Source organism: Ornithodoros turicata, unplaced genomic scaffold (genome assembly GCF_037126465.1).
Source record: "Ornithodoros turicata isolate Travis unplaced genomic scaffold, ASM3712646v1 ctg00000945.1, whole genome shotgun sequence".
NCBI classification, from domain to species: Eukaryota; Metazoa; Arthropoda; class Arachnida; order Ixodida; family Argasidae; genus Ornithodoros; species Ornithodoros turicata.
In genome coordinates this window covers 21,211-271,078 of record NW_026999421.1, presented here as the reverse complement: position 1 = coordinate 271,078, position 249,868 = coordinate 21,211, and the positions used below count along the sequence as shown (strand labels likewise).

The 249,868-nt window shown below is 45.8% G+C and overlaps 7 protein-coding genes and 5 long non-coding RNA genes across 21 annotated transcripts; 6 read left to right on the top strand and 6 right to left on the bottom strand.

The window, feature by feature from the left end:
* Positions 1 to 12,076: 12,076 nt before the first annotated feature.
* LOC135375797 (uncharacterized) lies at positions 12,077 to 14,475 on the bottom strand. The gene is made up of 4 exons (XR_010417393.1): positions 14,456 to 14,475; positions 13,288 to 13,360; positions 12,483 to 12,530; positions 12,077 to 12,413 (listed from the first exon to the last, which is right to left on the bottom strand). It is a non-coding gene; the product is annotated as an uncharacterized LOC135375797 (long non-coding RNA).
* A 19,405-nt stretch (positions 14,476 to 33,880) lies between these two features.
* On the top strand, positions 33,881 to 35,102 carry LOC135375767 (uncharacterized). Its single transcript, XR_010417386.1, has 3 exons — positions 33,881 to 33,975; positions 34,740 to 34,787; positions 34,857 to 35,102. It is a non-coding gene; the product is annotated as an uncharacterized LOC135375767 (long non-coding RNA).
* A 3,277-nt stretch (positions 35,103 to 38,379) lies between these two features.
* Positions 38,380 to 43,247, bottom strand: LOC135375773 (zinc finger protein 429-like). Its single transcript, XM_064608410.1, has 4 exons — positions 43,185 to 43,247; positions 42,527 to 42,980; positions 39,076 to 39,264; positions 38,380 to 38,849 (listed from the first exon to the last, which is right to left on the bottom strand). Exons 1-4 carry the CDS (start codon positions 43,245 to 43,247, stop codon positions 38,380 to 38,382), a joined length of 1,176 nt encoding a protein of 391 aa, XP_064464480.1.
* On the bottom strand, positions 43,115 to 62,284 carry LOC135375789 (zinc finger protein 271-like). 8 transcript variants are annotated; one of them, XM_064608431.1, is made up of 8 exons: positions 62,184 to 62,206; positions 61,729 to 61,853; positions 61,031 to 61,115; positions 60,142 to 60,225; positions 59,781 to 60,019; positions 58,055 to 58,207; positions 53,615 to 53,767; positions 43,115 to 45,711 (listed from the first exon to the last, which is right to left on the bottom strand). In XM_064608431.1, the coding sequence occupies exons 5-8, from the start codon at positions 59,989 to 59,991 to the stop codon at positions 43,262 to 43,264; spliced, it is 2,967 nt and encodes a 988-aa protein (XP_064464501.1). In that variant the 5' UTR covers positions 59,992 to 60,019; positions 60,142 to 60,225; positions 61,031 to 61,115; positions 61,729 to 61,853; positions 62,184 to 62,206; the 3' UTR covers positions 43,115 to 43,261. The 8 variants fall into 8 exon arrangements, with proteins under 8 accessions (XP_064464501.1, XP_064464500.1, XP_064464498.1 ...); XM_064608430.1 differs by lacking the exon at positions 61,031 to 61,115 and having other exon boundaries at positions 62,196 to 62,284; XM_064608428.1 differs by lacking the exon at positions 61,031 to 61,115.
* Positions 62,285 to 62,818: 534 nt separating this feature from the next.
* Positions 62,819 to 79,744, top strand: LOC135375786 (zinc finger protein 664-like). 2 transcript variants are annotated; one of them, XM_064608424.1, is made up of 7 exons: positions 62,819 to 62,947; positions 63,020 to 63,146; positions 64,424 to 64,506; positions 64,636 to 64,856; positions 69,987 to 70,139; positions 71,236 to 71,382; positions 78,482 to 79,744. In XM_064608424.1, exons 4-7 carry the CDS (start codon positions 64,721 to 64,723, stop codon positions 79,297 to 79,299), a joined length of 1,254 nt encoding a protein of 417 aa, XP_064464494.1. In that variant the 5' UTR covers positions 62,819 to 62,947; positions 63,020 to 63,146; positions 64,424 to 64,506; positions 64,636 to 64,720; the 3' UTR covers positions 79,300 to 79,744. The 2 variants fall into 2 exon arrangements, with proteins under 2 accessions (XP_064464494.1, XP_064464495.1); XM_064608425.1 differs by lacking the exons at positions 62,819 to 62,947; positions 63,020 to 63,146; positions 64,424 to 64,506 and having other exon boundaries at positions 64,600 to 64,856.
* A 2,701-nt stretch (positions 79,745 to 82,445) lies between these two features.
* Positions 82,446 to 94,720, top strand: LOC135375772 (zinc finger protein 721-like). The gene is made up of 4 exons (XM_064608409.1): positions 82,446 to 83,763; positions 88,448 to 88,600; positions 89,159 to 89,311; positions 91,337 to 94,720. The coding sequence occupies exons 1-4, from the start codon at positions 82,446 to 82,448 to the stop codon at positions 94,342 to 94,344; spliced, it is 4,632 nt and encodes a 1,543-aa protein (XP_064464479.1). The 3' UTR covers positions 94,345 to 94,720.
* A 4,749-nt stretch (positions 94,721 to 99,469) lies between these two features.
* LOC135375794 (uncharacterized) lies at positions 99,470 to 102,032 on the top strand. Its single transcript, XR_010417391.1, has 4 exons — positions 99,470 to 99,530; positions 100,814 to 100,950; positions 101,068 to 101,161; positions 101,934 to 102,032. It is a non-coding gene; the product is annotated as an uncharacterized LOC135375794 (long non-coding RNA).
* A 44-nt stretch (positions 102,033 to 102,076) lies between these two features.
* Positions 102,077 to 132,061, top strand: LOC135375771 (uncharacterized). The gene is made up of 8 exons (XM_064608408.1): positions 102,077 to 102,374; positions 102,859 to 102,960; positions 103,807 to 103,944; positions 105,275 to 105,376; positions 106,202 to 106,339; positions 108,412 to 110,436; positions 110,478 to 111,750; positions 131,797 to 132,061. Exons 1-8 carry the CDS (start codon positions 102,308 to 102,310, stop codon positions 132,059 to 132,061), a joined length of 4,110 nt encoding a protein of 1,369 aa, XP_064464478.1. The 5' UTR covers positions 102,077 to 102,307.
* Positions 132,062 to 140,341: 8,280 nt separating this feature from the next.
* LOC135375769 (uncharacterized) lies at positions 140,342 to 159,245 on the bottom strand. Of its 2 annotated transcripts, XM_064608407.1 has the most exons (11): positions 159,139 to 159,245; positions 157,944 to 158,081; positions 157,735 to 157,825; positions 156,820 to 156,921; positions 152,375 to 152,512; positions 151,779 to 151,880; positions 150,852 to 150,989; positions 148,424 to 148,525; positions 147,955 to 148,092; positions 145,131 to 147,277; positions 140,342 to 143,276 (listed from the first exon to the last, which is right to left on the bottom strand). In XM_064608407.1, the coding sequence occupies exons 4-10, from the start codon at positions 156,914 to 156,916 to the stop codon at positions 147,096 to 147,098; spliced, it is 897 nt and encodes a 298-aa protein (XP_064464477.1). In that variant the 5' UTR covers positions 156,917 to 156,921; positions 157,735 to 157,825; positions 157,944 to 158,081; positions 159,139 to 159,245; the 3' UTR covers positions 140,342 to 143,276; positions 145,131 to 147,095. The 2 variants fall into 2 exon arrangements, with proteins under 2 accessions (XP_064464477.1, XP_064464476.1); XM_064608406.1 differs by lacking the exons at positions 147,955 to 148,092; positions 148,424 to 148,525; positions 150,852 to 150,989; ... (4 more) ...; positions 157,944 to 158,081; positions 159,139 to 159,245 and having other exon boundaries at positions 145,131 to 145,536.
* A 20,767-nt stretch (positions 159,246 to 180,012) lies between these two features.
* On the bottom strand, positions 180,013 to 213,290 carry LOC135375785 (uncharacterized). Its single transcript, XM_064608423.1, has 6 exons — positions 213,218 to 213,290; positions 213,098 to 213,148; positions 210,946 to 211,140; positions 205,625 to 205,675; positions 200,801 to 200,837; positions 180,013 to 180,124 (listed from the first exon to the last, which is right to left on the bottom strand). Exons 1-5 carry the CDS (start codon positions 213,252 to 213,254, stop codon positions 200,818 to 200,820), a joined length of 354 nt encoding a protein of 117 aa, XP_064464493.1. The 5' UTR covers positions 213,255 to 213,290; the 3' UTR covers positions 180,013 to 180,124; positions 200,801 to 200,817.
* On the bottom strand, positions 180,675 to 181,588 carry LOC135375766 (uncharacterized). Its single transcript, XR_010417385.1, has 2 exons — positions 181,477 to 181,588; positions 180,675 to 180,853 (listed from the first exon to the last, which is right to left on the bottom strand). It is a non-coding gene; the product is annotated as an uncharacterized LOC135375766 (long non-coding RNA).
* On the top strand, positions 195,324 to 196,418 carry LOC135375762 (uncharacterized). The gene is made up of 2 exons (XR_010417382.1): positions 195,324 to 195,471; positions 196,238 to 196,418. It is a non-coding gene; the product is annotated as an uncharacterized LOC135375762 (long non-coding RNA).
* Positions 213,291 to 249,868: the final 36,578 nt, after the last annotated feature.

Genomic DNA, 249,868 nt, shown 5'->3' with positions numbered 1-249,868 from the left:
TCATCCACAGTTCAACAGCTCGCTTGCTCAGTCGTCACCGTAAAGGTTTGCCTTGAAAGCTTTCGAAAATTATCTATTAAATTACAATAATACACTGATGGTGATGAGTCCTCGTTACTAAGGATCATCTCGGTCTTCCGCGTAGGCATCAACAGTTCTAAACTGCTCTCTGTCGCATTCCTTTGAACTCCTTTTTTTTAGGAAGCATGCAAGTAACCAGTTCGCTCTTTTCTTCAATTAAAGAGCAGCGTATGCACATTTGCATATTAATTTCCATATCTTATCAGAACAGTTGGCATTACATTCACACGTTTATATGTATCTCTGTACCTCTGTCTAGACACTTACCAGAAGTTGTTACTCCTAGCGTCGTACCATTCGCTGTGACTGTTAAATTCACCGTTACCCTGCAAAGAGTAAACGGAGAAAAGAATAGTATAGAGGAATGCTCCCTTCTAAGCAGGTTCGTATGGCAGGATCAGCTGCCCAATGTAGCCAAAAACGCGCCATGGCCACACATGTTTGGCGAGAGACGGAAAATTTCCGACACATGGTGCGCCTTCCCTTCACCGTATACAGAGCCATGTATAGGGAGAGTTTGGCCATTCTCTGATCTTTTGCCGCCTCGTGGGTGGAGCCTATTTTGACGTCAGAGTCGTCGTTGCGCCGCCCAAAAAGACTGAATCCAAGCAGAATCCGCTTATCAGCCATCTGATGCGCGCCATATTGATGCTGTCCGTCAGCTTTGTTGTCGCAATGAATGCAATCTACAAGAATAACCGGCTTATGACCCACAGCCGCCTCTGGTAAAGGGGGGGTTTTGTTGCCAAACTGAAAGAGTTCAAGGACGAAGGGCTTTCGAAGGACAATGTTCGCGCGTGTCTTCCCTCCTTGCATCGTAAACAACGATCAGCATCAATATGGCGTCGGCGACGAGCTGACAACGGGACAACAATAGAGCACGGCGAGGGAGGTGGCTTAGCCGTGACGTTGCATGACGCGCTACAAGTTAGGCTCCTCCTAATGGCCAAACTCTCCCTATAAACGGCTCTGACCGTATATTCACACGATGTGAAAAGCCCCTTAGCTTTCTGCTGTCGCGTGAGCGCTCAATGTCGTCTCTTCACGTATGCTGCTAACCGTGGGGAATATCCTGCTACACAGCCCCAAGATATTCAGTAGCAGACGACACGAACACGCGCGCCGACTGTCGTCTGCGAAGTGTCGTCTGCTAAATGCGCCGTGCGCCACTCCCAATATTCTCGCCGTGTGAACGCTCAACATATAACACAGGACCGAACTTCGGCTCTGTAAGCCGCGTTCTCGCGTTTTCTTCCACTAGAATATTCCGTGAGGATGTCGCTCGTGCGAATACACCGTTACGTCCCTAGCTGAGGGTCGTCCATCCTCAACTAATGTGCGACTGGATGAACCTTGATGTGCAATCTTTTTGTGAGAAAAGGAAAATAAGCACAATTCTTACTCGCGTAGCTGCGACATGTACATTATTTATGCCTTTTTCTTTTCTAACGCTTTTCATACGCGTGTTGCTTAATGTGTCAAAGGAATCCATTTGTACACTAAAAACGCTGTGACCTCGCTTTTTATCGTGTTTTGCGTGGCATACATAACCAATGCAGTTTCAAATTTGAACTTCGAGTTTAGTTCAACCCAACGCTCGTGAAAGTGATTTAAATTCATATTGCTGAAAAAATATGGTCTTTTCTCGAATGTCTGCTCCAAATGGTATGTGAAACGGTGAATAAAATGGTTGTCGTCGCGACGCCGTCGCACGTTTGTCAAAAAAATAAAAATAAAAATAAAACAAAACATAGAAAATAATCCAAATCATAACACTCCTCCTTCGGTAGCACGCTAAAATCTCCGTTGTTGACAATGTCAACAATTCATTTCTTTTTTTTTTTTGATAATTCATGATAGATATCACCACTTACATTGCACCATCCTGGCTCGCATTCTTATAATTAAATGTGAGGATCTTTTCTGTCCAATTCCCACTTTCTTCATTGGGTGCTTGCACGGTCAAACAGCTCTTTGGAGACGGAAACGTTGACTTCACGAGCTTGAAGGTTCCCTCATTAGGATGCGAGGCAGCCTGCAATAAAGCGTAGCCACAAACGTCGACATAAGTGTGTCGTTCGTTACGAACAGCTAGGGCGTAATGGCGCGCTGCACCCAAAGGGATGCGGGGCCGGGAGAGGGGGCGTGGTCGCTCCAAAATGAGGCAATGAGTGCGCGCCATGGGAAGCGGGCGTTCCGGCGGCGGCTAGAGGAGGAACGCGATGTAGTGGGCGAAGTCTCGCGTGGGGCTTTGGACACTTGACTTCCGGAAGTGTGATGGCGCTGGGGGGTGATATGCAATGCCAACAGAAGTTGCGCTGGCGCTGTAGGCGAGCGTGGTGTTGAACGAAGGATCGTAGTATGACTATGGCGGGCTAGAAGGACTGGTGCAGGTCCCCCAAACTCACCTCGCAAAAGCGTGCAACGAAGAAGGCCTCCACTAGATACCCCACTGTTGCCGTTCCGGATCACTTCAGCGCGCTAAGTTTAGCGGCAAAATGTTTTTGTTGTTTCTGCGAATGAATCTAGCCTTTATATGTCCAAATAAAACGCGTATAACAACTTTCTGTGTCGTGTTTCACTTTTTGGTCCCGTTTTTAAACGTGTTGAGCGATCGGAAGGATCTAGTGCACGGCTGTGTGCATCACATAGCGTACCTGTCGTACCAGGCGCCGCCACTGGCGCCGCAGGCGCAGTCGTCCATTTCTCCTTCGGTGACTTGGCCTGGCTTGGACTGTGCTTCAACTGGATCTTTAGCACGCTACAATCAAACGCAAGCCAACGTCTGGTAACAATGGGGTATCTAAGGGCGGCCTCCGGCATTGCACGCATCGGAATAGGAACAAATACATGGGAAAATGGCGACCTTGGGGGACCTGGACTGGTGGGCCAAGCGCCTAATCTAATGCATGGGGAGCGCGTGGTCACGACCGTGGACAAGATGGCGGCGAAATGCACGAGCTTTTGCGCTGTCGCTCGCAGCGCGCCACGCGGAAAGGCACATTTTTGTGGGGCTCACAAACGCTCTTCTGTTGCGAGCCGACCACGTGCTGTTCCTGCAGCACAGATTCGCGCCGGCTGAAAAGTTGTACAGGCCATCTGCGCCAAAAGTCGCGAGCGCTCGCGCGAGGTCTTCTCTCTGGTTGTTTATTTAGTTTTCATGTGCAAATATAGGTCGTCCGGGACGTTGAACGATTGCTGCGTAAGGCATTCTGTGAGATGAGACGCACTAAAGCAAACATTCCCTTGCCGCAGTAACAACACTGTGAAACGTAACATTTTTGGGAATGCCCAATATGGGTCGGCTAGCTACCAATCAGAGTTGTACACGTTACTCGAAAAAAGTAATTGATTACAGTTACTGTTACTGCTGCACGAAAAGTAATTCTTTACCGTTACAAATTACTTCATAAAAAATGTAATACGTTACCGATTAAAAATGTAACGCGTTACCTTTCCCGTTACTTTTAAATTGTGGGCCATAGCAAAGCCAACAAGCCTGCAGTGAATGCAAACATGCAGCTCTTGTTGCAAATTCTAATATGAGACACCAACATACATGATAAGTGAAATTCACGAATACATTTGAAAGCAACATAACACATACACGCGTTTATTACAGATTTATACATACATTTAAAACAACATCGAAGCTTCGGCTTCGTTTTGTTACTGTTGTTATGTTCAGCCCCCACAATTTATCAATACAGTCACCTATTTTACTGTTGCTCTAGTAGGTCGCGGTTGTAATATTATCATATCATCATATTATCGCGGTTGTATCATATTATCATATAGTATCACATTGTTGGCCGTCACAGTGACCTCTGCGTCATTGCTTCTGTCGAACTGGTGGTGGAACACAAGAACAGATTGCCTTGCTGAAAAGGGTTGCCATTGTTGACAGAAGGTTAAAGAAGTAATCAATTACTCAGTAATTGATTACCGTAAATTGTAATCAGATTACCTGGAAAATTACTTGCTCACAAAATTAATTGATTACGTTATGTACTACGTATTATTACTATGTATTCTATTCTATGTATTCTATGTATATTATTATTATGTATTACGTTAAAAATTACTGAAAAAGTAATTGATTACTAGTAACGCAATTACTAGTAACGCGTTAGGTACAACTCTGCTACCAATGCATACACCCATAGATATTGATTAACACCCCCTGGCATGGGCACCGCTAGGATTTTCTCCGGGGGGGGGGGGGCAAACCAATGCCGACCGAGGTGGCGGGGGGGAGGGGGTCGTTATGGGTGCCGCGAGTGCAGGGCGGGTGTGGAGGTGTTCGGGCTGGTGCTCAAGGTACGGGATATTCCTCCAGTTCTGGGTGTCGAATGCGCCCGCAACTATATTGTTTTGGCTCAGTAACTCTATGCTTCGGAATTTTTACGTTTTGCCGTTTCTCGGCAACGCAATCCCTTGTCCGTGCAAAGGCTCGCTCTCGATTTTCTGTTTCATAGTACGTTTGCCGTCGCCACTCTTGCTGCTTTTTCCGTCAGCGAGTATCTCATTTCTGTTGATTTCGCAAAAACGAGAACACACGGTGAAACAGCAGTGTCTACTTGACAATATCAAGTGGTGGCTTATTTTCAGCAGATATGGACATCAGTATCAGTATAGACGATAATTCTCTACCCTCACTCCCTATGTCCCTCACTCTTTAGACAGAAACTGTAGGCGCCTTTGCTTTTCTCGCGCAAAAAGAGTTGATAGCTTTTTCCACAAATGTGTTGTCGCCACCCACTTTTTCGCGATGAACTGTTCATCATACACAGCGCGTTTACCCGGTCCTCAGTGATTGTGGAACGAAACCAGGTTCTTACCCTCCGCGATTGTATCTCATTATGGCCGATGTCTCAATACGGCCGATGATCCTTTAATCCCCAAGTGTCTCATTACGGCCAAAGTCTCAATACGGCCGAAGGCAGTCTCATTACGGCCGAAGATGTCTCATAACGGCCAAATGTCAAAATGTGTATTGTAACCTGCATTGAAATGCAATGTCGCAGCCAGGTATGGATATATATTCAGCAGGGTATAAGCCATGCACTGTGCCCTTAGGGCCCTTATCATATTTATATACACATATTGCGAGACAAACGGTTTGTTATCGTACCACAGCACAATGCAACACATTGTGTAATGTGTACTCCCACAAGGTAGTGTTGATGTTGCTGTGAAGCAGGCTACTATGTGGAGTTAGCTACTTGCAGAGAGCTAGATGAATATTGGCTTTGTTGTGACGCTTTTGGAGCCATCCTACAGTCACTGGCCATGACAGAACACCTATCCCAGTCGATGTCAGTTTATTTCCATTCTCCTTACAATGATACAATTCTTGCTTCTGGAATGAGTAAACCTGCAAGAAGCGAAGAGCAACCATGAATAGGCTAGAATATTGGAAAAAAAAGCATTTGTCTCTACATGGCTGGTTTCAATGTGCACAAGCTGCACATGTGTTGATACGTATCTGTTACTTCATACAAGGTTAACATAAATCTTCATCTAGACAAAAGAATGACAAGCCTTAAAAATGTGACTTCCGGGTAAACACAGAGCATGACCATGATATGAATATAGGTTCAGTAGTTCATTCCCTTAATGGAAACATGTGAATATCAAATAGTGATATATTACAATTCATGAAATGATGCATGCATAACTTTCCATTTCTGGTTTCTTTTTTATAAAGGTAGTGCACGAATTAACATTCGTGCACTACTACAAAATTTCTCACTTCACAACAGAACCTTATGATGATCTTAACAGCTCACCTCTTCGGCCAGGACTCCCTGGGCAGCAACATCCTATTAGCCATGTTGTTCTTTTTCTTTATCGGAATCCTCCGTGCAGCCATATACCATGCCTGGAATGGAAAACCAGCTGTAAATAACAATGTATTTGAATGACTTCCTCTTGAAGTATTTATTCTAATCAGATATGCTTTTGTGCCTAGTATGGTGCGCGAAGGCACATAAGTACAACATTTGCAGACGTTCGACGTAAGCAGTTCAAGGAGATCAATTCAAGTACGCCGACTTGCGCTTTTATTTTTGAAGAAATAGGACGACAAATTTTAACAAATTAAATATGGCTCACAATGATACGAGTAAATGCTGCTGTACGGTGATGCATTGTCGGTATCTTATCGTCTTCGAATAAATTTGTTGTTCCTAAACGCGCAACCAACCAGAAACGGCGCAAACCTACGAACGGCTACCGAGTTACATCTATAACAGGCACTTCGGCTGTTTTGATTAATTTAAATTACTCTTATGAGAATCCAACTATGTGTGGACAGCACACTACTAAGCCAGACAATCTACGGAAGCATTACTCACCAGAATTCCTGCTGGACTTGGTCTTGCTCAACACTGCGCGATATACGTTGGGGCTGTGGCGATTCATTCAACTCGATTTTTACCGGAACAACACGCGCTGCTCGAAAGACAACGACGGAAAATAGAGAGCCGCTATAAAGTCCGCTAATTTGCACATTACAGCACTACAAATCGATATATGAACACGTCGTAAACAGCAACCACTCGCTCACACATGATGATGATGATGATGATGTTGTTGGCTCTGCCCTTTGTATCGGGCGGACAACGCTTAGTTAAGCGCGTCCTAGCCGAAGATAATAACTAGTCACGGAGTTGTCGGCTTCTGTCCCACCAAAGTTCCAGTCTCCTCTTCGTCGTATTCGTCTCATTTTTTTCCATTCCACAAGAAACGAGGTACCCAACGTTGCTAGACACCACCCGAACCGAACTCCAAAGTGAGAGTAGCAAAACAACAAAATGTCAAAACACGAAAGGAAGAGTATTGATCCCCCCTCCGTCTATAGCATGCAAAACGTGATTTGTGCTGAGATGAACATATATGTTCATGACGCGAATAATTTTCACTTTTCACTGATCCAAAGGAGGTCACGTGGGATTGCTTGACGCTTGCGAAATTAACAGCAATGAAAATGGCGAAACGAAACTTGTGAATCGTGCATTTGCTCTTCATGGTAGCTGCCAGAAAATCGAATCAAACTTATGGGACACTGGATTACAGGTATGTTGGCATCTTTTTCATTCCTGCATATCATTTCACATTACACTATACGTGAATACATGGTGTCATGTCTCACGATGCTGGGGAAGTAGTTGCATGGGGAAGTGTGCATGGTTCTAGACTTTTAATTTTCGATCGCGTAATCGAAATATCGGCACCTCCCGCATTGTGGCTTGCATGTGACCGACCAAGTGCTGTTCCCTTACTAGCGCTTCCTACAAACGACAAAACGAAACATGTGGGAATGTATATTTTTGATTACTCATATATAACAAGAAAATGTATCGTTTTCAGGTTGCTGCCACTACTCCATGTGCCCGCAATTGTCTTGCGTGTATGATTACACTAACGACCTTGCCGACCACGGCGGAAGTGTTTTGCGTACACGCGTTTCAGCATGAAGCCTGCAGGTAACATCTGATGCTTACCCTTCGGATATTATGAATTTACATATTGTAGCTTAGAGGAATTCCGAATGCCCAGAGTGACACACACTTATAACATTGTGACATCAGTGCAGTGGCATAAGCTCTAATGTAGTGCCCCACGAAAATGAACGAGGGGCAGCGGTTTATCCAGAATCCCAAGCATGAGAGGGGTGTTGGAAAAAATTGTGGGGGGAGGTCATCATTATAGTTACGTCATTACAGCTTAACATATCATTACAGACGTATCTGAAGCTGAAATCGCAAGGGCACCCCCTGTAGGGGGTGCACAGGCAAAAAAGTTAGGGGGGTCTGGATAAAGCACTGACGAGGGGGACTACAACACCCCATGTCAAGCCTCATAAAACACCTCCTGAAATATTTTCCTGGCTATGCAGCTGCATCATTATGACGTAATTGTCATTGTTGTCCATAATTCTTGAATATGTTTTGAATATATGGAAAAAAGTCTGCTTGACAGCATATGTCTTATGGTCATCATCAAACAAGAGCATATGTCATTTTGTTCAGTGCCTTATGTACTTTTCAGGTGGACGTAAATTGTAGAAGGCAGCTAGTGGGGGCAGGGGCGGATCCAGGGAAGATCCTCGGGGGGGGGCACTAAAAAAAAGAGAGGAGACGGGGGGGGGTCGCCATGTAAGACGGCGAGCTGTTGCGCTTTCATTTCACACCAGAACTTTATTTATGATCTACAAGGCGCACGCGGGATTGGCGGGAAAACGGCGCGTGCGGCAGGAAAATCTGCCGGAATAGGGGGTAGAGGTATGTCTCGCCCCCCCCCCCTGGATCCACCCCTGACTGGGGGAGAAGATCATTGATCATAGGTCATGTGGCTCCTGGAGCTCCCAGTGGGCTCCCTTGTGGAGTACCTTTTCAGAACACACACACACACACACAGTTTGCTCACAGAACCAACGAGTAGGATGTTGCTTGAATAATGAGAGAAAATGGCGTAACACATACAAATATCGTGTGATACATATGACAATAAAAACATATTTCACGAGGGATGCATGAAACACTGTCGCAATATTGTGTGCATGAACCATTGTGTGTGACACAAGCCGTGGGGGCACACCGCCTCGGACACATTTTGGGAAGCATGAAATATATACAGAGCTAATATGGTGGATGCTTCTTTTTTCTTTTTGGCCGTTATGAGACATCTTCGGCCGTAATGAGATTACCTTCGGCCATATTGAGACTTTGGCCATAACGAGACACTTGGGGATTAAAGGATTTTCGGCCGTAATAAGACTTTCGGCCGTAATGAGACTTCGGCCGTAATGAGATGTTACCCTGCCGCTTCCTCCCGTTCTCTGCGGCACGATGACGCCAAAAACAAAATAAGGAGCCTTCTACGAGGCTTTTTTCTTTTCTTTCTGAGTGTGGTGTAATACGTGTATTTATGGTGATCGCCTGGTACGGAAAGGTATCCGTTAATGGGGCATGGGTGGGGCGGAGGGTGACGTAAAGAGCTCCCGCACCGGGTGACGCGTGCCCTAGCGACGCCACTGGCCCCATCCCCGGCGGCCCTGGTCAAAGTACAAACAACTAACCGGCAACAAGTTGGGAAACTGCGACGCTCGTCCTAACACGTCCTTCGAGCCACACGCGGCGAGATGTAGTGCACTTACCGTTTCCTACAGTTTCCTCGTGATGTCTAGAGACTACTCGCATGAAATGTGGGGAGCTCGGTAAACAGGTACCGATTAACCAGCTCAGCATTACTCCTCCTTATATTTTGCAACGTCTGCAACCTGGGTCGTGGACTCTTGGACTCCCCGCAAGGCGATCTCCACCGCTGCGCCTTTTGCCTTTCCGTCAAGCTTCCCAGCGCCGCATTTGGAAGCTAGCGGTGGTGATGCTCATCGGTCCTCTTATTGCTTCCTCAATTTCTGCAATACTTCGTACTTCAGCTTGCCTTAGTTTTTTTTTTTTTTTTTTTTGTACAAGCAGTGAATGTCCTACTAGGAATGTCCGTACGGGGAGATATATTTATTAGAAGAATGAAAAAAAAAAAAAACGGGGAGGATGAAACACAGCATGTTATATTAGACAGAAGAAAAAAAGAACAAAAAAGCGCGCTCCTTACTACGTGTTTCAAGGATAAGAAGAAGAAGTAGAAAGAAACAAGGCTGGCAAAGTGTGAAATACGAAGCGACGCCGTGCTAAACTATGCGATAACCTCATAACTGCGGTTTCTCGTTTCCTGTTGTTGTACTTTCCGATACGTTCCCCATTCAAAATAGGAAGAAAGAAAGAAGGGTATGGAAAAGGGGTAACTTCTATGGCTGCAACGTACGTCAAAATAGCATCTGATAAAGGGTGTAAAAAGGGGTGGTAAATGAAATTATCACTTATCCAGATTGCTACAGAAAGGTGTACGCCCCTGTGGCTCACCGAATCAGAAGCGGGAAAACGTGCTATGCGTTGAAGTTCTGTTTTGAGAGTGAGTTAACAGCTAGAACTTCGCTGGCAGCCTCGTCGTTGCGCGACTTTTAGGCTTTGGGGTGCTCAAGTATTGCGGACACCGGTCAAAAATTCGTGCCACCCCTCAGGACACAGCTTTGACCTGTCGCGAGGCATGGTGACCTTCTCTTTGCTTGCGGTGTCATTCAGAGCTTCGCGTGTCATGAGGAATTCGTCCGCTCTGACAATGTCGGATGCGTCAAAGTGCTTCTCGCACACACGTGTCCACTTTGACTCAAAGCTGAAACGTCTTTCTGAGGTATCGAACGCTTCCACTTGTCTCGCTTGATGGCATCAGTCGGCAACGCAAAAAACGATACCTTTTCACCATATTCCGAGCGACACGCTGGGGTACAACACGTCTGCGGCATGCATAGATTAGCCGAAATCTATTCACAGTCTAAGGATGCACGTGGATTTCAGGAAGAAGCGTCTACACTGGTCAAAACGCAGGCAACAGAAGAGGCATTTACCCGTATCAGCTGGCGTTTTCTCCCCAAGTAGCGACGCCCGCGCCTCCGCGCGACGGCGGTTCTCCCTAGGCAAACCTGACCTATTGTTCTCCGGCGGAGTTTCGTGACCAGAGAGAGTATCAATGGACCGTGCTTTCTAACAGGTGTAGCTGCTCCACCCATTTTTCTAAGAGTGTAGGGAGAAAAATTAACGGTCTCCCTTGTGGTGCAACGCGAGATAACATATCAACGTGGAACAAAATGCTGGGATAATTTTAAATTGGGAGTTTATGGTTTTCAGGTTCGAGTCAAATGTCGGAGCATAACTGCAATGAGTTATCATCATGTAATGCTAGAGGAGAGGACAACGCGCTGTGGTGTTTGACCTAAGAATAACTATTTTGGCGACACAGTGCGTTTTTGGACCCGCTCCTTCCCTGAAATCAAGCAACTTTCTCAAGAGACTGCACCGCTCGTACGGTGTATCTCCCTGGGAGCAGACAAAAGCTCACCGGACAAACGTTTACGCTCGTAACTTTGAAGGCGAACATAAGGTCACCGTTTTACTCGCTTCTTGTTCTCCAGCTGCTTTATTTATTGCACTGGCCACAAATAAAAATATTTTACATATTTGACACGTTGCGGAGTGGGTCAGTTCATGTAGAATATGCACCCCTCGAGATTGACCAAGGTTTAGGTCCTGAGAGACTCTTACGTTATTTGGACGTGTGGTAGTGGGTCAGTTCATGTAGACTGTGCACCCGTGGAGAGTGGCGAAGGTTTTGTCAGGAGAGCCTTTTATGTATTTCACACGATGGGGATTGGGTGACTTCATGCAGAATATGCACCCGTCGAGGCTGACCAAGGTTAGGTCAGGTGAAGGCTCTCTTTGTCAGCCTTCACGGGTGCATATTCTACATCAGCCGGCCCACACGCCAACTTGTGAAATAGATAAAAGGCACTGCTTACGTCATATATACATACGTCATATATATATATACGGGTATATACGTCAGATATACGGGTGCATATTCCACATAAACTCAAACACTCCCCAACGTGTGTAATACCTAATAGGTAATCCTGGTCTGACCTTGGTCAGTCTCGACGGGCGCATATTCAACATGAACCGGCTCACACCCCAATTTGTGAAATAGGCACTCCTTAGATAACATTGTCAGTCTCGACGGTTGCGCCGCGTCGCCAAGTGAGAACTAGCCCTTGCTACGCTCAGGATCATCGTTGTTCAGAATATGATATTGTCCTCTTACCAGTAGATTTGTTCTTTTTCGAGATTTGCGCGTGTTTTTCCGGGACAATCTGGATGTATACGATAATTCCTAGAAAAAGGATCCACTCTTCTGTGAACCGATAAATGTATCGTTCGGCTGAATGGTTGATGGCGAGAGTGTTACGCAGTAAAGTTGGGTTTTCAGACTGCATGTGTTGTTATCGCTGCACGGCGTGCAGTTGCGCAGGCGCACGGGATCCCATGTAAATGCAGTCGTACAGGAAATCGAAAAAGAAATAAACGAACGCAATGTCTGCTGCTTAGTACAATTTATTGCCCTCAAAAGTTCCCGCCACCCATGATCATGTTGGTAAAACAGAATACCAGGGTCTCTTATTTCATATACGTGCAATTGATCATTTCGTAGTTAAGAGATGCCGGTCAACCATGTTGTTCATCCTTAGCCGGAGCATGTCTTACACTTGCTTGCCGATGTGCAACTGTTCCCAGGGCAAGTGACATCAATACAAAGGCATAGCGAGGCATCGGCGCATTTCTTGCACCCGCTCCCCACTGTGCAACTTCTGCTAGGGCAATCGGAATCGGAAATAATCGGAAGACAAGCGCAGAGGTCGACTACAACTTGACGACCTGCAAAGGCAAAAGTCCTCACAATGATGCCTATACGGTGACATCGTTAATAATTCCAAAAGTCCTTACGTTCAAGCTCGTGTCCTTCAGGTGCAGCTTCACTGGCGACAAATGCACCTTAAAAAGAAAGGGCAATTTTTAGTTTCTCGCACTCTCAAGTTCCCCCCAAACTTGGATCCCACCAGGTGAGCTGTTGCGTCACGCGCTTTCGACAGCTTGTTACGCGTCCTGCGCACCTGTTCACGTGACTACCTCATCTCTCTAAACGTGTTACCGAATGACGAGGAAAGCCTTCGTGTAGGAAACTTTCTGCTGTCTTAGGGCGAAGGACATGTTCAAGGAAAAAGGAAAGGATAGGGGGGTGTATATCGCCGTTTTTCAGTGGGTTCGGAATAAGTCTCAACCTAACTCAAGCTGAATTATCCTGGAGCGATCCGCTATGGGTAAAAGGCGGGGACAAAAACCGTAGTTCGGAACCCGCCAATGTTTCCAACACCGTGTGTTCTTTTCAGTGGTTTACCCAGAATTCCAAGCGTGGATGCGTGTTGGAAAAAGTGGGTGGGGGTGCGTAATTATCATAGTTACGTTATCATAACATATCATCACTGACATGTATCTAAACCAGAAATCGTAAGGGCACCCCCTGTAGGGGATACACAGGTCAAAAAGTTAGGGGGCGCCACTGAACATTTGGGCGGTGTTAGGGGGGTGCAGGAGGTCTTGATAAATTACTGGTTCTTGTGCTATCCTAGGACATCTCCTCCGGCTATAGTAGAATAATTGTCAGTTGAAAACAACCGCAGCTCTCATAATGAAGCTTTGGGTTGAATCAAACTTTCACAACATCCTATATTAGATCCCATATTAGTGTTACCAAAGAGGAGGACGAAGACGACAGCGAAACGTAGAGGCGTCATTGTGTCCACGAAGAGATCGTTGAAACTTTCCTGGAGAAAGAGAAGAAAAGAGGCTTGTTTGTTTCAAGTCCTCAGAAATAGTTTTGGTAGAAACCTCACTTCCTCCGATACAGCCATGTGTAGTTTCAACGAAAGTGAAAAATGATCAGGGTTCGCCGAATGGACCCAGTTTAAAAAAAACCACCCGGGTTTTTTTGGGTCCACCCGGGCTGAAAAACCCAATAAAGCCCACACGCGGGTGAAATACAGAAACGAAGGGAAAAAAAGAAAAGAAGGAAAACGTTTCATCTCCCTTCGCGTATCGAGAAATATGAGGTGGTGAAGGTGGTGAAGGTGGTGAGGTGATATGGTGAAACTCGCTGTCTCCGGCATTTGCCTCTTCGTTGCTATGCAAGCGTGCGCTTTATCGCGTGCAGTCGTTCCATAACCTACATTGATGGTATTTTTTTTTCTAATCGTTGTCGAGGGGACGACTGCTTCGGAGGTTACTTTACCGTAAATTCTACAGCGGCAAACAATTATTTCTCCCAGAAACATGAAAAATAGGTGGAGAACGGCTGTTGCGTGTCATATGCAGCAGTTCGAAAAAAAAAATCCCAGCACCCGAAAAACCCACCCGAAAAACCCGAAAAAACCCACTGGGGCGGGCTTTAAAAAAAAAAACCCGGGTTTTTCCGAACCCTGAAAATGATGAAAGAAATATTAAACACGTATGTGTTTGTCCTTCTATATATGTGTTCCAGCCTCAGAACATGACTTGCGAGTTTCGCATCTGAAGTTAGGGTTCTAAAACTTTGACGTTGACGTTGAAAATACGCTTTTCGGCTGTTGTGCTTTTCTGATGATAAATTGATACTATTACAGGAGTCTTTTTTTCCAACGCCCTCGTTTTTCAGAGTCATCTTTGAGTCGAGATATTTTGAGGGAGGAACAGACCGACGTCTTATCATATCACAAACGTGGTAGGGTTAGAACTGTGCCAAAGGAGTCGTGGTTATGAAGTGATTAGATGTATTCAATTGCATTACACCACATAATGATCAACGCAAAGCAATGCAAACAGCAAACCATGCTATGTAGTACAGGAAGTAATAAAGAGCGGTTATCTCTCAAAGAAGTGCTTACCTGTATAGAGAGGATACTGCAGATGTGTGTAGACTACAGAAACTGCCTGGCTTTTATATAGGACACTCCATACAGGCGTATGTGATTCCATTATACTTCATAAATCTCTGTACGTGGACCGTTCCAGTAGGTTTTTAATGAGATTTCTGAAAAGTCCTCGACGAGAATTGACTTTCCAGTAAGTACTTTGTACATGGCATTTCCTTTGCAAGCACGCGTTCACAGCCACATGTGCACGTGGGATATAAACAAAATTCGACGTCAACCGTAATTAAGATTATGGCCATGACCGAGATAGGGATTCAGATTATACAGAGCGTGGAAACTGTTGTGTGGTGCATGGATTCGCAGAATACGCAATTAACACGTACACGAACAAAAAAAAAGGAGGGATGACGCACAGCCACGTGAACGCAACATGTTAGAAAAAAAGACGCGTGTTGCTTACTACGTATTCCAAGGAGGAGAAGAAAAAGTAGAAAGAAACAAGGATGGCAAAGTGTAAAATACGAAGCGACGCCGTGCAAAACTATGCGATAACCTCATAACTGAGGTTTCTGGTTTCCTGTTGTACTTTCCGATGCATTCGCCATTCAAATCAAGGAGAAGAAAGAAAGAAGGGTTTGAAAAAAGGGTAACTTCTATAGGTGGCACCGACGTCAACATGGCGTCTAATAAAGGGTGTAAAAAGTGGTGATAAATGAATTCATCATTTATCCAAATTACAACAGAAAGGCGTACGCCCCCGTGGCTGACGGAATCAGAAGCGGGAAAACGTGCCACGCGTGGAAGTTCTGTTTTGAGAGTGAGGTAGCAGCCAGTACTTCGCAACCTTTTAGTCACAACATATAGTGACAACCATTACCTTCTAACAGGTGTACTGCTCCAGCCATTTTCTAACAGTGTAGGGAGAAAAATTAACGGTATCCCTTGTGGCACAACGAGAGATAACGTATAAACGTGGAAGAAAATGCTGCGCTAATTCTAAATTCGAAGTTTATGGTTTTCAGGTTCGGGTCAAATGTAGGAGCATAACTGCAATGAGTTATCATGTAATGCTAGAGGGAAGGACAACGTTTTGTGGTGTTTGGCCTAAGAACAACTATTTTGGCGACACAATGCGTTTTGGTCAGATTCTTTCCCTGAAATCAGACAACTTTCTCAAGGGACTGCACCGCTCGTACGGTGTACCTCCCTGGGCGCAGACAAAAGCTCACCGGACAAACGCTTACGCTCGTAACTTTGAAGGCGAACATAAGGTCACCGTTTTACTTTCTTCTTGTTTTCCAGCTGCTTTATTTATTACATTGGCCACTAATAAAAATATTTAAGACAGGTGAATCAAAGCCTCCTAGGTATTTGGGTAATTGCATTTTAAATTGACCAAGGTCCGCCGATGACATTTTTTGATTTCAGTGAAAAAAATATATGTTGTAAATGACCTTGAGTGAAGACGAAAGCAGTTTCCCGGAGCTTCCTACGATCAAGCAGTGCACAGACGGAGAGGGGAGTAAGGTGGCGCCGTCTTCGCGAAGTAATTTTTTCTCGCGACTTTCCAGCCTTACTGATGCCACTTCATTCACATCACAGCCCTCATAGCTAGCACAGGTAAAGTCTGGGAACTCTAGTATACCTGTCCGGAGTGAAAACGGTGTCACTTTAAAGGGACGCTGAAGAAAAAATGTCGAAATCAGCAGATATGATAAAAATTTCACGTTTTCCGCACGCAGTGCTTCCCAAATTTAAATTTCATTACAAAATTCACACCATGTGCAGCATTGGCAAAACTGTTTCAAAAGTTGTTGCTATACTCGGCTACATAACGTCAGTCAGTACTCAACTCACAGTCACTGCAACGGCATATAAAAAGGGTTGCACGTAAATAAGAATGCCGACGTGGACATGTCCACAAATAAGTGTCATCGGCGGGAGATCGAAGGCCCTGTGAAATGGGAAACGCGCGATGGCGTGCCACTCGTAAGTGGAGTCGGAGTGTAAGGCCGCAACGGCGAGACCTGGGCACAGAGAAAAATTCGCTGCGTTCAGCCTATTAAAATAATGCAACATATTTTTGCAGCTGGATTTAAGGGATACGTTGACCTTTCAGTAACCGCAAAATTATCGGAATAAGTATTACAGGGGCTGAGGTATGCCATACAAAACATCGGCAATTTTCTGCTCTCACCTAAATTTACGGACATTTCTTTCGGCAACAAAACGCGTTAGAATAGTTTTCTCTATATTGAACGATGGAGGAAAGATTGCAATTGAAAGCACACTTCATTTATGAATATGTGACTTGCCGTCGAGAGGCAATGAGCGCTAGAAAACGTGCAATTTTCGTCATATCTGCTGACTTTGGCATTTTTTCTTCAGCGTCCCTTTAAAGTGACACCGTTTTCACTCCGTAGATGTATACTAGAGTGCCCAGACTTTACGTGTGCTAGTTATGAGGGCTGTGATGCGAATGAAGTGGCATCACTAAGGCTGGAAAGTCGCCAGAAAAAAATACGTCGCGAAGACGGCGCCACCTTACTCCCCTCTCCGTCTGTGCACTGCTTGATCGTAGGAAGCTCCGGGAACCTGCTTTCGTCTTCACTCAAGGTCATTTACAACATATATTTTTTTCACTGAAATGAAAAAATGTCATCGGCGGACCTTGGTTAATTTAAAATGGAATTACCCAAATATGTAACAGGCTTTGATTGACATGTCTGGTTGCAATACAGCTGTTCCGAAATGGGTTGAAAATCGTACATTTTTTTCTTAGAGTGTAGTCTCTAACTTGTTTTTATTAGCAATGCTTTCGTTGATTTTTCGTGGTCGTGATTGTGTACATGTCCACAGCCGCAGGTTTCGTCCATTAAAAAAAAAAAACACAACTTATGGACGTCTTTTTGAACGAGGCGGACATACGACAGCTGATTCTAAAACTAAATAGTCAAGAATTTCGCGCACGCTGCACAGCTGTGAGAATGCTACTGCGTGCCCAGTGCTACCAAGTACTGCGTGGCCAATGACTGTTTGTTGTGTGTCCATTGTAGGGTCGTTTACGTGGGGAAGCAGACGTCTCACTAACGAGCAACTACAGTCGTGCCTCGTTAATATGGACACTTTCGTCCCCACCAAAATCATCCATAAAGTGAATCGTCCATATTATCGAATACCGAGGAAATAACAAAAAATAGTGCTTTATTTAAAAAAAAAACATCCAGAATTAGTGCCTGCTTGCAGATATACTTGGTTGCACATCGATTTAAGAGCAGCAAAATGTCGGCAACATGTAGACGATGCAGCTCAACACCATTGTCGTCAAAGAATTGAAGACCCGTTTGTAGTCCCACTTGAGCCATAACAGATGTGGCCGCAGACTTGGCGTTGCTAAAGTCGTCGACACCCAGAGCCTGATAACTGCACCGCATCTGTTCTCACAAGCTGCTGAGAGCGACTGCACTACTAAAAGCACAACTCCTTGCACGAGGGTCAATCACCCGTGGACGTCATGTCGGAACAGTCATGCCGTCATATGACATTTTCCGGGCCATTCGTGTCCACAAATAACCGCCTTTGCTCTTATAGTTCTCATGGACAGCTGTGAAAGAGATGGCATAACTCCCTTTGTACAACGAAACGTTCTACTTTCGACAGCTCTCCCGTAGAATGATGAGACGTTTGCCCTCCATATCGATACCGTACATAATAACGAGACAAAAATACGTGGACTACATATGGTTTCTACCTTGCTGGAACCATTCATTGTCCGAAAAGCGAGTTTACATATAAACGAGACCCAAATGCATTGGAAAAGTTTGATCCTCACAAATGTCGTCCATAATTCGAGTTGTCCATATTAACCAACCACGATTGTATTCGGGTGCTGGGTCATAAAACAGTTTGCCATTTATTTTAGATGTCCCGTTATTACTGTTCACTCATCTAAACAAGAAAGGCTATATGCCCAAACCACTGGCTCATTTTCAGTTATGAGGGCAAACGCTTCGATAAATCCCTATTCAATTCTACACATGTGCCCCGCGAATTAATTTTCGCCGTGTTTGTGTTAAGCCAGATTTTTCGCATAATTAAATTTGTACTTTCGCAACCCAGTGCACCGGAGGAGCCACTAAATATTCCAGCGAACCGCTTCATTCGCGACACACGAGCAACAGGTACGTTATTATTCACTTCATTCCCCGCGTTCATTTTCCCTTTAACACCACGTAGCTGCTGTAAACATCCTGCTGCATATCGTACACGTGCTTCAGCAACTTTCTGGGAAATAATTTGTCAATCCTTTCGACTTCGTCGTAACCGTACAACAGACGACACGTGGCAACGGCACACCAACTGGGCCACTGCTTAATGAGTGTCGTCTGCTAGGAAGCGGCTGTGTTTTCAAAATGTCAGCGCTGACACACAAGCTTTGTAACGCCACCTGGCCTAGCGCAACAGGCCTTCGCACGTGGGTGCTGGGGTCCCCTCTGGAGCTTAAATACCGGGAAATGAATGCCACGTACGCGGTGCTTTCTGGCAAAGGCAATTCTCGTCGATGATTTTTCAGAAATCTCATTTAAAACTTCCCGAAGGCTTCAGGAACAGGGTTTTACGAAGGACAAAAGAAGCACGTGCGCTTGGAGTGTCCTATAAAAGCCAGGACAGATCCTTACAAACAATTGGAATGTTTTTCTTTTCTACTATAAAGTTACTTTCCGACCTTTCCTATAACTTGGTCTTCGTAGATATTATCCAACCGACACTTCCCAGTTGGCACCTGTCCACCATGAACTGGTACCGGGTAGTGCGCAGTGGCCACCAGCCCAGCTTAAACCCAAGTTCTGGAAGTTTACTTTCCTGTTGCCACCAGTTTGGTACCAGTTGGTTCAATGCAGTTGATCATCAGTTGGTGCAGACTGAGATGTAATTTGAGGTGTACCATAATGGGACGTAAAACATCCTGCAGCCACAGTGTCCCACAACGGGAGATAAGTCCTGTCCTTGGTACGCATTGAGACGCTGCTAGAGTCAATAAATAAGCTACGCTTTAGTGTATCGACACTGAGTTCCAAGAGGGAGCGTGCGCCATCTTGTTTCGGCGCCATGCTACCCACGCGCACTGCATACTTTTGCGCCCGATGCCATCTATAGTGTGCGGGTGACATGTTCCTTTCGTTTGCAAGGAGCAGTTAAGCTGACCTTGATATCCTCGGGACGCTCTGGTTCACAAATCACAATACATGGATTATCGCGCAACAATCATACACGCTTCTCTATCCCACAGGGAGCATTATGTTAGCCGTCTTTGTTCCTCAACTGGGGATGGTACCGGTGCGGTGGGAAAACAAGATGGCGCTCCTGCTCTCCCTTGGAGACATCAGTGTCGATACTCTGAAGCGAAGCTTATTTAGCGACTCTAGAAGCTCCCACCATATCTGGGAAGCGTGACGTAATTGCACGCCCACATCCCCCCCCTGGTGTTTTTAATCTCACCCGTCACAGGTACTCCCGATCGCTCCCAGGTGCACATGGGGTCACGTGGTCTTTAGGGCGGGACAAGCGCCCGTGGTATAGCCACCTATCGGCACGACCCTGCACTCTTAAAAATGAACTTCACCACATAGCACTCTCCTAGCCAACCATTATCGTGAGTGACAGCGTTCTCTCCCCTGATTTTTTTTAAAAAGGGGAGGCGTACGGCTTTTTATGACACTTATGCAGAAATGTTAATTGTCACAAAAAGGCGTACGCCTCGCGTTTTCCACAAATCAAGAGTGACATAGGTATCACTCTGTGCAATGGTTGGCCTTCAGCGTGCTATGTGGTGAAGTTTATTGTTAAGAGTGTGTTGTAGCCGCCCTTCAGCACGCCGTTCGTTCTAGCTCACAATACCAGCTGACTGTACCCATTGAATGTTAAAGTGTGACTGCCAGATGTTGACTCTTTCGAACAGCGTGTATCCTCTGCGGGAAGTTATTAGAGGTAACCACGTAGTGAGCAGGGCGTTCCACCTGCGTCACGTGAAGTGCTGCACTGTTAAAACAGAACCTCACCGCATAGCACGCTCCTAGCCAACCAGCATTCCGAATGATATCATTATGTGCATTGACTTGTTCAGAACAGGCAGGAGGCGCCTCTCTGGGACAGATTATCTTGTCCCAGATAGGCGCCTCCCCCATGTTTTGAACAAATCAGGACACAGAATGATATCATTCGGAATGATGGTTGGCTAGGAGCGTGCTATGCGGTGAAGTTCTGTTTTAACGGTGTGCTTGATACAAGAACCAATACGGGCTCGTCCTATTTTTCGGCATTTTCGGCCAATATACCGCCAATGCTCAGCCAATATGGGCCAAATATTTTTTGCTGCCAGGGCAGTGACATCCAAGAAGGATGTTAGGAGAAGAAATAAACGCCTCAGCGAACAAACCTTCTTCCAAAAGTGTATTACCTCTGCGTTCCTGGAATAACGTATTGCTATTTAAATAATAATACTAACTGTGTCCCTTCGAAAGAAGACAGAAACTAGTTCTGAGTTGCTCGGCATCCTCATAATCCTGGTAACAACATGCATCTTCATCTTTCTAATACCCATTGCAGCTGACACGGTGAAGAGCATCACGCAACCATGAAGATCCTTCTCCTTATCTCCTTGTTGTTGCATGTGAGTATCCATGGCAACGTGTCTTAAACATATGGAAAGCATAGATTGTTGTTGCTTTAATAATGCCTATTTTGCAGTGGCTGTAGCGTATGCCAGATACGACGGGTTGAACGACCATACAGGAGCTAATCCGGGTAACACCATTGTACTCTCACAGAACGCATCCATCCTGGATGAGCAATACTGATATGCTATAGACAACTTTTAATGAATATAACCCGGTGGTTGGTCAGAGGATTTCGTTCCGGAACATCGTCCAGTTGTCTCCGGCCTTACAGCTGAGAGTTACCATCATCACCAGTCAATATCACAGTTTGTGAATTGTTTTCTTTAGGCCAATTACCAGGAGGTAATCTCTTAAAGAAAAATGAATGAAATCTAAATAATAAAATAAAGGAAACATCGCCTGAGCCTGACAACTGCACCGCATCTGTTCTCACAAGCTGCTGAGAGCGACTGCACTACTAAAAGCACAACTCCTTGCACAAGGGTCAATCACCCGTGGACGTCATGTCGGAACAGTCATGCCGTCATATGACATTTTCCGGGCCATTCGTGTCCACAAATAACCGCCTTTGCTCTTATAGTTCTCATGGACAGCTGTGAAAGAGATGGCATAACTCCCTTTGTACAACGAAACGTTCTACTTTCGACAGCTCTCCCGTAGAATGATGAGACGTTTGCCCTCCATATCGATACCGTACATAATAACCAGAGGTGGGGAAATTACTTTTATTTTGTAATGCATTACCATTACTCATTACTTGCATAACAAACTAATGCATTACATTACTCATTACTTTTTGGATATTAGTAATGCATTAGTAATGTCATTACTTTAACAAAGTAATGGCATTACTGTGGCATTACATTTACGTTTTAGGGTATAAGCCTCAAAGATGCTTTGAATAAGTTTTTCCCTTGCTTTTTTTGCTATAGGCAATAGCCACCCGAGTATCCCCAAATTGGTGCCAGTAAATCCCCGCAGAAGCAAGTCCGATAGGCAAAAACTATATATAAGATTTATTGCAGATGCCTTTTCTAGCATTATGGAGCCGGCGGATGAAGCCCAGCCTACAGAAAAACTGGCAGAAAAACTACCTCTGACAGCACAAGAGAAACTAACACGGTACCATACCAAAACAGTGAATCACTACAGCAAATGTTACTTTCATAGAGGCTATGTTTCTATTTCGCTGATTAGCCTTTACTCCAAATGCACACAGGAGAAAATCGGTGATATCATCATGTAGACACTTGTGACACACGCCGCCGACTGTTGAACCCTTGCAGAATTCCCCAGTCCGCGCCTTTCTCTTTCCTTGTTGCCCTGTGCTCATTGTTAAAGGCGGGTTGAAGAAAACCTGGATGTTCCCAGTCTTCACGTGGCTCAATGAACATTCGACAAAAGTAATGAGTAATGCCACCCTGCATTACTCAGTCGAAATGTAATGCATTACCGTTACTCATTACTTGCTGGCAAAATGTAATTCATTACCATTACTCATTACTCAAAAGTAATGCATTACCGGTAATGCATTACTTTGTAATGCATTACTCCCCACCTCTGATAATAACGAGACAAAAATACGTGGAATACATATGGTTTCTACCTTGCTGGAACCATTCATTGTCCGAAAAGCGAGTTTACATATAAACGAGACCCAATTGCATTGGAAAAGTTTGATCTTCAGAAAAGTCGTCCATAATTCGAGTTGTCCATATTAACCAACCACGATTGTATTCGGGTGCTGGGTCATAAAACAGTTTGCCATTTATTTTAGATGTCCAGTTATTACTGTTCACTCATCTCAACAAGAAAGGCTAGATGCCAAACCACTGACCGATTTTCAGTTATGAGGGCAAACGCTTCGATAAATCCCTATTCAATTCTACACATGCGCCCCGCGAATTAATTTTCGCCGTGTTTGTGTTAAGCCAGATTTTTTGCATAATTAAATTTGTACTTTGGCAACCCAGTGCACCGGAGGAGCCACTAAATATTCCAGCGAACAGCTTCATTCGCGACACACGCGCAACAGGTACGTTGCGCTTCACTTCATTCACTTCATTCGCCGCGTTCATTTTCCCCTTAACACCACGTAGCTGCTGTAAACATCCTGCTGCATATCGTACACGTGCTTCAGCAACTTTCTGGGAAATAATTTGTCAATCCTTTCGACTTCGTCGTAACCGTGCAACAGACGACACGTGGCAACGGCACACCAACTGGGCCACTGCTTAATGAGTGTCGTCTGCTAGGAAGCGGCTGTGTTTTCAAAATGTCAGCGCTGACACACAAGCTTTGTAACGCCACCTGGTCTAGCGCAACAGGCCTTAGCACGTGTGTGCTGGGGTCCTCTGTGGAGCTTAAATACCAGGAAATGAATGCCACGTACGCGGTGCTTTCTGGGAAAGGCAATTCTCGTCGATGATTTTTCACAAATCTCATTTAACGCTTCCCGAAGGCTTCAGGAACAGGATTTTACGAAGGACAAAAGAAGCACGTGCGCTTGGAGTGTCCTATAAAAGCCAGGACAGATCCTTACAAACAACTGGAATGTTTTTCTTTTCTACTATAAAGTTACTTTCCGACCTTTCCTATAACTTGGTCTTCGTAGATATTATCCAACCGACACTTCCCAGTTGGCACCTGTCCACCATGAACTGGAACCAGGTAGTGCCCAGTGGCCACCAGCCCAGCTTAAACCCAAGTTCTTCAAGTTTACTTTCCTGTTGCCACCAGTTTGGTACCAGTTGGTTCAATGCAGTTGATCATCAGTTGGTGCAGACTGAGATGCAATTTGAGGTGTACCATAATGGGACGTAAAACATCCTGCAGCCACAGTGTCCCACAACGGGAGATAAGTCCTGTCCTCGGTACGCATTGAGACGCTGCTAGAGTCAATAAATAAGCTACGCTTTAGTGTATCGACACTGAGTTCCAAGAGGGAGCATGCGCCATCTTGTTTCCGCGCCATGCTACCCACGCGCACTGCATACTTTTGCGCCCGATGTCATCTATCGTGCGCGGGTGACATGTTCCTTTCGTTTGCAAGGAGCAGTTAAGCTCACCTTGATATCCTCGGGACGCTCTGGTTCACAAATCACAATACGTGGATTATCGCGCAACAATCATACACGCTTCTCTATCCCACAGGGAGCATTATGTTAGCCGTCTTTGATCCTCAAATGGGGATGGTACCGGTGCGGTGGGAAAACAAGATGGCGCTCCTGCTCTCTTTTGAAGACATCAGTGTCGATACTCTGAAGCGAAGCTTATTTAGCGACTCTAGACGCTCCCACCATATCTGGGAAGCGTGACGTAATTGCACGCCCACATCCCCCCCGGTGTTTTTAATCTCGCCCGTCACAGGTACTCCCGATCGCTCCCAGGTGCACATGGAGGCACGTGGTCTTTAGGGCGGGACAAGCGCCCGTGGTATGGCCACCTATCGGCACGACCCTGCACTCTTAAAAATGAACTTCACCACATAGCACTCTCCTAGCCAACCATCATCGTGAGTGACAGCGTTCCCTCCCCTGATTTTTTTTAAAAACGGGAGGCGTACGCCTTTTTATGACACTTATGCAGAAATGTTAATTGTCACAAAAAGGCGTACGCCTCGCGTTTTCCACAAATCAAGAGTGACAGAGGTATCACTCTGTGCAATGGTTGGCCTTCAGCGTGCTATGTGGTGAAGTTTATTTTTAAGAGTGTGTTGCAGCCGCCCTTCAGCACGCCGTTCGTTCTAGCTCACAATACCAGCTGACTGTACCCATTGAATGTTAAAGTGTGACTGCCAGATGTTGACTCTTTCGAACAGCGTATATCCTCTGCGGGAAGTTATTAGAGGTAACCACGTAGTGAGCAGGGCGTTCCACCTCCGTCACGTGCAGTGCTGCACTGTTAAAACAGAACTTCACCGCATAGCACGCTCCTAGCCAACCAGCATTCCGAATGATATCATTCTGTGCATTGATTTGTTCAAAACAGGCAGGAGGCGCCTATCTGGGACAGATTAACTTGTCCCAGATAGGCGCCTCCCCCATGTTTTGAACAAATCAGGACACAGAATGATATCATTCGGAATGCTGGTTGGCTAGGAGCGTGCTATGCGATGGGGTTCTGTTTTAACAGTGTGCTTGGTACAAGAACCAATACGGGCTCGTCCTATTTTTCGGCATTTTCGGCCAATATACAGCCAATGCTCAGCCAATATGGGCCAAATATTTTTTGCTGCCAGGGCAGTGACACCCAGGAGGGATGTTAGGAGAAGAAATAAACGCCTCAGCGAAGAAACCTTCTTCCAAAAGTGTATTACCTCTGCGTTCCTGGAATAACGTATTGCTATTTAAATAATAATACTAATTGTGTCCCCTCGAAAGAAGACAGAAACTAGTTCTGAGTTGCTCGGCATCCTCATAATCCTGGTAACAACATGCATCTTCGTCTTTCTCATACCCATTGCAGTTGACACGGTGAAGAGCATCACGCAACCATGAAGATCCTTCTCCTGTTGCTCCTCGTTGTTGCATGTGAGTGTCCATGGCAACGTGTCTTAAACATATAGAAAGCATAGATTGTTGTTGCTTTAATAATGCCTATTTTGCAGTGTCTGTAGCGGATGCCAGATACGACGGGTTGAACGACCATACAGGAGCTAATCCGGGTAACACCATTGTACTCTCACAGAACGCATCCACCCTGGATGAGTAATACTGATATGCTATAGACAACTTTTAATGAATATACCCCGGTGGTTGGTCAGAGGATTTCATTCCGGAACATCGTCCAGTTGTCTCCGGCCTTACAGCTGAGAGTTACCATCATCACCAGTCAATATCACAGTTTGTGAATTGTTTTCTTTGGCCAATTACCAGGAGGTAATCTCTTAAATGAAAAAATGAATGAAATCTAAAGAAGAAAATAAAGGAAACATCGCCTGAGCCTGACAACTGCACCGCATCTGTTCTCACAAGCTGCTGAGAGCGACTGCACTACTAAAAGCACAACTCCTTGCACGAGGGTCAATCACCCGTGGACGTCATGTCGGAACAGTCATGCCGTCATATGACATTTTACGGGCCATTCGTGTCCACAAATAATCGCCTTTGCTCTTATAGTTCTCATGGACAGCTGTGAAAGAGATGGCATAACTCCCTTTGTACAACGAAACGTTCTACTTTCGACAGCTCTCCCGTAGAATGATAAGACGTTTGCCCTCCATATCGATACCGTACATAATAACGAGACAAAAATACGTGGACTACATATGGTTTCTACCTTGCTGGAACCATTCATTGTCCGAAAAGCGAGTTTACATATAAACGAGACCCAATTGCATTGGAAAAGTTTGATCCTCACAAAACTCGTCCATAATTCGAGTTGTCCATATTAACCAACCACGATTGTATTCGGGTGCTGGGTCATAAAACAGTTTGCCATTTATTTTAGATGTCCCGTTATTACTGTTCACTCATCTCAACAAGAAAGGCTATATGCCAAACCACTGACCGATTTTCAGTTATGAGGGCAAACGCTTCGATAAATCCCTATTCAATTCTACACATGCGCCCTGCGAATTAATTTTCGCCGTGTTTGTGTTAAGCCAGATTTTTCAATTAAATTTGTACTTTGGCAACCCAGTGCACCGGAGGAGCCACTAAATATTCCAGCGAACAGCTTCATTCGCGACACACGCGCAACAGGTACGTTATTATTCACTTCATTCCCCGCGTTCATTTTCCCTTTAACACCACGTAGCTGCTGTAAACATCCTGCTGCATATCGTACACTTGCTTCAGCAACTTTCTGGGAAATAATTTGTCAATCCTTTCGACTTCGTCGTAACCGTACAACAGACGACACGTGGCAACGGCACACCAACTGGGCCACTGCTTAATGAGTGTCGTCTGCTAGGAAGCGGCTGTGTTTTCAAAATGTCAGCGCTGACACACAAGCTTTGTAACGCCACCTGATCTAGCGCAACAGGCCTTAGCACGTGTGTGCTGGGGTCCTCTCTGAAGCTTAAATACCGGGAAATGAATGCCACGTACGCGGTGCTTTCTGGCAAAGGCAATTCTCGTCGATGATTTTTCACAAATCTCATTTAAAGCTTCCCGAAGGCTTCAGGAACAGGATTTTACGAAGGACAAAAGAAGCACGTGCGCTTGGAGTGTCCTATAAAAGCCAGGACAGATCCTTACAAACAACTGGAATGTTTTTCTTTTCTACTATAAAGTTACTTTCCGACCTTTCCTATAACTTGGTCTTCGTTGATATTATCCAACCGACACTTCGCCATAGCCACCTATCGGCACGACCCTGCACTCTTAAAAATGAACTTCACCACATAGCACTCTCCTAGCCAACCATCATTGTGAGTGACAGGTGACAGCGTTCTCTCCCCTGATTTTTTTTAAAAACGGGAGGCGTACGCCTTTTTATGACACTTATGCAGAAATGTTAATTGTCACAAAAAGGCGTACGTCTCGCGTTTTCCACAAATCAAGAGTGGCATAGGTATCACTCTGTGCAATGGTTGGCCTTCAGCGTGCTATGTGGTGAAGTTTATTCTTAAGATTGTGTTGCAGCCGTCCTTCAGCACGCCGTGAAAAAACGGCCCCGGGGGTGTAGGACCTGCACCCCACGGCGTCCTACACCCCCGGGGCCGTTTTTTCACTGATTACTCGAAAAATTACTCAAAAAAGTAACTGATTACAAGTAACGCAATTACTAGTAATGCGTTACGCACAAGTCTGGCTGTCACTCACGATGATGGTTGGCTAGGAGAGTGCTATGTGGTGAAGTTCATTTTTAAGAGTGCAGGGTCGTGCCGATAGGTGGCTATGGCGAAGTGTCGGTTGGATAATATCTACGAAGACCAAGTTATAGGAAAGGTCGGAAAGTAACTTTATAGTAGAAAAGAAAAACATTCCAGTTGTTTGTAAGGATCTGTCCTGGCTTTTATAGGACACTCCAAGCGCACGTGCTTCTTTTGACCTTCGTAAAATCCTGTTCCTGAAGCCTTCGGGAAGTTTTAAATGAGATTTCTGAAAAATCATCGACGAGGATTGCCTTTGCCAGAAAGCACCGCGTACGTGGCATTCATTTCCCGGTATTTAAGCTCCAGAGAGGACCCCAGCACACACGTGCTAAGGCCTGTTGCGCTAGACCAGGTGGCGTTACAAAGCTTGTGTGTCAGCGCCGACATTTTGAAAACGCAGCCGCTTCCTAGCAGACGACACTCATTAAGCAGTGGCCCAGTTGGTGTGCCGTTGCCACGTGTCGTCTGTTGTACGGTTACGACGAAGTCGAAAGGATTGACAAATTATTTCCCAGAAAGTTGCTGAAGCACGTGTACGATATGCAGCAGGATGTTTACAGCAGCTACGTGGTGTTAAAGGGAAAATGAACGCGGGGAATGAAGTGAATAATAACGTACCTGTTGCTCGTGTGTCGCGAATGAAGCGGTTCGCTGGAATATTTAGTGGCTCCTCCGGTGCACTGGGTTGCCAAAGTACAAATTTAATTATGCGAAAAATCTGGCTTAACACAAACACGGCGAAAATTAATTCGCAGGGCGCATGTGTAGAATTGAATAGGGATTTATCGAAGCGTGTGCTCTCATAACTGAAAATCGGTCAGTGGTTTGGCATATTTTATTGTTGAGATGAGTGAACAGTAATAACGGGACATCTAAAATAAATGGCAAACTGTTTTATGACCCAGCACCCGAATACAATCGTGGTTGGTTAATATGGACAACTCGAATTATGGACGACTTTTGTGAAGATCAAACTTTTCCAATGCAATTGGGTCTCGTTTATATGTAAACTCGCTTTTCGGACAATGAATGGTTCCAGCAAGGTAGAAACCATATGTAGTCCACGTATTTTTGTCTCGTTATTATGTACGGTATCGATATGGAGGGCAAACGTCTCATCATTCTACGGGAGAGCTGTCGAAAGTAGAACGTTTCGTTGTACAAAGGGAGTTATGCCATCTCTTTCACAGCTGTCCATGAGAACTATAAGAGCAAAGGCGGTTATTTGTGGACACGAATGGCCCGGAAAATGTCATATGACGGCATGACTGTTCCGACATGACGTCCACGGGTGATTGACCCTCGTGCAAGGAGTTGTGCTTTTAGTAGTGCAGTCGCTCTCAGCAGCTTGTGAGAACAGATGCGGTGCAGTTGTCAGGCTCTGGGTGTCGACGACTTTAGCAACGCCAAGTCTGCGGCCACATCTGCTATGGCTCAATTGGGACTACAAACGGGTCTTCAATTCTTTGACGGCAATGGTGTTGAGCTGCATCGTCTACATGTTGCCGACATTTTGCCGCTCTTAAATCGATGTGCAACCAAGTATATCTGCAAGCAGGCACTAATTCTGGATGCGTTTTTTTTAAATAAAGCACTATTTTTTGTCATTTCCTCGGTATTCGATAATATGGACGATTCACTTTATGGATGATTTTGGTGGGGACGAAAGTGTCCATATTAACGAGGCACGACTGTAGTTGCTCATTAGTGAGACGTCTGCTTCCCCACGTAAACGACCCTACAATGGACACACAACAAACAGTCATTGGGTACGCAGTACTTGGTAGCACTGGGCACGCAGTAGCATTCTCACAGCTGTGCAGCGTGCGCGAAATTCTTGACTATTTAGTTTTAGAATCAGCTGTCGTATGTCCGCCTCGTTCAAAAAGACGTCCATAAGTTGTGTTTTTTTTTTAATGGACGAAACCTGCGGCTGTGGACATGCACACAATCACGACCACGAAGAATCAACGAAAGAATTGCTAATAAAAACAAGTTAGAGACTACACTCTAAGAAAAAAATGTACGATTTTCAACCCATTTCGGAAGAGCTGTATTGCAACCAGACATGTCAATAAGAGCCTCTTACATATTTGGGTAATTCCATTTTAAATTAACCAAGGTCCGCCGATGACATTTTTTCATTTCAGTGAAAAAAATATATGTTGTAAATGACCTTGAGTGAAGACGAAAGCAGGTTCCCGGAGCTTCCTACGATCAACCAGTGCACAGACGGAGAGGGGAGTAAGGTGGCGCCGTCTTCGCGACGTAATTTTTTCTGGCGACTTTCCAGCCTTACTGATGCCACTTCATTCACATCACAGCCCTCATAGCTAGCACACGTAAAGTCTGGGTACTATAGTATACCTGCAGGGAGTGAAAACGGTGTCACTTTAAAGGGACGCTGACGAAAAAATGCCAAAGTCAGCAGATATGACAAAAATTGCACGTTTTCTAGCGCTCATTGCCTCTCGACGGCAAGTCACATATTCATAAATGAAGTGTGCTTTCAATTGCCATCTTTCCTCCATCGTTCAATATATAGAAAACTATTCTAACGCGTTTTGTTGCCGAAAGAAATGTCCGTAAATTTAGGTGAGAGCAGAAAATTGCCGATGTTTGCTATGGCATACCTCAGCCCCTGCAATACTTATTCCGATAATTTTGCGGTTACTGAAAGGCCAACGTATCCCCTAAATCCAGCTGCAAAAATATGTTGCACTATTTTAGTAGGGTGAACGCAGCGAATTTTTCTCTGTGCCCAGGTCTCGTCGTTGCGACCTTCACTCCGACTCCACTTTCGAGTGGCACGCCATCGCGCGTTTCCCATTTCACAGGGCCTTCGATCTCCTTCCGATGACACTTAGTTGTGGACATGTCCACGTCGGCATTCTTATTTACGTGAAACCCTTTTTATGTGCCGTTGCAGTGACTGTGAGTTGAGTACTGACTTACGTTATGTAGCCAAGTATAGCAACAACTTTTGAAACAGTTTTGCCAATGCTGCACATGGTGTGAATTTTTTAATGAAATTTAAATTTGGGAAGCACTGCCTGCGGGAAACGTGAAATTTTTGTCATATCTGCTGATTTCGACATTTTTTCTTCAGCGTGCCTTTAAAGTGAAACCGTTTTCACTCTGGACAGGTATACTAGAGTTCCCAGACTTTACCTGTGCTAGCTATGAGGGCTGTGATGCGAATGAAGTTGCATCAGTAAGGCTGGAAAGTCGCGAGAAAAAATTACTTCGCGAAGACGGCGCCACCTTACCCCCTCTCCATCTGTGCACTGGTTGATCGTAGGAAGCTCCGGGAAACTGCTTTCGTCTTCACTTAAGGTCATTTACAAAAAATGTCATCGGCGGACCTTGGTCAATTTAAAATGCAATTACCCAAATACCTAGGAGGCTTTGATTCACCTGTCTTAAATATTTTTATTAGTGGCCAGTGCAATAAATAAAGCAGCTGGAAAACAAGAAGCAAGTAAAACGGTGACCTTATGTTCGCCTTGAAAGTTACGAGCGTAAACGTTTGTCCGGTGAGCTTTTGTCTGCGCCCAGGGAGATACACCGCACGAGCGGCGCAGTCCCTTGAGAAAGTTGTCTGATTTCAGGGAAAGAATCTGACCAAAACGCATTGTGTCGCCAAAGTAGTTGTTCTTAGGCCAAACACCACAGCGCGTTGTCCTCTCCTCTAGCATTACATAACTCATTGCAGTTATGCTCCTACATTTGACCCGAACCTGAAAACCATAAACTCCCAATTTAAAATTATCCCAGCATTTTCTTCCAAGTTGATATGTTATCTCTCGTTGCACCACAAGGGAGACCTTTAACTTTTCTCCCTACACTTTTAGGAAAATGGATGGAGCAGTTACACCTCTTAGAAGGTAATAGTTGTCACCAGTGATGGCCAGTAGTTAACTACATGTAGTTAAACTACTAGTTAAACTACCTGATTGTAGTTAAAAAGTAGTTATCAACTACTTGCAGAAATGTAGTGGCAACTACTAGTTAAACTACTATTTTAAGTAGTTAACTACAGTAGTTAGGTTACTGAAGACGCCAACTACTTCCGATTTTGCCGCAAGCTTTACAGCACGATTGTGCTGCCGACTTTTACTATGTGCTACTGGTTTGATGAGAACGGAGGAGCAGAGCAATTGTCTCGTGCATGTGTACTAAATCTTCACTTTTAATGCTTGTCTAATGAAGCCTCATTTGCTGTGAAATAATTCTGCAACTTAGTTTATCGCGTAGGCACAGAAAGAATCTCGCCGCAAGCTTTGTATTTGACGATCGTTGCAATGGCTTGAGCCAAAGTTTATCATTGCTTGTGATTCGTATTTAGGTGCCCAAGAACACTACAAGGGATTGGTGTTGATGGACAACGTTAAGTAGTTATAGATGTAGTTAAACTACATTGCAGTAGTTAAAGAAGTAGTTTTAACTACTCCCCTGAAAAGTAGTTGAACTACTAGTTAAACTACTCAATCGCAAAGTAGTTAGTAGTTATAGTTAAACTACTGTAGAAGTAGTTAGTGGCCATCACTGGTTGTCACTATAGGTTGTGACTAAAAGGTTGCGAAGTTCTGTCTGCTACATGACTATCACAACAGAACTTCCACGCGTAGCAGGTTTTCCCGCTTCTGATTCGGTCAGCCACGGGGGCGTACGCGTTTCTGAAGTGATTTGGATAAATGATGATTTCATTTACCACCACTTTTTACACCTTTTATTAGACGCCATGTTGACGTCGGTGTCAACTATAGAAGTTACCCCCTTTTCACACCCTTCTTTCTTTCTTCTCCCTAATTTGAATGGGGAATGCATCGGAAAGTACAACAACAGGAAACGAGAAACCTCAGTTAGGAGGTTATCGCATAGTTTTGCACGGCGTCGCTTCGTATTTTACACTTTGCCATCCTTGTTTCTTTCTACTTTTTCTTCTCCTCCTTCGAATACGTAGTAAGCAACACGCGTCTTTTTTTTCTAACATGTTGGGTTCACGTGGCTGTGTGTCATCCCTCCTTTTTTTTGTTCGTGTACGTGTTAATTGCGTATTCTGCGAATCCATGCAGCACACAACAGTTTCCACGCTCTGTATAATCTGAATCCCTATCTCGGTCATGGCCATAATCTTAATTACGGTTGGCGTCGAATTTTGTTTATATCCCACGTGCACATGTGGCTGTGAACGCGTGCTTGCAAAGGAAATGCCATGTACAAGGTACTTACTGGAAAGTCAATTCTCGTCGAGGACTTTTCAGAAATCTCATTAAAAACCTACTGGAACGGTCCACGTACAGAGATTTATGAAGTATAATGGAATCACGTAGCCTGTATGGAGTGTCCTATATAAAAGCCAGGCAGTTTCTGTAGTCTACACACATCTGCAGTATCCTCTCTATACAGGTAAGCACTTCTTTGAGAGATAACCGCTCTTCATTACTTCCTGTACTACATAGCATGGTTTGCTGTTTGCATTGCTTTGCGTTGATTATTATGTGGTGTAATGCAATTGAATACATCTAATCACTTCATAACCACGACTCCTTTGGCACAGTTCTAACCCTACCACGTTTGTGATATGATAAGACGTCGGTCTGTTCCTCCCTCAAAATATCTCAACTCAAAGATGACTCTGAAAAACGAGGGCGTTGGAAAAAAGACTCCTGTAATAGTGTCCATTTATCATCAGAAAAGCACAACAGGCGAAAAGCGTATTTTCAACGTCAACGTCAAAGTTTTAGAACCCTAACTTCAGATGCGAAACTCGCAAGTCATGTTCTGAGGCTGGAACACATATATCGAAGGACAAACACATACGTGTTTAATATTTCTTTCATCATTTTTCACTTTCGTTGAAACTACACATGGCTGTATCGGAGGAAGTGAGGTTTCTACCAAAACAATTTCTGAGGACTTCAAACAAACAAGTTCTTTTATTCTCTTTCTCCAGGAAAGTTTCAACGATCTCTTCGTGGACACAATGACGCCTCTACGTTTCGCTGTTGTCTTCGTCCTCCTCTTTGGTAATACTAATATGGGATCTAATATAGGATAATGTGAAAGTTTGATCAAACCAAAAGCTTCATTATGAGAGCTGCGGTTGTTTTCAACTGACAATTATTCTACTATAGCTGGAGGAGATGTCCTAGGATAGCACAAGAACCAGTAATTTATCAAGACCTCCTGCACCCCCCTAACACCGCCCAAATGTTCAGTGACACCCACTAACTTTTTGACCTGTGTATCCCCTACAGGGGGTGCCTTTACGATTTCTGGTTTAGATACATGTCAGTGATGATATGTTATGATAACGTAACTATGATAATGACGCACCCCCACCCACTTTTTCCAACACCCATCCACGCTTAGAATTCTGGGTAAACCATTGAAAAGAACACACGGTGTTGGAAACATTGGCGGGTTCCGAACTACGGTTTTTATCCCCGCCTTTTACCCATAGCCGATCGCTCCAGGATAATTCAGCTTGAGTTAGGTTGAGACTTATTCCGAACCCACTGAAAAACGGCGATATACACCCCCCCCCCCCCTATCCTTTCCTTTTTCCTTGAACATGTCCTTCGCCCTAAGACAGCAGAAAGTTTTCTACACGAAGGCTTTCCTCGTCATTCGGTAACACGTTTAGAGAGATGAGGTAGTCACGTGAACAGGTGCTCAGGACGCGTAACAAGCTGTCGAAAGCGCGTGACGCAACAGCTCACCTGGTGGGATCCAAGTTTGGGGGGAACTTGAGAGTGCGAGAAACTCAAAATTTCCCTTTCTTTTTAAGGTGTATCTGTCGCCAGTGAAGCGGCACCTGAAGGACACGAGCTTGAACGTAAGGACCTTTGGAATTATTAACGACGTTACCGTATAGCCATCATTGTGAGGACGTTTCCCTTTGCAGGTCGTCAAATTGACATCGAGCTCTGCGTTTGTGTTCCGATTGTTACCAATTGCAATGGCAAATGTACAAGGAAAAGCGACTGCTTGGACTGCTACCTTGGATGAACAACATGGCTGACCGGCAACCTTTAACTACGAAATGATCATTCGCACGTATACGAAATAAGAGACCCTGGTATTCTCTTTTACCAACATGATCTTGGGTGGCGGGAACTTTTGCGGGAAATAAACTGTACTAAGCAGCAGACATTTTCGTCGTTCGTTTATTTCTCTTTCGATTTTCTGTACGACTGCATTTACATCGTATCCCGTGCGCCTGCACAAATGCACGCCGTGCAGCGATAACAACACATGGGGTCTGAAAACCCAACCTTACTGCGTAACACAGGGGTGACACAAACCCGCCATTGTTGTAACTACCCTCAAGCGGGTGCTTTTGGCAAAACTGCCATCTTGTCCTGGTCGCACGTCATAGAAAACGTCATTTTCAGGTCACGTGACTTTGTTTATACGTCGTTTTGCCGCTTACCGACATATTTTCGCCGTCATAACACCAAGAGATTATCGCATTTTGCTAGCGTAAACTATGCGGTGCTTCTTCCGCAACATGGTAGCCCATTTCTCCTTAGTACCAAGCATGGCACATGGCACCTTGGTACATGGCAACGACTCGGTAAATCTTAACGCGCAGTCGTCATCACATCTTTGGAAGTCAACAATACGAGGCTTTGTGTGCAAAACTGCGCGTTTTACTGCAAGATTATCGGATAAAAATAATTACCGTGGTCGAAAAACATCCAAAACGTCGTCCAGAAACAACAACCGCACTGTTTACAAACGGTTTGGCCGCCGATCACGGGCACCGCCATCTTTAAGGTCACGTGCGCCTTGACGTTTGCTGTGACGTGCGACCAGGGCCTGTCCAGGGTGCATTGCGTTCGCCCAGCACGCTTTCGTCTACGGAGGAATACATTGGATGCCTCCCCTGTGCTGCGTAACACTCTCGCCATCAACCATTCAGCCGAACGATGCATTTATCGATTCACAGAAGAGTGGAGCCTTTTTCTAGGAGTTATCGTATACATCCAGATTGTCGCGGAAAGGCGCGTGCAAATCTCGAGAAAGAATAAATCTACTGCAAAGAGGACAATATCATATTCTGAACAACGATGATCTTGAGCGTACTAAGGGCGAGTTTTCTTTCACTTGGCGACACGCCGCATCCGTCGAGACTGACAATGTTATGTAAGGAGTGCCTGTTTCACAAGTTGGGGTGTGGGCCGCTTCATGTAGAATATGCAACCGTGAAGGCTGACAAAGGTTAGGTCAGGAGAACCTTCACCTGACCTAGCCTTGGTCAGTCTCGACGGGTGCATATTCTGCATGAACTCACCCAATTCCCAACGTGCGAAATGCATAAAAGGCCCCCCCCCCCCCCTGACCTAACCTTGGTCAGTCTCTATGTGTTCGTATCCGTACATAAACTGATCCACTCTCGAAAGTGTAAAAAATTCATAAAAGGCAGTCCTTACCTGACCTTGGCCAATCTCGACGGGTGCATATGTTCTACATGAACCGACCCACCCCGAGAGTGCGAAATACGTAATAGGGTGTACAGGCATAAACTCTGTTCACTCTCAACGAGTGCATATCCCACGTGAAGTGACCCACTCTACAACGCATGAAAAATATAGAAGGCTCTCCTAACCTACCCTTGGTCAGTCTAGACGGGTGCATAGTCTACGTGGGCTGACCACCTCCACGACGTCTGAAATACACAAAAGGCTCCGAAAGGCTCTACACGAACTGACCCACTACCACACGTGTAACTAACGACCCAGCACACCATTAATCAGATTCCTACAGCTTGGGACAAAAGTTTACGCAACACCTGTGTGCAGAATTTCTCCAATGGAGCGACAACCTAGCAGCAAGCAGGAGTAGGCACACATACTGAGAGATGGATGTAATAGCCGGCCACCCGTTTCTTATTCGACCTCTTCGTGATTGCTCACTTGGGGACGCTCCTATGAAGAAATGGGTAGGCGCCGTGTTCCGTAAACTTTTGCCACAAAGCTGTGCAACAACAGAGGATATGAAATGAATCTGCGGCACAGTGCCAGGTCCCGATTCGACATGACTCGATCACACACAGGCAGAGTTGTACACGTTACTCGAAAAAAGTAATTGATTACAATTACTGTTACTACTGCGCAAAAAGTAATTCTTTACCGTTACAAATTATTTCATCAAAAATGTAACCGTTACCGATTAGAAATGTAACGCGTTACTTTTCCCGTTACTTTTAAATTGTCTCGCCTCCTGTCCCAGATGAGAACGACCGTATAGGCGTTGAAACATCCGCTTCGTTTTGTTACTATTGTTACTGTTGCTCCAGTAGGTCGCGGTTGTAAGGAATTATCGTATTACTGTGGTCCGCATGGGACACGTGAGGACTAGAGATGGCCGTCACAGTGACCTCTGCGTCATTGCTTCAGTCGAAGATCGGGCTTGCTGAAAAGAGTTGCCATTGTTGACAGAAGGTTAAAAAAGTAATCGATTACTCAGTAATTGATTACCGAAAATTGTAATCAGATTACTTGGAAAATTACTTGCTCACAAAATTAATTGATTACGTTAAAATTTACTGAAGTAATTGATTACTAGTAACGCAATTACTAGTAACGCGCTACGTACAACTCTGCACACAGGAGACTAAAATAACTGATCGTGTACCTACGAATAAAACGTGTTCCCGTGACAAGGCTGCTTTCTGTTCGGCGAGAGCCGCAGCAGGAACAGAAACACATTACCATATACGTGGTTTCTACGATGGTGCTCACATTTTCACAATAAATGACTTTCGAAAAGCGAAATCACACGAAGAGCAGCGCGAGAAACACTCTCCCAAAACCAAAACTTTAGAGAGGATCACGTGATGGACAGGACGTAATGGCGATTTTGACCCTTTTTGTCCCCAGGTTGCTGGTCCCCAAACCTGCTGTTGACGCATTTTGTAACAAGCATCACAACCACATTTAATCTCTCATACAACACACAACTGCCTCACAGTGATCGCTCCATATATGTCATTTCACAGGCACTGGGTTTCCTTCGGGTTGGTCTTTGACGTGCATCATCATCCAATCCAGCTTCAATGCAACTTTTTTTTAAACTGACTCAGTCTGTTCATGTGTGGGAGTTTCAAAATATCAAAAATAAAATGTGGTGTCATACAGCATTGCCTCTCTGTGCACTAGGATGTACTTGTTCAGGTGTCCGGGTAGAGGACAACGGAATTGACACTGGGACGGATGCTTTCTTGCATAAATGCATGGTTTCTATCTCAGGTGCCTCATGGCTACTTGTCAAGCTTGAGATTCATGCTCTCGCTGAACAAGCTGACAAGCGGGACAGAGGTCCCACTTTTATGGCTGCTCCCCCATGTATGTCCGCATGTGATGCTGTAGGTACTTGCTCTGGCTGAACTGCGCTAGGTAGACATGGCACTTGTATGGTTTCTCTCAAGTGTGTGTCCGCTTGTGGTCCCGTAGGTGCCCGCTCCGGCTGAACTTTGCAGGACAGGCATCGCACTTGTATGGCTTCTCACCGGTGTGTGTCCTCTTATGGCGCTGCAGGTCACTGCTCCGGCTGAACTTTGCAGGGCAGACATCACACTTGTATGGCTTTTCGCCCGTGTGTGTCTTTTTATGACGCTGCAGGTGTGAGCTCTGGGTGAACTCTGCAGGACAGACATAGCACTTGTATGCCTTCTCGCCAGTGTGTGTCCTCTTGTGGTCCCGTAGGTGCCCGCCCCGGCTGAACTTTGCAGAACAGACGTCGCACTTGTATGGCATCTCACCGGTGTGTGTCATCTTATGGCGCCGCAGGTCACTGCTGCAGCTGAACTTTGCAGGGCAGCCATCACACTTGTATGGCTTCTCCCCCTTGTCTGTCGGCTTGTGAAGCCGTAGATGCGCATTCCGGTCGACCTCTGCAGGACAGAGATCGCACCTTTATGTCTTCTCATCAGTACGGTTCGACACATGGTTCTCGTGACTGTGAGAATGCAGAGAGACACACGTCGCACCCAAAGCCCTCCTCTCCCATCTGAACATTTGATGGAGGACTAGCAGGACACTCAAACTCATTGTGACAGTGTGCAAACATGTGATGTTGCAGTCTGGCTTTGGATGTGCATGCAAGCCCACATGACTTACTCTTTTCTGTAGGTCTTTCCTTGGGCGGATCTTCCATAGTGACTACTGCAATTTTGTTTAATCGCTCTTCAACCGCTGCTGTGTTGATCTTGAACTGCGCATTTGAGAAAGTGCAACCTGGAGATACTTGGTCACAAGTGCATCTGGGCTTGTCCTTAATATGGAGGGTACCGGTGCTTTCTCTTGCTCCTGAAATTTCAAAAATCGAACATTCAGAGGGCGAACCAGTTCAACCGCATCTCTAGTTCACAATTTTCGAAAACCAGATGGCACCACGTTCGCTGTGCCTTTTCACGCTGTCCTCGCCAGACTCCGCAAATCATCCCCATTGTGCAAGATTGAAGTTGCAAGTTTAAAGTGCTCGCCCCCCCCCCCCCTCTCGTATTTGCTGAAAGGTCAAGTACTGGTCCTTCAAACAGATGCCCCGAGTCCCATTCAGGACAGTCGTGGCCTTCTGTTTCTTTTCTTTTCGTGTATAAGTACGTTTTTTAAACGTGCTAGCAATTCATGAATTCACCTTCTGGACTTTGTGAAGCCTAGCGTAAGTGGAAAGGGTTCCTTTGATTCTCGCGATGCGCTATCACCCCCTCCTTCGTTTCTTTATCGCAACGAGGGGTCAGTGGAGAGATTTTGAAGGATTAGATGATATTTGGCAGATCGGAAGGCCTTTACGATAACGGCTCCAAAAATATGATAAGACAAGCACCGGATTCCTTTATAGTGGCTGGCATCACGTTACTGATCTTGAACATCACAACCTAGAGCGTGGTTTTTGTAAGGCGTGTCCGACGTGCAAGGATCAATAATGGGTGCTTCTTTGTGATTACGTATTAGTGCCACGGAGGAACGTTCGGTGTGAGCAACACATAGCAGAAGACCCGTGTGAGCTCTTCGAGCTGCTGATGTTTCCTCTTGTTCGCTCTTTCATTGATGTCACGACAGTGTTAACGGAATTGCACCAGCACGCTTCTTTGTGTGACATAGGAGTAAGCCGGCCTTCTGCTGTCTAGATGTTGGTGCGTACAGATGTTCCCAGAAGCAGCGCGGACAGCGAAGGAGTGGGGCACAAGGGTTTTGATGTGGGCACTGGGATGATTTCAGAGAGAAGTTCGCCGACATTCGGCGGAAAATTGTGGCATAGCCCATCGGTAGTTGGATTTGAACAGGCCGCTTCATATTCTTACGCACGCCCTTTACTATCGTCAACGAGCGGACGCCCCTTCCCGCTCCGCCATGACTGTAGTCACTCAGTGTGCCACAGCGCGCCTCACGTGATGTCATCCACGTCGTCTGGCAACACGACTGCCACGGAGATACGGTGTAGGCCACTGTCTCTCAAACTGAGAGTTCCAACCACCAGGGCGATCGTGACACATTCAGTGCAGGGGAGAGGGGGGGGGTGAAGCGAATCGGCTCAGAAACAATAAAGAACAGAAGCCCATAGACCATGATAGATGAAACTCACTGAAAAGGTTAGCCAGCTGTAGGAGTCGAACCCACATCTTCTGGATTACCGGTCCAGGGCTCTACCAGTTGAGCTAAGCTAACACGCCTCCCCAGCGACTTCCACGGGCGCGTCATCTGAAGGGAAAAATCAGCCACTCTCTCTCACTCTCCTCTTCTCACTCTTTCATTTTTGCTCACTAATACACATATTCATACGACGGGATCGACGCAAGCGGCAACAGTTGAGCATGAGAGAACCGATGTTCTGAGGCTGGAACAACATAGAAAGGACAAATACGTACAATGCCTGAAATTGCCTAAGAAATTAACTATGGAGAGAAGGTCTTGTTTATTAAAATAAGAGGCAAGTCATCTATAAATCAGATTCAAAACGATCAGAAAAGACCGGTAACACTGAAATGGGGCGGTAATTAGATGGACAGTTTCTGTCACTGCTTTTGTAAATCACAATAACCTTGGATACTTGCATGCTCTTGCCACTAGGTAAACAGGTGGCTGGCGACTCCCATCGTTTTTAGTGCCCCAATTTCTGGACCCTATTTATCCTATTACCATACCCTACCCTATCCTGTTACCCTATTATCACTCTCAATTGGAGAAGAATCCAGTATCGTCAAATTTGTAGAGCAGTAGTTGTCCTAGTTGTAGTTCTAGTAGTTTCAGTGTCCAAGTCAACCATTTCGGCACAAAAGAAAAAAAAAACAACGTTCTAGAGGCTGAGGTCACAGTTTTTAATCTCCATTACCGCACACGATAGTCTCTCAGTGATTTATCCTGATATGTCATTCACAAACTGTTACAAATTGTAACGCATTACACAAGAAATGCTCGTAAGACAAAAGGTACCTGTTGGGATTCTTCTTACAAGTTGTCACGTCTTGTAGATATATTTTCTTGTTTCTTTGGGTTGGTTGATTTATTTGTTCATGTTATCAGTTGAAGAGATGTAAGGCATAAAAGCAGCATTCATCATCATAATAAAGAGGAATAAAGAAAAAAATGAATAAAAGGCAAAGGAATAAAGAAGCAAACAGTAAACAATGCAATGCGTATTGTTCATGGAAGTTACCCTTTGTTAGCTGATGAGGGCCACTGTGTGGGTGTTCCTTCATGGTCTGTTTGTTTCTCGGCACTGTTCTTTCTTTTTTTTTCTTTTACGTTTCACATGCGTGAACACCCAACCCAACTCTTTTTACCCTCGATCTGATCATGCGTGCGAGTTTCAAAATGTCAAACACAAGTAAAATACGGCGGGAGACAGATTGCATCGGTAACGCCTTCCCCTCTCTGTGCATGAGCATGTTCTTCTTCGGGTCTCTGGGTTCAGGACACGTGACAGCACTGCACTGGCACTCTTTCAAGTGTACTTGGTCCCTGCGCACTTGTATGGTCGCTATCCCAAGTGTGTCCTGGCTACATGTTAAGCCACAGGTTCGTGCCCTGGCTGAACTAGCTCTAGCAGCTTTTTCTCTAACTTTGTGTGTTCCTGCTCTATATGAACACTGCAGTACAGGGGTTGCATTTGTATGGCTTCCCATCCATGTAGGTCTTCTTGTTACACTGCAGGTTTGTGCTGTGCCTCAGGTCTGCAGAACAGAGAATGCTCTTCTATGGCTTCTCAGAGCTGTTTATAGGAAGAATTTGGCCATTCTCTGATCTTTTGCTGCCCAGAGATGGGGGAGCCGCCGTGACGTCACAGACGTCACCGCTCCACCCACTTGACCGGGATGAAAGCCGACCCGCGGCGGCACGGGGGAATTTCAAGGCTGTGCCTCTGCCCCAAAATGGCTGAATGGGAGATTTCAAGGCGATAGCTCTGATCCAAAATAGTGCCACTGGCCTTGGCGCCGCCCATCGTGTGACGTACGTCAAATGGCGCGCTTTGGGACAGGCTCCTCCCAATGGCCAACCTCTCCTAGTAAACGGCACTGTGGCTTCTCACCTCAGGGTGCCTCCTTGTGATATTCCGTAGGAGAGACCACACTTGTATCACGCTGCAAGTTTGAGTTATGGATGAATACTGCAGGACAGAGGTTGTAAGATAATGGCTGCTCTCCCGTGTGTGTCCGCTTATGACGTGACAAGGTTCCGCACTGTCTGAACACTGCAGGACAGAGATCGCACTTGTATGGCTTCTCGCCCGTGTGTGTCCGCATGTGCTGCAGTAGGCTCCCTCTCAGGCTGAACTCTGCGTGGCAGACATCACACTTGTATGGCTTCTCACCCGTGTGTGTCCGCTTGTGCTGCTGTAGGGCCCAGGTCTGGCTGAACTCTGCGTGGCAGACATTGCACTTGTATGGCTTCTCGCCCGTGTGTCTCCACTTGTGATGCTGCAGGGTTCCGCCCCTGCTGAACTGCGCAGGGCAGACATCACATTTGTATGGCTTATCGCCTGTGTGTCCGCTTGTGCTGCTGTAGGTTCCCTTTCTGGCTGAACTCTGCGTTGCAGGAATCGCACTTGAATGGCTTCTCACCCGTGTGTGTCAGCTTGTGCTGCTGTAGGTTCCCTCTGAGGCTGAACTCTGCATGGCAGACATCGCACTTGTATGGCTTCTCACCCATGTGTGTCCGCTTGTGCTGCTGTAGGGCCCAGGTCTGGCTGAACTCTGCGTGGCAGACATTGCACTTGTATGGCTTCTCGCCCGTGTGTCTCCACTTGTGATGCTGCAGGGTTCCGCCCCTGCTGAACTGCGCAGGGCAGACATCACATTTGTATGGCTTATCGCCTGTGTGTCCGCTTGTGCTGCTGTAGGTTCCCTTTCTGGCTGAACTCTGCGTTGCAGGAATCGCACTTGAATGGCTTCTCACCCGTGTGTGTCAGCTTGTGCTGCTGTAGGTTCCCTCTGAGGCTGAACTCTGCATGGCAGACATCGCACTTGTATGGCTTCTCACCCATGTGTGTCCGCTTGTGTTGCTGTAGGTTCCCTCTCAGGCTGAACTCTGCATGGCAGACATCGCACTTGTATGGCTTCTCGCCCGTGTGTGTCCGCTTGTGACGTGACAAGGTTGAGCGCTGTCTGAACATTGCAGGGCAGATATCGCACCTGTACTTCTTGCCCGTGTGTGTCCGCATGTGCTTCTGTAGGTCCGCGCCCCTGCTGCACACCACAGGGCAGATATGGCACTTGTATGGCTTCTCGCCCATGTGTGTCCGCTTGTGCTGCTGTAGGTTCCCTCTGAGGCTGAACTCTGCATGGCAGACATCACACTTGTATGGCTTCTCGCCCGTGTGCGTCAGCATGTGCCGCTGTAGGTTACCGCTCTGGCTAAACTCTGCAAGGCAGACATCGCACCTGTATGGCTTCTCGCCCGTGTGTGTCCGCTTGTGATGCTGCAGGGTTCCGCCCCTGCTGAACTGCGCAGGGCAGACATCACATTTGTATGGCTTCTCGCCCGTGTGTGTCCGCTTGTGACGTGACAAGGTTGAGCGCTGTCTGAACACTGCAGGGCAGATATCGCACCTGTATGGCTTCTTGCCCGTGTGTGTCCGCATGTGCTTCTGTAGGTCCGCGCCCCTGCTGCACACCACAGGGCAGATATGGCACTTGTATGGCTTCTCGCCCATGTGTGTCCGCTTGTGCTGCTGCAGGTTCCCTCTGAGGCTGAACTCTGCATGGCAGACATCGCACTTGTATGGCTTCTCGCCCGTGTGCGTCAGCATGTGCCGCTGTAGGTTACCGCTCTGGCTAAACTCTGCAAGGCAGACATCGCACCTGTATGGCTTCTCGCCCGTGTGTGTCCGCTTGTGATGCTGCAGGGTTCCGCCCCTGCCGAACTGCGCAGGGCAGACATCACATTTGTATGGCTTCTCGCCTGTGTGTGTCCGCTTGTGCTGCTGTAGGTTCCCGTTGTGGCTGAACTCTGCATTGCAGGAATCACACTTGAATGGCTTCTCACCCGTGTGTGTTCGCTTGTGCTGCTGTAGGTTCCCTCTCACGCTGAACTCTGCATGGCAGACATCGCACTTGTATGGCTTCTCGCCCGTGTGTGTCCGCTTGTGACGTGACAAGGTTGAGCACTGTCTGAACACTGCAGGGCAGATATCGCACCTGTATGGCTTCTTGCCCGTGTGTGTCCGCATGTACTTCTGTAGGTCCGCGCCCTTGCTGCACACTGCAGGGCAGATATCGCACTTGTATGGCTTCTCGCCCGTGTGTGTCCGCTTGTGCTGCTGTAGGCTCCTGCTGCGACTGAACTCTGCGTGGCCGACATCGCACTTGTATGGCTTCTCGCCCGTGTGCGTCAGCATGTGCTGCTGTAGGTTACCGCTCTGGCTAAACTCTGCATGGCAGACATCGCACTTGTACGGCTTCTCGCCCGTGTGCGTCAGCATGTGCTGCTGTAGGTTACCACTCTGGCTAAACTCTGCATGGCAGACATCGCACTTGTATGGCTTCTCGCCAGTTTGTGTCCGCTTATGCTGCTGTAGTAGCTCACTTCGGTTAAACTCCGCAGGGCAGACATTGCAGTTGTATGGCTTCTCACCCGTGTGCCTCTGCTTATGACGCTGTAGGTGCCCAATCAGGCTGAACTCTGCATGGCAGACATTGCACATGTATGGCTTCTCGCCTGTGTGTATGCACTGGTGACGCTGTAGGTTCCCGCGCTGGCTGAACTCAGCAGGGCAGACATCACACTTGTATGGCATATCGCCTGTGTGTGTCCGCTTGTGCTGCTCCAGGTGAGCATTCCGGGTGAACTCCGCAGGGCAGACATCGCACTTGTATGGCTTCTTGGATAAATATGTCCTGTTGTGCTGCTGTAGGTTCCAGCTCATGCTGAACTCTGATGCCATGTGGTTCTCGTCTCCTTCAGACCACGAGAATGCACAGGGACAGGTGTTGCACCCAGAACCCATCCCTCCCATCTGAACATCCGATGGAGGAGTAGTGGAACACTTTTCAGACTCGTTGTGACAGTGTGCAAACCTGTGGCATTCGAGGCTGGATTTTGACATGCATGCAAGTGCCCGTGGCTTGCTCTGGTCCCGATGTCGCTCAGCGGGTTGGTCATTCATGGTGACTACAACAGTGCCGTCGGGCTGCAATTCGACTGTTGTTGTGCTGATCTTGAACTGTGCACTCGAAGAAGGGTAACCTGAGTATTCTTGTTCACAAGTGCGTCTGGGCTTGTCCTTAATATGAAGCGTATCAGTGCTGTCTCTTGCATCTGAAATTTCACAAATCGGACATTACGAGAAGCATTTCTGACTCCGGACTTTTGAAAAAATAGGTGGTGCCACATTCACAAAGCCTTGTCATGCCGTTTGCGTTCCATCTCCACAAATAATCCCCATTGTGCACGATTGAGGCCACAAGCTCAACGCAGCTCGCACCATGCTCCAGCATTTGCCAAGAAATGAAGAGTAGGACTTTCGGACTGAACCACCTGAGCTTAATCTGAGACAGTCACAGCGTGTTGTTTTTCCTCTCCCGTATGAGCACTTTTGTAAATTTTTGTTTCAGTGTCATATAACTATGCTTAAATATGTACGGCTTATCTCCACCGTCTTGTGACTGTGAACGCGCAGGAAGGGCTTCCGAGCCATTATGCTAATTTGACACAGTTGAGCCATTCCAGCCAAAACTGGCTAAAGATGTACTAGCTCAGCCATTTAGAGTAGACTGAAAAAAAAAAGTTCATATTTCGTTACTGGTGTGCACGCGGAACGTAAGCTCTCTTTTTCACCACACTCACCGTGACTTCGGCTCATTTGCATATCAAAATTCGAGGATGCTTATTTTTACGCACATGCGTATTTCAGGATCTGTTCGACTTTAAGTACGGCTTGCAACAAGGATGGCCCACTCAGCCAGCCCTGTCGCTTGTAGAGGAAATCCCGATTAAAAAGTTAACCCCTCGAACGTTTTGAAGAATACCTAATTTTGTTCACTGAATTGATATTTTTTTTTCTTCGCAGTACGTGGCATTCCATAGAGGCTGGCGCATAAATTTCTGTTCTATGTAAAGAGATGGCGAAGATGTTACATTCTGCAGAAAGATGACAGAGAATACACAAATGTAGGAAGCTCAAAGTATTTGGTAAATTCATCAATACCCAAAATATCGAAATGCTTCCTGAATGCCCCTGAGGATGAATGGGGACCCACGAGGAGCAGACGGCGGGTCATTTTTGTAGACAGAACGCGAGTGAGCGCTGCTTGCTAAACCAGCCACACAGACATCGTCCTCTTTGCTCAAAGAGCTCAGACGTCACCACTTTCGTCTCTGCTGCCCGGACACATATCGCTGGTGTCAACGCCCGCTCACAAATCTCGTGGTAACTTTGTTTTTGTGACAAACACGATGCATTAGAGCTTTAAAAACTGTTTAAAAACTTGCGCTGTCACCTCACGTTTTTCGCTTCAAACTGCGACATGAAGCTCACTCCAATACATATAGTGCTGCCCCCTACACCCTTGCAGAACCAGAACGTCGCGTGGATGAGTCACAGTTTTTCAAAGCAATCAAACGAAAGCTGTTTTTCTGAAGACAAGTGACGCTCGTCCAAAGCGATTAAGGGATTCAACTTCGAGAACGAGGCAGGGACGTTCGATCATCAGCAGTCAGGGACTCATGCAGAGAGACACTACCTCCACTACAAGCACGAATAATCTCGGAATGAGAATGCTAACCGACCAAAAATGTGCTCTGTCCTTAAAGGGAGACTACGGAAGGATAAAAAAAAATTAGGTGAGCATCATACCGAACACGAACCGCTCTCTTGATACCGAATACAACATTCGCATTCATTTTGTGAGGGTAATTAATTCGTAAATGACGACAATACCAAACCAAACCAACATGCAAAGCACACAGCGGTTCGCCCGGAGGAACATACTGTGGCGACACCCGGCATCGTCGTCTGCTATGAAGCTCGCATTCTTCCATGCAGGATGACGTCGGCAGTGTTGCTTCCAGCGCCCTCTTGCTTCACAGAGGCGAAGCGCTCACTTCGTAATGATTCGTTGGAATAAAATCTGCGCACTTTGGGAATGCGATATTTCGTATGTATGTTCCTGACACTGCAAGGGTTACTGCTGTGTCACAATCGTGGTATATTTTGTTGTGGAGTCGCACTTTAAGCTCTTACCATGCCACCCGAGTTGTTCTCATTCGTTGTGCCAATCATGAAGATAGATGGACCCTTCCACTTCGACACGTCCAATACCGGGCAAAGAAAATGCAGCAACGTCATCCACAGGTCACGAGGACGAGCAACACTTTTTCATGTTTTTTTGGTGCCCCCAATGTTCGAGAAAATAAGACCTTAACGGTTGCTTATATCCCACATACGGAGCACTAAATTTTATTTTTACTTGTGAAATGCTACTACAATCCCTAAGAGGGTCCAAGTAGGAGGGGCAGAGAAAGTCCAAAATAATTTACGAGGCACATACTATATTGCATCATGTAGTTGGGTTGAAAACATGCAAGCATAAACAGTTACGATGTCATAGTATTTTAAATTAATTAATTGATTAAATTTAATTCAAAAAGTCGTAGCAAATTTTGTGCGATTTGCGATTGTGCGATTCTTTTACTCAGTGACCTGTATTGAGTACTTCTGTTTTATCATTTTTTTCTTTTCACTGTTCTTCTGTTTCTACATACTACAGAAAGTGTATGGGTACTGCTGTAAATTTTACATGCTTTTTTTTTTACTTACTGAGCTCCACTGAGTGCTTTTATTTTATAATCTTCCTTTTCACTATTCTCTTGTGCCATATTTGTACTTACTACATAAAGTTTATGTTTATGAGAATATGTAGTATAGGCTAATGTGTGTTTGATTCTTGTGCATTATTTATCTTTACTGTGTACTGCATACTTGTGTACTGTATTTCTGCACAGTGCTGCCTAGTGTCAGTGCGGCCCCCAGATGCCCTCAAGCTACTTTGTTGTAGCTTTTTTTCCAGGGCCACCGCCATCTTTTGTTAGATGGAAATGGAAAAAAAAACAAAAAAAAACACGTTTAGGCCTTTCACAAATGCCGTGACACTGTGGTGTGAGACCCGAGCATATGACAGAGAATTCCATTCTTCGACGGTTCGAGGAAAGAACGTGTATTTAAAGCAGTCAGTCCTGCACTTTAGCAAGATCACGAGTTGTGTTCACTGTGCTTATAGACCGTGGCGAAAGCCATGTTGACTGGTAGAGGAGAAATTCTTACTTGCCAGATATTTGGAAATACGCTTATATATACGATATGTTCTAATACCTCACTACATGTGCTCGGTACATGTGCCCGGGATATCAGATGGTAATTTGCAATGTTTAGTTTGCAACCCATTTTAGGAATTGGAACAACCTTGGCTATCTTCTAATCATCCGGGAACTCCACCACAAGTCAAAGATACGTTAAAAATGAGAAAAAGGTACCTGGTTGTCAACTCGGCATACCGAAATCAATGCATACAATTTTTTATTCAAATTTATGTCTAATCTACCGTAATTTCACGTGTATAGGTCCCTCCGCAGATAAGCCGCAGGACTCGCTTTTAGGAACATTTTGAAAATTTTCGGGCAGGAAAGCTAAACTCGCAGATAAGCGTGGGCAGTATGACGCGACTAATCTGTGGGACAAAGGAGACCACAGAGGAAGCCACAATCCCTGTGGCCCATATTCCGGGGTCAGCATGGTGTACAACAAAGGAGGTCGGTTCTAGTATTCTACGATTCCACACGAAGAGATCGATCCATCGAGTCAAGAGATCCACTGATCTCTCGACTCTGAGCATCTCTTGACCCGGTTGGATCTCTTGACTCGTCTGAGAGTTCGCCTAGCTTAGATCTTTTGACCCCTTTGTGTTACCGTCATTAACTCTAACATTGCTAAGCAGAAATTACTCATATCGAAATACGAGGGACTCATTTGGTGCGGTATAAGTAGAATACAAATGCAGGTGGCAAATCAACATCTCATTTTTATTGACTAACCAAATTACTTTGTAACGCATAGCGTAGTCCAAGAAAAGCCGACAATTCTCTTACGTCATTTCTGTTAAAAAGAGATGGTTGCTTTCTAAGATGAACCTGGTTGTAACACAGAATTTGTCCAAGTGCTGTCATTTCTTTTTTTGACAGCGCTTCGTGTAAGAGATTATTTCTACAGTTAACGAGGGCTACGTACACTCACGTTGGGTGGGCCGGCCGCTGTTTCAAACACGCTGATTATTCAAACACTTCTCGTATCCCAGCAGGCTCGTAGCCGAAGAGCCAACTCTCTGTTGTGGACAGACATTCTACATGGCGGAACCGTCTGATCATGGACTCTCTCAGGGTACAAAAGATAGCTTCATACGCCCGAACATCAGCTTCCTTTTTGTTTTTTGTGTATAAAGTTTTTCCTTAATTTTTCCCACCGTCCACAAAAGGTCAAAGAAAAAGCACTTTGCTGCTGGGCCCATTATTATCGGTAACAAACTTCAGTTCTGGCATAAAGTGGGGACGGTGCGCCAGTGGACACAAAAGTACGCAGACAGTCCAGCAGTATACCCTGCATTTTGGAGTTGAGGTCAATGAACATGACAGGTCAATGTTGATTGGAAAGCACAGTCAGACAGTATTTTCCCGCACGGTCGGTAAAAGAATAGAATAACGTGATAAGGGTGTGGGCCAATGAAAAGAACGCGACAAGGATAAATTTTAAGCCCTGCGGCCTACGATTCTTTGTAAGTTGAGCTCAATATTCTTGGTAACAAGCATCCGTTCTGGCATAGCGTGTTACGGCGCTTGGGGCAATGGACATAAGCCGACGGTGAAAGCCATGCTGAGTGGCAGAGAGGAAATTCTTACTTTCCAGACATTTGGAAATATGCTTGTATACCATATGTTCTAATGCCTTACTACGTGTGCTCAGACGGGATATCAGGTGGTAATTTGCAATGTTTAGTTTGCAACCTGTTTTAGGAATTGGAACAACCTTGACTATATTCCAATTGCCCGGGAGCTCCGCACGGGTCAAAGATACGTTAAAAATAAGAAAAGAGAACTTGGTGCACCAATTGGCGTACCGAAATGAATGCATACAATTCTTTTATCGAAATTTATGTCTAATCTAATCAGTCCAATCTTATTACCGTGTCACATGGGCAGTCTCCACTGAAACCAACGACCATTGACCATTGAAAGAGCAAGTAGAGCCATCAAGTGGGAGGCGCGTCAACTTCTCAAGCGTTGGATCCAATGTTTCCTGCTAGGCTGACACATTACACGCTAGGCGGCCCTAAGTGCATCCTCAATGGCCATCAATCTCGATGGTCGTTGAAGACGGCCCTTGTGACAGCGGTATTGGTATTAGTGCGTTCAGCTACAGCATTAAGAGTTTAAGCTGATCTTCAGAATTACAAGTTGTCCTGGCAAAAGTTTGCGCTCACATCATTTTATACCCAGAGTGCACTGTCACACACAATCTGGATCGGTGCAATCCCGCTGAGCATGCCGTACCATTAGCACTTGACGTTTGTGATCATGATGTTCATTTCCAGCCGTCTAGTCGAAACTTTGCACACCACCCGCTGAAGTTTCAAATTAAAAGGAAACACTGATCCAGAATGTCTACTTGAACGAAATTCACCTTGAGGGGGAATCGCTTCTGCGCAAGACATTAGAGAACGTTTGTTCACACAGCGCTCAAAAACGGCATAAAATATCGTCAAAACAGAAGTACTGGCGTGACCCTTGTCAATGACACATTTTGTAGAGTTCCACGACTATCTGTTGATTTGTATTCAGCCCGAATTCGCAAATATTTTAGTGCGCGACACTCTGTCGAGATGGCAGCACACGTTCGATTCGCCCATAATTTCTGAAGAAGTAATTTCTCATTAATACAAATGGTATTTCATCTGTTTCAGTGTTTGTCGGCGTTGTTTTCTTAGTGTCATCGCTGCCATCTTGCCAACCCTGAAGCGGCAGTGCGAATAGCAAGAAGGAGAGGGTGAAAGGAAGCCTCTGAGTCTGCACCAACCTTCCTTCAAGTGTGTGTAATCACGTTTGCAAACGGTGGACAAGTGTGTGCGTTGTTGATCTCTGTCACAGAGACTCGCTTTGTCGGCATCTGAGGGCAATCACAATCGCTGCCTAATCACGATTGCGCGCGATGTGGATCCTGCATCGGTGCGTTTTGGGTATCACACTTGGTTCCTTCGGTCACATGCATGGTTGCCTTTCGCAGTTGGAAACACAACACATGCGGTGAAAGTCTGCGCATCCAGCTTTGCCAATTTTCCGCAGGAGAGAGCATCTGCTTAAAAGCTTACCCCATTTGATTACTATACTGACAGGTACACAAAATCTGATGGCTGTATATCGGAGCTGTCATCCAAAACAAACTTTGTACAAAATGGGCAGTTCGGATCACATAAACGAAGAAGAACGGTGCAGGTAGAACACTGTCGACGAAAAGGTAGACCGTGCGCGCCTTTGTTACGAGTGGAAAAGCGATTTGCGCAGCTCTAAAGCTGCATTTGAGCCCCTCAGCTAGGCTCTGAGCCAAAAGCTTTTCCCCAAGGACATCACTGTGAGGCTCTCCATCCCACGCATGCTTTGAGATTGACGACTTTGTCCATTACTCGTCATCCAATGCCATAGACATCATCATTCTCGCCATCGGAACTGCATCATCCAGAAGGACGCAGCTCAACTGCGGACAATCCGCTGACACGCGTTTCGGTGGCAACACGCAACCGTCTGCCGACTCAAGTTTTGTAGCTCCTCCAAGCACGTGCAATTTCAGGGCGATCTGCATTTGTTTTCTCGGTAAGACACACCCGGGAACCAGACACCGTTGTAGCACAGAGCGAACATGAAAAAAAAAAAAAAAAAAACGAAACGAAACGAAAAGCTTACCCAAGCCGCACAATGTACGGAAAATCGAGTGCAATAGGGGTGGACAGGTAGGTGGAGGACCTTGAACACACTTATGAAACTAAAGAACATTGATAAGACGCATACCGGCCACCCCTATTGCACTCGACTTTCAGTACATTGTGCTGCTTGGGTAAGGGGGATAGAACAATGTGGAGAGGGCGCATCCTCCTCAACTTCTATCGAGCCCTATCTAACATCAGGCGGTGATGCGCAGATGCGTTTTACTCACGACCTACTAGATTACAACGACCATGTTATAGGCACCCCTTCCCATGCCACATTATTGGAGCGTAGTGGTGGCGCTACTCATCGTCCGAGTTATTGCTTCCTCAACTTATACAATACCTTGTACTTCAATTTACCTCAGTATTTCTGTACAAACGCTGGATATTCCACAGATGTTTCATTCTGAGGTTGATTATCATAATCATTCTACGCGTTTTCATAGGCGCTATCGCTGTCGTCTGCTACAATAGTCGTGCATACGCTTCTGTGCGTTCAGAATTTAAATTTCCATCATCCAATCGTGATGCAGATCTCGCGTGCAGATGAATAGCGCCCCCAACGGATTGGGCTCTAGGGACTCAAGGGCTCCTCATAGGGGTTGCCGATTATGACATGATCGTTATAATCTAGTACCGAGGTCGTGGCTTAACTATCCATTGGGAGAACTCTGATCGAGATATGCAGACAGGCACTTTCACGACTATCGTTATATTGATGTCCCGCTCACATGTGCTCCAACGGGTGAGATGACAGGAACTAGAAATTTGATCTTAATATTGGAGGTACCATTATCTCAGAGATTGTAATCGTAATAATTATATGAACGTGATATAATAATAAGCATAAACATCAACGTGCACAGCCGGTGTGTGATGAGCAGAAAACTGAAGGAGTTTCCGTTGCATCCCTGTTTTTTGTCTGTATGATGCCATGCGGTTTGGTGTTGACTAATATTCCTGTCATATAGGCAGTCTTCAATCACCATTGTAGCCAATGGCCATTGGGAGCATGCGCAGCGCCACCAACGCATTAACTTTCCAAAGAGCATCGCATCTAACTGACTCTCAATCGTTGACTGGTTACAGTGGGTGACACTACACACACGTTGAATGGCTGTGGGTATCAATGGTTCTTGAAGACTGCCCGTGTGAGAGCCTGGGTATATAAATTCCCTCGAACATTTTGCATTTACCTTCCGATGTTGAATCGGAGTTGTGTCCTATCTGGTCCTCTTCCTTCAAGACGGCAACGTTATAAGGCTCTGTCTTCACTTCCATGATTGGATGTTCATTCGAAGATTCCTCTCGAAGTTCTTCTTTAATGCGACACATCCCAGCCATAACTCCTGCGGCAAAACAAAAAACGGAAGTAAGCCATGTTGCAAATCTCATGCGACGGTTTATCACCATCCCCTTTTTGAAACTAATCGCACTCTGTTTTAACCTATCCGCAGCAACAATACCGTAAATGGCAGCTGTGACTGTTTTCCTTATCTTTTGCTGCACGAAATGCAAAACGTATTGGTCTTACTCTACTATGGTCACAAGGCTTCTGGTCATTGCCACCTGTTCCACAACACTTCACAGAAGGACATGCAGGATGTACCGTAATCCTAGAGTATTAGCCACAGCTTACACGCGATTTTTTTTTCTTGCAGGCTCTCTGCGCCTTATCCAATGGGATGATGTTGAAAGGTGTACATCGTGTAAGAACAAAACATTCGAAAATAAATCTGTTAAAGATCAAACTTGCAAAATACACCCATAAATGCGAAGCATAAGAAAAGCCACACTGTTCAAACAGGCTCCGAAAAATAAACCTTGAAGAATAAACGCCTTGAAAATAAATCTTTTAAAATCCACCGTCCCTAATTGGTGGACAGCCAACAGCTCTACGTCCGCCATGGAAAATGGTGGGCTCATCGTGCTTGGGGCTAGCCCGGGCAAGAAGTGTAAATGAGCATCTCGCTACAGCAGACGTAGGTTGTCTGTCTGTATGTGGCCCGTGTTCAGTGTTGCCAACATAGAGGGGCGATGTCATCTGGTTTGGCGGCTGGCAAATCTTTTTGGTCGTGTGTCCTGGCCAGCTTTATTTCTGTCTGTCTGTCCTTTTTTTCTGTGTGTGCGCACACTTTCCCTACCTTCCTTTCTGAACGTGGTCCACCGAACATTTGTTTGTCGAGTGGAAAGAAGCATTTCGGCACGATGTTGCGCGTGCGCTTCTCAGTGACGGTTCGTCGCTCATTACCGACTAGATGCTGGGACTTTCGGATGATTTTTTTTTTTCAACTGAAATTCCATATACATATGCAGACAGGCAGTGATGGGCAAAGTACCTCAAAATTATACTTAAAGTAAAGTACCAAGTACCTGGTGTCATTAGTACTTCAAGTACAGTGCAAAGTACCCAATTGCAAATGTACTTCAAGTGAAGTACAAAGTACTAGGCAAAGTACTTCAAGTACTCATCAAGTACATCGCCAATTTAATTTGTATCAGTTTGCATATCACTGTTTAGTATCCGTGTCTTGCTCTTTTGGCAAAACTTTAAGTCTGAAACCATCAAATCCTATAGGTTAAGTGCTAATCAGATGTTATAATTTGCAGTTGCATGTAGCGAGGTCAGCTGTGCTGTGATTATGCAAAATGGTATTATACGCTGACTGATCCAAGATCACCCGCCTAGTGTGGTGTTCCGATACTAATCTTTGGGTATAGGAGGCTAGATAATTTCAGAGGGAAAAAGTACAAGCCAACAGAGATTATACATTTCTGGGTATTCCATGCTGCTTTTTGAAATACAACATGTTTCAAAAAGAATATGAAGAAAATTAAAGAGGATGAAACACGATGTAAGCCTTCATTTTTATACAGCTGTGATATGCAGCAACGTAATCCATGTCACCAATTAAAAAATGCAAAATGTAAAAATGAAAGCATGTGTGTCTTTCAGAGTGTTCATGGTGTAATGCAATCACACATTGTGATATAAATTGATTATTAATTGCCAATGAAGGAAACAATATAAAAAAAGCATAGAACCTTGCATTGGGAGAGCTGAAATGACAATTGACCAAGTCATTGTGCTCCCAGTTGCAGTGTCATATTGTGTGTGTGCGTTTGCATTCCATTCATTTTAGGGGTGTGCGAGTACCAAATTCTAGACTGCGAATAGTTTTCGAATATTTGAAATTCACTGAGAATAGTTTTCGAATATCTAAAGTTCACTGCGAATTGAGTACGAATAGTTGGAATCAGGATTTCAAATACTTTCGAGTAATAAGAACTAACACGTCACACATTTCTTATTTATTTTCTTTCCACAAATGTACATTTTGGAGACTCTCAAACACACTGAAATAGTTGAACCTTCACTTGGTTTTAAATTCAGGCAGTCTTGGCACACTGAGGTACACTTAACACAACACTTCTTAGTTCAGTCTAAGCACACTGGAATACTCTGTTCAGTTGTTGTTCACAGGTTGTCGTGCAGAAATGTCAGCTGCCTGACATGCTCAGGGAGTAAGGCAGCTCTGCATGGTGTAGCAACATTTCCTGTTGCTGAGAATGCCCGTTCACTGGAAGCTGACGTTGCTGGAATGGCGAGGTACTTGCGTGCTAGCCTGGATGTAGATTGGAAATTTATCCAGTGGTATGTTCCAGTCTTTCACCATGTCGCGGAGAACCGATGATATTTGCGTCGCAGTATGCCTTCCCGAAAAACTACGCGTGTCCAAGTTGTACCTCTTCACTTGAAAGCTGTGATCGACGAAGTGGCACGTTAGGCTTATGAAGCTGGCGTTCGAGTGTGACGTCCACATGTCGGACGTGAATGACATGGACTCAACACCATTTTGTAAGGCGGTTTTGAGTTCTGCTTGAACTTCTCTCCTTGTGTCGTGAAAGAGTTTCGGTACTAGCGTCCGGGATAGCGTCGTTCTTGAAGGAGGGCAGTAGTCTGGTACCGCTTCGGCCAGAAGTTCTCGAAACCCGCGATCCTCGATCACACTGTACAATTGGTAGTCTAGGGCTATCATGCGTACCACTTTGACATCCAATGCTTCTTTACGAGCACGTGGCAGCTGTCTCTTTGTGGCGAACTTGTCGATTCTTTGCTGTTCCACCTTCTTAGCCTCATGTTTCTTCTTAAACTCAGCATAAAGTAGGTGATGTCGCTTCAGATGATTCACGAGGCTGGTTGTGGACCCCGATGTGTCTGGATGCGCGCAGAGCTCCGGTTGCAACTAGCAGAAACTGCCGATTCTTTTTGGAAGTAGTCCCACACGGCGCTTCTGTTTGTTCGCTTCGCTGCCGCGTCATCCTGCACAACTTCACAACCGTGTCCATCATCCTGCAGTTTTTCAGTTGTACACACAGCCGAACATGCCATGCCCTGCGCGACTCGTGACTGCGTCTCAACGGTTTCACCAGTTGCACGTGGTTTCGCTTTGGGAGAGGAGTGGCGAGGAGCGCGAGGAGGAAGCTCACGCGCGGTGACGTCACCACGCAGCGCTACCAGCCTAGCAGCACGCGCGGGTGTCTTCGCGTGCATCTCTGCCGGTGGGCAGATACTCGAAAAATATTCGAAAATTGCGAATAGCGAATATCCCTTGCGAATATCAACCGAATATAGCATATTACTCGATTCGTATTCGAAAATTCGAGTACTCGCACACCCCTAATTCATTTTACTCAATCATAGAAGAGTTGATACTTTTTCAACATTTCAAGCCTCGCAACAACAGACTTGCTTCAACGAATATGCTCTTTAAAAGCACAAAAATCTGATTTGGTAAAATGTCATACTGGGAATCTTGTTATTGCATTTCACTAGAAGCGCTGATGCAAGAAGACGAAAACTCAGATATATAGCCCTATCTGTGTGTTTTTGTCTTCATGTTGTCATTTTAGCGGGTGCATTTTTGATACTCTTTTGTGATTTTTTGTCAGAGTCCAAATTTGGGTACTTGAACACTTGATGGGAAAGTACTCAAAAAAAGTACTTTAAGTACAGTATAAAGTACACGATTTAAAATGTACTTAAAGTAAAGTACAAGTACAGAGAAATGTACTTAAAGTACTACTTGAGTACTTGGTACTTCAAGTACTGCCCATCACTGCAGACAGGCACTTTCACGACTATCGTTATATTGATGTCCTGCTCACATGTGCTCCAACGGGTGAGATGACAGGAAACAGAAATTTGATCTTAATATTGGAGGTACCGTTATCTCAAAGATCGTAATCGTAATAATTAATCAACGTAATAGTAATAAGCATAAACATCAACGTGCACAGCCGGTGTGTGATGAGCAGAAAACTGAAGGAGTTTCCGTTGCATCCCTGTTTTTTGTCTGTATGATGCCATGCGGTTTGGTGTTGACTAATATTCCTGTCATATAGGCAGTCTTCAATCACCATTGTAGCCAATGGCCATTGGGAGCCCCCCATGCACAGCGCCACCAACGCATTAACCTTCCAAAGAGCATCGCATCTAACTGACTCTCAATCGTTGACTGGTTACAGTGGGTGGCAGTACACACACGTTGAATGGCTGTGGGTTTCAATGGTTATTGAAGACTGCCCGTGCGAGAGCCTGGGTATATAAATTCCCTCTAACATCTTGTATTTACCTTCCGATGTTGAATCGGAGTTGTGTCCCATCTGGTCCTCTTCCTTCAAGACGGCAACGTTATACGGCTCTGTCTTCACTTCTATGATTGGATGTTCATTGGAAGATTCCTCTCGAGGTTCTTCTTTAATGCGACACATCCCAGCCGTAACTCCTGCGGCAAAACAAAAAACGGAAGTAAGCCATGTTGCAAATCTCATGCGACGGTTTATCACCATCCCCTTTTTGAAACTAATCGCACTCTGTTTTAACCTATCCGTGCACACTGCATTCAAAACTGTCAGTCGACAAAACTAGAAATACACAGTGACTATATGGGGTGAGAAAGCTGGTGTTAAGGTAAAAATCCTGATTTAGGCACGGAAAATGCCATTATAGGCCCGACACTATAAATTAATTTTTTTCAGCTGTAGCACTGAAAGCGCAAAAAGAAAATGAACAAATCGGTTTTATCCGCAGCAACAACACCGTAAATGGCAGTTGTGACTGTTTTCCTTATCTTTTGCTGCACGAAATGCAAAACATATTGATCATACCAAGGCTTCTGGTCATTGCCACCTGTTCTACAACACTTCACAGAAGGACATGCAGGATGTACCGTAATCCTAGAGTATTAGCCACAGCTTACACGCGATTTTTTTTTCTTGCAGGCTCTCTGCGCCTTATCCAATGGGATGATGTTGAAATATGTACATCGTGTAAGAACAAAACATTCGAAAATAAATCTGTTAAAGATCAAACTTGCAAAATACACCCATAAATGCGAATCATAAGAAAAGCCACACTGTTCAAACAGGCTCCGAAAAATAAACCTTGAAGAATAAACGCCTTAGAAATAAATCTTTTAAAATCCACCGTCCCTAATTGGTGGACAGCCAACAGCTCTACGTCCGCCATGGAAAATGGTGGGCTCATCGTGCTTGGGGCTAGCCAGGGCAAGAAGTGTAAATGAGTATCTTGCTACAGCGGACGTAGGTTGTCTGTCTGTATATGGCCCGTGTTCAGTGTTGCCAACATAGAGGGGCGATGTCATCTGGTTTGGCGGCTGGCAAATCTTTTTGGTCGTGTGTCCTGGCCAGCTTTATTTCTGTCTGTCTGTCCTTTTTTTCTGTGTGTGCGCACACTTTCCCTACCTTCCTTTTCTGAACGTGGTCCACCGAACATTTGTTTGTCGAGTGGAAAGAAGCATTTCGGCACGATGTTGTGCGTGCGCTCCTCAGTGACGGTTCGTCGCTCGTTACAGAGTAGGTGCTGGGGCTTTCAGATTTTTTTCTTCAACTGAAATTCCATATAAAGGCTCCTACTTATCCTACTTATGCCCACCGTGTCAAATGAGCGTGTGTGCAGTCTGGTTGCGCTACAAAAGTGCTGAGGCAGTCGTAAAGATTCGGATTCGAAGCGCTGTCTCCTGGTTTCCACTCACATTGGCGCCACTTTAAATCCTGCTACATGTAATGGATAGCCACGTTCTCTCCACCATCTTACCGAAGCCTATTAGCCTAGTCCACAGCTCAGCTGGCTCAAGGGTCAAGGGTGAGTGCCCGTATTCATACACATATCGTCCTCATCACTTTAAGACTGGATATTTTGAAATTCGAAGTTGTTAGGCGAAGAAATGTAATTGATAACAGTACACGCATGAGTACGAAACACCATATTAGCGTGTTCTGCCAAGGATCGTCCATAAAACATTCACACCTTAAGTATATTGTTTAGAAAGATTTTACCACAAGCATCAGCTGCTGATGGAGACTCGTTGTGACGCTGTTGCTGTATCTGTCTCTCTTCTGGCAGGCATGCAACATCAGGTGGTTCCGACTTCACTCTCACGAGCTGACCACTCATCTCTGGTGGGAGCTGCATTTCTTGGAGTTGTGAGTCCGAGGTGATGGAACGTGAAGACTCAAAGACACGAGTATGTCTTGCCTCTTCCTTCATGAGGAGTAAATCGTTTGTTGTCCTCGACCCATGTAAATTAGGAAAATGAGAAAAGTGGGACCAGAAGCGGGACAAATACAGAAACGGTTTCTGTAAGCTCAAACCAAAGCAAAAATGCTCAACAGTGTATGAATTAAAGTGACAACTCACTGCGTGTCAAAGGGTCAGCCGTATCTGCATGGGTTCCCAGTCAAGACAGAAGAAGCACCATCGAGGGGTTCTTGTCTAAATCTCCTGTAAAGATTGTTTCTTGTTAAGTAAGAAGCACGATGCTCGTTGAAAGGCAACCCCGAGATACAGTAAAATACACAAATTCTTCCAGGATTCCCCCAATGTTACCGGATGAACCGTAAACTCCACAAACCTTTGCTATCCTCTTTTTTACTACCCGCGTCCCGAGTCGCGGCGGTTTTGACTCATTTGCGTATCAAAATTCGGGTGATGGACATTTTAACGCACCGTGTTTCAGGATTTGTAATTTTTGATAATTAGGCGTCTGGTAGTTGCACACTTTCTTCGACCGTATGTCTGCCTAGCCGTATAACTCAGCTGCAAAGACGCCATCTATACTGCTCTCGCAATCTTGTTACGAAGATTCTGTAAAGGCTAAACATAAACACCCTGTAGAATGTTTCAAAGCAGAATTTGATATTTTTGTTGAATGAAAAACTAACTGAATAATAGTTTCGTTTTCAGGGAAAAAATATATCCGTATACTCGTTCCGAAATATAATTTATGTAACACGTTTTTCGTTTACTACGGGAAATAACTAGATCGACTCCCAAGTCCGCATTCTTTCCGTAAATCTGGAAGCAATCGAAAAGCCAAGCCACGTTAATTTACAACTTGTAAAGTAACTTTCCTAGTTAGTTCCGAGAGTTCTTTCTAAAACTGTTTCAGTCTGAAGCAACATAAAGAGACGAAAGAGAAAACCAGCCATCAGCCAATCAGGATTTCGGCACAATCATGACGTGCAAAAAAAAAGAAAAAGAAGACAAAAAACAAACGCGGTCGGTGGATTCAAAAGATTCTACTCGCCGTTTATTGCAATTGGAATTCGCATTCCCGAACCCCTGCCTAGGATTCAGGGATTCTGTTGGCCCATCCCTACTTGTAACGGAAACTGAAACAGAGGCAGTAACGGAAACAGAAAAGATTCCGTTAAATTCCGCCGGATGCTATCCACCTCGTCCGCTGATTCCACGGTCACGTGTCATGTCTTCCGTCTAGAGTTTAGCTCGTAATGCAGTTTTAGAAAAAATATTTTCATGAGCTTGCGACCGTGTGTGCTTGGAGAGGGACCTTGGATTGTGTAGTACCAATTAGGAATACTAGAATACTGAGACCGGTGGCTATTGGGGAAGACAGCCTGGCAAACACCTACACGAGAGTAGTCAAAGTCTTCCATGAAGGTGATGTGGCCGAGATACCAATACCACATGCCTTGCCCTATGGGGACAGTTCTTCAAATTCTTTTTAGAGAATCTTTTCTGTCAGTTATACGGATGTTTTTATGCAGAGACCAGAGGACATGTTAGCATGTGCACCTTAATCTTGATGCAGTTCTTTTTGTTTATAGTCGCACAAAGAAAACCAGTCCTGATAGCTTTCCTTTCAAGGGTACATGTATTCAGGCTTCATTGTAGTTTTGAGTACTCGCTTTCAAAAATTAGAACACCCGTTGCAACATTTAATTATATCCGCAGGCCGATGTCACACGGCTAGATAGAACTCACTGTAGAACTTCTGAAGATGAAGCCTCGTTTTTCACACTTGCTTGTGCATGGGTGTCTGTGTCCTGTTCACTGGGGTTGTTTTGTGACGGGTGCTTATCCCCGATTGTTGTTCGTCCCAGATGATCCTAGAGCAGTATGTAAGCGCTGAACAAAAGATCACATCAATAACAATAACAGGGAGTATGTAGATTTACACTTTAAAAGCGATTTTAAAAAACAGTGCCGGGAAACAAACAAAGGACGACACAACACACAGCGCAGCACAGATTTAGATTTACGCGCGTCATGTCAGTCAGTGAACAGTGAAGATTCCCATGTCATCTCCATTGACAGATACCCACGTTGCTTTTGCCTCGAAGTGAACAGTAAAGGCTACTTCTAAGTGACACTCGAAGCTACTTTGTCATTACTAGAAGCGTACTAGAAGCTTTAAAGTTTGTACCGATCATGTTTACATGCTTGCTTACCGCCATTGAAGGAAGGAGGAAAGAGTGGTGTCGATTGCATGAGTTTTAAAAAAAGGATGAAATATGATGGTACGCCGTGGTGTGAAGAGAGATAAAATATGATGATACGTCTAAGAACAATAGAATTCCGTTTTATGGCACGTATCTTGAAAAATTTAATTCCCCGTATCACGGAACTTGTGTTAATTTACTTCCAGTGCGTGTGTCCCGCGTCAAAATTCAAGAGACATATCGATGACCGGAAGAGATCTGCGCTAACTAATTGCACCTAAATAGTACACAGAACGTGAAAAGACAACTCAAACGACTTCTAATTTGTTCTTTTGTGCATCACTCGTATGTAATTCGTTGCGGCTTTGTCTTTGGAGCATACAGTTTGACGTATATACCGTAGCAGGCGACGTCAACCATCGTCATATTATCGCGCTTTTTCTGTTGTGCATACGAAAATTCGCACGACTTCACTTATTTGGGGAACTAAATTCTTCAGGAGTACCTGCCATACAGAGCAATTTTATTATTCTTCGACATATCGCTATTCTTTCTTACAGTTAGCGCCACGCAAGGATATCTGCACCACGATCGGCACCATTCTTTCTTCCTCCTTTTCTACATGGCGGCAATCAAACTTGTAAACAAACATGCTCGGCACAAAGTTTGAACAGTGCACTGGTTTAAAGCTTCAATGCGGTTCTAGTAGTGGCAAAATAGCTTCGAGTGTTTACTTTTCACTTCAAGGTATTTGAAATGAGGTACTCTGTCAATTAAGGGGCTATTGGGATCTTCATTATTTTGAAAACATCCTTCGTTCCGTGCTCCCTTAGTGCACCAGCATTGTACAGGTACAGGACAACAAAACAGTTTTGTGAAGAACGCAGAACAGGACCTGAAGGAGCAAGACACAGGCCGCATGCTCGAGTGAGAGAAACAGGGATTCATCTACGGAAAATAGTAAGTTATATCTCGACGTATAACCACATTAGCCCGCATAATTCAACTTGGATGAGTAATGAAATGTTGGAGGAAGTGTCCAGAGTAGTGTTTCAACATCACGGTACCCCCGTGCGTGTCTTGACAACTATATGCTCGCTTTTGCCAAATGGGCGCCTAACTTGACGCATAATGATGAAGCATAATGCATCGGCTGGGCATTCTTTTGTTGGTGTCACCATTCCGCAAGTCGGCTTTATTCATGCAGTGTCGTGGTTGTTAGATTAAGTCTGTTTAGGTTCCGTTAGTGTTTAGCTTATTCTAGTCAGGGTAGTGTAAGGTAGCTTCGTTTGCAACGTGAGACAATTGATGTCCTGGGGCTAGAACACATATAGAACGGACAAATGCGTACGAAGCCTCGAGTGCTTAAGAAATTAATGATGAAAGATGGATAAGTCTCTGGAAAGGTTAGCCACCTGTAGGACTCGAACCCACGGTAACCCCGAAGATACGGGTTCGAGCCCTACAGCTGAATAACCTTTTCAGTGACTTCCATCTTTCGTCATTACTTTGCAAATTGGTACAGCTCTAGGTTAGGTTCTGTTTGTATAGGTAACTGAGTCTGTAGTTGGATAAATCCAAGTTACCTTCGTGCAGCTCGTCCTATGCCTTCCTATGCACCTTCTGGACGGTGCCGGCTTCAGGCGCTCTACCGCGTTCCTCATGTCACGGACAGTCCGACGGATTTCCCTGCATAAACAATTGGGTCCATCCGGCAGATGCTATAAGTCCCCGTCATTTATCGGGAACTTGAGTAAATTTTTCAAGTGCTTCACATTTGTGTTTATTATTACTTTTTTTTTTTTTGGCGACATACCTTTATGTGACAAATTTTTTATTTCCATTCGTAATAATTTGCTTAATAAAATTTGATTTAGGTGACAATCACATCAGCAGGCGGCAAAAAGCTAGTAACAAATTATTCCGTTGACCATGTGATTTCTAGGTGGCGTAGTTTTCTTAAATTATATATTATTATTATTATTAGTTATAATTCAATTAGACATTTTCTTGGACACCCTATATGTGGTCTTCATACTTAGATGGTACTTTGTCATATACTGGGAATATATGAATTAAGCGAGTGTTCATGCACGCACACATTAACAATTCTATTTACATAATAATTGTTATAAAATTGGCTGCCAGCTAAGCAGATGTTGTATACTGCACAAAACTGCTCATGGCTTCTTGAACCTGGAAAGTAGTTAAATACGTGTATCATGTTTCTTCGGAAGGAGAAAGAAGTCCACGCAATATTTCTTCAGGAACTTCTTTCCGGCACCTCTTCTGTCTGAACGTAGCTGACCCTCTGACAACGGTGAGTCGCCGTTTTCACGAATACACTGTTCAGGGATTTCATGTTCTGTGAGCGTACGAAAACCGTCGCTGTATTTGTTTCACTTCAGGACCCAATTTTCCCTTTCCAATTTACGTGGGATGAGGACAGCACTGCGCATTAAAGAAGAGGCAAGAGATTCTTGTGACTTCGAGTCATCACGTGCCAGGCCCTTTGGAATCACAACTCCAAGAAAATGCAGTTCTCTCTGGAGTTCCGCAATCAGCCCGTGAGAGTGCAATCGGAACCACCTGATGTTGCATGCCTGCCACAACAGGGCCAGGTACATCAACAGCACTGCAGCGAACATCCTTCAGGAGGTGATGCTTACGGTAAAATCCTCGTAAACTATGCACTCAAGTGGGGAATGTTTGATAGATAGTGTCTGACCTTTTTCGGGTTAAGTGCCCAAAGCAAATTTGGGTGGGAAAAAAAATGTCCATTATCATTGTTCCCACTGGTCCTTGAAACACTCGAATACCCTAGAATTTCAAAATGCAATTTTCAATGTTTTGGAAATCCCTGGGATTTTCCACAGTCCTTGAGAACCCTCCATTTTGCATCTTTTTCATATTCTCATGGGGCTGGTAGTGCGAATTCCACTTGTGCTGAGCTATCCGTGGTTTTGAACTATACCGTAATTTCACGATTTTTTTTCCCACGAGTGCTCTGTGGCTTATCCTCCAGTGCAGCTTATCTGATGACTTTTTTTTTCTGGTACCTTCCCCATGAGCCGGTCTTAACGAAAGGGCCAACAGTGTCTCTAAAACAGCACTGCCCTGTCGATGCACAAACAGTGCGTAACAGAGATGGGTCCACATTCGAGTAGATTGATCTTCCTGGTGCATTCCCCAAAGCAGCTTTAATGAAAGTGGTGACAGTGATTCACTTCTTCTGGAAAACAACTGACCCATCAAGCCATGAAAAATGCCAAACAATTGCACAATCCGATCTTCTTAGAACTCTAGAGCTGACCTCCTTTGTTGTACACCATGACGACCCCAGAGTGTGGACCACAGTTAGGGTTGCCACCTTTCGGGGTGAAAAATACCGGATGAGGGAGAGGAGGTGGAATAGAAGGAAGGAGGAAAGGCTCATGGGAAAGGGAAAGTGGGTGAGGAACGTTCTAGCTGGCTCGACACAACCACCAACAGCCTTGCACAACCACTGCTCTTGTCCCCACCGAACACAAGACTTAATGAATAACAATGATAATAATAACAATGAATAATAATAATAATGATGAATAACTAAGAAAACGACTGGTGACTGCGGAGTTAAGTCTGTGCTCCAGATTTATTCAAGCTGTAGTGAAATGTTGAAGGGAAAGCCCCGTAAAAGCCATTATGAACGGTCTTGAGCCACAAATACCGGCAAAACGCTGCCGGTACCACCTTCCTACGGGCAGCGCGCACAAATAACCGGCCTGGTGGCAACCCAAACCACAGGGTTTATGGCCTTCTCTAAGGCCTCCTTTGTTGCACAATTCAGTCGTCTCGTAGCGTCTGTGGCTTATCTGCGAGTGCAGCTTATCTGCCAGAAAATTTTCAAAACGTCCCTAAAGATGCGTCCTGCGGCTTATCTGCGGTGCAGCTTATACGCATGAAATTACGGTTGTTTCAAAACCACGGGGATTAGCACTCTTTGCAGTAGGAATCTAGCCTAACAATTCAAACCAAATTAATTCGCACAACGTTACCACTTAGAAGAAAAACAGACTGAAAATAGATCCGTCTGTCAGCAACGAGTGGGATCCCAGAAAGGATGCAAAGGGCGACATCCAATGAGACAGCAGGAGACGAGCACGCATCCCTGTCGTGACTATGCACGTTTGGAATGGGTCCGATCGTAGTGTTCTGAATGTGCACGGCATGATGCTGCATTTTTCAATACCGATTCACTCAATGGTAGTCCACTACAGTTCTCATAAATTTTCTACTGACAACAATTATCGTCCTGTCCTTCGGACAACGACGCCAGGCCACTTCGCAACGCACATTTTTTTTCACCAATCTGACACATGATTGGAATTTGGGGCAGGGAGAAATCTGGTTCAACAGGAACCAGCCATAAAGTGATTCTCACGAGGGGATAATTGGGGCTAATCGGGTTTAACTCTAAAAACTAGGACCCTGTTTATAGAATGCTCTTGGGGAACATGACACGGTAATAATCTATAGATGTACCGTAATTTCACTCGTATAAGCCGCACCGCAGATAAGCCGCAGGGCCCATTTTTAGGAACATTTTGAAAATTTTACCAGCAGATCAGCCGCGGGCAATAAGACTCAACTGATTTATGTGACAAAGGAGACCGTAGGGAAGGCGATAAACCCTGCGGCCCATATTCTGTGGTCGACATGGTGTACAACAAAAGAGTTCTAGTGTTCTAGCAAGATCGGATTGTTCCCTTGTTGCGTGTTCTTCATGGATCGACGGGTCAGTGGCCTTGCAGAAGACACGAATCACTGTTACCAGTTTCGTTGAAGCTGTTTGGGGGAAGGCACCAGGAAGGTCAGTCAACTCAAATGTGGACTCGCCCTTGTTTCACATTGTTCGTGCCCCGGCAGGGTGTAGCTGTTTCGGAGACACTGTCGGCCCTTTTGTTAAAACTGGCTCGGCCACCAACACATTCTCGTAGAGTCCGGCGCAGGGAATTACTATATCCTGTACTGTCAAACTTGGGCTGCAGGACAACAGTCATGCAGATGATCGTTCCATGCACTTGTCCAAAATCATTTGAAAGTGACTGTTCAATGCATATATTACGCGCATATACGAGCAAAAATGTGTGCGGTCACACAAACTCAATGTGGATCATCAAGAACCATTTGCGCCCAAATCAATCCAGCGAGGTATTCTGCTTTTCTCGTCTAAGGTTTTCACCGTTGGTTGCTAGGTATTCGTTGAGCTTCGTGAAACAAGGTGCTAGTCTTTTTTCTTTGTCGGTCCCGTGATTATGCATCTCAATGTTGAAATACCATTCATAAAGAATCTGTATTCTAATGTACTGTGTTCTAACGTAATAACACGTACAAATAAAACGAGAAAGCTGCGCAGATATGTCAGCATTGTGCCACGATTCTTTCCGTGTCTAAGAAAAATTCCGTAAGTGGGACCTTCACCGATCATACCCCCCCTCCCCCACTTGAAAGCTCGGCACCCCCCCAGCAGCGAACAAGATGAAGAACAATTGTTGTGCGGTGAAATGTGCGTTCACCTATGAAGTGCTCCGCCTGGAACGAAATTTTCGTTGTTTCCTTGGCAGCCTCGTGAAAAGGAGAGAAGACGGAAGCGCAGTTCAACGTACAGTAAAAACGTTGCAGTGAAACGTTTTCGCTTGCAGTGACGTTAACCACTGTCAGGAAGCTATGCAAACTTCATTCGTTGTTTCTTTTAGTAAAGATAGATCGCCGTGGATGCCCAACAAATAACACCGTTATATGTAATCACCATTTTGCTGATGATGCTAGGTCAAATGATCCGAGAAGTACTTCGTATGTTCCGTCTATAAAATGTCCCTCTATAGGGACGTTCGCCTCGAGTTTGGCAGCGCGACACTGGCGCCGCCTTTCTCCCCCGGTGGGACAGGGAGGAAAAGTTTTAGAGTAGACTCGTTAGGCGAAGAATGCGATTACGTACATGCTCTCTGCACGATCTTCCACCTGTTTCCGTGCAATACCTGAGAATGTATAGCCCGAGGAAGGGGAAAAATAAAAGGCTGGACCATGTTACTGTTATAAAACGCACTGACTGCACGAAGAAAACCGGGGCGTACCTGTATCATATCTGTTTTTCTTCTCTTTTTTTTTACGTTCAAACTCAAGCTGATAGCTGTGTGATTCTGCAAGCTTATAAACTTGAGCTGCTTGGCCTTTGTATCTTCTTCATGCCTCACACTCACGCATTTTTCATAATGAATTTCATCCACCAGCTCGCCTGCGTCTACGCCATGTATTGTGGATTATGCATTTATTTTTTTAAATTCTTAGTTCAATATTCTACGGATACAGGTGGAACAAATTACCATATAGCGAGTGCTTGCCAGGCGTAGAAGAAGTATGATATGTCGTGACCGCATGTGAATCCCAAAAAACTTACGCAGGGTCCACTGGGAGTCATTGCAATTGGTCCTTGTATTATGAAAGTTGAGTTGTAGTGGAGACGTATCTCTCATTAAGTTAGTTCTCATTCAGAGTCAGGTGTCACAAAGTCAGTAATCTCATCCGCTAAGGCATCTAAATCCCTGTTGTGATGATTGTTCTGATCTGACTTCCATATTCCTTTCTTCCAAAACAGTCAAGGATATGTGACAAGGGGTAGTTTGGGCTGAAGAAAGCAAAGAGGGAAAAGAAAGAATATAACGCTCATAAAAAGAGCCGACTTCTGGCTGCTGACAATCATTCGTAGCGCTCGCTCCATTCATTTCATAAATCGGTACTCCACCGGTTCTCACACCCTCTTTGTAAACTTGACTAAAACATTTGAAACCAGAGATATCCAACTCTATCCATTCAGGCTTTATTCTTCAGTCACGTTTCGCTCAGAGCTAGTAGACCTACGGCAACTGGGAGGCAAAATTTACTCGTATTTTGAGCCTGTCCGATAACATTCTGCCATGCGCCAAAAACTCACCGCTGTTTCCCTTCTTCCGACTTGACGGGGGAACAATTCTCGGTCCGTTTTGCCTTATTCAAAAGCGCAACACACCTTGGCCATTCTGACACAGCACGTACCATGTGCGTGATGAGAGAGAACGCTACTTTGGAAAACTTCGCACAATCGCCACAAGTGGCGCTGAGTGCCGTCATCAAGAGCGCCCTCTGGCCCATCCGAACAGCCCTATTGCGCTCCACTATGTCCATTTTTGCACGGGAGTATTGACACTCCAGCTGTACATGCAGATGTCATACATCATTGTCTTTCACGATGACACCATCGGGCATGCAGAACAGCCATGAGTGGCGCTCTAATATTACACACGTGCCACATCTCTGCGCTCTACAGTCGTAGTCGTTCTCAAACTGGACGATGGCACGCTGCTCCACGTACAGCCCATAGCTTACTGCTTTTGTGTTCTGAAGATTGATGTGCTTACGGTAGACGTGATGCAGCAGGCCGCATATAGGCAATACCACGGAGTGTGCTACGAGCCCCGGGAAAAGTGCCCACTCCTCCCACTAGGGGATTCGCTTGTGGTACCCTCTATAGGCGCTGTACGGGGCGTATGCCCCCTTCACCCTTCCGAAACCCAAATAATTTCCTCCAACAACCCTTTCCCACGCTTCCATTCGTGCACCATTGGCTGTGGTGTAGCCCTGACTTTTCGTTACTGGCGACAGCGCACACCTCGAGGTGCAATATATAGTTAAACTAGGTTCAGAAAAAGTACGGAGGTGGTCGTCATGTGACCTGAAGCCTTGCAATGTGGCTTACTTCTCTCCTTTTTTGTTTTATTTCAGGAGTGACAGCTGGGATGTGTGACGTTAAAGAGGAACCTCGAGAGGAATCTTCAAAGGAACATGCAATCGTGGAAGTCAAAACGGAGCCTTATAACGTTGCAGTCTTGACTGGACAGGACCAAATGGGACACAGCAGTGATTCAACATCAGAAGGTAAATACAAAATGGTCGAGGACATTTAGTCAACACCGAACTTAATAGCGTGACAAAAAGAGTGATACAACAGAAATGCACTTTAGTTTTCTGACAGACAGGTATCACCTTTCATGCACACGTTCTGTTCACTGGAAGATTCTGAAAGTTACAGAAAATAGACGTGGAGATTCTTTATCAAATTTCACTTCACCTTTGAATCTCAATATAAGGAAATAGATAATGACCAAGTTGCATTTTTTGTGCTCATGCGGCTCCACTGTGATACAGTAGAATCTCGATGATACGAATCTCACGGGGTCGCGGAAAAAATTCGTATCATCCGAAATTCATTTCAAACGAATTAAACCAAAATAAAAATTGAGGCAAGAAAATTGACAGTGACTGTTCATTTTCCGTTACTGTGAATGAAAGGGGTCGCTTGTAACGCTTTTGTGTCTCCGTTTTTGGCCAATGCTGCCTAAATACGCGAGATGATTCGAAAGATGCAGCAGCATGCCTCGCGCACTGTCGCGTCACGGGGGAACGACCTCTGTCGCATCCTCGGTTCATTCGTATAATCCGTAAAGGCAAGATAACGCGCTCGTATCATCCAAATTCTACTACATGGGAAGAATAGGCATTCCGGCCGGGACCGGAAAAGAATTCGTATCATCCCGAAATTCGTATCATCCGTGATCGTATCATCGAGGTTCTACTGTAGATGTCTTCCATGTGTTTCGCCTCTCTTTCCTAGTTACGCAGTTGTTAGGAATTCCTGTTAGTAATTAAGTATTATGTGTAAAAATCCGAGCTTCGAAAACTGCCATCGATTCTGAAGCCATTCCAGAGGTGTTCAGCTATGTTAGCTCTTCTGGATTTCTGATGCGTTTGAAAAATCCGCATTTAAAAAAGGGATTTCATTTGGCGTGCTGAAAATAAATCTGGAATTAAAGTGATTTGATTTACTCGAATAAATTTAAATCCGGACCTGATTCGGATTTGATTTAAATCTGTTTTGTCTCCTCAAATCCCCCACACTGTACTTAGCTGGTTGTCATGTGACTCGAAGCCTCGCAATATGTCTTACTTCTCCCCCTTTTTGTTTTACATTCAGGAGTGACAGCTGGGACATGTCCTATTAAGGAAGAACCTCGAGAGGAATCTTCAAATGAAGATCCAATCATAGAAGTGAAAACAGAGCCTTACAATGTTCCAGTCTTGGCGGAAGAGGAACAGATGTGCTGTGACCCAACATCAGAAGGTAAATACAAAATGGTCAGGGACATTTAGTCAACACCAAACTTAATAGCATGATATGGATAAAAAGTGACATGCAACGGATACGCTTTTCAGTTTTCTGTTCGTTACATGTCAGCTTTCCAGCATGTATGGAAGATACTCAAACCAGGCAAAATAGACCTGATGATCCTTTCCACATTACTGCAACTATTGCAGACTTTGACTGCATAAACAACTGCACATAACGATGTTTGTGAGCGAGAAGATAAGGAACAGTAGATGGGACCAGAGGAATCAAGTGCAAAATAATTCATGGTGCACAGTGTGTCTCCCTCCATGTGCTCCCACAATGTTTAGCCCTAACAAGTATGCTCTACATCTTCTAGTGCTACTGTATTGAAAACTACAGTGCTGGAAAAAACTTTAGTAAACAAGCTTCGGTGCATTCCTTCTCCAGGGTGATGCCCTAGCAGCGAATAGGACCATGCAGACTTGCAAACAGGTGACTGGGTTACCCAGGCACATGTCCGTAGTCCAATAGACCTTATGCATAATAGCGTGATCCATCGATATCAACAGGAGCAACCCGCCATTTTACGTACGGCTTCCTAGGGATGCTATACGGAGCCCCATTCCAAGTCAAAGCTAGCTTGTTTAGCGCCTCTGTCCTCATCGTGTGCATGGTTTCGTCTGTTTCATTTCGTGTTGTCCCATCGCACTTTTGTCGATGATAGCATGTCAGACACTCGGCTCATCCTTTCTCGTGATGACAACTGGACGAAGAACCTGTCTCCGATACCCTTAATAACCGAGGTCACAATGTGGGAGTACTATGCTGGAGGATGAAGTTCACTGCGGCAGCTGAAAAAATCATACAACGTCGCTGTTGAATCTTACGTCGATTGCGGCACTGTCATGACGAACACAGCGGATATCAGGTGAGGACGCTCGTAATGTACTTTCAAGCGCATAGTGGTACGGAGTGCATTTGCTTCCCAAACGTAAACCATAAACATTGCATAGTGCGAACGAATATTCTCGCTCGTTCGTCAACAGAGCTGAATGCGTGTAACTGATGAGTGCAGTACAGCTTCATGAAAATAAGCCTGAGCTCGGGGTACTGTATTATCCGGTAAACCAAAACGACGTACGCATTTGGTTAGATCTCTGCACCGCATTCGGGTGAGGTCGTGATACGTACTTAATCTGCTTGTCTCCGTTAGCGTAAGCTCAGACTTATTTTCATCCTGAACTGTAGGATTTTGTCCACTAGCTTTGTCGTACTTACTCAGGAGTACCTGGAACTTCCCAGCACTGACGCGTAATGCGGCTATAACATGAGTTCGGTACACTGGCTTACGGTGTTGGTACTTGCAGTGAATAAACGGAAACAAGAAATGTGATACTGATGCTTGTCTAAACTAGAAGTATTTACTTTACAGGTCCGACAAGGTACATGTGCGTGCCATGTGCTACAGAAGCCAAAGCAAAAATGGACGACCATATGTGACCCATCTGGTACTGCAGCCAAGCACTGGAACCGTGGTAGACAGCCGGTGCCAGTGCCCTGCAGGTGCTGCTGCGGCTTGCAGTCATGCCATGGCACTCCTTCGGGTAGTGTCCCTGCTAAAGATGAATGGTTTCGATGAATCTCCCCCTCAACTTGCATGTACAGAGCTTCCACAATGTTGGCGACAGCCGCTGCAATGAAAGCGAGAATTGTGCAGGAGGTTGACTGGCGGAAACCTTGAGAAGGTGGGAAGGACACACCGACATATTCTCGCCTATTTGACCCACGACGGGAAGAAGAGAGTGCAGATAGTGTGCAGAGTGCCTTTAGAAGACTTGCTGGACGGTTGGGGAGCCAAGGACAGTTCTTTGCTTTTGCCCTTCAAGAAGAATCAAAGCTGCCATTTACTGAGACAAAGTTTGGTTCACCCCCATACGATTCACCCCCGACATATTAGCAGTCAGGAAGGCCGGCACACCGCGAAGTTTGGCGATCTATGAACATTGTACTGGAAACTGCAACGGATGAACCAGCATTGCCCACCCGTACGAGCCTGTTTTGTGACAGCATCTGCCGCCACTTCTTGACAAGTACCAGGTACCAAGAGTACCAAGGTAGCGCGGCTGCTCGATCGTTTTTTCTGCGTGTATGAAACTAATGAGACCACATGTATATTTCATGCATAGACCCTGAAGTTTTCGGGTTTTATTTTTTCCAAATTCGGGGGGTAAAATTCAGGTCCATCACTTGATGTCGAAAATTCGTGCAAATTCGGGAGGAAAAATTACCATCAGACTGAATTTGGGATAAATCGGGCTCTATTGTCGAATAAATGATTCGTTGTACAGCCTATCCAGAGTATCAGACATTGAGATCAACCGTGTATTGTGAAAAATTAGTATGTCATTGCCGTGAGGTGCCTAGCTTAGCTTAGTTTTGCGGGTAGAAATCCATTTGTGGGTGGGTTTAACCCTAAACCGGCGAACCTCGATTCGGGGTGCAAATTCAAGAAAAAATCGGGTTTAACCCTAAAGCTTCAGGGTCTACTCATGCACACACGACAAGGTCATCTTTGCCTGACACTGTCAAACCTTTTATTTTTGCGTGTCCTTGATTTTCGCGATTTGAAAATTTTGCAAAATTAAAGGGTGTGCAAACATTTTCATTTGCATATGATACTACGTGAAAAACCCTTGACAAATTGCTATGCAGCATGATTTGTACTTGACCTTGATCTTTGCTTTGATCTTGATCTCTCTCTATTGTTTATCTCCGACTTTAAGGGCATTATTCTCACAAGTGAGGCGGCCATGGCTCTGGAGAGAAACACCCGGCTAGGTTTTATTGAGTGGACTGAAAAGGGTCTTAGTAATTTGATTGCCCAGAGTGATGTGTCAAAGGTACGAGCTATAGCATATGTCAGCAAACACGAAAATGTTGCTGCACAGGCCTACACTGATGCGATGACGCGCCTTGGTCATTCTGTCCCCGGCTGGGAGCCTCCCAGGACAGATTTATAGTATATGACCCCACAGAGTCTACACCAAACGGAGTGCTCGAGATAAGATGTCCCTATTCACTGAAAGACAGCGAGCCGCAGTTCGCCAAAGACAACGTACCGTACATGGCTATTGATGAGGAAGGACACCCAAAACTGCAGCAAGTGTTCAGAAACGGATGCATCTACATTGTTTTAATGTCAGTGTCATTGTCTACATAGTTCTACTTATACAGGGTGTTTCACCTAAAGTGGTATGAAATTAGTTTTAAAGAGTGCGATAAAAGAAAATTAGCAGCACTTTTATGCTACTTGAGTTACAGACTGGTCGTACATCAAAAGTACTACCTGCTTGCGTTGTGAAAATTTCTATGACCTTAAGTGAAACACGCTGTATATTGTCTGTCGGTCAGTCACGCACCACTAGTCCCTTATCTCAAGTGCAATGATTTTATCGGGAAATGTGCAATGACACATCGTAAGCTGCGATATGATAATGGTCAACTGTGATATTATACATGATGCAATATTTTTATGTTGTACTCTATACCGATCTTTTCCTATACATACACGATGTGCTGTTTATAACAGTGTCATCTGTTAACTTGCTCCCATGGTTTGACAGCAGTCTTTGCATTCCATCGACAGTGGCGCTCAGAATGTAGTAGGAAACAAGCTCAGTGACGCCCAGTGTGTTAAAATGTGTTTTGTAATGCGGTGAAAGTTTTGAAATGCAACTTCAATATACTGACGAGGCGAAAGAAAATAAAAACATTTCTGCAATGGATTTCTGATTCTCATACATTTGCACAGTGCACTAGTTCCTGTCTTCAACTAAGGGACGTTGAAAGTTGGTTAAGATGACGGCAACTGTCCACATTTGGTTTGATACTGGCCCAAGGCTCATGGGTACAGGTCTGTCAAGAATGTGAAATGTCTTCACGTGCTGGGTCCTGCGCTCAGTGATGGGCAGTACTTGAAGTACCAAGTACTCAAGTCCCAGAAGAAGAACAGTCTCTGTTCGAAATATCGGCGGCTTCTGTCCTGAGGCAACTTCCTTCCTACAAGTACTCAAGTGGTACTTTAAGTACATTTCTGGGTACTTGTACTTTACTTTAAGTACATTTCTGGGTACTTGTACTTTACTTTAAGTACATCTTAAATCGTGTACTTTGTACTGTACTTCAAGTACTTTTTTCCGAGTCCTTTCCCATCAAGTACTCAAGTACCCAAACTTGGACTCCAGGCAAAAAGTCACAAAAGAGTATCAAAAATACACCCTACTAAAAGGGCTAAAATGACAACAAGAAGATGAAAACACACAGGTAGGGCTATCTCTGAGTTTTCGTCTTCGTGCCGTCACTTCAGCGCTTTTAGTGGGATACGGTACATTTTACCAAAAAGGATTTTTGTGTTTTTAAATAGCACATTTGTTGAAGCACATCTATTGTTGAGAGGCTTGAAATGTGTAAAAAGTATCAACACTTCTGTTATTATGTAAAAAGAATGGCATACAAAGACACGCACACATTATGACATTGCACCCGGCCGCACAATGACTTGGTCCATTGCCATTTCAGTTCTCGCAATGCAGAGTTCTATGCTTTTTTATAATGTCTCCTTCTTTTGCAATTAATAAGCATTTTTATCACATTATATGTGTGATTGCATTACATGATGAACACTCTGCAAACACACCGGCTTTAATTTTTACGTTTTACGTTTTTTTTAATTGGTCACATGGATTACATTGCAACAGATCACAGTCGTATAAAAATGAAGGCTTATACTGTGCTTCGTCCTTTTTTACTTTCTTCATATTCTTTTTCTAAACAAAAAGCAGCAAGAAATTCCCAGAAATATGTAATTTCTGTTGCCTTGTACTTTTTTCTTCTTGAAATTTCCTAGTCTGCTATAGCAGAAGATTAGTACCAGAACACCACACTAGACAGGTGATCCTGGATCAGTCAGGGTGTAATACTATTTTGCATAATCACAGCACAGCTGCTGATTACCTTTCTACATGTAACTGCACATTATGACCTCTGATTAAGTTTATATTCACGGGTTAGCACTTAACCTAAGACTTTATGGCTCCAAAGCATAGAATACTCGCTAAGCTTCTGCAAAAAAAAAAAAAAAAAAAAAACAAGTCACAGATGCTAAACAGTGAAATGCAAAGTGATACAAACTAAATTGGCATCGTACTTGATCAGTACTTGAAGTACTTTGCCTGCTACTTTGTACTTTACTTGAAGTACACTTGGAATTGTGTACTTTGTACTGTACTTGAAGTACTAATGATGCCAGGTACTTGGTACTTTACTTTAAGTATAATTTTGAGGTACTTTGCCCATCACTGCCTGCGCTCAACATGAATTCGTAAGGAGGCAATCTGTTTTGTTTGTTGTACTTGTACTGCAGGGAACTCTTCGTTTCGGAGGAATGGTGGAATGTTCAGCCTCACGTTTTTTTGCTCCACAAGATCAGCAATGGTGAAACCCTTATCTGCCATGACAGAGTCTCCTTCTTCAAAGGACAGGCCAAGAAATCCGCTTCTTATGACGCGTTCTCTGTCAGACGTGCATCTAGTAAATAGTTGTGATACAAGGGTCACTAGCCCATTTAGAGCTATGCCAATGAGCCCCTTAAGGGTGTTCGCACTCTTGTAGGTTGAATATGTGCTAGATTGAAGGGCTAACGAGCTTGCAGCTTCACAGCGGATTTCTGTTGCGTCCAGAATAACTCTCGTATCTGGATACTGTTCCTCGAAGACTCCAGGCATAGTGCTATCAACCACAGTGCAAGGCTGCCACAGTGGCAGCTTCGCTAACTTCACATACATGAAGTTAAGCCAGGATATGCAAGTACAGGACACTGTCGACTGAGAGACACCAAAGCGGTCTGCAAGGTCTTGCTCGAACAACCTCAAGCGCAGCCTGACCACAACAAGGAATAACACACTTCTTGTTGAAAGCTTTCGCATCCTGCCACACGCTGCCTGAGGTGGAGTCCATCCTTGCTTCTTCTGCCTCGCAATATTACAGCCATTCTCCCCTGGGTCGAGGTAGTCATGAAGGGCATCAAATGTTTCTAGGTTCGGCAAGCCAATATAAAACTGCATCCTTTCATCAGATGTACATAGAGAATCTACATCCATGGCTCTGATGCAGCTGCTGTGTTCTTTTTCAACCTCCATAAGTTGACGCTCAACCTCCTGCTTCTCTTGAAGTACCTGCTTAACTTGTTTATTTACTTGGAGCAGTTGGCACTGCAAAGTTTGTATTTCGATGTCCTTCTCTGCCAGCTGCCTCGTTAGAGCGTCTAGATAGTCTTCGTTAGAGCAGTTTTCACTTTGGTGTTCCGGCGTCTTCATGGCCTCTGGTCTTCTGCGAGGTGGTGATATACGGCAGCACACGTGTGTAGAAGCATGTGGAGATATGGTGCACTGTTGCCGCTGACTTGTGCTGCAACTGCTTGTTGGGCAGGCACGGCTTGGGTGGTAACGCACGGCACGGCACTTTTTTTGAGGCGACAATATCCATTTGCAACGCTCGAAAGAAAGTCTGATGGCAAGAAGTGCTTGGAGCAGACGAATTGTTGATTTCTTAACTTGAAATGGCACATCAGCATAGCATAGTTTCACTGCCTTGAGCCGCACATTTCTACGGTTTTCGTCGTTTGGGCACCGATAGTACGAGACCTATTAAGCAACAGACGTACGATGTCATATTTACCGCAACACTCCCCTCGCGTTTGAAACCTACCTTCTTCCCTGTCGCATCTCGGTAATCTTGTTGACTGCAGCCAGCGACGCAACACTGCGAAGGCATTTCAGCAGGAGGGACTCCACGTACAAACAATCCGGTTCTCCAGACCGTACGTGTAATGGCGGATAGAAGGAGCTCCGCACCAGGTGGCGCTTTCATTTTGCATAGGGTCTATAAGCTACTGGCATGGAGGAAAGAATGTGACAGAGTGGGTTTCAAAGTCCAGCACTGTATGAGCGAATTATTGCGTGGTCAAGGTCTGTTTATGAAAAAAAAATCATAAAATTCTCACTTCATATTTCGTTTGTGTTTCTACCATACAAGTGGGATATCTGTCCTGCAGAGTTCTTCCAGAGCACAGACCTGCAGCATCACAAGAGGACCCGCACAGGCCAGAAGCCATACAAGTGTGATGTCCGCCCTGCAGGGTTCTGCCGGATCTCGGATCTACGGGGTCACAAGCGGAGACACACGGGCGAGAAGCCACACAAGTGTGATGTCTGTCCTGCAGAGTTCTGCTGGATCTCGGATCTACAGGATCACAAGCGGAGGCACACGGGTGAGAAGCCACACAAGTGTGATGTCTGTCCTGCAGAGTTCTGCCGGATCTCGCATCTACGGGATCACAAGCGGAGGCACACGGGCGAGAAGCCACACAAGTGTGATGTCTGCCCTGCAGAGTTCTGCCGGATCTCGGATCTACGGGAACACAAGCGGAGACACACGGGCGAGAAGCCACACAAGTGTGATGTCTGCCCTGCAGAGTTCTACCGGCTCTGGAATCTACGGGAACACAAGTGGACGCACACGGGCGAGAAGCCATACAAGTGCGACCTCTGTCCTGCAGAGTTCAGCTGGAGCCGGGGCCTACTGCATCACAAGCGGACACATATGAGTGAGAAGCCATACAAGTGTGATGTCTGCCCTGCGGAGTTCAGGGACAGTACGCGTCTAAAGGTTCATAAGCGGACACACACGGGTGAGAAGCCATACAAGTGCAATGTCTGTGCTGCAGCGTTCAGCAGTAATGACTGCCTACAGCAGCACAAGCAGACACACACGGGTGAGAAGCCATACAAGTGCGATGTCTGCCTTGCAGAGTTCAGCCAGGCCAGGTACCTTAAGCATCACAAGCGGACACATATGGGTGAGCAGCCATAGAAGCGCGACCTCATCCGGCAAAAATCAGCCACAGCGTCGAGTGACAAGCCATACAGGAGCATTCTATATGTTCCGCAAACTTCAGGCAGATCACAAACCTGCCCCTTTGCGAGGGGGCTTTTATGGGCGTGAAGCCATACAATTGCAATCTCTGTCCTGCAGAGCTCAGCCACTGTACACACACACACACACAAGCCATAGAACAAGCTGCTAACAGAACAGGAGCTAGTTCAGCCAGTACATGACTGTGTGGTTTCACAAGTAGCCACGAGGTGCCTGGGATAGCAACAGTACAAGTGTGGAGACCGTGTACACAAGAAAGAGGCCACCCAAGTGTACGATACGCGTGTGATACGCTTATCAGGAGTTCATGCACATGTCAGCAGATAAGCATGAACGGAAGAGGGGGCGTGGATCGCTTTCGGTAGGTTGGCTTTAAAGTGACTGAACGGGAATAAACAAGCTCTTATTCCGCCTGCTCGAAGTTGTCTGGGAGTGTGCTGTTTGCCGCGTCGGCCGCAGGCCTGACAAAACATGGTGTCAGAAGTGGTCGGGTCTTCTTCACTCGCTTGAACCTACGCTGTTCCTGCCGTCCGCGGAGATGGCCCATAACGACACCGGCGTACAAAAGACGGAAGGGGCTTCAACACTGCCGTCTTCCACAAGTTTCCGAATGGAACCACCCGAAGCTTTCAACTTCGCAGCACCTAACGAATGGACAGCCTGGAAACGGAGGTTTCAACGTTTCTACACCGTTTCCGGTCTCAATCAGCAACTGGGGCAACAGCAAGTAGATGCGCTCATCTACATCATGGGTCCGCAAGCAGAGGATGTTTTCCAGACATTTAGCCTTAACGACGAGCAAACACGGGATTTCAACTACGTCTTGCAAAAGTTCGAGGCCTATTTCCTTCCTCGCCGAAACATAATTTACGAACGTGCTGTATTCAACAGCAGGACACAAGGTGATTCGGAGTCAGTTGATGATTTTGTTACAGCTCTCTATAAGCTTGCAGAGACGTGCGAGTATGCGGTACTCAAAGATGACCTCCTGCGAGATCGCTTCGTTGTTGGATTACGTGACAAGCACCTTTCAGAAAGATTGCAGCTGGATTCTAAACTAACATGGGAAAGCGCCCTCACCATAGCGCGTCAACAAGAAGCCGTGAAACAGCAGCAAGCCGAAATCCACCCTGTTACTGAAACGGTAGGTCGCATCACTACCAAACCAGATAATCCCGCTGCCAGTAGAAGGTCACGTTCTCAACAAGAACAAGTGCGACCAGCTCAACACTACGCATATGGGGATAACAAAAGAACCGCTAAGAAGCAACCAACTTGTGGCTGGTGTGGACGTTCTCGTCATTCTAGAAGCTCCTGCCCGGCTAAAAACGCCTCTTGTAATAAATGCCACAAACGAGGACACTTCGCTGCGGTTTGCCGTTCAAAGGATCAGCCAAGAGCAATGCAAGGTTTCCTGGGACTTGCGTCATCATCTACTGCCGCATCGACGTGGGACCTCGACGTCGTGGTGAATGGAGTTTTGTTACCTTTCCGCATTGACACAGGAGCCGACGAATCCGTTCTATCAGAAGCTCTCTTCAACCGACACTTCTCGGAACTGACGCTACGTCAACCACTTCGAGTACTCTGCGGTCCCGATGGGACACCGCTGAACGTCGTTGGAATGGTAACACTACAACTTGCCTGTAAGGGCAACCATTCCGATCAAAACATCTTCATCGTTCGGGGACTGAAGAAGAACTTGCTGGGGAAGCCGGCAATAGAGGACCTTCGTCTACTCGCTCAAATTGACAACGTCAAAAATATGTCCGTAAACCCAAGAAAAGACTACCCGCAACTCTTCCGAGGCCTGGGAGTTATTGAGGGAGACTACTGCCTTCGCGTCAAGTCCGGAACGATACCCTTCGCCGTAACTTCACCGAGGAAGGTTCCACTACCATTGTACGAAAGCACCCGGGAAGAGCTACGTGAGATGGAGCGCTTAGGAGTCATCTCACGGGTTGAAGAGGCAACTGAGTGGTGCGCGCCTATGGTGGTGGTGCCGAAGAGGAACGGCAAGGTGCGCATATGCGTCGACCTTACGGAGCTTAACCGGTTTGTTCTAAGGGAGTGGTACCCGATCCCTTCAGTGGAACACACGCTGGGACGGCTGTCAGGAGCAAAAGTCTTCTCGAAGATTGATGCCAACGCAGGTTTTTGGCAGGTTCCATTAAGCAGTGACAGTCGCCTCCTCACCACCTTTATCACTCCATTTGGTCGTTTTTGTTTTAATCGACTACCATTCGGAATCTCATCAGCACCGGAACATTTTCAAAGACGCGTGACTGAAGTGCTGGAGGGTCTGCCAGGAGTTATTTGCCATATGGACGATGTACTGGTGTTCGGCTCAACTAGGCAACTTCACGACGCAAGACTTCGCGCTGTTTTGGACAGTCTAACAAAAGCCGGAATCGCGCTAAACTCCCAGAAATGCGTCTTTGGAGTGGAAACTGTTGACTTTCTCGGTAACACTATTGCGGCAGATGGCATCCGCCCCAACAAGCGAACCCTGGATGCCATCACGAACATTCCTGCCCCGACCTCAAGAACGGAGCTCAGACGTCTTCTCGGGCTCGCGACGTATCTCGGACATTTTGTGCCCCGCCTTTCAGACCTCTTAGCACCCTTGACTTGCATGCTGAGCAGTAAAAGTGAATTCGTGTGGGAGGAGCCGCAACGAGAAGCTTTCCTGCGTTGGAAGGAAATACTGTCTTCCTCACCCGTCCTAGGGATTTACGACGTAAACCGCGAAACTATAGTTTCTGCCGACGCATCCTCCTACGGCTTAGGTGCAGTCCTCCTGCAAGAACAAGATGATGGGTCGTTATGCGTCATCGCCTACGCCTCCAGGACCCTTAGTGACACTGAACGTCGCTACGCTCAGATTGAGAGAGAGGGGTTGGCACTCGCCTGGGCATGCGATAGATTTCAAGAATTCCTGATCGGCAGGTCGTTCCGTTTAGAGACTGATCATAAGCCGCTCGTGACGCTACTTAGCACAAAGTTTTTGGACGACCTCACGCCTCGTCTTCAAAGGATAAGAAGGAGACTTTAGAGACGAAGTGACACTACCTGTCACTTCGATGAGCATCAAAGCTATCTGTACAGCGCAGAAGGACGACAAAATTTGCCAAGCACTTATCAAGTTCAGCACGACCGGATGGCCCTCTCGCCGCGATCTTAGCCCAGAAATGAAAGTTTACTGGGAGTGCAGAAACAGCATCGCCCTTGCAGATAACCTCCTCATGTTGAAGGACCGGATTGTCGTACCAGCCTCGCATCGGAAGTATGTGCTGCAGCAGATACACAGCGGCCACCAGGGAATGGTGAAATGCAAAGCAAGGGCTAAAGACAGCGTTTGGTGGCCAAGTATAGCGCAGGACATCGAGAACTTCGTTCGCAGCTGTATTCCCTGCACTGAACATGCAGTGAACCGAAAGGAGCCATTACTCCAAACACCGTTCCCCCGGAGACCTTGGCAAAAGGTGGCTATGGACCTTTTTTTCATTAACAGACGATGGTGGCTCATCGTAGTAGATTATTACTCTCGATTCCCGGAGATCGTCCCGCTCCACAACCTTTCATCGGCGACGGTGACAGAGCATTGCAAATCTATCTTTGTGCGTCATGGAATCCCAGAGGAGGTCATCAACGGACCTCAGTTCTCCGGAGAGCAAGCATCACAGTTTAAGAAGTTCGCCGAGATGTACCAGTTTCGCCACGTCACATCAAGCCCTCGGTACCCCCAAAGTAACGGCCTCGCGGAAGCCGCTGTAAAAATCATCAAGAATTCAATGAAAAAGACTGGCGACCCCTACGAGTCACTACTCGCCTACCGATCATCTCCTCTGCAAAATGGGTACTGTCCCTCTGAACTACTAATGGGTCGGAGACTTCGGACAACCATACCGACTCCTGACAGCAACCTTCTGCCTAAGATCCCAGACTACAACGAGTTACAACGGAAGGAGCTGATGCTGAAAAACAGTCAGGCAGCCGCCTATAACTCTCGCCATGGGGTTCGACGTTTACCGGAACTCAACAAGGGAGATAAGGTCTGGCTCATCGACCTCAAACGTCGGGGAATCGTGGAACGAAGGGCCGGCACACCACGGTCGTTCTGGGTGAAGACAAACGGAAAGGACGTGCGCCGAACGAGGAGTCACCTGGTGCGCTACCACTCCTCATGCGACCAAGATGAAGGGAGACTTCCAGCATCACGGGACGTGCAGTGTGAAAGTTTTCACGGAGCACTGCCATTACAGGAGACTACACCCGGGATAGAACCAACGTCTACACATGACACAGACGACTCGTCTGTGGCCACTGGCGATTCTACCGTTAGGCAAGGGGAAAGTGCTTCTGAGGAAAAGTGCAGGGACTCGCACCAACATACTCGGAGTGGGCGCTGCATCAAACCACCTCAAAGACTTAATTTGTAAAGATGTTAACGTTTGTATCGTATTCTTCATTGCGAATGTTATTGTAGTTTCTGAACCAGGGATCAGAACTATTCTTGTACTAATTATACTTTGTTATATTAGTGTGCTGACGCTGTTCCCGAAGAAAGGGAGATGTACGATACGCGTGTGATACGCTTATCAGGAGTTCATGCACATGTCAGCAGATAAGCATGTACGGAAGAGGGGGCGTGGATCGCTTCTGGTAGGTTGGCTTAAAAGTGACTGAACAGGAATAAACAAGCTCTTATTCCGCCTGCTCGAAGTTGTCTGGGAGTGTGCTGTTTGCCGCGTCGGCCGCAGGCCTGACAAAACACCAAGGATCAATTCTGTTGTCCTAAGTGCGGAGGCCTGAAGAAGCACGTGGTCATGTGCTGAGGGGGAAGGCTGTACAGACGCAGTTTGTATCCCACATCATTTTATTTCTGTCCGATGTTGTGAAACACACTCGCATGAACAGACTGAGGTTGAGAAAGAGTTGGACTGGTGTTGGATTGGGTGGTGATGCATGTGAAGTGTCAGGAAACCCAGCGTCAGGGGAACAATATCTATGGAGGGATCACAGTGAGGCAATCCTGTGTGCCAAGAGAGATTAAAAGCAGTCGTGATGTTTGGTGTGTCAGGTAGCATTAGTGTTATAGGGAATGTGCAACAAACTGGTGGCGCCATGATGTGACCTACAGAGAAACTACCTTGCGTGATAACCGCTGAGTCTCCAGCTTTATTTGCGTGTGAAGTGCGAGCGTCTTTTCCTTACCATACTGAAACTGTTGCATCGCTAAGTCTGCAAGCACCTGAAAGAACCCATGATTAGGGAAGAGATGTTTCGTTTCTCGTGATATCTAAGCTTCCAATCGTGGCTCGGAACCGTTATTTTGTGGGGTTCTGTTCAAGGTCTGGTTCAAGGTTATTGGTTTGGTTTGGGTTCAGTGCAACCAAAATACTGGTTTGAACCGATATTAATCGGTTCGAACCGGCTTACCTGTGCTGTTCTAGTCAGTGTAATCGTTCCTGGTTGGCTATCACCGTTGGAAACACGATCCTGATTGGCCGACTCTTAGTACTAGTTAACGTCACGTCGACAAATATGTAGGCTTTCTTTGTGTAGGTTGCGTTGCCACATTGATTCGTCACATAGCACGAAGCGTCCTTAAAACATGTCCCAGCTTACGTCTAAGTTTTGGGTGCATGACCTCGTTTTTGAAACAACCTGAGCAAGGGCCCAATACCAAATTTTCCTGTCTCCCGTTCCACCTCGCTCACTCAACCAGCTCCTTTGATGGCCAAAAGTGGCGACGAAAGTTTTAAGTCTTGTACCGCAACTATTTCTTTATTAAAGGGACTATGAAATTTCCCGGACCCCCATACTTTTTTTCGATGGAAACTGTTCTTCCCGCAGAGAAACTAATATGCCACAATTTTTTCCGGACGAAATCGCTCCACTCTGCGAGGAGCGCGCGCTGGAAATGTCTCTTCCGCGTTCCTCCTCTCCCGCGCATATTTCCCTGCCGATGGTGTAACTGTACGGACCGCTCTTCGGTTCCCCGTTACGTCACCGGTGTTGCACAATGGCAAGTAATGCCGCGAGCTCGCGCTGTGGCTGCCGCCACTGCCGAAATCTGCCGATCGCGCGAAAGCTGCTGTCATGGAGATTTCCACTCCCGATGAACGCATACGCGGGATCCTACGGCGCATGCTCCTGGCGGGATTCCTCGGCTCGGCAACACGTCACGATGACGTGTTGCTGAGCCGGCCGTGGTCGCGTCAAGTTACCCGTTGTGTCTCCGCTCGGCAGCTCGTCACGGCGCGGCGCCAGCTGTCCTCCCTTCGCCGCTCCGTTTAAATTCGCTCCCGAGAAATCCGCTCGCGCGACGAAAGTAAAATTTCGGTTCTAGACTCAGAAAAATGTCTTCTTTCGAACGAAACGAAGTAAAAAATCGTTTCATAGTCCCTTTAAATGCGTTAGAATTGGGAGTGTCAAAATGGGAAAAGCTGTATGTATGTGTGTCTGTCTGTGTGTGAGTTGGTGAAGCCCCACTGAGAAAGTGGAATAAGTGGATATGCAAAGGGAATACAAGGGGGTAAATATAAATAGAGGCATATTATTTCAAATTGACGTAGTCAAAAGTAATTAAGAGTAACAGGTCAGGGTGATCGAAGGTGATTAGGGGAAATTAAAACCAAAAGTTTTGTGTAAAGGTAATTAATGTAAGATATATATAATTAAAGGATAAGATTAAATGAAACTGAAGAATACTGTAGGTGACCCGAAGTTTTAACAGAGCTAATGAAGGGCAGTTAGAGGTAATTAAAAGGGAATTGAGAGTAATTATGGAAACTAAACTTAAATGTAATTAAGGGAATTCAAGATTACCTCGTTTAAGCTGCCGATATCAAAATTAATTAAAGGAGAATTGAAAGTAACCGAGGGGAATTAAAGGTTAATTAAATGGACTTGCATATAATAATTGGGAGTGCCAAATCAAAAATGAAGCAATGGCTAGAGGTGGGCAACCGGAAGTGGATGCCCGGAAGTTAAGTATGGCCAAGAAAAAGCCTGTTCATTTTGCTAAGGTATTTCCCTCGCATTAACCGCTAAATCGCCAGTGAATGTATTTATTATTTATAAATACTGTTGGCCCTTGACGGGCCATAACTGGAGAGATGCAATTCTCACATATTCACTACGATAAACTTTAAGTACAATAGCTACAGTGTCAAACGCAAAGTCAAGAGAAGACCTGCAGTTCCTGCATACGCCAAGAACACTCACCCGTGCAATGTAGAAGAGAACAAACAGCAAGGGAAAACCAAGAAACAAACAAATGTAACATGAGTCTCATGGATGCAGTGTTACATACAGCCTTGATAAATGTTGTCAGTGGAACGTTCGCGAAAAGTGTTTTGAGCTACAATTAGTGAATCGGTATTGAAAAACACAGCAGTGTGCATCATGCCACGCCTATACAGAACACAACGATTGAACCCGTTTCAAATCCACACGCGCACGATAGGTAATTGCGCGCTTCTCCTGCGGTAACCAGCCTTGATGGGTTGCAGGAAGCTTGTGTAGTTGAAAGGATAGAATAATGTGCTGTTGCGATTTCTTTACCGTCCCGACGCATCACTATTTGGTTTGCTGCCACGACGCCCTCTTCCCGCAGGCCTTCCTCAATCGGTTCAAGATGACGATAATGTTTGTCAGGTATGTTCTGACAGACTGGTCATCGACTGAGGTGAGCAGCCTGAAGAATAATTTATGTTCACTGATGTTATACCAGGTCCTGGGGAACCTTCAACTCGTGGTCCCCCTACATGTAGTTAACTACTGGCCATCACTGCCAAAAACTACAAATCTTCAGCATGTTGGCAACTGTTCGTGTTCTAATGCCCTAATAAAGACTGGTAAATCGTGTGCGTGTTATACACTATTGCAATCTTCTGAATTACTAAAAAAATACTTTTGTCGAATTTCAGTTGCAAGCCTAGACAACCTAACGTTCCTTTTTACTGAATAAGGAAGCCCATGGCGAACTTAGTCTAATACACGGGAAGCCGCAGTCTCTAATACTATGGGGAGTGCACAAAATCGGCCGCCAAGATGCGATGAGAGGAGGACATGCCTCTGCCCACATGATAGGACGAGCATTTAAAAAAAACAAGGAAAGGGGAGCTGCTGCTTTGGTTGCTTTTCTTAACACTGATCAGATTATTATTGCGATTTCCTTCCTTGCCTTTTCCTTTCCCTTTCCTTTTGTTTTTTGCAGTGTTCTGTCTATCCGTAACAAAAACGTTCTGTTGGCTAGGCAAATTTGAAGTTATTGCAATTGAAATTCGACAATAGCATTTTTCAGGGTGTCTACCAACCTGGAAAACAGGGAATTGTCAGGGAATTTGGCCAAAAAGCAGCTGAAGTGAGGGAAAACCGCAGAGTAGTGCCGTGATGATGCGCGGCGAATCGCGATCGAGCGCCGACTGGTGGTTGAGAGGCGATACCGCAGCAACGTGACCGTGACTGGCAGATCGCCAGTACGACAACCTCTGAGGCAGAAAACTAGGAAAACCTCACTAATACTTTATAAATGGTCCGTTTTATGATGGATCTGTATCAAAACGTTGGAGCAAGCACCAAGTTTCCTTTTGTTTTTCTCAGGGAATTTGATTGAATTGAAATAGTCTGGGAAAACCTGGAAGAGACAGAGAATTTGAACACTGCAGTTTGGTATACATCCTGATTTTTTGATGATGGCAAGCTTAACTACCGCACGAGAGTCGTTGACCGCATATTTTTTCGTTCTTCCGTTTTCTCATCAACCCCAAATGAAATGATTCGTGAATCACACCTGTATAAACCTCAACGCACGGAATAGTCCCAATTTTTTCCCACATGGATCATCCTATATGAGTCCCAGACATCAGCCACGTACACGAGACTTGGCCTGGCAATTGATTTATGAGTCTTACGCTGAACAGGGGTTTTGTTCGGACCCCTCTTTAACATATCCAACTTCCTCATCGCTGAAGAGCATATTTTATACACTGGGTTCAGAACAGGTACCGAGGTGGCCGTCACATGACTAGAATCCATGCAGTGTGGCTTACTTCTCTCCTTTTTTTGTTTTCAGGAGCAACAGTTGGTATGTGTGACATTAAAGAAGAACCTCGAGAGGAATCTTCACAGGAAGATCCAAACATAGAAGTGAAAACAGAGGCTTACAATGTCGTGCTTTTGGGAGGACAGGAACCGATGGGACACAGATGCGACCCAATATCAGAAGGTAAACCGAAAATGCTTGAGGGGATTTGGCCAACACCAAATTGAATGGCACGATATGGACAAAAAGTGGCATGCAACGGAAATGCTTTTCAGTTCGTTGTTCGTTTTGTATCAGTTTTCCAGCATCTGTTCTCTAGTATGGAAGATTCTCAAACTAGGCAAAATAGACCTGGAGATCCTTTATACAATTTCATATTACTACAACTATTGCAGGCTTTGGCCGCATAAACAACTGCACATAAGGATGTTTGTGAATGAGAAGATAAGGAACAGTAGATGCAACCAGAGGAATCAAGTGCAAAATAATCCATGGTGCACAGTGTGTCTCCCTTCATGTGCTCCCACAATATTTAGCCCTAACAAACACACTCCACATCTTCTGGTGCTACTGTATTGAAAAGTACAGCGCTAGACAAAATTTTACTAAACACGCTTCGGTGCATTCCTTCTCCAGAATGATGCCCTAAAACTGGGTTCAGAAAGGCTATATGGGGGTGGCCGTCACATGACTTGAAGCATAGTAATGTGGCTTATTCTCTCCTGTTTTGTTTTGCTTCAGGAGCAACACTTGGGATGTGTCACATTAAAGAGGAACATCAAGAGAACTCTTCGAATGAACATCAAATTGTACAAGTGAAGACAGAGCCTTACAATGTTGCACTCTTGGCAGAGAAGGACCAGATGGGACACAGCTGTCTGTCAGCATCAGAGGGTAAGTACAAAGTGCTCAAGGGTACTTATACCCAGGCTGTCATATGGGTGTTCTTCAATGACCATTGAAACCATTGGTAATTGAACTCAAGTTAAGTAATTTTCGTTTCCGTTATCCGTTTCTGATACCAGCTTTTTATTTCGTTTCCGGTACTGTTCCTGGTAATGGAACGGCTGTTGCAGAGCTGCGGGAGGACGGTCTCTGTCAGCTCTCTGTCAGCTTTCTGTCAGCTCTATGTCAGCTCTATGCCAACTCTATGCCACTGTTTTCCCCCAGTGCTGCTTCGGTGTGCCACGCGTACACACTGCAAAAGTAATTTTATGCTGTTCAGATGCGCACATCTTGCAAGGTTTATCAAGAAGTGCAAGAACATGTCTTCAGTCGGTCTTCTGTCATTCTGAGTCCAGCAACCCAAGATGGGCGTAAAGTTTATCCAGTGTCGCATTCACTGGCAGATGCTCTCAGTAGCAAACAATACTGCCGTAGCCACGGCGAAACGCATAAAGTAAAAGTAAATAAATATAAAACTCATATGCTGTCATCCAAGTGCTATGGTAGAGTAGAGTGCAGTGCGTGGAGCTTGTTGTGTAAGTCTCATGTCTTGATTCATGTAGGTAGGTAATGTCATGAATGATGCACCCTCGACATCCAGTATTTGGTTCCAGGTTTGGTTTGGTCCAGCACTTTGGTTCCATGCTGTCGTGCAATATTTAGGGCATTACACGGAATGAAGTAATAAAAATGAAATGAAAAGTCACTGAAATGTCGTCGCACAACGTATTAGCCATTACCTGAATTCAATACCGGACGATAATTTTCCTTTCCGTTTCTGTTTGCGGTAATGGAGGACAGTGGCATGCGTTTCCATTTCCGTTATCGTTACTATCTCCAATTTCAGTAATACATATACTGTTTCTGTTTCCGTTACCATTACCGTTACCTGTCCCTGTTAAAAATTACACAACACTGAGTACAGATGCCAGTGGCTTGTGAAGACAAGGAGCATGGCTTAAATACCGTATTTGCTCGAATGTAAGTCGACCCCCTTTTTCCAAAATCGACGATCGAAAGTAGGGGGTCGACTTATAATCGTGATCTGCGCAACCACGTTGCTCTGCGGCCGACGCGCTTGTCACCCGCGTTCGCTTCCTCACATTGAGTGGGGGAGAGAGAGGGAAAGGGGTGAAAGGAATTTGAACGTGTGACAAACGACAGCAATAAAAGCAGTCAAAACGAAAGTTCCTTCTTCCTTTCTGTCCTATGGTTAAAGTGCGTCGTTTCTACGGGGCGTCATTGAAGCAACGTGCGATACTCTTTCCCGATGAATACATCTTTTACGTTTTCGTTACCACAGAAGTTTATTTCATTTTCATGAATCTCTAAAGGGGGGGGGGGGTGTCGACTAACATTCGGGTAAATACGGTAATTTAGTAAATGCATCTTCCGATAAACGGAACATATTTTCCAGGTTCCTTGAGGTTCCATTTAAAGGACCTTTTTTTTCTTCAGACACTGCAGTGATTTTCGCAAGTTCTTCATCAATAGGGCCCGGATTTTCGGGCACTAACAGGTGGCGCTCTTTGCTGGATAAATCATTCTAGGCCAACCAACCTTCAGAACCGTATTGTTTCATCTTCCGTTTGGGAGGAATGTTGATACATAAAACGGTGCGCACCCCCTTTCTTAGCTTATCCGGAGACAAAGCAATATCATCCGCGATGATGATTGGCATACTGCGTGCTATGCGGTCAAGAGCGCACCCCTTTAGGAAAGAAAGGAAGGAAACAAAAGCCTCTCACTGTCCCGTATCGAGCACTGGGCCTTCTGCCTGAAAGTACGACACTTTGCCTCACAGCAAATACCTGGAGGAGAGGAGGGGCAGTCGCTTTAAACCTAGGACCTCAATAGTGTGCAAGGGAGATCATTTCCTGAGTCGAACACGAACAGCCTGAGGGCAAAGGCGGTGCCATCAGAGGTGCGCCTCTGCTGGTATGCCCACCTAATCTCCAGTTTCCGAAATTACAGGAGCAAGAGGAAGCACTGGTTTGCTCCGCGTTAACGACCAGCCCAGAGGCACTTGTGATCAAGCAGCATCTTCTGATTGCACTTCTTCAGAGGCACAGTTCAATATCAGCACAATAACCATTGAACCGCAGTTCAACAACACTTCACCAGTCACTATGGACAGTCCTCCCATGGAGCAACCTCCAGACCAGAGCAAGCCATGTGCACTTGCGTGCACGTCGAAAGACAGCCCGAGACGCCACATGCTTGCACAGTGTCACAGTGAGTCTGAGAAGTGTCCAGCTACTCCATCAGAGGATCAGATGGGAGAGGAGGGTTTTAGGTACGACATCTGTCCCTCTGCATTCTTGCCGTCTGGCAGTGACACGAGTCACGTGTCAAAGCGTACTGACGAGGAGTCATGCAAGTCCGACCACTGTCCTGCACAGTTCCACCAGAGGAGGAGTCTGCGGTGTCACAGGCAAACGCACATGAACCAGCAGTTGTACAAGAATGATACCTGCCCTGCGAAGTTCAGCCGTATTGTGCACCGGCGGCTTCGCAAGCGAGCAGACACTCGCGAAAAACTGTACAAGTGTGATGCCTGCCCGGCAGAGTTCAGCCGGACCTGGCACCTACAGCGTCACAAGCGGACACACAGGGGTGAGAAACCGAATAAGTGCGATCTGTGTCCCGCTGAGTTCAGCCAGAGCAAGAGCCTGTTGGATCACAAACTGACGCATATGGGCGAGAAAACACAGAAGTTCAATGTTTGCCCTGCGGAGTTCGGTCGGAGAAGGAGCTTTCAGAAGCACAAGTGGACACACACGAGCAAGAAGCCATATAAGTGCGATGCCTGCCAAGCGAAGTTCAGCCATAACGAACATCTCCAGCGTCACAAGCGGACACACACCGGCGAGAAACCATACAAGTGCGATGCCTGCCCAGCAGCGTTCAGTGAGAGAGGGAACCTACAGCAGCACAAGCGGACCCACACGGGCGAGAAGCCATACAAGTGCGATGTCTGCCAAGCAAAGTTCAGCCAGAGCGGGCACCTACAGCGTCACAAGCGGACACACAAAGGCGAGAAACCGTATAAGTGCGATCTCTGTCCTGCTGGGTTCAGCAAGAGCAAGAGCCTGTCAGATCACAAACTGACGCACACGGGTGAGAAGCCACACAAGTGCGATGCCTGCCCAGCGAAGTTCAGCCATAACGAACACCTCCAGCGTCACAAGCAGACACACACCGGCGAGAAACCATACAAGTGTGATGCCTGCCAAGCGGAGTTCAGTGAGAGAGTGAACCTACAGCACCACAAGCAGACACACACGGGCGAGAAGCCATACAAGTGCGATGTCTGCCCAGCGAAGTTCAGCCAGAGCGGGCACCTACAGCGTCACAAGCGGACACACAGGAGCGAGAAGCCGTACAAGTGTGATCTCTGTCCTGCAGGGTTCAGCCAGAACAAGAGCCTGTCGTATCACAAACTGACGCACACAGGCAAGAAAACATACAAGTGCAGTGTTTGTTCTGCAGAGTTCGGTCATAGAGGGAACTTACAGCAGCACAAACTGACACACACAGGCGAGAAGCCATACAAGTGCGATGTCTGCCCAGCGAAGTTCAGCCAGAGCGGGCGCCTACAGCGTCACAAGCGGACACACAGGAGCGAGAAGCCGTACAAGTGTGATCTCTGTCCTGCTGGGTTTAGCCAGAGCAAGAGCCTGTCGGATCACAAACTGACGCACACAGGCAAGAAAACATCCAAGAGCAGTATTTCTTCTGCGGAGTTTGGTCAGAGAGGGAAGTTACAGCAGCACAAGTGGACACACACGGGCGAGAAGCCATACAAGTGCGATGCCTGCCCAGCGAAGTTCAGCCATAACGAACATCTCCGGCGTCACAAGCGGACACACACCGGCGAGAAACCATACAAGTGCGATGCCTGCCCAGCGGCGTTCAGTGAGAGAGGGAACCTACAGCAGCACAAGCGGACACACACGGGCGAGAAGCCATACAAGTGTGATGTCTGCGCAGCGAAGTTCAGCCAGAGTGGGCACCTCCAGCGTCACAAGCGGACACACAGGGGCGAGAAACCGTACAAGTGCGATCTCTGTCCTGCTGGGTTCAGCCAGAGCAAGAGCCTGTCGTATCACAAACTGACGCACACAGGCAAGAAAACATCCAAGTGCAGTGTTTCTTCTGCGGTGTTCGGTCAGAGAGGGAACTTACAGCAGCACAAGCTGACACACACGGGCGAGAAGCCATACAAGTGCGATGCCTGCCCAGCGAAATTCAGCCATAACGAGCATCTCCAGCGTCACAAGCGGACACACACCGGCGAGAAACCATACAAGTGCGATGCCTGCCCAGCGGCGTTCAGTGAAAGAGGGAACCTGCAGCAGCACAAGCGGACACACACGGGCGAGAAGCCATACAAGTGTGATGTCTGCCCAGCGAAATTCAGCCAGAGCGGGCACCTCCAGCGTCACAAGCGGACACACAGGGGCGAGAAACCGTACAAGTGCGATCTCTGTCCTGCTGAGTTCAACCAGAGCAAGAGCCTGTCGGATCACAAACTGACGCACACGGGCGAGAAAACATACAAGTGCAATCTTTGCCCTGCGAAATTCGGGCAGAGAGGGAACTTAAAGCAGCACAGGCGGACACATACGGGCGAGAAGACATACCAGTGCGATGCATGCCCGGCGGAGTTCAGCCAGAACGGACAGCTCCAGCGTCACAAGCGAACACACACCGGCGAGAAACCATACAGGTGTGGTGCTTGCCCAGCGGAGTTCAGTGAGAGAAGGAGCCTGCAGCAGCACAAGCGGACACACATGGGTGTGAAGCCATACAAGTGCGATGCCCGCCGTGCTGACCTCTGCCTGAGGAGGAACCTACGGCAGCGTAAGCGGACACACACGGGCGAGATGCTATACATGTGTGATGTCTGCCCTGGTAATTTCAGCCTGAGCAGGAACCTACGGCAGCACAAGCGGGCATACACGAGCGAGAAGCCATAAAAGTACGACGTCTGTCCTGCGGAGTTCAGTCAGAGCAGACACCTACAGAGTCACAAGACAGACAGACTCGAAGCCATACAGGAGCATTCCCTGTTCTGCAAACTTGAGGTAGTGCCAAACCTGCAGCGTTACAACTGCATGCAGGTACATGGGTGTGAAGCCCTACAAAGGCTACTTCTGTTATGCAGTGATCAGTCACAGGACCAGCAGGCACCAGCCAGCGAACCAAAAAGCTGCTGGCCGAGCACGAGCTAGTTCAGCCAGAGCAGGAACCTGTGGCTTCACATGTCTCCACAAGACACTTGAGATTTGAAACTGTGCAAGTACAGATGCCATGTACACGCGAAAGAATCCGTCCAATTAAGTGTCACTTCTGTGCTGTTGTATGTCCTTCATGAACACATGATGATGCGCAGGGAGAAAAGGCTATGCAGAAGCTCTCTATATCCTATCCCATTTTATTTCTGCTTTTTTTTTCCTGGTGGAATGTTTCAAAACTTGCACGCATGAACAAACTGAGGTTCAAAAATAGTTGGATTGGAGCTGGATTTGGTGGTGATGCATTGAAGTGTCACGAAACCCAGTGCCGGGGAGACAAACAGACATGAAAAAGACATCCTCTCACAGGCTCTGAACTGCAGAGAACGGTTCATTTCCATGAGCAAGATGCTCTTACATTGCTCCCTTCCCTCTTTTTCTTCCTCTCATGATGACTGGGTATCTTCTTTATCGTTGACTACTGAAGCGCGGAAGGAACGTGGACACGAGAGGTAAGGGAAACACAAGCGCTTGTGCTTGTCTTACATCTCTTGTTCATACTCCTTTAGCACTTCGTTAATCAAACCAGGGATAGTCATCAAACTAGCCCAGCTATCTACCATTGGGCTTCTCTTGAGGCTTCCATTGTTTTATGACGTACGTCTGGTCTGTTTGTGAAGTGAACAAAGAAATCGACGTAAAGAAATTAAAAAAAAAGATTTCCAACCACTTACATATGCCAACTTGATACCAAAATCCCGAGAATTTCCTTTTGTCTCACGACCAAACTAAATAAATGTACACACTAAAAGTAAATTTGAACACATTCTGTTGTAGTGCCTCTCACAGCGTATAAGTGCGATCTTTGCCAGCAGAATTCAAGAGAGAGCACAAAGCTGTGGGTTCACAAGCGTACACACATGGGGGAAAGGCCATACAAGTGCGATCTCTGTCCTAAGCAATTCAGCCAGAAAACGAGCCTGGTGCGTCACAGGCGAGAAGCCGTATAAGTGCGATCTTTGTCCCGCAGAATTCGGAGAGAGCACAAAGCTGTGGGTTCACAAGCGTACACACATGGGGGAAAGGTCATACAAGTGCGATCTCTGTCCTAAGCAATTCAGCCAGAACACAAGCTTGGTGCGTCACAGGCAAGAAGCCGTATAAGTGCGATCTTTGTCCCGCAGAATTTGGAGAGAGCACAAAGCTGAGGGTTCACAAGCGTACACACATGGGGGAAAGGCCATACAAGTGCGATCTCTGTCCTAAGCAATTCAGCAGGAACACGAGCCTGGTGCGTCACAGGCGAGAAGCCGTATAAGTGCGATCTTTGTCCCGCAGAATTCGGAGAGAGCACAAAGCTGTGGGTTCACAAGCGTACACACATGGGGGAAAGGTCATACAAGTGCGATCTCTGTCCTAAGCAATTCAGCCAGAACACGAGCCTGGTGCGTCACAGGCGAGAAGCCGTATAAGTGCGATCTTTGTCCCGCAGAATTCGGAGAGAGCACAAAGCTGTGGGTTCACAAGCGTACACACATGGGGGAAAGGTCATACAAGTGCGATCTCTGTCCTAAGCAATTCAGCCAGAACACAAGCTTGGTGCGTCACAGGCGAGAAGCCATACAAGTGCGATCTTTGTCCCGCAGAATTCGCAGAGAGCAGAAAGCTGTGGGTTCGCAAACGTACACACATGGGGGAAAGGCCATACAAGTGCGATCTCTGTCCTAAGCAATTCAGCCAGAACACAAGCTTGGTGCGTCACAGGCGAGAAGCCATACAAGTGCGATCTTTGTCCCGCAGAATTCGCAGAGAGCAGAAAGCTGTGGGTTCGCAAACGTACACACATGGGGGAAAGGCCATACAAGTGCGATCTCTGTCCTAAGCAATTCAGCCAGAACACAAGCTTGGTGCGTCACAGGCGAGAAGCCATACAAGTGCGATCTTTGTCCCGCAGAATTCGCAGAGAGCAGAAAGCTGTGGGTTCGCAAACGTACACACATGGGGGAAAGGCCATACAAGTGCGATCTCTGTCCTAAGCAATTCAGCCAGAACACAAGCTTGGTGCGTCACAGGCGAGAAGCCATACAAGTGCGATCTTTGTCCCGCAGAATTCGCAGAGAGCAGAAAGCTGTGGGTTCGCAAACGTACACACATGGGGGAAAGGCCATACAAGTGCGATCTCTGTCCTAAGCAATTCAGCCAGAACACAAGCTTGGTGCGTCACAGGCGAGAAGCCATACAAGTGCGATCTTTGTCCCGCAGAATTCGCAGAGAGCAGAAAGCTGTGGGTTCGCAAACGTACACACATGGGGGAAAGGCCATACAAGTGCGATCTCTGTCCTAAGCAATTCAGCCAGAACACAAGCTTGGTGCGTCACAGGCGAGAAGCCATACAAGTGCGATCTTTGTCCCGCAGAATTCGCAGAGAGCAGAAAGCTGTGGGTTCGCAAACGTACACACATGGGGGAAAGGCCATACAAGTGCGATCTCTGTCCTAAGCAATTCAGCCAGAACACAAGCTTGGTGCGTCACAGGCGAGAAGCCATACAAGTGCGATCTTTGTCCCGCAGAATTCGCAGAGAGCAGAAAGCTGTGGGTTCGCAAACGTACACACATGGGGGAAAGGCCATACAAGTGCGATCTCTGTCCTAAGCAATTCAGCCAGAACACAAGCTTGGTGCGTCACAGGCGAGAAGCCATACAAGTGCGATCTTTGTCCCGCAGAATTCGCAGAGAGCAGAAAGCTGTGGGTTCGCAAACGTACACACATGGGGGAAAGGCCATACAAGTGCGATCTCTGTCCTAAGCAATTCAGCCAGAACACAAGCTTGGTGCGTCACAGGCGAGAAGCCATACAAGTGCGATCTTTGTCCCGCAGAATTCGCAGAGAGCAGAAAGCTGTGGGTTCGCAAACGTACACACATGGGGGAAAGGCCATACAAGTGCGATCTCTGTCCTAAGCAATTCAGCCAGAACACAAGCTTGGTGCGTCACAGGCGAGAAGCCATACAAGTGCGATCTTTGTCCCGCAGAATTCGCAGAGAGCAGAAAGCTGTGGGTTCGCAAACGTACACACATGGGGGAAAGGCCATACAAGTGCGATCTCTGTCCTAAGCAATTCAGCCAGAACACAAGCTTGGTGCGTCACAGGCGAGAAGCCGTATAAGTGCGATCTTTGTCCCGCAGAATTCGCAGAGAGCAGAAAGCTGTGGGTTCGCAAACGTACACACATGGGGGAAAGGCCATACAAGAGTTTGTAATATATAATATTTTTCCCTTCTAGCTTAATTAATGCATATTATGATACACGTTTTTATATTTGTGCAGTTTTGTTATGTATAAGATATTACAATTGTAATGGTCATTCATTAACATAAACGTAATGTCCACGTGAAGGATGTGTCTACCACCAAGATGGCTACGAGCGGTTGTTTTTAAAGCGGTTGTTATGAGCGGTGGAATTAAAGCTCAAGAATATTACAGACATGGGAGGGGGCATTTAAAAGATTATGGACAGTTTATGAGATCTTTTACAGTTGATGAACATGACCTTATAAACGTCTTTTGTTGCCAGAATATTTAGCGCAATTGTAACAATCTTTTTTATATGTGTTTATTTGAAGTCCGTGTGAGCGCCGCGAAGCAACAGTGGCTATGAGCGGTGTACAGATGTGAACAAATGGAGAGAGGACAGCAGGAAGGAGTTGGGGACAGGTGGATTAATGTGCATCCTGGGCCAACTTCAGGGAGAACTGTGGGGGACATTCTTCTGTTAAGTCTTCGTAAAACACAGGGAAAACGTCAGACAGCAGAGCCGGTGACAAGATTCGAACCCGTGTCACGTCCCAGTCTCGGCGTAGCAAAGTGATCATCCTAACCACTATGCCACGGGAGCTGGTTTTGGTATTATTCCACTCTTAAAGTAGACATCGGCAGGGAGAAGCAAATACCCGGATAAGGTTTTAATGCAGTTCTATTATAATACACACTCTACAAACAAATTTATGTTGAATACCATCACTTCATCATCATTTCAGGAACATTTCCGTCGTAAATCATACCGAGACCAGGCAAATCTGGCGTCACCATTTCGAACGTTCTTCATTCGAGCATTCTACAAACGAATAACCTTCGTGTGGGTAGCGCTAACATTAAAATTTATAATTTATAATCTCCTTCGCATTACCATCTATTTCTGACTTGTGCCTTATGCGAACATCGTCTCGAAATTTTATCGGCCACATCGAGCAGATTGACTCACTCGAATCTTCCCTATAACACCAGAGGAGCTGCAAATCTGTTTGCCTTCTATAGTCCAGAAGGGGTAGAACAGAGGTGCATAGAGTCTGGGAAGACATCAGGAATTTTACCAAAGAGATTACATAATGCCTTCAATCCAGGAATTTAAAGAAAAAGGCTTAAAAGGGAATCTCGCCCTCACTGTGGGGGAAAGTGGCAACAATATCCTCTCCTCTATAAAATTTCACCTGCATTATACCACCTTCATTTACTAAGATACTTCCCCCAAAGCAACCATACGCGATGACGTCATCTCTGCTCTCTCAATCATAGCACAAACTATGAATGTGAGTTCACCACATTCTGTACTACATTCACTTAAAAGATATCGTATACCGAAGCATGCTATACTATTATACTATACTAGTTTACTACTTAAGCCACCATTCAACATTTACGTGCTGCTTGTACGTAGTGATGTAACTCTATTCCTTCTGTCTTACTCTAAACCCACATTCCCACACCAGGAGGTGACACTTACTCGCACGACAAACAAAGGCGCGGTGAAAGATAACGCCTTATCTGCCTCCCACATAAGCAGGTTTCCCATAAGCGTCCCTCCAGACCCCGCCAAGTTACCGATGGATCTCCAACTCTTCAAGTAAACATCACTGGAAGTCCAGAGTAAGGTGAGATCCCCAATGCGCATATCTTTCACCATTATTTATGCTGCGTTGTAGCGTTTGACTGTGTAGCCCCGATTTTTTTACTGTTCCCACTGTGTTTGTAAATTGTTCTTTATCAAGTGTATAGCGTAATTTTAGAAGCGGAATTTTCTTGCGTTTATCTTCGCTGATCGTGTAACTCCTCTGCTACTCATAGTGTATTAATCTGTAACGTAGTAACGTACGCTGCATCCGGGAGGTGGTTACTTAAAACCCCCAGGGATCACCGAAGCGTGCCCTGGCTTCTCCTCGGATTAATATAAAGCGTCATTCTCACCGATGGCCGCTCAGAATTCCCACCTATTTGTGCCGTCTGCCTTTTTTTCCTAGCAATCGACTTTCTCAGACTTTCTCCTTCGGCATACATCGTCTGGTCCAGGGTGAGCTTTCCGTCCTTCTGGCGTTGAATCCTTAACGATAAGATGTGGCTTGCCTCCCCAAGGTCCTTCACTTCGAAAACGTGTCCCATGTTTTTCTTGAAACTCTAAGCCGGTTAATTCGAATGCCTGCCATTAATGCTAATGTCCCTAAATATCTGCGTAGTTCGCCCATCATTGCCCTCTTATCGTCTCACGCCATCTGTAGCATCCGTAGTGGGGAACAATTAATCTCACTTGCCATCCCTTCTCGTGCCTGGTGGTGTCTTTCTGAACAATTGCTGTCGGCTTTTTTCTCATAGTTCGTTAAATAAAGTGTAAGTTTAATGATGTCCTCGCTAGGAAAGGTCACCTTGTGTGGCCTGCAGGTGCAAAAACAACTGATAAGACAAGAAGAACCCTTCAAGGCATGACGCCAAGTACCCACTCGAACCTTATCTCTCCCTTAGCGACCGTGAAGTGAGTGTTGCTCACATAGGGCACATAGACGTTGTAATATATAATACTTTTCCCTTCTAGCTTAATTTTTATATTTGTGCAGTTTTGAAACCTATAGCTCCCATTGATGGTCCTCTATTCGGCAGAAAAGTTTTCATTGTGTTAAACCTGTAGGGCCCTGCTGTAGGTGAAATTAACCCTCAATGACATTACTGACATGCCATTTAAAAGTCAGACTACGGACAGTTTACGAATAGCTTGTGGGTGCGATCTTCATTACAATGCAGCGAGCATGAATTTATAAAGCATGCAGCAAGCCCTGTATGGAATCTGAGACATCGCGCTTTCCACCGCACTGGTGACGTCATGTCCCGTCCGTAACCATGGAAGATCATCATGAGGATGCCTAGTAAGTCACATCGCACATTGCAGGTGGGCCATGGGTCCGGCGTGGGAACATCGACGACGATCGTAACTGAAGTGATCGGCGGAGCCTGGGTACGATGAGCGCAGGCTACAAAGACTGACACGTGATCTACCTGCTGCTTGAAAGAAGTACTGCAGAAAAGGTTTGCAAGACTCGAATACTATTATACACTCCATTGTGTGGTATTGCATTCAGCCAGATAACATAGTTGACGGGGATTATAGCCCGCATTCCCTTGACGTTTTCTTTTTTACCGTAGCAGGTATTCGATCAACCACCCGTCAACACGTACCATCACAGCGAGGGCTCCCAGGAAGGTCACATTCTTGCACACGGTTGTAACGCCCAATAAGGTAAGTCCCGTCAGAGTATCCCACTTACCAGAAACGATCGATTCGCAAACAAACGCATTTGCTGGAATGTGTTCCGTATAATTTCAGGCTAGATAAACATTTTGAACGTAGAACAGATTCCTTAAAGGGACTTTCTAGACTCCACATGTGAAGTAAATAGGCCTCATCAGATGATCGTCATTCATATAGTAGTTTTCTTTATTTTTTATGAACCCAAGCGGAAAATATTTTACTCGTTGCATATGTTACTCGCAAATCGTTTATTTCAAGTTTCTTCGGTTATGTGACTGGTTGTTCGACATTATATTCTGAGTGTGAACAGATGTTCGAATATGTTTATTCGCGTCATCTTCAGCAAACTGTTTCGATCCCTGCCATCTGGGAAGTGAAAGCTTCGGCCACGCTGATTGGTTTTCGCAAACACGTGACCTTAACGGAAGTAGGTGGGACCACGTCGTCGAAGGTGTCTTCAGTGATGGCTGGCTTAGTTGCGGTTTTCTCAGTGCGAATTCTCCGCGCGCAATTAGTTTTAATTTTATTTTGTTGTTATTTTTTACAACTTGATGGAAAGAGAGATAAATAAAATATATAGTGTAACACACTAGTGCGTAAATAACGCAGTATAGGCAGTATAAAGACATGTTTGCTTCTATAGATTAACTGCAGACGGCTTCATCATTGCAACGCTCGTTTTACCTCAGATAGGCGACCTTTTGAATCGCCATGTTTCCCGTGTGTGAACCACACTCTGAAAAACCCTCCTACTTTACAGAGACGATGACGACCGTTACGACAAATGAATCTAAGCTGGTGCTTCACAAACTCCTTGAACGAGCAGACCTTCTTTCCTACTACGACAAATTTTTCGAGATAGGTGAGCCAAAACGGAACTTCATATCTCAATGCATAGGCATGTCAATCAGGGACATGACGTCACGTTCGCTCACATTTCAGCGTCTGCTGTACCACCTGTAGCCGCACATAATCCACATCAGTGTGTTTTAGTGTTACTTCTATAATGCACGGAGTCACGTGTCTTGGAACCTTAACCTAACGCTTTTGTAATTGTTTCTAGGCGGGGACAATGTTCAGCAGCTTTTTGACTCGACGGCGGAGGATTTCCAGGAAGTAATTGACCTTGTTGATATGGCCAGAAAGCCATTTCACGTCAAGAGACTAAAGAAAGCACTGGGCCAGTGGACAGGACAGTCAGGTAAATGAAGAACCAAACGGGGAGAAAGGACTCCATCTTCGTGTATCCCGTATTAGCGTCCAGTACCGGTGTATAATGGCACTCTGAATGCCGGGAAGGCTTTCTTCGTTGGTTCACAAATGCAATATTACGAGCCAAGCAGTTAACGACCTATTTTCTGCAACCTCCGCAATATACCTAATCGATCTAATTGCGTGGAAGAAAATTTCATATTGAAGCAGATGATCACATAGGTCATTTGGGGGTACCGGACTTCCTCATGCATGATTGCATAGAAATGTAGAATTGAGAGATAGAGGTACCGACAACGTACCCACAACTGACTCGATTCTCACACGCGCTGTCGCCACATCAATCACTCTGTAGTCTTATCTCTGAGCATCGTTAAATGAAGATAGTGACAGGAGTTTCATGTTATCTTACAATTAATTATGATTTTCTGTGGATGTCGATCGATGGCTTAACAGTCGACATTGCTTTACAGTCGCGGTAGCGTCCAGTGCGACCGACGAATCAGAAGGGGAACTGCACAAATTACTTCGAGGAGCGGATCTTCTCTCCTACCACGACAAGTTCATCGAACAAGGTGAGTTAAAAAGTGTGTCTGTGTGTACCGAATACTAGCGGGATCCAGGCAGGTTGTTGCATTTCCAAAGGCGTGTGTATCTGTGGGGCCGGTGGTGGTGAAAGGCGAAATATGAGAGAAAGGGGAGTGTTAAGATAGAGAGAGTTAAGATGTCATCTAACGCTGTCCCGAATGCTAAGTCTTCTTCCTGCGCTGAAGAAGCGCTAAATTTCAGCTCGTTGGTCCGTATGAGCGCGCCACAAAAATTCTACGATTCGCTAATTGGCAGAGGGCGGGGCATGGCGGATGAACGCCTCCAGCCAAAATGGGGCTTCAGGATGTTTTTCATATATTTTTACCATAGCTGTGTGAATGCAATTGGCCATCAAAAGGGCTTTCTATACAGTTAGAATTATTATTACAAATAAATCTCGTTCGACAGATTGATAATTTCGGCATGCTGAGCTAAGACAGAAGATGTTAGAATGATGGGCTAGCTGTGTTGACATTTTAAAATCGCCAATGGAAGGGAACACGAAAAGAAATGTTTAGTCCTGTCGTTTCGTTCTCCCTTGTATGATGTTTCTTGCCATTCTAAGAAGTAATCGAAGAATACTTATTTTAGAATGGGTTTAAATGTTTTCAGCATCCGCTGGAGAGAAAGAACGAAAAAGACTGAAAAGAGGGTCTTTGTGATTGCAGAGGTTATCGAGCCCTATAGTATAGGTCATCATAAAACTATTTAATGCGAGACAAAGACAAAAATTGGTATTCCAGGTCGGGTAGGGTCTTCTGCGTTAGGGATGTGTCTAATGTGTCCGAGGACACGTTACGGATGTTTAACCTCGGTATTGGATTTGTTCTCAGGCGCAGACAGTGTGCAGCAGCTTTGTGACTCAACCGACGAAGAGTTCCAGACACTCGCCGAGCACGTAGGCATGGCCAGAAAGCCCCTTCACGTGAAAAGATTGAAGAACGCACTCAAACAGTGGTCATGCCATGCAGGTAATTGGAGAAATCCCGGGTTCTGGTAAAACGACTCACTTATCGTGTACATGCTCCTGGCACTCCATGGTAGTATTCGTACGCGATCCATATTGGCCAAGGGGAATTCGGTTGTACGTGCGTTATTCGTTGATTCCCAGGTCATACGCTGAGTATATACATAGTAGCAAGGTGTTATGTGGCATTCGAAATCAGTTGTATGTTGCTTTTAGTTTCCTTTACTTCAATCTCCGCGATGCCTCTAATTATTCCACGAACAAACCACAATCCACAAAAGATGTTACGGACCCTTCGGAGCACTTACAGGTTCAGGTTAGTAAAGGCATGTGCCTGAGCAAGGATTCTCAACTCGGGAGGGGAATTTGGGATTGAAATGGGGGAAGGACGCCACGCAGCATTCACTTCCGGTCGTCACATCCGTAGTGTATCATTCGCAGGACATCTCCATCGCCAGGGACGCACCAAGTGTAGGGCATGGCAGTTTCTAGACGCACGTGTCTCATCAGTGCTAGCGGTAGGGTCGCTCGCGAGGAGCAATACAGACTCAAGAAACTCGGGAGAAGCAATAAGATACCTCGGAACTTATGCGCGTATTGCTTTGGAGTTATTATGAGCAGGGGATAGCGCCTTGATGGACGGTAAAACAGGTTCATACGTGAGCGAAAAGGTGTTGAGACCCGATGGCCGTAGTGAGGTGTCAAAGAAGATTCAGTCCTACGTCTCAAACCTCCAACTACATTAGTAATTGTGTCCTTTTGTGACGGAGTGCTTCTCTGGAGCTTGCAAAAGAAATTCAGTGAAGGTAATAAAGTAAGTAAGACGGTGGCCGCACATGTTTCCTCGTCCATTTCTCACATCAGAGGAGGAAAAAAATCCTCAGCCCCTCCTATGGTTTTATTATGTTGTCAATGAACAGCGCGATGGCCGTAGGTTGCTATAGGTCTGGTTCCCTTAAGGACGTGGACGTCAGCCGCGAGAGATATGCACGATGGCTCACAAACCCTCTTGACTGACGTGCCTCCGTCATTTCAGAGCCAGCTGCGTTTCGAGATTCGCACAAACGATGTAATACGCGTCTCTTACCCTTTGTTGTGAAACTCGGTATACAGGCCCTCATCGTATCGGAGAACCTTCTCTTAAATATGTACCGCGTAACAGGGGGCCAAGTGTTACATCCCCTTCTACACATATTATTCCTCTTCCTGGTGCAGTATAGCTTACGTATTCCTTTATGCTAGCAAGTCGACTTTATCTTATCTTAAATGAAAATTTAAGATCTCACTGCCCGGACGTATGTGTCTGTATCGCCTACACCGATCTTCCTTTGCAGCCGTAATGACGTCCATTCCTTCAAGCGAGTCGGAGCGTGAAATTCACGAACTGCTTCAGCGAGCGGATCTCCTCGCCTACTACGACAAGTTCATCGAGAAAGGTGAGCCAGATTGCGACTTCGTGTCACCAAATATAGCGAGCTCACAGGTGCTTCGGTTGTTTTTTTAACGATTAAGATAAATATTTTTCGGCATGCTCGCTGAACGATTTTTCTGAAGTCAGCCTCGGTGGATCAGTGGTATACTGCTGCCAAGTGCCTCGGATTTGAAATGGCGCGAATAATAATAAAATTAAATAGATATATCAAAAGGACAATTTCTCTCACTTGTAGAGCAGCGCCTTGCGTGGTCTATAGTGCATTTAGTAGATCGTCTTCATGAGACTTCGAATGTTGAAAGCTGAAAGTCACTGAAAAGGTTAGTCAGTTGTAGGACTCGAACCCACATCTTCTGGATTACCGGTCCAGGGCTCTACCAATTGAGCTAAGCTACCACACCTGCCCAGCGACTTCCAAGGGTGCGTCGTCTGAGGGGACAAACCAGTCACTCTCTCTCACTCGTCCTCCTTTCACTCATTCGGTAATCCAGAAGATGTGGGTTCGAGTCCTACAGCTGGCTAACCTTTTCAGTGACTTTCATCTTTCATCGTTAATTTCTTAGGCAATTTGAGGCTTTGTATGTATTTGTTGTTTGACACTGATGATTTGTCTCCTTTCAGAGTCCTATAAGTGCATGCGTAGGCAGTGCCACCTCCGTTACGTAATGCCCTTAAGCGGGCCTCTAACTAATGACCAATAAATAAATAAATCAAAACGACAATTCCTCTCGCTTCTAGAGCAGCGCTTTGCGTGGTCTACAGCGCATTTAGTAAATCGTCTTCATGAGACTTGGAACGTGTTTAACTTAAGTGTTGAACTTGACCCTAGGCGTAGACAATGTGCAGCAGCTTTTTGACTTGACGAAAGAAGAGTTCCAGGAGTTGATGGATCTTGTTGGCATGGCCGGATTCCCTTTTCACGTGATGAGCTTCAAGAAGGAACTGGAACAGTACACAGGGCATCCAGGTGAGCTACGCACCATTGAACTGAGGCACAGCACTCAGACCTCGTGAACTCCACCTTGGCATTCCTGCGCGGAACATAATGACTCGGAGAACGTCGATACATTTTTCTTCGTTGATTCAGAATTTACACGCTTACCAACTTTTTTTTTAAGTCTCCGCAATGCACCTACTGTCCTACTGACTAACAACGCGGACTGAACGAACGAATAACCCTATGGACCGGATGATGGACACACCTATATCCTAATACGCAGTTAACTTTTTTTCTCAATTTACACGCTTGGTAGTACGTTGTGCGCACAATGCAACTAAGAACGTCTATCCAGGTCTCGCGACCCGTTTAGATACGTAGATCAACAATCCACTGCTGTCTTTGTACTTATGTACCACATAATAGCCATCGTATATTTTTTTTTCTGTTTTTGTCATTTACATGGGCCCTGAAGAGATTCGTGTTTTCTGTCTCATAGCATACTGGACGCAGTTGTATTCCGTATTGAATGGTTGATATATTAATACACACACAATGCAGTGTAGGGAGTGTAAGATGTGCGCGCTATGTCGCTCAGTATGAAGATAGGATATGTCGTGATGACGAAGTGTCCCACCTGCCAGCTTGGAGACCGCCTGTGCCCGTGCTACTCATTAGCTCCACTCACAGACAATACTTTACTGCAATTGGAGAATGCGGCTTTGAATGCGACCTTTGATGTCTTTTCGTTAGCTGGTATTTACCAAATCTTACTCTCTTTATTACGCCGAAATATCGCTATCATCCTTAATAGATGGTTATCGACATCTCTGTAATATATATATATATATATATATATATATATATAAGTTGAAATAAACGAATGCGGTTGACCACGAAAAATAAAGGTATTCAATAAAGATCAGAAGTGGAGACGGTGCTTCTACAGGATAAGGAATAAAAGGGGGACTTTATTAAAAACTAAGAGGGAGTATTCGACGTTTCGACAGCAGCGCTGTCTTCAACAGGAATGGGATACTATGGTGACGCAAGACAATTGCAAAGAATGAGAGGGGAATATGTACAAGGAGAGAGGGCAGCACACGTGCTTTGTCAAACAAAGGTAAAGGGGTACAATGAATCATAGGCAGTCAAGTTCTTCGCCGGAGGGCAATGATTTCCTGGGGTGACCAGTACATAACAGTCCTTGAACATATCCTTGTGAACAGTCCTTGTACATATTCCCCTTTCATTCTTTGCAATTGTCTTGCGTCACCATAGTATCCCATTCCTGTTGAAGACAGCGCTGCTGTCGAAACGTCGAATACTCCCTCTTAGTTTTTAATAAAGTCCCCCTTTTATTCCTTATCCTGTAGAAGCACCGTCTCCACTTCTGATCTTTATTGACAGTGATATAGACAGTGTACCCCAGCTAAATGCGAACATATCTTTTATATATGTATATTAAAGTAAAACGTAAAGAAAGAAACATTAGAGCATGCAACTTCACAACCGTCTGATATACCAACCTCTTTCGCCTGCGATGGCGCCTTTCCCGTTCTCCTATGTGTCTGCTTCATTCTCGTCGTAACAAAACCAATGCTTCGCGACGGCCGCTGTGACGACCACAAAAATGGTACCCGGAGACATTGACGTGGCTTAGTTCAGTTCGGAACGCTGTTTTGTACGCAAGCACAGTAGTATAGTTTATTAAAAGCGCAATAGTCAACCCCAAAATAAGTGACACATTAAGGACCAACTACAAATCCACGTTAAGTATGTATTGATTACCTTAGAATCGTGTCGTTCTATTTCTGGATATATCATCAGTGCACATTGAGATCCCAGTGTTTGTGTTATACGGGGAGCACGCCGAGGGCGACATTTTTCCCTCGTGGCGTGCGGGAGTATCTAGGCGACGGAGTCTGTCGCGAGAGGCGTTTTAGCGTGCAAAAAAACGCTCCATGGGCGTCAGCCTTCAGACAACGTGATGATACAATAAAAGCGAGTGCCGCGATCCGGACGAAATGCCACACTTGATCAGTCTCTTTTACTTCGATGAATATGTGTTTAGGTTACTAATTTCTTTATGAAAATTACAGGAACTGATCCGGCAGCTCAATTTCATCTCCACATGGAAAGGTCGCAACAGTGGAAAGACGTCAGGAAGGAAATGCACGAAGCTATTGCGGCCAAAGACGAGGCTGGTGTTCGAAAGTGCCTGGATGCCGCGCCTGCATTGAAACTGTGGTTGGACCCTGTGAAAGATAAGTCAGCTCTTTACAAAGCAGTCGAAGAGAAAGCTTTGCGTATTCATGGTCTCTTAATCTCGCGCGAATGCGCCCTCAAAGACGACGAAGACTCATCGTGTTACGAAGGTCTCACACATGTTGAACGAGCTGAAATTCGTCGGCAACAATATTACACCACCAAATACGAGGACTCTTACATCGACTATCTGAAAAGCAAATCCCGGAGCGCCAGCGGATGTGATGACTTCGGTGTACGATTGGAGAAGACGTTTAAGCAGCTCTGCAGTGATGAAGTAAACAAGAGTATCCTGAAAGTTGTTGCAACAGCACCACACCTAGATATAGTGTTCGACTCTGTGGCTAAAAACGTTAAGAGGATTACTGGATCCGGCGGGTGTTCCACACGCGGTCTGACCTATCATGAAGAAGAAAGGGTTTACGTCTGCGGCAGCACAGAGAAGCGAGAAGTTTGGGGAACTCTCATTCATGAGTTGTCCCACATGGCACTGACCTTAGTTTACAAGAATGAGGGAAAGCCATATAACTGCGGCGACAAGGAGAAGGAACATCATTACCAAGAAATTCTGAACGATGTTAAAGGAAGGAAAAATAATGTGCATTTCCTTATCCAGAAAGCCTTCGACAATAATGAGGAAGAAGAGCTAATTGTACGGATTCCTCACATACTGACGGAATGTGACGAAGGAAATAGGATTCTGGAGCTTCAAGCGCCGAAACTACTAAAGTTTTTCAAGGACACTGTCATGCCAGACATGCAGAGATACATTATGAATGGAATCCCGTCCATAGATTCAACGGAAATCGAAAAAGAGAACATAAGACTTGGAAAAGCTTCCCATGTTGGCCAATTCAAAGTCAATTTCGAGAAGCCGCTGGACCTGCGTGACCTGCAAAATATGCCTCTTCTCGTCCTTGCGGGTCCAGAATTGAGACTCCTCGAAATAATGGTTTACAACACTGTGCAATCCACGGGGCAGCCATACTTGTTTTTCGAAGCAAACCAAATGGACGATACGCTAAAGCATGTGTTAGTGAACTACAAATGTGGATTTGTGCTTGTAACTGTTTATCCAAACAAAAACGTCCAAGATGTTATTGCACTTCTGAGTGAAGTATCCCGTGTGACTGGAACAAACGTCATCTTCCTTGTGGAAGACAGCGGCAAATCTTCCTTGTTGGAGCAAGTGCAAGGAGACGCATTCTTTGCCGCTGGACTTGTAGTGCATAACATCCTTGAAGCCAGTTTGGAGCATGTTTCGAATAGCTGCAAAAAAGAAGTTTTCGAAAAATCTCGCGTAGAACTTCAGGGAACTTATGTTTCTTTTTTTCCTGAAGCAATGAATATGGACACCTTCTCATGTTGTGTAGACACTTCGGTTTTCCTAAACCTCTGTGAGCATAAAAACATTAACCTGGGACCTCCGCTTCATGAACTCGAAGAATGTGTTCAGAACTGTTATGTGGAGCGAGTGTTTACAAGGGCCGTGAAAATTGACCTCAAAAAGTGCAGAATGGACGACGAGAATGAGGCTTTCGCACTTTTGGGGTGTCTGCATGGTTGTGCTGCAAAACTTGTACCTGATGGCTACGAGGCAAAACATCAGAAAAATTTAATGCAGTTTGAAAAATTTGTGATCCTTAAGGAACCATGTGACTATGAAGCTCTCCTGAAAAATGGTAATTACCAAGGGAAGGTAGTGCATCTGTTGCGGACCAACAAATCCGGTAACGAAGTGCTGTGGACTAAATCAAATGGTCGTCTCAGTCACCTTCCAGCGACGGGAAGTGACGATTATACCACGGAGGTGTTGTTGAAGGTGCCCGAGAAGGTCGTCGTCGTCTCTGGTACTCCTGGTATGGGAAAGAGCGTGTTGGCATCTCGGTTGTGTACACAGGTAAAACTCAAGACGAGAAGCGGTGGGTGCTCTACGTCGACCTTCCTCGGAGAATGAAATTAGTGAAAACTGCGTCTCCTAGTCTGAAATATCTAGCGGATCTGTGCCAAGTACAGAAAGATGGGCTGGAGTTCGTCTTGTTCGAAGAAAGCTTGAACAATGGGAGCCCTTTCAAGGTCGTTGTCATGTTGGATGGCTTCGATGAAGTAACCGAAGAATGTCGAGAGTGTGTGGGGGAACTTGTACAGTTTCTAGCTGAGAGAGAAGTTTACAAGGTGTACATTTTTACTCGCACTGTGTTTAAGCGTGATGTACAAGATGCCTTGCACACGGTGTCATATGATCTCGTTCCCTTTTCTGTACAGAACCAGAATGATTTTCTCACAAAATGTAGGGTCCAAACAGAAACTTCAGCGACCAGGAATGACGCATTTGCGGCAAAATTCCAGCAACTGTACGCGACATTGAAAGAGAAAAACAAGACAATCCTGGAAACCCCTCTCCTACTTCGCATGATGGCACAGATGGAGAGCGGGGAAATTACGGAGTCGCACGATTACTCTTCGCTGCTTAATATTGCTGACATTTGTGGCGGCAGTATATACACTGTACACATCTACAAGATGTTTGTCGAGTACAAGCATCTTGTGCACCGAAAAGAAAAGTTGAAGGAAGACATCGTCCTACGTGCCACGCGAGGGGAGCACGAAGCAGCGCAGTCTTCATTCTACACACACCATCGTCTCCTCGCTATGAAGTGTATATTTCCTCAGTATATATTGAAAACCTTATTGAATGAAGACGAATTAGTGCAGTTAGATCCAGAAGGAAGTTTCATGAAGGGCGTTGTGGACAATTCTCTCAAAGAAGGTTTTGTGAATAGAATTAATGAAGGAATTCCCGAGTTCGTTCATAAGACTTTCGCCGAATTTTTCGCAGCTCACTATCTCCTGGAGAAGGCAAAGATAAGGACAAAATCGAGCTATTGGGAAAAAGTAGTACAACTATATGGTAAAGATGACTACGAGGGTGTAATGCTGTTGTTCGATGGACTGGCGTCGGAGTCCCGTCCACTTCACTCTGCTGTGATAAACAACGACGCTTCATATTTTAAGCAACATGATATCCAAAGAGAGGACATGCTCGTTGTCGATGGGCTCGAAAGGACACCATGGCACGTAGCAGCCCTGCATTCTGATAAAGCAACATTGAATAGGCTTCCAATGGATGATGAACTAATCAAGAATGATTCATTGGATATGTCACCGTTGGGGTACGTGGAACTCTTTTCCCCATGGGACCAAAGTGGATGGAAGATCTGTGGGAAGGGATGGATTATTTGTTGGCTATGGCTATGAAGGAATGTCGGTGGGCTGAGACTTCAGCTGTGAGAGAGAGACTCAACGTGTTGTACACTCGATGCAGTGAGGAAGCAGTGAAACATTCTACCGAAAATCTGCGCAGGTGTGAAACCTTCGAGCAAAAAAGACGTTTTCTAGAGCGAGCAATATTCACGGCTGTGATACACGACCTACGAGGCGTTTTGGACGTGTATCTGAGCTATGTGTCCCCGAGAAAGAGTACAGTAGATCTACACAGAGACATCAGGGACCAATTAGAATCACGCAAGGAACGAATCTTGAGATATTCTGCGGAGCCTCAGGCAATTGAAGATCTCGATTATATCAGAGACTATAGAAATAGAACTGTCCCATTTTACGCAAAGTCTGAGGTTGTTTGCAAAATGCTCCTTCCTTACTGCGATATGGGAATTTTTGATAATGATGGAAACACAATGTTGCACGTTAGTGTGCAGGAGGGAAATCTGGAGAGAACAAAGTTTTGCCTTGCACATTTATTCGTTGACAGTACAAACATACACAGTCAGATGAAGATATGTGCAAAGAGAAATGATTTGGAGGCCATGAAGTTGTTACTCCTTCGCACTCGGACATACGACGAACATCCCATGAGACTGAACACAACGCTTCATGTGGCTTCTGCCTCTCTTTCCGTTAAAGCTGTGACGTTTCTTCTGCCTCACACAAGTGCGCACATCCTTAACTACGAAGGAGAAACGTGCTTAGACGTTGCTATGACAAGTTGGAAATATCGGTTGATTCGGAATTCCAGCCTTGTGAGGTGTCTCATCCCACACTCGCTCGTGAGCACAGTTGAAACGTTGGGCTCATCACCGTTGTACGTCTGGGCGAGAAGATATCAATGTAAAGTGATGCAAACTCTATGGCCTTATTTGCGACACACTGACCCTAGACATGCACTGAGGATCAGCAGAAGCCCCGCGTATTCGTGGTTGGCCGGGGATTTCCAAGGAGAAATTTGGTGTCTGAAACTTCTCTTCCTCCATTTAGATGACATCGCTGGTGATCGTTATTGCCGTAAACTGCTACATGATGTGGCCAAATGGAAGCTAGCCCCGCTACAACGGATATTCGGAGTAAATTACATTAATTACGTGAAACTGTTACTGACGCATTTAAATCTCAGTGAGCAGGATTATGTAAAATATAGCGTAGGAAATGATGACATTGTTACCTTATATCGGGGATGGTCGCACATGAATAACACCGATGATCTCCACATTGACGATGTCGACACGGAAATGATCGACGACGATGACAATACGGAGTTGCTAATAGAAGCAGAGGAAGGTAATGTGGAAGCTGTTAGGATTCACCTCTCCCCTTCATCCGTGTGCTTTACAGATGAGAGAGAGAACGCTGCATTGCACTTGAGCGCGAGGAAGGGACACGCGAATGTGGTGAAGCTTCTCATTCCTTTTTATACATCAGTGGACGTGATCAATGTGCATGGAGAAACGCCCATGGATGTGTGCGCCTCAAATGGACACCTGGGCGTTGTAAAGTTATTATTACTCCGCTCTAGAATGAGTTTCCGTGACAAGGATGGATGGACACCTCTTCACTTCGCCTTTTACAGTGGTGCCGTTGATATCGTGAACTTCCTTCTTCCCCACTCATTCCCTAATATGTGCGACACTTGGGGTTTCACGTGCTGCGCTTTTTCCGCGATAGAAGAGGAAATGAATGTTTTGAGATGTCTCATCCCTCACTCTCTTATAAACTGTCCTGATAGGATAGGCGAATCACCAACGCGAATGTGTGCAAGTCGTTATATGAGAGAAAAACTGGTGACATTATTGCCATATTCTTGTGATTATGACGTTGCGAGTTTATTGACTATTCTCCCGCTGTCATTTCGTAAGGACTATACGAGTATGAGAACTACGCCCTGTCTGAAACTCATGGTACTCTACTCAGATGTCAAGGCAGTAGATAATTGTTTCTGTGCAACACTCAGCCGCATTCGAAAGTATTATGTAGAGAGTGATTCATTCTGGCATCCAACAGAGACTGAGATATCACTACTCCTGAAATATGTTCCTCTCTTGCTTCCGCATACAAATGTTTCTGCTAAGGACGATGAAGACAAGAAACTATTACAAGAAGCCCTTCGAAGTAGCCAAGATCCCGAATTGGGTAGCTTCCTTCAGAAATGGACTCGCTTGAGTGACTTTCATTCATGACGCTGACGATTGTTGGCAACGGTTGTGGTTAAGTACCAAGTGGCACCGGGCTGTCAATGGACACGAGCTCTGAAGATGATATGGCAGTTTTAATAGAGGTTTCAACAGCAGTATACTGAGTCCTTGCCTTCATCCCAGAAAGCACAGATATTCATCCAGTGTCAAAAAAGAATGAAAGAAGATCACTTTTCTGATTTTTTGTGATTGTGATTATGACTTACGCATTTTGTTTCTTATTCCTTATGTTACAAAGTACTATTCCGTAGTAGGTTCATAAGGTGATTTGAAAATGTGTAAAAAATGTGTCTATTCCTAATGTCCTAGTAATATGGTTAGCAATGATACGCCACAGTATTAGAATACGGCTGCGTGCGATTATGTTTGGTGTCAAATGTATATACCCAAATGTCAAATGTAAATGAACAAAAGTGTTTTTCGCACATTGGAGAAGGTTTAATTCAAATTATTTTGGAACCCTCGCTCACTTCGCTGCAGAGTTGTGTAAAGTAAATATTGTCGAGCGAAACACATGTGCGATACAGTCGTACTTTTATTACGACCTAATAAATGTAAGGGTTCCAAATTGCTTTCCCAGTTATCGTTACAGATTACGGAACATATTACTTTGAAGTAATCAAGGTTCGTGTAAAGAAACCTCGACTGACTCAAATATGCCTGTTACAAATTAGATTTGTGTACGTGTAATTAAATGATTATATGCAGTTGTCCTTGGAAGTAATGTGTCCACTTAGATGTCATCAAGAGATGCAGATGAGGAGAAAATTCAGTGAACCGGTAAGCAAAGATGAAGGGAAGTGTCCCAGGAGGAGAGACGCCCATATATTTCGAACAGAGACTGCTATTCCTCTTCATCATGAGCGAGAATCAGAATTGGACATGTCGCACACAGCGTAGGACATGTCCTAGGGCCTCATAGCAGCCACAAGGACACTCGTTTCGAGGGGACGCAAGTTATAGTTATGGCCAGCTCGTGAAAGCTCGGGATGCGTGCTTTAGTTGTTATTACAGTTACTTTTGCGGATTCTAACTACACTCTAAGAAAAAAAGGTAAAGGTAAAGCTAAAAAGAGTAAAAGGTAAAAAAGGTTTCTACCCCAAAAGGTAATTTTCTACCTTTTGGGGTAGAAGTGTGTTGTCACAGATACTCAACCCTTTTGGGGTAGAAAGTGAGGGGTAGAAACACTTCTACCCCTTCATTTCTACCACACTGGTGGAACAGTTCTACCCCTGAGTGTGAAGAGAATTCTACCCTGTTAGTGGCAAAATTCTGCCCCTACATGGTTGACTGTTATTCCTCTGGGGGGTCTACCTTTTCTCTCCATATGGAAGACACCTCTACCCCAAGGATGAGAAATATCTGCCCATCTTGACGCTAAATATTCAACCATTCCCGGAAGACAGTTCTACCGTGAGTAGAACTGTTCTCCCTTATTGGAAGATAATTTTTTACCCGAAATGGTAAGAATCTCTGCTATTATTCGTGCTGTGCCTACCGGTGGCATATCTCTACCCGTAATGACGGGGCATTTAGACCTTGTAGGGAAATATTTACTCCGCCTTTCATGAAGGACGTCTGCCCTTCTGAGAAGAACTTGACGTATAGTATTTGCGTGGATAAGATAGAACATGTACGTAGACAACTGTTACCGGTCACAACATTTTATTAGCACGTCACAATTGGAATCGTACACTTGCGCTTACCAATGTGAAAGGTACATCCATTTTGAAGAAGCCTGAGCACGGAGACACGAAAGAAAACACGACACAACACAGACGACTACATTGTTGCATCCATCAGACTGCACAGCACTTGCATGGACTGTCTTGCACATAAATTCCACATGCATGCACCATAACAAGGGCATCGGGATAACTTCTGAGGGCTCGACGTTTCACACTACTGTGTCGCTCTAAATACACACGAATCTTCGCCCGGTCTATAATATCTGGCCGGAGGAACACGTGGCAGGACGGATGATTTCAACTGAAATGTAAATGGCATTAAAGGAGCTAGGAAAGCACTTTAATCACCACCATTTTTTTGAAACAAGCGGTTAGTAAGCTTATTAAAATGCACCATGTGAAATAATACTATCAACAGGTGCATAAATATCGCAGAATTCGATTTTGAAAATCGCGACCGTGCGCAACGGTGGCAATACCCGGAACGAGCCGTCGAGCCGCTTGCGTCATTTTGACGTCAGAAAAGTGGCGCCGCTGATTGGTTTCGAAGAACGTCGTCTGCTATTTTTCACTCGGAACCCCGCTGCAGCAGTGGAAGAAGTTGCTTTTCCTTTTTCTTTGGTTTATCAGATACAATAAACGAAGATTGGTCTACAGACATTGTTCAAGGTTAAGCCATGAGATTGTAGAGGCCATCCTCATTGAACTCCCCGAGCGAAGTCAACCAAAAATCGGTCAACCTCTCCCCGCTTGACCTTGCTTTCCCTAAAGCGACCTTCCGGAGTAGGTGGATTATGAAAATAAACTTAGGTGCCAGTTGAACGCTGTTCTGTCCGTGTCTGTGTTTTGTATGCTGTTCGCTATAGTGGTGACTGTTTCTTGTTGTGTTGTTGGTGGCAATACGTATAAACACAGTGCAGCACTAAGCGCTGCTTCAGTTCAAGCCTCAAAATGATCGCTGCATCGCTATTACCCCGAATTCCGTCCGCTATGTCATTATATCAATATACGCTATATCACTAATTCGCTATGATCATTAGTGCTCGTCACTTCGACTAGCAACTTTGTTAGCCATTCAGTTAATTCCTTATTGAGCTGGAAGAGTGTTCTTGCCCATACGTTGTCAGATACAATCCAGTGAAATCAATCGCAATATGGCCGGCACATCGTGGCATCAGGAGTTGAACATTCATTGCCTGAGTTACACACCAACATAGCCAAGCAGTGTCATAGGACCACCACAATTTATGGTCAACTTACCAATCATCGAGCTAAACGAGAATTGGCCGATGCAGACTACAAATGTGGACGACGCAGACACGCAAGTTTGAGTTCATCCGTGCTCGGCGCTATTTGTTTTGTCACAATATAGTGCATCAGTTTTATCCACCATATAGTGACCGACAACGCCGGTTAAGTTTGCGTCCGACGACATATCAGCGTGCACTGAAACAACACGTGACTAGCGTAAATCTTAGCTGACTATAAAATGCACATGTTGCGCGCAGAAAACTGCAAACGGCAAAACTGTGACTAACCCAGCCATAATATGGCAAGCACACAACTAACCAACCAACATGCCGCCCTGCTAAGCCAAATGGCTGCTAAATGTGTCTTTCGTTCGCTAAGACGACTTGGACACATATAGAAAACCCCTGAATTTGAGTGGTCAAATAGGGATGTTATGTTCTTAACCGCGGCATATCATCTTACGAAGCAGCATTTCTCCTTTTCCTTGTTTCCAGAACATGAATTTCGAGAACGGGGGTTTCACGACCAGGAATATCGAGGTTCTCCCTTATTCATCCATTGACGGGGAGAAAGCAGGGGGAAAGAAAACGGAAAGAAAGAAAAGAAAACCAGTCAGCACTGACCCGGATAGAAGCGCGGTCGCCGCTTTCAACTTTTATTACGTCACCAATGACGTGTTTTTCATTCTCCTTCTCGTTTGACCCGGAGGAGCGAGTCGAGTGGGAACGCGGGCGGCGATGTTCAAGTGTCTTTTTTTCTACGAAAGACATCGCGTACAGAGAAAATTTTCATGTTCATCATCAAGTTAAGTTACCTGCTTCCACAACGCGTTCGGAACGAAAAATTTTTGAGATGGCTTTCAGAGCTCCTTTAATAAAGCATTTAAGATAAGCGATAAATAATAACGACGGTACATGTTTCACTTCTCAGAAAAATTCAGAAATATGCTTACATGTGTGATTCCCTCAGAAATAGGCATGCAAAAAGAAGGCTAACCCGGCAGTGAACAAAAGCCAAGAAAAAAATAAATAACACAGCGCACATCTAAAAAACCATGACTCGAGCGATGAATGCCTTCTCCCATCAAACAGTGGCTCACCGTATGTTATGGCTCCGTTTCTTCATTTTCGAAGTGGATCCCGTAATCACATCCGGCGGGCGCTGATAAGGTGCCGTGCTAAAGTTGTCATGGTGACCTGCGTGAATTACACAAATGCATTTGCTCATATTGCAGTTTCATAGGATGCTGAAAAAGTGTCAGACGACATGCCGGTCAACCCGAACACGCAATGCGCAAAACACATCTGATCACTGCATATAAGACGCTCGGGAAGAAAAATCTGGAATATCAAAATTACTCACCTGATTCTGTCCTAACTCCACCTTGCTTATGTTCATACCATTGCAGCTGAACCCATAACACCTTCCACCATGCAGATGCGAATACCCGACTCAGCATAGTCATTAGGCCGCACGCATGGCCTTCGGTGCAGCAATGTCCACATGCAAACCGACAGTCTGTCACTTTCAGTTTTCGTCTCTATACTGACCCCTTTTACACAATCAGCGATTCCGCGCAAGCGCAGACACTCTGTGTTTGGTCGCTCTGGCTAATCTCTTGAACAGTGACCTCGAAGTTGGACCAAACGCCATTGTGCGCAGGATTAGTAACCCTCAACTATTCTCGTCGCTTGAGTGACTCCATTTACACTTCCATTAGTGACCCTGCTACGAAACACACAAAAAGAAAAAAGAGTCACTTGAACCCTAATAGTGACAAGATTGCCACAGTCGTTCTACCGTTAGGGGGAGAGAGTTGAGCGAAAGGGCAGAAACAGCACAACTTCAACCTGCAGCCTCTCTGTATTGGCATCGGAGCGGAAGACCAGCCACACAGACGGTAGAGGGAAAATAGGTCGGGAAGAACTGTTGCGCTTCTACCCGTTTTCAACCTTTTTTTCTTAGAGTGTACTCGAGCAGCACAATATTGGCACTGTCTCTGTTCTAGTGAGCCTAATGGGGGCCAATCAAGCCAATGAAGAGCAATAAGTGGTGTTATCTTGGCTCACTCTCACCACTGTGCTACCCATGGCAGTGTTTCAGTACCTACCCAGGTAAATATAAGAAAAAAGACGAAAGAGAAAAAAATAATGCATTGTACTGTGATGCCTTCCCGTTGTCGTGCTGCCATTCAAACCAATTAAAACTAGACCGGAGTGACAGTTACTACAGCTACAGGGCATTCGTATTCTTCATTGGCTCACCACGGGCTTGCAACATTGGACCAATATTGGCAGTTTCATTGGCGTATTACCAGACCTTTGTTGCACGGCCTATATATTGGACCAACGCGCGTAACTCATATTGGCTGCCAATTTTGGACCGATATGGGACCATTGATGGCGTGCTGTTTTTAGAGTTATGTTTAGAGTTACCAAATTAAATTTTCGCAGCCATCTTGTGCTCCCACCACATCACTTTCATAGCTGCTTTCATATCGTGTATCGTGCTGCCCAAACTCGAATACGCATCGGCCATATGGGATCCCCATCAAGAGTACTTAATTCAAGCATTATAGAGTCAGTTCAAAATGTGCTTCATTACATCTAACTATTCCAGAGACGCGAGTGTTTCACGTATAAAGAAAACCTCGACGTTGATCTTCAAGTCAAGACGGTTGATAGCCAGGCGGTGTCTCTTCCATAAAATGTATCACAACACAAACGCTGGCGATCGTCTCCTAGTCCCTGCTAACTAGATTTCTAAAAGCGATAAGACTCCAGTGCAGGGGACACAGACAGACAAAACAGACGACGCAAGTTCTATCGCTTTTTAACTACATTTCCTCTCGTCTGAACGACATCCATGTGATTAAGCTTCCCCATCGTAATATCACTTCCTTTCTGAAATAATTCTTTCCTAACGATATTAGTGATGGAATCTTCAGCCTGAACATGTTGCTTGTACACTCGACACCACTCTGTTCTACTACAGTAATGTATATATTATATAGAGCAACCTTTCATTGTTTTATAGTTTGTAAATATTTCACCCACTTGCCGTTGGGTCATGTTGCCTTGTATATAGTGATACAATACAAACTTCACATAGTGTATGTCAAGAGCAAACGTTGGCTCATGTAAATAATTTGTTGCTGCTTTTTGTTCTGGGGCTCCCCAGCACTGTTCCTTTGACCTGCGTCAGTAAATACTTCATTCAGTAACTACTACTGGACTACCAAGATGTTTCTCAAACTCCCTAACCAAGGTTTCAGGAACACCATGTCATGGTAAAAGCCGGTAAAACGATAAACTACTGCGGCTGCTCAACTGACTGAGGTAGGGGACGTTTTTTTTCTTTTTGCGGACACTTTATATTCAGTATAGGTAAAAAAAAAAGAAAGGTGACATACATTCACAACAAGTTTTATTTATCAACGGGCAGCCGGTACCGCGGAAATATTGCGAAGGAATTAGCCGCTGTACGCAACACTTCACCATGTACTATGAGGTCACATCCCCGAGCGTTTATGTTTAAAGGGACGGTCTCGTACTCCCTGCCCCTTTCATAAAGTGCACCATTCGATTGCCCTTTGTTGAAAATGGAATACTGCTAATTTACCCGACAAAACACGCCGCAGTTATTAAATAAACGAATTAAATTGATAAATATTGCAGAGCACGCCGCGATCTGTGTTGGCAACAATAAGAACGGCCACGTCGCCCTGCGGGTAGAGGTGTGCGCCGCCGCGCCGAAGCGCCGCCGCCGGTGGTCTGGACCTCGCCGTCGCCGCCGTGCCAAAACTGTCGGCGCGCCGCTGCCGCCGGTGTTGAAAAATCGGCGCGCCTGTATAACGTGACCATTTTGATCCATTTCTATAAAAAAATCTCTCCCATACCTAATATTTTTGTTTGTTCTTCTTGCATCTTAGGACCCAAGCTTCATTTGTGGTGTTTTTAGGAGTAAGAATTTTATCACTAATATGCTGTTTATGCTATACAATTTCGTTTCATAGTCGACCCTGGAGGTACAACTCCAGGGAAACTTGTCACTCAATTCCTGCAGGTTGTTTGCCGTTCATCCACCAACACCATGACACTGGTCATTATCCATACAGAGTGTTTTGTTTTTTATTCGTTACAAAATTAAAAAAATATCTAGCGGAACAAAATAGATGCCGTTTTTGAGTTGGTCAGCCGAATATGTTCTCGAAGGAAGTATGTAACTACCATAATAATCAATTACCTAAAATTCATTAATTCTTTAATTAGTGGATTCCGCGCAAAAGCGAGATAGCAGAACGGAAGATATTCCTCGGAAGCCATTCCATGTTTAAGAAATTGTTAAACGCGCACGTATGTTGAAATATCCGACTCTGAATGTCGCTATGCAAACCAGCCGAAACAAGAAGTACGCAATTTCCGAGCGCAGAAATGACGCGAGCTTCGCCTTATCTGGGTTGGAAAGCGATCTATCTGGCCAACAGATTAGCGCCTACACCAATCAGCTCGATCGCTCCAAACCACGTGGTCCTCTCAGAATCTCCCGTCGCTCTTTCTGCGCTCGAAAAGTGCGTGGGAAATAATGCGTGTGTGCCGGCGGAAAGCACCCCGTCAGAGAGGGTGTTATCAATCGCGGAATTGCGGGGCTTGTAATTCGCGCGAAGCGTGCCAGCCTAGCTCAATCCACTCGCTCTGGGCAAGCTTATACTGTAAAACCCTTCTATTTCGCGAGCCATTGATTTTCGCGATTTTTGCGAATCGACAAAATTCGCGAACTTTAAGGACACTCAAAAATTTCAAAGCAGAGCAGGAGGAGCTCGAGGAGCGCGCGAAATTTAGTTGTTGCGAACATATCCCTGCTCGATTCGTGAAAATTTAGGGCGAAATTAAAGCGCGAATAAGGTGCGAATGAAGGGGTTTACAGTATTACTTATGATAACTACAGCCTCTGCAAAAATACTATTCAATGACGTGGTGGGTGCGCCTTATGTCATATCGTTTTCTATCCTTAGGATAGTTTCTCAAAAAGAGCCACTGGATCAGTGGACAGAGCTTTGACGCGCCGTCGTCCTGCGAACGTTCGGCGCTCGCTATAACTGTTACGTGCAGTTACCATTAAAGGGATGGCGCGTCGTTCTGATTGTCTAGCTATGTTGTTTTCTCCAGCGAAACCGGCCCTAAACGTGCCCTGTCGAAGTTCTTGGGCGACGACCTTCTCGAAGTGATTTACTTCTCCTAATGTTCCTTTATGTGTTCGGTTTTCTTTCATAATACGTACTATCCAGTGCTGATGTGCTTGTATGGCGCAAGGTACAATAAATACGGCTACCGTCTCAGTGTCTATGATGGAGAAAATACCCCGGCTCTGAGCTGTCCGTGCGTACCCGTCGGAGAAGAGAACACGTATTGACAGCCCACGGGGCTCACGCCGAGAAGACAGCATCGGCGTGACGCCGCTGACGCCGCCGGTCCTTCAACGTGCTCTACGCCGCCGCCGGAAAAAATGCCCACGGCGCACACCTCTACCTGCGGGTAAGTCCGTGATAGGATACAGAAATCGTCTGCTTTTGCGCGTGCTAGTGCATCGGCGTGAGCAGACGACTTTCAGAAGTTACTGGGCACCGCGGCAACTCTCGTACATTTTGTTTCAGTTCTCAGGTAAAAAACGCGCATGCTAAGCAGTGGCAAGCATGGTGGTTCAGAACAACTATGTTAATCCTCAGAAATAAGTTAAAAGTCGCAGAACAACCCCATCCACAATCACAAATCTGAAGTCGCTGGCCATCGGCGCGCGCGGTCGCATTACAGCTCCGCCCAAAAATATATCACGCGCGCTTCCATTACACTCCCCGTTGTACACTGATCATGATTCGAAATGAAGTGTCGCTGACGACGTACATGGAGAAGGAGTACGTGTTTATTTAAAAACCGCATTAAATCCTCGCGGAAAGAAAACAAGTGACTTAGCTTCCACGTATGCGATTGTGCGCCACATTATGGGAGACCCCACAGTCAATGCTCGGACTACATTCTCCGCTTGCGGAGCTATATGCCTGGGTGTCCCCATTTCGAGAGCAAAGGGGATTAGTCAAACCAAGGTGCTTCTGCCAGTTACAATTACCATGACAACGACGACGGACCCGCAGGCCGACGTCATGCGTGACGTATGCATGAGAGAGGCGCAGCTTTCGTCGTCTGCTCCCACGGCACGTTTCGACAAATTCCTCGAAAACGACTTGGTTATTCCGAATGAAACTTTGACGGTTATATGTGTACAGTACTCGTGAAACTAGTTTTGGCTAAGTTTCGGAATCGCCCCGGCTGTACGAGACCGTCCCTTTAACTGTTGCTGCATTCGCTCAAACTTGTCAGTACGATCAAGACATGTTTTTGAATTCAAGCACAGAAGCAAAAGTGACATTGTTTACAAACGTGTTCACCGGCGATCATGTGCGCCGCCATTTTACTGATCATGTGAGTGATGACGTTTGCGTAAACGTCATGATGATGATGATGATGATGAATCTGGTGGCTGTACCCGCTGTACCCTTTGTGGCGGGCAGACAACGCTAAAATAGCGCGTCCTAGCCTAAAATCCTAAAGGGAAAAAAAACCCAACTAACCACAAAAATTACCGTTCTCTAATAAAATTTCTGTCCACTTTTTTCACACCATAGCGTCCGTTTCTCCGCCAAATCCCAAAACGTCTAGCAAAGATTCTGTATCCGCTTCCGGTGACAACTTTGAGCACTGCAACTGACTGCAACACGATATCACGATATGTTCAATTGTTTCATCCGTTTGCCCGCAAATGGAGCAGCGTGTGTCGGTCTTCGGTGAATCTGAGTCGTCAGTTTTTTCCTGCCGTGGTCGCAACTTGGCCCTCCATCTCCTCGTTCGGAGTACTCCCTCGCGTGGCTCAAACAAGAGTCTACTTGATGGTGAATTATCGTAGAGTGTCCTCTCCGCCTTTATTACCTCCTTTCCAGCCGCGTAAATTCCAAGTGCTGATTTGAAGTTTACTTGTTTGCGCCATAGGGTCGTTTCCCAAAAACGGACGTGGTTCTGAATGGTACCGCGATTGACGTGGTCCCCGTCGGTCAACGTCTTTTCATTTAGGTCCACGGTTTTCAGAAAGGATCGTGTTTTTTTTCGCCAACCAGTGTACTGATCCTTATATATCATTTTTCTATATATCTTGTTCGGAATTCATGTCTCGGGCATTGTCCTGATCCTTTCCTCGTACGTAATTTTGGCGTTTGCTTCCCTCGCACCAAAGCCAGACCAGCCCAAGTCCCCTTGTATAGCTGCATTGGGCGCTGATCTGCGGGTATTAAGTGCTATACGGCCGGCTTCTCTTTGTTTTCTCTCGAGGAATCCGGTTGTGGCCGACGAAAAGCATAACGCCGCGTTCCCATAGGTGAGCCCGGGCACTGCCACTGCCTTCCACAACTTCCTTGTCACCTCAAAACGATTGAAAGACCACAGTGTTCGCGCCCGTAGCATTCCGACGTATTTCGTCGCCTCCTTTCGCATCTGGTCTTCATGTTCCTTTAGGTATTTTTCCTCTGTCGAGATGGTCACTCCGAGGTATAGGGTCGGACACACATAAGCGTACCGCGGGAGCGCATGACCTGCAAGTATGCCAGCGCCGCGCAACGGATGCTCCTGGGTTTGAGACCTCGCGCCTAGCGAACATTCGCCACCTCTCGGTTGGGTCCGTCATTGCTCTCGTGGCGGGCGGGGAGACCCACCTGCTGTTGCTATTCAATTACCAGTTCTAACGAATGGTACTTACCGGAAGTTGGAGCTGGAATTATACGATGTATAGGGAGACCACTGATCTCCATCTATAGGGACTGTGCGATAAACTGGTGGCGCCGCGATGCGGCCTCCGGAGAAAGTACCTTGCGTGATAGCCGCCGGGTAGCCAGCTTTGTTTACATGTGAAGTGCGGGTATCTTTTTTTGCCACAGCATCGCTAACTGTGCCAGCACCTACAAGAACTCTTCATTAGGGACCAGATGCTTCATTTCTCGTGATTTGTACGCTTCCAATACCACCGAGGTCACTAGACTCGCAGCGAATAGCGTTTGTGACGCGCGTTCGGCCATTGCATGAGGTGTGCATAACATGAGCGAATATATTCTATTTCTTTTGTTCTAGTTTCAATAAAACTGAATGAGGACCTGCAAAATGATCAATGACTTACAGTTGCCACTTTCGTGACGGTGAAACGCCGCTGGATACTGTATCACCGTCAAATGCACCGACCAAACGGCAACCTATTTCGAGATAATGATTGAGGTGTTTCATCGCCGGTGCCCAGAGCCGATATTGCTCCCGGTATGACGAGTCTCACAGTGAGAACAGAAGTTCTACGTTGTCCAAAAGGTTTAGTATTTACTCACCGACCATTTCACAGCTGTCGACCCGCAAGCTTACGGCGGTAGCCGAGGTAAAAACTCATATATTTTCTTCCTTGTGGATCTCTTTAGAGTTATTGTATCTGAAGATACTGGAAAAACTGCAGTACAAGTTCAGGCAATAAGTTGTGACCCCACGTGTTTATTTGTATGGATAAAACGGACGCACGATGTAAATTTCAGTGACGAAGCTATGTGTGTGCAAAGACTACGAAATGAATACAAGACTCAGTCAAAAACATGATATTACAAATGGCTGGAGTCAGAGGAATACACGTATATAGCCATCGCTAGCAAGCCATTTTGTGAGGAGTCAAATAACCATCCTCTCGAGGTATTACTTACAGGTGTTTTGACCGGGCAGACGCGAGTGGCTGTTCTCTTTCCGTACTGTTAGATGCATTATAAATACGGTGGTTGCTTCTGTGCAGTTTGTCTCCATTCTCTTCGTTCGCGCCCCAGAAAGGTTCCACATTATTTGCACTTGGAAAATTAGCCCTTCTAATTACGGAGGTCGCCACGCAAGCTACGGTTCCACTTGAGAATGCATAGAACGGGCGGCGTGGTATCAGGTCGGATACGTTCAAGACCGCCACTGGCGGCGCTGTCGCGACGGAGCAGCGCGCCCCCTTTAGGTGTCGCACGGTCCCTATTGTCATCAAGCAGCAGACCTACGTATGGAGGTAGTCATCTTTCGACAGACACTAACTTTACGTTACAGTCTCACAAGCTAGATAAGAACACTCTCTAGGAGAGTTTGCTTTTCGTACTGACCATACAAAGCGAGCAATCCAAACACTGGGGTGTCGCTGCGGGGTGCAGCACAGTCCTAGCTGCAGTTCACGGGCAACCGTCAGAGCGAGAGATGTGAAAACTATGTAGTCGCTCACGAAAAGGAAGAACATCGTGGGCCAACTTCCACTGAAGACTGGCGCGGCGGGCATCTAGCCAACCCGCACTGATTCGACGCCAAGACAGCTACGTCGGAACCGAAGGAACGGGGGGACCAGTCTCCAACTCCCGGAGTGTGTATTGTTACCGCGGCGATCACCGCTAAAGGGCAACCCCCATGGAGCGAATTTTTGCAACGAAGTTCGCGCGGCAGACTGCCACGCGCCTTCCGCCGCCAGTTCTTCGCCGGCACCAGCTCCATGGGGCGAAAAACCAGCGGACGGCGTCGGGAAGTCACGCATGTCATGCTCAGTGAAATCAGTTGCTCGAAAAAGTGCATTTAATGACAAATTTTGCAACTAAATCGAACAATTGTGTGAAAAGATGCGCCCAGTAACGTACCGAAAAGCATATTCACTACTGCGAAAGGAAAACATGTTTCTTGGCAGAGAATGCCTCACGTTCTAACGATGCAGTTGGCGAAACAGCGAGCAGACGACAGCATCCAGTTGCAAGAAGAGGACGATGACGGTGATTCACGAGATCAGACGAACACGTGCACACGATCTGGCGTAGATTCGTAGCGGAAGAGCACTTTGATTGGTTCATCTGCAGTTGACGCTTCCGGAATCGCGGACACTGGGCGAAAATATCTGGCATGGGCAGATGGGCGGCGGACGCTCACACTTTTGACGCAGGGTGTCCTTGGATTGTGTCCGACGCTGAGCGAAGTTCGCGCTGTACATTCGCTCCATGGAGGTTGCGCATAACGCGAAATTCGAGTCAGGCGACTGTTACATATCATAAGCACTAGTCATCCACCTTTCCTGGTGTGGCGGATGCGTTTAGAACAAAAATGCTGCTGCTCTCATAGCGGAACGCGATGACGGCGACGCCTGAGTTAACTGGTGCCACAATTCTGTGAAATATTCTGCCTAGGATCATGCCTAGGAACACGACCATGTGAATCCGACAACGGCGAGCTCTTTTACCACCACCACCACCATCTAGGGACGCGTGCCTTGCGGTGGCAGTTTCAATCAGTGGTGTCGGCGTGGCAACGACTCCTAGGAACCGCAAGACACTGTAGCACCAGGCCACTACCAGGTAAGCGGGAAAGTGATGGGAAAATCAACAAACTTAAAAGGACCATGATGGTTTCCGGTGAATAGCGAATACTCTGCAGGACAACTTTCTCATGATCCTTCACTATCGAGTAGACACATCGACCGCTAACTGTATTCAGTACAACTGGGGCGGAGTAATCAGGCAAAAATAGCAGGGCGTGACTGCTGGATAATTGCCTTTGAAATGGGCTTACGTCATAGCCATCTAATCCTCTCACTCAACTGTGAACGACGAGCAGGACAGACGCCGCGGGTCCATGTGGGTATACCATACGCCTTATTCTGGTCAAAAGACAACAGTACCGCGGGTTGTTGACGGCTGTGCGCCCAGTGGATGACGTCACGCAGGGCCTGTGTGTGCAAGTTGGTTGACAGTCCAGGAAGGGCACAGACCTGACAGGGGGAAACTACAAGATACAGGACTAAGGAAATTACAACTATTACAGCGGCATTCACCGCGAATACGTAATTCGGGTCTGCCGACTGCTATATGTCATCAGTACCAGTAAGCCAAGTTTGCTGGTGTGGCGGAAGTGTTTAGAAAATGTTCCTCACTCCTGATCCCCAAGCAGTACGAGATGACCATGACGCCTCAGTTAACTGATGCTGATTCGTTGAAGATCGTGTACTCATCTTCCTAAACGTTCCCTAACCATTTACTCCGTTTGTTGTCCGTATCTTGCATATTTCCCTCCTTGAAGCGTATTGCCAAGTGTATAGGATCGTACAAGCGAAGTCAACAGAGTGTATTGGCATCAAATGGAAGGGGGGCCAGAGGGGTCGGCTTCCTGCAGCATCTCAAACAGACGAGAACAACATTCTGAATACCAACTCTCGCCCCAGCGACAAAGGTTGTTTAGCAATTGCTATACGTGTCAGTTTCGCCATCCAACAGCCCATGACACTGGAAAACCGCAAGAGAGAGAACGACACGAGGATGTGGACACCTCATAGGTTAACATCGAACTTGCCATTGTCCACCCGGAAGGGAATGTGAGAGGTCATCCAGCGGCGGTGAAACTCAACTGCTCCAAGCACCGCTCGCTCCCTGCAACCAACTCTGCGAATACCTGCGTTAACAAGCTGAATCACCTCCTGCATACTGCGGCTCTGCTGCGCATGCGCTCGTCGACCGCGTGAAATCGACTCCCGGTAATTTATTTCGAGTACCAAGAGTACAATATGCCGCGTTTCCCGAGACATGGAGAGGGTAAACACCACGAACAGGGATTCATTCAACAGCTGTCAGGCTATAGAGGCGTGATACACGATGCCACAGTGCACTCGGCAACAAGCATAAACTAAAAGCATGTTCTGATGACTCCCTGTACTCGCAAAAGGGACAGCCGGGTGACGTTGCACCAAAACGCGTAAAACGCTCACGCAGCTGCAAGACATAATGCTCTAAGCGGCTCTGAAGACTGGCCCGGCGAGCGTCCAGCCAGCCAGCAGTGGTCGTATATGCACCGCTATGTGACGCTGAATACGCGTGGAGTTCGGGGGTGGCCGATCAAGCGCAAGAAGTGCCACGTAAAGGCGACATACAGGCCATGATGTTATATCATCATCCTGGAAAGTAGCTCACAGACTGCTCATTGCCACAACGTATGCCTTGAGGTGGGGAGCCCAAGCACTCTGAACGCGAGCGTGTGTGTCCCATCACAAAAAAAGAAGAAGAAATGAAAGAAGATATCGGGCCCTGACAGAAAAGTTATTAGACACCGAGCAGGATGCTCCTGCTCTTGGATACCCTGAAAGGTCGCTCGCAGACTTAAGGCAAGGAACTTCGCTTTTGAAGTAGGGCATCAATAGGCCGCCATCTATGCGACGCTGATACATATATGACCTCTTGATACCTCTTCAGTTTTACGAGGGCTTCGAGCAAACAGCTTCCGAAGGCCAGTTAAGGATGTTGTTGAGATCCTGTGCAGGATAGGAAGGTTGTAAAGTACAGTTGCTCTCGCCGACGTCGGTGCGACGAGCGAGAAGGGAACGCTGATCATATCCCCATTCTGAGCCACGAATATATTGAATTGCAGGGACTCTTTGGTACACTTTGCTTTCATACTCGAGCGAAAATGCAGCGAGAGACGCGGATAGGTGGGTTAAAACAAATACGACGGGAGACCTGCAGACCCACCTGTCCGCTTCTCTTGTTGCATTTTCACTCAAGTATGTACTTCAACCAACTACCCCGCTGCAACCCGCTCGTTCACTTTGCTTTCATTGTGCTTAATGTAGCGAGCCGAGCGCAGGTCCGAGTCGATTACCGCGCCAAGGAAGCGATGGAAACCTACAGGTTCAAGTTTCTTGGCATAGACGCAAAGAGGGAAATTTGTCATAATTTTGCGTGTGAAAGGCACCATGCGTGGCACACTTTTCGTGCGAAACGTCCATCCCAAGTTGCGTAAAGTACGATGTGCATTATGTAAAGCCAGCTGCAAGCGACTCTGAGTGGCTGGGCACCATTTTCTTGTTGTCTAAAGCACAGCGTCAAGTAGTCTAATGTTCTATTTGCAGTGTTAACAATATTGTAATGACGAGCGTCTTCTGGGAGCTACACAAAAGGGGAGCTCACTCGGGGCAGTCAAAAACCCACAGTTGCAAACACAGCGGGCGCTAAGATGTCCCTGACGATGAGGATGAAGACACATCATCTTCGCATTATTATTATTACCTTCGCGGGGATGGAGATCCAGCCGTCCTGGCGAGAGGATCGAGAGAGAAGAGGGGGGGGGGGATAAGATGTACAGCTTTCGGCTAGAGGCGCGCCCGGTCTCCCGGTCGCGGCGTGGGTCGTGAAATGGGTCTATGGGCTCCACGGCATAGTTGACGTCAGATGATGTCCTCATAAAAACTACCATTACACTTATGTTGATCGCTCTGGGACAACAGCTGAGACGCCTCTACCACCATGACAAAGTCAACATCACTTTGACCCAAGTTTTCTTCGTCACTTGAAAGAGATATGTCGCTCGGGAACCAGCGACAGTCATCTACCGCAGACTGACACAGTTATCATTGTGGCATTCATCCTCACTTGAGCCGCGCGGAAGAGGCACAGAAGCTACATCTGATATCCCTGTCTCCTCCCCATCCACTGCGTTAGGAGCGACAAGAGCGGCAGGCTGAAATGCCAAAGAATCCGTGACCTCCGACACCACATCCGCAGAAGGCGCACTCTCTCTCAGCGCCACGGGTTTCCAGCACTGTATGATCACACATGTTTAGGGGATAGCTCTTTGGCTGCACGTATAGCATATGTTTGGAAGTCAAACATCGCCATGCCAGTACTGGACAGCTGTTTCGGCCTTCTTGGGCCTCATCAGCAGTTACTGCTGATGAGGCCATGCCAGTCGTCGATATATGCCATGCTATGACGTCGTCATGCCAGTAATGGACAGTTGTTTCGGCCTTCTTGGGCCTCTTGTGCGACGTTTGACTTACAAATATATACTATACGTGCAGTCAAAGAGCTCCGGCTATCTTTTTTTTTTTCCTATTATACTTCACTCGCTTCGCACTGGGCTTTCAGTGGTGAGCTAACTTACCCTCACAGGAGCGATCACGTGTTACGTGACCTTCTGACGCCATCCAGTCAAACGTTGTCTGCCTGCGTACAGCCGATGAGGCCCACGAAGGCCAAAACAGCTGTCCGGTACCGGCATGGCGACGTCTGACTAGGTTACATACAAACATATGTTAGGGGATGTTTATTATACACGTTCGTCATACACGTATGACGGGATGTTCGTCTATAATGTATAAACAGTGTGACTCTGGCCTAACGCAGATGAAGTTTGTCACCCGAGACTTCCTTTCCATAATCACATGGCGGTAGCAGGTAGCCTATGAAATTGAATTCCGGATGGTTGAATGTCTCGCAGACAATGTCCTTTGCTGTATTGTCATCAAGCAGAAGAGCTAACTATGTAGGTTGGCTCCTTTACACGAACAGGAACACTAGTATCGCGCAATGCTGAAAGGCAGGATAACAACTCTCCTGAGTGAGATTGCTGTTTGTACGAGTCATACCATGAGAACAATCCATGATATACGGGAGAGTCGCACAGGAGGACAGTACAGGTCTAGCAAACTGGCTAGAACAGAATGTGCCACTCACCCTGATCATAGCGGAAGATGCGAGTGGAGCAGAGCCAGCGACGTAAGCACTCGGCTGGGCCTAGCACTGCCTATTCCCTGGTGATCAGCGCCCGTAATCCAGTACGAACTACGTGAAACAAACCCACGCTCCCACAATTGGGGTCACCGAGGGCTAACCGGTACCGGCGTGTCCAAATTTTGAAATTTATTTCCGCAATCAAACACGCCGAATGTTTCCGATCCCTAGCTGCAACCGGCAACGGTTCCATGAACCTTACAGTGGCCCATTCGACTCTTGGAAGGTCAAAAACAACAGCCGCTCCGCTCCACAGGAGCAGCGGAATCTGGCACTGGAGGAAGCAGTGCTGCTGGTGACTCCGAGATACCACAAAACGGGCAGTGATCCGTGCGACAAATATGGAAGCGGTGTAAACGTTCACGAAGCGGGAGGACACCATGAGCCAGCTTCCACTGGAGACTCGCTCGACGAGCGTCCAACCAATCAGCCGTGATACGTCGCCAGGCGCTCCCGGAAGGACCACCCACGGCACCAGGCAGGGAGGGAACCAAGCCATTGACTCTGGCTGACCTCACTCAACCCATAAGAAGAAGAAGAAGAACCAGCAGCGCCTCCATGAGGGCGGCGTAGAAATCCCTGGCTTCCCAAAGAGACACGACAGCGTCCGGGGACATCTCGCGTTCGCGCCTGACGACAGCTATGCAAGCTGTGAGAAGGGGGGAAGGAACTTCTGCTCTCGAGCGGCTGTCAGTGATATCGGTGAACCACCGGGCGGTATGACTGAGCAAATAGTGCACCAAAGCGCACGCTGGATGATCAGGACTGTGAAGCGCATCAAAAAGAGCACGGATCTGCAGTGCTAGACATCGCTCTATGATAGCCGGCACGGCCGAACCGCCCCGATCACGCGTGATATACAGCTGTGACGTCCTGACCCATTCAACTGAACCAGCCCACAGGAAACGGAACGCGTTGCGAGTTATGACGACGCGAATGACTGCAGGTGGCAGACATACAGCGGCGAGGAACAACAGACGGCTGTAGTACTAAGAGGCCAGTAAGCGGGCACGGAAAGTGAGGGGCAGGTCTACAGATTTGAGTTCACTGAGAACAGCGGAGGAGCGTTTAAACACTGTAGGCCATTTTACACGAGCTACCCCACTACCATCGAAGACAACACCAAGGATTTTGACTTTAGGCTTTGAGGGTAAGCCATAGGGGGCAACGCGGGAAGATCAGAGGGCACCGCTCTTAGCCCTGTTGAGTTGTGCGCCAGACACTTTACCGTAATCGTCGAATGCCTTCAGCACAGGTTCGAGGCAAGCTTACCCGGTAGCATGACAGAGATATCATCTGCATACGCGAAAACAGGAGGGGGGCAACCACCAGGCAATATAAGAAGCATAGATTGAGAGATTACCCGTCAAAAAGAATTCCTGACAAGTTAAGGTACCGTATGGAAAATGTAACTAAGTTAATAACGAAGCTCTTCAGCCTGAAATGTAACTCGCAGTTACTGAGTTACTTAGAAAAAGCAAGAGTTACTTCCAAGTTACTTCGGACACAAAATAGTATTACGCAGGTGCAGCGCGCGTGAGCAGCTGAGTTAGACTTTGAGTTGCCCGCGGAGGAGTGCAACACGCTTAGATCTTTTTCATTCATGTCCAACAATAGACCCCTCCCTGTTTGTAAAAATAAAGTTTTCCGTCTCAAAATAAAGTTATTGTTGTTTTGACAGCGCCAAAATCTGGTAGAATTGAACTACGCTCGAAGCTAGAGGTGAACAAGGTCGCGCCCGAAAATAACGGTCTTGAGGGGATTACGGTATGGTCCCTTAAAGGGACGCGACCCTCGGTCCTACTTTTCTTTCAATGGGAGGCAGCGAACAAGTGCAGCGTTCGTGGAACCCAACCCTCTCCTTCCAATTCGTTTCGGTTTCAGTCTGTCTACCAATGTTATGATGACGGAAGGGAGTTGCCTCAGGACAGAAGCCGCCGATATTTCGAACAGAGTTCGTTCTTCTTCTGGGCACCGTCCTCGTCATTGGCATGGTATTTAAAGGGTTAGGTGTGACGTGTTTAAAGGTTCATGCGAATTTCTTTCCCCACGTAACCGCTGACCTCCTTATCTTTCGCTATGATTGCCAACTCTTGCCTGTTGTCCCGTTTCGTCCACCTGTTCGTGAACCTCCCATTTTTCTGTAACCGGTCAGGAGCCTAGATCACTTCGGGACGGTGTCACGGATGGCCATCCTGTGGAGGACCGATGACCTGCCAGGGACCGAACAGGCTTGACATGGATGCAAGACATGGATGCGGCGAAACGCGTAGGACAGGCGCCTTGGCTAGAATTTTGTAGTCGCAAGTCAAAAGTGTTACGGGGCGATACGCATCCTGGTCCTGCTTTCTTGACGCGTCCTTGCAGAGAAGGACAATCACGCCACTCTGCATCGTGGAGCAGAGCGCGCCTCGCGACAAGCATTGAGTACATATACGAGTTAAAGCACCGCCAATTACCCTCGAAAAACGTTTGTAGAACTCGTCTAGGAGGCCATCGATGCTGGGACATTTCCCGTTCGGTATTGACGAAACAACGGCAAAACGTTCATTTCACGTGTGCGCTCCTGAGTGTGCAAACTATTTGTTTCACTGGGAGTGGGCACTCTGGGCTAATAACCGGCTCGTCGGATGATGACTCTTGATAAATGGCCGCGCAATGCTCACGCATTGCAGCTCGAATGTCATCAGGTTGTGTGAGAAGTGAGCCGTCAGCTGACCGGACAACGGCTACATCCGAGGCCGGGTTTCCTGCCACAGAGCGCCGGAGGAGTAAGCGGCAGTAGGATGCTTCGCGACACCAGCGTTCAAGGTTTCGCTGCGCTGCGAAATTGCGCCAGGAGGGCCTTCTCATGGCCATCAGGCGCCTCTGCACATCCGCAATATCAGATTCAGTGTCATGGCTGCGAGAGCCAGGGTAGTGTAGAATAGCTAAAACCTGCCTGAGTGCATCTTTACACTCCCGGTGTTCACTCGCGCGCCGTCTACCCCAACATCGAAAGCGATCAGCGGCTCCCAGCTTCAAAGCCTCCCAGTGATCGGGCGCAAAATCGAATACGGAAAATTGTTCCGGCAGCCAATATTGCATATCTTCTTTAATTTCTTGGTCTTCTAGTAAGGACGCGTTCAATCGCCAAAGGCAGCGACCGGAGCGAAAATTCTTCAGCCCTGACAAAGATAAAACGACTCCATGATGATCCATGAGGTCCCCGATCGGATTTGTGTTGCGCCCAGAGACAGAATTCAGCATTCCCGGAGACATATAGAAGCGATCCAGCCGACTGTGGTGGCCGCGGGAGGCCCAAGTGAATTCGTATCTGTCACCATGAACATGGGACCAGGCGTCAGTTAAGCCGATGGCGCTTACAAGACGCTTCAATTCTCTGCAGGCCTGCCTACCGTGTTGGCGGTCGATCGTGCAAGTAGAATCACTAGCAAGTATCAAGTTTTGGCTGCCAAAAAGAAAAGTGTGTATTGTCATCAAGCAGGAGAGACACCTATAGAGGTAGTCCCTTTTGGAGCAAGTATGAAGTTTTGGCAGCCGAAAAGAAAGATCTAATAGCGAATTCCACTGGTCGTTCTGGTGCACCGTAGAGCAGTGTAACACTCTCGCCACAATGAGGGGCGCTCTCCGCCAGTGCAACTACACTAATCCGCCCAGCGGAACATCCGAGAGGGTTTCAGTGCAGCGGCGCTGCCCCAAACAATCTTCAACGCCACCTATGTTGGCAGCTGTGCCGTTGACCAGGCAGGCAACATTGGTCAACCGCGAAAACCGAAACCGAGAACAGCATGGACGGTGTGTATCAACTGTGCTTGGATAATGACGAAGCGCAGCGTTTGCTTTTTTCAATGTGCAGCACAAATGGTAAGTTGAAATAGCTGCATTCTCTACTTTTCGATATCTGTAGCGTTATGTAGCGTATGTTATGTAGCGATATCTGTAGCGTTATGTAGCTAGTTTTGCGTCCTGTCTCATTCGAGCACTAGGAACACGATAATACGTCATACATAGAGTTCGTTGTATATGTTGTTCAAATACGCCGATCCTCCTTCGCTACTACTACAGCTATCTCTGCTGCTGTCACTACTTTCGGAATCCTCAACGAGACCGAAAACCACTTCCATTTCGTCCGCCATGTTCATTCGAAAGAGGAGGAGGGACCGTCCGGAAGCGGGCGCACTCCCGTGTTCCGGTCTCCACCGCCGATTTTCTCCGTGCAGGCAGAGTTGCACTGGTGTTGTACTCGCCCGGTGTAGTCGCCCCGTAACGACCAGCGGAATGCGATGCGCTTTGCATTGAAACGACCAGTGGAACACGCGCGCGCTGGCCAGTGCAGGTTTTTCTGCACTAGAACGACCAGTGGAATTCGCTATAAGAAAAGATCTTCCTGGAACAGCACCACCAAGACGAAAGAATAAAATTATTTCCCGGAACAGCACCGCAAGCGGTACTGCCCCGTCGACCTGTTTATCGGCCGTACCAGTCAAAGACACGGCCCACCCAGGGGCGGACCGCGGTATCAAGGGGCCCTTCTCCATATAAGAAGGACCGGCTCCCTTTCGCCTCCCTCCACCGCGAAAGGTCGTGGCCACAAAAGGCGAAATATCAATGCGCGGATTTGAAGGGAGACCAGAGCACGAAAAGTATGGAGGTAGTCCCCTTTGGACAGACACTAACTTTACGTTACAGTCCTACAAGCTAGATAACAACACTCTCTAGGGGAGTTTGCTTTTCGTACTGACCATACCAAGTGAACAATCGAAGCACGGGAGAGCCGCTGCGGAGAGCAGTATGGTCCTAGCGAGCTGGCTAGCTAGAACATGATTTGTCACTCACCCTGAACGTGGCGGAGAAGACAAGTAGACATCAGCCAGCGGCGCAAGCACTCCACGAGACCATACAGTGCTTGCTCACGGACAATGCGGCAACGAAGACCAGTCCTGACAGCCTGAAATATAGGTGCGTCACCGAAGTCTGGGCCACCGAAAGCCAGCCAGCAACAACGAATCCAGATTTGAAAGTTGATCTCGGTAATTAATAAAGCCAATTGTTTACGCTGAACGCGCGGAACAGGCAACGGTTCCACGAACAGTACGGTGGCCCAGGCGAGAGTCAACAGCTCAAATATCTGGGTTACTCTACGCCACAGCAAAAGAGGAACACGACAACGCCTGAAACAGTGCTCTGCTGTTTCACACATCCCGCAAGACGGGCAACCGTCTGAGCGAGAGATGTGAAAACGGTGTAGTCGTTCACGAAGAGGAACTACAGCGTGGGACAACTTCTATTGAAGACGGCGGGCGTCTAGCCAGCCCGCGGTGATTCGACGCCAACACAGCTTCGTCGGCACCGAAGGAACTGGGGGACCAGACTCCAACTCCCGGATAGCTGTATAAAATCGCTGACAGCCCATAACTGGATGTCAGCATCGGAAGCTGGAGTTGCAAAGGCCGTACAACATCAACACAGGCACTGTAGTGATGAGGCAGGACTTCGGATCTAGGCCGAAACCTAAGGCTCTCAACGAACCACCTGGTAGCACATCCCATGGAGTACTGCACTAATGCGCACGCTTTGTGTTCGGGAGTGTGCAATGCCTCGAAATAAACGCGCGGCTGAAGTGCTAGGCACTTGTCGAGCACCACCGGCAAGGCTAAGCCGCCCTGGTCACGTGTGCGGTGCAAGCGGGACCTCGCGACCCGCTCCACTGAACCGCCCCACAGGAAACGGAACGCGTGCCTAGTGATGGCAGTACGAATTAGTGGCGGCGCGTGGCAACGACTCCCAGAAACCACAAGCGACTGTAGTACCAGGCTACTAGCATATGAGCGCGAAAAGTGATGGGTAAATCAACAAATAAGCTGCCGCAGGACAGCAGTGCAACGATTAAACACTCGTGGCCAATTTACGGTAGATATGCCAGTGCAATCAAAAGTAAAACCAAAAATTTTGACTTCTGGCCTCACTGGAACACAGAAAGGAGCCCCGCAGGAAGGCTGGAGGTTTAGAAACAGTGCTGCACTTTTTTATCTATTCAGTCTTGCCCCTGAAACGGCTCCGTAATCCTCAAACGCCTTCAAAACAGGCCCTAGGGAACACTCGCGAGAAAGGATTACAGAGATGTCGTCCGCGAACGCAAAGACAGGTGGGGGGCATCCATTGAGCAGTGGCAATATAACAGGAAGCGAGCGCAGTCTCTCGAGTAGAGGGTTCATGGCAATGGCGTACAAGGCGGGAGAGAGAGGACACCCTTGACGGACCCCACAAGTTACGTCAAAGGGGGACGACAATACGCCAGCGACAGTGACAACGCTTCTAGCGCCCCTATACAACGTTTCCACATAAATGAACCAAGCAACGGCGAACCCATATGCCCTCAGCCGAGAGAACAGGTATATGTATCGCACACGATCAAATGCCTTGGACTGATCGAATGACGCCAGCACTGCGGGAGCATGACCACGTATTGCCAACTGTAGGATGAGACAAGCGTGAGCATGACCACTTTTAATCCAGTTGATGTATTGTTACCGCGGCCATCACCGCTAACGCGAAATTCGGGTCCGGCGACTGTTACCGTAATTGCACGCGTATTAGCCGCGGCTTATGCGCGATGTTTTTTCTAGCGGGCGCTCTGCGGCTTATCCACCGGTGCGGCCTATCTGATGACTATTTTTTTGTGGTATCTTCCCCATACACCGGTTTTAACGAAAGGGCCGACAGTGTCTCTGGGACAGCACCGCTCTGCCGATGCACGAACATTACATAACAGGGGCGCGTCCCTATTCGAGTAGATTGACCTTCTTGGTGTCTTCTGGAAGACCACTGACCCAGCGATCCATGAAAAACACGCAACAAGGGAATCCGATCTGGGTAGACCACTAGAACTGAACCCCTTCTTGTACACCATGCCGACTCCGGAGTATGGACCACGGGGTTTATGGCCTTCTCTATGGTCTCCCTTGTCGCACTTGTATCAGTCGCGTCGTATTGCCCGTGGCTTATCTGCCAGAAAGTTTTCAAAACGGGTCCTGCGGCTTATCTGCGGTGCGGCTTATACGCGTGAAATTACGGTACATATCGTCAACGCCAGTCATTCAGCTTTGCTGGTGTGACGGATGCGTGCATAATAAAAATGTTAGTCACTGCTGCTCCCATAGCAGAACGCGATGACGACGACGCCTGAGTTCCGGAAGCGTCCGTACACTTCTTTTATCCCGAAGACACTTCGTCATTGTCGTTCTCATATTTTCTTTTATGAAAACCATGGTTCTCGCATTGAAAAATAGCGCTTTCAAATCTTTCAATGCCGCTAGCGCAACAAGATAATAATAATAAGTACTATTGTTGTTGTTGTGTCATACGTACTGTAGAAGTTCCAATGTCTGGCTGTAGCTCAGAATTGCCGGTATTCGAGCAATACATCCCAGACTTACCCTTGTTATGTGTTTGCTCCGTGACTTCCTTGAGCACCGCCTCTCTTTTTCGCTAGCAGAAATCACTGCTTCACTGGTCTAATCGGTAGATATGCGTCAAGTATGGGCGCGTTGCTATAACGAACCTCGTGTTTTCAGCGAGGGATTCAGATAATGCAAATAGTGTAAATAATCGCAACCATTTCTTTCTTCCGTCGAATTTCGCCTGATATGTGTACATTCGAATGGCTGCTAGATTGTACATATTTTTTAGCATATTTTTACATACTTATAACGCTAGTTTGCACGCACAGCATCTAGGTTGTTACTGTGTTAGATAAAAGTGAAGCGTAATCAGGGTAGTTACTTGTGTAATTAGATAATTACGTTAATAAAATATTCTGAAAAAGTATAGTGTCCATTTTGTTCAAGCAACCTGTAGTTGCAATATATTTTCATTTATTTCCGCGTTAGCGCCGCGAAGCAACTGTGGCTATCAGCAGCGTACAGATGTGGACATATGGAGAGAGGACAGCAGGAAGGAGTGGGGGTTAGTACGTGTCCTGGGCCGACTTCAGGGGGAACTGTGCCGACATTCGTCTGGAAAGTCTTCGGAAAACGCAGGGAGAACATCAGGCAGCTCAGCCGGTGAGGGGGTTCGAACCCGTGTCACGTCCCAGTCTGGGCGTGGAAAGTGATCATCTTAACCCTCCGTGCCACGGGAGCTTACTGCAATATATTGATCTGTATATATTTTGAGGGAGTAACTTACAACCACGACGATGAAAGAATGAAACCATTGAAGAGGTTAGCCAGCTGTAGGACTCGAACCCACATCTTCTGGATTACCGAGTGGGTTCGAGTCCTACAGCTGGCTATCCTTTGAAGTGGCTTCCATCTTTCTCGTTAATTTCTTAGGCAATTTGAGACTTTGTATCTATTTGTCCTCTCTGTGTTGTTCCAGCCTCAGAACATCAGTTCTTTCACGTTAGAACCACAATTAAGTGAGAAGGTCTTATCACTGGACCAGCCTCAGACGTCCCCATGTTGTTCTTTAGACGGTTGTTATTGCGCAAACTACCATTTGTTGTTTTGAAGGAGTATGTTCGCACTCAACCGGTTTGAGCTTACTCGAGAAAACACCGAGCAAATACAACTGCTTATCACAAACGCGCATTAGATGCAGTGGCAATTACAACGATCGACACTACGAGTGCTACAATAAACATTTATTTTGAGAGTTGTTTTTACCCGGACCTCGTTCCAATTACACTGTATGTAACTGAAACAGAAATAAGTGACTTTACTTATTTATTTATTTAAGTACTTTAAAGACCTCAAGAGCGTATTACATAACGGAGTGGTGAGTAGCACGTAGGAAAAAGTAGAATAGAAACACACAACAAAAGTATTACAAAAAGTAAATAAGAAATATCGAACTGACAAGGAAAGAAGACCAGGTGCACCATGGGAAGAGCATGATGAATCTGAAGCCCTGCATTGGAGGAGCGGCCTTAAAACCAGCAGTGTCGTGTGTACGACAAACATGTTCAGGCTGAAGATTCCAATCACTAGTAGTTTTACGAGAGAATTATTTTAGAAAGGAAGTGATATTACAATGGAAAAGCTTAATCATATGGATACAGTCCAGAAGAGATGAAATGTAGTAGTTAGCAGGGACTAGGAGACGATCGCGAGTGTTTGTGTTATACATTTTATGGAAGAGACACAGCCTGGCTATCAACCGTCTTGACGAGAGAAGATCAACGTCAAGGTTTTTCTTTATACGTGAAACACTCGCGTCTCTGGAATAGTTAGATGTAATGAAGCACATTTTGAACTGACTCTAATGCTTGAATTAACTACTCTTGATGGGGATCCCATATGGCCGATGCGTATTCGAGTTTGGGCAGCACGAATGCACGGTATGAAAGCAGTTTTACGTGATGTGGTGCAAGCACAACATGCCTTCGAAGATTTAATTTGGTAACTGTAAATATAACTCTACAAACAACACACCATCATTTGTCCCATATCGATCCAACATTGGCAGCCAATATAAGTTACGTTGGTCCAATATAGGCAGTGCAACTCGGTCCCGTAATACGCCAATGAAACTGCCAATATTGGTTCAATGTTGCAAGCCTGTGGTGAGCCAATGAAGAATACGAATGCTCAGTAGCTATAGTAACTGCCACTCCGATCTAGTTTTAATTGGTTTGAATGGCAGCACGACAACGGGAAGGCATCACGGTACAATGCATTATTTTTCTTTCGGCTTTTTCCTAATATTTATCTTTGTACATACTGAAACACTGCCATGAATGGCACGCGGTGGTGAGATAGTAGGATCTCGCTCGGTCTCGAGTAGTCCTACAGAACTACCCATCACTGAGAACATATCGATCGAAAAAGTCAGAAATAGTTGTTGCCAGAATACTTCGCGGGACCGCGAGTTAAAGTTTTGGCGACCCTATTCTGGTTTTTCCCTTACACACCACGAGATTTCGGAATATTAAAATATAACCATTGGTTGAAAGCTGGCTACATTGACACTTTGGTTTGCCGGCATACCAGTGTAACGCTAACGAAGCGACATCGTTCACTACGCAATTCGAGAAAGTAATTTTATGGGCGACATTGCTTCAAACCTCAATAACAATAACATGCTGGTCATTTTCATTTTCGTGTACTTGCGGTTGAGCCAAGACAACACCACGTTTTGGCCCTGAAGTTTTAGGCGGGAACTTTCGAACACTCATTTTTTGCAGCTATATGTGACGTGCTCAAAGCTTGCTTCGTCGATCCTATGAAGTTTGTGCCTCTCGCCAAAGAATACATCTTCTTGCACTTGTTTCATCACGTAGTCTTTGCCACTGTCTTCCACAAGCAAGATGACTTTTGATCCAGTGACACAGGACACTTCACTGAAAAGCTTAATCATCTTTCGGACGCCTTCGTTTTGTTGGACCGTTACAAGCGCAAAAGCATATTTGTAGTCTAGTAACACATCCTCCAGTGCGGAGTCCAGCTGTTTTGCATCGAAAAACATGTACGGCAGTCCCGTAGATTGCACAGCGTTGTGAACCATTATTTCGAGAAGCCTCAGTTCTGGGCCCGTAACTACGTGAAGCAACCCGTTTTCCCAGACACTGTTCTTCGGTTGGTTATCGAAATTGACTTTCAGTTTGCCAATGTTCAAAGCTTTGTTGAGTCTCGCGTTTTCCTTTTCTATCATTGTCGCATCTTTCGACGGTATTCCATTGTGAATGTATTTCTGCATGTCCGGTATGACACTATCCTCGAAAAACTTTCGTAGTTCTGGTACCTCCTTTTCGAGAACCCTATTTCCATGATCGCTGCCATATTGAGTTAGTATGTGTGGGATACGAACAATCGCTTCTTGTTCTTCACTTGTGTTCAAAGCTAGCCGTATCAAGAGATCCACATCGTTTTTTCTTCGTTTTATGTCATCCAGAATGGCTCTGTATCGCAGTTCCACTTCTGTGTCTTCGCGTAAATATGGCTTGCCATCATTTTTATACACCAGATGAAGTGCCATATGACAAGATTCGTGAATAAACGTGCCCCGGACTTCGGCTTCCGTTCCTATACCTCCGATAAAAATTCTTTGCTCTTCGCAGGTAGCAAGTCCGAGGTCGCGGCTGCCGCTGCAACCCGTGATCCCCTGAACGTTTTCACTGTTGTAGTCGAATAGTATATCCAGATGCGGTGCTGTGGCAACAACTTTCAATATTTTCTCGTTTAATTGGTCGGTTGAAAGTTCCCTGAACATCTTCTCCAATCGCTCCTCGAAGTCATCACATCCGACGTGCCTTGATTTGCTTTTCAAATAGTCGATGTAAGAGCCATCGCATTCTGTGGTGTAATGTCGTTGCCGTCGTATTTCAGCTTTTTCAAGGGGTGTGAGACCTTTGTAACACGATGATTCTTTCTTGTTCTTGAGTCCACATCCACGCGAGACTAAGAGGCCATGTATATGGATGGCTTTCTTTTGAACAGCTCTGTAACGAGCTGACTTATCTTCCACAGGGTCCAACCACAGTTTCAATGCAGGCACGGAATCCAGGCACTTTAGAACACGAGCCTCGTCTTTCGCCGCAATGGCTTCGTGCATTTCCTTCCTGACGTCTTCCCACTGTGGCGACCTTTCCATGTTGAGATCGAATTCAGATGTCGAAGCCATGTCCTTGGAGATGAAGCGTGATATTCCTGTAATTTTAACGAGGAATTTAGGAACGTATGCAACACTAATTGAAATGCAAGAAACAGGTGAAGTGCGGTAATTTGTTTGGACCTCGACTCTCGTTTTTCCGTGTTTGCGCCGCGAAGCAACAGTGGCTACAGGGACTCTTGTTTTTTTGCTCTGGGATCTCGCTGCATAATAAAAGCAGCAATGATATGTCGTCGCTGCTGTATTTTGGGTTGTTGTCTAGTGTCTTTGAGTTTCCAGTGTTCATCGATACCTCTGCTTGTTTCGTTAATTGACTCTCGAGACCACGACAGTCATTTCACGGGAACAGGTTTGTTTCATCCGGCACATATCAGAAGACAGGGGGATGGAAGTGTTCGGCTTCCTTATAGCCGTCGACCGTATCATATCCTTGCAAGAAGACAGAGGTAGAAAACAAGTAGACACAAAAGAACAAGACAAATGCGAGTACGCAAGACTAGATACAAACAAGCAATGAAGCATTAGTACACTTATTGCGAGGAAAACACAGAACCAGAATAACGAGAAAAAATACACATGGACGGCTCGGGGATAGGGAATGCCACGTATGTAACGCGAGTTCCTTAATGAAAAAATAGGAGCATGGGAACAGCACGAGGAAGCCAATATGGACGATTAAAGATTGCAACGCATTGTGAAGCAACAATAATATTATGATAAAAGATCAGTACAAATGATTAATGAATTCAGAACAATGCTAGGACGGAACACAAGTGAAGCAACAGAAGTTTTCGAGTATGTGCGCGGTCCGCGCCCTCTGTTGGTCTTTCTCTCTCCCCGCGTCTCTGTGTCGCTGCATCGCTGAGCACTGCCTCCGAAAACTCGCATCCAAGCACTTCATAGTTCATACGGATATCAGGCTTACGGGCTTGTATTCTGAGAAACACAAATCCTGCACCTTCGATAATGAGGCGTGCACTGCACTCGCGAATACGGCCACGAACTCGCTTGGGTGTTTGCTTGCCTTTTCGGTAGACGGCGTTCTAGTCGAGTAAGGGTTGTCGCGTCTGGGTAGCCCGCGGAATCGGCATCCTTTGCTTGGCAAGCAATTTTTGAAATTCAATTGCTGAAAAAGCAGGAGGATTTGCAGCAGAGACTTTAGGCATCTGAAGCGTCCAAGTACATGTGTGCCATTTACTTTACAGCTCCTTTTTAGAAAACGAAAGACCGATGTAATGACCTCACGGTGAGTCTGGCATGCAGTGCCGCCACGTCGCTTCTTTCTCATCTTGCTCATCACCTACCATAGTAGAAATTTATGCATGCTGGCCCAATGGGCTGCCCATCAGCGAATATGCGACCGTTGGCTGTGATCAGGGATAGCCTCCTTCGCAGCAATTAGGGAGATTAGAAATGAAACGAAGAAAGAAAACAACGCACGAGAGATGCTAGTTGGAAGCCTAGCAGGGGATCTGCCAATCAACTAACAAGCTCTGGAGGAAAATATATTTGGCATTGTGTAATGCATAGACCCACTTCAGTTTGTGAACAAGAGGGGGCACCCGCTCACGCGCATAGAGTAGACGTACCTGGTAGAGAAAATGGAGTCGGAAACCGCACGATGTATGCGACGTATTTGTCCATTCTGTACCGCGAAGGACATGCAATAGCTGCACCACTTTATGGCATGCCCTTAATAATGACGGGAAACACACAATTACTGATCGCGCTGTTTTCATCCACCAAGCACGACAGCAGCGCCGCCGCATCACCATGACATCAAGCACTGAAGTGAGTCTATAGGGAATAATAACGTGGCGTGTGCGAGTGTGTGTAACATCATGTGCAACAAAATGGAACCCTTCCCCCAGATTTGGTGTCCTTTCGGTTACCTGTGGGCCCTGTCCATTCTTCGAGTACCTTCTTGAGTTTCTTTACATGAAACGGCTTCCTGGCCATGTCTACCCGGTTGATGACCTCGTGGAACTTTTCGTCAGTCAAGCCGCGAAGCTGCTGCACATTGTCCGTTCCTAAGGGAAATTTCAGCACTGGGGTTAAAATCGTCTGAGGCTTTATGAACACAGTTAATACGAATGCGTCGCAGGAGGTTGTTATACCCACCTTCGTACATGTTACAGAAAAAATGGAGTGATCTAAAATCTTTCGGCATACATAGGGTACAATTTGAGAAGAAAGATGCGCTAACAGTTCCTTACTCTCTCTGGGTGGAATATCGCTAAGTTGGTTCAACTATAGAGTCTTATACCACCAAACTGACCAACAGCACACATTTACGTAGACTGTTGAATTCTGAAGGTCATTTTACGAAGGTCAGTAACAATTTGCAGTTCTAAGGAATAAACCTCGGGGTTAGGGGACCAAAATGGGGAGGGAATAGCAGTCTAAGGGACTATAAGGAGCCGCTATTGATCTCCGTCCCACTCCTTTTTCCCCCCTTGAGTGTACTAGTCATATGATCATCAGTCACCAGTCATGATCGTTAGTCATGATCGCTTTCCACGCCGAGACTAGGAGGTGACACGGGTTCGAATCCTGTCACCGGCTGTGCTGTCTGAGGTTTTCCCTGGGTTTTCCCAAGACTCAGCCCGATGACCCCGATCGATGACTTCGAACAGGTGATCACGCAACAAACCGTACACAATCATTTTCATTCAGGGTCACCGACAGGGGCGGATGTAACGGGGGGGACCTCATGCGGTCGTGTTCCCTTTGTAAAAACCCTATATCCTGGACGATGCTGCGCCGCAAAGCACGAAATTTCCTTAAGACCGCCCCCCCCCCCTCCCATGACAGACCTTTAAATCCGTCCCTGGTCACCGATGGACCCCATTGTAACCAATATCGAGACCCAGTGTGTGAGCAGTGGCATTGTCGCAGGCAGTGCTGCTGACCATGAGACGGTGTTCATGTGTGGGAGGAATGTCACTGCAACAAAAGCAAACTCTTCACAGAAACATTCGCTAATTCGCGCGGCATTTTCGATGCGGGTTGAATCCGATCCGCATCGAGTTGCTCAAGAGCGTTCGTTGCGCATAGTGGTGTTTACTAAGCCTCTAAGGGCCGCGATGTCGAGCGTGGTCTAGATTAAACAAATTAGCAAATGTAGTCGCCCGTCACACCAAGACTAAAACCGTAAGCGTGAAATCCCATGGGCTCGTATACGAGCATTTCCGAATTAATGTAATGTTCTCGTTGAAACGTTACATTAAATATTCTTTTTCGCACGTTAGGACTATTTATAAATTAGGTGACATCAAATGATTAACATTGCGTCGTAAGATAATGCATGGTGTCTTAGCTTCTTCCACGAATAAGCCTCAATTCAGTAAAAGTGTGTACAAGTTCACTCTTCCAGACGTTGCCGCTGTGATCACATTCTTCCTCTTTGTCCACGCTGGCAACCTTAGTCAGCTGGACTCTCGCCCATCCTCCCCTCTCCGCAGAAAACTGCTTGGTCCCTGGCCACATCCGCAGCCCACCAATGCTCTGCCCTCCAAGCTCTCTGCACCTTTCTGGACACCGTATGACTTCGATCCTTATACTAAAGGGGATCATTATTTCATTTCCCACATCTCCACCAGGTAGAGTATGTGACGTGGCGATGGAACTCCCCATTCATCATCTTAAAATAAAGTTCCTGATGTTCTGGGAGTATCCGTTACTCGAAAAATACCAAGACTCATATTTGGGAATATGTACTCAGTGAAAGGACTCATCATCATTACCCATAACGATTCGCGTATTTCCCTTCTGACTGACTCATGCGGTTGTTCCATGGCATGAGGCGACAGAGTGCGTTTTGGCTCGAACGGAAAGACAGAGTTTTCAGTATGCACTTACCATAGCCTGCACAGACCAACAAGCGCTCTGTGTGTTGTGTGCTGTGAAAGCTGTGCTAATCGTTTGTACTCACCTATTTCCTCGAATTTCTCGCAGTAGGAGAGGAGACCCGCTGGTTCAAGGAGGTGGTGAATCTCCGAGAGTCTCGGTTTTGTTGCCGGAACGGACGTCATTGCAACTGAAAAAAATAAGCGATTGGTTGGCACGCTGGAAAAAAAATGATATTTGAACTCGTATCTGCGTTATATGCTTTACATACATTGTGTATGCATTGGAACGACATCTCAAAGGAAAATGTATAGCACCAGCGCATCCAAACGGCAATAACAAAGACACTTCCTACGCTGCATTGTGCGTGTATTAACAGAATAACCATTCAATACGGAATACACCTGCGTCCAGTACCCTATGAGACGCAAAACACGACCATCTTTAGGGCCCATTTAAATGAAATACGGTGGCTATTATGTGGTACATAAGTACAAACACAGCAGTGGATTGTTGATCTACGTATCTAAACGGGTTGCGAGACCTCGATAGACGTTATTAGTTTGCATTGTGCACACGACGTACTACACAGCGCGTAAATTGAGAAAAAAAACTGAACGGCATATTAGGGTATAGGCGTGTCCGTCATGCGGTCCATACGCCCGTTCGTTCTTTCAGTCCATGTCGTTAGTCAGTAGGACATTAGGTGCATTGCGGAGATTTAAAAAATAAATGGTGAGCGTGTAAATTCTGAATCAACGAAGAAAAATGTATCGACGTTCCCCGGGTCATTATGTTCGCAGGAATGCCAAGGTGGGGTACACGAGGTACGAGTGCTATGCCTCAGTGCAGTGGTGTGTAGCTCACCTGGGTGTCCTGTCCACTGTTCCAGTTCATTCTGGAACCTCATCAGTTGAAAAGGAAATCCGGACATGCCAACAAGATCCATGAACTCCTGGAACTCTTCTGCCGTCGAGTCAAAAAGCTGCTGGACATTGTCTACGCCTAGGGTCAAGTTCAACACTTAAGTTAAACACGTTCCAAGTCTCATGAAGACGATTTACTAAATGCACTGTAGACCACGCAAGGCGCTGCTCTACGAGTGAGAGAAATTGTCCTTTTTGTTCATTTATTTATTTTTATTATTATTCGCGCCATTTCAAATCCGAGGCACTTGGCCGCAGTATACCACTGATCCACCGAGGCTGACTTCAGAAAAATCGTTCAGCGAGCATGCCGAAAAATAGTGACCTTAAAACAAAACCCTTTAAAAAAAACAACCGAAGTACCAGTGAGGTCGCTATATTTGGTGACACGAAGTCGCATTCTGGCTCACCTGTCTCGATGAACTTGTCGTAGTAGGTGAGGAGATCCGCTCGCTGAAGCAGTTCGTGAACTTCACGCTCCGACTCGTTTGAAGGAATGGACGTCATTACGGCTGCAAAGGAAGTTCACTGTAGGCGATACAGACACATGCGTCCGGGCAGTGAGGTTTTAAATTTTCATTAAGATAAGATGAAATCGACTTGCTAACGTAAAGGAACTGTCGATAACGACTGCGTAAGCTATACTGGACCAGAAGGAACATAAGTAGAAGGGGATGTAACACTTGGCCCCCTGTTTAATATATTTAAGAGAACGTATTTAAGAGAAGGTTCTCCGATACGATGAGGACCTGCATCCCGAGTTTCGCAACAAAGGGTAAGAGACGCGTATTACATCGTTTGTGCGAATCTCGAAACTCAGCTGGCTCAGAAAAATGCTGGAGACATGTCAGTCAAGAGGGTTTACGAGCCATCGTGCATATCTCTCCGGCTAACGTCCACGTCCTTAAGGGAACCAGACCTATAGCAACCTACGGCCATCGTGCTGTTCACTGACAAGATAATAAAACCATAGGAGGGACTGAGGATTTTGCTCCTCTGACATGAGAAATGGAGGAGGAAGCATCTGGGGCCACCGTTTCATTTACTTTACTACCTTCACTGTATTTCTTTTGCAAGATGCAGAGAAGCACTCGGTCATAAAAGGACACAATGACTGATGTCACTAGAGCCCACTTGACAAGGGAGTCGTGCGTATAGGTTTGAGACATAGGACAAACCCCCTTGGTACCTCCCTACGTGATCGATTCTCAACACCCTTTTGCTCACGTACACTCTAAATATTTTCACACCTTTAAAGGTGTAAAATTGGTGTATTCTCATGTACACACTTATTTTACACCCTAGAACTTTGGCTTGAAAATTTTCGAGGCTGTAACTATGGTGAATTACACCTTTTTATGAGACATTGTCAGGAGGGTGTGATGAGGGTGCAACAAAGGGTGCATTTGGAGGTGGGAGAGGCTCCATTACACAGGCCAAATGTATTCCTGTTCCTGTGCAGTGCTGGAGTGCTTGTGGTACTCAGAACTTAAGCTTGTGATACAAGTTGTGATATAAAGACCAAATGCACAGTTACTCAGCATTTGGTACACTGTCATATAACCCCTCAAGCTTAGAGGACTATGTGATAAAGCTGTATTAGGTGATACGTTTGAATTCCTTCATGCCTACGTAATGTAGGATATGTATGCTGCACGGCATAATGTCAACCTAATAAAAGCATAACTAATCAGTTTCTGTGATTGTGTCTTATATGTATGATGCCCGCATATACCCACATCAATCACCTATAACATGTGTGTGCTGTGCAACATGTGACTGCAATGTCGTATTTTTGCTTCACACAGGGTACAGCTGGGGTAGTATACCTGGGAAGTATTACAAGTTCAGTGCGAGGAAAGTATATTCTTGGCTTTTTAAAGAATATTTTGCATTGCTGTGATCGCAGAGTGATGCAGAGATGGCCACAATAACACTCCAAACTACCAAGCATCTGCCTTCTGTAAAAACTAGAAACACTATACTTTCGCAGTGAAGCTGTAATAATTTCCAGCTGCCTCTTCTATGGTTTGCAGGTTACATTACACCCTTTCATACAATTACACCCTTGATTTCTTGAGGGTGTTCCGTTACATCTTAAAAGGTGTGCTCCTTGCACATGTTCTTTCACACCCTTTAAGATGTAAAATTATTTAGAGTGTATGCACCCGTTTTGCCGTTCATCCAGGCGCTATCCCCTGCTCATAATAACTCCAAAGCAATACGCGCATAAGTTCCGAGGTATCTTATTGCTTCTCCCGAGTTTCTTGAGGCTGTATTGCACCTCGCGAGCGACCATACCGCTGGCACAGATGAGACACACGCATCTAGAAACTGTCATGACCTACCCTTGGTGCGTCGCTGGCAAGGGAGATGTCCTGTGAATGATACACTACACAAGTGACGACCGGAAGTGAATGCCGCGTGGCGTCCTTCCCCCATTTCAATTCCCAAATTTCCTGTCCCAAGTTCAGAATCCCTGTTGAGGCACATGCATTTAATAACCTGAACCTGTACGTGCTCCGAAGGGGCCGTAACATCTTTTGTGGATCGTGGAATTGTTCGTGAGAACGACTGGAATAATTAGAAGCATAACAGGCGGAGATTGAAGTAAGGGAAACGTAATGGCAAAATACAACTGATTTACAGTGCCAAGTAACACCTTGCAACTATGTATATACTCAGCCTATGACCTGGGAATCAAAAAACACCGCACGTATACAACCGAATTCCCCTTGGCCAATACGGACCGTCGTGTATGAATGCTACCATGGAGTGCGAGGAGCATGTACACGAAAAGTGAGTCGTTTTACCAGAACCCGAGATTTCTCCAATTACCTGCATGGCCTGACCACTGTTTGAGTGCGTTCTTCAATCTTTTCACGTGAAGGGGCTTTCTGGCCATGCCTACGTGCTCGGCGAGTGTCTGGAACTCTTCGTCGGTTGAGTCACACAGCCTCTGCACATTGTCTGCGCCTGAGAACGAATCCAATACCGAGGTTAAACATTTGTAACGTGTCCTCAGACACATTAGACACATCCCTAACGCAGAAGACCCTACCAGACCTGGGATACGAATTTTTGCCTTTGTCTCGCATTGAATAGTTTCATGATGACCTATACTATAGGCCTCGTTATCCTCTGCAATCACAAAGACCCCTTTTTCACTCCTCTTCGTCCTTTCTCTCCAGGGGATGCAGCAAGCATCTAAACCCATTCTAAAATAAGTATTCTTAAATTACTGCTTAGAATGGCAAGAGAAACCATGCAAGGGAGCACGAAACGAGAGGACTAAGCATTTCTTTTTGTGTTCCCTTCCATTGGCGATTTTAGAATTTCAACACAACCAGCCCATCAATCTAACATCTTCAGTCTTAGCGCAGCATGCCAAAATTATCAATCGGTCGAACAAGATTTATTTGTAGTAATAATTGTAACTGGGTATAGAAAGCTTGCCGTTTTGATGGCTAGTTGCATTCACACGGCTATGGTAAAAATATATGAAAAACATCCTGAGGCCCCATTTTGGCTGGCGCGCTCACACGGACCTACGAGTTGAAATTTAGCGCTCCTTCAGTGCAGGAAGAAGACCTAGCATTGGGGACAGCGTTAGATGACGGCTTAACTCTATCTTAATACTCTCCTCTATCTCATATTTCGCCTTTCACCACCACCGGCCCCACAGATACACACGCCTTTGCAAATGGAACAACCTGCCTTGATCCCGCTAGTATTCGATACACACAGACACACTTTTTAACTCACCCAGTCCGATGAACTTGTCGTGGTATGAGAGAAGATCCGCTCGTCGAAGTAATTCGTGAAGTTCTCCTTCTGATTCGTCGGCCGCACTGGACGCTACCGCAACTGTATAGCAATGTCGACTGTTAAGCCATCGATCGACATCCACAGAAAATCATAATTCATTGTAAGATAACGCGAAACTCCTGTCGCTATCTTCATTTAAAGATGCTCAGAGATAAAACTACAGAGTGATTGATGTGGCGACAGCGCGTGTGAGAATCGAGTCAGTTGTGGGTAGGTTGTCGGTACCTCTATCTCTCAATTCGACATTTCTTCTTCAATCATGCATGCGGAAGTCCGGTACCCTCAAATGACCTATGTGATCATCTTCTTCAATTTGAAATGTTCTTCCATGCAATTAGATCTTACATCGATTACGTATATTGCGGAGATGGCAGAAAATAGGTCGCCAACTGCTTGGCTTCTAATGCTGGATTTATGAACCAACAAAGAATACCTTCGTGGCATTCAGTGTGCCATTATACACCGGTATACTGGACGCCAATACGGCATACAGGAAGATGGAGTTCTTTCTCCCCGTTTGGTTCTTCATTTACCTGACGGTCCTGTCCACTGGCTCAGTGCTTTCCTTAGTCTCTTGACGTGATATGGCTTTCTGGCCATATCAACAAGGTCAATCACTTCCTGGAAATCGTTCCCCACGGAGTCACGAAGCTGCTGAACATTGTCCCCGCCTAAAGACAATTCCAAAACGGAGGTTAAGGTTCCAAGACACGTGACTCCATGCATTATAGAAGTAACACTAAAACAAACTGAAAGGGCGGCTACGGGTGGATAGTAGACGTTGAATGGTGAGTGAACCCTAGAAATATCCGGGAGAATAGCGCCGACTGCGATACATGGCGGTGACCGCGCTATAAAATGAAACCCGCGTACAACGTTTTCTCGACGGAAAGACACAGAGTTCCGCGGTGGTGACGTCAGCCTGTCAGAAAACCGCTCAGCCCACCTGCACACGGTGATTTCTCGACGGTTCCTTGGCCAGCGTCGGCGATGCTTGGCCTTCGGTGCCGCTTACGGCGTTCTTTGTCGCGAGAGTAGAAGTACAGGCCCCGCAAAAGTTTACGGAAAACGCCAGCGGTATATTTCCACCTCGGTGCGACACCCTGGCGGCAAGCGGAAGTGGGATTGTTCACTCGTTCAGAGGGGTAGAGGAGTGAGACGGCAGCGACACCAATTCAAACCATGTTTCGAGCAGGGGCGGATCTAGGAATTTCCCAAAGGGAGGGGGGTCCCTATGGACAAGTGCCACGTGCATGCTGACCCAAGCAGCACAATGAACTGAAAGTCGAGTGCAATAGGGGTGGCCGGTATGTGTTTCATCAATGTTCTTTAGTTTCACAAGCCTGTTCAAGGCCTTCCACCTACCCGTCCACCCCTATTGCACCCGACTTTCAGTACATTGTGCTGCTTGGGGATATGGGCTGTCGCGCACAGGAGAAAATACACCTGCTGCGTGTTCCGTAAATATTTGTCGGGGCCTGTACATAGAAGATCAACAACTGAAACGTGGCGGTCACCAAAAAAAGAAAAAGAAAGATAAACATCATTTAGGAGTGTCGACAAAACACCTGTAGTCATCTCAACTCCATGGGAACGAAATATCCACAAGAACAGGAAGACAAACAGGGCTCAAAATCCGCTACGAATACTTTATCTGGCATCAATGGGGTCAGGTTCAGGTAAGGAGACTGTAAATATACAGAATGTTTCCTATAGAGTGCCTATGAACTATATAAAATAACCTAGACACTGTACAAGGATGCAGCTTATTGCATTGGTCTTTGCGGCACTTTTTTCACGAGGAAGACACCAGCTTTTTTTTTTCAGTTTTTTTTTCACCAGTCAAATTTCAACAGCATTAAATTGTGTTTTTAAAGTTGATCTCGCAAATCTGCCGAGTCAACCTCACGTTTTTCCAGTGCAAATGGAAAGCGTATGTTCGATTTACCCCGAAACATAGCTGAGGCATCCAGCACCACAGCGGGAACACATTAAAAAAATGCAAAAGGCACCGTTTCGGGACTCGGCAAGAAGAGATATGCGTGGAACGACAGGAAGCGTCAGGGGAAGCTGAAGGCGTGACGCAGCAAATTTTGTGCGGCGAGGGACTGTGAAGGGGGCGGAGCAACGACGGCCCACATAGCGCTGAACTACTCGCGCCCAGCGACTTGGGAGTCCCAAAACGGCGCCTTTTTGCATGTCTTCTTTCTTTCTTTTTTTCATGTGTTCCCGCTGTGGTGCTGGACGCCTTCAGTGATGTTTCGCGGTAAATCGAACATGCGCATTCCATTTCCGTTGGAAAAACGTGGGGTTGACTCGGTAAATTAGCGAGATCAATTTTAAAAATTCAATTTATCGCAGTTGAAATACGACAAAATCAGTCTTCCCTGGCGAAAAAAGTGCCGCAAAGACGAATGCAGCGAGCGACATTCCCGTATTTTTTTTAAAATATAATTTAGGGACACGTTACAGCAAACATCCTGTATAACGTGTTTCATGTATAGACATGTATAGACAGTAGTATGCAAAAGCAGTCCTCCCAATTTGTGGAACAGTACGGCTTTCAAAACTAGAGGGAAGTAACTGTTGCGACCATCGTGGTGTTCTGTAAGTAGGACGACCTTTCTGGTTCCTTCCCTAAATGAAAATCTTCCTTTCTCAATTAAACATCTTAACTGCGTTGCTTATTTCGTCGGTACTCCAATTTGGTGGCTCTCTCCTGTAGCGCTAGCGCTGTGCGCACTGTGTTTGCATTACACCAATTCAAACGCTGACTTTCATATGAGAGCAACTTCATTTTGAATTTTAGCGTCCCTTTAGAGAAGCAATCCAGCGACATTTGACGTCGCTCGAAATCCTGCTTCGTCTGTCAAGCTGTCCACCAGGAGTCACTATTCAGAATGCAAGTCGGCCTTTACAGTGAGAACGTGACAACCGTGTTCTGTGTCACCATTATTACACCAGACGCAACGCTAACAGTGACGACATGTCGCGCGGCGTCTCCTACGAACCAGGTGGGAGTCAGAATACGTATTGCGTGCTAAGCGGATTTCCTTTTTCTTAAATTTATCCCGTATCTTTCTCTTCTCCAAACAGGCTTAATTGATCGCGGGTACGCTCTGAATCATGCGGCACCGTCTCTTGCCCGCAGTTGTACACGCACGACTAGCTTCCGTTAGTATTCCGTGTATGCATCGACACGGCCTATTCTGACTCACCTATCTCCATGAACTTGTCGTGGTAGGAGAGAAGATCCGCTCCTCGAAGTAGGTTGTGAAGCTCCCCTTCTGCTCCATCCGCTGGAGTGGACGTTGCTGCAACTGTCGTTTTTATTCTTAGATTCAGACGCACTTTTTCATTGTCGGAAACGACTGAAGGGCTAATGAGGCGGAAACGTAACTGTCGGTTGAGGAAGCTCTTTAGAGAGGAATGCAGCCGCTTGCAATTCTACCTAACTATCCTCCACTTCTGCCAAGTTATGCAGATACGGAGAGCCGGACGTTCCCACAAAGGCCTACGCGATCGTTGCTTCCATGTAGGAGATTCGTGCACGCAATTAGAATCATTAGAAAGACTTGCGGAGATTGCAGAAAATAGCTCGTTAACTGATCTGCTTCTGAGGCCGGACTGGGGCCTAGTTCAACGAAACGCCATCTTTCTATACGGACATTATGTACTGCGCACGCGTGCCAACACACGGTACATGAAGAGACAGCCTTTTCTTCAAATTTAGTTTTCTATTTACCTGTGTCTGGGTTCCACTCTGCCAGTGTTTTCTTGAACCTCTTGACGTGAGGTGGCTTTCTGGCCATATCTACCATGTTGATCAACTCCTGGAAATCGTGTCCGCTGGAGTCACGAAGCTGCTGCACATTGTCCCCGCCTAAGGGCAAATCCGTAAGTGAGGTTAGGGTGGACAGATGCCTTATCAAGACACGTGACTCCATGCGTTGTAGAGTTACCAGTGTCATTGTTTGCAGCCTTCATCTTCGATATCAAAGATTTATTTATCTGGACCGGTGTTTTCTTTTTTTCTTTTTTTTGTGGACGGAACAGTTGCCTTGTGTTTTGCCAATGCACTGACATGTGGATCCGTACTCCAATGTGCATAGTATTGAGGTAATTATGTATATTCCAACAGATTTTCCTCTAATTCCTATTTTTTACATCATGAGGCGAACATGGTTGAAATTGAGAGTATGCAAAGCGTCCTGCAAAGTAGCTGCTCTTAGTAATATAAAGTACTTGTTCTCAGGACTTGAGGTTTCTGTTGTAGGGTGTTTCAGCTAACATGAAAAAAAAAAATCGTAGGAAAAATATATTTCCACAAATATTACGGGATCAACCCTATTTATATCTGGGGAGATTTTTTTTCAGTACTTCTGAGGGTGTGCCAGTTTTTAAATCCTGTTTATTTAATATGTAAGCTGTTTTCGGGAGGGAAACTTCACCAAGGAAGCTATAAAGCGGTGCAGAAAATCACACCATCGATCTTAGGCACGCGCTTCCGGACCCGACAACCCATATAAGCGGGTCTTGGGTTCCAAGGTGAAAGTTGTCTTTGAAACATATTTCTGCAAACGAATTACGTCAATATAAACACATCCCTCAGTGTAGACAACCTTGGCACGCGATATTTTGTACTTGGACCTTTGCCTCTTCGCGATCGTAGAAAGGAAATAGGCGTTCTAATAACTTCGGGGTTTGCCTCGAAAGGGAACTCTGGTCAAGAAGTACCTTATCATTCGTCCTATACTGAGAGTTACTCAACCTTCGCTAAACCCCATCGCACGGGACAGCGTATTTGGCTATAGTCTCAGAGGAGGACGTGACCGACTCCTGCTCGCATGGTACAGGGTTTCAAACCCATGACCTCGGCAGCGGTCACTCCCGATCTGTTGGCGCTGCGTGGTTGACGACGAAAGTGTCACGTCCCTGATTGACATGCCCGGTGATATGAAGTTCCGTTTTGGCTCACCTATCTCGATGAATTTGTCGTAGTAGGAGAGAAGGACTGCTCGTTCAAGGAGTTTGTGAAGCTCCAGCTCTGATTTATTTGTCGTAACGGTCGTCATCGTCTCTGCAAAGTAGGAGAATTTTTCAGGGTGTGGTTCACACACGGGAAACATAGCGATTCAAAAGGTCGCCTATCTGAGGTAAAATGAGCTTTGCAAATGATGAAGCCGTCTGCAGTTAATCTATAGAAGCAAACGAGTCTTTATACTGCCTATACTGCGTTACTTACGCACTAGTGTGTTACACTACATATTTACGTTTGTTATGTATCTCTCTTTCCATCAAGTTGTAAAAAATAATAACAAAATGAAAATAAAAGTAATTGCGCGTGGAAAATTCGCACTGAGAATACCGCAACTAAACCAGCCGTGACATCACTGCTGAAGACACCTTCGAAGACGTGTTTGCATCTATTTCCGGTAAGGTCACGTGCTTGCGAAAACCAATCACCGTGGCCGAAGCTCTCACTTCCCAGATGGCAGGGATCGAAACAGTTTGCTGAAGATGACGCGAATAAACATATTCGAACATCTCTCAGAATATTATGTCAAACAACCAGTCACATAACCGAAGTAACTTGAAATAAACGATTTGCGAGTAACATATCCAACGAGTAAAATATTTTCCGCTTGGATTCGTAAAAAATAAAGAAAACTACAACACGAATGACTATCATCTGATGAGGCCTACTTACTTCACATCTGGAGTCCAGACAGTCCCTTTAAGGAATCTGTTCTATGTTCAAAATGTTTATCTAGCGTCAAATTATACGCAACAGATTCCAGCATACGCGTTTTTACTTTTCTTTTTTCCGTTTTTTTTTTCTTTTTTGTCAGTCGGTCGTTTCTGGTAAGTGGGAGGCTCTGACGGGACTTACCTTATTGCGCGTTACAACCGTGTGCAAGAAGGTGACCTCCCTGGGAGACCTCGCTGTGATGGCACGTGTTGACGGGTGGTTGATCGAATACCTGCCACGGTAAAAGAAAACGTCAAGGCAATGCGGGCTATGGTCCCCGTCAACTGTGTCATCTGGCTGAATGGAATACCACACAATGGAGCGTATAATAGTATTCGAGTCTTACAAACCTTTTTCTTCAGTACTTCTTTCAAGCACCAGGTAGATCACGTGTCAGTCTTTGTACCCTGCGCTCATCGTGCCCTGGCTCCGCCGAACACTTCAGTTACGATCGTCGTCGATGTTCCCACGCCGGACCCATGGCCCACCTGCAATGTGCGATGTGACTTACGAGACATCCTCATGATGATCTTCCATGGTTACGGACGGAACATGACGTCACAAGTGTGGTGGAAAGCGTATTGTCTCAGATTCCATACAGGGCTTGCTACATGCTTTCTAACAACAATTGGCTTTCATAAATTCATGCTCGTCACTGCGTTGTATTGAAGATCGCATCCACAACGTATTCATAAACTGTCCGTAGTCTTGACTTTTAAATGGCATGTCAGTAATGTCCTTGAGGGTTAATTTCACCTAGAGCAGGGCCCTACAGGTTTAACATAACGAAAACTTTTCTGCCGAATAGAGGACCATCAATGGGAGCAATAGGTTTCAAGACTGCACAAATATAAAAATTAGGCTAGAACGGAAAAATATTATATATTACAACGTCTATGTGCCCTATGTGGGCAACACTTACACACACTCACTGCATGGTGACTAAGAAAGAGATAAGGTTCCAGACTTCACGTGATGCCTTCATGGGTTCTTATCGTCTTATCAGTTGTTTTTCTGCCTGCGGACCACCCAAGGTGACCTTTCCTAGCGAGGACATCATTAACCTTGCACTTTATTTAACGAACTATGAGAAAAAGCCGACAGCTATTGTCCAGAAAGACACCACCAGACACGAGAAGGGATGGCAAGTGAGATTGTTCCCCACTGCGGATGCAACAAATCGTGTTGAGACGATAAGGGGATAATGACGAGCGAACTACGCAGATATTTAGGCATAGTAACATTAATGACGCACATTCGAATTAACCGTAACACACCCGCCAAAAAAGGGGAAAAAAGGCAGACGGCACAAATAGGTGGGAATTCTGAGCGATCATCGGTGAGAGTGGCGCTTTATATTAGGTAATCCGAGGAGAATCAAGGGCACGCTTCGGTGATCCTTGGGAAATTTAAGTAGCCAGACGCAGGGTACGTACAAGTTACAAACACTGTGAGAACAGTAAAAAAAAGAAATCGGGACTACACAGTGAAACGCTACAACGCAGCATAAATAATAGTGAAAAATATGCGCATTGGGGATCTCACCTTACTCTGGAGTTTCACTGGTGTTCACGTGAAGAGACGGAGATCCATCGGTCACCGGGCGAAGTCTGAAGCGACGCTTATGGGAAACCTGCTTATGTGGAAGGCAGATAAGGCGTTATCTTTCACCGCGCCTTTGTCGTGCGAGTGTCACCTCCTGGTGTGGGAATGTGGGTTTAGAGTAAGACTGGAGGAATAGAGTTACACCACTACACTGCAAGTCTCTCACTGGTACATCATGCCTTTTAAGTAAATGTAGTTTAGAATGTGGTGAACACACATTCAAATATAGTCTATGCTTTGATTGAGAGATCAGAGATGAGGTCATCTTGCTTTGGAGCGAGTATGTTAGTAAATGAAGGTGGTATAATGCGGGTGAAAGTTTATAGAGGAGAGGATATTGTTGGCACTTTCCCTCAGAGTGAGGGCTAGATTCAACAGAATCCCTTTTTAACACTTTTTTTAATCTCTGCATTAAAGACATTATGTAATCCCTTTGGTACAATCCCTGCTATCTTCCCAGACTTTATGCACCTCTGTTTTATATCCTTTCTGGACTATAGAAGGCAAACAGCTTTGCAGCTCCTCTGGCGTTATAGGGAAGATTGGAGTGAGTCGATGTGCTCGATTTGGCCGATAAAATCTCGAGACGAAGTTCGCATAAGGCACAAGTCCGGAATAGACGGTAATGCGAAGGAGATTATAACTTTTAAAGTTAACGCTTCCCACACGTAGGTTATTCCTCTGTAGAATGCTCCAAAGGAGAACGCCCGAAATGGTGACGCCAGATTTGCCTGGTCTCGGTATAATTTGAGACGGAAATGTTCCTGAAATGAGGATGAAGTGATGGTATTCGAGGTAAATATGCTTGTTGAGTGGTATTATAATGGAACTGAGTTAAAACCTTCTGGGTATTTGCTTCTCCCTACAATATGTCTTCTGTAGTCCATCATTCGAGACAACTTCGAGAATATGACCGCAGAACAGATGTCTTCCTACAGATGCATGAAGTCACGATGGAAGACCTTGTCAAAGAATGTTGTCTGTAAATCCAATAACGCTTTGTTTTCTGATCTGGTATGTTGTACAACTACAGGGTTATTCTAGCAAACGTTACACATTTCGATCGCACTGTAAAAATAGAAGACTAGGTCTGGCCCATCCCAAACTTTGCAGCCTGATAGCCATTTATCTGAAGTTTCATTCAAATTTTTTGTAAGCGCTATGATCAAGTAGAAAGAAAATTAAAAATAAAGCAAAATCTTGCCCCATGCATTTTCAATGGCCTATCCCACACAAACACTGCCATTTTTTCTTGTGTCTGCTTCACATTCCGATCACTTCACACATGTAGCGCTGCCTACAACGATGTGACTTGCCAATTCCGATGTTATGCACCAATCCTCTTGTTCCAGTCTTGTTCTGTATGCTGATGCCACCTGTGTGTGGTGAAATGAAAATGAAGCGCACACAGCAGAAAATGGCGGCTTTTGAGTGAGATAGTCCATAGAAAATACATGGAGTGAAATTTTGCTCGATTTTTAATCTTTCTTCTACAGGACTATAACGCTCACAAAAAAATCCAACGAAACTTCAGACCAGTGGCTACCAGTCTGCAAAGCTTGGCGCTGGATAAACCCCGTCTTTTTATTTTTACGATGCGATCAAAATGTGTAACGTTTGCGAGACTAACTCTGTAGAGTTTGTTTACATGCATCCATTTATATCTGTATGTACGCATGTCATGCGCGTGTAAGATGTGTTTCCTTTTGTTTCGTAAATTCATTCCTCGCTGCTCTAAAGTATTCGACGATGCAGATATATTAATAAACTGAGCAGACATTCTAGCCAGTCCTACTGTCCTCTCTCTAGTTAAAACCGGTAAAACTGTGCAATCCTCCTCTCTAGTTATCACCGTCTGTTCCCCGTAATGGTAGCGGTTGTCTTTGGAGTTGTCAGGAAATAATGAAACAAAAAATTAAAATAAAATAACGCGTCAGCAAGGATGGTGCTCATCTATTCTCAGAACCTGTTACAACGGCATGTTTCATTGTCTCTTGGCTAGATAAGGCCTGCTCTTGTGTCCCACAGGCACGAAAACAACTGATAAAGCGATAAGAACCCATGAAGCCAACACGTGCAACCCCACTCGAGAGTGAATCGTTGAATCTTGCACAATGCTGAGTGCACAATGGCACCAAAAGAAGGACGAGGACGACAACCAGTAAATTAGGGTAGAATGATAATATGGGGCCAATCTTAAGGCTCAAGAAACAAACTAAAGGTGAGAAAGGATAAATATGTAACTATAAACTATTTAGGACTACGCATTCGTATTAGAGATGGGATGAATCCAGATGGTTCCCAATTCGACTCCACGATTCTTACGAAACTCGAATCTTTCCTGTCCTTTCTTTTACAAAAAGTCCAAAAAGCCAGGGAAAAAATATATTACAACGAAATGTTTGGAATTAGCATACGATACATTTGTTTGATGAATAAAAAATTAAATGATTGTTGAATTTCAGGGGAAAAATATACCCGTATTGTTCTCCTTAAACTTAATAGCCCGTATTCACCAGTCCCACTTAGCCATGGTTTAGTGACGTCTGGTTTAAGTTGATCATCTGCGAACTTCGTCCGCCAATCACGAACAATCCTCTTCTCCAGTTGTTGCGGCCTGTTCGCCGTACAGGGCAACAGTTGGCTTTGGAGCTGTCAGGGAATAATACAAAGAATGGGCTGCTTCCATTGTTCAATGCAGTGAGGGTTCTTATCTATTCTCAGAACCTGTTGCAAACGCTATATTTCACGGCCTCTTGGCTAGATAACGTCTACTCTTGTGCGCCGTAGGCACGAAAACGACTGATAAAGCGATAAGAACGCTCGGAGCGATCTCCTGGCATTCCACTCGAAAGTTGCCTACGTTCAAGCTCTGCACAGTGGCAACAAGTCTTATCTTAGTCTATCTTATGTCGTCAAGAAAAATAATAACGAAAGAATGAAGCACAAAGTCTATTATACGAGAGCTTTCGGGCAGAGTCTGCCCTTCTTCAGACAAAAGAAGCATTTAAAACATTGCTTATATAAGGAGTGGGATCGGTGAGAGAAAGAATCAGAGAACAAGAGAGAAGCAACGCAAGGATGAAATCACAAAGAACAAAACAGAAGGCTATACATTCGATAGATATCTGACGCCAAGACCGTTGGAAGCAACGTACACCACTCCTTCAGTTTGAATTTCTGCCGCCCGCGCTTGGCCGTTGAAAAGAAGAAAACTGTTAAATATAAGTTGCTTACAGGTAATGTGAATTCCACGAAAAGATTACGTGTGCATTCAAAAGTTGGACAGTGACGTGTTGTAAAAACAATACATATACACATCAAAATAATGAGGGTAGGGATTGGACATTTTTTAATAAAATTATACAATGCTAGGGCATAGGAGAAGCATAAATCATTATTGTGCATTAATCAATCAGTCACAAAATGAAATTATTAACCAAATGACAAGCATTTACCACAACATTGTTGATTGTTGGAACAGGTGGCGAAATTTCAATGTTCCTTTTCATCAGGCAGTAAAGCGGGCCGGTATGTACATTTATACCACGGGGAACCAGACTGTGAAACTTTGCAATTAAAAACGATTCTCTATTCTTAGGCTTATAATCGTCAGTGGAGCCGGATTGTAGAATTTCTTCACACACACACACACACACACATACTGAGTTAAACACTCTTTAATACTTGCGTTTTACGTTCCATTTCAACGTTCAGGACCAAAACCGCGGACACCTTGCCATACCGCGTCCCGCCGATGCAAGCCGCGACTCTCACTTTCTTCCGTTCAATGTCCAACGTTCAACAGCCCTTTAAACCCAAACAACTTCGCTGGCGCTCTAGCGTATCCGATGTCATCTATAGGCGCTTCAACATACCACTGGATCTCTCTCACGTATGGGAAGCAATAAAAAAAAACCGACTACACTCGGCCATTCTGAAAGATTTAACGCCCCCGTTAAATTGCCACACGTAACTATCCTCAGTTAAATGGTAAATAGGCGAATAGGAAAAGGTTATATAAAAATATAGGTAGGTTATATAAAGGCTATATCCCTTTGCACGGGAAATCTTTAACACACGCACGCAACTACAGTTAGAAGTCTCCAAATCTTGCTGGAGGTCGTCTTGTTCTTCTGGGGCGGTGCTCCCTGTCTTCTGCGGATGCTTCTGGGATTAGTTGCTCAGGGGCTGATGCTGGTCCCGCTGATCCTTCATCATCATCATCAGAGTCATCATCGAGCTGATCTAGTTGTCATGGACCACCCCTTTAACTGTGACACATGGGCAGTCGTTCGGAAATGACTCGACTTGTCTATCGCTGAAACTCTGTATGTGTCAGATGGGAGGATTTCAGTTACAACCAAGGGGCCTCGAAACTTTGGCTGCGACGTGGTTGGCTGTCCTGTATGGCGCGGAGCAGTCCGCATGAAAACGATCTCGCCAACTTCATACTGATGGGCCGGATAATGCCGCTTGTCATAGGCCATCTTCATTTTCTGTTGTTCGTGAATCAGCCGCTCTCGGACCGCTGTTTGAATCTCCTTGGGATCTTGCCATGTCCCTCCAAGTGAGGAATGTGACTCCATGTGACTCCAAAGGACGTGGAAGTGATTTGATAGGCAATTCATTAACGCGAATCTGTGCAAACTTATATATGAGAGAAGAGGTGGTGACATTATTGCCATATTCTTGTGATTATGACGCTTCAAGTTTAATGACGCCTCCCTTGTCGTTATTTCTTGAGGACGATATCAGTATGGAAAGTACGCCTTGTCTGAAACTGATGGTTCTCCACTCAATTGTCAGTGCAGTAGATGCCCGTTTCCGTAATGCGATCAACCGCATTCGAAGGTTTTATGTAGGGAGTGATCCAAACCTGCGTCCAAAAGACACTGAGAGATCACGACTACTGAACGAGATTTCTTTCTTGCTTCCACATACAAATGTTTCTGCTAAGGACGATAAAGGCCAGGAACTATTACAAGAATCCCTCAAAAGTATTCAAGGTCCCGAATTCGTTAGCTTGCTTCAGAAATGGACTCGTTGCAGTGAATTTCATTCGAGTAAGCATCAAGTGGCACCGAGCTGTCAGTGGATATGAGCTCTGCAGATGATATCGCTGTTTTAACGGAGCTTTCAGTAGCAGTATACTGAGTCCTTGCCTTCTTCTGGGGAAGCACTAATATTCAGCCAGAGTAAAAAATGAAACAAAAAACCACTCTTATCATTGCTGTGGCTAACGCAATTTTTTAACGCGAGTGTATGGAATTAAATATTTGGGAGTGTTGCTGGACTCATCTTTTTCTTGGAGGCCATATATTGACAAAGTCGCAAAAAACATATCGCAGTCCTGCCACGTATTATTCCTTGCTAGACAGTACTTCTCCCTGTATGTGCTACGTCAACTGTCCTTTGCTCTGGTCCAGTGTCACTTGACTTACTGTGTTACCTCATGGGGCAGTGCATTTACAACATACCTTGAGCGTCTATTTAAACTACAAAAGAGAGCTGTCAGATTAATAACATTCTCTAATAGTCGAACCTCACGCGTTGGGTTGTTCAGTGAATCGAATATTTTGCCTTTTCCCGATCTGATTCGTGAAAGATGTACTCTTCTTGTCTTTCCTATTGTAACGACAAATGTGCCCTACAATAGCTCTATATTTAAAAAATGCAACAGAAGCAATCCAAGTGTTGCTTTACAAGATCACATTTTATAGGCCAAAGAATGCATATGGTACACGTTTGACTGTGTGCTTTGGTACGACGACTGTGGAATGCGTTACCGTTTGATGTGAAGATTGTTTCGCAGCGAAGTTGAGACAGCATATACTTGCCACATCAAAATACTGGAAAATTCCTTAGTATTTCAGTTGCCGCTTCAATGTTGTTTTAACTGTATGTTGTTGATGTTTTACAATGTGTGTCGCAGGAGTCTCCACTAGCATGCGCTATTGACCCTGTACCACAGTATTCCTTTGACTGCAATGCCTTGTGTTTTTGAAATAAATAAATCAAATAAAAAATCCCAGACCGCGCGAGATCCTATTATCTCACCACCGCGTGCCACTCATGGCAGTGTTTCAGTATCTACAGAGATGAATATAAGAAAAAAGCAGGAAAAAAAGGATGCATTGTACTGTGACGCCTTCCCGTTGTCGTGCTGCCATTCAAACCAATTAAAACTAGAACGGAGTGGCAGTTACTATAGCTACAGAGCATTCGTATTCTAAATTGGCTCACCACGGGCTTGCAACATTGGACCAATATTGGCAGTTTCATTGGCGTATTACCAGACCTTTGTTGCATGGCCTATATATTGGACCAACGTAACTCATATTGGCTGCCAATCTTGGACCGATATGGGACCAATGATGGTGTGCTGTTTGTAGAGTTATGTTTACTGTTACCAAATTAAATATTCGTAGGCATCTTGTGCTTCCACCACATTATCTAAAAATGCTGTCATATCGTGCATTCGTGCAGCCCAAACTCGAATCGCATCGGCCATATGGGATGCCCATCAAAAGTACTTAATTCAAGAATTAGAGGCAGTTCAAAATGCGCTTCATTACATCTAATTATTCCAGAGACGCGAGTGTTTCACGTATAAAGAAAAACCTTGACATTGATCTTCTCTCGTCAATACGGTTGATAACCTCTTCCATAATATGTATCACAACACAAACGCTGACGATCGTCTCGTATAGTCCCTGCTAACTACATTTCATCTCATCTGGGTGACATTCATGTGATTAAGCTTCCTCATTGTAATATCACTTCCTTTCTAAAATAATTCTTTCGTAAAACAACTAGTGATTGGAATCTTGAGCCTGAACATGTTGGTCGTACACACGACACTGCTGGTTTTAAGGCCGCTCTCCTCCAATGCAGGGCTTCAGATTCATCCTGCTCTTCCCATGGTGCACCTGGTCTTCTTTCCTTGTCAGCTCGATATTTCTTATTTATTTATTTGCTTTTTGTAATACTTTTGTTGCGTGTTTCTATTGTACTTTTTCCTATGTGCTACTCACCACTCCGTTAAGTAATACGCTCTTGAGGTCTTTAAAGTACTTAAATAAATAAATAAATAAAGTCACTTAGTTCTGTTTCGGTTACATACAGTATAACCGGAACGAGGTCCGGGTAAAAACAACTCTCAAAATGTTTATTGTAGCACTCGTAGTGTCGACCGTCCTAATTGCCAGTGCATGCCTTATGTGCGTTTGAGATAAGCACTTGTATTTTCTCGGTGTTTTCTCGAGTTAGCTCAAACCGGTTGAGTGCCAACATACTCCTTCAAAACAACAAATGGTAGTTTGCGCAATAACAACCGTCTAAAGAACAACATGGGGACGTCTGAGGCTGGTCCAGTGATAAGACCTCACTTAATTGTGGTTCTGACGTGAAAGAACGGATGTTCTGAGGCTGGAACAACACAGAGAGGACAAAGAGATACAAAGTCTCAAATTGCCTAAGAAATTAACGAGAAAGATGAAGTCACTGCAAATAATTAGCCAGCTGTACGACTCGAACCCACTCGGTAATCCAGAAGATGCGGGTTCGAGTCTTACAGCTGGCTAACCTTTTCAATGGTTTCTATCTTTCATCGTCGTGGTTGTAAGTTACTCCCTCAAAATGTATACAGATCAATATATTGCAGCCAGCTCCCGTGGCACGGAGGGTTAAGATGATCACTTTCCACGCCCAGACTGGGACGTGACACGGGTTCGAACCCCCTCACCGGCTGTGCTGCCTGATGTTCTCCCTGCGCTTTCCGAAGACTTTCCATACGAATGTCGGCCCAGTTCCCCCTGAAGACGGCCCAGGACACATACTACCCCCCACTCCTTCCTGCTGTCCTCTCTCCATCTGTCAACATCTGTACGCTGCTCATAGCCACAGTTGCTTCGCGGCGCTAACGCGGAAATAAATCAAAATGCATTGCAACTATACAACTACAGGTTGTTGGAACAAAATGGATACAACTTTTTCAGAATATTTTATTAACGTAATTATCTAATTACACAAGTAACTGCCCAGATTGCACTTTACTTTTATCTAACACAGTAACAACCTAGATGCTGTGCGTGCAAACTAGCGTTATAAGTATGTAAAAAATATGCTAAAAAATATGTAAAATCTAGCAGCCATTCCAATGTACACATATCAGGCGAAATTCGACGGAAGAAACAAATGGTTGATAATTTACACTATTTGCATTCTCTGAATCCCTCGCTGAAAACACGAGGTTCCTTATAGCAACGCGCCCATACTTGACGCATATCTACCGATTAGACCAATGATGCAGTGATTCCTGCTCCCCTAGCGAAAAACAGAGGCGGTGTTCAAGGAAGTTACGGAGCAAACACATAACAAGGGTAAGTCTGGGATGCATAGTTCGAATACCGGCGATTCTGAGTTACAGTCAGGCATCGGAACTTCTAGAGTACGTGTGACACAACTAATACTACTCCAATAGTAATAATACTAATAAGAATTATTATTAGTATTATTATTATTATTACCTAGTACAAAAGAGGTCCGCTTTCAGCAACGTTGCTTAACCTTGAACCAAGATGAAGCTTTGTTAAAATTCTAAACACTAAACTCAGTGAATTCTTTTTTGTAACCTTTAGTTGGTTGCGTGATGAATGTTTCAGTAACAATAACTCCCTCTCGTGGACCATAATTAAAAGCGCAATTAAAGTTAAGGGAACGTTGATCTCGGTTCAGGTGTGAATCGGCGTTGGTGAAACCGGGTTAAAATAGCGCAAACGGAAGTTACCTAGTGGACGAAATCGATTGAAAAGCTTCCTCGCGTATTTTCGTCTAATTCTCGTTGCCCATTGCTCTGCCTAATACCCTAAACGCACTGACTCGCGATCCACATGGCGCGCAATGGTCATTGGGCAGCGATCGTGATCGTCCTCAGATGCGTTCAATGCGAGTCTCGCCGATAGAGATCAACAACGGAGACACCTGTCCCCCGTTCACGAGTGTGATCACGCTTATCAGGGAGGATTGGCGCATGCGCAGAGGGTCACTTTCTCCCTCGCATACTCGCAACTCCTCCTTCCGGTTTCGGACTGGCAAGGTGGGGGTAAAGTCACAAAATAGGGGTACAGAGTATCGCGTTCCTTTTTCGCGCCGGAGCAGCCATTCAGTGTCAGCTATTGGGCCGATCGTGTCACGTGGTTTCTCTTTCCTAAGAATAGGCCGTCCATGCAGAGTTCCCTCGACTATCCTTGCGTTTGCTAAGCAAGAGCGAGGGAGGCTTAGCCTCCTGAATGCCGTTCAATAGGAAGACGTGGAGGTCAGGACCAGCTCCGGTTGCGCAGCGGTAACGCGTGCGCTTGGAGACTGGGAGGTCCGCGGTTCGAATCCGCGGGCCGGCTGTGCCGTCTGGGGTTTTTCCTGGGTTTCCCTCAGATGTGTAATAGGCGTATGCCGGCACAGTTCCCCTGAAGTCGGCCCATGGACGCAGCTATCCTCCCCCCGAGCGGATTCCGCTCGGTCTTCCACTTCACCCTTTCCTCTCCTCCTCTCCACCACCTTTCCCTTCCCGAGAAACATGCCGCCTAATCAGGCAGGCAGACCTCTCGGGTTCCTCCCAACGACACTCCTCCTCCTCCTCCTCCTCCTCCTCCGTGGAGGTCAGGCAATTACCAAGCCTCTGCTCTCGCCTAAGAGATGGCGCAAGTATACCGTTGGTTCGTGTGTGTCGCAAGGCTTCTGCCATGGCGCACCAATGTAACAAACTCTTGAACGATGGTAGACAAGAATGTAGCTACCGTTCCTTCGCTTGCCGATCTAACCACTAAGCCTATTCAATCGATCTAACAACTAAGCCAATCTAACGAATGGCTTCGAAGTCCGTCAACATGAAAACGACGACTGGAATGCTATGTAGACATCGTTGTCTGCAGCCAGAAAATGTAAAGTTGCGAATATATAATTCACAGTTTGTTTCTAGATGTCTAGAAACACACTGTCTAGAACTGTCTAGACAAACTAGATATAGGAATATAAATGTAGTATCTGTCCTGCAAAGAAGAGCCTCGAAAATTATTGCTGGCTCGCGTTATCTTGTGCATTCCAGAGAGGTTTTTAAGTGCTATAACATTGTTCCAATTTCACAGTTTTTTTATTATAAATTGACATTAACGTATTTCTTAAGTGTTCGTAATAATCGTGCCGAATTTTTGTATGTGTGTAATCTTCGGAAACGTTCTTGTTCCCATCAGCTTACAGACGTACAATTTGATGTACCGATATCTAGAACTAACTACAAGAAACAGTCTGTACAAAACATGTTATCGTCTTTGTTTAATCAGTTTATAGATGCGTCAGTAAAAACTTTCTTGTTTTCTAAACGGGAATTTTTCGATTTGATCCAGGGATTAAGTGAATTTCTATTTTTCACGTGCTTCTTCTGGGTAATTTCTCTATAATGCTGCCGTATGATGTGTTCTTCGGAGCAGAGTCTTCGCCAGGCCTTCTCGTCAAGATGCTGCATTAATCCACCGAATGCGACTCGATGTGGCCTTCACAGCTCAGTGGCGTTACAGCTTGAGACAAGTTGACTCTCCCACCTGCTGCCACTGTGGTGCTCTAGAGGATCTGGAGCACATTCTTCTGCATTGCCCCCACTACCTACCTTCCCGCACCGCACTCTCCGTGTCTGTTAGTCAGCTGGACTCTCGCCCCTTCTCACTATCGAAATTGCTTGGTCCCTGGCCCAATCCAGCCCAGCAACGATCAGCGCTCAAAGCTCTTTTGACATTCCTGGACATTCCTGGACACCATCGCACTTCAATGGTTATTGTGAAGGGGCTCATGTTTTTATTCCCCACATCCCCACCAGCAATATGGTAGAGTATCGCCTCTGGCAATGAACCTCCCCACTCTCTTTCTGAAAATAAAGTTGTTGTTGTTGTTGTTAGGCCTTCTGGCTTTTTACTCACTCCCGTCCCAAAGGAAATAAAATTGAAATGTGCATGCAACTACGCACTAACCATATTCGAAATATGCACTAAAAGCCTGAATACACATGTACAGGATGTCTCAGCTAAATGCAAACATATCTTTTGAAACTATGACGGTGAAAGAGCACACTATCGCCTTTCTGCGTCCTGGGGGAACATTATAAGAAAATACAACGTCTTGCGCTTTTTGTCTAAACATTTAGGTCTGCTGATTCCAGGTGAGCGGCAATCATTTGCGGGTTCTTGACTTCGAACGGTGAACTGAAAAATGCTGTTGATTCACCCATAAGAAATCAATGTTGTTTTGATGAGTGCATTTCCCAGGCGGAATCTGGATGTAAAACATTCTGGGAAAACGTTGTGCAGTGCACATTCCTTGTCGCGTAATTTTTCTACAGAGAATCGTAGTAGCGCTAACGTTCCCTTCTTTGCCGTCGGTCGGTCACCGAGGAAAGTGCGATATATCTACGCAGTGCGGGCCACGCGTTGAAATTTTATGTGTGACCTACGTTAATCTGAAGTGGAAGCTTTGCATTCCACATTCCATAACCATATACTTAACGTTGGAGTTCCATTCCATGTGCCGTGTGTGTTGCCTGGGACGTGCAGACTGCTACGTCGATCACGTTCCTCCAGAATACTCACAGATATAGTTCCAAACTGAAGAAAGACAAATTATGTACGCTTGAGCTGAGCTTCACACATTTTCGCTTATCATGACACACTTGGGTATCCTCGTGTCAGCTTGTCACTTTCTTAAGGACATCGGATAACGTCTCAACTGTTGATTTTATCGTGTTATCATTATCCTTTCCTTACATATAGACTTTTACGCCACTTTACTGGGAAGCGGAGTTGAACTGGTCGTTTACATAATTAACAGCTTGGCAGTATCAATAGTTCAGCGGTTGACTGATAATATGCCATTACAATGTGATATCACCATCGTCGACATTTATTTCGATATCAAACAGGAAATCGTATTGGCTCAAAAAAAAAAAAAAAAAAAAAAGCGTGGCTACAATGGAGCTGCCATCCGTTGGTCATGGAAGGTGTTGCCTTCCGTTGGCTTCTTAATTCCGCTAAACTTGACGTGTTCCTTTTCCTAAATTCATCACTCGCTCTCTAAATTCAGCGCACTATGCGGGTATCTCATACGTGTTTGTTAAACAAATAATCAGTGAATATTTTCCCACTACATCACTCGCTTCTGTGCTGTCGTCACATTATTATCGCGAAACTGGACAGACCAGAGCATGGAATGGCGAGTGGTTTCGTTTTCGCCATTTCCGGTTCCCGTTGACGCGCAGAGCAGCATGGAGATGTCGGTTTACCGCACTGATCTCTATAGTATAGGCTGGATCGCGCGTAGGATGGTCCACAGCGTGGTCACCGGCCGCCATATTGGTGGGCCCATCGCATCCTGTCGTCTGCATTTAGTGCAAGCGGCGCTGCCCGTATTTTTTTTTTAAGTTTCATTTAAATTAAAGGGCATGTCATGCCAGTTTGTTGCAGCTTTGAGTACACTTCACGCGGACAGAGAAAGAGGGATAACTTTTCGCGGGTAAGCTCTTTATTTTGAAGAAAAATCTGTTTATTCGTATCGCGTGCATCTGACAACTCGGACTTGTTTGCATTGCTACTTCGCTGGTGCCATTGCGTACTAAGAAAGTATGTGTGGCTGCTCCTACAAATCTCAAGACCATGTATTTTCTATAAACAATGCGCTTGTGCTTGCAGGTTCCCCTCACAGTCGCTCAGCTGTGCCGAAGAACCGGATGCAGAACCTACGCCAATATGCCAATTTGTTCCACTGTTCTTTTAATCTGTGAGGTACGGTGGAAGTAAATAAACTGCTGTGTTAACCTCGTATGTGCAGTCGCTCCTACAGCGTGTGTGATATGTCATGCATGTGCATGCTCTTCGTGCACAGCGCTTCGAATTTCTGCAATGAAATACGCTGACAGCTGAACTTCTGCAAAGCACTCGTGACAATAGATGAGGAATGGGGAGTTTCATTGCCAGGGTCCATACTCCACCTCATTGCTAGTGGTGATGTGGCGAATAAAATAACGAGCCACACCACACGAAAACCGAACAACAAACGAAAACAAACAAAAAATATAAAATCGGAAGTACCTTACAATAACAAGCAGCGTGAAACCTTTCTGAGTAAAAATAATTAGTTTTATAGGTTGACATTCACCAAATTCACCATCATGCGTATGTGCCCTGTGCACGGCAGTTACGACCCCCGAATTCGGAATACAGGCAGCGGAGAAGAAAAAGAAGGCAATTACCATTAAAAACTAGAGGAACACGGCTGAAGCACGTTTGGAATACATCAGCACACTGATTCCTAAGAAAGATGCGTGCTAATCAGCAATGAGGAGCCTTTAAAGCGCAATAAATACCCCAAATCAAATCGCTCCCCATTGTTTCCTATAGGAGTCACGGCGCCAGTGGGCCCTCCAACATGGCGGCCGGTTGCCGCACCTCTCTCCCACGAGCTCCTCTCCTATGCGCGATCCAACCTTTATACATAGAGTCAGTGGCGTATCTAGGGTGTGGCAGGTGTGGACAGGTGCCATGGGCGCCAGGTGAACAGGGGCGCCATTATGTGGTCGGGAGTGAATGTGCCTGGTCGGGCACTCAACCTGGCACATTCATAAATGATCTAAAGCAACCGCCATTATAGAGGTTGTAGTGTGAAACCTAGTGCGGACCACACGAAAACGCATCCCCAAGGACACCATGTTGCCATGGGCGCAGGTAGCTCTAGATACGCCACTGCATAGAGATCAGTGGTTTACCGTGTGTATTCGTCTTTGGATTATTGCTGTCTTCGGAAATACGTGCCTACATTTGTTACGATGCATAACGATTTATTGATTTCGCTCGCAAAGCATACAGACGCCACTTCAACGCGTCATAGGCGGTAAACATCTTCATGTGTGTTAGTCGAAAGCAAAAGAATGGCGGTGTCGCATGTAATGTCATGATTCACGTTTGATATGACGTTTACCTTGCGATTCCGGTAGCACTACTGAATTCTGCACGCATTCCGAAGGTTCGTACATCGGGACATTGTTCCCTCCATCGGTTCGTTTCCCCCCGTTTGTTATCCCACGTGACTACACAGGGTTGACAACAAAGGGAGCAGCTCCGCTGTAGTTAGTGGGCAGAAATTCGTCCACTAAAACTGTACATGACCAACGGATGGTTGGACCTGGGAGGCGACGCTCGGGGCTAGGAGAATCCCATTGACGGCGCGCCAAGTACGTTGTCTAGAGTTTCCCTATATTAACTCTATGATTTTAAAACTGAACCGTCGTCGTCGTCATCGCTGCGTGCCGCTAAGCGGCGGGAGTGGCGAACACTTTCCTTCTCAAAGTTTGTGTCACACCGGCAACTTTGGATAACAGCCAGTGGTTATATGGAGCCCCGGTCGCTCTGTAACTCAGTTCTTATAGCGATATTCGCAGTAACATTTCAAATTTTTCGAACCATGGGATTGGCGGTTCCGTGGGACTGCCTGCCTAGCATTAGTCGGTCCTGCTCTTCGTTTTAAAGGGGCCGTAAACAGGCCGCCAAGCATTTCTGAAATAATGATACCCCATGAAAGAACGCAGATAATAATACCCAAATATAGATTTCGTTCGGCTCGTGCCAGCTCATTGACCCATACAACTGCTTTCAAAGATGAGTAACCAGCGAGCCTCTCTCCACCACGCATACGTCACATGGCTACGTAGCGTTTTGCCATCGAATCGGGGGGCCGAGCTGCGCACATGACGTTTCAAATTACCAGCCAATAAACATACTTCGTTATCAGCTGTGAGTCGGAGCGCTCAGTTTGTTTGCGTGAAACGACGTTTTGCGCTCCGTGGTTCCGAAATTCAACGTCATGGCATCTTCAACATCTCAGTTGGACTTCAACAACAGTTGGACTGCTATCACATGATAGCGATTCGAACCCGGGTTCCTCCCAGTCACGACGTGACATGGCCAGCACGCTATCCACTGTGCCACGCGAGCTGGTGACGCGATGCCGCGTGGCTCAAACTAAAGTACGGCAGCCCAGTTGTCGGAACCATTCGAAGATGACGAAGATGTTCCATCGCGCACCTACCTAAGATTCCGGAACTGTAGTCCCGGATATTCATTCGCGCTCGTGGTGTGCTGCGTGCTACTGCCCAGAAAACGTAGTGCGCGTATGATACCTAAATTAAACGCATTTCTTTTTCAGTTTGAGGCTGTAACTGTTTAGATTTTGAATAGAAGAGGATTCACGTTCATCTAGTCCAATTCCGCATTTGAAATAAAATCATACATGGAACACTCGATCGTAATTGGTGAGGAAAGCGCTACGTCAAAATGACGTAAAGTTAGAGCGCGGGGCGGAGCTAAAATGCGAAAGAGCGCAGTGAATATTTCATCCGTATGCAAGCGCCTTTTGTTTTTGAGCGTTAGTAATTGCAAGGAGTTTTTACTGCATAAGTTTCAATAATATAACACAAAGAAATGTGCACCTTTTGTACCTGTTTACGGCCCCTTTAAACATACTGAGCAGCCCACTAGGGGTTGCCCAAGAACGTGTGAACTAGGCCAGCATGTGTAACATCGGTCGTGAGTTGATTAGAAGCCTAAAACCAGCCTTTCGTTTAGGCCCGTTGGACAAACGGGCCTAAACGAAAAGCATCGTAGGCATCCTAAGTGTGTGTTTTCCCTTTTTGGGTACACTAGTCCCGGTTTTACTCTCGCAAACATGGAGATTGCCCCTTTTTTCATCCCAGGAAATGACCTTTTTCAATTCCATCATTACCCTATGTGCTTCCTCTTCGTCGACGTCTGAAGAATGGAATGAAAAGTCAGTCATTTGGGTAGTGATGTACGCTCTACAACTAACTTCTCACCTAGTATTATATGATTTGTTTGCCCCTGGATCCAATGCCCTCTGGCCACATCCTTCCACTCAGCACGTAATATGTTTTATTTTATTTGTTTACTTTCATAGTTTCAGGGACCAAATCCGTACTCCTTGAGTATACGATAGAGTGCCCGCTGTATGGTTCTGACGTTGACATCTTCGCCTTCCTTCAAGGTCGGGATGTTACCGATAGAGGGAGGAACTTTCTTCGGCATTGGATGAAGCGCATATGATCAACACATCCTAAAATCTAGGACGGCAACAACCGACGAAAGAACGCTTTGTTCTCGCTGCTGCGACAAATAGCACTTCAAATGCCAAGAATTCTTGTGTATCTTCTAGTTCGCGAGCCATCGTAGAAAGCGTTTGTGCTTCTTCAAAGGTGGAAACGTATCTGAAGCCAACGACGCGTTCAGTAAATTCATGCAAATTTTGGAGAGGTGTTTAATGTCGGACGAGGATGAACATCTCAAGATGTCGTGACGACGTGGAAGGTGAGCATGGACAGTATCTTGACTAAGCTGAGACGAGAACATCGTTTCATTTCAGAGCCTAAATATATTGGCGCTCGTCCAGAAAAAAACACCCGCTGTGTAGCCTGTAATTCTCGCGCATGTAATTTTAAATATCCGCGTGTAAATAAGCGATGATATTGCTTCCTTATATGTGTCTAGTAAATAGTCCAATCTTTTTCTACCAAAGATAATGCTGCTGCATGAAATGTTCCATCTGGTCAATGCTGCAAACAGTGCGCCACATCGCGATGCAACTGGCCTTGTAGGATATGGTTCTAAAATTGCTGCTGTTGAAAAAACGTGCGAACCAGTAGGAATATCGATGTATTTTTAATGGTGAGAACCCTCAATGAGAAGACCAGTATCCCCCTTCAAAGAATTGGCACCGTTCACCAGGGAAGGATAACGGACATATTTTGGTTACCGTTTCTATTTTCGTTACTGCTATATTTTCGTTTCCGTTATCTGTTTCTGATACCGGCCCTTCAATTTCGTTTCCGTTACGGTTCCGTTACTGTTTCCGGTAATGGAACGGTTGTTACAGAGCTGCGAGAGGACAGCCCTTGCAGCTCTGTCAGCACCCTGTTTTGCCCAAGTGCCTTCGGTGTCACGCGTACACACTACATAAGTAATTTTACGTCGTTGGGATGCGCACATTTTGCAAAATGTAGGAACATGTCTTCAGTCACTCGGAGTCCAGCAACTCCAGATGGGCGTAACCTTCATTCAGTGTCGCATTCATAAGCAGACGCTCTCAGTAGTAAATGATACTGTCATGGCCACGGTGAAATTAAAAAAAAAGAACAAAGTACAAAATAAGTAACTAAATAGTAGGCTGTCATCCACTTGCTATGGTGGAGTATAGTCATGTGTTGATGTCATGGAATTATGAGGACTGGGACGATGTAAGCGACAGATGCACCCTCGAGATTCACTATTGCGCTTTCCTTCCATGCTTTCGTGTAGTATTTAGAGCATTACAGGGAATGGAGTCATCAAAACAAAAACAAAAAATGAAAAGTCACTCAAATGTCATCGCACAACAGGAATAGTCATTACCCGAATTCAATACCGGACGATAAATTCGTTTCCGTTTCTGTTTCCGGTAATGGAGGACCGTGGTATGCGTATCCGTTTCCGTTATTGTTACCACCTCCAATTTCGGTAATATACCGTTTCTGTTTCCGTTACCATTACCGTTACCCTTCCCTGCCGTTCACGTGATAACTGACGACGGCGAATGTAGCAAGTGACACATCCCACGCGCGAAGTAAGTCTTTGGTATATTTCACTTTGTCCCAAAATTCGTCCTGCTAACCCGGTGTAGCATATTTCTGTACATAGAATATTTAACAGGCAAAAATGGGAGAAGTCTAGCACTCGCAAGTGAATAAAATAAGTACAGTCGACCCCCGTTTATCCGGACGGTGCCGTTCCCGGCGAAATCGTCCGGATACCGGGGCATCTGGATAAATGAAACGACCGAATAGAAACGTCCTACACAGAACGGTTTAATTAAAACACAGAAATCTCGTCAATGACAGCTGTTACACAGTAGTGTAGGCACTCGATTCCTGCAAACTTTTGCTAATTGCATAGAGTTGAGCCACGCTGCTGCGCTGCTCGGAGAATGTCAGTGCGGACGCAAAGTGTCAATGTCGGAGCCTTGTTTCTCACTGGCGTCGTCGGCACCATCTTGCTGCACATCATCGGAGGCAGCAGCAGCAATCACACAGTCATCAGTCATATAGCTGCACACGCATCATCATCCTTATCAACGTCAACGTAGTCAGAAACCGCAGCATCATCTACGGCAGTCGCAGTGAACCTCTGCATCAGGGATCGCAGCTCAGCTAGGGGAACATCATCACCGGCCAACGGGCCGTAAGCAGCAGGCCCTCGGGTTGGAGTTTTCCCCTCTAGAACCAGACAGTTGATCGAGATATTTCCAAATGACTCGACTGGTCAACGTGACCCAACGCACACAAATAGAAAAGGGGGTCATCGTGCACGGTTGTGCCCCTGACGTGTGACGGGAATAACCCCAACACAGCGAAAAGGGTGACGAGGCGGGGTCAGCGTCTCCTCTTACTCACGGTAGTCCGGATAACTGAAGCTGAATTACAAGCATTTTAGACTTTCGTTCCCAGGAATCCTTGTCCGAGTCCGGAAGCTGAAGTCCGGATAAACGAAAACAAAATACATGGAGGAAAATCCGTTCCCGTGCCTTTTGTCCGGATACCGCGGGATCCGGATAAATGAAGTCCGGATAAACGGGGGTCGACTGTATTTATAAAGATATTGAAACATTTATTTTACTAAAAAACAAGTTTTCAGACAGACTCCGTCCGAAAGCTTGTTTTTCAGTAAAATAAATGTTGCAATCTGTTTAAAAACTTATTTTATAGAATATTTAATACGTTGATCTACTACGTCGATTAGATTCCTCAGTATGTTCGCTATACGAGGGTGGATTCACGACACATGAAGCGGTCACTTAATATTCAACTAAATGAACGACACAAGTGTTCAGGGGAAGACATTGCATATGTGTGTACACTCGTATGTGTGGAGAAAGTGGAAATTCTCGCTCTTAGAGAGGACAAAATCTTTTTATTTACACATCATCCTCTGCATCCGAATTGCGTTCCCAAGACCGATGTCTGTCAGATGCTAAAATGTGGTCGAGCACCTCGATATTGTCCATTTCTTGACGCACTTGCAACCATTTCGGCCAATGAAGTTGAAGTTGAACTCCTCCATGAAGATGTGAAATATTTGCCAAGTTCCTCATTTTTCATCATTTTGCACCGACGAGAAAAGCAGGAGCAAAAGGCACACGTGGTGTTTCCTACATATTCGGTAAACCACGATATCGAGGCATTGGCTTGGCCTCCCTTTATATAGCACTTACAAAAAATTGCAAAGAATGAGACTCGAAAACGAAACATCTCCTTCCCAGGCGGCAGGCTTTCCGAGCGTGCCATAAGCAAAAGGCATATGCTTTTTACTGCTCTATTCGCGTTCTTTTGCCCTTGATTACCTTGTCTGCGATAAGCAGTGCATGTTTGCGATAAAAAAGTGTATTTACCTTGTTCTAATTCCCAGGGTGTCTGTGTGAGTTCACAATCAGCTTTGTCGCGATTAGCAGAGTGTTTGTGATTAACTTATTGTAATTCTTCTCCGTGCTTGCCTGCACCTGTTTGCGATTATCTTGTTGCGATAAGAAGTGGATTGTTGACGTTTGCCAAAACATGTAGGATTACTATTGCAATTATTGTTCATGCACGGCCGCCACCAGCATTTTTATCTGCCTTCCACGATAGCCACCGTGATGACGAGGATGCTGCCCTCTAGGTGTGATGCTTTGAAAATATGGCGCCACACGGTGTGACACTCCGCAACCATCAAGACGCTGGCTGGCGATGAATATGACTGATGTCGCTGCCTTCTTCCGAATGACGTCTTTGATTTAAATAAATTAAACCTTCGTGTCCACTCTGTCTTGTCTGTCAACTGACCGCTTGTATTGACTCACTGTATGATGCAATAACTTTCAAATTTTAAATGGGCTAAACTGATGGCCAATAACTACTACTGTGCGCTAAGTCGTGGGAGTATGGTACGCTAAGAATAGGCTGCTCAGACGTAGATTGAACAGAGGTCTTCCTTTTTAGCGCCAGAAACGTTTAGCAATACTTTGAACTTTTAGGTAGAGTACCCTTCCGAATAAAGTCTGCCTAGTTGGAATATTGTACATGCTCTCTGCGCACAGGCACCCACAGGATTTGGGAAGATCCGAAGACAGACTTCACTATACTGTCCTTGGGTCTTTTCTAATGATAGTTGTTGCAACGAGCTCGTCGTGTAACATAAACCACGTTGGGAGACTTAGCTGGAGACGCAGACCGTCCTCGACCGTTTCTTGTTGCTTCGACACGTTCAAAGTCAACCAATATGTTCTACATTTTCTTGCATAACATTACCTGATTTCTTTATGGATTTCTCTCTGGATCTGATGCCCTCTGGCCACATCCTTCCTCGCAGCGCGACTTACCTCAAGTGGGTGACGGCGCTTCGTGTTCACAACACTTAAAATAGACAACTACTCCAGAATAAGAGCGTCCCTTTGCAAAATAAAGCTGCCCGTCCTTTTCGTTGCCTTCAGTGGGTCAAGTGCACTGTCTCTGCGCTAAGTAAGGTTTCCAATCTCTAAATATTAAGCGGGCGGCATTGAAGGCCATTGACTTCTCTCTACCTGTGTTCCCGAGTAGCAGTTGTTTAAATAACACATTCATCGACATTCTGTGACTTTACAGTGTACACGCACTGCAGTCGTCGCAGACTGTACCTATGCACTCAAATTAGCAACACTGAATTTAGTAATCTCTCCATGTGCCGTTTATTTGTGTGGTCGGTTAACACGAAGAAAAAGAGCAAACCGTCATTTCGAGCTTGGTTACCAGGTGCTTTTATTGTCGCTCGTCACCCTGCAAGATAGAGGTTACAGACTTTAATTTGGACAGGTCGTGCAGTACACGGTTGTAATACAATAATCATGGACGCAATATAAAAACACTTGTCATAGCATATCTAGCACGCAATATTAAAAGATACAAAAGCTCACAAAGAAATACAATTTCTGTTACACCGATGCCCCTGACGACCGGATGCTTTGGCATCGACTGCATTCTTTGCCGAATTAAAACTGGAAGCCTTTTCTGTGTTTTCCAGCGCTTTATCCCGGAGTGGACGCATACACACATTCTCTCTCTCTTCACAGTACACCGTGCATTATGATAGTTGCTTCAAGTAGTAAGTACTGACCACGATTATCCGGAAACGCACATCTGGCCTGGACGCCATTAATTAGCAATTAGAGCTAATTGGGACCCCCCACATGAATCAGCACCCTCCAGGGAGCCATCACACTAATTGGGGAATGTCTATCTCGCGTCCAGACCAGTTGTGCGTTTCCGGATAATCGTGGTCATAAAAAATAAAAAAATAGGCGGAAAATAAAATAAAAAGATAGAAATAGAGTGGAGAGAAACAATTTATTCAAAAATCAACGATGCCGCGGCGAAGAAGCCGCTCCGCAACACCCGAGTGACCAGCGTCCGCCATGTTGGTAGTTTGCACCCAGCAGTTGCAGAGATCGACGACAGGTGGCCACTTAGTTGCAAGGCATCACACCAGATGGCGCCACCATCATAGCTCTAGACGAGAAAGACAGAACAAGATACTAGCGGCAGGTAAAAATGACAGCACTGCTAAGCAAGTCTAGGCATGCGAGAGAAAAGGTCTAACCGCTACTGCTAAAACAGAAAACAGTACACATCGGGGAAAAAGGCTTACGGGGACGATCGCTTAGGCCTAACCTCAACGTCACAACACTATGCAGCTAACTAACACAAGGCGCACATCGCTAAACATGCGAGAAAAGGCTTAACACGAGCGCGGTCACCGCTAAACACGGCAAACATACGAGGAAAGAGGCTTACGGGGGGGCGATCGCTTAGGCCTAACCCCAACACTACGCAGCTAACACAAGGCGGGATCCACACATCGCTAAACATGCGAGAAAAGGCTTAACACGAGCGCGGTCACCGCTAAACACGGCAAACATACGAGGAAAGAGGCTTACGAGGGGACGATCGCTTAGGCCTAACCTCAACACTACGCAGCTAACACAAGGCGGGAACCACACATCGCTAAACATGCGTCAACAGGCTTGGACACCGCAAAACAAGTCTAAACATGCGAGAAAAGGCTTAACACGAGCGCGGTCACCGCTAAACACGGCAAACATACGAGAAAAGGAGCGCGTCAAATCACTCACCTTTTCCCCCGCGGCAACTTCCAGGCAGAAACTGAGCGAGCGCGGAGAACATACGTCTGCTCTCTACGAGATCCAGCCAGAAAGTGAGCGAGCGCGCGGAGCGCACGTCCGTCTTCCGGGACGGTCCGAGAGAAACTGAGAGAGGCGACGCGCAGCGGCCGCTATGGATGCGCGCGCGCCCTCTGCTCCACCCGTCCGCGCATGCGCGCGCGCGCGCTGCTAGCTCCCTCTGCGCCGGCCGCGGGTGTTTTCGGTTTCGGCTCTCTGCTGCGCGCGCGCTCCTAGCGGCGACGGGTGGCTTTTCAGTTTCGCTTTCATTCTCCGTTCTTTGCGCGCGCGCGCGTTTATCTCTATAAAGGCAGCGCGCACCGCGCTCGCGGCATCATTCTGACCGATACGTGGAAAACGCCATGTGTGGTTTATTCTCCTGCGTTTCTCGTCGTCGCAAGGAAAAGACAAAAAACGAAGAACTTCGCGAATTTATACGCGGCATCGTGGAGGAAGCCTTTCAAGTCCACCGTCTGGAATGGTTGCAAGCACGTCAAGAAATGTGTCAGGACAAGATGAAGACGCTCGACCGCATCTTAGCGGCGGACAGACTGGCGAAAAAGAAGTCCAACTTTAGCCTGGACAATCTGTATTGGGAACGCAGTTCCGATGTAGAGGACGACGACGAGGATGTGTAAATAAAAAGCGATGCATGTCTCCTCGAGTCTCAGTCTCTTCTTTCTCTTCGTGCAACGTGTACGCACGCAACATGTCTTCCCCCGAACCTTTTCGTTTCCGTCATCCCTTTCGCTGTATCTTAAGCGGCCCCTCCATGTGCGGCAAATCTACCTTCGTTGCTAACGTGTTGAGGAACCTGAACGACGTGGTAGACAAGCCTCCGTCACAAATATTCTACGTGCAGAAATATGCTTCGCCGAGCATGCAGGACGAATTCGGGGACTCCGTAAAATTTACCAAGGAGCTACCGCGAGAGTGGGGCACGTCGCGCGCTACGCTGATCGTCGTCGACGATCACATGACCGACGCCGGTTCCTTGAAGGAGGTGACCGATCTTTTCATTCGGGGTTCTCACCACGCCAACGCGTCGATCTTCTTACTCGTTCAAAACATCTTTTTCGACAGTAGCCATTTTAGAACAATATCCTACAACGCCAGTTACGTCGTCCTGTGGCGCACCGTGCGCAGCGTGCACCAGATGGAACATTTCGGCCAACAGCTATTTGGCAGAAAAAGATTGGAGTATTTTCTGGACGCATATAAACAAGCGATGTCGTCGCCCCACGCATATTTACTCGTGGATCTTCACAACTACACGCACGAGGATCACAGGTTGCGTAGCAATATCTTTCCGGGAGAACGTCAATATATCTACGCTCCGAAATGAATCTCCGCCCTCACCTCACTTTACTCAAAGTACTCTCCACTCTACCCCCTCCACGCCGCCGCGACGTCTTGAGACGTTCGTCCTCGTCCGACATGAAACACCTCTCCAAAATTTGCCTCAATGTATTGAACGGAAAGATGGCTCTAGCTCCAGATACGTTCGCGCAGACTGGCGAAAAAGAAGTCCAACTTTAGCCTGGACAATCTGTATTGGGAACGCAGTTCCGATGTAGAGGACGACGACGAGGATGTGTAAATAAAAAGCGATGCATGTCTCCTCGAGTCTCAGTCTCTTCTTTCTCTTCGTGCAACGTGTAAGCACGCAACATGTCTTCCCCCGAACCTTTTCGTTTCCGTCATCCCTTTCGCTGTATCTTAAGCGGCCCCTCCATGTGCGGCAAATCTACGTTCGTTGCTAACGTGTTGAGGAACCTGAACGACGTGGTAGACAAGCCTCCGTCACAAATATTCTACGTGCAGAAATATGCTTCGCCGAGCATGCAGGACGAATTCGGGGACTCCGTAAAATTTACCAAGGAGCTACCGCGAGAGTGGGACACGTCGCGCGCTACGCTGATCGTCGTCGACGATCACATGACCGACGCCGGTTCCTTGAAGGAGGTGACCGATCTTTTCATTCGGGGTTCTAACCACGCCAACGCGTCGATTTTCTTACTCGTTCAAAACATCTTTTTCGACAGTAGCCATTTTAGAACAATATCCTACAACGCCAGTTACGTCGTCCTGTGGCGCACCGTGCGCAGCGTGCACCAGATGGAACATTTCGGCCAACAGCTATTTGGCAGAAAAAGATTGGAGTATTTTCTGGACGCATATAAACAAGCGATGTCGTCGCCCCACGCATATTTACTCGTGGATCTTCACAACTACACGCACGAGGATCACAGGTTGCGTAGCAATATCTTTCCGGGAGAACGTCAATATATCTACGCTCCGAAATGAATCTCCGCCCTCACCTCACTTTACTCAAAGTACTCTCCACTCTACCCCCTCCACGCCGCCGCGACGTCTTGAGACGTTCGTCCTCGTCCGACATGAAACACCTCTCCGAAATTTGCCTCAATGTATTGAACGGAAAGGTGGCTCTAGCTCCAGATACGTTCGCGCGTTTGAAGAAGCACAAACGCTTTTTACGACGGCTCGCCTACAAAAGATTCACAAGAATCCGCAACGTTTGAAGCACTATCTGTCTCAGCAGCGAGGACAGGGCGTTCTTTCGTCGGTGGTTCCTCTCCTGCTTTCCGCCGTGTTGAACCTTTTCACCAATGGCCAAGAGAATTGAAGTGACCTCCTCCTCCATCGGAAACATTCTTTCCTCGAAGGAGAGTGACGACGTCAAAGTGAAACTCATACTGCAAGCACTGTATCGCATACTCAAGCAGTACGGATTTGACCCCTACGACAATAAAAACAAGGCGTCCGACGCTACAAATGACTTTGACTATTCGCTCCTCTCTCCAGAGGTGGACGAAGAGGAAGCGGAAAGGGTCGTCTCGGAATTAAAGAAGGTTCTTTCCTGGGATCGCGAGGGTTGTGTCTCCGTGTCGGGCAAGCCCATCAGACACTCCTCCGTTTACGAACTCGTCAATTATTTGTTGCAACGTAAGACGGGAAAGAAACCTTCCTGGTTCCCCAAAGTCTCGAAACTATTGCGTCTGATTTCTCTACCCAAATCTCGCGAGCCTCAACAGCAGCAGCAGCAGCAAGCCTCCATTGCGTGGACGACTTATGGAGGGATATGAGAAACCAGAGGGTGGTTTGGGGGGTGTGGAACGCTATAGAAAAGCGCATCACTTGAGCAAAAAGAAGGCTCTCGCCATTCTCAGAAAGCTGGATGCCTACACGCTCCACCATCCGGTCAGAAGAAAGTTTAATAGGAGACGCATCATCGCGCTCAAGATCAACGACGTGTGGCAAATGGATCTCGCCGATTTTTCAAAATACAAGAGATTCAACGGTGGCTACCGCTACATTCTCGTGGCAATCGATTCCCTCTCCCGCTTTCTGCGCACCCTCCCGCTAAAGACGAAGCGCCCCGCCGAAATGAAAAGGGCCATGATAAGACTTTTTCGGGGAGGTAACGTACCTACACGCATCTTTTGCGACAGAGGCGGGGAATTCTACAACAAGACCGTCAAGGAGTATCTCTCACGAAAGAAGGTACAGATGTATTCTACCTTCTCTCCAGTAATCAAAGCGTCGCAGGCAGAGCGCGTCATACGCACTTTACGCGACAGAATATTCCGTTATTTTAGAGTAACGGGAAAATACCACTTCGTTTCCGCGCTTCCCAAGATCGTGCGCGACTACAACACCACCAAACACAGGACTTTGGGCATCAGCCCGTCCGAAGTCACGCCCGAAAACGAATTGGAGCTGTTCAATAAGATAAATGGGAAGCCCGTCGTACCCTCCGTGAAAAAGAAGCTCAAACTGGGGGATAAAGTGAGGGTCCTACTTCACAGAAAAGGTTTTCATAAGAGCTCGGAAGGGAGTTGGTCGCCTCAGATTTTCACCGTCTCCCGCCTGAGAGACACCTCTCCTCCCGTCGTACACCTGGAAGATTACCGGGGTAAGGAAGTGGACGGATCTTTCTACCCGGAGGAGGTACTCGTCGTAACCCGAGACGCCAATCAGCCTTGGCCAGTAACGAAAGTGCTGAGGAAGAAGCAGGTGAACGGTCAGAGCTTCTCCTTGGTTCGCTGGTTCGGTTACGACAAAGAACACGACAGTTGGGTTCCGAGCAGCGACGTGGTCAAGATTGGGAAATGATGTCAGACATCTACGTCCACCTGCTCTCGAACGCCAGCATGGATAAGTTTCCCTCGAATAAACTCAACGCCTTCACGGTAGCTTTCGATAGTCCGCTTCAGCTCTCGAATCGGTATAAAGTCGGTCTGATGGATCTCAGCGTAAGTAACGATTTTTTAAATATCGGGTACGAAAGGCAAGATGCGAAAATCGAGGTTTCTTTCGAGGACACGGTGGAAGCCGGCAGAACTTTTCGTGTCACCTCGGATCTCGAGAGGGATTTGGGAAAAGCCCTTTCGGAATTCGACGTTTCTTTCGCGTACAATAAATCGCGATACGACTTCGTCTTACCCGTGGACGTGAAAGCCGTGGAATTGGACCCTCGGCTCGCGCAAGCGCTCGACGCCTCGCTAGCGTCCCGCGAAGCAGGTCGTGCGGTGAAACCCCCCAAATTGAGCGAACGCGAAGCCACCTCCATCTTATTGGAGCACGCCGCAGCCGCCGTCGCTTTCGGCGACGTCACTCTGAATTCGGAAACCACGTCCCTACGGAACACACTCAACAAGTATTTCCAGACGCACAAGCTGGACGCCTCGCTAGAATTCGCGGATAACGTGTACTCTCTGAAAACACCGAAAGGGTTGCACGTACCGGAACCCTTTGTCAAGCTGCTACATCTCACACCCGTCGAGGGACACGAAGAAGAAACGCTACGCGTCTCTCTCCCCGTAGCGCGTCAATTTTCTTTCACGATCAAGACGAAAATTCCTCGATCTTTGCAAGTACATGTGCCTCCCGGCTATTATGCGACGCCGCAAGCACTTCTAAATGCGATTAATCAGCGCGTAGGCGAACGCGCGCGCTTCAGCTTCGACGGAACCGAACAGAAATGTAAAATTCGGCTTTCCGAGGGCACCTCCACCCTAAGACTTTCCGAGTACCTGGCCGTGCTTTTGGGCTTCGAATCGCGTACCGTGTTCACGGGGGATGAGGATGCCACGAGCTCCGTCGAGGTACTCCTGGAACCCCCGTTTCACAACATAATCGTGTACACGGATATCGTGGAATCCACGTACGTGGGGAGCGGGAAAAAACCTATATTAAAAATACTACCCTTTTATTACGAGAAAGACAAGCACGTCGTCACCTACACGTTAGATAACATCCAGTATTTTAACCTGTCTCAATTCGAAATTCCTTCAGTGACGATCGTTCTCGCGGACGAAATGGGAAGACGTTTGCCGTTGCGGTCCAAAGGCAGAACCAATCTAACGTTGCATTTCAAATATGTACCGGAATTCCCCCAAAATAATTCCCATGTACACGGGACCCCTTTTCCAACGAGGGGGCGGTGTGTTGAGCAACATATCCAAGTTTATCGTTCCCATCTGGCAGCAAATAAAACCGATCGCCAAGAGAACGTTGAAGCGCTTGGCGCGGAATTTGGCCGATGGCGAAGGAATATCGCGCGCAGTAAAAAAGACGGCCATAGCAACGGGGAGAGACGTGCTGGATTCCATGGAGGGCTCTGGAAACAACAATGGGAAGAAACGCCGCAAACGACAACAAAAGGCGCCGACACACGACGCACCTGCAGATATCTTTGGTACGCCGTGAAGGTCACACATCCGCTGCGCGCGCTCCGTCATGACGTCAACGAAAGGAAAAATACAGACGCCGATCTGTCTAACGAGTGATGTGATGATATTCGAACCCCCTTCCATTCAATACGGCGTGGAAGATACTTCGTACCAACTTTTTTATCCGGTCAACGGAGTAAATAATTCCGTGATCGAGTTTTGTATTCAAAATTTGCAAAGGGCACACTTGGATCTCTACGGTAGTTTCGTGTCTTTGACCGTGCGCATTGTTCGCGACGACGGGGAAGAAATGGACGAGAAAGATGTCGTTTTCCCAATAAACCACCTGTTGAGCGGCATGTTTAAGACGGTCACCGTTTATGCGAACAACAAGCTCGTCAGTTCCAACGAGTTGTACGCCTACAGGAGTATTTTGGACGTCGTGCTTCATTCCACGCCCGCGGCTCAAGAAACAGTGCACGCGGCTGGACTCTATGTCGAGGACGACGAACATTTAAAGGACGATTACGACGTCTCGTCTCGCGGTCCGAAACAACGTTACGAAGCGACGAAGGGTGGAAAATACTTTAACCTGGTCGGACAGATCAATACCGACCTGTTTCAACAGCCGCGCCTGATGGTACCTGCCGTCGAAATTCGCGTCGTTTTCCTGTTAAACAACGACGAATTTAAACTCGTATCGGTCCCCAAAGACAAGAAAACGTACAATTACGAGGTGGACATTAAAGGAGCTCTGAAAGCCAACTCAAAAATTTTCCGTTCCGAACGCGTTGTGGAAGCAGGTAACTTAACTTGATGATTAACACGAAAATTTTCTCTGTGCGCGATGTTTTTCGTAGAAAAACAGACACTTGAACATCGCCGCGCGTGTTCCCACTCGACTCGCTCCTCCGGGTCAAACGAGGAGGAGAAAGAAAAAAACGTCATTGGTGACGTAATAAAAGTTGAAAGCGGCGACCGCGCTTCTATCCGGGTCAGTGCTGACTGGTTTTCTCTTTCTTTCCGTTTTCTTTCACCCTGCTTTCTCTCTGTCAAGGGATGAATAAGGGAGGACCTCGATATTCATGGTCGTGAAACCCCCGTTCTCGAAATTCATGTTCCGGAAACAAGGAAAAGGGGAAATGCTGCTTCGTAAGATGTTATGCCGCGATTAAGGATTATTCAGTGTTATGCCGCGATTATTCAGGAATTTTCTATATGTGTTCAAGTCGCCTTAGCGAACGAAAGACACATTTAGAAGCCATTTGGCTTAGCAGGGCGGCATGTTGGTTGGTTAGTTGTGTGCTTGCAATATTATGGGTGGGTTAGTCACAGTTTGCCGTTGGCAGTTTTCCGCGCGCAACATGTGCATTTTATAGTCAGCTAAAATTTACGCTTCTCACGTGTTGTTTCAGTGCACGCTGATATGTCGTCGGACGCAAACTTAACCGGCGTTGTCGGTCACTATATGGTGGATAAAACTGATGCACTATATGGTGACAAAACAAATGGCGCCGAGCACGGATCAACTCAAACTTGCGTGCCTGCGTCGTCCATATTTATAGTCTGCATCGGCCAATTCTCGTTTAGCTCGATGGTTGGCAAGTTGACCATAAATTGTGGTGGTCTTATGACACTGCTTGGCTATGTTGGTGTGTAACTCAGGCAATGAATGTTCAACTCCTGATGCCACGATGTGCCGGCGACGGCCTATTGCGATAGATTTCACTGGATTGTATCTGACAACGTATGGGCAAGAACACTCCTCCAGCTGAATAAGGAATTAACTGAATGGCTAACAAAGTTGCTAGTCAAAGTGACGGGCACTAGTGATCATAGCGAATTAGTGATACAGCGTATATTGATATAATGACATAGCGGACGGAATTAGTGGTCATAGCCATGCAGCGATCATTTCGAGGCGTGAAGTGAAGCAGCGCTTAGTGCCGCACTGTGTTTATACGTATTGCCACCAACAACACAACAAGAAACAGTCACCACGATAACGAACAGCATACAAAACACAGACACGGACAGAACAGCGTTCAACTGGCACCTGAAGTTTATTTTCATAATCCACCTACTCCGGAAGGTCGCTTTAGGGAAAGCAAGGTCAGGCGGGGAGAGGTTGACCGATTTTTGGTTGACTTCGCTCGGGGAGTTCAATGAGGAGGCCTCTACAATCTCACGGTCTAACCTTGAACAGTGTCTGTAGACCAGTCTTCGTTTACTGTATCTGATAAACAAAAGAAAAAGCAAAAGAAACCTCTTCCACCGTTGCAGCGGGGTTCCGAGTGAAAAATAGCAGACGACGTTCTTCGAAACCAATCAGGGGATCCACCTTTCTGACGTCAAAATGACGCAAGCGGCTGGACGGCTCGTTCCGGGTATTGCCACCGTTGCGCACGGTCGCGATTTTCAAAATCGAATTCTGCGATATTTATGCACCTGTTGATAGAATTACTTCGCATGGTGCATTTTAATATGCTTATTGACCACTTGGTTCAAAAAAATGCTAGTGATTAAAGTGCTTTCCTAGCTCCTTTAAAGAAATGACGTTACACTTGAAAAAGGTGACGCTGGCACCTTCCCTGTTTTTGGAATACGAGCGGCGGCTTCAGACCACGCCGGCCATCTACGTGTTACGCGGATTGGAAACCAAGGTGCGGAGCTTGAGTGCCGGGAGCTTGGACGCTCACTTTGAAAACGTTTACCCCGAAAGGGTGCCTTCCAAATTATGCGTCGCCCTGCTCGCCACGTCCGACTTTCTCGGCGACATCCAATCGAACCCCTACAAATTCCGTCATTACGACCTGTCTCATTCGATGCTCTCCGTGGACGGTCAGCAAGTGCGAGCCGAGTACGACTTTCAGAACGGCCTCGTCAAAATTCCCTACTTTAACTTCTTGCAAGAACTGGGAGAGAAACATTTCAAGTATAGCTACGAGCGATTTAAAACGAACGGGTTCCTTCTCTACTTTAACTTGGACGTGGACAAGTGTTCTTCTCCTTCGCATTTGAACGAGTGGCGAAGAGGAAACGTTCGCCTGCAATTACGCTTCGCTAAAGCCCTTCCACACGCGGTCACCGTCCTCTTGATTTCCGAGTGTCCCAAGCTCATGTACGTCGACAAGGACCGTACGATCACCTTCCCATAAAAAAAAAAAAAAAAAAAGATGTACGAGAGCGACATCTTGGAACTCGTGTCCCTGAACCCCCTCGCTTCCTCCATGCTGAGAGGCATTTGCGCTTCAAACGAAGCCTTCGTTTTACGCAAGCCCGGTTATTTAATCATCAATACGGAAGAGCGAAGAAGACGCGGGCAGCACTGGGTGCTCTACCTGAAAAACTACGACGGGTCTGCCGTGTTTTTCGACAGCTACGGACTTCCCCCCATCGAAGCAAACCTTCGAAGGACTTTACCTGTAGTGGACGAGTATAACGACAAGTGTATTCAATCACCCTTTTCGCCTTACTGCGGGCTTTTTTGTATCTACGTAGCCACGCGCATGTCGAAACGCTACAGCTTGAAAAGTTGTGTATCCATGTTTTCCTGTAACCTCGAAGAGAATGACGAAACAATAAAACGTCTCCTCGTGAGCGAACTCGTTTCGTAAAAAATAGACTATTTATTTATTCACGACATACACAAGACCCTTGCGAGACGATCTTCCAACGTGCTGACCCGACGCTCGTCGTCGCCGGTCTGCACCATGACGTCGAGGGATGTGTGGAGAAGCCAGTAGCGACGGACGATAGGTCGGTTGAAACCCGCGTTGATGAGACACGGGTCGACTGCCTCTCCTCGTCTATACTTTTCCAGCAGCTCGAGCTTGTAATCTACGAAACGCTTCATTTTCTTTGCAATCTTCCCACTGACGGTGAACAGACGTAAGGGTATCGTCTTGAGAATCGAGCGAAAGTCTCCCTCGCAGCTATCGCCGTGAATATAATCGCGTAATCGCAGCAAGTCCCGATACATTCGCGTTTGCACAAAGGTGGCAAACCTCTGCTCGGGCGTCATCATGACTGAGACGGAATGAGAGTAGACAACCTTTTTTTATTTCTCGTTACACACGAATTAGGCTCCAGCTTTGGTTTCGTAGCCGGGAAGGCAGCCCAAATATGGACGAAGGCTCGAGTCTAACCAATGGCTGGGGTTTCTCGACCAGAGTCCACCGCAGCGACAGGTAGTCAGTTGATCGCCGATTCGCAAAAAGAAGGTCTTTGGAGGAGGCTTGAAGGTTAGGACCAGGGGTAGATCTCCCGTCAGTAGCCATTCGTAATCTGCAACGAAAGGAGTGTGAGAAACGCGTGTTTTTATATCTCAAACACACACGTACAATCTTCTTCAGTCACAGAGTGACACTGATGGTCCATCTTCTCCATCTTCCTTCAATAGTCGAAGTCCTTCGCAACGTACGTCGAACGGTACCGTCCGACAGCCGAGAAACGGGCGAATCAATCGGTCCGTCCAATGCTTTTGCTCTGGAAAAAAATGTGAACGATTATAGAACGTATTAAAAAAAAAATAGCGAGGAAGCGTACCTTTGGACCACAATCCACCGCAATTGGTGCAGAAGAAGCGGGCCCTGCCAATCTCCCGAAATATGTGAGGCGGGAAAACACCGACTTCACGCGCAGCAAAAGTGTTGTACACTGGAAACGAAACTCTTCAAACATTTCGACGATGATGATGACGTCATGGGTATATTACTTACGAGGATCTACCAAGCTGATCATGATGGAATGACGATCGAACGTTCGCTTCGACATTTATAGTAAAGCTTTGCCTCTCACTCTCTATGACGTCATTGAACGTGTTTAAACATGTTAAGACGTGTTTGAACATGTTTGGACATGGGCGGCGAAGTCGCCCCTGGACACACTCGTTCCTCTCTCACCCTCTGTATGACGTCATTGAACGTGTCTGAACATGTTTGGACGTGTTTAGACACAGGCGACGAAGTCGTCCCTGGACACACTCGTTCCTCTCTCTCTCTCTCTCTCTGACGTCATTGAACGTGTTTGAACATGTTTGGACGTGTTTGAACATGTTGTGACGTCACTGAACATGTCTGAACATGTTTGGACGTGTTTGAACATGTTGTGACGTGTGTAGACACGAACCCCGCAATACTAAAAACGTCACGCAGTACGAATTAGATTGGTGGTTAGTGTGTCGCGCCCAGTGTAGAAGGATCCTGGGTTCGAATCCCACTCTGGGACGGTTACACAGGATGTGACAGCGGGTCGTCTCTCTCTCTCTCTCCGTCTTTGTAGTCCTTGGACGTGTCTGGTCTCGAACCCCCTGTGTCTCCCCTCCTCCTCCTCCTCGCACGATATTGGAGGAACAAAGGGCGGCATCTTGTCACAGAAGCAAAGTGGCGGATTTACGTAATCGATGGATATGACGTGAATGGGGTTAGTGCGAGCGTGAGAACCCTGTACTATAAGATGGTCATCCCCTGTACCCCCCTTGTCCACTATTCTCGAATCAAGAGTCCCGAGAAAATGCTGCATACGTTCCAGACGATTTTGGACCTTCTGGTCCACATTCGTCCGCCGTTTGGTAAGTTTTTCTCTATCTCTTCTTGTTTAGAAATAGTTATTTTCTAATACCTAACGTTCCTCTGTAGGTTTCACTGTGACACACATTGTGCAGCTATTTTTCCAGCTGATCCCCGGTGCGGGGGGAGATGTGCCCCGCTTGGATATGGAGACGTTTTTGCAAGCGTTCGCCATCGTAGGCGAAGAAGACATTGAGACGGCCACCACAGAAGTGCTCATGGCGTGCTACGGCAGGGAGTGGCGAGAAATCGCTGTGCAGCGGGGACTAGAGGGGGAGCTCTTTTTCAGAGTGCCCCGAAGCTTAGAGGAGCATACTTTACCGCTAGAAGGTACTGCTCCTTTAAGCTTCGGGGAAGCGGAGCACCTCCTCTACTCCCTGGTGCACCAGTGGAACAGAGCGAGTGCAGCGGGTTGGAGAGAACTCGCTGAACGCTGGATGGCGAGTCAAATACCGTGAGTGTTTTTCGATTGTGGTTTTTGTTCGTAGAATCCTTATTCTGGTTCTTTATTACTAGATTGGATCCATGGGTTCTTATAGAAGACCATGAAGCACCCATGTAAACACGTCAGCCAATAAACGCATATCGTCTTTCGCATCACGCGACTCTCTCTCTCTCTCTCTGCCCCAATACAATAGAAGAATAGGAAACCACAGATCCTGCGTATAAAAGCGAGCGTGGGATAGGCCGCAGTTAAAGATGATGATGTCGACGATGTCACCACCACCACAATGTTCGGTCTGCTTGCACCGGAGGTAAGTGCATTTGTATGTGTTTAGATCGATGTTTGATTAATGCCTCCTTTTCTCTATTTGCTAGGTGCACACAGGAGAATTATTTCAAATTGGGGGGAGGGACTTCATGCCTAACATGAGGTCCGATTAGGCTCCGCGAAGTTCAAAATTAGGGGGAGAATCGCCCGCATTATTCAAAATTGGGGAGGGATGGGAATTTATGGCTAATATGAATTCTGATTAGGCTTAATGGGGAATTGTGGGGCGTCCCCCGCCCCAGTCAAAATTGGGAATGGGTAAGAGAATTCATGGGAAACATGAATTCTGATTAGGCTTAATGGGGAAGATTTTGGGGAACATTTTAATCTGGCCTTATTCAAAATTGAACTCCTTCTTTCATTTTTCGTTAGATTATTCCAAAACGGGGGGGAGAATTCGTGCATAACACGAATTTCATTAGAGACCATGTTGATTATACAAAATTAAGGAGTTCTTAAAGGGAGAATTATTTCAAATTGGGGTTAAATTAAAACCTTCTTTCATTTTTCGTTTGGTTGACATCGTCGACATCCTATGCGTTATTGCAAAGGCGTGGTGTCCAAAGTACAGACGCCATCAGCGCAATGACAGGGGGAGGAGACGGTCTGGTTCTACGACGGTTGATCGAAAACCCACGAGGGGCATTCATCCACGACGAGAGTCGTTTCGTGGAGCAAAATGTAAGTCGAGTGGTTCTGCTGTGAGAGGGGCATTCATCCTCGACACGAAGCGTTTCGTGGAGCAAAATGTAAGTTGACCGTCTCTGCTGTGAGAGCGTATTCTATGTATGACATTGTTTTTCAGGAACCAATAGCCGCTGTCGTCGCACATCATGCAGCACAGGAAACGCCGTCCAGCAACCTCCCCGTTAGGCCCAACTGCCTTCCTGTATAGCAGTAGGACACCTCCTTGTACAGCATTGTGCAAGGAAGACCGTGAGCGCCTTTGTGAATCGAGTGGCCGTGGAAGAAAGAGCAGGCATCTATCGACCAAGTCCTTTGTATATATTCAATAAACATGTTTCAGTGAAAGAACACACACAGAGTCTCGTCAAAGTTATTCGGACTGTTTAATGCGTTGCATGTCAATAACCAAGCGGTATTTCAATAAATCAGTGACAAAGTTGACGATGTAGACTGCTTGCAAATGTCGCTGCTTCCGCAGGGCGTGCTTAATATGAGCGATGGCACGAGCGAGAAGGTCCACGATGTCTGCAGCGATGTAGTTGAATTCTGCGTTGGCCAAGCTCACAAATTCGCTCATCAGTCCCAGGGGTCCGTCAGGAACCGTTATGCAGACGTTCTTGTAACGGGCGTAAATTCGACGCACCATCTCCTGCAGCGGCCCCGGCGAGATCTCTCCTATATTGCCAAAGCCTACCATGTCTATCACGTAGTGAAAAGCAGTGATGACGAGCTCGTTGCGGGGACTTTCGCCGTTGAAACATTCCTTCTCCACTTCTTCCCAAGAAGCGTGGGTACGGGAACAATTTTGTAAAGAGTGGTAGCTGAACATCTTCACGTAGTGATGACGCGAGCGCGGTGCGCGCTGCCTTTATAGAGATAAACGTGCGCGCGCAAAGAACGGAGAATGAAAGCGAAACTGAAAAGCCACCCGTCGCCGCTAGGAGCGCGCGCGCAGCAGAGAGCCGAAACCGAAAACACCCGCGGCCGGTGCAGAGGGAGCTAGCAGCGCGCCCGCGCGCATGCGCGGACGGGTGGAGCAGAGGGCGCGCGCGCATCCATAGCGGCCGCTGCGCGTCGCCTCTCTCAGTTTCTCTCGGACCGTCGCGGAAGACGGACGTGCGCTCCGCGCGCTCGCTCACTTTCTGGCTGGATCTCGTAGAGAGCAGACGTATGTTCTCCGCGCTCGCTCAGTTTCTGCCTGGAAGTTGCCGCGGGGGAAAAGGTGAGTGATTTGACGCGCTCCTTTTCTCGTATGTTTGCCGTGTTTAGCGGTGACCGCGCTCGTGTTAAGCCTTTTCTCGCATGTTTAGACTTGTTTTGCGGTGTCCAAGCCTGTTGACGCATGTTTAGCGATGTGTGGTTCCCGCCTTGTGTTAGCTGCGTAGTGTTGAGGTTAGGCCTAAGCGATCGTCCCCCCGTAAGCCTCTTTCCTCGTATGTTTGCCGTGTTTAGCGGTGACCGCGCTCGTGTTAAGCCTTTTCTCGCATGTTTAGCGATGTGTGGATCCCGCCTTGTGTTAGCTGCGTAGTGTTGGGGTTAGGCCTAAGCGATCGCCCCCCCGTAAGCCTCTTTCCTCGTATGTTTGCCGTGTTTAGCGGTGACCGCGCTCGTGTTAAGCCTTTTCTCGCATGTTTAGCGATGTGTGGATCCCGCCTTGTGTTAGCTGCGTAGTGTTGGGGTTAGGCCTAAGCGATCGCCCCCCCGTAAGCCTCTTTCCTCGTATGTTTGCCGTGTTTAGCGGTGATCGCGCTCGTGTTAAGCCTTTTCTCGCATGTTTAGCGATGTGCGCCTTGTGTTAGTTAGCTGCATAGTGTTGTGACGTTGAGGTTAGGCCTAAGCGATCGTCCCCGTAAGCCTTTTTCCCCGATGTGTACTGTTTTCTGTTTTAGCAGTAGCGGTTAGACCTTTTCTCTCGCATGCCTAGACTTGCTTAGCAGTGCTGTCATTTTTACCTGCCGCTAGTATCTTGTTCTGTCTTTCTCGTCTAGAGCTATGATGGTGGCGCCATCTGGTGTGATGCCTTGCAACTAAGTGGCCACCTGTCGTCGATCTCTGCAACTGCTGGGTGCAAACTACCAACATGGCGGACGCTGGTCACTCGGGTGTTGCGGAGCGGCTTCTTCGCCGCGGCATCGTTGATTTTCGAATAAATTGTTTCTCTCCACTCTATTTCTATCTTTTTATTTTATTTTCTGCCTATTTTTTTATTTTTTATGACCACGATTATCCGGAAACGCACAACTGGTCTGGACGCGAGATAGACATTCCCCAATTAGTGTGATGGCTCCCTGGAGGGTGCTGATTAATGTGGGGGGTCCCAATTAGCTCTAATTGCTAATTAATGGCGTCCAGGCCAGATGTGCGTTTCCGGATAATCGTGGTCAGCCGCTAAGATGCGGTCGAGCGTCTTCATCTTGTCCTGACACATTTCTTGACGTGCTTGCAACCATTCCAGACGGTGGACTTGAAAGGCTTCCTCCACGATGCCGCGTATAAATTCGCGAAGTTCTTCGTTTTTTGTCTTTTCCTTGCGACGACGAGAAACGCAGGAGAATAAACCACACATGGCGTTTTCCACGTATCGGTCAGAATGATGACGCGAGCGCGGTGCGCGCTGCCTTTATAGAGATAAACGCGCGCGCGCGCAAAGAACGGAGAATGAAAGCGAAACTGAAAAGCAACCCGTCGCCGCTAGGAGCGCGCGCGCAGCAGAGAGCCGAAACCGAAAACACCCGCGGCCGGCGCAGAGGGAGCTAGCAGCGCGCGCGCGCGCATGCGCGGACGGGTGGAGCAGAGGGCGCGCGCGCATCCATAGCGGCCGCTGCGCGTCGCCTCTCTCAGTTTCTCTCGGACCGTCCCGGAAGACGGACGTGCGCTCCGCGCGCTCGCTCACTTTCTGGCTGGATCTCGTGGAGAGCAGACGTATGTTCTCCGCGCTCGCTCAGTTTCTGCCTGGAAGTTGCCGCGGGGGAAAAGGTGAGTGATTTGACGCGCTCCTTTTCTCGTATGTTTGCCGTGTTTAGCGGTGACCGCGCTCGTGTTAAGCCTTTTCTCGCATGTTTAGACTTGTTTTGCGGTGTCCAAGCCTGTTGACGCATGTTTAGCGATGTGTGGTTCCCGCCTTGTGTTAGCTGCGTAGTGTTGAGGTTAGGCCTAAGCGATCGTCCCCCCGTAAGCCTCTTTCCTCGTATGTTTGCCGTGTTTAGCGGTGACCGCGCTCGTGTTAAGCCTTTTCTCGCATGTTTAGCGATGTGTGGATCCCGCCTTGTGTTAGCTGCGTAGTGTTGGGGTTAGGCCTAAGCGATCGCCCCCCCGTAAGCCTCTTTCCTCGTATGTTTGCCGTGTTTAGCGGTGACCGCGCTCGTGTTAAGCCTTTTCTCGCATGTTTAGCGATGTGCGCCTTGTGTTAGTTAGCTGCATAGTGTTGTGACGTTGAGGTTAGGCCTAAGCGATCGTCCCCGTAAGCCTTTTTCCCCGATGTGTACTGTTTTCTGTTTTAGCAGTAGCGGTTAGACCTTTTCTCTCGCATGCCTAGACTTGCTTAGCAGTGCTGTCATTTTTACCTGCCGCTAGTATCTTGTTCTGTCTTTCTCGTCTAGAGCTATGATGGTGGCGCCATCTGGTGTGATGCCTTGCAACTAAGTGGCCACCTGTCGTCGATCTCTGCAACTGCTGGGTGCAAACTACCAACATGGCGGACGCTGGTCACTCGGGTGTTGCGGAGCGGCTTCTTCGCCGCGGCATCGTTGATTTTCGAATAAATTGTTTCTCTGCACTCTATTTCTATCTTTTTATTTTATTTTCTGCCTATTTTTTTTATTTTTTATGACCACGATTATCCGGAAACGCACAACTGGTCTGGACGCGAGATAGACATTCCCCAATTAGTGTGATGGCTCCCTGGAGGGTGCTGATTAATGTGGGGGGTCCCAATTAGCTCTAATTGCTAATTAATGGCGTCCAGGCCAGATGTGCGTTTCCGGATAATCGTGGTCAGTACTTACTACTGCTTCACGGTATCAGCAGGGCGGAATGACAAAAGAAGTAGCAGGAGTAGAAGCAGCTCAACTATGGTAACTATAAAGTTGTGTTCAACTTAAGGAAGCACTGAGGTGACGCCTGTGTTTCTTTTTCGATGCAGGGTGTTTTCCAAGGAATAAAATGGGTCCCCGCAAAAGAACAATGAACGCATGTGACCTACGGAGCGAGCGGTAGGACTCTGTACCGCACACCTTTGAGAAATCGTTCTCCTCGTGAACAGAGCGCTTCGCAGAACAAGAGCACGCTGTGACGTATGCTACTCCCCTCACGTGACCAGTAACGTACAGCGGCACAGCTCAATGTATAAAGGTTACGTGAGCTGCGAAGCAAAAAGAAAGAAACAAGAGTCGCGTTTACATGAATACGACACAAGCGTATCGTATCCAGTTGTCGAATCAAATCCACCCATGTAAACGGTTCAATTCGCTAGGAGAGCGTGTCGTATTCAATTCGCTAAACAGAGGTGGATCAAGACACTGAATGCGGGTTCAGATTGTGCATCCAAACAGACGATGCGCATCGAAGGAGGAAGGGAGGATTATGGGAAGTGGCGTTCAGCTGCGGGCTAGCTGTGTCGTCTGCTACTCCTAGACAGGATGACAAAGCTGTGATATTAGGGAGTTCCCAGCCACGCTCCTTTTTGGATATATAGGCCAGTCTGTACTGACAGAAGCAGCAGGGCTTGCAGCCGTAGGGCAGATTTCATTCTGAAATACGCTTGAAAATGGGGCGTAGATGCTACGTTTTCGACGTTTTAATGTTTGGGGCGAAGGTAGCGGGACACCGGAAACAGCAGTAGTTGAGGACAGGGTGTCGATCCGAAACGTTTTTCGTTCCGGTTCTATCATAAACGCTCCGGTACCGGTTCTGCTCCGGAGCAAAAAAAATAACGGTTCATACCGGTTGTAACCGGCTCCGCTGGTGGACATATTCTTTTCCAGAAAAAAAAAACAATGCTGCAAAATGTAAACCCGTTTATATGCATACATGGTATTTAATATTAATAGGCAGCTGTGAAATTGGTAGCTCCTGGCTCCTACAGGTGACTGTCTGTTCAAATAGGCATTCTCCTTTCTTGAAGCGCATGATACAGACGGACTTTGTTGTGATGTCATACGTAAAGTACTTTCTTGCTCGATTGGTGCGATCGCGTCCCATCCGAATGCCTGTTTCTGCTTCCTCGCCAGCAAGCATTACCGCACGAGTACGTCGCAAATCGAGGAACACCTTCACTCACAAACGCGCTCGACGGCTCCATTTCCTTTTCTTCGTGTCCTGCCCACAAAAGAGGCGCCACTTCGCACGCGCTTGCCTCGCGGATACGTACATGTATTCAACTTCGCTGCTCTCAAACAAGGGACATGTTACGAGAGATTACCGATAGAGAAGCCGTTTCGCAGCCCCCTTGGGTCGCACATTGATAGAGAGTCACAACCGGTCACATGTACATCTAAGTCTATATGCGCGAACGATAAAATGTTACAAAGGGAGCCTAAGGGTCATACTCTACCGACGTACATTGCACCGTAACCGTAACCCTCGTGATGTGTCCATGACATTACTTGAGAACACACGACGACTGTTTCATTCGCCTACTCGTAGTCCAAACCGGCGAAGTTTTTGCTTGGACCGAAAACCGTTAAATAAATTTTTTGGTTTCCCTCCTGAGCGAAAAAAAAACGTATACGGTTTCGATTCCGTTCCGGTTCGCACCAAAATAGCGTTTTTTTTTCGGTTTTCGCTTCCGGTTTTCGATTCGCTCCGACACCCTGGTTGAGGAAGTGCACCTCTAACTTTCCAATATGACATGGCGTGGCGCCACCTCCGGTCTGGGCTCGATGCGCATCAATGTAAACGGTGTCGCATCATCTTCTTGCCTGTTTGAAGTCGATTCGATACGCTTGTGTCGTATTCATGCAAACGGGGCTAAGGCGTGGAACCTCCAATACTACACGCGAGAAACGTGTCGGCCGTCTGCGGCTTCTGTTTTTTTCCTCTTTTTTTCTTTTTTTGTAAATTTTATTGCCAACCTATAACGCACCGCAGAGAGAAAATATTTTGCATGATAACTCCTGGTGTGCGGCTTGACAGAAGAGGCAGAATTTCGAACGACGTTAAAAATGTCACCTCACTGCTAAAAGGAAATCTAGTCCGCGTCAACTACATACGCCTTGGAGATAAGGAGTCGAAATAACGAGCCAGGAGAAATACTCCAGCACCACCATGTGGCGTATAGTGTCGTGTGGCCTGTCTTAACAGCCAATACGGACGCTGAGTGAGCATAATGGGCTGAAGAGCGAGCGTGACCTCTCTGTGTCCAGCCATCCTATTTCCAGCACAAGAATATTTTGAGAGCTGACTGGCTCGATTTCTTTCCCTTCTCAAGTTGAGCACGACTCTAGGTTGCGGTTGTTGTAGGTGGGTACCTCTTCTCGAGCAGAATATGACCTGTGCTTCCACAACGGGGAGTCTTTGTTGCGTCTAGTGAGGAGAAAAACGAATATGCTCACCTTTGTGGCCTCTTCTCTCAGCATAGAAAGCAGCGACCTGCTCCCGCGAGTGGAGTAAAAAAAGTGACTCGGAATTTGTTCCACCACACACGTGACGCACTAATAATTCCCCAAATACGCCTACATTTCGAGGCGCTGCAAAAGAATGCACTTGCAATATTTCCTCACAACCCAACTAGTAAAACGTCAACTGCGGGGACGTTAATATTACAATGATATAGGGGGTCAGCGTTTCTCGGGAGAGATATGCGAGGGAATAATTTCTTGGAGTATCGTCCTTGGTCAATAGGTGGAATCTGTAAGGGTAAAAGAAAACGGGAGAAAAAAACCCAAGTGTGTCAGCGAGTTTAACCTAGGTCATGAACCTGGGCTGCGCATTGTCGACAAAATGGCTGGGTATTCGTTGATCGTGAACTGAAATTTGTGGATTAGGTATGATTTACGCTGTTGTCTGCTGCGGTAGGAAGGGAAAATCGATTGCAAGATGAATCGGCTGGAGTATTAAAAGAATGGCCAGGTTCAGAAGAATTGGTTTGTTTTGTTATGCCCGATTTATTGTTATTAAAACCAATCCTGGAAAGTAGTTTCAGTTTGGTCAGTGCATTGTGCTTTACAGAGATTACATTGAATATAGTGCAAGGGCACATTCGTATTCGTTACTAAAAAAGGCACACTCGCGCTAAAACATTTAAAAAACGTAGAAATTCTCATTTCGGAACCGGTCTGCTTCCATTATCTGAATCAACTGTCAGGGCTGAGCTGCATGTTTATCTTTAATGGCCAGTAACAATCCGAGATTACAATAACAACAACAACAGAGATTACATCCTAACAAAAAAAAATGTCTTTGCTTGAGTTGCAGTCGAAATCGTCATTAACTTTAACTCAAAATTTGTGCTGTGGTCAGTGCCTATGGTCTGCATCTGCGTCCCTTGCGAGGCTTGAGAGGGTATATTTATTGGAGTGTAATCTCTGCGAAGCACAATAAATTTGCCAAACTGTAGCTACGTTTAGAATTCGTTTTAAAACCCATAAACGCGACATAATGAAGAAAGCAAAGCTCCCCGTCTCTGTACACTGGAATGAACACCATTCCTTTAAAGTCATTTTGGTATTAGCTTTCCCTTCCCAGAACAGCAGACAGCAGCGTGAAATCGTACCTAATCCACAAATTTCCGTCTACCTGTCAACCAGAACCCTGGGGTTTTGTCCACAGTGCGCAGCCGAGGTTCCTGACCTACAGGTTAAGCTCGTCGACTCGCTTCCGTTCTTTTATCTTAACAGATTCCTCCTGATGACTAGGGACAAAGCTCCTGGCATGACAAGCGCCCTACCGCGTGCACAATTCTTATATATCTCACTGGTGTTTATACAGGGTGTTTTTTGTTAGGCGATACAGATTTTTCATCACAAAATTATAAGGGCTATACATATGCTGTTTTCATATCTGTCAACTCTGGGCCGGCAGACGTTCTTGGCCATATGTTTCTCAACTGTCATGTCACAAATTACATAAAAATAGTTAATTAACTTTAATTATCAAAGCTACTAAGTTGTCCCAATGAGAACATTTGTTCCTTTCGGTGACCTGATATCGTAGCCGTTTTCAGAACAAAAATCCGTTCAGTAGATCGCCTGAAGAAAAAATCGTTAAAAAACACAATTTCTTTCTTTATATTGTTCATTGGGCATTTTTGCAGACTAGCCTTTCGTTCACCCCCAATGTGAGAGGGGTAAAGAGCACACTGTCGCCTCTTGGGTCCTAGAAAAAGATTATCAGAAAATGCAGCCCAAGATAAGGGCATTCCGATAGCATCGCCCGATACATGTGTTTTTGCTTTGTTTCCTCAAGTTCAACCTCATCTTCGACGCATGAGGCGGCAGTGTGGCGGAATCTTCGATGCTATGAGGCTCCTTCACCATCCCATACTGGGGGTGAAGGAACGACGCGTCTCGGAAGATGCGCAATAAAGAAAACAAGAAAAAAAGGCGTTCATTCACGATTTTTTACGGACCATCAACCAACAGATTTGTTCCGAAAACAGCTACGATATCAGGTCACCAGAAGGAACAGATGTTCTCATTGGGACAACTTAGTAGCTTTTATAATTAAAAAGTCAATTAACTCTATTTAGGTAATTAGTGATTTCACGGTTGAGCAACATATGGACAAGTACGTCCGCCGACCCAGAGATGACAAATGTGAAAACAGCACGTCTAGAGCCCTTATAGTTTTTTATGACAAATCTGTATCGCCTAAAAAAAGACATCCTGCAAATGAGTGCCCATAACATTGTTTAACAGAGTAGTGTCAGGGACGACGCTGTCGTCTGCTTCGTGATCACTTATCTGCTCTGAGAGTTCGCGCTCACAATCTTGTCGTCTTCTTATTTCTCATATCATTATTCACGTGTCGTTCGTTATGAGACCTGTTCTCGTCAAAGGTAGTCGCCCAGATTGCATACACCTCATCCTCAACGTCACCCTCAAGGTGGAGCGTCACGCTCCGCCCACGTTGCTAGAGGGGCTTCCAAGAAAGCTCCTGTGTTCACGATGCGTCTTGCACTGCCACTGCTCACTAATGGCGGAAAAGTGTTAGCATAAAGGTAGCCAAAGTTCTGCTGTGGTTACTTTGTGCTGATTACATTATTCATTTTGAGTTCTTTCTTCTTTTTTTTTTTCTCTCATGTCCTAAATTACCAAAACGTACTCTTCGCGTTTTGCAAACATTGCAAGTTCTGCAATATTTCCCTGGCTGAATTTGGGCTGTAGTATCTGATTGGCTACTGGACATAGTTTGTGGTTTGATCAACAGGTATACACGAGAACGATTCTCTCTCTGCTGTCGCGGAGGAAGTCTCATTCGGACAACATATTGGATGTCGTGACAACTCAAAGAGGAAAAGACGTATCTTAGACCCGACGAAGAGGCATCGTCTCTTGATCCAGATTTATTTTATTGTCTCTTCATCCACATCATCATTTACCATCGTCATCCCCATCTTCATGCACATAGAGACACTGACCACTAACGTGAGGCCGACTTCCATGGAGGAAGAAAAGAGAGGAGGAGTCCTATTGCTCTGAGAAGTGAAGCCGAGATTGGTGGCCACTCCAGTGACATCACCGCTCGTTTTTAACTTTCGATTACACACATCTCTACGGGAGACCTCAACGCATAGTTTCGGAATACTTCGAGAGGTGCGGTCTAGCGCGTCAAAGTGTCCCCCAAAGTGTCGTGTGCAAAGCGACCCTATTGGGCTATTCAGGTAACGTGACCCCCGCGTGCCTCCAAAGAAGCTACAGCTCATGTCCCATCCTCACGTCACTTCTCTTTTCTGAAGAAGAGCACGCCTCCTTGTCGTCTTTCCTCCATGCCAACTTCAGTCAGCGAACACAGCACAACCACCGCTTAGTCAACGCCACATACCTGCATGTAACCTAAGACCTAAGACTCGTTGTGTGTTCTCAACATGAGTGTAACGAGCACGTACCACCCTTCTTTCGATGTCCGAGGTTTTTAATCTAAAGGTCGAAGAATCTCTTCTCTCAGATTCATCATCACAGACATAGAGGGCGTGCCTGCAGCCGGACATGATGACGGTGTGCTGACCCTTGTGGTTACCCAGCATATCAGCGTTCGCTACGGACACTAATCTGATGTGACACGAATGTGATAATCGTCTTTATAGCAGGAGACACATGTCTGTGCTGATGCGTTGAGCGTTTTAGTGGATCTTAATCTATCGCATTGCGTGGGCTATGACAAGATGAGTACAACGTCCGACGCAGCAAAGATGTGATTGGTGTAAGCGAAGGGTGGAGTCAACAGACTGAGGTACTTGCATTAAAAGTTGTCCAGCATATTACTATTATTCAATAACAATCGATGAGTTTTGGGAGAGTAAAATGACGTTCTTACCAGGATTCTACGGACGCAACAACAACAACAACAACAAAAAAACGCCCAGTCCAAGGTGATCAATTATGCACGATGTAAATATACGAGACGTGAGTAGGAACAACATGGTCCAGTACATCTTATAGGACAGTCTTGATCCACATCGAGGAAACGTGAGACGGTGCCGTATGACTGTTTCCCATTTTTTTAAAATAGATAAGTCTGCTGGATAACTTCTTATGGAACAATCTGTGCTGACTGACTATCCTCTTATGTTGTAGGTCTAAAACCACTTGGATATTTCATCGATTATTATTATTGTTACCCAATGATGGTCCTAAACCCTATAAAGGTGGGCTCATTCGATTGATGTTCTTTCATTATAAGCTATCCACCATATTACTAATATTCATCGACGATGGGTGTGTAAAATGATATTCTTAACGGGACCAGCACTTCTACGATCCAACTCAGGCACGTAATAAGCTGCTGCCTCTGCAACAGAATTATTACAGCATCGTAAACATTTGCACATGTTTCGGAAACATTGACACGGTTACTACGCTCGTTGTAAATACGCGGGACGTGAGCAGGAACAACATGGTCTAGTAGTGCCTAGGACAGTCTAGATCCACGTCGAGAAAACGCGAGACGATGCGGGATGACTGTTTTCCGTTCTTTTTTTTTTTAAATAGATAAGTCTGCTGGATAACTTCTTATGGAACAATCTGTGCTGACTGACAACCCTCTTATGTTGTAGGTCTAAAACGACTTTGATATGTTATCGATTATTATTATTGTTACCCAATGAGGGTCCTAGACCCTATAAAGGTGGACTCAGTCGATTGAGGTTCTTTCATTATAAGCTATCCATCATATTACTAATATTCATCGACGATGGATGTGTAAAATGATATTCTTACCGGGATCAGCACTTCTACGACTCCACGGACCCACGTCTGGAGCTGCTGCCTCTGCAACAGAATTATTACAGCATCGTAAACATTTGCACATGTTTCGGAAACATTGACACGGTTACTACGCTCGTTGTAAATACACGGGACGTGATTAGGAAAACATGGTCTAGTAGCGCCTAGGACAATCTAGATCCACGTCGAGAAAACGCGAACGGTGCAGTATGACTGTTTTTCATTTTTTTAAATAGATATAAGTCTGCTGGATATCTTCTTATGGAACAATCTGTGCTGACTGACAACCCTCTTATGTTGTAAGTCTAAAACCACTTGGATATTTCATCGATTATTATTATTGTTACCCAATGAGGGTCCTAAACCCTATAAAGGTGGACTCAGTCGATTGATGTTCTTTCATTATAAGCTATCCATCATATTACTAATATTCATCGACGATGGATGTGTAAAATGATATTCTAACCGGGATCAGCACTTGGCCCCAAAATAGGGCCACAATGTCTTGAAAGTCGCTCATGGACAACGGCTTAGGTCACACACAACATCCTGCTCGCAAGGGCGGAAAACAGTGCAGACACAATGGGGCAAATGAAAAAAAAAAGGACAAAGACAAGCAGAAAACGAAAAATTCTAAGTATTGCACAATTGGAAGGCACCAAATGTGGGAACGTAATTCGCATTTTTCGCGGTTAATTCGAGAACAGAATAAGTGAATTCTATTGCAATACGTACAATAGTCAGGAGATGCTTCCCGTGCCTTGAACTTTGAATTTTGTGCATGGAATATAGTCATCAGTTTGTATTGCACTTTGTGTTGGGAAGAGTATATACTACTCACGGCCACTCAAAAAATAATCTAAAGAACTAAGTTACAGCTAGGCTTCCGGGATCTTCGGATTAAGAGAAAAAAGATGGAAAAAAGGAAAAAAATGTATTCCTCTCTTTAGCGTCCAGGAGAGGTAAGCAAGAAAAGTCATGTCCTGAGGACTCGTTAATCGCCTTTATGGCGGTGAGTGAGTTACTCTCCCCCACGACAAAGGATATCTTGACCCTCTGCAGCAGCCAATGTTATATTTCTTTTTGTCCAAGGTATGCCGGTATAACTCATAGATCACTGTATTCCACATGACGACATCTCGGCCCTTTTTTTAGTTTTCTTGGGGGATGTCCAGCGGTTTTTCTTTCTGTTTTTCTGTGGATCGCTGTTCGCGTCCTCCTCAAACTGTACAGGGAAACACGGAGGGCTGTAGATCGTCTTATTAGAGGGACAGCTGTTTTTGCAGGAAGATAGTTGTACGCAGGAACATAGTGCGCGAGCAAAAGTTGCGTCGCAAATACATCGAGGAAATTCCGATTTCAAGATGTTCATGTCACCAGACGTTCGCACGAGTAATACAGATGTCTGTTCCGAAAGGTGTGTTGCCTGAGAGCACGGAGTACATGCTCCGTGTATGCTCCGTGCTCCGGAGTTCTTACTCCGTGCATAACAGTAAGGGCTTCTGTTAGACAGCTTCTGATGCTTTTCGCGAGTATATGTTTTCACAGCAGTAGCTTTTTCTTCAAATTTCTTATGTCTAACGAGGCGAATCTCGTCTCTGAATCTCGTAAAGTCCCCAACCCTGTTACAAGCGCAGGCGTCGTCGGTGAATGTCCTGAAGGTCGAGTGCAATAGTGGTGGACGGGAAGGCCTTGAACAGAATGGTGAAACTAAAGAACGTTCATAACGAGAGAACTGGATGTTATAGGGCTGAAACAACGTAGAAAGCACAAATACATATACAAGGCCTCAAATTGCCTAAGAAATTAACGATGAAAGATGAAAGTCACTGCAAAGGCTAAACAGCTGCAAGACTGGAACCCACATCACTGTTAGCTTAGCTCAATCGGTAGAGCTTGAACCGCGGTAATCCAGAAGATGTATGGGTTCGAGTCGTATAGCTGGCTAACCTTTTCAGTGACTTTCATCTTAGAGCGTTGAGAAGACACATACCATCCACACCTATTACACTCGACTTTCAGTGCATTGTGCTGCTTGGAATACCGCATTCGTTCGTAAACCCCTTGCTATAACGAACCCGAAGCGACGAAGCACGTCCATCTTATTATTGGGCAAGGGAAAGGTGTCTTCCGCAAGCGGACCAACCATTCTCCATGATAGTATTGTTTTCCTCTCTTTGACTACACTGTTAAAACAGAACTTCACCGCATAGCACACTCCTAGCCTACCATCACACCGAATGATATCATTCTGTGTCATGATTTGTTCAAAACAGGGGGAGGCGCCTACCTGGGACAAGATAATCTGCCCCAGATAGGCGCCTCCTACCATTTTCGACAAATCAGTGCACAGAATGATATCATTCGGAATGATGGATGGCTAGGAGAGTGCTGATGCGGTGAAGCTCTGCTTTAACAGTGTAGGGTTATCGCGTCTAATTCAAAGAGAGAGGTGGGCGTACGCCTTTTTGTGACAATTTGGATACATGAAAGTTGTCACAAAAAGGCGTACGACTACCTCTCTTATCAAATCAGAAGCGATAGCCCTATCATCCGTGGCAATGGTTGACGCACAGAGTGCTATGCGGTCAAGTTCTATTTTTAGAGTGTGTTAAAAGCGCAGGCGGCGGCGTTCGCAAACACTCGTTCGTTTATATTGGATTCCCTTTTGGTTTCCTATTGGTTTCCCTTGCTACGTTGTAACGAACCCGAAGCGACGAAGCACATCCATCCTATTATTGGGCAAGGGAAAGGTGTCTTCCGCAAGCGGACCAACCACTCTCCATGATAGTATTGTGTTCCTCCCTTTGACTATAGGGGAGACCTGTTCTCGTCAAAGGTAGTCGCCCAGATTGCATACACCCCATCCTCAACGTCACCCTCAAGGTGGAGCGTCACGCTCCGCCCACGTTGCTAGAGGAGCTTCCAAGAAAGCTCCTGTGTTCACGATTCGACTTGCACTGCCACTGGTCACTAATGGCGGAAAAGTGTTAGCATAAAGGTAGCCAAAGTTATGCTGTGGTTACTTTGGGTGCTGATTGCATTATTCATTTCGAGTCCTTTCTTCTTTTTTTTTTTTTTCTCATGTCCTAAATGACCAAAAGGTACTGCTTGCGACATACTTGTTTGATATCTCCAACCCCCCCGTAAAAGCGGGCTACCGAACCAAGTTGCTGTGCTACCGTCGCCTTCGCCTCACTTCCGTTCCCCTGGTGGCGGCGGGGCTGCGCAGCGCCACCAGACGGGAGAGGTGGCGATCCGATAACCGCGCGTCGTCTGCTAGCTCCAAATGCGTCAACGGGGCAGCGCTCTCCTCGGAAAGCGGAGTGGAATGGGAATTGTAACCTGTTTCCTTTTGTTCCTGTTTACTGTTCTTGAAACATAAGCCAAAGTTATGCTGTGGTTGCTTTGGGAGGGGGGGGGGGGTGCTGATTACATTATTCATTTCGAGTTCTTTTTTTTTCTCTTGTCCTAAATTACCAAAAGGTACTCTTCGCGTTTTGCAAACATTGCAAGTTCTGCAATATTTCCCTGGCTGAATTTGGGCTGTAGTATCTGATTGGCTACTGGACATAGTTTGTAGTTTGATCAACAGGTATACACGAAAACGATTCCGTTTCCTTCAAGAGAGTTCATGAACATGGGGAACGTCATTTTAATGTCTGCTGTCATGGAGGAAGTCTCATTCGTACAACATATTGTGTGTCGTGACAACTCAAAGAGGAAAAGACGTATCTTAGACTCGAAGAAGAGGCATCGTCTCTTGATCTAGATTTATTTCATCGTCTCTTCATCCACATCATCATTTACCATCGTCATCCCCATCTTCATGCACATAGAGACACTGACCACTAACGTGAGACCGACTTCCATGGAGGAAGAAAAGAGGGGAGGAGTCCTATTGCTCTGAGAAGTGAAGCCGAGATTGGTGGCCACTCCAGTGACATCACCGCTCGTTTTTCACTTTCGATTACACACATCTCTACGGGAGACCTCAACGCATAGTTTCGGAATACTTCGAGAGGTGCGGTCTAGCGCGTCAAAGTGTCCCCCAAAGTGTCGTGTGCAAAGCGACCCTATTGGGCTATTCAGGTAACGTGACCCCGCGTGCCTCCAAAGAAGCTACAGCTCATGTCCCATCCTCACGTCACTTCTCTTTTCTGAAGAAGAGCGCGCCTCCTTGTCGTCTTTCCTCCATGCCAACTTCAGTCAGCGAACACAGCACAACCACCGCTTAGTCAACGGCACATACCTGCATGTAACCTACCCTTCGTTGTGTGTTCTCAACATGAGTATAACGAGCACGTATCACCCTTCTTTCAATGTCCTAGGTTTTTAATCTAAAGGTCGAAGGATCTCTTCTCAGATTCATCATCACAGACATAGAGGGCGTGCCGGCAGCCGGACATGATGACGGTGTGCTGACCCTTGTGGTTACCCAGCATATCAGCGTCCGCTACGGACACTAAGCTGATGTGACACGAATGTGATAATCGTCTTCATAGCAGGAGACACATGTCTGTGCTGATGCGTTGAGTGTTTTACTGGATCTTAATCTATCGCATTGCGTGGGGGTATCCCCAACAACACACTGTCATCCCAGGGATATCCTAAGAGCATCGTGCATGGACGGGGGTGACATCTGCAGGACGGTGAATCTGATCCTCAAATCATCCTCAACATGTCATTTTGGCACTATATAGCGTCCCTATGGCATCCTCAGATCATCCACAGATCCTACGTAAGGACCACATGAGAATACTGCTAGAGCATTTCTAGGATGCAATTTTTTTTTATATTCATATCCCTTTTTGAGAATGCGCACTTATAAAACACCCCCCAAGTCGTCAGAGAACCTATATCAATGTTTTTTTTTTTATTATTGCACAGAGAACAGTTGCATACTGACTCTGACTCCATGCATCTTGGTATCTTGGTTAACTGCCAGAATGAAGCCTGACTGTTCCTTTCTAGTACATAATGGACAATAAGCGCAGACGCACTCCGGAAGGTATTAGGAAAAACCTTCCCGGAAACAACACCGAAAGGTATTCTCTTCCGAAGCTGAAACAGATACTGTTTATTGTTATTTTATATGTTATTTTATATTGTATTTTTATGTTTTATTGTTATGTCGGTGGACACTCACAGTCCGGACATCCGTGGTCACCGGTAACCAGAGTGCAGTTCCGTGAGCACATCGGAGTCGCGCATTGCAGTGGATGCACCCTTTGCATTTCCGCTAGTTTGGATGTGCGAGGTATACGGTATAATACGAATAGCGAACGTGTAAAACGAGGTTCTCGTATACTTGCCTTCGCACACGCATTCTGGGCATCGGTCATGGAGGATACCCGTTTCTCTGTGACATCCCGGAGGACATTTCTTCCTCGGGCAGTGAGTCGGTGGACACTCACAGTCTGGACATCCGTGGTCACCGGTAACCAGGGTGCAGTTCCGTGCGCACATCGGAGTCGCGCATTGCAGTGCATGCACCACTTGCATTTCCGCTAGTTTGGATGTGCAAGGAATACGGTATAATACAAATAGCGAACGTGTAAAATGATGTTTTCGTATACTTGCCTTCGCACACGCATTCTGGGCATCGGCGAATATTATAGGTTATTTACGGCGACTCTCCGTACATTCGAGAGCCATGCTCGTCTGCGACACAAAACAAAGGGTGAGCTGTCCATGTTTGTTTCGATTACGCGAGGAAAAACTACTAAAAGCATATAATTAATTGAAGTACGTATTAGCTCTACATCACTGCAAAGTCTATGTTTCTTACTCATTCTGGTTTGAGAAATTCAGGTGGGGCCTTTGCAAGTCAAAAGCAGTAGGACAGAATCGCACGTTTCCGTCCTTTCCACGAGGTGGTGGTGATGGTGATTGGGCTTGCCGTTGTCGGCCTCACGAGAAATGCTCCATGTATCATAGACAATCATCCTTTTTGGAGGCAGATAATTTTATGCTGGACCACCCTTTATTTCAGAAGAATGTCAATCGGGTCCAAGCTTCGGCCGGGAAAAAAAAGTGTTTAGGGAGTCTGAGCTGGTAAACTAAACAAATAATATTTCTCGTCCCACTATCTACCCACACTGACGGGCACAGGACGTGCTTGAATGACTCTTCACGGACTGTCCGCGAGTGTCATCCTCAGGATGTTCTGGGGATACACCTTGAAGGACGAGGACACGATGATACTGTGGGGACATCCTGAGGGCCGTGTGTGTTCTTGGGGGTATGACAAGATGAGTACAGCGTCCGACGCAGCAAAGATGTGATTGGTGTAAGCGAAGGGCCGAGTCAACAGACTGAGGTACTTGCATTAAAAGTTGTCGAGCATATTATTATTATTCAACAACAATCGATGCGTTTTGGGAGAGTAAAATGACGTTCTTACAAGGATTCTACGGACGCAAAAAAAAAAACCGCCCAGTCCAAGGTGATTAATTACGCACGTTGTAAATATACGAGAGGTGAGTAGGAACAACATGGTCTAGCACATCTTATAGGACAGTCTCGATCTACATCGAGGAAACGCGAGACGGTGCGGTATGACTGTTTCCTTTTTTTTTAAATAGATAAGTCTGCTGGATACTTCTTATGGAACAATCTGTGCTGACTGGCTACCCTCTTATGTTGGAAGGGAGTTGCCTCAGGACAGGAGCCGCCGATATTTCGAACAGAGACTGTTCTTCTTCTGGGCAGAAGAAGAACAGTCTCTGTTGGAAATATCGGCGGCTTCTGTCCTGAGGCAACTCCCCTCCTACATCTCTACCGGTTCGCTGGATTTCTACCCATCTACCCTCTTATGTTGTAGGTCTAAAACGACTTTGATATTTCATCGATTATTATTATAGTTACCGAATGAGGGTCCTAGACCCTATAAGGGTGGACTCAGTCAATTGATGTTCTTTCATTATAAGCTATCCAGCATATTACTAATATTCATCGACGATGGATGTGTAAAATGATATTCTTACCGGGATCAGCACTTCTACGAACAAACGGAAACACGTTTCCAGCTGCTGCCTCCGCAACAGAATTATTACTGCATCGTAAACATTTGGACATTGTTCGGAAACATTGACACGGTTACTACGCTCGTTGTAAATACACGGGACATCAGCAGGAACAACATGGTCTAGTAGTGCCTAGGACAGTCTAGATCCACATCGAGAAAACGCGAGACGGTGCAGTATAACTGTCTTCCTTTTTTGAAAAAAAAAGATAAGACTGCTGGATAACTTCTTATGGAACAATCTGTGCTGACTGACTACCCTCTTATGTTGTAGATCTAAAACCACTTGGATATTTCATGGATTATTATTATGATTATTATCCAATGAGGGTCCTAGACCCTATAAAGGTGGAGTCAGCCGACTAATGTGATTTCACTAAAAGCTATCCAGCATATTACTAATATTCATCGACGACCCATGTGTAAAATTATGTTCTTACCGGGATCAGCACTTCTACGTCCCTTCCAAGGCAAGGCATCAGCTGCTGCCACTGCAAGGGAATTATTACAGCATCGTAAACATTTGGACATGTTTCGGAAACGTTGCCCTGGATACTCACATCCAATGACGACGAGTAACAGGAGAAGGACCTTCATGATTGGTTGATGCTCTTCACTGTGTCAGCTACAGCGCTGTATTGGAAAGATGGACATGCTATATATTACCAGAATTTTAGAACACGCCTGGCCAGTGGGAAGTAGGTTGTTCACCCACCTTTCTGTCTTGTTACGACAAGACACAATTACAACTACGTACCGGGTGTCCCACCGAAATCCCCCGGCTGGATAATTCGTGAACAGGTGCATGGCGCCATCGAAGAAATTTCTTTTTAGTAGAGATCCTTGGGACATCGGCCATGAACTGAGTAGTGTGCGGCTCATTTGCATACACTCACTAATTAAATAAACATGCTAACTTTTAGCTTTTACTTCGTACGCTTACGGAACCTCTGTTTTACGCATCGGGACCTTCAGCGAAAAATATTCCAAGAAAAAAAAAGCATCGACACTTAGTGATTTTTCCGAATAATTAATTGGTTTCGGTTTGCATATTTCTTGCGCGGAGCAGTGCACCAATGCGCTCTTTGGACCAGCTATCCGGCTGTCAATTTCGTGTTCATCCGCCTCGTTCACGCACGGGGGCGACGGAAGATTAGAAACAGCCACAAGAGACGCTTTTGTATTCGTTCTCAAAGCGACTGATAAACAGCGTTGGCGGTTCTGTCGTTCCGCAGGCGAGATAGCGTGCTCTTATCATGGATGATGATGAATGCGCCACGAGCTCTGTGAATGTGGAGTAGTGGGGTACACTCTTAAAAATTAGCTACACCACATAGCAGGCTCCTAGCCAACCATCATCCCGAATGACAACGGTCTCTCCCTTGATTTGAGGAAAATGGGAGGCGTACGCTTTTTTTTTTTTTTGTATCAATTATGCCAAACATAAGCGTAAAAAGGCTCCTCCTCCCGTTTTCAACAAATCGAGCGAGAACGTTGTCATTCGGGATGATGGTTGGCAAGGAGCATGCTATGTGGTGTGGTTAATTGTTAGTGTGTACCCCACTAGTCCACAGCGCTCTCGGCGCATTCACCATCATCCATGATAAGAGCACGCTATCTCACCTGCGGAACGACAGAACCGCCAGCGCTGTTTATCAGTTGCTTTGAGAACGAATACCAAAGCGTCTCTTGCGGCTGTTCCTATAATCTTCCGTCGCCCCCCTGGGTGAACCAGGCGAATGAACACGAAATTGACAGCCGGATAGCTGATCCAAAGAGCGCATTGGTGCACTGCTCCGCGCAAGAAATATGTGAACCGAAACCAATTAATTACTCGGAAAAATCACTAAGTGTCGATGCCTTTTTTTTTCTTGGAATATTTTTTGCTGAAGGTCCCGATGCGTAAAACAGAGGTTCCGTAAGCGTGCGAAGTAAAAGCTAAAAGTTAGCATGTTTATTTAATTAGTGAGTGTATGCAAATGAGCCGCACACTACTCAGTTCATGGCCGATGTCCCAAGGATCTCTACCAAACAGAAATTTATTCGATGGCGCCATCTGTTCACGAACTATCCAGCCGGGGGATTTCGGTGGGACAGCAAGACGTGATTTCAGCAACACTGAGAGAACATGCTTTTTTTTTAGGTTTCTTCGCTGACATAGGGAGCAAATGCTAGAGAGAAGGTATTCATTTATTTATTTATACTTGTAACGCCTGGATCAGTTCTAAAGGCTAGGTCAGTATAGAAAAACGTATTGTACTAAAATTGTGAACTGGTGTGGAATGAAACTTGGGTTATTGGTAGACTGCAACAAGCAAAAAGGAAACGTCAGATGAGGGAAGCTTTAGTCATTTTTTAGTCGTCAGGGTATTGCGTCAGTGAGGCGCCTTTGAAGCTGCCCTTGGTTTCTGCGTCACTTGCCCTTTTTCCTACGGTCTGTACTCGCATAACAATTTATGTGGTCTTTTGAGTAAGAGTCATTTGCTGACTTGAGCCGCTTGGTGTTTGTCTTTTGTCCCTCCATGTAAACCCAAGCTCAGGTCCATTAAATCTGAAAATTCCTGGGCACCGAAACAACCCAGCATCCCAGCGTTTTGCCATTAGAGCTCTACTACGATTCCTGACGGACACGGACTGGGTTTCTCTTGTTTGACTGCTACTCTTTCACTATGGCACCACCAGCAACCCTCATGTGTTTCAGCAGCCACCACCCCTCCAAATAAATGGGCAAGTCCTCATAACTGTGTCATAAACTGCAGACAGGGAAGTACTCGGCTTCGAACCCCGGCTTTGCTGTCTGGGATTTTCCTCAGACTCTTTCAGATATCTTAGAAGTCGGCCCAGGACCTCTTTCAACACCTCCTCATAGCTGCGACCAACCTCGATTTTGGCGTACACTCTTAAAAATGAACTTCACCGCATAGCACGCTCCTAACCAACCATCATCTCAAAATATATCGTTATCTGCCCTGATTTGTTGAAAACGGGAGGCGTACGCCTTTTTTGTGACAATTATAAACAGCATAAGTGTCACAAAAAAGGCGGGCGCCTCCCGTTTTCAACACATCAGGGCAGATAACGATATCATTCGAGATTATGGTTGGCTAGGAGCGTGCTATGCGGAGAAGTTCATTTTTAAGAGTGTATTTTGGCCAAACATATCTCCCCAAATCTCAACATCGTGTTAAGTCCCTTTCGTCTACCAGCCTGCCTCTATCTATGCCGTTTTATCAGTCGCACTTTGAAGATTGTCAGAAACATGCGTATTGCTTATGACCTTCACATCCGTCACATGTGCACATCTGAGAAGCGTCGTTGGTTTACTAATGTTCGATGCCCGACGATTCCGTACCGAACCCGATTAATTTATAGGTTTCCGGCCCCGACCAATTTGTAGCGTACCCAGTCCGACCCAGTGAAGCGGACTGTAAAAGTTGACCGTGGCTCGCAAAAAGTGGGGTTACACAGGTTCGAACTGAATCTATAGGCCCGGCAATGTGCATGCCCGGCCTGCAAAGAGAAAGCGGGCGGGACGTACCCGAAAGCCCGTGCAGTGCTCCAGGGTGGCCTGCTTAGACCAAGCTCTTCTGTGCCCTGCATGCCAGCATGACCAATCAGATACGGACCCTCTCCCGTTCTCCGAGGGTGCTGCTTTTAACTTTATCCACTCCATCCATGTCCAAAAGTTCCGTTGAACATGGCTTGTAACTAGCAAATGAGCTGGTCAGTCGCCACTGACCCGCACAACCAGGCATGCACACTGCTTTGTGGGAGCTCTTCATTTTTCTTCTGCGTCATACTTAACAAATTGCCGGCACTGAGCGCCGTAACTTATACACTGTGAGCAAAATAGGAACATGCTTCACCGCAGAGGCCGCGCTTCACTATCAGACACGAACAGATCATCAGCACCATACGCGGAGATTTGCCTAAAAAAATCACCTGTTTCAGCAAGCCCAGTCAACGCTCTTAAAGGTCAGCTACGCCGATTTCTCGATGTGTTGAAACGGTTGTGATATTCAGAACGAGCACATCCAACTGCCCCCGAAACGCATCTTCGTTTCTCAATTTTGTCTTCCTATTACGAAAATTAATTCATCAAAGAAACCAAAACAAGCCATGGGCGCAGCCATTTTTGTGACGTAGATGGGATAAACCTGCTCCATCTACGTAGATAGAGAATCGTGCGTCTGATTGGATGAAAGCTGGGGCTTTCTCTGACTTCCCTTGCGTCTTCTCCCGTTTGCGAGGAAATCCAGTTATGGCCGCCGGCTACGATGAGCGTTTCGTCCGAGGTAATCCCGAGAACAATTGAACGATGGAAACAACAACCGCGAACTCACCTCAACATCATTTTCAGCGTGAAATTGTGATTATGTGCTCGAGAACTTCGCAGTTCAATCGTTCAGCTGCCATTCACGTCAACCCGTTTGCTGCTTTTACTACAAGTGCAGGAATGGGAGCGATTGAGCAACAACGTGAGACTTTGTGATCGTTTGAGCACACACCTGCAGAGGACTGGTCTTCAAAGAAAGAAGGCCGTATTTCTGCCCATGCACATCGTGCGATTGCCAGGCTTGTTACACGAGATACATATATTGTGCAGCATCATAGCGCGACTGCAATGAACGACGTAGGAATGTATCGTGACCACTCGAACTGCATTCGTTGAACCATTCGTCGGTTATATAAAAGTGCCCATTAGAGTTGCCCCGCACAAAAACTGTTGGATGTAGTTTTGTAGTGTGTTGTTTATCCCGTAGAGCGCATCGCGGCATGTAGGTCGAGAGCCCTTATACGTATTTTTTGCATGTTTACTTGAGTGTGCGCATTGTTCTATACCACACAGGCCATATTTCATTCATAATAGTTTCGCAAATAAACACGTACGGGTCGATCTCATATTGCTTTTGAGTTAGGCATAGTGTCTTCAGATCAGGGTATGTGTATCCTGTTTGCTGGGCCCAACAGATGTTATTAAGGGTAGTGCAACATTTCCCACTTCTTGAACCATGCTAACATTGCCAGAATAAGGAACATTACACTGTGCTGTGTATTCCACACTCAGTTGTCTCGCGACGTAAACCCCCAATTATTATATTGGGTACTCCACATGTTCACCAAGTCAGCACTTCCCATATCCTATTTTTTTTAAACACGTGCTTAAAATTGCACAACTGCCACTCAAGTAACTTTGCCACCAAATTAGTCAGTGACATAAGGTATATGCACTTTATCACAAATTTAATAACCTTGGTGGAAATGGTTGATGCTGTCCTCTGCCTTGTACGGTGCACTACGTAGCAAAACACACAGAGTTCAAATGTTTTCCTTGTCCACAACAACAACAGCTTTATTTTGAGCCCTTTATTATGCCCTGTCAAAGCTAAAAGACGCTTATCAAAATGGGGAAGCTTGTCCAGAGTAACAAATATGAAAGTGCAGCGCTCAACGTAAATAACTGCATGCTCAGCAACTAAGGCTGGTGATGCCGAAGACCTAATATTTCTAGGTTAAAAGGAACAAAAGAGAAAAGACCACTGCAGCATATTAATGTTGTTTCAAAAGTATAACACCACAAAATTTGTGAGAGGCAGTTGGTGTATTTAGTTATGTTGGTCGCCTCCTGCACCAATTTTTAATAAGATTCAAATGCGTTGCTACCAACCAGGACCTAAGCCTGACATATGATCTAATAATAATAATAGTATCTATCTATGACCTATATGGACCTTCACCACTAGTTTGGTCTAGGCTTCACACGTGGCTTCTAGTGAAATTCGAAGCTGCTCTGTAGAGCTGACAGGAGACTTGCAGAGTAGAGAATTTATTTATATTTTCCAAAGAACATGTAAAAAACAATGTGCTGTACCAACTGTATTCAAAGAAATACAAATATACTTTGTTTGAGCTATGTGCATATTAGCAGATTACGGGTGACCGATGACACACAATGGGCGTCAAGGGTGAGAACACAAGAATACTACCACTGCAAGCACTGTCCTGAAATTCTAAGTCACCATTTGTCAGAAAGCAATGACCACACACAGCCTAAGGATCATATTGAGCTCCTTCCATTATTCTTTTTATTGACAGCATGTTGGCTGCCATCCAGTCCATGAAAGTGACCCTTATCGTTGAAAGAACGGTTCAACAGCAAGCGAGCTGGTGATAGTGTCCATAATGGCGAGACCTGAAGAGGAGATACAAGAAGGGACATAAACACGCTATGTTGAGACATTGTGTATGTCCCTTCCAATCCCTTTTCTCAGGGTTTTTCGCTATGGACCTTCATTATGTTTCCTTCGGCAAACTTTACATATTTTTATGTAGAATTGTGAAGGTACAGCCAGGCGCTGTTAGCAAATCACACAGTACTTTTCTTGAATCAAGAATCCATGGAAGGTACACAGCCATCTTCAGCATTGCACACATATATGGGACATGTTAATCACTTTGGAATGTCACAGACATGTCATGGAGGCCGGCACATGATTAGTGGTGCTGAACACACAACTATTTGTCATAGTTTAGGCATAAAAAGCAGTTTTGTCACCTGCATGTTGAGGAAGATGTATCTCTACATGCTTTGCCATGACACAAATATATGAAGCAACAAATGTACCCTCTACTTTATTATGGTTATTAGTCAACACTGCGAAGAATGTGGGAACCAGTCTTGTACCACCTACACTCTTCAAAATGACATTCACACACGACACATTGTAGGTCAACGAGACTCCAGAATGATGTCCTCTCCCTCCCCATTGGCTGAGAACATTTTTCTACTACTTTGCATAATGGGAAGTTAGTACAAGAAACGTACACATTCCTTTTTTGAGCAAATCAGTATTCAGCGCGTTACCATACTGTGGCAGGCCTGCAGTGCATTACGTGGTACAGCACACACTGTAAGAAATTTCACCATAGAACATGTCCCCCATTCTAATGACAGTCTTCTCCAGTTTTTCAAACTGCCATTTCCCATAGTGCTTTATGGTATGACACAGTATTTCTAAATCTTTACTGTAGTTTACTGGTTGTAGCAGAAAAACGACACCACTGTTTCCGATCACAGGACGCACGCCATAACTGCTATACGGAAACAGTACATGCTGCTCTCTTGCAGTTGTTAGTGTTTGGACATCGTATGGTGCATGCAGGGTAAATTCCATGGTTAAAATATCCAAGTGTGAACAACTGTTAGATTACATGATGTAGAATGCTCTGTAGTACAGTAAAACCTCCAAAGTCGGACACCTCCCTACATCGGACAACTCCCCATGATTTCATTGCACGGGCAGGCTCCCATTGAAACTACATGGGGACGAAATTCTCTGTGTCGGACACCTCCCTATCTTGGAAGTAGGATAGGGTTTTCCCTGCAAAGTCGGACAAAACCCTGGCCAAATTACCTCAATGTCGGCCCATCTTTGCACCAAAAAGACCCAAAATGAGCCAGTGGCCTTGACTTTTGCCCCTTTTTTCCCCTATTCTGTTCTCAGCATGTTGTTGCTTTAGTTTTTCGAGTCCAAAAACAAGTGCTGTCAGTCTACATTGTAATTCTTTACGTGAGCACTTGTCTTCAGTTTGTCTAGAGCCTTTGAACGAGCACTGCACCAAAGCTATGAGAAGTAGGCTGACGCTTCAGAGACAAGTCCTTGCTGCTCGAAAAGCTCCGGATGTAATGCCATTGAGTAGAATCTGAACGGAATTGAATATAGTAAAATCAGTAATAATTATCAGTGAAGAGTGGGTAGAGGTACCACTACCAGGCACCACCACCAGGTACCACTAAGGACCTTAAATTGAAGAAGGGGGACATTTCTCACAGCTGTGATCTCTTCCATTTTTTGTTGCCATCATATTCTGTAACTCGGACACCTCTATAAGTAGGAGACGCTTCGGCTGCACCGCGGGTGTCCAACATAGGAACGTTTCACTGTATTTATGTTCCGTGTCATGTGACCACAAACAATATATGCTTTTGCTCATGCTGCACAGCACAGGCGAATTGAGCTGCATGTGAGGATAATAACATGAAACCCGAGGCGCGGAGGAAAAGGCATGACTTTACGGTCTCTGTGTCAGTTGTTTCATGTTGTAATTGCGTACCACCTGGCCTGTACCTGAGAATAGGTTTGATGCATTGTACACGCACCATAGACATGCAGTAGGTGGTGTGTTGTGATAGTAATACCACTGCCAATTGAAGAATAATGCTCCAGGTGGTTTGTTTCGGTACAGTCTTGAACTATGCATACCAAGGGGTAGGGCATCTGCGTGACAGGTTTACCTGGAAGTAAGAATGTAAATGTTAGCTGAAGTCATTGAATAATTAACATTATCAATATACTGCTGCAGATCATACAAACAATAGCTAGGGCCTGACTTTTTAGGGTTAAACCCGTATCCGCCCGATATTTACTCCCCTAACGAAATCTGTAAAATTCGGGTTTAACCCGAATCTACCCGAAAACAACCGGGTCGCGTGGCACACTCATAAGTGTGCATTAAAATAAAGTTTGATAACATTGCTAAACATTAGTTCCATGTTAAGACAAATTTTTATTAAACAAAAAAAAATCACCCGAATTCCTGACGACAGAATATGCCGTAACGGGATTTAACCCGAATACACCCGAATTTTCACATGAAAAATATCACCCGATATTTACCCCCCGAATTTGGCCAAAAATAAAACCCGAAAAAGTCAGGCCCTTAACAATAGCACACAAGATGCTCCGATATGTTCTGCAGGAATGTCTCTGTACTCATAATATTAGTACAGCAGCTACAGAAAGGCATAAAACAAGTTTTTGTATACATGATACCACTTGAATGCAACAAAAGCTTCTGCTGCACTGCCAGAACACCACGGCAGACAGATTTACCTTACTTCACCTGAGAAAAAGTATGTACTGTTGCACACATGATGCTGTTTGAATGTCTCGAAAAACATAATTTATGACCGAAAGACATCAACTGGGAGATTTCGATTTGCCTTACTCAAAACTGAGAAAAAGTATGTGCAGTTGCACACATGAAACTGCTTGAACTGCCCTTGAGCGCTCTGGAAGAACACCTTATTTGTGACCAAAATACAACAGCTGAGCCAACATTGAATTTATACCTTACTCAAAATACACAAGATGTGCTGCCGTGCATATTATACGATGATACTGCTTAAATGTACTCTGAAAGCGCTGGCACCTCAGGCATGGTTGCTCTAAGCTAGCGAGCAACAGCAAGGGTATACGAACACAAGAAGTCGAACACAAGTGATGGAATGCACTTGATTAATCAGAAAATGAAATGTCTCAGCACCAGGTGTCACTGTTCCGTCAACAAAAACAGATGAACTTTGAAGGGGCGTCTGGTTGGCACTGGTGACAGCCTTAAGTTTGAAACCCAGACGGTGATAGTTGAGACGTGGAGTGCAAGCTTTTCGGTGGTGCCAGAATGCCTGCGAAATCATTTAACAAATAAGGCAATTCCAAATTTGTACTGAGAATACACCCGCTGGGGCGTAATCTCTAAAGGATGAAACAGTAACTGACAGATAGCGTATTTTTCTCTTCTACGTGATGCAATTTGCACCGCATGACTGACTTGTCTAACATTACGCGTCTTACCTTTATCTGCTGCCTAGTCCTGCCCCTGCAATCTCCTGCTGCAGATAAGGTTGGCACAGCATCCCGGACGAGACATCTTCGGCTTCTTGTGAAACAAGTTGCGCATTGCTTCCGTAACATTCGTATGAGCCAGATGAACAGATCAATTCGCTGCTTTCGAAGGTGGCACCCAGTCGGAGTTGTAACCGATTGTTGCAGTCAATAGATTTCTCTTTCGCCTTTCGGAAAATTGTGGTTTGAAACATGGGAACTGCATGCTGAAGTGTTCTTGCAGACGGGAGCAAAACATTCACGCATTCTCGGCACGCAGCACAGAACACGAATCACACCAGGAAGACTGTACTGGCCTAGCAAATGCTTTGCAGTCGAAGGAAGCAAAACTCACGTTCCTCGTGGGTTTAGTGAAGTCCAGAAATATACTGGCTCTCTAATAGCGAACTGTTTATCACTTCCCCAATGTGAATCTGCGCAGCAGACGGCTCGGCAGCAGAAACTGGCCGGCTTGGCGGAAGAAACCAAGCCAAAGATCATGCCAAGCCGGAGCGCGTATATGCATATATAATCAGTGTTCCCTTATGAACACATCGTGTGAGTACCATTCCATTCTGTAACACTCGAAAATCGGCGTAGCTGAGCTTTAAATAATGACCGGTTGTGCAATCGCTCATTCAGTTTGGCACTGATGATCTCCGTCGCATGACGGATGAAACGTCTGAGTAAACCTTGTTATTTTGTTATGTTAAGTTGGAGTTCTCTACTTTTTTGTCTAGTTATGTCATCTCCCAGCTTTTGGAGTACTTTTGCATAAAGATGCAGGTTGTGAGAGGCACATAAACACTGCTTACATTGCTAGCCTGTCTATCACAAGACATGTGAAAGGATTGCCAAATTAAAATTCAGTAATGCAAAAATGATTCTGAAATACATAATTCCAATAGAAGGGAGAGAAAACATTGGAATAACAGGTAAAGGTAAAGCACTGAAGTGTTGGCATTCTTCTGATGTGTATGATATACTGCTCTATTTAACCCATGACATATATGTTGTCAAACATTAACTTCTTGCATTCAACATCAAGATGCTGTACCTATTCCATCTAAGCGACTCGTCTTTACACGGACACGTGACACACCATTTTGGCACAAAGATTTGATATCTCTGCTTGTTGGACATATCAAGCAACTACTGTGCCAAAATTGTGTTACCTACATGACATACTGCTTTGCTGAGATATGTTACGGAAGAAATACTCCTGAAGCGATTAAAGGAAGTGCATACGAGTACATATGCTTTGCAAAGTTGTTCCAAAGTTCCAAGTGTTGAATTGGCAAAGCATTAGTCATCTCATAACAAAGTGATGAAAGAAACTAGTGAGAAATGCGAAGCCGCAAGCACTGTTGCATGGCCATGTTCACAATGGGCAATGACGCTTTTCACTTTGTGCACCGTGGACTGACTATGCTCAATGAGTGGTTTGCAGTATCTATGATTGATGTAGGCCATGGCAACTACCGATGCACTTTGCAGAGTGTGCAATGATGTCTTTTGTGAACGAGACAAACCACGTAATTTTGATCCTACAATTAATTGAGTTGAGGGTTTCAGGTATTTAAGTGTGCACCTCTCTTCTGATATTTAGTGGGAATCACACATTAGTTACGCATCCTCTAAGCCTCTTAAAAAAATTGTCTTCTTGAAGTGGACACGGAAACTACCTTTCGCAGACAGTACACTGCTGGCATACAAAACCCTTGTACAAAGTGCCTTAGAAACGGTACAAATGACATCACACTGTCCATCATAAAAACAAATGACATCATACTGTTCAACAGTGCCACCAATTTGGTACAGTTGAGCTATGCTCAAAGCTAGGGGGGACGAGTTCGCATCAAAAGGCACGGTCTTGAGGGGATTATGGTGGTCTTTGACAGAGCACGCGACTTTCGGTCCTACTTTTCTTTCCTGAGGAGGCAGTGAACAAGTGCCCATTCGTGGAACCCAGCCCTCCCCTTCCGATTTGTTTCGGCATCAGTCTGTCTACCAATGTCATGATGACATTTATATTCTGTTGAGTTTCTTACATGCTGTCCAGGACATATATGTAGGTAGGTAGGTATGCCAATAATTTTTTTTATTACTACTCTTTTTTTGTAGTTTGAATCCCTCGAAAAACCATTGCACAGCACCAGAACACAAAGGCTACATAACGACCCAGTTTCACCAACCTTTTCAGCATCTGAACTAAGATGAACGGTCATTAAACTATCTGCTTCACCACATCACCGATGGAAAAAAAGAAGTGTCTGTTAAGTGTCTGTTCGAGGATTGGCAACCCTTGATATTGGTTCAGTTTTTTTTTTTTTTTTTTTTTCGTATTTATTTCCAAAGGAAAAGGGAGGTACAGCAAAAAAGCTGCAGAGGCAGCTTGACAGCAACCGTACCCCCAGATACCAGGGTAACAGCAACAGAAAACACTCTATACAAATCAAGAGTATATCAATCTACGCAACAAGCATTAAAAATATAATGGCAATGCACCACATGCTGCGCGCGCACATTTTGTACACAGTTTTATTGAAACTGAACTGCATCTGTAATAAAAAAAAAAAAAAGAAGAGAGAGAGAAATGTTTAAGCGTAACATCCTGACCTACTTCACCCCTGTGACAAAGTATTTCTTTAGTTCTCTCTGTGGCATTACAGATATGGCTGACCCGGCGTAAAAGTATGTATTTAATATGCGCGGAATATTGTAAAGTAACATCTGTTTTCCGTATTCAGTTCTGACTGTTGGGGTAACCCACCTGCATTCTTGTCGCGTGTTATATGGTGTAGATGTTTCTCGTACATCTGCTAACCTATTGACATAAGAAATAAATACATCGCCCGAGAAGCGAATTTTTTTAGTAAGAAGAAAATTATAAAGGTCGCGAACACGTACTACTCTGAATTCATTATAAAGTGGTTCTGTATGCGCAGTGTAAGCAACATTCGCAACACAACGAATAACCTTTTTTTGTAGCAGTGTTAGACGTTCAATATTTGATGCAGTTGTGTTTCCCCAAACCAAATGACAGTAACATATATGTGAGTAAAAAAGGCTATTATATATAAGTAATTTGACACTTTTTGGTAGGATTGAACGACATCTACACATGAGCCCTACTACGCGACTCAACGTTGTACATAGGTATTGCACATGAGTGTTCCAGCTCACGTCACACGTGAGATGAACTCCCAGAATTTTCACATGTTCAACTAACTGAATCGGTGTTCCAGCCAAGTAAATTGGTTGTTCCACACGTATTTTTTTGTTTCTAGGGCGAAATATAACAACTTTAGTCTTGTTTGTATTTATTCGCAGACCATTTTTGCAAGACCATAAATTTAAACTACTTAATACATCATTTGCACTGGTTACTAGTTCGTCAGTGTTGGGAGCGGAAATAAATATGCTAGTATCGTCGGCATAAATTACAAATTTAACGTGTTTGTCAATATCAACTATGTCATTTATGAAGATATTAAAAAGAAGTGGACCCAATATGCTGCCCTGAGGCACTCCACATGTAACCGGAACTTTGCTTGATACATGATTGTCTATAACAACACTTTGAGAGCGGTGTTGTAAGTAGGACTTCATTAAGTTCAAGGCCAAGCCGCGTACACCATATGCAAAAAGCTTACGAAGAAGTAAACTATGGTTTAACAAATCGAATGCTTTCGTAAAATCCACAAAAATGCCCAATGTCAGTGACTTGTTCTCGAAGTTTCGGAAGATTATTTCTTTCATTGTAAGCAATGCCAGTTCCGTAGATCTGCCTTGGCGAAAGCCAAACTGCGAGTTCGTAATGAGTGATTGTGTAGCAAAGAATTTGTCAAGTCTCGTAAATATAATTTTTTCTAAACCTTTAGAAAATACAGGCAGCACTGATATGGGTCTATAATTTTCCAGACAGTTTTTCTCGCCACCTTTATGTATCAGTGAAACCTTGGCTGACTGCATTCTAGAAGGGAATATGCCGCATGAAAGACAAAGATTGTATATGTGTTCCAGCGGTACGGCAAGGATGTCAATAGTGTATTTTATAGGTCTGATCTGCAAGCCGTCAATGTCACAGCTCTTGCTGTTTCGAAGGTTCCTGAATACCGACTGGACTTCACCTACGTCGGTAGGAGCGAAATATACAGAATCCTTGCATCTGTTGTTCAGTGAAAAACTGTCCGGGTTCAACATGCTCGAAGATATTCTAGATAAAAAGTCATTAAAGCAATTTGCTAGCGCGTCTCCTGAAAGGCGTGCTCCATCAATCTCAAGCACTTGCACTGCATACTTAGATGTCTTTTTCCCGGCAACATCATTTAATTTTTGCCACAAAATATCTGGTGTTTTGAGGCAAGTTTCATTAAAAATTGTGTTATAGTATAACATTTTGGAGTGCCTCAGTTCAGTATTTAAGTGATTTCGAAACACTTTAAAAGCTTTCAGGGTGTCGTGACTCCTATCTTTCAGGAATTTGCGATATAAGCGATTTTTTTTCCGAATCATGCGCAGTAGCCTTTGTGTAACCCATGGTTTTCGTGCTTTCTTAGGCACACGTGTTGTTTGATTAGGAAAGCAACTTTGATACACGTTCTTGAACGTAGTAAAAAATGTCTCATAAGCCTGTTCAGGGTGCTGTTGAGCGTATACGTTACTCCAGTCCGTGTTTGCTAAAGCATCTCGAAAGTTTTCTAGGCTTACAGTAGTGATATACTGGCGAGTAATTTCTGTTCTGTTGTTACTTCTGTGCCTATCTTCAGAACGAATCAATGTGTAAACAGGCAAATGATCACTAACATCGGATGTTATTGTACCACTAATAGCACAAGAACGGTCACAGTTAGTAACCATAAGGTCTAACAGGGTTTCCGTCACGGAAGTGATTCGTGTTGGCACAGTAATGCTATTCCAAAACCCATACGAAGCAAACATATCATTTAATAAATGGGCGTTGGATGACTGTTCTAGCAAATCGATATTGAAATCACCGCCCAAAATCATTGTATATTCATTTTCACACGCAAAATATAACATTTTCTCAAGAAATGCAAACAACTCAGACAAGCGGCCAGTCGGCGGGCGATACAACACAGAAAAAATGGAACTGCCACACTGAACGGACAGCACTTCGTAATCCATGCTTACTATAGAGTAATCGGCTAGGACATTGCCTTCAAGCTTATTAGTTATTTGGAGGGACACTCCACCTCCCCTTTTATCTGCCCGAGACAGATAAAAATGTTCGTACTCCGGTAGGACAAACATATCAGAGGTGTCGTTATACCATGTTTCTGTCAGCATTACTGCGGTGAACGGAAAGTGCATTTCATGGAATAGGACATCAAGTAGATCTATTTTATTTGACGCCGAGCGAACATTTAAATGAAATACTCCAATGGAATTGCTTTTGTACGATGCTGCGACCGTGCCAAAGCTAGAGGGCAATATTGGAAGGCTACAACTCATCTAGAGCGAAAGAGAGCAGTAATATTAAGAGATGCATTACGAGAGCTTAAGAAGATCATTATTTGACTGGATTATCAAGACAGGAGAGCCGTCATCTCGACGCGCACAAATCTTTCCACCCGACACCCATACGTGCTTCCAACCAACCTCCCTTTTCCGCGCAGTCGCAGCACCGAGCAATCTCTTGAGTACAGGACATAGGTGCTCATTAATGTAGATTGGAGCTGCAGAGTCAATGCCAATGTCTACACAGCTAAGCCTCCTTTTGCGTGCTTTCTGAAGTAGCTCATCACGTTTTTTCCTATTTGTAAACTGCGCTATAATATTCTTATCACCACTCTTTGCAGCCGAGACTGGATGACAAGCCTGAAGGTCGTCCTCTGTTATCTGCACACCTAGAGTGTTGCCTATCTGTTTCACAATATTAACCGATTCACCAAGAGCGGTCAAAGGAACGCCTTTTATTTCTACGTTGGAACGGCGGGAGTACTGTTCAATGCTTGTCAGCCTAATCTCAGTGTCCTTCAACTTTGCCTCCATCGCGTTACACTGCTCTTGGAGTGACTGATTTTGTTTCGTGAGATCGGAGTTTTCCCTGAGAACTAACTCTAGTTTTTCTTTCATGTCATCAAAAGACTTCCCGTAAAATTCTAAGCTATTTTTTAGTTCTCTCAATTCCTTTCGGTTTTCTCTATCAAAAGAGGTACGGAAATCTTTGAAATCCTGTTTCATTTCCTTTTTGAAATCATCTAAAAACTTCTGCAGTTCTTTGTTCATTTTCACGCCTTTTAAAAAAAAACACTGAGAAACAAAAAGTGTGGTGGCAGCAGCAGTCTTATAGGTAATGTGAACAAAAATCGTTGACACTAACCTGTAGTTAACCAGAGTTGGTGAAACCGGGCCTATGGAAGTCACCGAAACATTCATCACATCACAAATCAAAGTTTGAAAAAAGAATTGAGTGCTAGCATGAAGTTTTGGCAATTCTGAGTAGCATTTTAACTGCTGCCTATGTAGCTGCTGCATAATTACAAGTAATTCAGAAAAAGTAGTACAAAATTTGAAGGTACTCTACTCTATCTTCCTCTGCATGGTATTGAAAACTGTGATGATTCCAAGTGCTCATCGTCTCGGCCCAGATTCTGTAGCAGATTTATCAGCCATTTGTGTTCCTATTTGTGGTACTGTGGCAAACTAGTCACTCCACCCACATACCAGCATTCCTAGGTTACACATACCATGTGGTTGATATACGAAGAGGGGAGTCAAGTCCTGCAGATCGCATAAACAAAATACAGAAACCGACACTGAAGATTTTTGTTTAAGTTTAATTTGTACAAGGTTTCGCATGGAGGTCCACGCTTCCTTAGGTCCTACCTGAGGAAGTGTCGGTTTCTGTATTTTGTCTGTATCATGTAGCTATAAGAGTGGTTTAAACCACCTCACAGAAGTTGCAGATGCTGTTCATCAACTTTATTTTGAGATGGACAGAGAGTTTCATTGCCTGGGGTGGTACTCTACCCCATAGCTGCTTGTGGTGTGAGGAAGGAAATAATGTCCCATGGAGTCCAAAATTGCCAAAAGAGCTTCGAGAGCAGGCATTCGTGGGCTCGATTTAGCTATAGGCCAAGAAATTTTAGAGAGAGGGGCAGGAGTTCAGATTATTGAGATCTCAAAATGGCAGCTTGGAAAGCTCAGTAGTGTGGGCAATGACAAAGAATATACTCTGGATCTTCTACAGCACCTGAGAGAGCCAACTTGCCTCATGTGGTAATGACACTGAGCTGTAAATGCCCCATTGAGTCACAGTGCACCACATTGGCGAGAAGTGTTTTGTGGCATCCAGAAACCAAGCTCTGGGCCAACATTTCTCAGTATAGACGAGGCGAAAACGTCAGTTGTCCATTGACAGGAACACTATTTAAACAATCCATTGATATGTTGGTGAACGAGATCTGCTTTCTACATGACCAGTAACATTCCTTTGCTATCTCTCACTGTGATTTAATTAAACACATCCCTCATGTGACGGCGTTCCCGGCACAGTTTTACCTTGCTAAACCACTTTTCGCGGCGCTTATCAAACATAACATTAGCGGTTCTTCGTAGGCCGAGGCCGAGGAAAGCAAGAGACGTTTCCATGATGTTTACTGTGATGTACGTGATTACCGTCGTGACAAATGGTCGACACAGCAGTTTTGCGGTACGTTTTATATGTTGCCTATCGTGGACATTTTTCGCTACCCGATTGCCTGTCCAAAACAGCTACGACTGCATCAATGTCACTTCACCAATGAATTCCTTCATAAGTTACACGCGCGTGTTAGCACACCAAGTCGTTACACGTCTGAAAAATACCTGACGAAATCGGCAGAAGAAACATATGCTTTATTAGAGCTTGCAGTGATTATCCTTTTCATGCAGCTCATCACGCAACACCATACAGCTCCGTCGTTACTCCATTTTCTCTAATAGCCTCGTCGCCAATAGTAGCCGAACGGCCGAACCTGTGAAGCGTTGTTTTCCTAGTATTCATACGCGTAGTTATTTACGCCTCTAACTTAATTAAATTGATGAATAATTGAGAGAGATATGCTGAATACCACACAGAATTGCATAAAGACTCGTTATTCTGGAGTGTGACACGTGACACACATTACTTCTAGCGCATGCGCAGCGCAACTGATTTTCCTCTCCCGAAGGCCAAGTGCACGCGACCCGCGTGAGTTCTGGAACGCAGCATTGGCGGTTTCGTGCGTGGTTGCGTGACAGTGCTACTGTGTGGGCTGTTCTCCCATTGCTTCCTTACAAGAGTTGTGCGGACTACAAACAATGAGAGTAAGTTTACGGATGTCTTCAGGCGCTAATGTTGTGGATCGATAATGCAATTACGAGTGAAATTGTCACGAGGTCACGAGCCGGACCTAACTGCACGCAGTGTCCACAGCTCTGTGCAAATGTTCAAACAGTGGCTTATCCATAATGGTAACCACGGGGACGCGATTCTGGGGCAGTGTTGCCACACGTAAAACAAACTTATATCTGTAGATCCGAGTCCGAAAAATCTGTAGCCACTCAAAACTCAGCTTCTTGAACGTTTTGTCTTCACATCTGGAATGTCTGCCTGCGTCTCTAAATTCAAGTGTTTATTTCGTTCCACTGCTGAAGACCACAGTCGGAATTTATTGCTGCGGCGGCATTTACGCGTTGGAACTTTCGGTTTGCGATGTCGCGTGTTCAACTCAGCAACAATAGAAAAAAGTGCCACTGCACGTTGATTTTAATATTTTGACATGTGTATATTCACATGAGCTGTGGCAACTAACGCAAGAATCGCGTGTAGTAGGAACACCCTCGTTCCACTATCACAATGGTGAGCGAGGATCGCAATTCATGGACAACAAAAACAATAAATTTTATTTATTTATAAAATACTACAAACCCTGAAAGGGTCCAAGTAGGAGGGGCACAGAAAGTCCAAAGTAATTTACAACAAGACACATATGTCACATCATGTAACTGCGTTTAAGCCTTTCACAAATGCCGTGACAGAGCGGTGTGAGCAGATGACAAAGAATTCCATTCTTCGATGGTTCGAGGAAAGAAGGAATATTTAAAGCAGTCAGTCCTGCACTGGAATGGTTTGAGTGCGCGGCTTAGCCGTGTTGATCTGGGTGCGTGTGGACTGATATAGTCCTGATGATTGATTCGATATTGACCATTGAGTACCTGAAAAAGAAACTGGAGCCTATGGGTCTTTCTACGCTCTTCCAGCGGTATTAAGCCACTCCGTGCGTAAAGAGGAGTAACTGAAGTGAGACGATGGTACGACTTAAAAATTCAAGTAGTCGAATATTCGCAATGGTGTACGGGTCCCAAACAATATCACTATATTCCAGAATAGGACGAACTAATGTTTTGAATGCCGTTAACTTAGTATGAGCTGTGCATTCACGAAAATGACGTTTTAAGAACCATAATTTCTCGTTAGCCTTCTTTGTTATGTATTGGATGTGCTTATTCCAGCGCAGGTCTGATGTAAGAAAAACGCCCAGATATTTGTATTCGGAGACCCTTGAGAGATTCACTGAGTTAATACAGTAATTGAAGGTGAGCGGTTTCCTTTTGCGAGTGACAATCATGACCACACACTTATTTATGTTATAAGGTAACTGCCATGTCTCACACCAGTCAGCCATTTTCTGCAAACAATTATTTAAACATGCACAGTCATCACCGCTATTAATCTCCTTATGCAATACACAGTCATCGGCAAAAAAGTTCATTTTAACATCGATACCCATACCAGCATCATTTATAAAAATTAAAAACAACAAAGGACCCAGGACCTGGGGAACACCGGATGTAACTGGTACGAAGGACGAGTCGGCGTTATTCGCATGGACAAATTGTTTTCTATTGTCAAGGTAGTTGGAAAGCCAGGTAAAGAGTTGATCGCTTACAATTTCCTTCAATTTTAATAATAATTTCCTGTGAGAGACTCTGTCGAATGCTTTAGCGAAATCCAGAAAAATAACGTCGACTTGTCCACGAGCGTCTACAACTTTGGCAAGGTCATGGGTAATGTTCACAAGCTGTGTCACTGTGCTTAGACCATGGCGAAAGCCATGTTGACTGGTAGAGAAGAAATTCTTACTTTCCAGATATTTTGAAATATGCTTATATACGATATGTTCTAATACTTTACTACATGTGCTCAGAAGGGATATCGGCCGGCAATATTTAGTTTGGAACCTGTTTTAGGAATAGGAACAACCTTGGCTATCTTCCAATCGTCCGGGAGCTCCCCACGGGTCAAAGATACGTTAAAAATAAGAAAAAGGTACTTGGTGCACCTGGTGCACCACTCGGCGTACCGAGTTAGAAAAGCATTTGGGATGCCGTCTGGGCCTATGGCCTTCTTGCCGTTTAAGTTAAGAAGTAGAGTAAGGATTCCTTGCTCGCTAATGCTAAGTCGTGGCACTGGTTCTGTGGGAAAACTGGGCACAGATGGTAAGCACCCGTCGTCAATGGTAAATATGCCAGCAAAATGTTCATTGAGTAGAGAGGATACCGAGCAGCCGTCGTGAACAATATTATCGCCATGTGTTATCATTATTTGATTATCTTTGTTCGGCGAGGCGTGCCTCCAGAACTTGGATGGGTCCGATGCTAGCAGATTATGTAGTGTTATGTTGAAGTACCTTGTTTTTGATTCCCGTATATCCGCTCTCAGTTGAGCATGAAGCCGCCTGATATCAAGAGATAGGTTCTTGTCGCCCTTCCTAACTAATCTTTGTACTTTCCTTTTCTTATGAGTTATCCATGGATTTTCGGAACGAAACCGTCGTTGGGGCACGAACTTCCGGATGCATTCGTGCGTTTAAAGAGGTCCCACAGGGAGTTGACTGACACAGATGAAATTGCTAGGGCACTGAAGGTATCAAAGAAGTTGGAAAGCTCATCAATTACACTATTGTCGTCCGCCCTAAAAAAGTCCGTTTTTGGTGAAGGGTCCCAAATTCTAACAGTACCATCCTGTGGTCCGATATGCCTTCAAGGATGCTGCATTCCGCTTCTCTAGTAAATATCTTGTTTGATACAAACATGAAATCCAATATTGACGAGGTAGTGCCCTGCGTTCTCGTAGGCTCCTTAACGAGCTGGAGTAAATTGAACGACGAGAGCGTGGGAACATTCATCGTTGGTCAACGCAGACCAGTCAATGTTGGGCAAGTTAAAGTCACCACCAAGGATTACATAGGGATGGCGGGCAGCGTGAGTGTTTATATAATCAGACAGCTTATTCAGAACGGATATGCCTGTAAAAGCCGCCTACAAGCAAGCTTCACCCAAACCATTTCGACATCAACCGGCAGCACAATGTACTCAATATTTTTTTTTTAGGACAACAGCGACGCCTCCACCTCTAGAGGATCTATCCTTACGAACAACAGTATAGTTGGGTGGAATTATTTCATTACTTTCAATATCACTGTGAAGCCAAGTCTCTGTAACAATGAGCACATCCGGATCATGAGACAAAAGCAAACTTTCTATGTCTACTATTTTGTTCACCATGCTTCTGGCATTTAGATTAAGAACCCGAAATTGATCAGAACCAGTCTTTCCATTAAGTCAAGCTTTATTAGTACTGGTCAGTGGTGCATCCTTTACAGAGGTTGCTTTGCGTCGCTGACCAGAAGCATAGTCCCAAACGTACAACACACCATCTATGTACAACTTGTCATAACTCGACCGTACTTTAGCACCTCGTGACCTTTCATCGCGAGCGCTGTCCCATAACAATTTCCTTGTTGCCCTAATTCTGCTAGAGAAGTCTTCCGTAATGAACAGCTTCGTGTTTTTAAGCTTACTTGCATTACGCAACACCTCAGTTTTCTCGCTGAAATCGAAAACTCTTACTTGAAGACCGCCTACCCAATCGGTGTATACGTTCAACTGAGGAAACCGTAACGTTAAGCTTATTTTCGAAAATTTCGTTCAGCACTTTTATTTTTAGGTTGTCCTCAGATTCGCCATCCTCTTGTGGTACGCCGTGAACGATAAGGTTGTTGCCCACACTACCAACTCAACAGTTGGTAGTGTGGGCAATGAAGAATAGTGTGCTCTAGATCCTCTAGAGCACTGCAGTGACCACACTGAGGAGAGTCAACTTGTCTCAAGCGGTAATGCCACTGAGCTGTAAGAGCCACATCGACTCACATTTGATGAATGCAGCATCGTGGCGAGAGGTGTGTTGAAGCATGTGTTGGACAACTCTACATCAGCAAAGATGGGAAAAAAATGTCGGTTTGTTCATTGGCTGGAAGCCAGTGGTGTCATGAGGTGTTACTGAATGGAACGGATGCGGTGCAGAGGAAAGAAATGGTGTTGCGTGGTAAATCACTGCGTTCTACTTCTTTTCTATCTGTTGCAAGCTCAATGCTATTATACAGTTGCTCTCTGAAGACATGTTAATTTCCAATCTTTGTTAATGATTAACGCAGCTGTTTTGTTTTTCAGAAATCAGCCGGCAGCATGCGTTACAGCACAATGTCCAACATTAGCAGAAAGAAACCACCAGTGGAATCTCTCGTCGAAAACCTGCGTGAGTGATCCTGTGGCGTCAAAATATGTGAAAGCCGTGCCTTGTTCGACTAAACGTCCGGGTGTCGACCACAAATGTGCGATGGAATCTAACGTCGTACGATGAACAGTGAACAGAATATTGCGGGTTCTTGGCACGGCTTGAACTGGCTGTCTCGGATTTGATGAGTGGGAATACGTTCGGAATTGACCTCACTTTTCAATATTGCAAAAAAAAATATTGTATAAACGTCCCGCATTCTAAATGGCAGATGAGGCACGACGTCAAAATGACGTGTTACTATTGTCCCCAGGACACCGCAGGGCGGGGCATGAGGGCGAAAGAGTGCAATAATAATCAGTCAGTTTAGAGGCATTATTTACTTTTGCCGACTACGATTTTCTGAAAGCGTTCACCATCGGCAATATATCACGATGCATTTTTAAAAAGTGTGCCTCTTATACCTGTTTATTGCCCCCTAAAGGGCTTGCGACAGGTCGTTCCGGGTTATCCTAGATAAATGCAACCTTTACATCAATCGGTGTTTTGCATGGACTTGAACTTGTATTGAAAGTTTCACAGTGAAGAGGGTAATAGAAACTGAGAAAATTGACACCGCGGATACCGCAACTCGTGCAGCTGTGACATCACAGCACTCACAGCCACCAATAAGGCAGCGCCCGAGAAGTAACATGCTTATGGCTCCCAATAAAAATGGCTGCAACTGTAATGTCTGTGACGTCTGCGCTTTGAAGAGGAGTGTGTTCAAGGACTTGTATCTCGCTAAGTGCGACCCGTAGAAGAATAATTCTTTTTTCCTTCGTATGCTGGTGTGCTGTACAATGCATCCATGATGTAATGAACTACATCGTTGAAAGTGTCTCAACCCCTTTAAGTGTTCATTCATCTGTAACGCTTTTGCAGTAATGCTCGTTGCGATGATTCTGATACAATAGACCATATGCGGAGCCGTATATTAAAAGGGAGTCTGGCCATTGGGAGGAGTCACAAAAAGAGGCTCAACCTGTCAATCACAGTTTCGCTCCTCTGATTGGTTCGCTTTTTACCAAGGGGGTCGCCAGGACACCATACTGCCACCCAAAATGGCGACGAAAACAAACACAGTGAAGCGGGGATTTCGTGACAAAAAATTTTCATACACTAACCTGGTTTTACGCTCCAAATGTACACCCTGATATAAATTTCTCGGAAATCAGTTTGAACTTATGCTCATCCATCGATATCTAACTGAAAATAATAAATTTTGTCGCCGGTGTTAGGCCTAGTGAACACGGCGATCACAACGAAATCATAACAAAAACGGCGCTGTGCTGTACAATCTTATATTTAACAGCTGGATTTCATGGATATAAACATTCTTGCCTCTTATATTCCAACTATTCATGTAGATTTGTTTAAAAATCATACCGACAACAGAATGTGTCCCAGCAGGTGGTTCTGACGGAAGCAGACGACAATTCCCGACGTGCCTTACGCTCCCTAGGTGGCGCTTATCAAATTTGCACCAACAATCCACTACTTTTGCAGATTGCGAGAGGTATCCATTTCAATCACATCCACTCCACTTGCTACCCAAAATGGCGCTGCCCATGTTGGATAGGGGGGCAAATAGTGAGGATAGGCTGATTGATAGCGCCCCATATTTCAAGACTTCATTGGTCGGAAAGCTGAAAAAGTGGGTGGAGCTTCAGATATAGGCATGACCCATTAATGGCCAGACTCCCTTTTAATATATGGCTCTGACCATATGCAGTGCCGTGTATGCCAAAGGGAGTCTGGCCATTAATGGGACCTGTATATACCTGGAGCTCCACCCACTTTTTGAGCTCTCTGGCCAATCACGAGACAAAATACAGTTCGCTATTAATCCCATGCTATCCAAGCTATAAATTACCTGTATTCACTGGGTGCTGACATTTTTGGGAAACTGGATTGGATTGGATTGAATAGGATATTCCCTGACAACCAAGCAACCTAATGGATTTTGCGTCCACTTTTAACGGCGCCATCTGGATGAAGAGGGGCATGTCGGGAAGACGCAGGGCAGCAGAAGTAGCAGAAGCAGAAGTGCATGCTAGCAGAACTGATTGGCCGGTAGAACTGCTAGTTGGAACAGACTGTTTGTATTATACGTATTTTAACTATAAAATATCATATGATTGAATCGAGAATGGGCAAAGGTGTGTACATGAATAAAGCTATGTCATAAAATGCAAATTTTTGGCAATCCGTAGCGTTTTTCTCACTATTTGCCTGTGATTGCTGTCGTTACTAAGGCCTAACAAGGACGACAAAACATGTTATTTTCAGGCAAACATTGACACTGGAGCGTAATTTAAAGGTGATTTGCAAGGTATATGCAACAGAATCTACACTTAGGGAATAAAATTGATGTAATTTGTGAAAAAAATTGGTCATGAAATCCTCGCTTCGCCGTTCCAAGCTAGGCTGCCATTTTCGGGAAAATTTTGGTGTCATGGCGGCCCGCATAGAAAACAGCAGCCAATGAAGAACGCTCAATTTGATTGACAGGTCGAGCCTCTTTTTTAGGCTCCTCCTAATGGCCAGACTCCCTTTGGCATACACGGCACTGACCATATGCAAAACTTAGCGCCATCTTGTAGCACTCCCAGGAACCTACCGGAGTTCCGCCACGTATGAGGCATCCTACCCGGCTCGTACAATGCAAACGACTGCCGTACAACAGTTCTCTCGCGTGTCATGCTTCTCACATATGCAGTTTCACTATCTTATTTGTGTGATTGATGAGATGCGGGTTTCAAAAGGGAATGTAAACCATGATTGACAGCCTCGTATATCTGTATTCCTTATTGCATTGAAAGTGTTGAGCGCGGTAATATAGGTTGGGCAAGAAAATTACGTTAACCTAGTGCAACGATGCTTTGTTATCCCATCCCAGGAGGAGCTTAGTACAGCTCATTTGAGAACTTGTTAGTGCGCTTGATACAGCAAAAACATTTGGCACAAAATAAAACTTTAGTGTGATTGCAGTTGTTGCTATGAAACCTGCTGTGATACACACCGTTACGTACTGGTATAAAATGTGGCCTTTCTCAGCTCGGTGAATCCGAGTCTTCGTTATCTGAGCATCTCCCACATAATTGTCACGTTTGGTTGCACTGCATTTCATGTGACTGTTTACCAGACTGATAGTCCTCCTTAAATGTGCTCCTCAGTCGGTGCACTCTGACTGTTTCAATCATTTTGTGCAAGGACATTTCATGATCGCCTTACAGTCACTTTCAACAGCTTCCCTGAGATAGAAATGACTGCTAACTGTCAATAGAAAGATAAGTTCGATGCTGACATAGCAAAGGTGTGTTCACAGCACTTCAAATAGACGGATTTTGTCCCAAACGTGCCGATGGAAGACGCTACTGTAGGACTCGAACCCACATCTTCTGGATTGCCGGTCCAGGGCTCTACAAATTGAGCTAAGCTAACACGCCTTCTCAGCGACTTCCGGGGTGCGTCATCTGAAGGGACAAACCAGCCACTCTCTCTCTCACTCATCCTCCTTTCACTTTTACATTTTTGCTCACTCATACACACATTCATACGACGGGATCGATGCAGGCGGCAACTGTTGAACATGAAAGAACTGATGTTCTGAGGCTGGAACAACATAGAAGGAACAAATACATACAAAGCCTCATTTTATGTCCCTTCTATGTTGTTCCAGCCTCAGAGCATCAGTTAGAAGCGATTTTATACGAGTGACAACATCGCTAAAGAGTCACATTAGTATATTACGTGTGGTATGCAACCTATGCATGCAATGAGTGTTTCCACATTGTACTACGCCCATAATTTATCTATGTGTTGTAAAATCGCAAAAATCTCCTTTGTCTAGAACTGATTATGCTCATGGCTTCTCTAGTGGATTTATATTTATTTTTGATGTCAAGAGCCTGTGACTGATGTTTGTACGCTGCTGCTGGGAGTTGGGGCCTCTGTCAAGTCCTTTTTTGTTCCCTCCTCCCATTTGCGGAAGTGATAAATTAACTATTATTATTAGAACCCCCCAGGTAAAGTTCCCATAGAACTCTCCCCATAACATTTTTCTGGCTATCCTCACTATACTGCTTACTGGCTGGCGTCCCGAATAATAATAATAAATAAGTGACCGTATGTATACTGAGTGTTCTTGTAATTTTGCAAGCATGTTGTAAAGGATGGTCGATGCGTATCCTTAATTGTAGCACATCTTGTATTCCAGGCACACTGAAAAGGAAACACAAGCAGAGCCTTCGCAAAAACAAGGCCCTGGCTGCATCGAAACAAAAGCTCACAGAGCAGTGCAAGGCACTGAATCGTGAGTGTGAGATCTTCAGCATCCACTTTTCCAGGGTAATGATAACACCCCGGGGTGGTCATTAATTCTAGAGCTATTAATCCTCTCTGTGTCGCAGCTCAAGTCATGGATGGAAGACCGTGTAAACGCCCTGCAGAAGGTCACTCTGAATGAAATCAAATCATCACTGGAGCTGCTGGGGCAGAGCCTGGATCCAGATGGCGGCCTCTCCCTCACTCCAATGGAGCTTCCAGAGGGGCAAGCTTTTATTGTAACTCTATTAGCACCAGCAATATGGTCGATCGCATAAAAGCATCTGCTCATTGGTGGTAGCCAAGGTCCACCTGGACACAGAGAGGTGGCAGGTTTGAATCCCACCACTGGCTGTGTTGTCTGAGGTTATGTCGGCACCCCTTAGCGTGTGCTTTGTCATCAAGATGTCTCAGTAGAAGTATGGTCATTACATTACGATCAATCTTCGTGGTGAAATGAAAGAGCAAGTTCAGTGGCTAGATTTTTCCTTCATATCTGCAAGTGTGAAGACACACTGAAGGAGCTGTCACTGCAGTGCCGTTAAAGATCTACCAACCTTGCCAGACCGCACTCTCTGGGTCTCTTAGTCAGCTGGACTTTCGCTCCTTCTCTCTATCGAAATTGCTCAGTCCCTGGCCGAATCCAGCCCACCAACGCTCAAAGCTCTTTTTGACCTTTCTGCACACAAATTGTGAAAGGGTTCATTATTTCATTACCCTCATCACCACCAGCAACTGGGTAGAGTATTGCCCCTAGCGACGAAATTCCCCATTCATTATCTTAAAATGAAGTTGTTGTTTCTCTCTCTCTCTCGTGCACTTGATCAATTTCAACAACTCATTTCCAACCAAGGTGATAGTGAGCATGACTTTTGCTGCTGATGGTTGGCTGTGAAATTCTTGGGGTTTGCTACATCTTTTTGCTGTTGATGATAGTGCAACTAGGTTTCATCTGCTGCAAAGACACACTAGTCACCCTACTGTGCTTTCATCCTGCGAAGAATTTCAGTTGGTTTAGCACCTTCACTACCCAATGAACCCATCCCAGGTTGTTGCTCTAACGCAGTTCATGTCAACAGTGGGGAGGCTAATTTTGCACTAACTCTGTTTCCTTCTGTGGATGGATAGATGGATAGCAGCAACGAATGTTGCTAGGGTGCCTGCATGCACACACACTCTCTTCCTCCGGCGTCGTTGACACGGTGGGGACTTTCTAGCGGCGGGTCCACACTGGCTCCTCATTTTGAGGTCATATCTTTCAGTGTTTCGTTCATTTGCCTCATGCAAATGCAATACAGAGCGCGAAACATAATTGGAAATGATGGTGTGAAAATGCGCATACAATGCGAGGAATTTATGCATGAAACACAAAGTAACAGTGGCTTGTGTTGTACCAACAAGACAAACATGTCTTCCAACATTACACTGAAACCTGAAGGAAATTTAAAAACGTCTGCCCACGTATTATATTCACATATCTTCTGAGCATGATCAATCTTAGTCAGCCTGTATGTTGAGGTTTGCAAACACTTCGAAGGTCAAACTGGTTTGGTAGTCATAAACACTGTACAAAAATTTTAGAAGAAAGTTTGTTCTACATGTTGACAGTAAAGGCCATTCCAGCATGGTTTTCATTTTGTAACAGTATCTGCAATACAATACCGGTTGCTAGCCACAGTTGCTTCGCGGCGCTAACACACAACAAAAAAAACAATACCGATTGCACACATACTTGGCTGCATCATTTTGTTTTTTTTCTAGTTTGCTTGTACAGGATGAGTAATCTGTGTCCCATAAGATACGCGCATATTCAGGTGTCAGTCTAACGTGCGTAAAATACATTGTCTCCTTGACCTTGGTCGGCACATTTTTAAAATTCTGTACTACTAACCTTAAGAGGGCATACCAGTCGGGGAGCAACTCCGATTCACGATTTTCCCGATTCTAGATGGTGCCACGGTCGCCGTCCTTACCACGCCGTTCGCCTCCGACTCCCGAAATAATCCCCATTGTCCATGGTTGACCTCGCGAGTTTAAGGCGGCCCTCGCCCTCTGCGTTGTTTGTCGAGTGGTAAAGTGTCGGACTTTGCCATGAAAGGTCCGCAGTTCGATTCGAGACATTCACGTCTTTTTGCTTGTCTCCTATTGCTACAGGAGAATTTTTTTTGTTCTTATATATTTATGCTACAATTATTGTTTTCACAAGTCACTACCGCCTGTACTGACTGATTATGGAATGTTTAGTTGCTCTTCGTATTGTTTTACTAGTGCATACTTACTGAATGCCGAGTTGCCGACGTACAAGTGTGATCGGATAGTACGGATGCCGGTATCTCAGAGGCTCTCAATTGGATCTACCAGTGGCTATAAATTAGGCTATTAACATTGCCTACACACAGCGCTTACAATGCCAGTCTGGAGAATCTAGTGCTCGAAACGGTATTCCTTTTTTTTTTTTTTTGCACTCGCTTACATAATAATAATAATAATAATTTTACTCAAGAAAGCAAACTACAAATATAATAAAACAGGCCCGTCTAAACCGAAAGGCTTGTGGCACTCACCCTGAAGCAGCCAGCGGCATACAGTTTGACAGTATATGAACATATAAAGGTACTACATCCTATGATAAAGTTGCCGTAGCGCTTTTTTTAGTTTGTACTTCGATTCCAAAGAAAAACTGTCGAAGGGGAGCTTATTAAAGTTACAAGGTACATAGCATTGCCTGCGACAAAGTCCATATTTTGTGTGTGAGAAATGCACAACAAAGTTAACCCGCCTGCGTCTAGAAGGGCAGCATTCGCTAACCGGGGTCCTATATGAGGGGTCCCAAAAGTGTTTTTACAACATGCAATTTACCTTGATAATAACTCTATTATTCATGCAAAAATGACATTTTGATATGTATATTTCTGGTAAGTAAGCATTATGAAATATCTGAATTCATTTACAAGGCGTTGGTGCAAAAGACTTCAAAATTTCCGTCGTAGAACAGACTTCTTATTATAGCACGAAAACTTCAGTAACATGTTTGAAAGGCTCCTTTCCTCCATTTTCTCCCTTCTCTTTCTTTTACCTTACACCTGCTCAGAAAAATGATGTCAGTCAACAACCCCAGTGACAGGGGACCCCTTTTCTTCTGGTGTACCAGGTTGCAAAACCGTGCAAAGGAGGTGAAGGGCGATAAAGGCTTCGGGTCGACACACGGAAACCAACCAAAAAGATATGGGAAGGTCGAGCGGGAGTCGCGATATTCCCTACACAGTCTTTTTTTTTTCTTTTTTTTTCTGAACGCCAAGAGGAACGATCCGACAAAAAATAAAAGGACACATTGGAGGAAAATAATAACTATGGTCACCTGACAACATAACAGGTTCTTGTTTGAGTGTGGCAAAAAAGTACAGTTCGTCCTCCTTATTATGTGGGACTGGATAATATATGCATTCCTGTGTGAAGGATTTCAGACCCATCGTTCCCATCCTCATCGTCATCATAATAAAGGCTCGTTTTTCGAACCGCAACAATTTGGTGGAGGTGCGCTCGATTTCCTTCCTCCTAAGCCAGTAAATCTGGAACTCCGAAGCCGTCGCATTGTACTTATGGCTAATGCACCCCCATCCGCAGCCGGCAACGGTTCTGCCTCGGGAGGACAAGCGACCGCGTCGACTAACCCCGCACCAGTACTGCGGCACCGTGACCCGCCCACATTCAACGGCATCGACGACCCTACAGCGGGACATCTTGGCTTTTTCAAGACCTATGAGAGGATCCGTCACAAGTTTTTTTGGCCGGGCATGTACAGGAACATCCATCGCTGTGTGTCGTCATGCCAACTGTGCCAACAACGCAAGTCTACCGCCACATCCGTTGGTCGCCTACATCCTCTACCACCCCCACTCCATCCCTTCGAACGAGTCGGAGTTGACCTCTTCTGCCCCTCCCCCTGTCCACTTCGGGCAACCGCTGGGTTGTAACGGCAATTGACCATTCCACCAGATACGTCGTTGCTTCCGCCCTGCCTTCCGCAACAGCTGCTGATATTGCCCAGTTTTTTATTCAACGTATCCTCCTCCAGCACGGCGCTCCCAGAGTCCTGTTGAGCGACAGAGGCTGCCAGTTTGTGGCTGAGGTTGTCAAGGAGGTCCTCTCCAGCTGCTCTGTCACTCACCACTTTACGTCTCCTTACCATCCACAAACAAACGGACTCGTGGAACGTTTCAACCACACCCTCGCCGACATGCTGTCTTTCTATATCTCGCCTCGTCGAGACAACTGGGATGACATCCTTCCCTACCTCATTTACGCGTACAACACTGCCACACAATCGACAACTCGCTTCAGCCCCTTCTTCCTACTTTACTGCCGTGATCCAGTCCATACCATTGATACCTTGTTCGCCTACGTGCCTGATATCTCCAACCCTGTACTTGCAAGCGCCACCTGCCGTGCAGAAGAATGCCGACAGATTGCCCGCTACCGAACCTTCGACACGCAAGCGTCAGCCAAACAGCGTTACGACGCGTCCCACGCTGACGTTGTTTATCGTCCTGCGGACCTCGTTTGGCTTTGGGTGCCTCTGCGGAAGCCTGGCCTTTCGTCCAAATTCCTCTACCACTACGTTGGCCCCTACAAGGTGCTCCGAGCGCTAATGATGTAGCGTACCTCATCCAGCCACTGGACAATCCCGTTGACCGGCGCCGTCGGTCCACTGAGTCTGCGCACGTCTCTCGCCTCAAACCATACGTCCCACGACCTCTCGACACTTCTCGCCCGTCACAAGAAGATCGCCCGGAGGGCTCCTCTCCGGAGGGGGGGCAGTTGTGAGAAGGATTTCAGACCCGTCGTTCCCATCCTCATCGTCATCATAATAAAGGCTCGTTTTTCGAACCGCAACAATTCCTTTCTTTTTTAGAAGAATATCTGAAGCGTAAACTTTTTACTCCAGATTTCGTTGTGTTGAATGCTGAGGTCTCAGTTAATTCAATCTAAACTTGAAAACGTGAAATTCGGTCGTGGAAAAGCTGAAGAACTGGACACCATGTGAGCCAAATTTATGCGTATTTTAGGAAAATCGCTATTCTTGAAGGGCAACACAGATGCAATTACAAAATCTGGGTTTCCAGAGATGAATATGAGCGCTAGTTGCCAAATGATGGAATGATCACGGAGAAGTCGTTTCATATAATCAGAGCTCGCCCGAGATGCCAGATTTTCTTCCCCGAAAAAAAATGTCCCCAGGCAGAACCGTCCCCAGGGAAAAATGTCCCCCGGAGAAATCGTCTCCGCAAGAACGAAAGCCGTTTGATCGAACGCGGGACATTTGGTCGAAAGTCATTTGATCGAACACCGTTTGATCGAAACGGCAGCGGTCGTTTGATTTTTTTACTGCTTCGTTTGGAGCAGATGCATACTCTAAACAAGATTGAACTAAAGTTTTATATGGCTGTTAATACAATATCTGTATTTTATACTATGGCGAAATTTCCTTCTTAGCATTCAGACTTCGAGTGCCTTTCGTGCGGGTGTAGGAAAAAACGGTCCCGGAAATAACGATCCCGGAAAAAATGGTCCCGGAAAAAACGGTCCCGGAAGAAAGGGTCCCGGAAAGAAGGGTCCCACTGGCAAAAGGCGGAAAAAAAGGTCCCGCAGGCATAGAATGGTTTTGCCATCGCTTGTGCACAAAAGCACATCTTTGGTGTGACAAATGATGCTCCTCAGACAGAGATAGTTATTATGTTTTGTGAACACGGTGTTTTATTTGCTCTCTTTTTTTTTTTTTTGCTTTGAATTGCCCAGTTGTAGGACCTGACTGCCCCGCTTGACTAAAATTCCTACCCCAAAGTCGGCAATAACTCGATCGGTAGCTGGCTTCGGGTAGTAGCTTCGGTTGGCGCTTACACTTGACGTCATTCTCTTTTCCGGCTTTGGCCGGAGTTCTTAGACCTAGGTCAGTGAACTTTTTGTCTGTGTAACCTACTCTAGCCTAAGCATCGTACTATTGTAAAGCTTTCTGTCCTTCGGTTAGCGCTTACGCTTGACGTTATTCTCTTTTCCGGCTTTGGGCGGAGTTCTTTTTGTCTGTCTAATCTACTCTATCCTAGGCGTGGTCAGGAGGAGGCCTCGAATAAAAGTATGCGGGTTATACCAATGGGGCGGGGGGTATATGTTTACTGGGGAAAAAAAATACTAATAATGATAACTACAAGGAAAGGTCAGCCAGGTGCGAAGCCGGTTTGCTACTCCTTAAACACAGAAAAGAACACGGGAGTGACAATAAGAAACTTGTTTCAGCACTAGTTCATAGACTGTTCATGCACGGTATGCACGAATGTACTAAGAGTATTCAGAAGAATGTGCGGGAGAAAGAAAATAACGGCTGGGTCCGGTACCATTTTTTCCTGTCTTACTATAGCAGTGTGACATGTAATTGCCCGCTGTTTTTGTTCTTGACTAAATCCAAGCGTATTTGTGCACTAATGTCATCTGTCCCGCACCGATCGAGTTACTGCCAACTTTGGGGTAGCAATTTTAATCAAGCGGGGTAGTCATGTGCTACTACTGCGCAATTCACTACGCAATTTATAATTTGTAATGTATTGAATGTCTAAATAAAGCACTTATCTATCTAAAAATTCAAAGCAAAAAAAGAAAGGAAAATAATACACGGAGTTCACAAAATATAATACATATATCACTGTCACACCAATGATGTGTGTTTAAGCGATGGCAAAGCTATATCGCCTGCCTGCGGGACCATTTTTTCCGCCTTTTGCCAGTAGGACCCTTCTTTCCCATGCCCAAGAATTAGGGACAAAACGTAAAGCAGGCTTCACCTAAAACGGCTCAAATGGAGCCTGTGTATTCTGGAACGAAAAGCGCGTGCTACATATTCTGCTCGCAGCGCTTTGCATTCGTTCTCTAATGGCATCTTGCCTCTGCCAGGACAAAACATTTGAGCAATTTTTTGGGCATGAATAGTGGCATCTTCAAGGTTCCATTCGGGTTCCAAATTTTGAACCTGTAAAGGAGCCTTCCGTCGCCGCACGAGCACGTTGCGGCGAAGCCTACATTCAAGGCCACGCGCAACCACAGGTTTGGGAAAGGGCTCAGCGCAGAAGAGACGACAAGAGAAGACAAACAAGAAATAACAATACTGGGAGCAAAGATTTGTGTGTAGCATCACGTGGTAAGGGTATAGGATATAAAAAACGAAAAACTTGACAGCTGTTAGGAGAACTAACATCGTTGAGGTGGTTATAAAGAGCAAACGTGTGTACATTATGGCTGTTACGAAGTCTGTTGGTATCTACTAAACTGTGAGCATCAAACAAAACATAAAATAAAGGTGTGGTCGGAGTGAACGGCACAGCAACAACAACAATAAATGATGACGATGAGATGGGGTGTTTTACCGCGGAGGCGCGTACCCTACACCACTGCATGTGGAACGTTATGTGAAAATGATGAAGGAAGGATGCAAATACAAGAAAGAACTAAAATGAACGGCAGAAAATAGACCAACGACAGCTTAAGACGACATGTACTACTTTGCACAGGAAAATGTGATATCTGAGGTTCTACGATGTGCTAAGGTTGCCAAACCAAGTTTATCGAGGATAGGTTCATAATTATAGACAGCAATGTGTCGGTCATAGGAAATGTACAATGACTCCAAGGCATTCGATGCTGTCATTGGGTCAATCCCTTATCTTTGAAAATTAGTGAAGCTAATTAAGTATACCATTTTAGTTAGCCATCGAACACTGATGCGACCGGCTAGGAAAGATACCCGAGAGGCCAGGTATGTTGGGCGCCATAACGGCACGTCCGGGGCTCTCATAAATTTTTAATAACTGTGGCCCCTAACAAAGGACAACCTGTATATCCTCATGTGTTTCCATACTGACTCCCGGAAGAATTCGAGGCTCGCTCGAGAAGACCGAATGTAAATCGTATTTATGAAATAGCGCGCACAAACACATACACAAAAACGGACACTGTTACAAAATTTGAGACATACACAAATAAAAGATGTGACTAAAATTGGCGGGCTAAAGTGTGCCTAAGGAACGACCAACATTCAGTTTGCTTGTAGAAACAAGCTATTTTGAGGCACGATATAAGTTGAGTGAATGTTGGCGTGGATATATCGCGGTGACGTAGATGGTGTCGTCTAGACGAAAAAAATGCTGAAGGCTGAATGCTCGGCAGTGCAGAGAACCTACGGATACGCATGTAAAATGAGGGAAGTAGGACAACCATGCACGCACGCGCATGATGCTGAACTATAAAACCGATCTATATATTGAGAAACTCCGAGTGGCTCAACGCACCGTTTGTGTAGACTGCGGTTTCGTTTTCGTTTCTTCTTTCTCGCTCTCTCCTTTTCTCTTTTTTTTGGGGGGGTGGGGGGGGGCGAGGAGCTTATTAATACCTGAAGACAATTTATGTTACAGCTATAGGATGTCACGCTGCCTCGCGAACGCAGGAGAATCTCTAGCGAGGAAAACGCAATTGTAAAAGGCGGTCACGTGACCCATTTGTATTATAACACATTACTCTGCTCTCTTTTGATCACAATAATGTTCGTTGCCTTGTCAATGTCATCTGCGTTTTTTAGATACTGTAGATTTGTCGTTCACCTCGGAACTACAAAAAAAAAAAGTTAAGAAATCACGACTTTCTGTTGTTTGAGTTTGATTTGCGATTTTCTGGCGACTTTCTGTTGTTATCTCTCAAATTCCATCTATCAAAATTCATCAAAATAAGCACAATTTCAGACAACGAAAAAAAGGAAAATATCGTTCTGCGTTCCTGTCTTTTATTTCCCATACTTAATACAGCTAACGCCGTAGTGAAAAAAATCTATCCCTATTGCAGCCTAATGCCGCGTGTTTTTCGACAGCCGTACTCCAGGCTTTTCGTTTCGTCAGTGGAGAGGGTGCTAGCAGGTGTACTGTCTTATCAGCGTTCTTCTGAAGATTTACAATCTTGATCCAGCCGTACATGCTCGCGCTTTCATCAGACTGCTTGGGACTGTGTTGTTCGCTATCGCGTCTTTTTTTCATTAGTACATCTTTGTTTCTGTAGGTGTGAAGAAAAGTTTATTGACTGGTTGATAAGCAACTGCGTGCACCACGTAAAACTCAGTTGTGTAGCATCGATTGCTAGTACGTATGAGTAATAAATGAATAAATACGAATGAAGCACGATGAACATTTGATTTACACATAAGAGTTAGTGTCCTCTTCATGGTGGGAAAAACTTCGCATGGCTGCATATGCGATCACAATGTCCTCCTTTTAACGTTGAAGCCAAAATAAACGGGGCAATTCAAACCACCTTACTCGAACTGTGACGCAACATTTGCCTCAGCTGGATCGGGTCGTCTGAATCTTTGGACGTCGTTCCCGATTTTCGTTCTCAGCTCACCTCGCGTCATAGAGTCCACATCTAACATGCGTGACACGCGCTGTTCGAGTTCGAGTTCGACACTTAAACGTGGCCTCTCTCCTCTTGTCTCTTGGATGCCACTTTCTTCCCAGTACGTGACGTCACGTTTCTGATATCTCCTAGCCTGTAGCGCTGGTGAATTTTCTTCTATCCTTTAACATATATTTTAGCCCATCCCATGCTGCGTCCCATTTGTTTGTTCGCCGATGATGTAGGTTCTCTACGACACAATTTTTCTTTTCTAGTCCTTGGCTAGAAACCATCCTAGTCAGCGCTGCTGCATGTGGCTCATCGCGGCGTGATGCGAAAAAACATGTATATACGGGGTCACGCTCTCCTGTCCGTACCCCTTGCATTTGGTTCCCAGATCTAGAAACATAGTTAGGACGTTTAACGTCAACTGACGCAGATCTTTCCCTGCAGTATCTTGCTCAAGTTCTTTTACCACACCTCTGAAAAGATCCCATAACTGTGCTCGTTCATCTCTGGTGTTTGAGGCGAGGACTAGGGTCACAAGGCGTGGTAGATTCTCAAGAAGTAAATCGACATTCTTTCCTGTTACTGATGTGAATTTAGCAACTCTCGTTTTGCTGTCAGTGAGCAGTCTGACATTCGCACCAGATCCCTTTATAATGTCCACCAGCTTTCTCATGTGTAATATATTCCCATACAGATTATCGATTACCGTTTTAGGAATTATTCGTTCTACGGCGTACAGGCAGTCTGAAGACATATAGGAAAGCCCATCTGTTCGTACTCCCGTCGCAGACTCCCTGAATTCTAAGTCGCAGAGCTATACGGGCACAAAAGCTCTTGCATACAAGAACAATAGCAAGAACGCGCGCAGAGCAAATAAGCTTGGGCAACGTCCTAGCATACTTCCTACTCAAGACAAGACCGCAGTGCTATCTGCTCCAGTAGATGTATTGATGAACAAGGAATGATTTCATTGGATGAAGTATGGAAGGAAAAAAAAGTCACTAAAATCAAACAAAACAATAAGTCGGTCGTTACTTTTGTGCACGGGTTTCGTTGATAGCTGCTGTAATCGCCCTCGCCTTTCTGTCTGTCATGTGGTTAATGCAGAAGCCGTGATGAAGCGGGCAACTCTACAAGATACAGATAAAATAATAATTCCGCGCTTTATGCCCCGGTAC

Coding starts and splice junctions, on each gene's coding strand:
- LOC135375773 (XM_064608410.1), bottom strand. CDS start 43,247: ATGTCTGCCCTGCGCAGTTCAGCAGGGGCGGAACCCTGCAGCATCACA. Junction 42,981..43,184: donor TCACAAGTGGAGACACACGG/GCGAGAAGCCAT, acceptor CCTGCAACGCAG/AGTTCAGCCAGAAAGGGAAC. Junction 39,265..42,526: donor AAACTTGCAGCGTGATACAA/GTGTGGTCTCTC, acceptor TTGAAATTTCAG/GAGCAAGAGAAAGCACCGGT.
- LOC135375789 (XM_064608430.1), bottom strand. CDS start 59,991: ATGAAGGAAGAGGCAAGACATACTCGTGTCTTTGAGTCTTCACGTTCC. Junction 53,768..58,054: donor CTCCGATTCAACATCGGAAG/GTAAATACAAGA, acceptor GTTTTGCCGCAG/GAGTTATGGCTGGGATGTGT. Junction 45,712..53,614: donor CTCCGATTCAACATCGGAAG/GTAAATGCAAAA, acceptor GTGAAATTTCAG/ATGCAAGAGACAGCACTGAT.
- LOC135375786 (XM_064608424.1), top strand. CDS start 64,721: ATGCAGTTCTCTCTGGAGTTCCGCAATCAGCCCGTGAGAGTGCAATCG. Junction 64,857..69,986: donor TTCAGGAGGTGATGCTTACG/GTAAAATCCTCG, acceptor GTTTTATTTCAG/GAGTGACAGCTGGGATGTGT. Junction 71,383..78,481: donor CTGTGACCCAACATCAGAAG/GTAAATACAAAA, acceptor TCTGTCCTGCAG/AGTTCTTCCAGAGCACAGAC.
- LOC135375772 (XM_064608409.1), top strand. CDS start 82,446: ATGAGCATCAAAGCTATCTGTACAGCGCAGAAGGACGACAAAATTTGC. Junction 83,764..88,447: donor CTCGCACCAACATACTCGGA/GTGGGCGCTGCA, acceptor TTTTGTTTTCAG/GAGCAACAGTTGGTATGTGT. Junction 88,601..89,158: donor ATGCGACCCAATATCAGAAG/GTAAACCGAAAA, acceptor GTTTTGCTTCAG/GAGCAACACTTGGGATGTGT.
- LOC135375771 (XM_064608408.1), top strand. CDS start 102,308: ATGGCCAGAAAGCCATTTCACGTCAAGAGACTAAAGAAAGCACTGGGC. Junction 103,945..105,274: donor ACAGTGGTCATGCCATGCAG/GTAATTGGAGAA, acceptor CTTCCTTTGCAG/CCGTAATGACGTCCATTCCT. Junction 105,377..106,201: donor CGACAAGTTCATCGAGAAAG/GTGAGCCAGATT, acceptor ACTTGACCCTAG/GCGTAGACAATGTGCAGCAG.
- LOC135375769 (XM_064608406.1), bottom strand. CDS start 145,197: ATGGCCAGGAAGCCGTTTCATGTAAAGAAACTCAAGAAGGTACTCGAA. Junction 143,277..145,130: donor AGAATGGACAGGGCCCACAG/GTAACCGAAAGG, acceptor TTAAAATTACAG/GAATATCACGCTTCATCTCC.
- LOC135375785 (XM_064608423.1), bottom strand. CDS start 213,254: ATGAAGGTCCTTCTCCTGTTACTCGTCGTCATTGGAT. Junction 213,149..213,217: donor GTTACTCGTCGTCATTGGAT/GTGAGTATCCAG, acceptor ATTCCCTTGCAG/TGGCAGCAGCTGATGCCTTG. Junction 200,838..205,624: donor TCGTAGAAGTGCTGATCCCG/GTAAGAATATCA, acceptor TCGCGGGAGCAG/GTCGCTGCTTTCTATGCTGA.